This window comes from Pelecanus crispus, chromosome 3, assembly GCF_030463565.1.
Source record: "Pelecanus crispus isolate bPelCri1 chromosome 3, bPelCri1.pri, whole genome shotgun sequence".
In the NCBI taxonomy this organism is placed as follows: Eukaryota; Metazoa; Chordata; class Aves; order Pelecaniformes; family Pelecanidae; genus Pelecanus; species Pelecanus crispus.
Window position 1 is genome coordinate 45,790,651 of NC_134645.1, and position 288,358 is coordinate 46,079,008.

A 288,358-nucleotide genomic window follows, 5' to 3' on the forward strand; every position below is an offset into this window, starting at 1 on the left:
AAATTCAAAGTCTGTGTGCATAAACTTTTCCCAGAATCTTGGTAAAATATGATGCTTTTACACTGTATTGTAAAAGATCTGGCTCTTTACAATGACAGAATTTGTTATCCATCTATGTCTGTCTGGATTACATTGCCTGCTGCTTTGCTTATTTGAAGTGTTTCCACACTGATGATGATGCAGTCTCTTACTCTCCAGGTCTACGTGACTTTTAGGAAGAGCTCCATGTTGGTCTTTCAGTATGGGATAAAATGATTTTGTATTAAGACAAATGCTGATGTAATTGGCAAAATTGATTAGGCGGGTTGTTACTCCTCATAAAGTATATTATATTGGAAATGTCAGCTATCCAGTTTTATGAACTTGGAATTCCTGTGGTGACAAATAGCCTTGTCAGAAAAAAACAAAGCTAGCGTAGGATAAATACGGTTTTCCTTTGCATAACCATAGTGATAAAATGAGTTATATCAACATAGCAAATAGTATGTTAATTTATCACACTACTTAATTTGAAAGAATTTCCCTGTTGGATACTGGTTGTGCTAAAAACAGGAAGAAATATAACAAGTGGTAGCAATGAATCAGTAGAAACTTCGAAGAAGAAAAGCTTCCTTTTTCTTGTTTCAAATAAAATTGATTAGGCTTTATCAATAATGTATTTTGCATTGCCAAATTGCAGTTGAGTTCTGACATTTGCATCTGGCCCCCTCCCTTCCCACTGCTGTCTTCTGACTTGTCAATGAATGTCTGTCGGTGAAGGTGCATGCCCATTGCGTAATAGAGAGCTTATAATATGTGCCACAGCTGCCTCGGACAGTCTGGAGTTCTGAGGCAGGATACTGCTTGTGCCAGCCAGCACCTCGTCTGGGATGCTGATTACCTTACGGCTTAACAGCCTTTGGAGCATGAAAGAACTGAGACCAGCTACTGGGGACACAACTCCCTTGTTTAAGTATAGGTCCAAAAAGTTGGAAATTTTTTTTTTTTTTTTTTTTTTTTTTTTTGAGAAGCAAAACCAGAAAACTTTTCTATTCTGGCTATAATCCATGCTGGAACTAGTGAGATGCATGGAGCATGTTTTGTCTTTGGTAGATAAGAAGTCCTGTGTCAGTGGTGGTGTTTCTTTGCAGTTTGATCAAACAAGTTTGCTTTTCTCAAGCTGTGGATAAGAAAAGGGCATAACTTCCTAGCTGTTAGTCTTTAGTAGTCACCATTGTAGAAAATGTTTTAAAAAAAAAAAAAAAAATTAAAAAGTTTGTGCCAGCTGTTCTGAGTCTAGGCTCTCAGAGAAAGAACAGGATTTTCAGTTTGTAGTCTTTGTGCACAATTAATTTTTGTGACACAAATAAGTCTTGTAGACTACAACCTACTGCAAATCTTTTTGATCTTGTCCTATGACTCACTGTTGAGCAGAAATATCTGTTTATTTCCCATGACATTGGCTCTCTGCCAAGAATCTGGATGAGCAGATCTGAGATTCCCAAAGCAAAAACTGTCAGGTCCTACAGACTGTCCAGTTCCCCACCCCCAAAGAACAGTCAAGCCAAAAACCAACTTTGCATTGTCCCTTCATACAGCTGAATAGAAGTTTTTATTATTAGACTGATTCTTAGTCACACATGGCCTTTCTCACAATCTGTATTTTCTTCTGTTAGAGTTACTCTTAGAACCTGTCACTGAGGTAAGTCCAATGTGGTCACAGAGCTTCCCAGGCTTTTAAGACAAGCCTTGCCACAACTTCACATTTTCTAGTGGGAATCCTTTACCTTTTTTTTTTTTTAGAAATAATGTTGAAATTTTCAGGGACCTGAACTCTGCTGGGTCTTCTAACACTACCCGCCAACAAACACCACTAATACCTGTATTGCCTAATATAGGGGTATCTCTTAAATATTGTGTCAGCAGCGTATTACTAGTGACAAAGAAAGATACTGCACAGAACTGATTTGTGGTTTGGTGTGAATGTTCTCATTCTTTCTAATAATTGTCTGTATTTATTAGCTCCCAATTTCAGATGTAGGTCTTGTATATTCTTCTGAAATCTTTTTTTTTCTTTTTTCTTCTTTTTTTTTTTTCCTTTCAGTAGAAGTAAGTTGTGCTGTTATGGCTTAATATCAGGGTTTATCAGAGTGATGAAATACTATAGTTATTCAGAACTGTGTTATCACTTACTCATATTTTATTTGCAACAGGGGAAGAGCAGAACTGACCAGGTATTCATTGCTTTCTTGTCAGGAGCTATAAAATAGACCTGTGTTAGATTTTTACATAATGGAACTAACTATATTGTCACTGTTGAGCCATTATTTCTATTTAGTAGTTTAGTATAGTTAATTTCCCAGGCCTCATTTTCTCATTTTTACTTCCATAGGTTGAATTCAGACTTAGGCTCAACTCATATGGAGCTCTAACAAAGCTCTTTCTAAAGTCTCTTTATTTAATTAACTTATTCCAAGTGCATTTAAAAGATTTTTATTCACAGAAATGTACGGCTGAATATCAACTCCTTAAAACCAATTTATCCAGGAAAATTAATTTCTGAAGTAAGCAAAAATTGTGCAGCTCTGTTTTTGAGGCATTGCCAATCAGCTCTAAAAGAAGTTCAAATGGCATGTTAACTTCTCTCATTGTAATTCCATTTAATCCAAGTCTAATGTAAAAGACAATACAGAGGGAGGAATCACCAATTTTGTTAGAGAAGGAAGTGTTCTTCATTGCTTCCTTCATTTAGAGCTTCATTTCTTTTTTTTTCCCCCATGAAAATCAGTTTTTCTTGTTTATTATGACAACGCATGAAAGAGCTCAGTGCTTCTCAGCATTGCTCAAAAATTCAAATGAATTTAATGCATCTTCATCTTAACTAACGATAACATTAAATTAGAGACTTTTCAGTTTAGTATCTGACTTGATGAGAGTTGGTTTCCATGAAGGAAAGAAAAAGATGTCTATAATTGTTCCACTCTAAATTAAGTTTTCCAACCAAATGCATGCAAGCATCTACTCATTATTCAGCGATGTTTTGTACATCTAGTGTTAGTGTGAAATTTAGAAGACAAAGTTAATGCCATTCTTGTCTGATTGTTGTGTGTTAGTAGTTCTGGTTATACAGCGATGGCTGCTCAGAGACATTCAATAAGGAATTAGAGCTTAGATGTGATTTCACAGAAAGTAGACATGCTATATGTTGCATTTCTCTGTGAAAGTATTAATTGGCTTATTTTTTGACAGGTATTAATATACTGTCAAATGGACAAGTGAAGACATTGGTAATTTTGTTGTTGTGGCTGGAGTAGTCAGCAAATAATCAGAGCCAGTAATAATTAATGTATTTAAGAGTAAATGTTTAGGCTTGTATGTCATGGTATCAGTTGCCAGAGGACTAAACCGTGCTTCAGAAATAATAATTTGTAGATCCCAGCGGATGCTTGAGGCTGGTTCCCGTCCCCTTCTCTCAGTTACTGGTGTATTTAGGTTAGAATCCTTAGTTCTCTCTGACTGATTGTTGTTGTTGTCAGTTGTACTAGTTAACTCAGATATATATAGAAGCTTCACAAAGCTTTGTTCAGGATACAGAAATAAAAGTCCTGGGTCAAGTTTTTGGAATACATAAATATTCATATATATATATATATGTATGTTAAATTGAGCTAGTAGCTAATTATTTAGCTTGAATTTAGAACAGGTTTTAAAGCTCCAAAACTTTTAAAAAAAAAAAAAAAAAAAAAAAAATTGTGTAGGCAGGTGTGAAATGCTACCATTGTCGTATGGCAGGATGCTGACTCTATTTTATGGTTGCTTAAAAAGTGCAGATGTCTAAAACAAGGTATGGGTGAGCAGGTCCAAAGCTGGCTTTTGCCCCATTGTTAAGTATTGGCAATTTGACTGTAGTGAGGTGTGTAAAATAGAGCAAGTTAAATGCTCGTCTCAAAGACAGGGGTGCAGTCTAAAGAACACACCTATATTCATCGTAGCTACCTTGTATGCTATGGCTTGCAGTGTTTACAGAGTGAGCCTTCATATGACTTTTGTTAACTGCTCAGAAAAACCCTGCAGACTTTTCTTTGGCCCTTCACAAGCTTTCTTTGCAAAGCTTTGGCTGAGGTAATGTTGAAGTCCCACCCATATTCCATGATAGAATCTGAGTCTGTGTTTGATTTTGAAAATGCTTACTAGAAAAACAGTTTTGAAGTCACCCTGCAACTTTTGTTAGGTAAAGAAAGGCCAGATGAAAAACTGTAGTATAATACAAGGAAACTGCAGGTATCTGTTATTTACCAATAGACTGACAGCCAGTACAGCTACATACCAGTTTTATAATACTGCATCTGTTTAATTACTACGATATATACAAATGGTGGAAGGCAGTGAAGAATCAGCTCCTGCACACCCTTGGCATTAGACATTATCACCCAAACAGACATCAGAGAATTATTTCTTTCCCTGTTCCTTCCAGCCTAACAGAATAATACAACTCAGTGTTCTGAAAAAAAATTATAATTGATTCGTTACATAAACTTCGTGGGAACTGAAGTTCAGATTACTTTGGCTAAAAATCTGAGTGAGTGGTGACTTCAGCCTGCACAGGCATAAACACACCTCTCCAGTGCGTCCTGCTACTTTAGGCCCTGGGCTGTCATAGGAGAGGAGAGCTGCACTGTTGGTGCACTGTAAGTACTTTTCCTCGTTAGTCCTTTTACTCATCTATTTTGTATTTATCATCTTGGCACATCTATCCTCTTTGTGCAGACACTCATCCCTCGGTTAAAAGAAGGTAACCTAGTTTCTCATGATTTTCAGAATTATCCAGTGACTCCTGAAAACTGGCAGATACACATCAACAACCTCAGTCTACATTAAGGAGTCTGAGGAATTTACAAAAATGACCTGTATGGTCTTTTACAGCAAATGCTGTGTCCAAAAAGTACCAGGTGACTCCTGAAATATCAAGTAAGTTGGGCAGTATTACTATTCAGATGAGCGTTTGTGCATCTAAAACGATGTGCCATGCAATCCTAGTGAATAGTAGTTATCGCAGCTTTTTTCTGTAGAGGAAGCAGGGAACTTGCAGACCTACCAGAATTCACTCATTTCCTTCCTATCGTTTTTGGTCTACGTCACCTATCTGTTGTCTCTGTACTCTTGAGCTATAGTTGCTAGGTGGTTTATGGTTAATACCTAGAATCCAATAAATGTGTTTTAACAATAGATGCTAAGAAGTTTTTGTCTTTACATAAAAATTTTAGATTGTGCCTTTGAAGCATGGTCAGGCCACAGAATTGGTTTTTTGGCATCTTCTGTAGCTGTCTGTTGGGGCGTTTTTTTAGTTCTTTTCAGCTGCTAAAAGATAGTAGAATTCTTCACAGGAATTTCTCAGAGATGTGTCACACTGAGAAACAGCTTTTGAAACAATTGCGGTGGGTTCATTGCTGGAGAACAGAGGCAGGTTTCTTCTGCTTTCTACAGGCCAGGATCCCATTTGGGTCATTCTGTAAGTTTGTTTATGCCATTTTTAATAACAAGGGCATTGGTGTTGCATGATTTGAATCTATTTCAGGAATTATGTCACTTATTCATTTTGAGAGGTAAATACTTTGAGTAAATGTTTTTATGCAATAATGCAAAGTTCACGGGACTGAGATGATTAGATTAGAAACATATCATAGCAAGAGCTGGAGTTGCAAGGAGCAGCTTGGGAAATGACTGGTATGGACTTACGTGTGTGCATCTGTGTATATATAGCTAAGAAAATGTATGTGTGACCTAAGCTTGAAGTGACTGTTTGCAAAGATGTGTTTCTACATGGTCTTTTTTTTTTTTTTTTTTTTTTTTAATTTAGGGAATTTTGTTAAGGAATCTATCACTCATCTGAATGTGAGCAACTAAAAAGAGAACACAGGGAGCAAGGCTTTAGTAGTTTTTATGGGAAGAGCAACACAAAAATACGATTCTTGTAGTCTGAGCGAGTTCTGTTTGTCTCCAGTCCTCACAGCTCTTACTTTTTCCTACATGCTTCCCCCAATCTGCTTGTTACTCCTTTTCTTTTCCTCCCTCCCTAGCATCATATCACTGTTGCTGTGGTGTTCCCTGGAACTTTCCTCCAAATTGTGATATATTAAAGATTTTTTTTTTTAATGTATTTATTTTTATCTCTTTGTCACATGCTGAATAAAATATCCTTGTCCCCATTCATTCACATCAGACTTTAAAGGCAGCTACCACTAGGCTGTCAAGTGCTCATGAGCAAAATTTAAATTTGGCTGTCTATGGATATGGGAAATACTAGCCCTTTTGGAGCTTGTACTTCCATAATCTGTTTGCAGTCTGTTTGTTTCCCTTAAAACTCAGTTTTTCTGTTGACTTCAGTAGTAGGTCAGGCTTTGTGTAGGCTTATCTAAGTTAAGTTTAAATACAAATTTAAGTATCTCTCTCACCATGATGCACCAGATACACGCTTAATTTGTTAGTTGTGCATTGCACAATGTGTTAGTTATACATAAGTGTTGTTTTCTAAATAAACTGCATCATCAAAAGTGAACCTCAGAAGAATCTGTAACTTTTCAGCGTTCCTGTGTGAAGGTGTTTCAGCTGTCTGGAGACTCAAACATCACACTGAGCACATGGACTCATTTTGAGAAGTATAGCATTACTTCACAATTCAGTGCCCTTGTCTATTAACCTTGCCAATATCTTGTAAAACTTTGTTTCCTTTCTGCTTTGCTCAATTTCATTATTATCACTGGTTTTCTTTCTGAAGTGAATGTTGACGTCATTCCTTCAAAGATCATAAATTAAATATAAGGAGCCAGGCTAAATAGACGTTCAGCTTTTAATGAACTTTTTCACTCATTTCTGTCAGTGCTCCTCTTTCTTGATAGACAGGAGTTTGGAAGTATATGGTTACACTCCACTTCTCTGTTGCAATTACTGTATCTTGAGAGTTTTGTGCATTAAATCCCTTTCCTTTTTTCTCATATTTCCTAAATGTAGAGTGGTTCTAAACTACCTCAGACCTTGTTGAAAACAGGTACGAGTTTCAGCTAAAGTTTTCAGACTTTATCATAGTCTTTGAATGTTCTTTAAGTGCATGTATATGTAGCGAAATCAGCCTGCCGGACCCTGATTACATTTTCAGGAATACTCTCTCCAGTGAAATTTGTAACTGGGATGAATTCACAGCCACACCCATTCAAGCTCATACTGATACCTCTTTCAAGAAAAACTTCCCAGGAGCGCAACTTTCTTATATGGAAAGTGCTTCAACTTTCTGGTCTCAGCTCTTTGAAGTGATATTGCCTGCACTGGACTACTTTCACCTCTCTTTTACTGTGACAACTGTCAAAAAAATGCCATCGTCAGACCTCCATTTCTGGCTGTTAGCAGGAGCTGTGCTATCGCATTGGACTGTGCTCATCATATGAGACTAAACCCCACGTGGCATGTTCTGATGACCTTGATAACAGTTTATACCGCAACGGATATGCATTGCCAACCATTTGGGCTAATTAGGTTTCAGGTAAAATGATGGTTGTAGATTGTGCTGCAGTGATCCAATCAATAACTTTGGGAATTGTCTGGTTTTGTAAGTTATCCATTGAACAACCCGGCAAACCTTGTTAGTACTGATTTCCTTTTCACCAGCAGACGCGCACATCATCAAACAAGCATTTTGTAACATGGAATTTTCTATGAGCATCTAGAAAAAGAAGCATCGCAATTACATCCTTAGTAACAATATGTGTATTTGTAATGAAAGTTACAGAATTATTAAACTGCTATAAGCTCTCATGTGCATGCTCGAGCATTGTATTAACAGTTTGTATTAACAGCTGATAAGCAGAGGGTTCTGGAGAGCAAGGAAGGCTGGCTCTGGATTTCTTTTATTTTAATGGTTTCAAAGAGCAGCAAAACTCTCCCGAGTGGATGCAGGACCAGACAACGCTCAAAGCAAATCATAAAGTGAAACTGTTGTGCTTTGTATTTATTTCTTCGGGGATTTTTCTTTAAAGTATTTAACTTCACGGGAAGATATAGAATATATTTAAAATAGTGACAATTAGAAATGCACCTTTTCAAGAATGAGAGGGGTGTGATTTAGAAATAAAGTGATCTTTTGTGTTTAACTGCTTGTCTGTAGTTTTGTTAAAATAATGGTAGAACCTGTCCAGTGCTGCTCACATATTGCATGTGCAAATAGAGGAGTTTTGGCAGAACTGGATTGATTTCCCAGCATGGCAAGGAAATTAATATCATCATCACTGACGTATTAACTCATGATGACATGGTTTTAATATCAACATAGAAAACTGGTGATTTTTGCACTGACTTTCAGGCCAGTGGGCATTCATGAAGCTACTGTGAATGTTGAGAACAGCTGCTGGAGGGCTGCTACCAGGATGTGCCACTGTACTCTGTTCTATGGAAGAAGTGTATGAATGAGTATTTCACTTTATTTCACAAAAAAGGGGCAAATATTCTGAGACTTGGGAATCTGCTTTCAAACGAACCAAAAAAGGCTTGATTTTTCAGGGGTATTTAGCACTTGATTTCCTTTGGACTAAGATGGGAGCAGTGAGTGTTTGATTCATGTATATTAGGCCTTTATCAGCCGGGCTTGTCAGCCTCGCATATTGAATAGAATTTTTGTAAGCCTTGCCTGGATTTCAGAACTTCATGCCCTAAAGCAGTGACCGTTCTCAAAGTAACAACACCACATTCCTCTGTCGTGTAATCTTTTAAGCAGTTGTAGGTGTTTCATGCTATTCCTTTCATAAGTGTACGTAACCTTTGTTACCTAGACAGTGGAGAGGTCAAATTCTAAAGATGGAAGTACGATACCAGGTTGTGAGATCAAGCTGAGGTACCGCACCAAACCATACAATACCATAATATAATTAGACCTAATTTCTTGTGTGTGTTGATTGGCCAGACAATAGTTAATAAGTTTGAACAGTTATTATTAGATTTTGAGAGTAAAAATGGGATTTTTAAGTGTCAGATCCTGCTGTTTGTTTTAAAAAATGGATGTGTGGATTTTGGAGCATAAGCTGCCGCTCACCTCAGTTACTAAATTGTGACACTTACAACATGTGGGAATACTGATGCAAGGAAGCCTTACTTTTGAAATGGTGTTTGTCTAATAAGAGTACAGGCCAAATATAAGCCAGAAAGTTGTATAATCGAGTCAGTGAGAAGTAGCACATGCTGAAGCCATCTGCATTCCCAGGCCATGTGTCCAAGTTAAAAAGAAGGTAAATGCTTTTTGCTCTATCTTGACAAATCAGAGGCCTCTTGGGGGCTTTGGGCAATTTTCATTGCAGCCCGCAGGCAAAATTTGGATTGTGTTCAAGATAATGCAATCTGTAGCAAGTGTTGGATATATTATACTAGAAGAAAAAATACACTTACAAAGCATAGAGAGGAGAAAAAAAAGTTGGATGAGAGCAAAGCTAAGAAGAAATGTTCTTTCTCCTTGCTCTGGTAAGGGTCCAGTTTATCTTTGTGCTTAGGCTTGTAAAATCATCATCAACAGGTAGGGATGATGAAGAGAGTGCAGACTGAGGTGGAAATAGAGCTATACAGCTACCTTTCCAAACAATAGCAGAGTGTAGAGTCAGTTTGGATGCTACAGCCTGGTGATTTATTTCAAAGTTGTTTCTAAGTCTAAATAGTGAACTCACTATTTAATGAGCAGTGGCAATTGGAGCTTAAAACACCATGACACGTCATTTGAGTATGAGTTAGAAAGGCCAGATACATGTCAAATCACAATCATTTTATCTTCACGACACGGAGTGAAATGCACATAAACAGGACGTTTTTGTTACTTACTCATTTTGTAATTTACCCTCTATTAACTGCTGCTTAAATATCCTCATAGGCTGTGCTAAGCAAATTAAATCTCCTGGAAAGTAGGCAATTGTTGCCTTTATAGCTCAAGGCAAAAGAGAAATAATCATATGTTATTTGGGTCTCTCTGTTGTGTGCTTTGCCATTTTCTTTCTGTTTTTCTCCCCCAATAATGTGTCAACCTTCTATAGCTGGAAACGTGTGTGGTTTTTGTCTCAAAAGCATCAGAAGAACCAAGGTGTACAGAGAAAATCATATCCCATTTAATAGGAGTGGATGCATCACAACAATATCCCTTAATGCAGCTGAGTCATTGGGAAGTTGCATGTGTCTAATCTATGCAGAGCCAACTTTAGTCCCATTTATGACCTGTTCTTTTTCATCTGGTTTTTAAGATTGAAGGTTGACATTTAAATTGTTAAGCTTTTTTCTTGAAGACGGCATGACTCAGGAGGAAACTGAAATATTCACAAATATTCACTCCCCTCAGCAACAAACTGTCCAACTGCTGCTCAGGTTCCCTTCTGGCTTGCAGAGGGGATGCGGGCCAGCTGTATCAATGTGTTTGTGGAAATGCTCATTTCTGTAGCTCTGTTTGAGCGAACACCTCCCTGTGTTTTTTGAATGTGAAGATTCACAGCCTGTGTATACAGGAGGCAGTGGTATTGCTTAGCACTGAAATATCACCATGTCCGGGATAAAACCAAATTGACAAGTGGAGGTATTATTAGAACATGAAAGGTATATTTGGGTTCCTATCGTTTGAGCAATTATTTTTTTTATGAAAGGACATTCTATACCCTTTAACAGCTCATTTTCTTGGAGCCTTTGGTGGGCAATACAGTCGCCCTGCTCTGGTATCCTGTCTCTGATGGTAGCCCATAGCAGAGTGAGATTCTGTGGAGAACCTTATCAAAAGGTTTTTGGAAACCTAAATGTAATATACCAACTAGATCACAGGTGTCCTTGTGCTCATTGACTGCTTCAAGGCACCGAATGTATTTGTGAGGTAATTATTTCCTCTACAAAAGCCATCCTGAGTTTTCCCATTGTGTGTTTATCGAGGAGGAAACAGAGATGACCCATGCTTCTCTGCACTGTGGAATAGCTTTTACACTTTGGGATCTGTCGGGTCATGCATATGCTGAAGTTTGCTTGCCTGTCCCCAGTTTCATTCATAGTCCTTTACTACTGCTTGTGGTGTGGTTTTTAGAAGACAGGAGCCGCTGCTCGGGGCCTACATGTGCTGTATGCAGGTAATGAACCTGCCCCCCCAGCCAAGGAAGCACAGCTATGGAATAGCCAAGGGGTTTGGTCATCCTCATGGAGCGCTGACTGCTCTCCAGAGCGTCCGATCCCCTGCCTGCCCTTAGCTACTGCCTTGTGCCTTGGTTATTCTCAAATTGTGTGACCTACTGCCTGCAGCTCACCCGCAGGGCAACAGCATAGGTTGAGACACAGCTGTGCTTATTTAGTATAAAGACTTCTTTGCCTGTAGGTCATGCATACTTGCACGTATTTCTGCATACCTGATGTACACAAATGGCTACAAGCAAATCAGCTGTGTGCATACACATGCTTGGCTAATGAGAGATCCCTAATTTGATTCAGAGAATTTGAGAGCTCTGAAAATGCGGACTGTTGTATTCTTGGGTAGTAAGCTTTGTTGCAGATTCCAGGATTGCTGCTTGAAAACCGTATAAAAGTAAAAGTGATTCTAGCAACAACTGCTCCTAATTACCCTTGCCTTGGAGACTGCATGAGACCAAGTCTGAGCTCTGTTCAGTGGTATTTATTTTTGAAAATAGTCATTTTGCAGCCTGATTCATGGTTTCATTAGGCACAACATGTATGAAGAGATCATGCACAAACAAATGTACTTGAATATATCAATGAGGGGCATGGTAAGAGTATCAGAAACTTGCTTAGGGCACGCCTGAGGCTCCCCAGTGTAGTTCTACAAGTCCATTCTGTTTAACAAGGCAATTTATTACTAATCCGTCATTGCAACACATTAAACTGATGCCACTGTAAGGATCTCAAAAGATCTTGCTCTCTAACAGTCTAATGAAATGAACACAAGATGTGTATTTTTAAGAAATGAGAATGTGGTACAAATAGATGCATTTCTGACAGGTGTATTCTTCATGCTGTGTGCTCTGTGCTAGACCACTACATAAATATCCTTGTTGTTTTAATTCAGACATGACATTATCACATTCTGTTATCAACTGCTGGTTGAAAAGGTATTTTTGCTAAGGTGCTGACATAGTGTAGTTTTATTGCTACTTGCACTGTTCAGACTTCAGCATCACATAATGGAGGTGACTCTTTTATAGAAGCATTTTTAAGCTAATAGTTTCGCTATTAATAAGTAAATGAGGTTTTATTAATATAAATGGAAAGTATGTCATGATGCTCTTTTAGTCATGTTCTAAGCTGTATAGCATCAACAGAAGTTTGCTGCCAATATGTAAGCTTACATTATTATTTCTTTGGTTATTAATGATAATATCGGACAGAGACAACTACTCTTGGAGGTGACCAGAATGAGGAAAGGAATTACCTATGCTTTTGATGCTGTCATAGTATTGTCTAGGTTAAAACCTACTAGGAGGATAAAAAGCACTGCCTTTGCACTTGAGGCTGTTAGGAGAAATGTGTTTTTCAGAAAAAACACAGGAGATAACAGTAGGGGTATACAAATATTCCCAGTCAACAGCTTTCCAGTTGATATGTACACTTAACTCTTTCCTGTATGTTTAATGGTACTGCTTTCTTGTCCTGCTCCCAGCAGCTTTCCTCCTCTTTGTGCTGTTTTACCTCCAGGGTGGAGGGCTTCCTACTGGTGACAGTTCTGTTCTCTGACTCTCAAGTTCAATATACTGAAAGGGAAATAAAGCATATCATTACTGCACAAACATTTTCTTTGTCCATGTTCTCATATAGGATTGGTGAAAACGTTTGGGGTTTTTTTAAATGGAAGGAAATATAGATAGTTCCCTTGGCAAAAGCATCGTTCCCAACTGCAGACCTGCAGAAGTATTTGGGCAGAGAAAAACAAATACAGAGTTGGTAATTTCAAAGTCTTAAAAATGAACTGGGGAAAGTTCTGGCACAATTGTGGTTTAGTATTAGCCCCTGATTAAAACAGCCAGCAAGCTCCAGTATTCTTTCCACTTTTCTGGAAGTGGGAGCAATAGTATAAGCATACCTACATTATCCTACATATTTTATGAAATCTGAGTTCCCCATTACACTGACCTTTCTTTTTGTTTCAAACTAGACTAGGACCCATGACTTACAGCAAGAAATCATGTAACCTTCTGGCATTTGCCAGATTCAGGTTTGACTGATGGTGTTTAAGAACTTCCACTGTCTCTCACACTTGCCCTGTTTGGGCAATGAGCCAACATTTGGGGGTTTCAGTACATGACTAGGGTGATTAAAACATCTGCTCAAAGAGGATGCTGTTATTCCCTTTATGTCCTTGTTAATACTGGCAACCTCAGAAACACAAGCTGCAAGTTTACTAATACTCCAGGGCATTTTCTTTCTTGTTTTCTAAGCATTAACTCTGAACAGCTCCCAGTGGTAGCTGTTTAGGGAAATGACTGTCCCAATAACTTAAACACAATGATTTCTAAGCTTAACTGTTACACGTTTCAGATACTCTCTCAGCGGGATAAAGAAAGAGGAAGAAGGCTTCTTATTCATCTTCAGAAAATGATCCTTTGGCCAGACTTACGTATATGAAGGAGCTCATGAAAGGGCCTGGCACTTCACTTTAGGCTATCATGATCCATAGTCAAGGAGATGCTCTTGTAATGGTTGCAAGGTTTTTCACCTGTGTGAAGGAGATGAGACAGAAAGGAGTTGATGAAACATGAATATTCAGGGCCATGTCAACCAACTGACCTACAAGTAAGGTTGGTGTCTATAACAGTTTCTAAGATCAGGAGAATACAAAATAGTTCAGATCATCTGCTTTCCAAGGCTGCCAAATCATGGCTCACTATGTAGCTAGTGGGAAGTAGGCTGAACACTGAAGTTGGTAGATATCTATATTATGTGTATTGACTATCATAGCCAATAATTCTCTAACTGGCTCTGCTGATTGCAGCAGCGGGCAGGCCAAATCAACCATGCTGTCATGGGCTGAGACATAGCAGTAGGCACATAAATCTAAGATGCCTTAGAGAATGCCCCACTGTTGCCTGTAGCAGTCCTACATCAAATTTAATGGTTGACTTTTGTTCAGTTGAGATGCTTGTGTAATATCTAAATCCAAAATAACAAAAGTTTTCAACTTGATTATGTGTTTGTATCAAGATAACTACAGTACAGCCTCCCTCCACAAATGTCACTTGCAACACCTCCCTGCTTTTAATAAATATTAAGGGTGACATAAGATCACAATTTCACTACTGGTCTAACTGAAGACAATATTCTCTGCTAGGTGCTATGCAAAGGAGTATTTCAGGTGTAGTTTGGAAGTGTTGGCTGGTCCATTTTATGGCAAGGAAGATACTAATGTATTCTGTTCCCCTGAAAATGCTGTAGAAACTAATAGGTAACAGCTGTTGTGTAGATTTACTTCTGAGAATGTGAAGTAGCAAGTTGCTTTATCATTTTATTCTTAAGTGAAAATAAAATTGCCCATTTTTTTTGAGTGATTTTAATCTTAAGGGTCATGGGCAGATCACAGTCTTATTTTTCTCAAGATTAATGGTTTTCCTTACCTGTCTTTCTCCTCACCGTGTTTTTGCTTTTCCCTTCTCCTTTAGAGCCAAATTAGTAAAACATAACAGATGCTGACAAACAAAAAGAACCCTTTATACATTTTATTTATCATGGAAGTGCTAAAATTTTAGCTTTTTAGCTCACTTAATCATTTTGACAAGATGACAATATGATGTATCATCACCAGACAGATGACACTAGACAGATGACAATACTAATCCTGCAGCAGGTTCTCAAGGGAGATTTTTATCATGGAAATCAACATAGATTGTATCAAGGCAAACATAATACATTTAGGAAAACATCAAGTTGCTACTTTGTGCGGTTCAGTATATCTCTGTGTTCTTTATCACGGTTGAGTCAGAGTTTCTGCTAATCTCAGCTGTCTCAGAATTTGGGCTCTGGTAAAGCTGGCAGGTCCTTCATGTCAGCTCCCACTTCTGAAGCTGTTGAGATGCTGACAGATAGCAAGTACACAGATGTTTGCTTAATGGTTATTTCCCCAGGGGCTCCTGTCAGAGCTGTTGGCAGGGAAATAGGGGAATTACCTTGGAAATTGCTAACTCGCTTTTACTGAATGATAGACTGGTGCATTGCAAGACAAATTTGACCAGTTTGTGAACATATGAACTGCCTCCAGAAAGAGAGGAAACTATTCCTAGCATAGATGTTGTCACCCATCCGTTGCTCTGTCAAATCTGTTACATTGCTGTTGGCAGGGACTAGTGTCCGATGCTTCAGTTGAAGGGAAGCGTTCTCTGAAACATACATGACCTGTTGAGCAGTTCTGGACAGAAGAAGAAGAAGAGTCAGGAAGCAATTCCTAGGAGATGGGGTGGGGGGAGAAAAAACGAACAGTTTCATTTTTGTTTAAAGTGCATTTTCAGAAAACATGGTGATCAGCATGGTATAAGAATTGGGCAAAGAGCAATTCTAATTATCCCTTCATGTGATGATTGACTGTCCTGCAGTATGAGCTTTGATTACTCTTTTCTTCATGATGCAAATACTGGTGGTCCGAAGACTGTCCTGCTGGCTGGGGGAACTAAGGTGGCTGTAACCCTGTGGCTGCAATCAGGTGTTAGAAGCGTCAGCTTGCAATATATGACACTGCTCATTTTGCTCCATGGATTACTTGCTGTGCCCACATGCTGAGATGCTTTTAGTTCATGTGCAGACTTTGATCTTTCATATTTTTTTTCCTGGCATTAGCATTTTTTCTGCAACCTGTGTAAGAAACACACAGTCCAAGCTGAGAATGTCTAAGCCTTGCTGATGCCTGCCATATGTTGACTTATCCTGAGATACATTTTTCTTGATTTCTTTGATATATTCAACATCACAATCCCCATATGGTTACTGCTTCTTTGTGTATTCCAGCAGGAGTTTACCTTTTGCTTTTCAAAGGTTTGCCATAGCGACAATCCTTAGTGGAACATCATTGTGAGCCTGGTTCACATAATTATCCTCCCTAGTTAGAGATGCATTGGGGGCTCTGTGCTAAATTGGGGAAGGCTTTTAAAGTTGAGTATCTGAATACTGAAAGCTGTAGAAACACCGAAGAGTGAACAGAAGGCATCATATATTGAACAGGAGTGTTCAAAGATGGGAGCTATCATAAGCAGGCAGCTTTGACTTCCTACTCGCTGCAGATGATTATGCCTTGATTTCCACGGCAAAACTTGGGGAATCACAGTAAAGAGACCTCCCCTCCCCCTGAAGTGACCAGAAATATTTTCTTCCATTACAGCAAATTTACAACATGCTACATGCTCAAGGATCTTTGCTGAGCTATTACAGTAATGTAGTACTGCATTATAGTTCCACCCATGCAACATCAAAGTATGAGAGTTTCTTAACGATACTGGCAAGTCAAATCTGGGTGCTCGGAAGATTTTTAATAGAAGGGAAAAGAAAAACAATTTGAAACATATTGTTCATAATAAAGTGCTTGTCCCGCTGTCTTACTTATCTTTTTCTGAAGACCATGCACTTTCACAGCATCATACTGGGGGAATGTCCATGTTAGTGATGTAGTGATTCTAGTGGGGGAGAACAAGTGCGTTGGCCTGCTTAGGGCTCATCTTGCAGAGGGCAACAGTGAAGCCAGCAAGTCATGCTGGCAACAAATCCTAAAACAGAGCCTAAAGGCGTGCAAACTAGGTGGGACTCTTCAGGATAGGAGCAACACACTGCTCCTATGCAATGGTTTCCAGTCCTGAAGAAGAACCAATTCAGACCACAGCTGAAAAAAAACCCCAAACCAAAGTAGATGCTGTTTTTCTAGTTCCTAGTAGACATGTTACAGCGCAGCATAGTATGGTTTATTGCATTAAATGTTTATCATTCACATACCTATTCTATTTTTCTGTTGTTAGCCATGGTAATAAAGGAGTTTCATATAATGTCTCATTACAATGGCATCAGATGTTGGAAAGCAGCACTGTGAAAGATGACACCATGATTTTGAGAGGTACAGTGTATGCATATCATCAACAAAGATGAATTAATGGTAACAAACATTAGTGTGAGAAATTTATTACCTTAACTGCCTTTGGAGTATCTTTCATGTGGTTTCAAAACAGAAAATACATAAACTGTCATGTTCTGCCCCTCTACCCCCAAATCCACTCTTCTTCCTTCTTCCTCCTGTTAGTCAAAATCAGGCAGATGGTGGGTACCCAAAGGCTGTAAATCAGGAAAAGGTATATTCTAAGGTCTGTGGCATATGTGGTATTTACAGTTATTGCCTATACTCTATTAGTACTTCACACCTCTAAAGCATCAGATATACAGTAGCATTAAGATAACAAAAATAGGAATAGTAGACTAATAAAAACAATTAAAAAAAAAACCTTCAGAGTTTCTAATGAGAATAATCAACTGGTTATCAATGCTGATTGTACAGTTACTACCATATAAGCCTGTCTAACTCTTCACCCACTTTTCAAGATAAATAACGCTATAGATGTATGAATATATGCACATATATGTATGAAAAAAATGCAGATAGACACACACGCACATGATAGACCTTTCTTTGATCCAGTTCCCCAAGTCTCTCAGCTAACTGGCACATACATATCAAAGCTGTAACAAAGTAGCTAAAACAAGCAAAGACCATGTGTTATATTTACCCACGGTTTCTACTCTTCCAATTCTGCCTCACACAAATCACAGTATTTGGCAATGTTCTTGCACAATGTGAAATGCTGTAAATCCTGGAGTTCTGTATTAAAGTTACACAGTAAACGCCAGTGTATTACACACTAAATCACAGAGTTTTACCAAAGAAGTTGCAATATCAGCTGCTTTCCTGCATTGTTTGTATTCATGGGGAGTGTTCATCAGTGATAGATAAGGTCAGTTTGTGCTGCTGTTGTTACTGCCCAGAGACTGAGAACGCAGTGATATCTCAGAAATTCCTTCTGCTTCTTGCTGTCCCATGTCACACAGAAAATGAACTCTGGCCAAAGCAATCAAAAGAGTCGCAGAGCCAGTGTGGATTCTAGGCACATTTGAGAGAGACTTTTGATCTCATAACTGCACAATTGTCTGGTTACTACTCTATTTACTCTTAATGAAAACTGTTGTGGAATTTTCTGCCTGGGCACTCAGGTACCATAGGAATGAGCACTGCCTGTGCCTAGCTAGATTACATAGGCATAGTGAGTTAAGAGTATAACTTTAAACTCTATGGCTGAATCAATATTGGTTTCTATAACGTAGAATTACAGAAAATGCTTGGAATAAAACCCTGTATAAAATCAGGAAGAAATACCAGTGTCCCAGCAATGGCAAAATTAGGTGTCCGAGAAAGACAGAAACAGTGGAACATGTATGGCTTGATGGCAACCTCTTTTGCAAAGAGACGGTATTTTCATAAGATAAAGGGATTTTTAAATACTCAAGAAACACTATAAAAAGCCTCCTGAGCAAATGACTTTAGTTCTTAAGTCACATCTGTGGTGAAAATACTCTTCTGATCAATTAGCTGGATGGAGAATTTGTCTTTACTTATATGGGTGACAGCCTACTAGCAGACATGTATAACTAAAATATTGTAAAAACATTATGCTTAGAGTCTTTGCTCACAGTTATCCCACCTGCAATCTTTAATTCCAAGTCTAACCCAGAATCCTTTGTACGAGAAGTAAAAAGTGGTAGAGATGTGCTTTAATGAAGGCCCGTGAAATTCAGAATCATTACCATGTTATGTTTTCTTCTTTTTTATGTGTTTTCTAAGTCACCTCAACATATTCTAAACACCTCTACAGTGCAAAATATGTTATGGGATTCCTGTCTCAAGGAACTTGAAATCTAATTTCAAACACAAAATAATAGGTCAGGTAGCAAAACAATAGACAAGTCTGTGCCAAAGCACTTAAGTCTGTACAAGCAAATGAAAAAGAAGTTAATTTTTGTATACCAGAGACTGGATTATGGATTTAAAGGGACTTGCCCAAATGTCTGTTACATGAAAATGGAAACCATAGGACAGTGGTCTCTCTCAGCAGAAAACATAGTATCCTGGTTTCATTGCAGTTTCAAATCTAGAGAAAGCAGCCGGTATATTCCGTCCTGGGTTGGCCTTTACTAAAGATTTGCTGCAACTGTCTGACAACATAAGAAACTTAACTTGGGGTGCTGGGGATTTTTTCATTCACACCTAGAGGCAAAAGAGATTGTAACAGCTGTCTTTCATATTTCCCTATTGTATATCTGTGTTTCAGTTACTGTTTTGTTTAAATTTCCGTTTAGCAGGATTTAAATTACCAACAAGACTTACGGCTTCACTACAGAAAAAACCCCAAGACATTTACAGAAGTCTGTGTATTTACACTGATGCTCAGCCTGGTGTGCTTCACTAAACTAAGTTCAGTCCAGGACGTAAGATTTACGATTTATGCAGGTGGGAAGGAACATCTATGTTAAGGAAAAAAAAGGCTGAGAGAGGGAGGAGAAACCAGCAAGTGAAACAGGGCATTTAGATTAATAAATTCTAAGCTTGGCACATTTTTTGTCTCCTCCTTCCTGGTTCTTGCCACTACTCTTTTGGGCAATCATTTTATGGCATGCATTTGGTGCAAGTCTCCCTTTGGCACTAGTAGGTGTCAGGGAAGTGGCTATCCCACAGATAACCAGGAGGGATCAATATGGTATCTCAGCTTGGTGACAAACTGTTTTGCCATGAACGGAGTTGCTAAAACATACCCAATAAATTTAGCTGAAAGGCTGTCAGGGCTGACAATCACTAAATTCAGAAGAGCCTTGGAATTTGTGAGAATCTTTTTGCTTGACAAGTGCTCTAATTCATGATTAAAGGAAATGAGGAGGCTCAGCACATGAAGCAGCGTGGGAGGAAACTGCTGGCATGATTAACAAACAGCTGGTAAAAATATGAACTTGAAATAATTGCACTGTTCTCCATGTTCATGGCCTCTTTCTATTCATGCTAGACTCTTCTTTTGATGACAGAAGGAGAATAGGCTAACTAACCCACCAGCTAGCCTGAGATCTGTAGGAATTAATTTTGTGGACCCTGATCAAGAGAAAGCACTCTCCAATGGTTGTAGCGGGGAAATAGCAAACAAGTATCCTTCACTGCAATGTCAGGTCAAGGATCTATAAGCCATAGCTGTAGGACAGTTGAAGTTCTCTGTAGGAGACAATCTCAATAAATGGTAACGCTATGCCTCATCTGATAGATTCAAGAGTGAAACTCAAAATAAACTCTCATTTCCGACTGCCAGACTGGTCCCTGCAGTCACTTAGAGGATCTTGTATGACTGTAATCTGACTGCAGATGGAAAGTTACAAGCTTACATTTTATTGATGTAAATTTTATTTGCCAAAACATAGTTTTAATTTTAAACATCCACCCCTGAAATGTATGAATCTGGATACATACCTCTGCATTCAAATGGATTTCTCAGCCTGTCAGATGCTACTGGCAGGACAGTGATTTGGCTAGGGAGATTATTCATGGTCCTATAATTATTAATCAGCTAATAATCACCTCAAAACTTCCTGTAAGCCTCAGTAAACCATGAAGTTGACTTCAACTCTCAAGTGGGACTTCTGAATAAACATGACTGTGTCCTTGTCATGGCTTGCCCAGCAAGTTAGAACAGTACTGGAGAATGGCAAAGGGAAAGAAGAGGCAGCGCAGAGGATAGTCAAATTGAAGTATAACACTCAAAATCCCATGCTATATTCAAATATTATGGCTGACACCAAGGTATACTTTTCTACTCTAAAGGTAGAAGGCATTTTAAAGGTGCAAGGCTTTTCATGCAAAGCATGACTAAGTGGAAAACCCTGCAGGATTGAGAGGAGACCAGGAGTTTTTTACTCCACAGTGGAGGGCAGCTGGAAAGAAAGTTGAAGGGGGGGAGGGGGAGGGGGGAAGAATAGGAGGAAAAAAAGAGATGTGGAGAACTAGAATAAATAAAAAGGGCAGTACAGATCCTTAAGACAGAGATGGAAGAGGCATTAAAAAGGAAAACAACCAATAGAATTTCCCTGAAGAAAACTGAAGTTATTTTCCAGTTCTTTCAAAAAGTTGAACCTCAATAAGCAAGGTTGCTCAGAATCTCAGATTTTGTATCTTAGCCAAAACAAAGAGAAAACTGAGAAGCTGCAGCAAAAAGTAGATACAGGAAGCCAAAAATCCCAAAGAAGATTAGTTTTGGAGGAACTGAAGTGAAACAAAATGTGCATGCAAATACGCTTTCTATTAAATCAGTTTGAAGGAAATCATGCACACAAATGGGGCAAAAAGGACAGCCAGCGACTTGGGAGTAGAGCTAGAAGTGGAGAAACAGTAGTCATAATCAGCTAGTTCAAAAAATTATTTACCGTTATTTCCCTCCAAAGTGTTGTTTTTCCTGAACTCGAAAGGCCCAAAGCATATCAAATGTATTACAAATGACAGTCAATTAATTCAGCACCCCTGCTAGAGAAACCAGTCCATTTTTCTCTGTGTCAGGTGGCCTCTCCAGTAGCATCCTCAGTCTTGGCACTCTTCCTGGTCATTCCCTAGCCTCTTGGAAATGTAAGGCAGGTGCTACTCCACATTGAATCTGTCTATCTTATCTCTCTGTAAACAAGTAAAGCATCAGAGGCAACAAACGAGCCAAGAACGAAGCTGTGTTTGATAAAGTCACATCTGGACAGTTTTTCATCTTTAGAATCTCTTGCAAAATGCATTCAACTAAGAATGGAAATGTGTGTGCTGAGCTGCTGCAGTTGCACTGTTTAGCAAATCTGCAGATCTCAGCTGCCATATTTATTCTTCTTCCCATATACACAAATCCTATCGGATAAGAGATGGGAAAGAGACCCTATAGTAAAGTCTCCATTTTCAAAGGTAATGGGGAAACTCATGAGATGAAAAACCTGTACAAGTACTGCTGGGTGCACCTGAGAGCACAAAGTATTATACCCAATGTCTGTGTCCAGTGCAGATCTGGGTTCAGTTGAGCTTATTATCTGGCTATATCAGAGCTAGGCTGGCTCTTGTAGAGTTACACTGGCATTCCCCAGTCTTCCAGAGAGAGGATTCATTAATCCAGGGCATTTCTAGCCCAGATCTAGGTCTGCAGCTACATCATGGCTTGAATGAACAAGCCCTGGAACCAGGAGCATGGAGCAGCAGGTGCGGAGGCAGTGGTTCTGCATGGCGTTAGCTCAGATCCAACTTGCACAGAGCTGCTGTGCACAGCTGTACTCTGTCTTCTTGTGGCTCTAGAAGTTGTCCCTGCACACTATTCCTGACAGCCCACCTGGTCCTGCACTGAGATGTTTTGAATCTACGAAGGTTTATAGTTGGGGCTCCATACAACACAGCACAGCTCTGTAATTTCCAAGCCTGTAAGTGGTATATCCATATTCTCCACCACTGCACCTAAGCTGTAATGTAAGTGTATCAGGGCCAACTACCCCTGCAGCAATATTAGAGATAAACTGCAATCTGAATAATCCAATCCCAGAAAACAGAGAGGTGATTGTACACTAAAGTCCATGGCATAAATTTCCGCAAATACAGCTCTGCAAGGCTAGGATGACTATGAAATGGAGGTGCAGGAGAAGAAGATGGATTGCAAAGGTGTCCTGAGCTGAGCATGGAAAAATGCTTGTCTTCTACACTGTCATGGTAAACTAGATACATGACTATCAGGATTTTCAGCAGAAAAACAGGATGAGCTGCTTAGATCAACTGAAATGTATATGCAGAAGGAGAGGCAGCTAAATGAAAAATCCTTGAAGGGAATCCCGGGTACTCAAATATTTACAGACAACCAAAACAGGTTTCATTTGCCTCCTGGAGACATCCACCTCCCTTGGAGAACACGGAAAACTGTGGATGAGAGTGGTAATCTGAAACATTCCTCTTCTTGGCTAATGAAGGAAGAAAGAAAATTCCATTAAAATGAATATGTAGCCAACCACTAAAATCAGCTCCTTTGTCATTCTAAAGACTGCAAAAGAAGCTGTATTTTCACTGCAACAGCACTAATAGACTGCGCTGATTCTCTAATGGGTAAAGGAAAACTGAACACCAGCATCCCTCCCCTGAGAATTACTTAACTTTTTTCATCCCTTTGATATATCCTAGAGAAAGGACCCAAAGATTTTAGCAGGTGATAAGTTAAAACAAGTAGCTCTCAGATAAAGCAAACAATCCAAAATATTACAGATTTCAAGTTCCAGATGTTTTTGGAAAAACACAGAAGCTGAAGTGTGGGGTTTTTTTTCCCCTAATAAAGGACTAATTACTATGTTTTCACAGAGCTTGAATGTGGAGTATAATTTTCTTTCTTCCTCCTTTGGACTCAGGATGAGCTAGTGAAAAAGACTTGTAGGTGTCCAACTTCAGGCACTTCAGTCCAACATTACAGTTGCAGAAAACAAAAGCAAAACCAGCCTCCTTTTCCAATGCTTGTCCAATCCTGGGAACACAAAAATCCAATGGAAGACTTCATTTTACCCTTTAAAGAACATCCAGAATTATCATGCCCCAAGCGATGAAACAGGCTCCAGACACAACAGGGATAGGGTCTCATCTAGAAGGCACCACAGATAGATACCTAACTCATAGAAACAGCTCTGAGTTCAGCACAGAGCACTGCAGTCATAAATTCATTAAAATGTTGTGGTTGTGATGGTGTCTCTAATTTTTAAAAAATAAACAGTTACAGAACTTGCCTAGAAACCTGGATAGCCGAGCTCTAGCTTCTCCATCTAAAGGACCCTCCCACTTATCTTCCAGGAGGGTGCCATAAAATGACATAAAGCAAGCTGTAGGAAGAAGGCACCTTTCTCTGGCCTATTAACATTTGGCTGCTGTACAACTAATAACATAAGGTACATGCAGTAAGTAAGCAAGACAAAGACAGAGCTCTTTACAAAAGTGATTAGTGTATGGCCTGGGAATGATGGGATCTTATGCCCTGGGATTTTATACCTTCCTCTGATTTATCTGGTGGTGGCAACTACCAATGTGTGACCAACACCATTAAGTTAAGCAGGCACACTGTTCTGGCATTCAGTGAGAATGGGGACCCAGCCTTCTTGAACCAGTCTGCTCTGATATAGCAATTCCATGTTTCTAAGATGTCTTCCTGAAGCAGTACTCCATGGAGTCATAGCCTTTCACTCTGTCTCAGTTTCTTCATATTTAAAAATGAAAATAATGTCTCCAGCTTATCTCACTGGGGTTTCTGAGGCTGAATTAGCAATTATGAACTGTTATAAGATCTCTGGAGAGCTGGCAAAGCATAGGATTATAATCAGTTTTCTGCCGTCTTAAATACTGGATTTGGGTAACTCGGTGTGTGTATGATCTGTTGCCCTGCTTCAGAGAGACAAAATGGAGAAGAGCAAGTCAGATACAGAATCAGAAATTCTTTTTTATTGCTATATAATGAAGGGTAAAGGCATATTGATTCTTTTGACATATTCTTCTGGTACCCACATGCTAACACAGTTGTGGGTTAGAGACTAGGATTTTGATTGATACCTCTGTGCCAGTACTTTTCTTCCATGAAGAATCAATTGTTTTACTTAACGTGAGGCAATAAACAATATGAGCCAAACATTTCACCTTTGTGGATAAGGATTCAGAAAGAATGTTAGGAAAAAAGTCCTGGTTAAAAGTCCCCGGACTCAGTGAATACCCATTTACTCTGTTATGTTTGTGATGACAAAAAGATGATTCAGGAGCTGGTAGAAAAGTATGGGTCTTCCTCGGTGGGTGCAAAAGCCAAGTGGGCTCTGAGGGCTGGCAGGAGTGGACCAGAGATACCAGTGGCAAGATGCCTACTGACCAGTATCTATTTCGTCTTGCTGCCAAGGCTGCTGGAGGCTTCAGGTTTTCTGCAGAGGTCAGATAAAGAAGTTATTTTCCTTTTGTGGGTGAGGGTGATAGTGGGGAGTCACTAATCATCCCTCCTGGGTAGCCAACTGCTTTCACAGCAAGGTCAGGTGCACTGGGATCATAGCCAAGCATGGTCAGCATGAAACAGGTTTCAAATCACCGATGTTAGGAAGCACAGTAAGCAACAGGCTAATCACTTTTCTTTAATAAGAAAAGCGCCATGTCGTACCCAGTCCCATAGCAGTTCTCTTTCCAGCCTGCCTGGGAGCTTTAGCTCCTTGTAAAAGCTCTAGAAGAGTAAATCTCACCTTGGCCACCATCTAATGTGACAGTGACACTGATATAGATGTGGACTGCAGCTTCTTGGATTTATAGATATTCCTCTTTTTCCTGTATCCTCCTCAAGCCTCTTCCTCAGAGTGAAACCAAGTCATATTCCACCTCCCTGGAGCACGCAGCCCTCATTGTTGGCCAGCTTATGGCCAGCTTACAGCCAACAACAAGGGCGTTCTTACATGTCAGTCCCTGATACTGATATTACTGTGTCTTATAGCAAATACTTGACAATCCCAAGTCACCCTGGGTTTTAATGAGCCATATTTAAGCAACTTGCCAGCATCAAAATCCCTGTTATTTTTTCAGCTGTGCCTCTGAAATAAGGCAGGTGGTAAACAGATCCAGCTGGACAGCAGATTTGCCTGGAAAACGTGTGCTTGTTCTTTTCGAAATTTTAGAGAGCGTTTGCTTGACTTGCCCTTTAGAAAAGCTTTGTTCTATTAGAGCTTCCTATTTCCTGCCCACAGCTTCATGTCGTCTACTGGAAGCAGCTGACAAAAGCATCGCGTTCACTTTTTCCATAAAGAAAATGCTTGATGTTCTGCTTGTCCTTTATGTTGATCTGCAGCATGTACCCTTACAAGTGGTTTTTGTGGGTACAGAGGAGAACAATGACAGTATGCCCAGCCTGCCACTGTCGATCCACCCGAGCTATCTGCAACAAATTATTTACCCACTGAGTTTGAATTTTGATTCTGAGCAAATAACAGTTTCTGTAAGTGGATCTCGCACCCAGAGCTACTCACTGAGTATTTTGTGTGAAGAAATTTTAGCAGAGGGACTGTACTCATAGCCATCACTGTTTGGCACCGTAATGTTTACAATCTAAAATCAGATTGATGTGGGCTTGTTCCATGAGGTCATATAGTTGTTGGAAAATAGCTAGTATCTAATATAATTAGCTCTTACAAACTAATCATTAGCAAATAGTATAAGCATGATTGAACTATCCATCCCAAGCGCAGAATGCTCTTTGCTCCTCAGATGTGTAAGCTAGGTTAAAACAGCCACATTCCCTGTCAGCTGCCATCTGTCAGATGGTTTTGCAACGTGGAATCTTGAAAACAATTATTTTTCTACACTTTTCTTTTAAAAAGGCTGTTCTGTAGTGAGAGATGAGAGACACTGATCTAATTCCTTATTAGTAGACCTTGCATGGTAGAAAAACATTTGTAAGTGGTTACACCCCAATACGACTCAGCAGAGATTAAGCTGCTCTTCTGCCAGCTTCTACGCTAATGCCGCTCCCAACATGGTGGGAGGCTCAAAGTGGTGGTGTTTCCAAAGCTGCTTTTCCTAGCGTGAGAGCAATGCCTTAGAAAATACACTTTATTGTTATGCTTGTAATGTTCTTTCTTGTTGGGAAAGGTGTTGAAAGCAGCAGGAGAATTTTTTTCTGATTCAGTCTCTAACTAGAGTGAATTCTTGGCAAAGAAAGGCTTCCAACATTGATATGTGGATGGAGATTTCTGAAACACGGGACTGCTTGTAAATAGACAGACTCCCATTTTTCTGCTATTGTGAAGTATTTTGAATGTTTTTGGTGCGTTTCAAACATTTTCTGTTCATGTTCTCTATTTAGCACTCTTGCATTCATAACACTCTGCATAGTATTAATCATAATTATAAGATTCAACAATACTGCACTATATAGCCAGAAAAGGTTTGGGAGGTGTTCCTCTTCTTTATACAGAGCTTAACCCCAGAAAGCAGGATGACTAAAAGCACAGCAAAGCTTGCCGTTTGCCTAATAACTACAGTGTGAAAGAGTATCCCAGAAATCCTTATAGATGTGACTCCAGGAATAATATCAATTCTGGACAGTTCAAGCATAAATTCATAAGGGTATCACCATAAGGATCTAGGCTGCTTTAAGGGATAGTTTATTGGGTTTCACCTGTGCGTTTTACTACAGAAGTCTTGACCGATAGGGCCTTTCTTCGTCTTCACCCTGCTGTTCACCCGATCCTGCTGTGGTGGGATGAGTTGGCATTAGTGGCTGGCTTATTACCTGGCATTTCCACTGAGCCGGTAAAACCACACCCACTAGAAACTGTTCAGGAGCCAGCAGGAGTCTGTTCCTCAGAAACATCTGTATTTGAAAAATGAATGTGTTTTAGATAAAAGAGAGGATGTTACCTCTTCTAAGTGAATTATTTAAACTTGCAACCTGTTTCTATCTTTTCCATATGAAAAATTAATGTACCACAGGCCATTTTGCATTTTCATGGTAAAACAAATCTTTTTATAGGCTTTCCCCTCTTAAGGAACAGATAAAAGGGCTTTCCACAGCCAGTGTCAGAAATTTTTGCTATCAATCCGCCTGCCCCCCTGCCCCAAAAGGGACAACTCTATTAATGAGCATCTAAGTATTAACATAACAGAGCAGGCCCATTAATCTGCAGAGCACCATGTGCTACTGAGAAAGAAAAGCTGAGTCAAAATTGCCGCTCTTAACATTTGTGAAGAGCAAAATGAGGATTTTTTTCCATGTGCCACACAGATTCTGCACTTGGCTTAGACTGAAGCTTGATAAAAATCATGGTCAAAATCTTCAACCTGCGTAAACTAGGCTTTTCTTTTCATATTGACACACTACCTGAGCAAACCCACCCTAATTTTCAGCTGTGCTGAGCAAATGCCCCTCCAATTCATTTCACCGGCAGTTAAGAAACCTCAGCACCTCTGAAAAATCAAATAGTGCTTAAATTTACAGCTCCTCTATTTGCAAATATCTCCCCCAGTCTCCATCTATTTAAATGGAGAAACGCAAAGCCAAGGGCACACAGTGATCTGGGCAGTTAATAATGTTTTTGGCAATGTGACACATCAATGAAACACTTGGGAGTAATGGCATCAGCTCGGATTTAACAGTTTCATGACAGTGTCACTTTCCAACAGATGGATGTAGGGATTTTTCCCTGTGTACTTCTGTATGTATCAGTTGGGGCAGGTCACAGTCGTGTCCCTCTCCTCATCCTCATCTTCACTTTGATTCTTCTTACAAGCAAGCAGCCTGGGCATGTTACTTACTGCCCATTCTGTAAAGGTTTGGAAGTGTCGTGCAGCATCTCTGACCTGCTGGACACATGGCATTAGGGAAAGGTGAGTGTTGCCCTTCTCATCTTGGGGAAGGGAAAGGAAGAAAAGGGGACAATTCCTAATTTGCCTGAATTGGCTTAAGTCATTACCAAGCAATGCCATAAGATGTTTAGTGAACTGAAGTAGTAGACTATCTAATCCCTCTAGGACAGTCACACGGAGCTCATCATTGCAAGTAGGAACTGATTCTCCTTTCTCTTGCGACCTGCAATTAGCATCTGTCTGACTACTTCCATGTAAAGCATTACTATTTCTAGCCCTGGAAGTGTCTGCGCTTGCGTTTGGAGTCTTACTGCATCTGCCCCGAGCAGCGGCAGCTTTTTCTTCCATATCCTCTGTGCTGGGTGGCTGGGAGCAAAGCTGTAGTGTTTGCTGTTCTATGAGACTGCTCTCTTGGGCATTCCCACATCTTTATGGGCCCATCTTTCAGGGCCTTCTGCTTCCTCTTGTTACTTATTTATTGCATTTAGCTGCTTATTTGGCTGACAGTGCACTTTCTGTCCTTGTACACCTTGTCCCCTCCGATGCGCCTCATACATTTTAAAGACAATTTTATTAAAAAATAAAAGCAGGTGAGTTAAATAACAGTTTGTCTGGCCAAGACCTCAAAGGAAGATTTAGCTGAGCTACAGTATGAGCTTCACGCTGTTACGGAAGCTGAGGCAATATTTGGTTTTGCTTCTTTCACATAATTTGTTGCGGAGCATCCGAAACAAAAGCTGCCAAACTGCTGGGCAAGCAAAGAGCGAAGGGAAAGCAACCTACAAACTATTTAATGCTTTCTGATCTCCACAAACCCAGCCAGATGGGTAACAGTGATGTATTAAGGCTGACATTGTGAGCTTAATGCCAATCACTTATTTAAGGGTTTACTATTTTCTTCTATGATACTCAGTGAAACACAGCTGAAAGAACCGATTGGGACTTTTTGGGCACCAGATGAAATTTTAAATAAAAACCTGCCATGGAAAGTCCTTTTCCCTCTGGAGATGGATGATCTACAATGGCCATCTATTTCTTTCCTTGGTATTAATAATGTGAAGCGTACATTGAGCATCGCTTTGTGAGAAACCCTTTGATATCTTTGTTAAACATTGTCCTTTGCTATAGCTTTATCTCTAGCAACAAATCTGGTGTGTTTTGTACAGACAGAATAAACGATAAAAACAACTTACTCTATTGAAGGAGACCATTCAAATTTAACACGAGATTACTTTTTACAAGAAAGGTGGTTTATCCGTCCCAGGGAGAGGTATCTGACTCTGATCAGATATCACCGTGAAAGACATAGCGCAGCGGCACCTCTTCGAAGACCTTCTCAAGGCGACGGCCGGGCAGACGGAAGGGAATTCCCTGGCGAGGCGATCTCCCGGGCCTCAGCACTTGCTGCAGTTCCACAACAGAGCTGGGGCCCTGACCAGAACCGCCCGGAGGGCCGCTGTCACCGGAGGGGTGCTACCCGGAGCAACCCCGCTCCCGACAGCGCTGACCCTCGCTCAGGCCGTGCCCTCCCCGGCTCCGCCCGCAGCAGCAGTCCGCCTTCTGGGCTCCAAAGGAGGGGTCCGACCCCTCTACCGCAGCATTTCCAAAATCGCCACCGGCCTTCCTCTTCGCCCAGGCCTCCCGGGCCCGCACCTCTTCCAGCGGCCGCACCCCGGTCGCTTCCACCCCCCTCGGCAGACGCCCTGAGGCCGCCGTCCCCTCAGAGGGGCCCCCCCGGGCCTCGCCCGCCGCCGCCGCTCTCCGCCAGCCACAGGCTCCCGGCGGCGGCTCGAGGCAGCTCCAGCGGCCGTTGAACGGTCGCCCCGGGGCCGGGGCAGGGCGGAGGGCGGCCCGCTAAGGGGGGTGCCCGCCAAGGGGGGGGTGCCCGCCAAGGGGGGGTGCCCGCCAAGGGGGGGTGCCCGCCAAGGGGGGGTGCAGCCGCGGTTTCCACGGCGCTGCCGCCGGCGCGGCCCCGGCAGAGGGAGCCGGAGACCGCCCGCCCTGCGGCTGAGGTAAGGCGGGGCCGCCGGGCTGAGGAGGTGGTGGTACCGGGGCTCCTTTTTGCCTTAAGTCTCATAGATAAATGGGCGACTTTTTTTTTTTTTTTTTTTCTTCTTTTTTAGCCGAAGCAGCTCCACCACGGCAGCAGTCGGCGGGCGTACCGCAGTCGGTGGCTTTCCCTGCCGTGGCCTCTGCCCGCTGCTTGACGCGCCGTCCCTGTCAGTTCTTTCCCAACCAGGTAATCGCACCCATAGCCAAAGGCTGCACCGGCACCAGGGAGAAACAAGACCTAGAAGTAACGTGTAGTCTGTTCATGTCACGCTGTAAATGAAATTGCCTCCAGGGTGGTTCATCCCCAGCTCTCTGCTGGGCCCGTCCATGCTGCTGGAGCCACAGCTGTCGGGTGAGGAGCTGCTTAATATGCTGGAGGTGTCCTCCGCCTGCTTCTCGTTTCATTTTGAGTAATCAATCAGGCTGCTTTGGAGCTACAGCTTACGATCTGTAATTTGTATAATTTGATTTGACAGTAATTCCATCGTCGTTATGTTTATTTACAAGAGATGCCCCGTGATTTGTTCAGTTTTTATCTGTTGTTTTCCTTGCTTTTCCAATCGTGGTTTCATAATTTCCCATCTAATTCTTGGGGACTGCCATGCATCATGGCTCCCAAGGTGGTATTCACTTGTTTGTGCCATGCTCTAGGGAAGAGTATGGGTCTGCGCAGGACCTGCTCACCCTTGCATAGGTAAAGCTGCTATAGTCTTACCTGAAATCTCTTCTTTTATTCTAATATCACAGACGTTTCCTGCTTTCCATCAATTTAGTCTTGTACCCTTTTTCCCCCACTTCCTTTTTTTTTTTTTTAAACAACTTGCTGTGTATATCTTCAGATGCTTGTTAATTTTGAGGAAGGCAAGTAAGTACAGTTTCATTACATTAGTTTCTAAGAGCTAGATACCAAAAATAATTCAGCACAACAAAGTACAGCACTTTAAATGCCACAATGCTTTATTTTTTAATCACCTGTCCCTGGAGTTGCATCTGAAACCTGTATCAAATCCCACTTGCACTCCTTGAATGAGGTATAGGAAAAGCTAGGTATATCAAAATGACTTCCAGAACAGTGTTTTGAACACAGGACAGAGCTAACCAGCAGGAAATTCTGAGTGGAAGGGTTTATCATCCATCCTGTCTCTCTCCAGAGTTCAAGTGTTTCATTTGGAAACACTTGGGATATCATCTGGAGTTCCTCACCGAGCAGAGATGCCTACAAAGAGAAGAGAGCTTTTATTTTTTCCTTAACATATCCTCATTGTAGGAGAAGAGATGGAGGTGTCACCTTAGTATATAACACCTTGTCAGAGAAACCGTGCAGAAAGTGAGAGATTGTTTTCTTTGCAACCTCACGACTTTCAAAGTCACATCTCTCTCTACTGCCAGAAATGCTCTAAGCCTGTAGCTTACTGGGAGAGAGGCAGAGTACTTGCTACCTGTGTTCTTGAAGCTGTGTCATCAATGCACAAAGTAATACATGGGAAAAAGGAAATTTGGCTCCCACATGAAGTATTTTAATCACCTGGAAGTCCAGAGTTCTGATCCCTACCTCAGAGAACATATAGTTATTTTACCAATTAATTATGGTCCTTGGAATAATGCTGAAAACTGAATGCTGCCTTCTCTCAGATGTATGTTTTAAGACCTGAGGTGTTCTATAAAAGCAGACCATTACCATCAATAGGCAACAGCTGAGTGAAAGCTGTTGATTAGTAATTTGGGGTCTTGATACTTTAATTATGCCTAAGACCCAACTAGGTGGCTGTCTTTGTTTTCCTCTTTAAAAAACCAAAATCAAAGAAATAATGATGTGATCCTCTTTTTCAAGATTTCTTGTAAATATAAATATTTCTGCATACATCTAAATGGTAAGTTTGGGGTTTTTTTTCAGTGACATAAATGGCTGCTTTGGAAGTAAGCGGTATCACAAAAGAAGAAGCCATGTTGTAATGTCTAAATCACACCAGTATGTGTAAGCACAGTGAAAATTTCAGGATGGAGATTATAAAGCTAATGAAAAAAATTATTTAAGCACACACATGTGCTAAGCATGCAGATAAAAAGTACAGAAAAAACTTCTAAAGTGGGATTTACATATATTAACTTTGTAATTGTATGCACAACAGGCAATTACACAAGAGTTAATAAAATAATAGTAATAATGATTTGTACTAGGTAATTGAAATTTATGAAGCGGTTTTGCTGTCTCTAATAAAGCTGTGATGTCTTCAAGTAGAGCTAATGAGTATGATAGAAGTGACTAGCATGAATAAACTTAATTATGTTGCATTTGTCAAACAAAGATAGTAAAATATTTTACAAAGTGTCTGAATATTAGTATCATTATATAAATGAGAAACTGAGGTAGGAATGTGAGTCACATTTTGGGTTGCTTTGCAACTTATGTCAGAAATGGGGTACTGCAGTCTTTCATCTAAACACTCTTTTCTTTCACTCAGTAAAACCTTGACATTTATAAATACTATGTAAAGCACTGGTGTGCTTCAGCATTACTTCCATGCCTGTGGTATGTTCCCCAAACCACTGTTGTGTTTAGCAATTTGAATTCATTTCTCTTGTTTGCACCACTTTAACTGTTTGTTACTATTGAGTTCAGGTGTGTATCTGTTACTCTGAAGAAGCAAGCTGATTGCCCCTGGATCAGGGTGTCCCTGTCTGTGCCTTTGAGGTCTGTGAAGAAAGACAGAAATGAGATCTCTGAATGTGAGAATGCTATTGTTTGAGCATGGCTTACTTTTTAAAGTACTGTTTCTGTGCTTAGGGTTTACAGTAAGGTTACTTTCTTTATCTGAGAGTTTTAATTCTGTATTCTCTCTTTTCTTCCGTACCATAGGATATACTTCCAAGGTGATAGCAAGTGCTTTTTCTCACAAGAAAATACTGTGTAATTACCATCCTTAGTAATGGTCCTTGTTTTATGTGTTTTGTGGGGGTTTCACCTGGACAGAGAATTAAGACCTTTGTGCTGGGAAGGGTTCACTTTTCTTGATGTTCTTGCTTTATTGCAATGTCAGTCTCCTAAAGAAAGTATGTTTACTGCAGGATAGGATGAAACAACATGGAATGGATTCTTTTGGCTCTCTCACTGATCCCATTACTTTCTCTTGCTTCAGAAAAGTACTGGATCATAATGGTATGGATTGTTGGTGAGGAGTGATTTGGGGGGATGCAATTAGGAGGGATCCAGGAATAAGGTAGTAGAAGAAGTGTTAAGTAAGCCAACTTGTTCTTGAGATGTGGTGTTAGTAGTTTGGAGTTCTACTGTCAGCAATGAGTAAGGACTGCAGGGGGCACAGGGGTTATAAGTCAAAGTTGACACATATTGGCAGAATTACATATCAGTATTTTGAGAACTAGGAATTGGCTTACGGAATTAGGTTCTGTGTTTCCCTCCTCTCCCACTCCTTCCTTGCCTCCAGCTGAGCTCCTAATGGAAAGGCTGGGGGGAGGGGAATAGGAAGCAGCAGAAGGATGTTTATTGCTGCTTGGTAGGAATGTAAATTAAGTAACTAATGATGTGCATTGAATAAATGGGTTTGGTTTTCTTGTCTTACTTTCTACTGCAGATTGCTACAAACAGCCTGTTTCTGCCTTTCAGTCACACATAAGCATGTGTAAATTTGACCTGTTCCTAGGAAAGTCTCACCAAACTGAGTCTTTGGTTTTGAGCATCTTCCCATTCTACAGGAACCAGAAGTTTCTGGAATCAGGTGTGACATGGCCAATCTCCACCAACACTTGTCACATTTAGGACTACAGTGCAATGTGGGAAGGATGGGTCTGGTGCCAATGCTCTGGGAACCATTCCTTTTTTTTCAAGTAAGAAAGTGGGATTTGAAAGCCTATGAGAGCAGATGGAATGGTGGTGCTGTTCCACCACCTTTTTATTTCTTGGTAAATTCTGAAATTTTTATGGGTGCAGGGCTGGCTGATGTTCATGTGCTCCAAATGGGCTTCTTGCACAGGGAGTGACCTACAGTAAAGGTGCCAGAAAACTTTACACATGCACCTTTTCCTTAAGCTGCATTTCTGGAGGGAGTTTGAGCTGTTATAAAGGCATTGAAGCGGGAATGTCCCACATCCTCCTTTAGCAGGAGGAAGTAAAAGGTTCAGTGGTATTCATTACTAGGCATGCTGTATTTGGCAAATGACAGGAAGAGGAAGCAAAAGGGTGATGGCCTTAGGTGAGGTCAGCTCTGATCTAGCCGCTGGTGCTGAGGAGCCAAGAGAATAATTGGACTGGCACAAGCAGTAAAAATGAGTGAAGCTACACGTCATGCCAATTGACCTTGGAATTTAACCTAGGACTTTTCCAATTTAACCTAGGAATGAGGAAGGAGTGGTTCAGTTCTTTCTGAAAACTGGAGGAGCCATGAAAGAGCCTTTCCATACAGTAAGAAATATAGGTCACTAGTCTGTGTTTTAAGTGGATATAATGCTTGCTTCAGCTGCTTTAGGCTTAATATAAGAAGGTGTTGTGACCCAATCCCAGAGTGTAGTCTCATGACCGAGTTACCACACACAGCCCTTTTGAAGGGTCAGGCTCAGACATCTTTCTGATTGGTATCTGTTGCAGGTTTGCTCTTATCATATAGGATTCTATTTTTTCTTGCTGAATAATCCAGCCTGTTTCCACCCTAAATTTACCAGCCAAGCTCAAGTCTTCCTTGCTCATGTACATAGGAAACTGGGGTAGTATCTTAAGATTGGGAACTGTCTGCTGAAAACTGCTTGGCTTCATTCAGTACGAAGACTTGCAAAATACAGTACAAAGCCTTGTCTGTGGCCTGCAGTTTTTCTCTTCAGCAGGTAACAAAGAAGATGGGTGACTGCTTAACAGAGTGCTGCAAAAACATTTTGTTTGATTTTTGTTGTTGTTAAATCCTTTCCCTCCACTTCCTTGTTTTATCTTCTTTCCATGTTTGTTTTGCTCCTATGCACAGGCTGACCCTGAGAATTAGGGATTTTCTGCTAGGGTGGCAGATTCAGCACCTTCCCAAGCCGCTGTCATAATCCTCACTGTCTCTGTGAGGATCACTCAAGCAGGAAGGTGTGAAGAAAGTACTGCTGAGAAAGCATGAAGAAGAGAGGAAGGACTTGCAGTAACAAAGATGCTTTTCCTTTGGCACAAACAGTTATGACATCTTCCTGCTTGTTTCATTTCTTCATAAACATCCTGATCCCTGAACTGTATATTCTCTGGACAGCATGTCACTTAATTATTTTTCACTGGATGGAAAAACTATAATTCCACTAAATTAAAAATAGAGCTGCAAATGGGCTTGGTTTGATCTCTGTGGCATCTGAGGCAGAGGAACAAGATTAATTCCTGCAATTAGATGTTAATTGATGTCTGAGCGTGTCTATTCCTAGAAACAGCAAGACCACATATAGTATAACTAGCACCATTAAAACAGCATCGTCTACCCTCTGTGCTCAGCAAGCACAGAACTGGAGGGGGGTGCGGAACTTACTAGGGACCCACGTCTAAATAGAGCAGTGGGGGATGCTGTGAAATGAGCAGAAGCTTGTGATGGGGAAGAGGGGGTGCAGCCTCTTTGAATGGTTACAATCTGGTGGTTAAATGCACAGCGTATTACAGAAGAACTGTGGTTTTGTTTGTTAAACATACATCCACTTTATTTTCATTTCATTGCTGGTCAAGTCTGCTTGAGATTCACATCATAAGCAACTACAAAGGTTTATTACAAACTGATGAAATACCTAATAAAGAAAAAAATTTTAAAAAATCCAGAGATTTTCTTTGATTCTTTGGCCTTTGGAAAACCATATACTAACAGTTTTGATTAAATGAAATAAGAGGTCACTGAATCTGGTCTTTTACCTACTGTGTGTAACAGCTTCAGCTACATTCATTTCAATAATGAAATTCTGTTTCTGTGCTGCCTGTGCCTTATATATAAAGCATCATACACTGTATATATTTCATTTTGTTTCCATTTTACAATGCAGTAAAAATCTTTTTCAACTAGAATAGATGCTAGCCTTGGATACTGAAGTGCTGAATAGAATAATAAATCCTGTGCATCACTAGCTTGACTTTCATCTGAGATTCTCAAAGAGCTTTATAAACATCAAGTAATCTTTCCAGCATGCCCATCACAACTGGAGAGCATTACCACTGTTCTGCAGCTATTATTATTAATTTGTATTGTTGTATCTAAGAGCTCCAATCAGACTCAGGACTCTACTGTGTATATAATGAAAAGTTAAGCCCTGTCCCAAAGACCTTTGAACAATTATAGAAAAATAGGAGAGGGATAGAGGAGGCTAGAGGAACACTGGATAATAGTAGAAGAGGGGAAAAAGAAATTGCAACTTGGGAAGAGACCAGTGTTGGAACAGCATGGTCTGTCCAGCTATTGTCATGTATCTTGTGGGCAGTGCAGTGAGGATGAGACCTGAAGAATTTTTTCAATAGCTCTTTGGATTTTACATGTGACTGCTTCCATGTTTAAAGGGCAGAACAGGAAGGATATTATCTGAGGCACACTCAGCTTGGTGAGCAATTAAGTTTGCCTCAATATTAGGAGAAAAATTTGTAGAGTGGAGGTAACTGAACTATGAAGGAGTAAAGACTGTTGCTTTATGTGTGGTAGTAATGCAAATAGAACCAGTGGGCTGCGGAAGAGAGGAAAACAGAGTGGCCAGCCCCTTGCCCTAACAGAGCTGTCAACAAACTGAATGTGGATGGTGGGTGTTATGATAGAGCTCACTGCACCTGCACCCTGTGGCGATCTCAATTTTGTATTCCTGTTTCCAGACATGGTTAGTGAGGAATTTTCAGCAGAAAAAGGAAGGTACTAAGGCTGTACCACCATATGTAGAATATTGCCTGGTCACCTGTGATCAAGCCAATTAAACTGCAGCAGGTGTGAAGAGAGCTCTTCTGATCATTCAGTAACTGCAGAAGCAATTTTAGGAAGCAATGTCTGGCACGTTTAGGCCGTGCAGTGATTCTTGAAGTCTTGTGGTGCATCACTCAGGGTTACGCTTCCATTCTTTGCATAGTCTAGTGATTGGGGTGCTGCTTTTGAGGAAAGCAAGAACTTGCTTCTGGGATTTCCTCCTAACCCGGTGGCGGTTAGCACCTGGGATAGTAGGGAGAGTGCTTAGCTCAGAGCCCCCCCCCTACACTGATAGTTAAGGAATTGCCATAGATCTCTGACCGCTACAGACCAGGGGGGGTGATGAGGTGCATCTGAGCCATCCATGCTCTGCATGAGTTTTTTACCTGCTAAGCAGATCAATAAGTGGAATGTTTCTCATTTTACAGCTCCTCTACTGCAGAGTTTGACTGCAGAGCTAACTGGGGTATACTTTCCAGCTTGGGTCTCTCAAGATGCAAAGTCTGAGGAGTATCTACAGCAGAGCTATTCAGTTTACCCTGAGATCCCCCTTACTTCTGAGATGCTCATGCCTAGCTCTTACAAAGGGCAGAGATGGCAGAGATTGCACCTCCAATTGCTCCCAGCTGTTGCGTACAGAAAACACCTGGAAGAGGAGAGTGTTTCTGATTCCTGTGTGCAGCTTCTGTTGGACTAGGCCTCTCCTTCTCCAGTTTCATCCTGTGACCCCACCTCTGTTTTTCTCATTTGTTTTCCAGTCACCTGGCTGTTCTTGGTAAAGTTGAAGCAGAATTTGGTTCATTGTCCAAGTCTAGACAGCAGTCTGCTTTTTTGAGTGGATTGTCTCTACTGTCTAGCTCCTTTCAGCAGTGTAGACAGGCCCAGGTCATCCCTGATGTAAGAGTACAGATGCACAGAAACCTGTAACATTGAAAGTACAACTGTCTGTGGGCTATAAGCACCTGTGTCAAAAGAAAAGAAAAGCCTCAGAGCCCTCACACTGCTTCTGCCAACCAGACTGTTGGATCCCAGGTGTTTCTCAGGTATGCATTACGCTGCTTCTCCCATCCTCCACACCACCCAGGACTCCCACAGTACGTTAGGCTTCATTTATGCCACAACTGTAGCTGTGGCTGCTGCCACTGCACTCCCACAGTGCCGGTTACAGATTGTTAGCTCAAGTTTGTTAGTGTGGGCCCCTTTGCCATTCCACACCATTACTGCCAGCAAACCTTGCTGCTGAGGCCTGCCTCAGCAGAACATATACCTGCTGAAATCTTTGTGCAGGTCTAGCTCTTTGCGCTTTTCCTTAGCAATATCAGTGGGCTTAGGTGGCTGCTGTGTCAGAGAGCTGGGGTTTGTGAATCCTGGTCTCTGATTCTCTGCATGCATCATATAAAATGGCTGTGCTTAAGAAACTCCTCTTGTGAAGTCTGTGCTCCTTGTGTTCTGCCATGTTATCCCTGGCTTTATCTAGAATCCCAGAAACTTTGTGATGTAGGGATATGTCTTCCAACCCAAGGATAATGGACATAATATAAACATGGGGCTGTGCCTTGAATGTAACAACTCAGGCTGACTTAGAAACACCGGCTGTTGGTTTGTTCTCATCCTCACCGTTGACCTTAGAGAAAGCTATTGGATCTGGCTGGGACTTGCACGGGTGAAAGAAAAGAGGAGTGACACCATGGGTGACTGCCCTTTAACATCAGCGAATGCTGTATTCCTTTTGCATGTCTTTTTGTCCATTCCAGTTCACCTCTCCCTGTTGGATTTTAACATCTGTGGCTCATTCAGGTGTCTTTGAAGATGACACTGGAGCTGAGGATCCAGCTCAAAGGTAACCGGCCAAGGCTAGAAGAAAGACGCTCTGACTGCACAGATCAGAGTAGTATTTTACTTGGCATGCTGGCAGACTGCCACAGGCTGTGATTCTGCTAACGTATGTGAGGTAATTCAGGTTCAAGCTTGGTCGGTTCTTAGGTGGGAGAATGCTAAGGGAAAATCTTGTGCTGTAAGGAGTGTTGTTTTTTGATGGAGGAGCTGGCATTCCTCTCTCTTCAAGGGCAGACAACACTTCGGTGTGATAACAGGGGATGTTGTCCTTCTGGAAGAGCCATCATTCATGCATGACATGAAAATTTCATCTGGTTTATGCTGCAGTTGAAAACTTCCTAAGGCACTGAGAGTCTGATACTGCATAGCCTGCTCAAATTTCCATGTAAACAACTTCAGTGCTGCCTCCCTAAATCTACGTTCCTATGATAACAAATGTTTGAGGTACTGTGTGTGAAGGACTATGTTTGCAAGGGGAGGAGAATGCGTGTGAAGTGTCACTGAAGTGCTGGTGATAAATGATAACTTAGTACAACATTTTAGCTTAGACCGGGTGGAAGTGGTTTCACTTTGCATTTGCAATGGGATAGGGGCATACATGGCCTTGGCTACTGTTGCTCAAAGGGCAAGCTGTAATTTGCTGTACACCATGGTAACTCAATCACTTGTAGTTCTGTTCTGGATGGAGACAGCAATCTCCTTTGAACATGATTGGGTCTTCTCATGCCAAAGAAATGTGTAGTGTTGCCAGTGTGCTCAGAGGGATACTGATTAATCTGTGTTTAATCCACGCATTTGATGATTTTTCTGTGTGAAAAGGGTTGGGCTTTGTTTATTTCAGTGTAGGAAACTCAGCAGAAGGAAAGTTTTCTTCATATTTGAGGCTTTCTTTCTGTAAGAACAAATTCTTTGTGGTTGGGCCCTTTGCAAGTGAGGCTAGGTCTAGCAGTAAAATTTCAGTAGTGGAGTGAGCATTTGGATTTTTCTAGTGTAAAGGATAATGAGATGTACTGATGCCTCATATCATCTCCAAAGGGCGTATCTCTGATGCTTGTGGCATTTAGAATGCCACGTGAAGCATTTCAGTTCTCTGATCGGGCATTGTTGGGCACTTAGGCTTTGTGTGGGATTTCTAATACTTCTTTGTTGCATTTAGACTTTTATATGACTGTAGAGACACATAGCAAATACTCCTGATGATATTTTACCATTTTTGCTGCCTTTTAAAATCTAAGATGAAAAAGAATGTAATGAGCCACCTAATGTGTGCAGTACTTGCTGTCCCCTTATATACAAGAGGAACTGCTTTTTTTCCTCTCACCACTAATTGACTTGATCTTCCTTTTATACTGCTGAAGGTAAGATGCTGCTATGCACTTGGAACAAGGAGGAAAAATGACAGATACAAGGTAGGACAGTTCAGCTACCACTGAGAAATATGTACTAATTACACTGATTTCTCACCTGCATCTAGAATGACAGAATTGCCTGAGAGATAGAGGGTGGGGGCCCGAGATGAACCATTGTACTATCTTGCCTTTTAATGGGAAACCTTCTGGGTAATTGTTTTAACTGCTGGGTGCCTGTTTTACAAAGTCAGTGAAATGATTCCAAATGAGAGAAAAGAGCCTAGCTAAAATACACCATCTCAGATGTCCTGTTTGGATGGTGGGGAGATAAGACAGGCAGAGGGGTGCTGCATAACTGTAATTAACAAAAAAATCTATTTTTGCTATTCAAAAGGCACTTCTCACAGTTTCAACTGCTGGATTCAGCATCTGACATTGATTGGCTTGTGCAGTTTGACTCTGTTTCTGGTATTCTGATCTGACTGGAAATGTATTGGAGAAAACAGAAATGGAACAAATTAGGCACCAAAGCCATCCCCATGTTAACTAATTGGATATATCTATAAACATTGAACAATCCCACAATTGCTGTTCAAGCTATTACATCAAACAATCATGAAAATTCTCAAAGCTTGATGATATAAAACATGGTGGCAGCTGGGAAAGGAAGCTGTAAAGAGGGAGAGCTTTCTAAAAAACATTTTGATTACAGGTTCACGCATCTCATTTAAAACCAAAACAAAAAAATAGAGCTGTTACACAAGCCATCTCCCTCTGATTCCTGCACAGCTTAGTAAACACATACCATTTACATTCTACCGTAAAGAGAAGCCATTCAGAATGAGCTGAGCCACTACACAGGTTTTAAGGCCATCTGGCACACAGTGCTCAACTGTCCATCACTTGAGACCCAATGCTACCTCTGAGCTCATGGAGACCTGCTGTTATCTCAGTTTCTCTATTACTGTCATTTGTTGACATCAAGAAATGGAGGTTATGGAAGATGTTATTTATGTGACTAAAACAAATGCTACCTTATTGGCAGCTGCCTTCTGTTTAGTTTCTTCTTTGTAAATGGAAGAGGAATACTGTCTTTGCAGCTCTTCATGGCTTATTTTTAAGTTGTGCATCAAAACTGACAACAAAAATCTAGGGTTAACACTCTGAATTAAATTTAGCTAGCTCATTGTTTCCAGGTCTTCTGTTCATGCTTGGCTGCAGGGAATTCATTATCTTGGGTGTACTGTAGTAATGAAAATTTTAGGTATGTCAGTTGAGCTGTGCTAGGACAGTTCTTGGGTTTTGTTTTTTAGTATATGCAAATGGCACCAGATGGATGGCTTATGCAGCAAAGAGTATAGCTGCTTGGTTTGTTCCGTTTGTTTCAAGTGCTGTGTGGTGTAGCAGAATAGCAGTGAGGAAGAGCTACCCATTTATCTTGTAGCTGCTGCACTCAGGTGAAATACTGTGGAAGTATTTGCACCTTCTCTCAGAAAAAAAAATAGCCATTCTTCTCAGTTAGGAAAAACTTTTAGAGGGAAAAAGAGCAGCAACATAAGTAGGGAATCTCCAGCAGAAGAGACAAAGTCCCTCGTTCCACAAGAACAGAGTGATGAGGAAGGGAGGGTTTGCCCAAGCACATCTCATTTTTTTATCTATTTGAAGAGTGGGCTTATTTTAGAGCCTAATAAACTAGAACATATTCTAGTTTAGAGACTGGGAGCTTCTTGGTGTACTTTGATGTGCTCATTTGAAAGAAAAGGTGGGGAGTAGTTCCACATGAATAATCTAGCTGATTCAGGGTCCTGTCACAGCCTATTTTTCTTCTCTCCTTTTACGTTAATTGGACAAATGGAAAATAATGAAGAGGGGACATAGAACAGGCTACCTGGATCAATAAAAATGTCAGTTTGGCTGCATCAATGTAATAGGCAGAGCTAATGTCATTTGGTTAAATAAATGTGTGTGTTTTGTGCAGCATCGTGGTTGTCCAGAGTGCTTTAAAAGCAAAGATGATGACAGAGCTCAGCAGCTGCAGGCTAGTGTGGTCTGGTGATCTGAGAGCAGAAGAGACCTTGCCTAGTTTCCAACATGAAATGGTCTTTGTGCCAAAGCATCGGCTATACTGAGGTCAGAGGGTGGACCGTGAGGCTCAGCAGGGCAAGGTTGGGCGCAGTTTAACTGCCAAAATGGTAATTCTGCCAAATATAAGAAAAATTTCAAGTTTTTACTGAAGTCTGGTCAGTGTTGCTGCTGCTGTCCTTGTTGCATGGTGGTAGTGTGTTGGTACTGAGGCATTGAGCACTGTATGGCTAGCAGATTTCCAGTCAGCAGATCTTGGCATTGGACTTGTCCAAGACTCACAGGTTTAGACTGGTGGCAAGGATTCAACCAGACTTACTGTAGACAAGTACAGCCCTAACACTGTTGGCCATGTTTGCAAGCTAGCTTGGTCAATGCCTTTGCAAGCCAAGCAAGACACACTGAGCCCAGTGATGTGCAGAATCGCTTTTGCATCTGTGTGGAGTGGAAGGATGGTCAGTGCAACCGTACCTACGCAGTTGTTTGTTGTGCCCTTAGGATGGCTGCTTCTCTCCTGGCATCAGATCGTCTTGTTGCTATAAAGAAGTGTTTCTATGCATTTAATTTCTGTCTACATAATTGTTACTAGAAATATCAAACTAAAACTTTTTTTGAAGAGTGACATTGTCTGGAGTCTTTGCTGCCTAAAGAGATGGCAGCAAACTCATTTTCACGGCACTTAGTATTTGTTGCAAGTTTTTTTTTAAGTTTTCACTATTAGCCCAGAAATTTACAGAAGTGTTGCGCAATTTCTCTGATGCTGCAGCATTCCCAGAGAGGTTTTCTTTAAATACCAGTGGAAGGGGAAGGAATCTTAATGGTCAAACTGAAGGAGATGCTAGTTTATCTAGGAACAAGTTTCATTTCAGCCAGATACCAGAAGTCTTCGTAGTTATTTGATACATCTGTTACTTCTCAGCTTTATTTCTCAGCTGCTAAATGCTGCAGTTCAATAATTTTTGTCCATTGATCATTAGATAAATATAGATGTGAAACTGGAGTGCTACCAAAGACTTGATCTATGGAAGAGGTAGCCATGTTAGATGGGGGTGAATTTCTACTTTCAAGGCTGCTAAAACTTAGTCCTTTAAACCCTGACCTTCAGCTTCTGGGTTTACTTTGTTCTCCTTCAGGAGCCACATACTGGCTTTATTTATACTCAGTAAAATAAATAAGTGTGTGACCCTTTCTGCTATACACAGGCAGATTTTTTTCTGGTAGAAAAGGTTCTTTATGCTAGTCTGAAATTAATACTGACAGACAGCCTCTTAATAGTCTGTATGTAACACTTTTTTACAAGTATTTCAGTGCTTTATAATTATGATTGCATGCTTTGAACCCTTTCCCAAAGGGCAAATACCTCTGGGAGGAAACAGCCACATTTGCAACATCGCAAGCAAAACGGAACACCCTCTTAGCACAAGAAAGAAAAGACTAGTACTCCAGTTAACCTTAGGAAACTTAAATGGCTTGTAAGAAGAAGCAGTCTAGCGTAGAGCCCAGTCACCCTGGCTAGTGACCTGTCCTTTCAGTAATCTCTCATGTCTATTTGTTTTTCATTTCTTGTGAAAATCACATACTGAGCCAAAGCATTAGTTCAGCGTGGAGTCAGATATGTTATGTCATATCTTGGCATTGTGCAGTCACTGATGGAGGGCTCATCTTAGGAAATGGAGAATGAAACTGTGGCAGAGAGATCTACTGTTCCCATTCCTGAGGAACAGTTTGGTCTTGTTGCACCCACAGGTTGGGTCAGTAACTAAAACTAGCTTCTGCAGGAAGCTCTGTATCCAAGATGATAAAATGGGCACTGTCAGTTCATTAAATGAACTGCTAGATTCTGCTCACAGCCTGGCTACCAAGAGAGGCTGATGAGTGCTAATCCTAAAAAATAGTCAAGCAATTGTTGCATGCCAGGTGGACTTCCCACCCAAGTCTTGCATCCCCTTCCACCCCCACCAACCCTCCCAGTACCATCGAATATCAAGCCACCACTGCAACTTTGGACAAGAGTTGGTGGGATGTAGGAAGGGAGCTTGTGTGGAGCATGTGTGTTCCTTCACTGATCTTTGCTTGCCAGCTGTTCAGGACCTGGAACAAGATTTGGGGGATGGAGAGGGAAGGTTTCATCATGGACTTCAGCAGTCCAAGGTGGCATGGGGAGTTCTACTCTTTTCCCTTCTCTTCTAGAGTTTTTGATCTGTTGTTTGCCAGTGTTGATCTGCCCCTTGTCTGAGGAGAGAAAATGGGTGGATGTTATTGCAGAGGAGGTCTTAAGCCCTTTCCTACTGCTGGAGGAGAGGACCTGCAGAGTACAGGCAGAATGTGGCCAAGTGGTGTAGGGGCAGAGCATGAAATTAATACAGGAGATGCCTCACTAGCTCCAGCGCTGCACAAACACGGTACTGTCAGTACCTTACACATCACCATCCTTTTCTCCGGCCTGTCTACCAAGGACGGTGCAGGAAATGTCACAGTAACTTCTCTCCACAGTAGCAGGGGTTTGTACTCTTTTTCTCTGCAGAGAAGTCGGCACCCAGGGCTCAGCCTGGCCTGGTGACTCTGAACTTCATACTGCCTATGACTCTGACGTGATGAGGAACTTGTGTGCCAGTCACACTGGCGATGACATTTCTTTTACTCGTTTGGCAGAGTCAGTATGGACAAATACACAAGGAGAGCTTGATTCTTGTACGTGAGTGGGTTTGGACTGTAACTCTGTATTGGGGTGGCTACCACATTCAAATAAATTCAGGATAAGCGGATACTTTAGACCCCAGCATTACTTCTCTATCCTTGCCAAATTACATGAACAAATTGCTGAACTGCCTGCAGGTGAAGGTTGCATAGTCTGCCGTCTCTGATCAAATAATGCCTGTGTGATCACTATCTTGTGAGTGTGCTAGGCCTGTTGCAACTTGAGGAATGCAACCCGGTTCCATATCCTCGAGAAGGAAAGGGTTTTTTTGGTGTTTGACTAAGTCTTAGTTTGCTCAGTGCCTCGCCAATACAAAAGAAGCTGTTAAGCTTTCTCTATAAGGCCTATATACCACCAGAGAGGTAATACAAAAGACCAGTTAGAACAGCATCATGTAAACCCTTTATCTGTTGCGAACCTTTGAAGTTCAGCTGCCTTCACTGACTGTAAGTGTTGGCGTGCAATGCTTGTACTTTTATTTGTCTGGTTATGCTGGCACAGATAGGGCCCCAATAGTCTTGGGTAGCAGATTGAGTAATTTGTATGCAATGGAAGCATGGCATGAAGAATGTGCTTCTGGCTGAAATGAGCAAGTCATTTTATCATTGGGGTTTTTTTTTTTCAAACTGAAGACTATTTACCTGGCAGCTCTGAATTAACATGCTGATGAATTCTGTGCAGGAAGAATTCCAGGTTACACAGGTTCCTTGGAAGAATTTACTACTTTAGATTTGTCTGGTTTTCTTTATTTAGGGGATCAACCCCTTAGCCATATCATCTAAAATAAAGGATAAAAATTAGCCATTCTAAGACTTAGTGCTTTCATTCTTCCTATAGCAGTAGCAGTTATCTAGTAATGGAATTACACAGTATCCACAAACTGTAGTTCACAGTTAAGCTCTCTCAAACAGAAAATTACACCCAGAAATCCATGGACAGCAAGAAAGCAAGGGTCAGACACTGTGAAGAATGATATAGTGTGGGAAGCCTACTGCCTTTTGGTCTTTCTGCTGTTAATGCCCCAATCTCAGCTCCCATGGTGCTTTCTGAGAAAACAGAACTGTAATGTTGTATTTGAAACACATTTCAGTATTAGAATTCTGGTTTGGCACCTTTTACACAAAACTATGTAATCCTTCCAGTAGATACTTAGCTCTGTCTGAGATGTTTTATCTTCAGACTGCTCTCAAAATAATTGATCCTCCTTGCCTTCACTCTAGAAAGGTTCTGAATGTTGCGTAAGGATCCGTGTTGATGTTAAGTGACTGAATCAGGGCTGGTGTGAAAGAAATGGTTAAAGACTGGATTAATGTTTCTGGCTTGCTGGAGGTATGCAAAGTGCATAGGGCCTAACATTTGTTTCAGTTCCTGTGAAGTGATTTAAGTTCCATAGGCTGTTGAATTTCCTTCCCTACCTTTCTGCTACCAGCCAAAGGCTGATAAAAGAAAGCCACCCCAGAAAGCACAGTTCAATCACAGATCAGCACTGTCTTGTTTAATGCATGGTATCTCTTTATAAACAATTTTATTGTTTCACACAACAAACGGGGTTAGAAAGAGCAGGTACAATATACAACTCTGTTGCCTTCATGGACTCGTGGATGATAGGTTCTGTGAATCCTGAGATCTTTCCGGGCTTGGGGTAACAGTGCAGAGCAGCACTGCAGCTACTGAGCCAGCGGACAAGTTGCACGTGCGTGCAGCTGGGGCAGCATAATTGGCTTTACCTTTATTATCCAGACTGAGAACAGCAAAGGCAAGGAACTGGTTCTGATTTACATGAGAAGTTTGACTTGGGTCTACTTGACCCGTGGTTTCTATGTCAATCAAATCTGCCTGTTTCAGTAGTTGTGACGGTTGAGAATTGTCTTCATGAAGCTTGATGTAAAGAAACCAAACCAACCCATAGTATCGACCACATGCTAATAACTTTAAATCAGTCAGTGTGATTGATAAACATTTAGCATTACTTGGCAAATGAGTGCTAGCTTTATATTTTTTCCATAGAGTAACAACTTTGGGTTAACAATAGAAAGAAAGAATTAAAGGCAGAACAAAGACAATTTTTTTTTATTCTTGGTGTGGATGGGTATTAGGTACTTGTACTATTAAACACTGCTTGCATATCTCTAGTGGCTGTAGTACCGAGCTAGCCTTAGGGTTCCTTGTATTGAGAAAGTCCACAAAGAAAGTCATGAGCAATGAAGAAGGGGTTTAAATTGGAAGTACAACTCAGCCTTCATGTTATTTGCTACAGTGTATTAAGACAGCTCTAGGAACTTCATATACTAAACAGCAGCAGTCATTTAACAAAAATAACATTTTCATTACAGATGGAAACAACTACTGGCAATACAAGCCTCAATACCTTTAGATGTGATCGTCTGTACTGTTATGTTGTCTTCACATAGACTCTGTCTTTGAACATGACAATTTGCGGGGGGCGGGGGCACTGTAGTTGATGCGGGAGAATTTGCAAAAGGGATGATGGATAAAGCCTATGGAAATTACAGCAAACAGAGAAGCTGGGGAATAGAGAAATCAAGGCCTGCAGGGGGGCTAGAAGAGAGGCTGACAGAGGGATGAGATAGATAATAAGTTTCAAATAGCACATATTTCCCCGCTCCCACTAATTTAGCAGGAGTTGCTGCCTCCAAGAGAGGCAAAGTATTGCTATTAAGGTAGCAGCTGGAATATGGGCAGCAGCACCTAGCTGATCCTACACCTACACACACCCAGGCATCCTTCACCCACCCCTTCACAGAGTTCTGTGCCCCTAGGAATAGCATGAGACACGCTATTGAAAAATACCTGTAACCCAACTGTTAGCATTCACTCAAAACTTCTCAGCTGGGATGGGAGGGGGAGTATTTTTAATGGAATTGCAAATGAGCATCATGATGCTTCCGGGACTAAGTCTATAGTAGTTGATAATGATTAAGCTACTATTAAACAGGCAAATTGAGATACTGCCCCAGAAGACAAGCCAGACAAGGCCTGATTATATGCATGTGGGTATGCAGAAAGTGAGAGCTTTTTTTTAGCCCAGAAGTGTAATTCTGCTTCAGCCATTTGATGGCCCAGGAGATTTGTGCATGTGTATATGTGTCTGTGTATGGAAAGATCTGTTTGGAACTATTATTTTTGACAAGACCTGAGACCAAACAGTCAAAAACAGAAAGAGAAAACGAGGGGTGTGCAGGGTGACTTGAAGATAGCTATAGAATTTGTAATTAACTGCTGCTTACCTGATTAGTATTTTAATCTATATAAACAAGGAGGTAATGAAGGGGAAGGCCTGCATCCAGACAGAATAAATGTAACACCTCTGTCTGCTGTGCACATGACAGCCCATCCAAAGGAGCAGGATTCATGCAAAGCTGATACAGGTGGATCAGTTAAAATGATGGCTAGCTAAAAATGTTTTAAAACTCTAGTGTAGACAAAAACAGTGTGCTAGCCCACAGTGGTTAACTTAAAATTTAACTTATTCTTCGAGTTCATCATCTTCCTCATGCTGCTGCCAAATGTAGCATGTTAAAAGACGTCTCCAGAAACCGGTCTAGCTAAAGCTTTCAGGACTCTAAAGCGAATGTGGTATACTTTAAACAGTGCAGAAGAAGAAGAAAAATAAAGACAAATTATTGCTAGAATGAAGAATGACCTCTGAATTTAGGTTATCTAGCAGAGGGCTCAGATTCTCTTCTCCCTCCGCTAAGAGCCTTGCATTTATTTGCTCCTTTGAAAAGTAGAGAGACGAGACTAAGCATTTCAGGAGTTAACAATGAACCTTTCATTTAGTTTTCTTAATGCAGAAGTGCTGATCATTCAAAAGATGATACAATGCCATGCCTTTTTTTTTTTTTAAAAGGTTTGCTACTTTGCTTCAGAGAGAGACCCTGAACAATTTAAGAGGAGAAAAAAAACGAGCATCATTTTCAAGTGTTCTGAGAATCCTAAAGAGAGCTCCTTCTGGTGTTCCATCTCTGATACAGCAGATGACTTCAACACTGTGCTTTCAGACATGTCAATTTTTTTTTTTTTTTTTTTTTTTTTTTAAAACCCTGAAGTGTTTAGAACTCTAGAATGTGGTTTCCCATCCTGCCTGAGCATGCTTGGTAGAGGGAAGGAAAGCATCTTGTGCAACTTAAAAAAGAATAAAAGGGACTAAGCAAAGAGGAAATAGTGGAAGCCATCTTCTGTCCTTTGGTGTGAAGGGAGAGCCAACAGACAAGAGTAGGTCTCTGTAATTTTATTCTCAGTACTTACACAGTCACTGCACCGTGCTACAAGTTATTAACTCACAGCATCCTATCGCATGTTATTAGCTTTGCACAAACCTAGCAGAAAGGAATATTCTGCTTAGGGTTAAACCATTGCCATCAACACTTGCTACTATCTGAAGAACAAAACCCTTTTGTTAGAGGATGCAGTCATCATCTTTAAAAACTATATATAATTTCAGTAATCTTTTCCTAATGCTTCAGATGCATGTATTGAATTTGAAATCATCTACAGTTAGTCTTATAAAGTTCTGCTTGTTTTTCTTCCAAAGAAAATAGCAGCATATTGCAAAATAGGAAGGTCCTGTAGCAAAATATGTAGTTAATACTAAATAATCCATCAAAAATGTTTTCTAATTATGACAGTCCTGTTTCATTTCTTTGCATGTAACATATGTTGCAGAATTGACTCAGACAAACTCTACACATGTATATTCACAAAGATAAAGTAAAACAGTCTTCTGTAGTACCAAGTCAAGAAAGTCGGTGCTGTTTGACAAGTAATTATTTGCTTCTTTACCATTTTATGATCTGAGCTGACTTGAAGAGGAAGGCAGATATGATCCCTAAGCACTTGTCAATTTGCATCCTCTGCCTGCTGCTTTCATGCCTTCTTTCCTCCTGACTCAACTTCAGATTGGAAGATGAGGCATGCAGAGTTTCTGGGAAGGTGTATGTGAACAATATCACAGAACTGAAGTTCAAAAAACCCACAGCCTAACATCCAGAACAAGTAAATCATGTCTGCGTTAAGTTTCAGTCAATTGAAGAAATAGCCTATCACTGTAATAAAATACACAAGGAGGTTATCACTTCTATAGACCAATGTCCATGTTTTAAACTGCTTGAACTAATGTGCAGGGGCTTGCAAGAAGAACAAAGTTAATGCGCTTTTTTTTTTTCCTGTGGTGAGTACTGAAAAGCCAAAAAGAGCAACATTCAAGCAGAACTGCTTTCAAATGCCCAGCTGCACATGCTGACTGCCTCAACAAAGAGGAAAAAATGAATGAAGACTAGGAAGAGAAAGAAAAACATGTCCTTCTCGCTGATGTCTTTGAGAACTGTATTTCAGAGTGGCTTTTTCCAGCAGCATTGAAGTTTGTTCTCCTAGAAAAGCTGCTGATAGCAAGAGATAAAGCCCACTATTGCACAAGTTCACCACATAAAACGTGCACTGTGAATACTTTTGAACAGCTTAATCTTATGCACTGTTTTTTCCAGTGTGGTCCTTTGTGTAGCAAAGTATGTACAGACACAGTCTCAGCTAAGTGTAAGAGTATGAACTGGTTACACTAGAGCCGTATCCTTATACAGCAGCTCCTGCCACATCAGCTTTTGTGTTGAACCACAGCTTACTACTACTTACATTACTTTTGTTCTGTGTGCAGAATTCTAATCAGGTATTTGAATGATGAAATAAACATCTGGTGCCAATAAATACAGTTCCTTTTAAAGAGTGTTGTCTTAAATGTTGCCATTTGTTTTCTAGGTACAGAAGTTCCCAGGAGCATACAAAATTATTTCCAGCGTGAGTTGGCTACAGTCTCATTGTGACATTAAGGGATTACTTCGATTAGACCTTCTCTTTGCTGCTCCACAGATGACTGACAATTTCAGTAACTATACTACAACAATGTTAATTCATTTGTCTGGGCACTTAACTGTACGCCTATCAACTCTGAGCATAGGTGCTGTCAATTATTCCACCAATGCATTTCTTGAAATTTATTATAAACCCTATATTTTTATGACACCATTAGCGCATCAGTTTTCTTCCCTGGTAAGTCTTTGTACTGAAATAGTCATTGTAAGATTAAAGAAAAGGTGCTTTTATCCCTTAGAGATTTTTATCTAAGTTGTAGCATAGTCACAGAAGGAACTGCTATGATTGTAGGATGAACTGAACACCATGAGTACAAAGTTAAATATAAACAGGACGTTGCGTTCAAGAGTTCAGGGGATTGCAATTTGTTCAAAAGAAGAAAGTAATGCAAAATTCAGTTTTTGAACACATTTATCACCTTCCATGGTGTAGATAAAAGCAGTTAATATTACTTTTGGACTGCTATAATTGCACGGGACTCTTTTCAGGGTGTTACCTGTGCACTACTGAAGAATAGTTCATATTCTGAAGTACCTCATTTTACAGTTACATTGCTTCTCATTCAAGACACTGAAGGGCTTCAAAACAGAAACCAACGCAATTAAGGACAGGCTCTGGCATAGCAACCTTCATGGGCAATTCCTGGTTTTTCTTGAAGCCTTGGCTTGCATCCAGCTATAGGTTTGAAACTTGATGAAAAGGCAGAGCTGTTTTACATAACTTACCTTTACTACAACACAGCCATCTTGTTCAAGAATCACACGTGGTTTTATAATTGAAAGTAGCATACTAATTTGAGGGAAAAAAATGGGTGTACATGTCCCATGAATCAGGCACAATTTCAATTCCAAACAATTTTCAAAACTGTTTTTAAACAATCACCTTGACATTCTCTCTCCCTCTAATACAGACAATTGGTTTTTAATTAGCCTTGTGTTTCTAGCATCTAAATGATTAAGAAACAATAGTTATTCCTCTACTTATCCATTATGAATACAGCCCATTATGATTTGGAATACAGCTACTCTAGGTGCAGAAGTTGTCAAAATGCATGAAAGAACATTTAAGACATTTTAAAACTGTGATGCCAGTGATATAGTGCACAGTATGTATTTGACTTAAGAGTATGAACAACTTGTTCATTTGATTACTGTATCTAACCTCAAAATTAAATTGACCAATACTCAGGCTACAGTAGATTTAGCCAGATTTGCTTACAAAATAAATCACTAAACTTGAACCCAGCAGAAATATTATTCTCCCCTTCCAAACTGGCAGAAGATACTGTCCACCTTCCACCAACTGTAAATTCAACTTGAAGTTACTGGCCTAACTGTTGGTATTTTCCCCGTTCATATTTCTTACATGAACTCTTAGTAGAAATGGTGCAAAATAGCAAGACCTGTTGGAATAGGCAGAAAGGAATTCAAACTTTAATCTGATTGGTTTAATTTTTTTTAGCAGGAGGAAAAAGAATAAAGTTACAAGATTCTTTTAATATTTTCACAATGTTAAACTAAAACTGAGCTCTAGGCTACATGTGTAAGTAAATCTAGAACACAAAAGGGTTAAATAAGATCTTCTTTTAAGATACAAGAACTTAAGCTTTCTTTACGTTTAACAAACTTCACAGAACAGATACTGCAAAGGAACAACCCCCTCCCCAACTTTTTTGTTTAAAGTGAACATTGTCTGTAATTCACATGAACTTTAAGTAGTGTTCTCTCAAGAGCCACCTTGAAACCATCTGTGAACTTGTAATGAGATTAAAGAGGATATGAAGGAGGAAGAAAATAGCATCTTCAGTATTAATGCAGAAAAGTCTTGTGTATCAATCAGAATGCCCATCAAATGCTATAATAGGATTTTGTAGGAAAAGAAAGTGCGTATCACAGCAGCCACCAAAATCCATGGTTTTTTAAACTCCTCATGGCAAATGTAAATAAGATCCTTGGACAGTCCCTCTCACCAGGACCATTTCCTGAAAATGCAGCACATTACAGAAGACTTTGCTGCTGGTTTCATATTCTTGAATAACAACAATACTTAAAAAAAAAAAACCAAACCAAAACCAAAAACAAAACCCAGCTTGCATTTTGGATAGCTTGCATTTTATAATGATGGGGCACTTCTGATTTGCCTCATGGTTAATTAATGCTAATACAGTCAGATGCTGAGTGTGTGCGTGTGGAGACACATATATATATTCTTCTTTTTTTTTTTTTTTTTTTTTAAATTAGTTGTCTCCTTGTTAAATGCTCCTAGCTGGCTACCAAAGTAACAATATAATTTGGCCTATAAAGAGTTAGTTACCTGTAACAAGTAGAATGGAGGATGACTCACACAAGCTTACTCCCAAAACGCTGCGTTTTTTCAAGCGACACATTACTTCACCCCTCTGATGTTTTGTATCTGCCCAGTATTTGAAGATGAGACAAAATCTTTCCCTCCCTCAGGTTTTCTTACAAATTTGCCTGATTGTTAATACCTTACTAATAGACTGAGAAGCTAAATTCACTCAGGATTAAGCTGGGCCACATCGGTACAAATCCTTTTTACCTGCATAAACCCTGTGTGCAGCAGGAGACATGCCCATTATTATGTTTGCTTTTTTGTTTCCAAACTGACAAGACTGGTGCAATTCAGTTCAGCTCAGCTCACCATGACATACCATAATAAAGAACCATAGGTCTAAACAGATCCAAAACATTCTACTCCACATAATGCTTTTCACATTCACTTGATATACTTGCTTTGCAATAGATGCGGGCAGAGATTTTCATGAGCGCGTTCGGCTGCATAGAAAGAGGGCTGATATAGCCCATTTGATTATCTCATTGACGCTCTGGAAGTGAGGAACACAAACTCAAACTGATAAAGGGTGTTTTTACCGGTTGTTCCCCAATACTGTTACTGATTTCCGTTTGCTACAAAATGTCCTTTTTTTTTTTCCCCAATATATAAGTCTAACTACAGAAAGTCAGTCTGTAGAATCCAGCCATGGCTACTGTGCTGTGAATTAGCCTTATTTGATCAATTATCAGATACCTGCACTTAGCAAAAGGCAAACAAGAGCCAATCAGGTTTCGGCCGGTGGGAATGGCTGCACTGCTCAAGGTATGTGGAATCTGCTCACACAACTCACAGAATCTCTGTGGATGCCATGTAAAAAGTATGCACCGTTTACTGCTCTGGGATGGAGTTGGCTCTAAAGTGAGATCATAATTTAACTGAGAAGAAAAAAACAAAAACCAAACCCTGATAGGTTCTTTATAGTAAGATAGATATAAAAATTTTTCATAAGAATCTCTGTCCCCCCTTTCTTTTTGGCTTCCTGGGAAGAACCAGAAAGATGTTCCTACCCCAACAGAATCCCTGATGCTGGTGACACTGCCTAACTCAAAAGCCACACGCGATGAAGGCACGAGTGACCAGTCAGGTCTTCTGGGCTTAAGCAGCTGCAGTTGCTGCTCTTAGTAGTATTTCACCTCCTCAGGATTCACTAGCAGTGAAGAGGTGAAAGGCTGCACATTAAACAGTTTGTCCGAAAGCCATGTGCATAGCAAACTTTTACACCAGGTTCTATACAACTATTTGTTTTAACTCTGCAGCTGGAATGTTTCCAGCGTAAGGCTTTTAGAGTGACTCCAGCAATAACAGAAGCCTTTGGATTTTTCTTGTTTTGTTTAAATCCACTAGCCATGCTCAAAAATAATATTTCTTCATGTTTTATTTTTATACGGTGGCTAGCAGGCACCTTAGTAACCAGCCAGAAATCAATTTCAACCACCATCAACCCCTAAACTACAGTACCAGGACGGTTGGCTAAGGAAAGGAAACTGATTGGCTGTAGTCTGAAACTTGCCTAGTACAAGGTGTCTGGCTGACTTTGTCCTAAATAAGGCTAACATTAGTGAACTAAGAGAACAGCATTTGGTTGCAGTCTTGCACTCAGGAACATCCTTCGCCAATGCGTTGGCAAGATCTCCCTACTTTCCGATCCAGTTTCACCATTTTCATAATGGCTTCCTCACGCCCACGTCCCATGTGGTCAAATGTGCAGTCATGTTGTTCAGGCAGGCGATGTAACATACAGAACACATAACCTACCATGGAAAGGGAGAAAAAAAATAATACAGTTAGGGACTCGGTTAAAGTGGCCGTCTTACCTGAATCAGAAGTGAAAGATCACCTACTGGGGGATAACTCAGTTCTGAAAAATTAATGCCACCTCTAAGTTTTTACTTATCTTCCTTGCAGGGAATGAATAAATATCTGATTATTTACTGCATTTTCTTGAGTATTTCTCAACACAGTATCAAAGCTCAAGTCACAATAGGTTTGGAGGTTTTTTTGCCATCCTCTCATAGAGGAAGCCCCCAGAATTGTCTAAACTAGGTATGCCCAGATAGTAACAAAGCTAATGTTTTAAAAAAAAAAAAAAAACACCAAAAAAAAACCCCACAAAAAAATCCACTGATCACCTTCACTGAAATCTTTTCTACTTTATGTGGAGTTCATTGTCATTTCTGAAATTCATGCCTATGGTACTTCAGATTTAGCTCCCAAGCAGACACTCAAGTCAGAACTGTTAAATCTAAGCACCTTTCTTCCTCCTTACTGCCAGCACCCCAAGTTGGCAGTGACTGTGGGAGAGTTCACTGCTCCACTACTATTCCAGTTTTCAGAAGCTTCTCTTCATGAACTGTTCTGACACTAAGCATGGGGGGTGAACAGGCATTTGACATAGGGACACATCATGCCACATCATCTTGCTCTGTAGCTGAAAAGATGTAGGTTATTGCACTGAAGGCAGAGGATTTCATAGAATAGCTTGGGTTGGAAGGGACCTTTAGAGGTCCTCTAGTCCAACCCCCCTGCCGTGAGCAGGGACAGCTTCAACTAGATCAGGTTGCTCAGAGCCCCATCCAACCTCACCTTGAATGCTTCCAGGGATGGGGCCTCCACTACCTCTCTGGGCAACCTGTTCCAGTGCTTCGCCACACTCATTGTAAAAAAGTTCTTCCTTATATCCAGTCTAAATCTATTCTTCTTTAGTTTAAATCCATTACTCCTTGTCCTGTCACAACAGGCCTTGCTAAAAAGATTCTCCCCATCCTTCCTATAGGCCCCGTTAAAGTACTGAAAGGCCGCAATCAGGTCTCCCCGCAGCCTTCTCTTCTCCAGGCTGAACAACCCCAACTCTCTCAGCCTGGCCTCGTAGGAGAGGTGCTCCAGCCCTCGGATCATTTTGGTGGCCCTCCTCTGGACCTGCTCCAGCAGGTCCATGTCCTTCTTGTGCTGAGGGCCCCAGAGCTGGATGCAGTGCTCCAGGTGAGGTCTCACCAGAGCAGAGTAGAGGGGCAGAATCACCTCCCTCGACCTGCTGGCCACGCTGCTTTTGATGCAGCCCAGGATGCGGTTGGCTTTCTGGGCTGCAAGCGCACATTGTTGGCTCATGTCCAGCTCATCCACCAGTACCCCCAAGTTGTTCTCTGCAGGGCTGCTCTCAATCCATTCATCCCCCAGCCTGTATTGAGTCAGTTGCCCTGTCCCAGGTGCAGGACCTTGCACTTGGCCTTGTCAAACCTCATGAGGTTCACGTGGGCCCACTTCCCGAGCTCATCCAGGTCCCTCTGGATGGCATCCCGTCCCTCAGGCGGGACCAAGCTGACACCACTCAGCTTGGTGTCATTTGTCTCTTTGTCTAAAGCTAGTCAATGTTACTCAGTTTTCCAGGGAGTGTGTGATTCAGAAACGGATGGCAATACTTCTTCCTACAGGTGAGAAGGGCATTTTCAGTAGCCACCTCTTTCTAGTATACAAAGAAAAGCAGCTTTTTTTCCTTATTTGGCCCTAACACTTTACAACAGTAAAGAAATTGCTGCAAATTTCCTTCCTCTAAAATGAATGTTACATAGTGGTAAGTAGTATTAAGATGATATAGTAGGAAAGAGTCACACAGTTACAGGGTTCATGTAGTCCACTGTATATGAAATGGTATCACCTATGGTGCAATATTTTTCCTGCCTGATGGTGCAAAGACCATCACTCTGCCTCTCGCTGAATGCTTTACATTACTGCTGCTCCTTGAATGCTCAAAAGATATTAAAGCCACAAAATGATGATATTTGAGAGATAGAAAAGGATAAAAATGAGCGAATGAGAGAGTGTGTGTTTGTACATGTGTGTATATATATACGCACACACACATATATATAAAAATGTGTGTAAAGTATTTCAAGCTCCTGCACTATAAAACATCAATTGTAAGAGAGAACAACAGGCTACCTTTATGTTAGTGTGATTGTTAAGAAAACAGAAAGGGAAAAAGTATCACACATGGAATTATTAAAAAAAAAAAAAAATTGAATAAAAATTGATTTATCTTTGCTCTTTGTTTCAACAGCACCAGCTATGAAAAGACATGCCTATTATCTGTGGCTGGCTTTGAAACCCAGTTCTAGGAACAAAGCAACGATGACAAGTTTTCTGTATAGGTATATGTGATTCAGAAATACGGATGGAAAGATGCAGATTGAATTGATATATATCTCACCCCTTGTGATCATTGCCTCCACTCCAATCCCAGTGTGGGTCATACCACACTCAAGTCTGACAAATATCTTTCTTGAGGTGACAAAACTTCAAGGTCTGATTGTTAAAATGAAAACATCCTTGGACTATAGTTTCAATACTGAACAGGCATTTCAAGTCAATTCTCTCTTACAGAAAGCATGGACTGGCGGCTTCCCTTATTTCTTGAAATAAGACTTCAAATTATTGAACCAACATCCACTGCAAGGCACAAGAATACATAAATACCTGACCAGACGAGCTCAAAAATCAAGTTCGTCATCTTATCTGCAATGGATGTGTAAGAAGCAGATGCAAGAAACCCTGCAGATACGGATTGGGCTGAAGTCATTTTAGTCCCTTGTAGCTAAAAAATGGTTTTGGTTTTACAGATCCTCTCCACATGGTTAACAAGCATATGTAGAAATGCTATTTAATGTTCTCTAAAAGAGATCTTGAACATGTATACAGTTTTCTACACAGCTTCAGCAAAACCCTTTTGACAATTCTATAAATCTAATAAGAAAATACATATACAACATGATTCATCACTTTTGAATGTGACATTTAACAATTGCCCCATTTCCTCACCTTCTAGAAAGCCTCCTGCCTTTTGTAGGCCTGTGTAACTTCATGATGTTCCTTTCTACTTTGCCAGCCCCCCCAATACAATCTATTCTGTGCTTTGCCATATCTTTATTTCTTTTTTGAACACCTTTTAGTTCTTTTCAGAGCACCTGTTTTCATATAGAAAAAGCTGTAGCGTATGCTATTTTTATTCCAGACAAAACATATTACTTATTTTTTCTGTTAGTCAAGTATTTCCTTACGCATTCTTGAACAGAAGTTCAATAACTGTCCACAAAGAATGGCAGATGATTTTCATTTTCCCAGACTATGGGAAAAGTATTTCTAATTTCAGCAACTAAATCATCTAAACCTGTTATTCATATATCTATTTAAATATGTACTGCTAATTAGAAGCAATAATACCTAATGAAAGAATACCCAAGCACATTTTGAACATTCCTAAAGATAGTTTTGCATATATTGGCTGTTCTTATGGAGGTGGTTTATCCTTGTTGAATTAACAATGGAGATCTTCAGGAAGTCTCATTTCCAAAAGAGACTTCAGATCTTTAGTCCCATCGCTCCAAATGCCTAAGTCACTTTAAAGATTGGAACTTGTATTTTCATAGGTTTTAGTTAAAATTTAAAGGACTTGAATATTGTTACATAGTAGCTAGTTGAGTAACAGTAGTTCTGAGCATTTTTTCATTAGTTCAGAGTGGGTACATTCAATTACATTATTACTAGTATATTCACTCCTTGCTTCTTCACTGGCCTGGAAATCAGAGTGGACGTTCTGTGGTCTGCATGTGCACAAATGCCTGATGTTGTATCAAGACCATCAGTTTTTACAACAGTTCCGTTCTTAGCTCATGTGCACTGGGGCAGAAGGCCAACACATGTACTCCTGTTTTGATCCTTAAAACAAATCCACATTTAGAGGTGAAACCTTTTCTTCCTGAGAACTCTGCTTTTATGGTTATAAAGCAAGTTAGAATAATGAACTCTTGCAGTGTATTTACTGTTAAATTCATTATGGGAAGATATCAAATACAGGTTATCTCCCCTAAAGGATTTTACTGCAGAAATGCTTCTTTTAGCACACTATAACTAAAAGACAAAATAAATAACTTTGTTAGGGGAAAGCTCATTGGAAAAGGGAATCCATCTGCCAACTAAAGTTAGTTTACCCTAGTCATCAACCAAAAATATGCCAGACTTCCACTCCAAGCATAGAAGATTTCAGTCTAGTAAATATAATACATCTCACAGCATTGCAGTTGTTGTTTTCTGATGTTAGAAGTAAACTACGCATCACCTACTCCTCAGGCCTCTAATGCAAACATCTTGGAAAAACATTATGTAGTGCCTCAAAACCTTTGAGCTCCTCTAAGCACCCCAGCAACTAATTCACAATATATTGTCAAAAAGTCACTCCCATTTCATCACCAGAGCATAAATGGCTAAAGCCATGAAGCAGTGTACCATCGCTGCCTTACTTGTACCCATACAGATGAGTCTTTTGCATAGGACGTGCAAAAAGACATCATTCAAAGAAAGTCTAAGATCACGCACCAGCAACTGTGAAGTTGCTTTCATCATTCCTGAGGAATCTGCTGGGAAAAGGCAATTGGACAGGACAGAAAACAAAATAATCTTCCATATTCAAGACCAGAGAATACCACAGACCTACAGTTCACTCTGTGCAGGTGATGATGAAAAATGACTACATTTTCCTCACTGTTACATTCAAGAGCACTGGCTTGATGGGAGTGTGGAATGACAATAAGCAAATATTTCAACTAAAACCTACATTTAATTCTTAAGTTTCTGTCTTCAAATTCTGAAAACAATAAGCTGCTAAATACCGACAAAATTATACGTGAAGCATCAGAAACAATTCAACTAAATGACATAATAATCCACAACACAAAAGCCAAATTATAATTTTGGAGGGTCCCTCAGTCTGTTAAATTTCTTTTTTCCTCTTTGTTACCTCAACAGAAAGTGGTCAGACTTCTGGAACATGGTACAAATGCCCAAGAATTGGATTACTGCAAACTACCAACAGAGAAGCACAGCACACTGGTGGGATTACGCTAGTGGATGTCCTTGGCCAGACAGAGTAGTCCCAGCCTCTTGTAATGTACTGCTGGAGAACATCACACTCTTACATAAGATATATAATAATGATCCCTGTTATATGACATAGCATCATGAAGAAAGGAAGCTCCTTCTTCTCCTGCCCCAAGATTCTGGTCCTAATCTCATTGGTAAGACATTCAGAAAGCTGCTAAAGGAAGACAGATTTGTTTGTGAGCATATTTTGAGAAGTGGTGAAAGTGCCAAACAAGCTTATTAAATATTTATACAGCTTACACATTTACAAAGTGGCTTAAAAACATTTAAAAGTGTCCTTATTTGAAACTTTTGATGTGTAAAAAAATCCTAAAAAGTAGTTGCATGCTGCCACAATTACCATACAAAATCAGAGCTTCTGACACTTTAAAATAATCTTACCTGCCCACTAGTACTGCTATTTATCATTTTCATTCCCAAGTCAAAAGGCAGAATTTCAAGACTGCCAGAATTTGCAGCCATTTCCAAATTTTATTTAATAAACAACTTGTGTTTGTATAGATCCCCTATACAAAGCCTATTCAAAAGTAGTCTTAATAATGGCATAGACTTAATCCTATGCAGATTTCTGTGCTGTATGCTTTGGCTTCTTCACCTGCTTCACAAGAAATTTTACCTTTCTTGCCAATTTGAAATTCTAATCAACAAGAGGTTCAAACAGAACTTAAAACTACCTTGTAATCTTAAGAGATGAAGGTGCTGCAAAAAATTCCCTGCCAAAGGTGTAATATCTAGCAAGGTACCTGTGAGTCTATATGCAGATTTCTGTGCAAGAATGGATTTTAACATATCTTTAAAAGGTGAACGTATCTACAGGATATCATACAGCACAGCAAAACCAGGCAGATTAACCACCAGAGCAGCTCATGCAGCGATACATACTGCTGCAGCACTGTTCAGAATAATTGGACGTCATTCCCCAAAAGAGTCTAGTAATCCCCAAAACAATGTTTATGCATCTCCCCCATCCCTTACAACTGGAAAGATGACTTACTGTGTCATAAGTGATACTAATGATAAAGCTATTTTAGAAAGTGTGGGAGGGAAATCTTTTTTTTTCTTTTTCCAAGACATGGAATAGGTAAGAAATTAATGTAGGAGTAGAAAAACTAGCTACCAAGATACAAAGCCAAGATCCTAAAGACTTGTGCATTGAGTACCTTAGAAAACACTTGCTCTCTGGATTTCAATATAATCTAGCTTGTTCCCCTAATATTTTAGAGATTGTTCGAAAAGAACATCCAGCAATGGAAGGAAGTAAAAGTGTCCTACAGTCCAGCCTAGCAAAACTTCCAGTGCAGCTTCTATGCACTGCTTTCACAGTATAAAAAAATATTCTAGTCTGCTGATACCTTGTATTATTCTCCTTCTAGACAGCTCCATTCTTGCATATAACTCTAATTATCTCTTCTCTCTCTTCTGTGGGGAATGTTCTGCATTGGCACTGTCAGATTTCATTACACAACTGAAGGAACATTCAGTTTTACTGACATTTTCTATAAAACTGAACCAAACCAAATCCCAACAACCTAAACAACAAGCTTTTGGAAATAAGTAAGCTAAATTATTCTCCTGTTTCCCTTTCCCAGCTTTGCAAGATGTCATGGACTTTCATTAAGTGCTAAGTAGTTCAGAATAACTTGGCTAGGAATCTTGTCTTCCTTCCCAAGGGGAAAGGGAGTAAGCCACATTATGGTGAAGCTTTTTAACAAAATAGATGTATTTATTAAAACTCCACAGAACATAGCTTGAGGCAGTCCTTTCTATCATTTCCACTCCAAGAAGACTGGATGGGGAATGTTAACCTCTAAGTGCTCAAAGTTAGCAGTCTCTAAATATTAATGCACAGTATCTTAAAAATCGCCCTCTCAAGACATTTCAGTTCCACATTCCCTCACAAACAGCGCAGCTGCAAAAGATTCAGGAAACACACAGTAGGAAGAAGCATATGTAACTTACCTTATTAACTTACTTTTCTAACCATTTGCTATGGTCACTGCAACCTGCCTTTCAGTATTTTCTTCTTTACATAGATCGTCTATACTTACTCATGACTACCAAAACGATCAATAACCGGATCAAAAAGAGGAAAAGAAAAGAGGTGGTATAAGACACCTTAGAATGTTTCTTTTAATCTGCCAATCTGTCCCCGGGACTGGATGTGCACTCCATCCTGCTCTTAAGTCAGTCATAATCTCAGGTTTCATCCTAGAAGCACACAGCTCCGTGACATCTGTGAAGCTACATAAAATTTTATGTCTGAGACTCAGGATGCCTATAAGACGCTGCAGATTCATTTTGTATTTCTACTACCGGGTTTGTGCTTGGGAGAAAAGAAGGGAACAAAGATTTTTTTGTTTTTGTTTTTCCTTTCTTGCTCTATTTGGCTGTCTACCACAAAGAAGGTAAACAATACATATGAGCATGCATTAGAGACAAAAAAGCTATTAGTGAAAAAAACCTGCCCAGGAAATGAATGGAAGAAATTATATACAAAAGAAAGATGATGTCTTCTTAATCTTGTAACAACCACTGAACAGGTATGGTTAAAAATTCTACAAGAATTCTTTAGACTGAAAGGCAAAGACTTCACATTTCCAAGTTTAGTCACGTAAAACCTGTTTCAAAGTGTCTTCTGTCTATTTTCTTGAAGATCATAAGTCTGGGAAGCTGCTTTAGGGAGCACGCAAGAGATGCAGTTTTGCACTGTGGAGACTCTGCAAACAAACTACCTTTTATCCCAATTTGTGCTAATTTCAAATTCACTTTCCTACTTATCTTATTACTTGCACAGAAAGCTGTCAAATATTTTTTCCTGCATTAAATGTGACACAAATTTTGAACAGAGAATTTCTATCACTTGAAGACAGAGCACATGCTGATTGCTTTAGGGTTTTTTAAATCGGCAATTCTTAAAGAGGTTCTAGGTAAGACACTATTCTCCTTCTTGACTTTGGAACTAAGAAGAACTCAAAAGGAACAGTTTCATAGAATCATCAAATGGTTTGGCTTGGAAAGGACCTTAAAGATCATCTAGTTCCAACTCCCCTGCCATGGTCAGGGAACCCTTCCACTAGACCAGGCTGCTCAAAGTCCCATCCAACTTGAACTGGAAGCCTTGAACACTTCCAGGGATGGGGCATCCACAACTTCTCTAGGCAACCTGTTCCAGCACCTCACCACCCCCATAGTGAAGAAAGTTTCCTCCTGTTTCTTTGAAGACAGTGTATCTGGAGTGGGAAAAATTAAGATACAGCACTCTCCTAGATTCAAGTCCTGCTTTTGCTCCAGTGGATACCAACTCCATAGAAGAAGGAAGCATCTTCAGAACAGAACTGAGGTTTTCAGGAAACTATTTCTGAATTTCAAAGAATCATCAATGAATCAAAATGATAAATACAGCATAGCTGCTTTGTAATAGTAAACTGCAATTAAAAAAGTTTGCTGTGGGTCAGGTCTTACTAAATACTGCAGGTCTCTGTCAGGATCATACCTCAGTTCTGCCATGTACCACAAAATAACACAGGCTAAATCTTTTGGTTTGGGCCAAATATTTTCCTTGCTCTACAGAACACAGGCACATTCGAGTAACTACTTTTACATCCCAACTTCTTTACCCCACTATGGATTCATGAGCTAAGGCCAACATCTATTGGAGACAGTCCAACGGAGCAACTTTGGTACCGGATTACTCCCACACATACAGCAGGCAATACTGATTTCTAAACTGCTTTACACCTCAGAAGTCACTGACCTACACATTTGCCCTGCAGGCTCCCAACCTTATACACCATCTTCAATTCTTTGTCTAAGTTGGAATCCACGGCAGTCAGGCACAAGCAGTAGCTGTGACCCCACAAGTTAACTTACCAGCTAGCACAAATGGTGGGTTACCACTGTTGAGAAACGTCTGTAGAACTGGGGTATGATCCCAGTTCATCTATGGTGATAGATGCAACTTCACAGAAATTAGCATTTTAATTTGTCACCTACTTTCTCAATATAACTGAAAGAAACATTTTTCTCCAAAAGATTTGTGCAATTGTTGAAGCACAAAGGCAAAACAGTTAAACTTTAATTTAACAAGAGAATTTTCAAAGGAATCATTTTGCTCCCAACAACTTGCAGCATCAACAGTGGTGCCAGACAGTGAACAGCAATGTACAACTAACTTGAGGGAGAGGAAAAGCTAGGTTCAAGATTAAAAGTTTAAACTTTAGGTAAGTGAAGAGAGTTTGCTTTTTTGAATAATCATGTGATCTTGCAACGACATATTCAGGAGGAATTAATATCACCGCTATGCTTGTAAAAGGAACATTCACTGCCATGTTTGCAGGGCCAAGAACCCACTGAAACAACACTGCGTCTCCCATATCATTCCTAGTTTCACAAGATTGTATCCCGGAGGATGTGGGAGAATGAATCCAAAGAACAGAATATGCAGTAAAAAAAGCAGAATTATGCCAAAAAGGAATCCTAGTGTCCAAGAGTAGACACCTAATAAAGTAGAGGTAAACCGTAGTAATAGGTAACACTATTGCAAATGGTAGTACTCTTATAAGATTTTCCATAGGCTATACCAGCATATAAAGAAGTATTTATTTCCTACCCAGAACATTTAGGTCTGAGTAGTGTGAAATCTTTAAAAGAAAAAAAAAAAAAAAAAAAAAAAAGAAGTCTCCTGAGAAAGGGCAGGCGGACGACAGAGCTATCTTAGCATCAAGACAGGGCCTTGGTGCAGGGTGTTTGATGTTTTCAAAAGAGCTAGATGATTATTAATACTTCTAGAACCAAGCCCACCTGAGCTAATACACTTCTCCCAGAACCTGAGGATTTAATTAAAAGCCAAAGTGTACCCAGTAATTTAATTAAAATAGCAAGCAATACCAAGTGATTCAATACTGTATATGTATAATTTTGTTTAGCCCAATGAAAAAGCAGGAAAGAGAAGGCTACTAATAAAGAACCGGAATGAATAACGAAAGGTTCTATACTAGCATACTGTACGTGTTGTATTAATTCTAACTGTTCTCCTGGATCCTGCATGTATTTTGATTTCAAATCATCACATGCTGAACGTGATTCCAGGTTTGACTTTCAGTATATTTCCTGAATTATATTATTTATGCCTTGGGTTTAAATAGCTTTCTAGAGGTTGCACCGTATTGATCCACAATCTGACAACAGCTAGACTTGCTGGCCAAATCCCTGGAGAGGTGCAGATCTATTTCTTTTAAACCTAAATGAAATTTATTTTGTGTCTTTATCCCCTATTTACACCTTATGTCCAGGGTCTCTTAGATTACACATTCTGCTCCATGCAAGTCTTCTATTCCTGCAGCCTCTTGCTATCTATGTCAGGAGTAATTATTCTTCTAACCAAAGGGAAATAGAGCTCCATTCAGAAGTTCTATTTATACCATAAAGGAAAACAAATGCTTAGAGTGATGTATACTTCCACCCTTCCCCTTGTTTTTGGCTGCAAAGACTTACAGAACATTCCCTGCTCCTGCTTGTTCAGAATATGGCAGGACCCCCTGTACACAACTTATGCACAGATTTGAGCAACTGTCAGCAAATTGGGAACATTTAATGGCTGTGAGCATGTCTGCAGGTAAACATTTTCATTTCAATACACAGAAAGATACAGTTGAATAAATGTATTTACTTTTAAAAACCTACTGAAGAAAATACTATACCTTAGTGATTAGAATATCCATAAATACAGTTTTTCAGCTCTTGAAACTTTTCTCCAAGGCCAGAAATAATTAATATTAAAAGCCCCTGACATAGATTAATATTACTCTTTTAACTTCTGTGAAAAATGATGCATGCTCATCTTTATGCTGTTTCCTTAGAAGGCCCACAGCAACTTAGTAGAGAACTCTAGCAGAGAAGCAGGTAGTCTCAAGTCCCAGTACCTAGCTTTAACACTTCCTTACACCTTAGATAGGGAGTTTAAGACCACAGGTGGCATTTTCCTTTAGGTAATACTTCATTTATTTCATTTGTAGGGGAAAAAACCCCTCTGGTTTCTGGAAAGAATCCTGACTTTTCAAGGCAAATTTTGACAATTCCTTTCAAACACTCTTTTTCTCCTCCCAGTTGTGATCCAGCAATTGGTGTGATGTTTTTTTCCCCACTTCTTCCTATAAAGAATTAGACTTTCTCCAACAAAATTCACTGGGTATCATTCCTCCCTACCTAAGCCTTACTTCATAGTCAGTTCAACTAGCTGGTAACGTTGCTTCAGGATTTGTCATATGATTATAGCTTATTTTTGGGCCTTCTGTGTTTACTTCAAATATCGAGTGCATTAGTAAAATCAGTACTTATGTGCATAGTTATTTATTAACATATGGACAAATGTTTGATTCACTTTGAGGGGGACGCTTTCTAGGCAGTATCTTTCCTTTTGAGAACAGACTGCAGCAGCCTCCTGCCGACCAGCAGAAGCTTTCTAAGTGCACAGTCCTGCTGAAGCTGTAACGTGTGCCTGTGAGACTCTGGATAAATTAAGAACACTGTAAAGAAAGAATTTTGATTAGAAAAGGTAGAACACTTTAACCTTCAGAAATGTTTCCTTTAACATCTGGCAGGTAGGTGACTATTATCTTCATTTTTCTGATAAGAAAAAAAGATTACCCAAAGACTGAGCAAATCAATTCCCTAAAGGGAATAAAAGAGACGAAAATTAGAAACAAGATAGTCTCAGCTCCATACAAGTTCACTAGGCCATGTGTCTCTTGTGCATACAGGACAATTAAAAATTGCATCTTTTACTTTATGCGTATGCTTCTTTCTTCTGTAACCACAGTACAGGTATGTATGAAAGAACAGACATAATGTGGCACACCAACAAAATGCTTATTTTTTTTCCTCATACTGTAGTATCCCTGCGAAAACCACCTGAAGGTTATATACTGAAGGACTTACCACATCAGTAGTGTCAAAATAAAACCTCCTTTTTTGTTTTGTTTTGTTTTTAAAAGGAACATGCTAACTTCTTTTCAACTCAAGGACTTAAGAGACGGACTGACCCATTTCAATTACATGTATCGATTGGGACTATAGGAAGGTAACTAAAAGGCTCAGTATAAGTTAGTAAATCAAGAGAGCTGTCTGTTGCAGAACTTTAGGTAGCATGGTGGAAGAAATCAAAATCAGTACACGCTGTAAGAAACCCACATTAGTTGAACAAGCTGAGGGAATATACTAGAGCATTTTCAAACTATTTCATGATTCCTAATTATAAGCAGACCATGAACTCCATTTACACTTTTAAAGCTGTGGACAGCTCTTCTAAAGCCTAGACACAGAAGTGTTTTTCTGTGTCCTATCCTTGGAACCCATGATACACCAATTAGTCAACTGCTTTTAACTGTTTAATTTCTAGTATTTTCAGAATACATATTACTCAGAGACACCAACATTAGTTAACAGCTCCTATCCCCTATCAATTAGATTACGGTCGGTCTTGGGATAATCTTTGTAAAATAAAACAAAACAAAAAAAAAACCCTTTGAGTTTGAATTCAAATAAATTCAACTGTCAATTTTTTTTTTTTTTAAATACTTGCAGAATGTAAGCTAAGAAGCTAGGCATTACTGGAATGGCTGAGGCAAAAGTACTATTCTGGGAGCAACTATCTTAGGAGAACAGTCAGTAGAAGACAGCTGAAAATGGTACATCTTCAGGCCTGGCCGGAAGACTTGCCAGAATTATAGTATGAAACCAGTTACTAATAAGATTTATTTTTCCTTTAATACTTCTTATTGAACTGGTTGACTCATAATCTCCAGAAGCAGTGTGCATATTTAATTTTAATTAATGGAAGTACATCTGTTACACCAATATGTAATCATGTCCCGAAGCCATTTTGGTTTGTACCAGATAAACCTTATCCATCTAGAAAGTGAATTTACCAGTACCATTACAAATTCTCCACAGAAAAAAGTTCCATGGAAATGGAACCATGATTTAATATTTTACTGAGTTAAGAGAAACATTAGTTTCAATACATGTTGGACTAGGTGGTACAAAGATGAAAAAGTTGTCAGAGCTTTTTTTTTTTTTTTTGCTCATCTATTCAACTTTGTTTCTTTCTTCCTGTCCTTTTGAAGATAATTTCTAAATTAACAGAGTAAATCAAATCATTCCAAATATATTCTGGCACAATCCAAACAAGTGCCTCATCTCCTGTGTTTATGAATGAGCAGCTCTGTTATACAAGTTAAGAATCTGCAGCTGTTTTTCTTCCACCTGTTTTATCACAGTGAGCCTTACTGCCACAGTCTCTGTAAAAAAAGGTACAGTCTCTTCTGTGTGGACATATTTTATTTCTGATGGCTAACAGAAATGCTTAGTGCTTGATATGAGTCTGTTCTTTTCTTCCTTTCACCCCACTGCTTAGTGGAAGACCCAAACAGAAGGCAACCAACACTTCTAAATAATCCCAAGAAAAGAAGCCCGCCAGGTTATTACAGATTTATACAGACCTAAATTAAAAGCAGGGATGTGGAAAAATAAGCAATGTTACATACCAGAGCTCTCTTTTTTTATACATATTAACTATGCTTATGTGTTCATGTGTATATATACACACATGAATATATATACATAATATGAGATGAATGAAATAATTTAGAAGGTATGTTTGCCAAATATTTTTAAAAAGTTTTGATCCTGTCCCTCCCAAGATTACAGATTTTTATTACTCCTTTATAATGTTTTCTCATGGTGGTTGGATCTCCTTTAATCTGCATTTACTCATTAATCTTTTAAAGTCCTTTCCATTGTTAATATTTTATATATATATATTTATAATTTGGCAAGCACCGAATTATCTTTAGAATGCACCAGACTTAAGTCAGGAGATGATTTAGGAGGTAGCATATTTTGTAAGAGATATAATGCCAGTTTACTTTTAATGTCATTCTAGTGCAAGATGAATGTGTCCCCATGGGTTTATTCCCTCATCACCTTAAGGTCAGCTTTCCTTTGAGCTACTTTTTTCAAATGACTTCTCAAATTTGTAATTTAGTTCCCATGCGTAACTTCCCTCATGATCACTGTTCACATTCAAAGGAATGTGGTGCACTGATACCTGTACAGAAATTAATCTGAAGACGGCAGATGCATTTTTTGGACATATGTTTTTTGATGAGCTATCTTAAACAGGTTTTTTTCTCTTATTTTAATAATCAACCAGAGTACCTCTGTTTCTGTCAATGATTCCGTTCACCTACTTAATAGGCATTTATAATTGCCTGTCCCATTGCCCCTGTTTATTCTGTTTGCTTTCAATGTAGTTAGAACATTAATTTACATGGTTTTTTTCCCCTCTAGGCAAGTAACCCTAAGATTTCCCAAATACTTAGTTTGTTGCTTTACCTCCCTATTTTATACTCATTCAGAGTTCAGCTTCTCCTTCTTTGTTCCTTCATTCTCCTATATGAATGAATTTGACTTCCGAGCTGACTGTACTATGCAACATGTACGTCTTGTACTACTATGGCCTCTTTATTTTCCATTCTTCCTGTCCCCTCTGATCTAAGCAAAGAATGCAGGATTTTAAATGTTTTTATGCATTAACCTTACAAGAAACAAGCCACAAAGTAGTCGGTTACAAATTGAGTTATCAACTATTCAGGCATGTTGATTTTCTGTGTTGCTAAGCTGTAGCAAACAGCTTGTTGTTAAACTTGTTAGAACTAGAAACCATTTTATCAAGATAATCTTACCCGCTTTGATCACACCTTGATGAGGCATTTCACCAACTTCTAATAAAAATTTCACATGGCATTTATCCAGTTTGCAATAAAGTCACATTCAGCACCATCTCCAACAAGCCCAGCACATTGTATATTGTGAAGACTAAAATCTGGGTCCTCTTTCTAGAGACATGCTTTAGTAGTTAGATCTCAGTCACAACGAGCAGCAGACAGTGATCTATGTGGGTAAAGTTGTATCCACATAAAGTTCCTAACTAATTAGGAAGGCAAGTTATGCCCTTATAAAGGCGTGGTGTGCTCCAACAACGTGCTATGCCCTCACTCCACGCGCTCAGCACAGCGAGGAGGCACTCTGGCTAACCGGCAAAGTTAGACTCTCGTTTCCTGACTCAAAGTCTTCCTGCTGTAGAGGCCACTTGTGAATGTGCATCTCTTCAAATCAAGAAACAGACAAACATCAATACTTGCCAACATCTCACAAATAAAAATTGCAAAACAACAGGTTTTGCCTTCACTCATGCCCGAGGTTAGTAGTTACCGCAGTCTCTATCAAGAGCAGCGATGAATGCCTAACTGTTCAAGTCTGTCTGCACTCTGGGAAATTATAACTTGCCACAACACAACATAGACCAGTAAAACTCCAAGAAAATACTTTCTGTCCACACGGGCAAGAAATACTGCTAACAACTGTTTGATTAGATTGCACCACAACTGAACAGTTATTTTTTAATACAGTCTGATCAAACCGGAAGGTTTCAACATCTTCCCATCCTATTAAGCATCTACTCTGGCCAAAGAACACAAAAAATTTGAGATTCCTACCTGAGAAGCACACAAACAAATCAGCAACATCCCTCTGAGGCACTGCTACTGGAAGCTAAAGCTAGGCTTAATTTCCAGGGCCTGTAATCTTGGCCAGCCCACTGATTGCCAAGAGTTCTGGATAGGTGGAGCCTGAGCTACAGACCTGTCCATTAGGATGTGGCCTACAAATAGCGAACTGTTCTACACAAAAGCTGCTGAACAGCTGGCACACTGCACTAATTTTTCTTTAATTGCTGACCAGGACTAGATCTAACATGACAGATGTGAAATTCCTTCACTGATCATCTAGAATATCCTTGTCCGACTTATGCACTTCCAACAATATTAAAGACCACTACAGACTTCTGTGTGTTGGCTTTACACAACAAGCGATACCAGAACTACTTTTTGCTGTAAAATACTAAACCTCTGCCATAAAATTAAGCTATGCTTTCTGCGCAAGTAATTTCTATGGCTTAGAAGTTTACAGTTCAGGATGTTTTAAAAATGTACAAAACTTTATTTAGTAGTGATATACACCTAGTCAAGTAATTAAGACAAGGTCCATAAATACATAGTGTAATTTGCAAATAATCAACCTGCCTTTTTCTAAAACACATTTCCAGAACTCTGTGTTATATAGCTACTTTAAGTCACAAATTTGCTGCCCCTAATTTTAAAGCAAGTCTGTGGGAACCCCCTGCTTATCACATCACTGAACTGACAACTTAATTTTCAGATCAAGGATCACAGGCGATTGATTTTGGACTGCTTACACTTCCAGCAGAAAAGCTGTAATAGAATGTAACTTAAAGAATACAATTCCTGTAATTCCTTAATGATATAACTGCCTACTAAATCTGATATTAAATAAATACATTATTTCAATACAATCATTATCCACCATAAGACACTGAACTACTGAAAGGCCCACCTAAAACAGAACATCGCTGTCTGGAAAACATGCCTAGTGTAACTGTCATCTAGAAGTGTTTCATAGGAAGCTGGCTTTGTTCTAGTAGTGTTGACTTAAAGGTTATCCAGTCAGAGAGTCACAAAATGAGAATTCATTTTAAAATTTCTTTCTCATTGAAGCTTGCAAAGCACATCAGCAATTAACAATTCCTATCACTTCTCCCAGTTCGCCGTCTGAAAAGGCTCAGAACTCGTCTTACAAATTGCTCTTTTGAAGATCAAAGGGAAGCTGAATTTGTCTGTATGTGCTCTGGATGAGTTTGTAATTTACTGGAACTTTCAGAGGAGGCTTGGCAGCATGCTCATTTGACAGCCCCAGGGTACAAGATTCAGGGGAGCTCTGTGACTCTTCCCTTCCGAGTTCCTTCCTTGCCTTTAATTGGCACCTCATTAGAAATTAATGAAAATGACATCCTCTGTTCTTCCTGCTCTAGGCACAGAACGCTACAAAAAGACCCATCACAATTCATAACACATTCAATTTATATAGGAATGGCTCTTAAGCATTATTTATGAGATGTGAATTTCTTGTCAGCAGTTAGTAACTTGTATGGAGCAGAAGCAGAACGTAAAAAAGATTTTGAGAGTATGCATGTAAGTGTGTATGAAAATAAACAAATCTTTCTACAGCTGAAAAATGTTGTGTTTGAATTTGAAGAACCCTTACTGGAACTCTCTTCTCAGCAGTGAATTGTTTTTCTTCATGGCAAAGCCCTGCAGCACTGTCAAATTTGTCTTAAAATTCCATGTAGTGTTAAGGGAAGGAGCTCAGCAGCATCACCTCTCTCCTGACAGGCCTTACCAGAGGCAGCAGAGCCAATACAGCAGTTTCCCAAAGATCTCTGAATTGGGTATAAAGAAGCAGCCCGCTCCCTCTGTCCCTTTTAAAAAGGTTGTGCCCCGTTGGACAAGTCCCAGTTACGCTGGATTAATATCTGCAGGTATATTAAAACATTGTCCAGTATGTATTTTTTTCCACTACGTCTCACTAAAAATCTCACTGGAAGAGTCACCAGGACACATCAGCAAAAAAGGAGACGATTTCCAGTATTTTTAACATTAGGACAAGAAGATGTGTAACAGCAAGCAATAAAATTACTGTTCTGTGGATTCTTAAAGAGTTAATTTGGATTTTAACAACAGTGTTTCAGACACAGCTTTGGAACAACATGATATTTATATGGTTAATCTTTTTTCCTTACATCTAAGCAAACGCACACATTTGTCCTTCTAAAGATCGTGCCTGCCTTTTTATTGATTCTGATTATCAGAATTTCTTTTAATGTTTAAAGTCAAGGGGTTTTTCCACCTTTTTTTCCCTGTTGCTTCAGTTAAGGATTAAGATGGCAAGAATTTAATAGCAGTGGTCCAAAGTCCAGATCAAACAATGTTCTACCTTCACCATTACTTTTGAAGAACATACGTGCTTATTTTGCAGCAGTTGATTATATTTCCAGCACTTCCAGTTAAACGCATCATTACCTGTGCTTCACATCATGACTAAAAGGATAACCTGATCACATATGGATTCAGAAAACATTTTAAGTGAATGAGCTTTTTAACATATTTATTCTGTCCCATTTCCCATCACCCCTTCCCCAGGGTTTTTGATCTGGCTTGTCACTCATGACCTAAAGCAACCTAATTTTACAGATAGTAGGGCAAAGTTAGTGAGAATGGTTTCTAAGGCAGCTTCTTTATGAATTGCAAAAGCCGCATGCTGATTGGTAAAGCAGTTCAGGTGATGTGAAGCTGAGATGACCTGTGTTGCTCAGTGGTAGGGTTTTCTTTGCTTCTTATTAATTTTACTAATAAAAGTAAGCAGTGAAGGGTATGCCTACTTTCACATCACATGAGAGCATTTCATTATAGGTAACACATGTACTGAATACAGTATTAATGAAACATTATAGCTGCACAAATAAATCAAAGATCTCCAGTCTTTTCAGCTGTGTTGTAAACATGGAAATAGACTCCTGCCTCCCACTTCTCTCATTAAATGTGTAGACTATAAATGTTTATTATACCTCCTTTAAACTATATAGGATTGAATATGTAATGTAGGAATGCAAATTTTCATTTCCTCACTTATTGCTGAGGAACTCAGAATTTTTTGTTTCATATTCATGTTTTATTAACACATTTTATGGACTTTAACAGATGTATTTCCATAAAGCTGTATATATCCAGAAGAAACAATTTAAAGAATAATTCCTACAACATTTATATTGCAATGATGTTGAATTATGGAACAACTTCAAGAAAACTTCAGAGGAACCAACTAGATATGTGTGTCATCCAGTTGACAAAAAAAAAAAAAAAAAAGGCAGGTCTTATTTTATAATTTTAAAAACATTACTAATCAATTGAAAGATTTTTAAAAAGTTACTTTCAACTTCATTGCTCTTACATAGCTCCAATTTTGCAGAATGCAGGATAGATTAATGATATAACATAATCGCGAAGTCATCTTTTCTCCAATTCTCCCCAAACTTGTAAAACTCTCTTCCTCCCAATATTAGGGAAGATTCTTCTATTTCAGTCAGGTACCTGTCAGCAGCCTCAGGCATTTGATATGTGACAGCACCAGACCAAGAGCAGAAACTCCTGCTTCTACCATGCTAAGCAGAAAGAGCCATACCAAACTCTGTCATAGTGCTGAATTTCTTCAGTCTGACAAAAATCTTACTGGATACGTCACAGTGTCCATACACGTGATTCCCGTAACAAGAATTTCAACATTACAGCTTTTGATTTCACGTTTGGTAGCTTCACAGATAACGTGCTAGTTCTATGGCAGTGCTCCAATATCTGAAACAAAGCCCCTCTCATATCCAAAAGAGCACAACACAACAGTAATCTCTAAAGGTTGAGGACAGACAGACACTGAAGAAAAGAACAAAGGATAACATGGAATCTTTGCAGCTTGCTTTCTTCACTTGATATTAGGTATGCAACATAAAATTCATTAACTGTGTCTTTGTAACTAGCTTAGCCAAGCCTTTCTCCCCCCACTGCTGCTCAGAAGGACATGCCTTCTATCCAGAAAACATTTTAATACAATGTTCTACATTTCACAGGCACAATGTGAATTGTGCCTATCGTCTATGCAAATCCTTTGGAAATTATCCCCCTGCTGAGACACGATCAAGTAACTAACAAGCTTCTCCAAATCTATCAATACAAGCACGATCAGAGAGCGCAAGTGTCATCTTTCAATACATGATAGATGAAAAAACAATTAGCAGGTAAAACTACCATGTGCGTTATCACTGGGTCTGATGAGCACATTTAAACCAGTTATGAACGCAATTGTTCCATGAAGGAGAGAGCATCTCCTCTGGAATCTAGTCACATTAATTATTATTTCAGAAAGATTATTTGCATGTAATAGGAAATGCCAAATTAGCTGTCTGCATGAGATTATCATCCTCAATTCAATTAGCTGAACAGTGCCATCAACTTCAGAAGCGCCAGGTTGGATGATTTTAAGTGTATGGTGAACAAGTCTTCCCCCCCAACAGCTAACTGTGAGAATGCAAACGTTTTCAGTTAGAAGTTTTTTGGTTTTAACTTTTTAATAATAAATGCAATTATAAAATGCAGAATGTAGATGCTGACCTATGTTCCTTCAAGCTCTGTAAAAACCTTGTCATCTTTGCATATTTACTGATGTGCTTTGTGTTTCTTCTCCTGTCAAGTGGGTATGATGCTCTCCCGCCTTACAGGGACTTCTGAAGCTAAATTCATTAACATCCGAGATCTCTTGAGACAAGGCAGTACATCAAGGCCAAAGTTTTAAATGGGAAATTAGACAGGAACTAATTATAACTTTTTGCTACCAGTGGAAGCTACAGCTTCTGTTTAAAGTATCTGTACAAGATACAAAATGCAAGTGTTCTCTGTGTTTCCACCTCTGATACGGATCCGAGCACGGCTGCGTTAGAAAGCCGGACGCTACTGACAAACAGTACTCACCACAGCGACATGATCCCAGTTCCTGCTGTACTAGCTCCAGTTTTGTTTGGCACTGGAAGCATCGGCGTCTACTCTTCTGTTTGGATCGACTGGTTTCTTCAGGCCTGTCATGACTGTCATCCAGTAGCCGTGGCTGTTTCACAGGAGAAGCGTCACTCTCCGACTGTGAATCTGTTGTATTCACAATAAATATTTTAGGAAAAATATTAGAACTTCCTTGCTGAGGCATCCCTTTGGGGAGATTGAAGGAATATTGCTTTCAGCTGGGGTCACCACCAAGCAGCGTGATACTTCCCATTCTATTGCATATACACATTTTCTTAACAATCAAGTAAAGGACAAATTATCTTTGTTCCCTGTAAGAACCCCTCCTGCTGGCAATGCTGAATAGAAAACGAACTGATTAGCTTCCTTCCAGCCATGGCTGGGTCATGGACAGATACATGTAGAGTACACACCCGCCTAAACAATTGCAGGCTTCATTTGTCTTCTCATTTAGTTTCTCCTGAGCACCTCCTTCGTTCTCCCTGCACAAACTAACTGAAGTAGGCAGCTGATGAAAAACAACTGAACATGGGTTCGACCTATTTCCTCCCAGGACAGGAGGGAGATTTTTTAAGGCACAGCATGTAAACCGTATCTCTTATAACTGAAGGCGGTACATGAAAGCACCATACCGTGTTTCCCTCTCTTTCCACATGGATAACAATTTAAATGTAAATTAGCATACACCAACAATACAAACCCAAACAAAATAAGCCCAACCTGTATGTGCATGCTATAAATTCAAACTGCTCAGCCATTTTTAAAGAATTAGTCAGCACAGTGTTTGCATTAATAACTTTATCAATTTCAGCTTATAAGAAAATAGTGTGTGGAAAACCTTAAGAAGTTAAAGTTCAGGGAAGCGTTCCTTCAGGTGGTGCCGTGCCTTCCCTCCCTTTTACAATGGAGAGTATGTTGACCAGGGCTCTAGAGTAGCATGTGAAATGCACATTACTGACTGGAAGGTGGGATGCCCAAGCCTTATTTTTGTGGCATGTCAGAGGCAGTGGATTTCAGTAGATCTGCTGCTCCGCAATCTGAGTCAGGTCAGGCTAGAAAAGATATCTTCCATTCCCAAACCTGTGCATAGCAGAATCAGTTCTGTATTTCTTTTTAATAGAAGCTGCAAATAAATTTAATCCAAACTGTACTAAAAATTAAATTGTTTGTAGTAGTGTTGCAGGAGACTAACTGCTGAAAGCCATTACTGCAATCAGTCAGTGTTCTAGTGCAAGATGGTGATCAAGGAAGAAGAAAAGCATCAGTTCAGTTAAATCCATTTTGAAAGGACATTAATCCAACAAATAACAAGATAACTATACCTTTTTGGCAGGACGGTAGCCTATTGAACATGTTTTTACCTTTAAGTTTCCTTTGCATGGTGTCCTGTGCTTATGGAAAACATGTCTACTTTGTGTTAGCTGGCCTGGATTAGCCAGGAAAAGGTAACTGCCATGGCTAAAACCTTGTCCATACCCTTGTTATTTCAGTGATCTTATCTGATCCACTGCTTATCAACATCACGCCTTTCCTTAACCAAATATCTAATGAGGTCAGACTAAGAATACCTGCTAGCCTCTCCCTCCAGGGTATGCTCTATTAACTTTTCCCAGTTCCTCACATGCAGTATATACTAACCCACTTTTCTTACCTGTGTTTCAGACCTTGTCTCACAGTGTTTTTCCAGTGGTGGGACTCCAATACTACAGCCGTTACGAATATACAACTTAGCTCACTTGGGTCTCTTTATTTCAGTCATACTGCTCTTAAGATATGCTGAAAATGCACCTGGCTTTTCAATAAGTACAAGGTCCCCGCATCTCACATTTAATAGAAAAGTGAGCTGCTTTCTGCACAGTATACAGGTGATAAGTTTTTATTAAGCCGCAATAATTTTATCTGATGTGTGCCTCAATACAGCTTTCTTTTTGATCAATGTCATAGATTACAACTTACACCTTACAAAATACATCTATTAGGCCTAAACGAATGTTCAGTACGTAATGTACTCCACCTCTGCATGCCTGGCTCTGCAGGAGCCTTGACAAGGAAAAGAAAGTAGTGCATGATGAATTAATACAGTTATAGAATCACAGAATCATAGAATCGTTCAGGTTGGAAAAGACCTTTAAAATCATCCAGTCCAACCATTAACCTAACATTACCAAGTCCACCACTAAACCAATTAAGGGGAGAGTAGCAATTTCATGTTTCCTGGCTTGGTGGCTGGATTACTTATAATGAAAGTAAAAACTAGGAATCATTAAGGTTGGAAAGGACCCTAAGATCATCAGTCCAACCATCAACCCAACACCACCATGTCTACTAAACCATGTCCCAAAGTGCGACGTCTACCTGTTTTTTGAACACTTCCAGGGATGGTGACTCCACCACCTCTCTGGGCAGCCTGTTCCAATGCTTGACTACCCTTTCCGTGAAGAAATTTTTCCTAATATCCAATCTAAACCTCCCCTGACGCAGCTTGAGCCCATATGGACTCATATGTTCCATTATGGAACAACTAGTCCTGTCTTACATTAAATCTCTGCAGAAGATGATCCAAGAGCAAGATCCTCTGAACAGACTGCAGAGATCCCAACTCGTACTGCAGGGCAAGGGTCCTATCACACAGACCCTTGTTGTCAGAGTGCCTAGAAGAGCAGCCTAGCCTTGAACGCAGTAGGGTGCACCCTTCAACAGGCAGCCTATGTACTGTAGCCTGGCTGATTCAGGGTTCAGCAGAAATCTGCTCCAGCCCACCTTGTTGCCAAAGATGGGGAAATACATGATTTGCAGTTTATTCATTACTCAGAGAAACAGATGCACTGCTATTTTGAAATAGCTACCTCCCACAGTTCTTTGCTTCTGGAAAGACAAGCCATTCTGGTACTTCTCAGAAGTGCATTTGGCATGCTGAATTAAGCCACTGGAAACCATAGTGGTCTGCTTACAATAAAGTCCAAATGAGGGATTCATGTGCATGAGTCAACCAGTGTCTAATCAGTTAATGAAGCCATGTGCCTTAATGAGAAAAATAGCTACTCCAAGTCAGGCTAGTAGTCCTATAATTAAAATATTTAATTATACATTTCCTGTTAATTGGTAATGACTAATTGAATATTAACATAAGTTGGTTAATATGATAGAAATGAAAATTTAGGTATCTCATTTTTTAAAATGCATATCTTTTTGCCATGAATTAAACAGTGTTAACACTGAGGCAAACTTAGCCTGACTCTCAGGGACAGTGCCAGCTGTCTGATCATTGACTGCACAGTGCCTTGAACACACAAGCACAAGCTAATACTCATTACAAAACAGACCAACAGTACACATGGTTACATCTTCTCATGGGCAAGTACAAAGAGCGAGGAGAAAGCACAGATTATAAATCAGAACTTTGAGATTCAGTCCTGCATGCGTTTCTTCCAGATGATGTTGCCTTCCACAATACTGACACAAGCAATACGGGATGCAAAAAGATTTCTTCCAGCACCTGGAATCTTGCAACACTAAACTTCAGAGATCTGATAGCGAAAGGGAATTGTCATGCATAGCTTTACTACCTGGATTAAGAACCACCCACCCCCTCCCCCTAGAAACAGGTTTCTAGTGTAGAAACTAGACTTGAGTAAATCCCCAGTGTGAACTATTAAACATTCAAAAATGGCTACAGAGAAGAGGATTCTTTCAGCCAGTGACTCACAGTGGCTTTCCTTAGAAGGATGGTTCATGCAACAAGAATTACTTCTTGCTTTGCTTTTAAGAAACATATTCCACACTCAACTTACATTTTAGCATTACACCTATACCAACAAATACCCAGTCTGTTAAAAAAAAAAAAAAAAAGAATGCTTCCCTTTTACCTGCAGATGTCAAAAATCATAAAACTTTTCTGTAAAAATGAAGAAAAACAATAGAGATGAGACATCCCCAAAATTTCACAAAGAAATTGTTCAGCAGAGTAACTGCCACTGACACTCTCCCATCGCAATTTGAATTCAGAGTTAAGAAATAAGGATTCTTCTAATCTATATCTGATGATGGAGATTCTTCTAATAGTGGTGACTCTATCAAACTCCCATTTGAAAAGAGAGAACAAAGTAATTGAGCAAGACTGAAACTGGAGGCTTGTCTGGAAACAACAAGCAGAGTAATGCTTAAAAATTCTGTTACGTCTTGGGCAGAAACTCACATTTGTTCCTTACTGTCACTGTTCTCGTCTTCATTACTCATGTTGTCCCCTCAAAGTTTTCCAAATGCATGGTGTTACGACTGTCAGAGCTGAATCCCACTCTCTTACTCTCCTGACATGGAGGAGTTTGCAGGCTGCACGCACATGGCTTCACTTACAATCATGATGGCTCTTTCATGGCATTTTGGGGAGAGGGTGCGAAGCTCTAAGCCCAGCAGAGACGTGGGCTGAGAAAATGTAACAGGGAAGGAGGAAGGAAGGAAGAGATGGGAGAGTAGTAAGAGAAAGAGCCCTCCTCTGATGCTGCTTGCTTCAAGAATGAGATGATCTGTTTAATCTCTGGTTTGATGACAGCTTTTGAGACACTCAGGTTTTCTTCCTTTTCATAAAGAACCCATCACACTGACAGACTGACATTTCTGATCTCAGCTGCCTGTGGAAACACCAGTTAGAGCAACAATTAATGAACCCTCAAACATCACTGCCATCTCCTCTGAAACTATTTTAAAAGGAGCCTGAGCTGTTAAAACCTCTGTCCATGAAGAAACATGCACAATCACAGACAATAACTACATAACAGGGATTAACTAAAGTTTGAGCAATATCTTCTTGCCAGTTTCTAGGGGCTTTTTTTTTTCCTCCTTCCTTATTCCATTTTTAGATGAGGGATTACTTAATTCCCTGGCATGTTGACTATGCATTAGAAATTTCATCTAGAGAAAACTGCCTCTTTACAAATCTTTCCTACCACAGTTACCAGAATCATAATTTAAAATCATCTCCTCTACTTCAAATGAACCCGAAATTAACACAGTTCCAACACCCATTTGCTTGTTGACTATTAATGAAGAGACAGAAATTGAAGATTAACATCTTATGAGCCAAGTTTGACAACTGTGACCACCTCAGTTCCTCCCTGTTGCTGTATAACGCCATGGAAACAGTTATTTTGAAACTCTGATATTTACATTGAGATGAACATCTCATCCCCTCATGCAATCAAGACTACATCTCAAAGCTTTGTCAGAAGCTTAAGTGCATACCTCTTTGGAAGCACTCATGCTCCTAAGAAATTCATTTCTTTCATGAATTCACCTCAATTTTTCTTAAAACACTACAGACAGATGTTTCAAAAATTCTTTCGTAAACCCTTTGGTAACATTTAACCACATAATCTGTTTTCTAGTATCACCATTTTACTGATTTATCCCCCCGCCCCTGCTGAGTTTAAAAGCAATTGCACTAAAACTCACTGTCCCTAAACAATGTGGAGTGGAGAGACTGTATACGAATAGTCCCTATGGAACTCAAGTCCTGTCAGCCCCTTCTTTGCCTCAGGAGGCTCCCTGTGAAATCACTCTGGAGACTACAAATAATCCCCAGAAGCTGCGTTACGGAAGTTGTTATTTCTACATCAATTACCTAAAACCATTCAACAGTACTTGTTTCTAGCCCTAATGAGTAAAACCAACCAGCCAAATAACAACAAAAAAAACCCCAACAACTTTTAGCCTAGCTGTTTGAGATACGTAATAGAAAGAGTCGCTGCAAGACATTTCAAGTGTGAAACATTACTAATGTGCTTCAAACTCTGCCAGCAAAACTCTCCATCCCCCTTTGCAATAGATATTAAGAAAAAGGCTTCTGTTTCAGACGTGACTTAAAGTGTTTGCATTTTTTTTTAAATGAACACTAAAAAACAGCAAAAAAATTAAATGCAGCATGTATATTGCTTTGAGTGTAAGCATTATTTTTGAGCTCAACAATGGCATGGCTTAATTTCCCCAAAATGAGAGCTGGCACATGATGCACATGTTGCAAGGAAAGGAGACTCAAACTTGTGCAGTACCAAGCACTTTGCTAGCACAGTGAGACCAGGCATTTGTAAAACACAAAGATGAACACTCCAGAGCATCACAAAACTTGTGTACGTGGCTGACAGCATGTCTTACAGTGCACAAGTACAGTCCTACGCTTAAGCAAATATGCTGCATAACAGCATAGGGCTGTGGCTGAGCTAACACAACTAACACAGCCTAGCAGCTCCAGGTGACTTGAATCCGAAACACAGGCAAGGCAAGGTGGGGCCCCCAGCCACCAGTCACCCCCCAGAAAGCAACCTGGCCTGATGCAGAGGGGAGGTCACCCACGAGAGGGACACTGATTTGCATCGTGTCGCATGTGTACCCCCTCCAAGTACTAAGCTGCCAGTTTTCACAAAACCTGCATGTGGGATTAGTGTGTTCAAGACCTTGACACCTTTGTGAAATTTGATTAAAATAAACCCAGAGATTCAGAAGTTACTGCAGGACTACGGGGGCCTTATTTCCTTAGGAAACCAGGCAACTGCCCTCCCCCTGCCCCCCAGTGGTTTACACGCATCAACCTAATTTGTGTTTCTTATCACCAAACTTCAAAACTTAACACTCTCTAGTTAAAATTTTACATGTGTATGTGAATGAGTGTTAGTGCATGTATTACTGCTGGCACACAACTTTGGGAAAACAGAAAAATGTGGGACCATAACCATATAGTTTTAGTAACATTTCATTTACGTATGTCCTGGTTTCGGCTGGGATAGAGTTAATTTTTTTCCTAGTAGCAGGCATAGTGCTGTGTTTTGGATTTAGGATGAGAAGAATGTTGATAACACTGATGTTTTAGTTGTTGCTAAGTACTGCTTAGGCTAGCCAAGGACTTTTCAGCTTCCCATGCTCTGCCAGGTGCACAAGAAGCTGGGAGGGGGCACAGCCAGAATAGTTGATCCAAACTGACCAAAGGGCTATTCCATACCATATGACGTCATGCTCAGTATAGAAACTGGGGGGGGTGGCCAGGGAGCAGCGATTGCTGCTCGGGAACTGTCTGGGTATCAGTCGGCGGGTGGTGAGCAATTGCATTGTGCATCACTTGCTTTGTATATTATTATTATTATCATTATTATGTTGTTGTTATTATCGTTACTCTTTTACTTTATTTCAATTATTAAACTGTTCTTATCTCAACCCAGGAATGTTTCTCACTCTTACTCCTCCAATTCTCTCCCCCATCCCATTGGGGTAGGGGGAGTGAGCGAGCGGCTGCGTGGTGCTTAGTTGCTGGCTGGGGCTAAACCACGACAACGTATTAGAAAATGCTTTTTTACTGTAGGGGAGACCCGACACTGGCACAGGTTGCCCCAGGGGGTTGTGGAGGCTCCATCCTCAGAGGTGCTCAAAACCAGCCCCCAGCCTGCTCTAGGTGGCCCTGCTCCTGAGCAAGGAGGTTGGACTAGGTGGTCTCCAGGGGCCCCTTCGACCCTCAGCCATTCTGTAATTCTGAGATTCATGGACAGGAAAATAAAATAAAATAATATACTAATTCCTTCCTACCTCTCACATTTTTTGTTTTCCTCTGAACCGGTATTGTTGGTACTATCATCCATGAAAAAGGAAGTACACTGTACTGCAGTGTAACTTAATGAGGCTATTAACTACAATCTCTAATGAAATGGAAGAGACTAACATAGTGCCAGTAACCCAGATGAATGAAATCATTTTTAGCATTAGAATTTTTTTAGCAGGGCCTGTTTAGCAGGGCAGGACAAGGTGTAATGGTTTTAAACTAAAAGAGGGTAGATTCAGACTACATATAAGGAAGAAATTTTTTACAACGAGGGTGGTGAAACACTAGCACAGATTGCCCACGGAGGTGGTAGATGCCCCATCCCTGGAAACATTCAAGGTCAGGTTGGACAGGGCTCTGAGCAACCTGATCTGGTAGAAGATGTCCCTGCTTGTTGCAGGGGTGTTGGACAAGATGACCTTTAATGGTCCCTTCCAGCCATAGAATAGTTATTCTGTGATTTATGATAAAAGCACACTGAAAATTGTATGACAAATAGTGAGCTAAACAGGCTACCGCATGTGTTTTAGCTAAGTTCTAATTAGAAAGAGTGTGAAAATGCCTATTATCCTTTCTTGTCAATAAATTTTGTAATTGCTAAATTAAGCGAAAAGCTAATTAGTTTTCATCTCATGTTTAGGCTCCTGTACTACATCTGTTTTATACTTAAATTCTTGCATTATTCTCCCCTACACTTTCTGATGTCAGCATGTCTTTAGTGAATGGAAATGTTCATTTATTTCTCAAACTCAATTGATTCAAACAAGTACATATTTAAATGTATTCAGGCACCTGTACTCTACAGTTCCTTTGATGGATTAACTTAGGGCATTTCAATTAGTTGAAACATTTCCTAAGGCAATGGCCACCCCTATTGCTGCTGACTGAGAGAAGGACCTTGTTTATTTAGAAGACTAGGTAAATGGGGTTCCCTTCCTGAATTACACCAAGGGGCCAAGCCTGTAAACCTCCGGAGCCCACAACAACGGCTGAGTTTGTGGAGAGCGAGCAGGCTGGACAGTCCTGCTGAGCGCTCGGCCTGCTGCTCGCTGCCCGTCTCTTGCTACAAGGGTAAACAGCTGAAGAACGTCTTTAAAAACAGCTGCTGACAGCAAAACCATACGCAGAGCACGACTGCCAGTGTGTGCAGGCATGAGACTGAATTCCCGTTGCCTTGATTACTGGGGGCAATTTATGCGGTGTAGAAGCTTGATACTATTCTACGGATGTTAAAGGAAGCTGGTTTGGGTTGTTGGGTTTTTTTTAATAGCTGACAAACAGCATCTCAAGCCCTTCATAAATTCAGACTATTAAAAAGAACGAACCTTGAAGAGGCCAGAAGAGAAAAAAGGCCACAACACTAAGCTCACTAGTTTTCAAAAAAAAAAAAAAAAAAAAAAAAAAAAAAAAAAAAAAAAAAAATTTTTACAGGTGTCAATTTGAACTTGTTTTCTCATTATTAAATTACGTATTTTAGCAGTATAGGGTTAGGGTTGGGAGAGGGACAATGGCAGATTCTAGTGACAGTTAAAGTTGGAGAACAAATGATATCATAAGTGGCCTGAATAATCAGAATAGGATTATTAAGTGAAGAAATAACGCACAAATACAGATAGCTAAATGGAAAAACAGAAACACAGGAAAGGAGAAAAAAAGCTGTAACACAGGAATATACATGATGAAAAAGTTATTAAGACAAATCATGAACATCTTGGCCATTCCACAGCACCTGAAGACTACTGACTGGTATTCAAATATGTATATTTACATATATGAATATGTATGTACAAACACATACAAATAAGCTTACACTGGTTCTGATAAAATGGGAAATTCAAAAGCATTCAGTAATATCATAGTTTTGTTTTTGCTGACCTTAATGAGAGCACTCTTACTGCTTTGTGAAATTCTCTAACAGTGGATTAACAAGAATAGATAATGCTAGAAGTATTGCATATTCACTTGTCAGCTCAGGAGTGCATAAATAAGCGGTGCTGCTCTGCTTCAAAACCCTAGTAGTATACTCCAGCTATTTCCTCATCAATCAGATGGTATACAGTATTCAGGGAAGGTAATTCTTCAAACTAACAGCCTAAAACCAGTTTATATAGAAACTACTTGCTCTGTTATTTTTCACTCATACACTGAGTTTTTCTTAGTACACCCTTCCCCCCATTGGTGTAATAAGGGTTTTCCAAGGCTAAGACACAGATTGAGAAGAGGAATTGTAAAGAACTCTCACCTGCTAGCATTGAAAAATATATATATTTTCAATTTATCTTTCAAAAAAACTTATTTGTCATTAACTGCAGAACCTCAGTGATGCCATTAGCAACAGAAATCCTGCAGTGAGAGACTATAATTCCAAGGACTGTAACTGATTAACGTTAGGGAAAAAACCTAAGAGCTCTTGTATTTCGATAAAAATTTTACGGAATGTGTTAAGAGTAGGTTCTGAAACGTACAGCTAATCTACCTTCAAAAAACACTTGATTTTGATCCAGTTATTTTAAATAAAGCTTAAAAATCAGTGTATATTTCGATTGTGGTACTTTGTCTAGCAATTTTTGTGGGGAAAAAACAATAAGCTCCGGCATAGAAGACAATTTCTGTACACCTGATTGCTGTCTACAATACATCAAAAGTCTGGCTGGTTTACTGGGCAGTTCTTACTGTTTTGAAAGGAAATATTTGGGAGGCATCTTCATGAACCTGAACCAAAGACCAGATCTACACAAAGGGAGAGGTAGAACAGATCAGTGAAACTCAGAGGATGCAACAGTACATGCACTGTCTTGTATCTTACATCCAGATCTTTTTCAACCCTCTTCTGCCCCAAGATGTTGGTCTCATTAGTTATTTCCTGAAGTTTATGTTGTGGAAAATAATTTGGAACAGGAATAGGAAAAAGAGGTAACTTGTTTGAATGACAATTCAGTGAACATGCAAATATTTATAAAACCCTCACTTTGTGGGAAGATACACTTTCCCCTGTGTATGCACAACAGACTTAAGCACACTTCTAAGAGACTCTAAAATTACTTCCATATATTTTTAAGGTCCTTATGAAAATTAATACCTAAATGGAAAATAGTGAAAACTTATACTTAAAAGCTGTCTGATGCTCACTGAAATCTTTAGTCAGAATAGAGGCCTTCACCAAGAGTCAGATGAAACCTTTGGGGCACTGCCCTCACATCAAAAAATATAGCAATAATAGGTTCATGGATTAGCTCCCTGCATGTTACATGTGTTTTACTTTAAGATAGTAAAAAAAAAAAAAAAGCAAATATAAATGGCTATGTGTTTTTAAATACATTTCGGGCCAGTTATTTAATGCTGAACTTGTTAAAAAAACCTGCAGTGCAATAAAATAACAAATTTAGAACAATAAAAAGCTGTGTCTCATTTGCTAAAGCATACCAGTAAGAAAGTTGTCTGATCTGTACAGATCTGACCAAGGTGCTGACTGCAACACACTGAGGTAAAATCAGTTCAGTTCTTCGGACTGCCAGGAGCAGAGTTCCTCACAGATTTTGAAGTGAACAACCTCAACTATTCTTTGCAACATTTCCGTGTTGTCTTGCTATTGGGCAAGCCCAATCAAAATTAAAGCAAACCCTAAGCTCCCTGAATCCTGTTCCAATATATATTTTTACTAAGTTTTAGGAAGAGGTTGTAGGTAGGAAATGCAAGACAAGTAACCCTGATTTCTTTGCCCTTGAAATTAACAGAGATGAAGTTCATTTAAAGTTATGAGCTGCAATTTTGTTATTTGGGAATGGTTTTCCAGCAGTCTGTGGGTGGATGCTGGTAATGAAACAAGGAATTCAGAGCTGTTGGGAGCATAATGCCAAGTAAGCTTAATAGATGTATATTCTCTAATAATAACTATGTACCTACTGTCAAAGGTCAGTTAACTGATCAAAGAGATCCTGACAGTTCTGAAAACTAAACATGGCATGAAACCACTAAAAAAAATATTCTAGGTAATGTTGTTTCATTTTAATCAAAATACACATAAAGAATAAAATATTTACTCTTCTGTTTCAACGAATTAGAGGACAAATCCTTTGTCATAATTCCCTAAGACTTTAATACAAAGATGTGGTAATATTTGAATTTTAAAAGATAATGACCTTAAAAACATACAATTTCGTATTTGGCAAGAATTTCACCAACCAGACTGAAAAGCACCTATCAGATCATAGAGAAAAAGTGGTGAGAAAGCGATACGGGCAGCAGCACAAATTTTTTCAGGACAGGAGAGTATCTGATTTAGTGAATTGCACTTTGCTTATCCTGCTTATGGCCACCGAGAAGCCTGCTGCAAGGACTGTTCTCCCAGCTCTTTGCTTTGCATTGACCATTCCAACTCTCCCACCTTTCCACGAGTCTGTCTCCTGGCTCTTCTCTGCAATGTGTGAGGCACTAAACAGTCACCTGTACTTCTAGAGCCTACCTGCCTGAGCTCTCATTAAGTGCTATGAATGCTACTGAGGTTAGACTAAATACCTTTAATCACTCAGATCATATTCATTTTCTGTTAGTGTCATTGAAAAAATTAGATTGGAAGGGATTTCTGGGGGTCACTTAGTCCAGCCTCCTGCTTGATGCAAGGTAAACATCAAAGCTGGATCAGGTTGCTCAGGGCCTGGTCCAGTCCGTGTTCAAAAATTTTCAAGGACTAAGATTTTGCAGCCTCTGTGGGTACCTGTTCCAGTGCCAACTAGAGGGGGAAAATCTCTTCCCTTGATCTGCCTGCTATATTCTTCCTAACACAGCTAATCCAGAGACAGAGTTTACTATTCTCCTATCATCTGGTATTACCTTTAATTTGACATTCAAAATAATTTCCTACTGGCTTCCAATTCAATGTGAAGTCCTTTCAAGAGATCATCCTGTCCTCTGGACTTAAGCACATTTTCCTCAAAGTTGTTCTACTTCAAATGTGGTGTTTTTCATAATGGGATTCAGGACATGAAAATGAAAACACGTGAAAAATTTGAATCAAGAGCAGCAAAAAGGGATAAAGACAAGTGAAAGCTGAGGAATTACAAGTAATAAAAAAAAGTCTTAAACAGGTTATTTGGTGAAGTAAGAGTGAAAAAGGAAGGTTCAAGGGCATATCTGAACAGCACAAAGGATAAAAGAAGATGAATTTGGGTGATTTAAGAGGATAAGTAAAGGTAGTAGGAGGAACAGTTTTAAGTACATGGAGAACATTCTCTATTAGGATGCTGGACTTGAAAACTCCGACTCTGAATGAACTGACAACATGGTCCTGATCTCAGATAGTTGGGAGTATTATGAGGTACAGAGGTGTGTGTCTCAGCACCTGCTGGGAGGTTATACGGGCCAGGAGACCCTTATTCCCCATCCACATATATATTTTGATGAGAATTTTTTAATTCTATTGCAATGGGGATTTTTTTTCCTCCTCACAAAGGAGGAAAAATTTGTTTCTCATAACATATGCGCCCCTGTATAACCAAAATCTACTTAAATTGGTACACATTTCTGCCACTCACACTAGCATGCACCGAATCCCGCTTTTTGCGTGAGGTAGCTAACTACAAAGATAGACTGACATATCACTCAATGGGAAAGCGGCAATCCTGTTCCTGAGGTCTTCTTGTTGTCTTTAGAAAGGATGCATTAGTAACATGGAGATCATACATGATTGCCTTACATGCTCTTAAGAGAATTAATCTGAGTTAGTACAATTTTGGGGAATACAATGTTATAAAATGAGAAGCATTAATAAGCATATAAATTATCATATTCATCTACTTATGCTATTCCACAACAGTAATTTTATTTCTTAAGGCCAGAAATCCTTTCATGAATGGCTTCAACAGACTGATTAGAAAAAAGAGTTATTCCTGAGTAGGAATTACTAGCACATTTTATAAACATCTTCAAAACACTGTCCGTAGGTACTTCTAATTATCTATACAGTATGTGAAACAGGGCTTCCACAGTCACATTACATTTTTTTTTTGTCCCTTTGGCCACTTCCAACTATCTAGCTTCCTCACTTTATGAATGATGCAAAGGAAAGGAACACCTGGGAACCAGCAAGTATGAAAGCTAATTTCAAAGAAACACTAACTATGAAAAGGATGAGTTTCCATTCATCTCAGCTTAGCGTACTATAATACAGGCAGATGTAAGTATTCCTGTCCTAATATCATAAGATGACAGAAAAATAATCTATTTATTTTATCCTGGCTGTACTGAATAGACAAGGATAGGAGTCGCTGTTTTCACATGCTGTCATGCTGCTGCACACCATTTCTGAATGTTTTCTTTTTTCCACTACTCAGAAGAAAATTCTCTTCAGAAGTAAACAGCATGAGTGATTAATGTACGAACTATGAAGATGCTTGCAAAACTTCTCTTTAGATTAAAGAAAGTACAGGCTAAATTTCAAGGCTTTTTTTCACTATGGTTTAGTAAAGAGATGATTTAGATGTCTAGCACAGAAATGCGCTAGACTCTCTGTGATAGATAAAAGATCAAGAAAGACTTTTTTGTGAATATTACCAATTACTGTGTGCTAACAAGCTCTTAAAAACCTTCCCAGGAACAGCTGAAGATTTTATAACTCAGAGGCAAGGATCGTCACAGCTATAGCTGACTTTTAACAAACTTTTTGATATATTGACCCCAAGCCCATCTCTTTGGATTCTCTCTCTTTGGATGCATCTACTGTAAAAGATAGTTCAGGTGACCACATCCACTATTTCTAATGAATGAGGGTGATTTTGTAAAGTTGAACAAGGTGAGAATGAAAATAAATCCTACAATTGCAGCACGTCCTTAAATTTGTTTACAGATATGATTATTATGATCCTTCCCATTAGGAGGATTTTAATCTACAATAATCATAACACTTTGCAAAGGCTCTTATATAACCAGTACTGGCAACTAATGCAAAGTATACATGCAAAAAAGCAAGCTTAAGTATATGTGCTCAAGCTCCTCTGAGCGGCAGAGGAAACCAATCTGTCCATCCAGATAGATATGGAAGCACAGAACAGATAATACAACGCATCACAGGAATAGGCAGTAAGATGAGACAGTAAAAACCCATCAACATACATCATCTGATCATGGTAGGGTGTCATCTCCCAGCCTCTATTAGCTCTTGCAGCATCAGTGCAAGTCCCAGACACTTTATTCTGTTTATAATTGCTGATGAGCAGTAATAAGGCCTCCATGCCTCAGCTCCTGTCCGTTCCACTTCAGCGCCCACCTATTAGGTTATAACTTTTATTTACAGCCTTGCTTGATGCGCTGTTCTATTAGTACAGCTGGAAAGCAAGCAGGGGCGGGGGGGAAAGAGCGTCCCTAATGGGCACTATTATTGCCAGGGCTGCGTGATTTATTATGCTGCTCGAAGGCTGTTCTATCATCACTTTCCTGCCGGTGAGAGAGCTCCAAGAAGGTTGGATTTCTAACACAATGCCCTCCAGAAGTCAAACGCTAAAGAACACCTTAAAAGTCCCTTGGAACACCAATGAAAAACATACGTCAAAGGTGCTTTAATGATATAAACCCCCTTCAATAATCTTTTGTATATTTTTTGCTCTGGAGCTTAACACTTCAGAGCAATTTAAAAAAAAAAAAAATTCTAATTAGTGGTGTACCAGGTCTGTTTGTCCTTAACACATAAAGATTGATAAAAAAATGCTCACACAAGAGTAATGGTTTCTTGGTTTTGGCTCTGGCTGAAAATTTGTGTGCTTCTATTTCCACAACGTGCCCTTTCTATAACTCCTAAAAGGCTGTCCTCTCAATTGTATAGGTTCACCCTCAAAGTGTTTAGATTTCTGGCACTGCTACAATCAAGCACACAACTTACTATAAGAACATCAATAAACCCGAAACTTCAAAAAGGACCATACACCTGCTTAACTGCTTTGCTCAAGCAGTGAAGAATTATTTGCACCTTCTAGACTCAAATTTTAAACTAGAAAAACCATAGAGCAATGAGACAGATACCATAATCTCACGCAATATAAATACCACCACACCCATCTAGGACAGATATCCTCATAAAATGTGAGCTATCTGCACATATAACTCTACAGAATATTAAAGATGCACGTTTCTCATGAACTGCTACTGAGAAATAAAGTACTTAAAAATTCACCGACTTTATGGATATAATGTATGAATTGATTGTATCGTTACTGCATTTTATCTGCCTGTTTCTACTACACTCTCTACCACACAATTAAAAATTAACTGAGCGCACTCACACAGTTCCACTGATTTTTTCCAGGTTTCTTTAAGCTGCATGAAAATGCTTTAAAATTTGGCTGTTTAGAATTGCATATTAAATCATCTTTAAGTTGTACAGCAGAAAAGAAGAGTAATATGCCACGTGGTACTGCACTCTCACAACATGGTCACTCAATATAAATGGGATCTGGATGCCCTACTGACTAGAGTAAGCCTCAAAGTATCTGCCACCAATCATAACATTATCTAACCATTAAGAAACAAATCAAAATACAGAAGAAGCTATACACCAGGCCACACAGCCCCATCTTTTTTCCTACAAAATCTTCAGACCGCTGGCTCTCAAAAACCTTTGAGGCATCATCTAAACTAATGATTGCAAGGTTTTATTCTTTCTTCCCATTATAATCCTTGTCCTATGGGCACACTTTGGAATAGAAATACTTTTTACCACAGCAATGATTCTGGCGAACAGGAAGAGGAAAAACCCCATTATTTGGTGTCAGAATACAATTTTTTATCTGAACATCTCCTCCAGCATGCGAGCTGACAAGTGAATGAGGCCAAAACCTCTTTTTTTTTGTATGAGAACTTTTCCTGTGTCTTGGCAGATATATTGTTTTGATCTTTCTTCAATGCTTACATTAATGCTAATAAAATATGAAAGGTTTATGTCTTCCTTAATATCCTCCTGCACACAAGATAACTAGGTCAAATTTCTAATTTTCCATCTCAAATGCTGATATATGGCAGACTTTAAGGAAAAACTATGCTTGAAGGGGGGGAAAAAAAAATTACACAGATGAATTCCACCAGAACATTCTTCCTTCAAAGCTCTTCCAAGCAGAAGAAATGTAGAATACTTCTAGAAAAGAGACTTATAAACAGCGTGTAGTATTGACAAATATTGCTTGTATCACTTAAATAGCTTTCTAGGAAGGGATACTAAGCTGAAGTGAATGTAGTGTGAAATATTCACCTACATAGTCTGCTGCTTATGCCTGAAGATGTCACACCATTTCTGGGTAATATTTTGTAGCCAATGTTTTCTTGTCAATTCCCATATTTATCTGGATTCCCAAATGGAGACTTTGAAAACATAGAAATTTATTTTAAAAACGAAAGTTTACTAAAATTCAAGCTCTGGAGAAGAAAACTGTAACTCCCGGTAACAGGTTTCTTAGTGTGAGAGACTACAAACAAGATATGCAGATCACTGAGCAAATAATGTAAAAAAACATTGAGGGAAAATGAGGTAATATAAAATCATTAGGTTTAGTTGACTGAAGATGAAACTTGTGGCATCAAATTAAGAAGATCTCCTTATTTTCTTGCTAAACACACCAAATGATTAACATACAAGCACGTAGGAACCAAACATTACCATGAACCGAAAATAAGAGAACTACTGAGCAAAGTTAGCCAACCATTTAATGGATATTTTTCAACATGTCTAGTAGCTTCATCTGCTTTTTTCTAAGGAGCTTTTACTGTTGCCATTTGACAGTCCAAATAGCAGACTTTTTGCCTTTTTGCTAATCACAAGCACATTTTTTTTAAATATTCATAGAGTACTGTCAGTTTTCAGTGTCTATAGCATCATAGAAAGCTTTTAAATCGCCCTGCAATGAAAACCAGAGTTAAACATTACAACAGCTCACGTATAAAGAAAATACAATTTAGTAACACCATAAGCAAAGCAGAGTAGTTTGCAAGGGATACAGCAGCAAACATTCCGTCTTGTTTAGGCACACCTCCATGGCTACATAGAAAAGAAAATCCACAGTCTTCCTATTCCAGAGAAGTTGGATCTAGTATCTTCCGGTGCCAAACTTAGAGAGTTCTTTGGCAACAATACTTCCAGCATTGTCACAGATTATCATGCATTACTTGAAACGTCTGCAGCTGCACCAAGTGCAAGGTAATGTAGCTTCTCTTTAACCTTCCTTCACTGCAGTTCAACTTGCATCATCACACATTCGCTGCAAGCTAACAACATGCATATACGGAATAACTACAGTTGAGCTAAAGATACAGTAACTTGAAACACTTTTTGAAAGAATGACCTCAGAGGAAATGTACCTTGAAGTCCTGAAAGAACAAGACCCCTTAATCAAACAGAAATACCCTTGCTTTCTGCACTCTCAATACAGCTCAATTGGTACATAAATGCAAATATAGGCAAAAATTATTTTTGAAACACAGACTGCTAGAACATTACCACTACCTAGATGCCCGCCACTGCCACTCCACAGGAGGTTATGGATTCCCACAGTGGTGCTGGTGGAAAGGATCATATGAGCTATCCTTAATCCACGCAAAACCAAAGTCTAAAAAAGATCTGAGCCAAGGTAACTTGGCTGCCAGCCTGCCTGAGTACTCACAAGATTCTTTGTGACAGATCTGCTGCAGAGGCAGCAACTTCAGCCTGGCAATAACCTAACATGTCACTACTAACACTAGCTCCGTTAGAGATTATCCATCTATATCCTCCATGTAGAAATAAAGTTATGGAAAGGACCCAAACCAGGTAAAATTCAGTCTCAATGCAAACATCAGCTGTCTATACCGCATCTTTGATCAGGGAAAGTAAAGTAAATACACTCCAAACAGTTTTCTACTCTATACTTTGCATTTAAAGGAGGGATTTCCAGAATGCTATCACAATCATTAGACTTAAATCAAACCGATTACTCCTGTATGTCTTATGTTTACAAAGATTAACTGAAAACATAGTATATTTATGGAATTATGTTTAACAGGACTCTGAGATGAACTATCTGCCATACAAATCCTTTTATATAAACATTTCTGACAGCAAAGCAACAATATTTATTTTCATTTTGCATTCACCAGATATAGTTACTACCCTTGACTATTAAACTATAACCATAGAGCTATATATCATGCCAAATCTAATTCCTCGTCCCCCACAAAACACATACCTGAGTCGCAAGATCTTTTGGTTGGTGTGGTTAACGAGGCATGAGCTGTACCTGTGCATGGCCCACCTAGAAACAGAGAAGATCATATGTCTCAAAATACCACCTATACTTAACATTCAACCACACCAAGATTATACTTAGGAATATAAAACGCTGAGGAGCACTTGTCTTTGGAAAGCACATATGGAAGTAGTCTACTATTCTCAGTATTTCTTTCCCAGTCAAATTCGAGTATGTCTTGCGCTGAAAAAAAGGATGAGAAGTTGGGACAAAACGACAAGTTATATTATACTTTATACATATTTCAAGAGGCAGTTTTAGGAAAATACACACTGTAATTGTAATTTTTCCAGCCTTGACAAAGGTACTGTTTATGTCAGAACAAAGCTAGAAATGTATCTAACCAACCCACAAGTAATGCCAGTGATCACTTCCCAGATTGTCAAAAGAAACCTTGTCACTGACTCCAGTGAGATGACGACTTTGCCTCTTATCTTGTTCGCATTATGTTTTCAAAGTGTGGCACAAACATATGCTAACTAACTCTTTCCGTGTTTAAGTTTTTTTGTTGAACTCTGGACTCTTGCCCATTCATCTGGTATCTGCCTGGTAGCAAATTGCTTTCTGGCTTTTTTCTTTACATGCATCACCGTTGAAGAGTTCTCCAGAGATCTTGTTAAAATAGCAACCAATTGAGTGTACTCAGCGACTTGCATTAAAAATAAATAAATAAAAATAAACCCCATATAGCGAAGCCACAACAAATTGACAGTGGTAATAACACATCATAACTTTTATAATTGGATATTATAAATTGGATGATGCTAAAGAGCCTGAAATTAAGTTATATCTAGTAGAGTTTGGCTATCAAAATACCAATAATCAAGTTTGCACTGGACTGCTGGTGATATAGTAGTACTATGCTGGCAATACAACAGAGCTTAGTATGACAGGATAACCTTTAACATAAGTCTTCACGCCCTGAAAAATACTTTTCCCCCTAAATTTTTTTTCAGTCTTTGCATATCTGGAAAGCAGCACTGTGGCTTTGGCAATGTTCTTCTCTTTTCAAATATTTTCAAGTCTGGCCTGGTAGTAAACGGTTTCTTTTTGCTTCTCTCCAAGATGCTCCCCCTTCAAGTTTTTCTTTCATTTCTATTTTTCAGTAAGTATCAGGTCTTTGTCTACCCTGTAAAACTCACAGCATTGTAACACTACAAAAAAAGAAAAGCAACTTCTGCAACTGGAGGGAAAGATGTAAAGAAATTATTTCAGCGCATTTGATTTCAACGAAATGCACTTGGGAGCAAAGATCTCAAGTTTTAGTCTTTCAGTTTTCCAGAGAAGGACTGATAAACTTCTTGAGTTTTCTGTTCTCTCAGAAAGTCCCTCTGACAGCATACATCATTTCATAACCATGCAACAGGCAATCTTTAAAGCGGTGGTTACAAAGGCCAATGTTTGGCCTGCAGGCAAACACTGAGGCCACTCATTAGGGCCTGGTGTGAGGTTAAGCTAAGTGAACAGGACACGGGGAACTACTGAACACGACCTAGGAAATGGCTGTGTGTGATGGGCAACAGCGTAAGCCGCTGGCAGAGGTTAGACAGTGCTGTGAGGGACAGCTGGATTTTGCAGGCTGGTTAAGCAGGGAGTTGGTGAGAAATGGCTGAACTCCAGAAGGGAGTGGTGGGGACCTCTCTGCAGAGTCAAGCCTGCATGTGAGAAAAGCCAAGGTTGCTTCTGCAGCGAGGAGGACCGGGAGGCCTGTGCTGCGAGCCTTCCCTGGCCAACAGGAAAACATCCTGGATGGATGGATCAAGCATCCTGGTATCACCATGTTGGTGTCCGCTCCAGGCCTGACAGTATTGGCAAGCAACAACTGCTTTGCAACAACCAAAAATGGTCAAGTAAGCTCAAATGATTTTTTACAACCTATCTCTTTCTAGGCTAGAATATTAAGAAAAAAAAAAAAAAAAAGAAGAAAAGAAAAAGAAAATAACAGCTTGATCTATGTTAGTAATACTATCACAAAAGGCTCAAAAAAATGCCTAGTCTAGGGTTTGGCGTATTTGGTAAGAAAATCAATACTGCAACACAATCCTCACCAAGTTTTCCATTGAAACCTTTTCGATATTCAGAAAAATTACACAGCAGGTCAGTCTCAACTTTCAAAGACTAAGTATATAGTATTTGGTTTCAATATAGAATATATTCAATATATACAACAGGATATTGAATATATCAAAGCTTATACAACAGGGTATGGAATTTCAATGAACTGACTTTAGACCACAGCTGCCTCTTAAGATCCAGCAGCTCTTCTTTAAATAATTTTAGTTACATCCTCCCAGTTTTCACTGAATAGACATAGACAGGCATTATCATTGTGGACTATCAAATAAGCAATTATTGTACAGTAAATATTTACACTAGTTGATACTTTCAGCATCCAACCAAATATAAGATCTTTATTTCTCTCTCTCTAAAGTACAGTAAGTTGGTATGTATTCTGCACTTCCCTGTGTCAGAGTTTTTCTTTTATTTAATCTTCCCTCATTAGGTATTACTTTCATATCGCTTTGATTTGTATAGCAGAGCACCAGAGTTTCAACAAAGAATATCTTGGGATTTGCATGCACGTACACCAGTGCCTAATAACCAGCAAAGGCTGCATGTCCTTTGCAGCACTTCCTTCTGCTACTGTTTTTGTTCCACCATTAAAAATTTCATGCATAATTCAATACGATGTAGTATGCGCTTGACTGTGCAATTCTATGTGGAAGTCATTATGTTGAATCTTTTGGTATACATAACAGCTAATACAGGCATCTTTGTATTATTTGAAATAGGGCAGTATATTTCCCACAGCTTTGATAAAAATTCTCCATGAAAGAAAAGGGAAGTCAGATAACAGTAAACCACCAGTCCTTCTTGGCTATACACAAAGGTAGGCTTATTACTTCGCATGATTCGGGATATATCTCCACCTTCATTCCCCCAAAAAATAAGTGTTTCAAGGGAATGTAACTGTGGTACGTAAAACACTTCAGTGCACAGTGAAAGGCCACACGTGTCTAGCTTCTAACATAACACACAGGGCTGTAGACTGCTATTTTTTCTCAGCACAAACAAGAGATTAAAATGAAAGAATAAAGATATCTTTCTACACTATATCCAATTAACAGATTAAACAATAGCTTCTGCTCCTATTTTTTTCCAGTGTATGGTTTCTGGCATTTGCAACTCCTCTTCCAAACATAAGCAGCCGCTGCCCAGCAATAATGTAATCCCAAGAGAAGATGATTAAAAATGCAAAAATACTGAAAGCCAATGAAGAAATTAGGAGAATTGTGAGAATCACCGAGCTTGCAAATTGAAACACAGAATTAATAAAGGACAAAATAAGATCCTTTAACTCAAACATCATCATATATTAAAGCAAACGGTCTTGTTAATGTAGCTGCTATGTTTTTGGCTTCTGATAACCCTAGCTTTCTGTAACTTACTGTTAATTGTACTCTAAACATATCAATTTGGAAAAACAGGTTCAAAGCCAGTTTCTCTGCTAACTCAACTAGTAAAATTTTATGTATTACTTCTATTTCTATATATGTTATTATTGTTATTGTTTACTATTACAGACTATTATCATTTGTCTATGTTTAAATTGACCTTTAGAACGTCTTTCTGCATTGTCCACCTCCCTTCCTGAAAGACAGTAACAATTGCCAAGTAGCACCTGTCCTGCAGGTCATACCCTGAGTCAGGGTAACTTTTTGTTTCCCCTTCCTGAAGTCTTTGTAAAGCGAAGTGACTCTGCTCGGTCAGAACTTCCTGTGCAGGAAAAAGTGAAATACCAGGGTAACTCCCCCTCTTTCTGCTGGTCGAGGGAGTGCTAAGTTTGAACCAAGAGTACATGTGTCAGGTATGTTTGGACAGCACTTGTAAGTACTTATTGAGCAGAGAAAGAGATGCAGAATGGACTGAAACCAAGCTTATGCAAGAGTACAAAGCCCAAGATTACAATAATACACTGAAACTATTAGAGGTAACACAAAAACTGCCAGCCAGCTAATGAACAAACATGAAAAATAAGTGAAGGAGCCTGAAGCTCAGTAACACTTGATCAGAGTGACATAAGCATGTCTGAACATTGCTATGAGCTTTTGGTACTGTGATGGCTCCTTCCCAGAAAAAGCAGAGCAACTCCCTCCACGCAACGAGCTGAAGAGGGTAGTAAGCAGAGCTGAATTGCCTTGGACAGCAGTGTTTTAGCCAGGACAGGGAGAATTTCATGGCTATTTGCAATACAGGAAAGAACCCACCTTTGGAAACCTCTCCCAACCAGTAATCTAGTTGTGCATTTCCTGAATTGGTATAGACATAATCTAATTAATCTACACAATTGAGTTTGAAAACAGTCATTGATTACAAACACCAATACATAAAGAAATGGGAACATAAATGTCTAAATTCAGTCTCCACAGACAGAATACACTCTCTAAGGAAAAAAAGCAAAATAATTTTACAGCACTTAAGAACTGCTTGTTTGCTGCAGAATGGGTAAACTGCATGATAATTTAAGTTGTCATTACTAAACAGATAAGAGGATTATATCAAATAAAAACACATACTTTTTAAATTCTAGTTTGACAAATCTGCCATTATTTATTTTTGTGGATTTTTATCTACATGCAACTTCTAGAGAAGGAAGTGAAACCTGGACTACTTTGCTGCTGCTGAATGGCTGGTAAGTTTAACAGCTACAACAAAGGAAATGGAGACTGGATTCAGATTCCACTTTTTTCCCCCTGCTATTGTCTCACTCTGTACCTGCTTTTCCTCAGTTTCCTCATTTGTAAAATAGACATGATACTTTCCTACTTTATAGGTGTAAGCTGAAGTGTAAAATGGGCTTTTGAAATGGGTAGTTAAATTCTATTTTTATAAATAATTTTTATGTAACCTTGATAGCTATGCAGCTCCAACCCACATTTTTCTTTTGTGACTGTGTTTCCGTTTCATGTTCCATGGGGTCCTTTCACTTTAATAAATGGGACCCTAGGATACACTGTCTACTCTGCAGTGTGAAGCGACTATAAATCAGAGGGAACAATTAACAGTGGTACTATTCTGCTGGTCTTCATTATGTTTCAAAACTACCATGCCATAGATATGGAAAGAAGCGTTCATTCCATAAATTTGTGTGCCAGATCTTTGCTTAATATGTTAGAAGAGGCAGAAATGTTCTTTCAATGAAACTGGGACTGTAGGGATTACATTGAAACTTACAGAAAGATCCTCACACCATGAAATGATGACGAAGGCGACACTTCTACTAGACACTGTTTTGTTCAAATTTCTAACCGCCTGTATGTTCTGCCCTGGCACCTAATACGAGTGGCACTTCTCAAAACACAACTCAAATAGTGGTGAAAACATTCTTGCAAATTTCCAGAGAAAAAGTGTATGCACTGATACTGAAAAAAGTATGTATTTTGTGATGAATATTCAAGAAAATCCAGGTTTGATGATAATCCAAATGAAAAACTGAATTACTGTTAATTTTAACATTAAAAACAGTACCAAAAGGCTATTTATACATAGCACTTAATGAAAACAAGGCTAAAAAAAAAATCCCTTAAGATGTAAAACACCTTTTACTATTGTCTAATTCAATAAAAGAAAAAGCCTGAGAAAATATCTAGTTCTTATTCTGTGGCACAGAAATCCGAAGATGACTGTAATATAGAATATGCACCTGGCTGTTTTTTTGATATTAGAGGTGTGTCCCCTCTTGCTCTGATACAAGATACACAAAACTGAGTACAAGAAGAAAGAACACATGACAATCTTGTGAGTTGATAAGGAAAATTAGAATTGTTCATCATCACCATCACCCAGCTGCAGCCTTCTCAGTTATGTCTGGGTACAAGTTTAGTTGCAATATTAAATCATGTGGGTCAGGTAGGCTAGTTTTGTAGCTCAGCATAATTTTAACAGTTACTGCATTCTTTTGGATCAGAGAAAAAGGTACAAATCGGTATCAGAATAAATCAGGTTAGCAACAAAGCAAATTATTTTCTACAACCATTTGTGACAAGCAAGACAAAAACAGGCAGCTAGCTTGGTCTGTTTATACATTTAATACTTTATAGAAGTGGGTATGCATGTAACTTTCAGTCAGAGATGACCCAGAAAACAAAGTTCCCCATAGCCAGAGTTAGAAAAAAAAGAGACAGGATGTACAAAAGTGACTCCTGCTGCAATGAGCAACTGAATTCTCAAAGCCAGGGCATTTATAAAAGTATACAATGGATAGCATCAAAGAACAATTGTAATTTTAAAAATCACTGTCCTTACCTAAAAGGCACAAAACACAATTAAGGCTAGCACAGTAATAATTCAAAATATGAAGTGTTTTCAGAGCATACGTAGGAAAGCTGTCATCTCTGACTCTGCTTACAAACCCAGGCAAAATGCAAAAACTGTGAAGTCATTATAAATTGGTAGAAACCTCTTGCATAGTGTCAGAAAGAAGGCCATTCAACAAAAAAGAAAGAAAAGAAAGTATGCACTTGTTTATCCATTTTTCATAAGGTTATGTTGAAAAAACTGACATAAGATTTTCTCCTTTTTTATTCCAAAGACAGAAAAAATATCATTACTTTTGCAGCACTATAGTCTATGTGGCTTTTTACACAGTCATGCTTCAACAAGCCATGAAATTCAGAGTATAAACATCCAATAGGTGCAGCAGAAAAAACAATCTCTCACCTTTATGCCAGAGATGTTTTACAGAAGCCTGGTGCATCTCTGTCTCAGATGTAGCACACTTTCTGTACATAAGGTAACTTCACCAAAATAACTTCATAATCAGGAGTATTTCAGTGCTTGCAGCACATGCAAATGCTTAATAAAATAAACAGTTTTAAAGCATTGTTCAAACTTGTCTTGCAAATTTAAGCATTTGAGATAAACTAATGGTGTTTTAAACACTTAGCTTGACATGCAACAGTTCAAATTCTGGAGGGTATAAAATAACTAGCCAAAATTTACAGACATTTGGTCCTGAAAATTCATATTTAGTGATCTAAAATTCAGCACACACAGAGGTAAGGTGTGGTCAGTGATCATCACCTTCTTTCTGCGCTGAAATCTCCAGTGTATTTTTTGACATTTACAGCAATATCTCAGATCTTTGTGTATCTTCTTATAAAGTCTTCAACGTAGAAATGTAGAGCATCTAACTGTTCTAGAAACATCAGATATTCCTTTTGTCCTTTTTCAGTTGTGGTTCTTGCTAATTCGAGGAGGCCAGGAAGAGTTAAGCACATAATTAAAATAAAATCATGCCAACTGAAGCTAAGAACTACTGAAATATCAAACCTGATCCAGCTGCCAGAGTCTGAGTTGTTCACATTGACATTTCTCCTGTCACATAACCACACAGTTAGTTTTAAACCTGCACAGTGTCAGCTTTAGGTCTACTCATATAGTGACAGAAAAATAAAGTGACAGCCCCAAAGAAAGCAATGAAGGCCTGAAACTAAGCAAAATTACTCGATGTGCAGCGTGACCTTTTCTTTACCAAAATACATAGAACCGTGCTTAATAAGCTAAATTTTTAAAGACTGCTCGTGGCTGCAGGTAGGGAGAGAGAGAAGCGAGGGCCATTGTCAAATGCCTTTTTTCCTTTCTGTTAAAAATAAGCACCCAATAAGAAAAAGAAATCTTAACAGAGCAACCAGCTCCTATGGTGACTGACACTGACATAACTACCATTAGGACCTCCTAAATGAAGGGAGGAGATGGAAGGGAAAAATGAGAATAGATAAAAACTACCCAACAACTTGAACAGAGAAACTTATCTGCACATAAAGCAGCAGGAGAACAAAAGTTAGACTGATTCAACCATCTGTTAAGAAACAGATCATTAAAATCCATACAAATCTAGACTTAGTAAAGCTAGTACCTAGTATCTATATCTAAAGCTAATACTAATATCAATATACCCCTTGTCTGCAAAAGTTTATTTAAGAAAACTTATTGCAGCTGATGAGACCTGAAGGTTCTGGATAGAAAAGGCAACTCAAGAAGCATGGGGGGTGGAGGGGGGAAGATAAGAAAATTCTTAGAATATTTCTTCCCCCCCCCCGCCCCCCAAGTTGCAACAGCATTTTCTTGAAATTGGTGATAAGTAATACTTCATAAAAACAAAACACATGTGAAGGAGGAAAAAAAGTCCTGAAGCTTGTGTTACTGTCTCTGGGCATAAATCTTTAACATATTTTTGTTGACTGTAACTGTAAGACTGAGAACTACCTTTCATTTACTAAAGGGAGAGATATTAATCAGCAAAGCAGCCACGGAGGTAGGTGATTGTTCCAAACTGAGGGTGGCAGGATATGCAAAGTCACTACAGCCTGGTTGTGTATATAAGACACTCAGGAATGCAAATGCAATGCTCACAGAAAATCAAAACAGTAACAAAAAAAGGCAGAAATACTTGCATTTTGTCAAACTGAATTCCTGCAAAATCCAGTCCAAGGAACTTTTCTCCTATATCGTTCATTCTGTGTTAAAAAAAGAAATGGCTACAAAAAACCCTGTCACTTTCTCTGACACAGAACATGAATCTTACCACATGAGATTTCTACAGTTCTCTTCAGTTGTCGTAACATGAATGGAATTTGTTAATTGCCTAAATGACTTGCTGCAATTCTGTCCAATCTGTTTACTCTATGGACTCAAGTACCACGGTAAATGCCTTGATGTGAGACTCTTGTCAAAAGCTTGAAAGAGAAGAGAAGGGAGTGGAATGTACCATGAGAATCCTTCCCAAGTACTCCAATCTTTCCACACTTTGATAGGGATTACCATAATGATCCCATACATTGATTTCTGGTGAATAACCACAATTCTATTCAGAACAGCACATAGCTGTACATCATCACAAGGCACTGCAAAATATCAGTCTCTAAAGAACACAGCTGTAATGAGAGGAGTATATGCTTTATAGAACTTGCTGCAAAATAAATAAATATTGCACAGAAAAAGACACCCTCAAATTAAAATCAAAAAAGACATTTAAAGTTTGGGCGTTCTTCATTACAGGAAAGAATCTTCCACACTCAGGCCATTACCCATCAGAAAAGCTCCATCTGTGCATAATTATTTCTGATAAATGATATTAAGCTTCATTAAAGAGATAGTGGGGATGTGAGAGAAGACAGAGAGAGCTCAAGCTGTAAATAAATCTCTCCACTGTATTTCACTTAAAATCACCCCAGCAGGAAGTCATAAAGAATTTTTTTTTTATGGGCAATATTTTCAAATGCTTTGCAGGCTGTGCTGCTTAATATCCATCACCTTCAGTGTATGTTCACAAGCTTACAGCATTTCAGGATGAAGGACACTATTTAATTTCCTTCCCTCCTTCCCATCCCTGTAATCACCTTCCCACTTAACCCCAAGTCCTTCTCAGCCACAAGAGAAACACTTTGTTGTAACACAATTTAACTCCTAACTGAGCAAATTTTCAGAAAACCTGACCCAGTAAGCACTGGAGAAGGCCCTTGTAACACCAAATAGTAGATCCTGGCTAATAAGCCAGGAGAGGTGCTGAAGCCCCCTGCCCTGTGAAGGCCCAAATGTGTTGCTGAAGTATAATGTTTTGCTGAATTCTCTAGGAAGGTTGTTTTAAGGCCTTGTTTTCACAGCAGACTACAGGTTTCCCCGAAGAAGCACTGGACAGAAGGAAGAGGTGATGGGTGGTCAGCAGCAACTGTGTATGTGAAGGAGAGACAAGAGTTATACGGCAAGTTTACTCTTATTAAAAGAGCTGATATCAGAACATTCACTTTTGAACCCTGCTGTACTTCTGACAATGTTCACACATACAGATAGAAAACAGTAATTCAATTTAAAAATTTTGTTTTAGTCTAATAAACTACCACAATCCCAAAATGACACTTTGTGCTTTGTCCACAGCCAATCTGCATAAGTAAAAAGAATATATATGCAAACTCTACATACCTGTAAACAGAATACTTTGGCAACAAAGCAAAACCATCCTATGCAAATAGTTAACACAACTGAAAACAAGCATAGCATATCAAAGGTTTTTAGTCCTAGTGCTTTGTCAGTATTATTTCCAGCAGTTGCTTCAATGTTCAAGAACCAGAGCAGCTCTAGCAGATTCCCTACTAAAAATGAGCATGTTTTTCTTGCAACATGTACATCTATCTACCAGCCAAGAGGCACAAGCAAACTCAGCTCAAGAAGGATTCTCTCCATAAAGCATCTTCCAGAATAAAGCTACAGTTGGAGGAAAATGAAACTACAAATTACACAGTTGAGCCTAAGTTGTAGAATGCAGATTTTAAAGCTCCATATATTAGACACAGAATATATAGAGAGGTTTAGAATAACTTAAAAGATGACTTTATCTCACGGTATTTGCTAATCTTTAACATCTTAGCTTACCTTCAGGGAGAATTTTTGCCTTACTGAGGTCAATAAAGAAGAAAGATGGGTCATGAAAGAAGAGATGATTTACCACATGAAACTTAAGTTTTATGCAAGTAATCTAGCAGCAGTCTAGACAAACATGCATTACAGTCAGTGCTATGTGCAATTGTAGTTATTAAAAGACCAAAAGGTTTTAAAAGTAAAAATTTACAAGACATTGGTGTTCATCCTAGAACACATATACTAATCTACCAGCAATGCGAGAAAAAGTTTCTCAAAATGAGAATGCCTCAAAATTGTAATTAAATTTTATTCTGCGCCTCAAACAGCGTAAGGTTAGTTAGAAACGCCTGCGACCCCTTTTAACTTGTTCTTTGGTTAAAGTCATCAGCGTCTTTTTTGTGAATAACTTCTAACCATTCCCTCTGCTCCAAGAGACAGGCCATTTACTTCCAAAGGGAGTCAGTAAAACATAAGCCTGAGAACAAAACAAAATGTTTATGCTTCCTTTGCTGTCACTTAGGACTTGTGCACTTACATTCCTCTTTGCTCGGTGAAGTTACATTCAGTTCTGTCAAAAGTTGCTGGTTGGAGCTAGCGGCCTGCGTAGTTAGAGAGGTATTGCTGTTGTCACTGTTCGTTTCTCCAGAGAACAAATCTGACTGGCTGTTGCTTGTGCTGGGAGTAGAGTCATCGTCTGGCTGCTTCTTCTGGAAATCTAGCAAAACCAAGATTCCATATGTCATCCCACTTGCTCAATCTAGTCATCTGATGTTATGCAAAAAACCTGAGCTTAACAAAAATAACCCCCAAACACTGCCAGAGGTGTCGTCATTCCGACCATTTGTTTATCTCATGAACACGAAGTCAGAGTAGCCTTCAAGTTTTTATTTCAGATTTAAAGCATCTTATAAGTTATTTGTTGTTGAAGAACAACAAACAATTTCAGAAGTACACAAAATTCTTGTTTCCACAGCTGTTCAAGAGCATCCAAAGCTTACCACTGTGTATATCGGTATACAGCACATAGCATCATTTTAAAATTAGTTCACACAAAGCGCATACAAAAGCATAAAGGAGAAAACATCCGATGAGGGGAGAACTAAGGCATGTAATACAAGTATAAGGAAATGTTACACTTCTCTAAAAACAATACTTCTCACTGCTGTTTCATAAAACCCCACCTGTAACAGTTTTGGTGAAGCTAGAGTAGACAGCTATAGTTCCAGGTTAGCGTGGAGGAGCTGGTGAGGGATTTGCATCACTTGTTTGATGGGGATTTGAGGTGTGTGGAGGGTGGGTGCATGCTTTTTTTCTTCCTTCCTCTTTCCTTCACTTACTCCAACACTGGCATTAAAAGTTGTTCACTGATCTATGACCACAGAGTTAGATATGGGAAGTAAATCACTATAGTACCTCAAAGCTATTTGGCTTTGAAGTTTTCCTTTTGTTTTCTTTTTGGTCAGCAAGCGCCACATCACACTAAGTCTCCAAACTGCCCCCATAGTCCAAACTCCACATCTTTGATAGATGCCAACCTCAGGCTTACCTTGCTTCCAAACCAGATTCAGGTTTGAGGGGAAATACTCTCTTCCTTTTTAAGTGCAAATCCTCCCTCGAGGGCTTTCCCAAACCCACAGTCCGGATACCTGATTAACTACAGCATTAGTCTCAGTTCCTACCAGCTACGCTACTGGATTTCAGGCCGGCACAGCTCTGCTACTGGATCCCCCCCCGGGAAGCATCCCTCCCAGACAAGTGGATTTTGGTTTGCTTAACATCCAGTTGCTCTCACAATGCAAAGGCACCTCTGCCTTGTAAAGAGATAGTTGAAGTGCACCACCTCTTGGTATTCCTAAACACATCTTTTTTAAAAAAAATGACAAAGGCAGATTTTATTCATTACGCAAACACATACATAAATCAGTAACGGTTGCTCATTATTATGACATGACAGAGAGGAAAACAGAGCAGTCCATAAATATTTGCAGATGATGACGTGTTAGAAACGTGGGTTGCCAACATGACTCACTGGGATTGGGAAGCACTACAGTTAAACAGTCCCTAAATGCTGATTTAGGATTTAAGCGATTTGCCAGAGAAATTAAGCTGTAACTTCTGCTGTGGAAGAGCCAGCCAGAAGTCCAACTTGGAGAGGAACAAGCTCAAAGCCAGGGAGGAGGAGGAAGGAGGTGGCAGACAGGAAATCATCCACCTCCACAACACAGCTCTGAAAAACTGGTGGGATGCTCTTTGTCAGGGATGAGTTACTGGACCCAAGATGATGTGCTACTCAGGCCTCGCTATTTAACAACAGAGTTTCACCCAAGTTGGGCTCCTGGATATTATTAGTACCTGTGTGCAATCAAGAAACCTTCAAGCACTTGGTATTCTGCACCAGCCACAATCACAGCTGCAGCAATTACAACTGGAGCCACCACAAGATACCCAACTCTTCACACCTCTACTGAGGCCACAGTCCTATCAGAAGGGGAGCTCACAACTGGAGACGTTTTGGGAACCACCAGTCTATAAATGACCAGTACAGAAAATATATTAAAATCTCACACATTGCCTGCAACTATAAGGTGTCTGCAAAGATTGTAAGTGTTTTACTTGAGATTGCATCCAAGGCAGCGCACAGAAGTAAAGCTGTGTTGTGTGCACGTTATCAGAAGTGGGAGCAACTGCATCTTCAAGCAGCAGAGCAAAAATAATGGTTACGCTCAATATTATACCGTGAGCAAGCTATAAAATGCATTAAAAAAGAAAGAGTAGAGTTACAGAACAGCAATAGATACTATGAAATATATTAAAATTCAGCAAGTTAAAAATTCTCACCCAGTGGGGTTTTTTTGTTTGTTTTGGCTTTTTTTCTAGATAGCTGCAAATACTTTACTCAGGCTGCACTAGCTCAGTGGTATCCACAAAAGGCATTTACAGAGAAACATAAAACATTTTTACAAAATGGTCTATATAATAGATGTCCTGACAGTCCTTTAATGATAGTACATTAAGTACTAGTGCTACATTGTGTCTCCCAAAGCTGCAAGTTTAAGAGCACACTGACCACGGTAATTTTTTTTTTTCTTGAAAAACTATTTACTTTGCAACCTATTGATAAATACTCCAACTTCAAAGAGAGCATAAAAGGCTATCAAAAATGGTCATTCAGTGACACAATTTCCTAACAAGCTTACTAATGAAACAGTTCAGAGCTGTCACAGAGCAGCAAAATCCACCATGGCAGTTAAAAGCTCTTTGCCTTCATGAATCCAGGACCTCGTGTTCAGAACTAACTTTTAGTCAGACTGCAAACCAATTAACTTTCAAAAAAAGTCTTAGCCTGCTCGGTTTTGTGGAACGCGAGAACGTCTCCCGTGCCCCCTTTTTAACCACTTTTTCACTGCAGACAAGAATACTTGAGGAAAGTGTTGAGACTGCTGATCTCAAGTGCTTGAGACATACTAAAGTTGTATGTACAGTAGTACAACTGTAACTTAAGTTGTACTACTTACAGTACAGCAAATTATTAACAGTTGCCTTCATAATGTGGTGTCAACAGCAATACAGGACCTATTCAGTAACATAGTTTCTAAAACAAATTTGACCTAAATTATCAACAGATTTCTGGAACACTGCTTTATGATTTGTGGTCCAGTATTTACCTGGTACAAATATGTATCTAATGACATACTGGATGAGCTGTGTTATATTTCCTCTGTGTATCAGTGGACAGCATTTGGCTTCTGTTAACCAGGACTCTCATTAACACAAATAACTTGCAGATCACCTTGATCTCCCCCCAAGCACACTAAAAGCTGGCAACAATTACAGGAGAGCTGTATCTGAATAAACCCAGTTAAGCCTTAACTGCTTAACAAATAAAACAAAACAAAAATACACACAGACAATACAGGCAAGACCCTGGCAAGTTTTGAAGAGGAGGCTTTATTCTGATTAAAATCAGAATGTAATTCTGTTGACAGAACAATGACCTCTCCTAGTAGTCTCACCGAGGAAAAAACAGAACAAGAGTTGGCAAGACATTAATCATCATTTCCAGAAGTTTCTATATAACTAGAAATGCATGCAAAACACTTTGATTTGAATCATTTTTTTCCTTCATTTTTACTGAGGCTTCCACTATGCTAGCAAAATCTGTGCCAAAATCCGTGACGCCTGACCAAAAATCCATCAAATCCACGTTTCCTTTTCCTAGTTAATGAAATGCAGCTTTGTAACTTTTTTGGAACCTTCAACTAGTACACAGGTTAAGTGGAAACAACCTTTCTCCATTTGTCAGAAAATATGTTTTCTTCTTTCAACATTGTCTCCTCTTCTCCACTGCCTTCAGGTTTGGGGCTTTTTTGGTGTTTGTGGTGGTTGGGTTTTTTTAAAGTGCAAGATATCCTTGTGTTAGTTACAAGGTGGAGCCAGCACCAAAATAAGATGTGAAAATTAGCTATTTTCTGCATGGGGAAATAACAGAAGGAAAGCTCTATCAATAAAATGCATGAATTACATCCAATAACCTATTGCTGCATGGTAGAGAAGCTGCATAGTAAGCAGCAACGCTGCTAGTTCTAGTTCCAAAACCCTTTTTCTTTGTGGAGTCTAAGGGTTGCACCTGATATCTCAATTAGCTGAGCAGGAGCAGAAAATCTCAGACAGGGCTCTCATGCACTGGATGTTAATAGTAAGAGTGTTATTTTTGTTTTGTTATTTAGACTTTCTTTGTAAACAAACAATGACTATGTGCATAAATAGACATGATACAAACATTTCATATTCTATATATACAATGAATTCAAATAGTTTAGACTAAAAGAAAGGCAAGAAGCCAGATTTGTTTCCAGACTTCAGAAGATAAGTTCTTTTGCAAGACAATCTTTTGTCCATTTGTATTCATAAAATAACATTGATAATGAAAGCCATTACCTTTACAGCTTCCAATTCTAACCCATAAAACCAGAGATGGTCACACGAAATCACACCTTCTGCACAAGACAAACTCCCTCGTACATTTGCCCAGTTACTGCTACCGAGTTAGGGTGAGCAACCAGAAAGGGCCCATCTTATGAACATGTTCATTTCACCCATTACCTCAAGATCAAACTAACAAATGTTTAGAACATCCAACCTCTTCCATCACCTAAAATACTCTCAATTTTGTGACACAAAAAAAAATCAGACAGTCCCAATCCCAGTATTTAGTTTACTTTAGCCATCAATATCCCACAAAATACCTAAGGAAATACTGAGTCCTCAACTTTTGCTTAACTGTAAGGGGTCTGTAACTAAGCAGGGAACAACCCTTCAGCTTCTGTGATTACAATCAGTTGAAACTTGAGGTAAAGGCAAATACGAGCAATATCAGCGTGTCATAAAGCATTTTATTCTGAAAAAGACAGGAATGTCAAAATATTATATGAAATTACTTAATACTAAGCCAGAGCTTTTTCTCATTTGCACTCATGCTATGGTATAAGAAATCATAAAATTTATGAAACTCCTAAAAGGTCTTAAATTTAAGCTCTCCTTTTGGCTTATTTTAAGGATTAGGGTTACAAACACTTCCTATTCTCTGGCCTATAACAGATGTTTTCATTAAAAAGAAATGGGTTCATTCAAATAAATTATGGATGTTGCAAGCAGCGTCAGAGTAAACAGCATGCTAAGAGGAGAAAATTAGAGTCTTTAAAGTAATTATTTTGGTTGATAGGCAATATTGCACCATTTCTTTATTCTTCAGTCCTACAGCTCCCATAACTTAGCAGTGTGAACTATCAAAAAAGTTATTTGGAGAGTGTTTGCTTCTTACACTGCATTAAATGTGCAATCTGCATGTTTTTTTATTACCAGAGCATGTTGTTCTTTTACAGAGCATAAATTAATGTGTTACTGTCACATCAGATGTCTACTAGTCCATTAGTATCCCAATGTACACAATAGACTTTTACCCTACTCTAGTCTAATGAGAAAACAGTTCCATGCTTAAAAGAAATTGCATTTTGAAAGTACTCTATGGGAAGTAACACAAATATTATGACATTGAAACTGCTACAGTGAAATGTTTAAGTTATTGCATCATTTTATTTTTTTTCTTCACGTGCCTGGAAAAACTGTTCATATACGACCATGGAATATTAGTACAAGTCCTAAAGATTTTACTTACTTATTTACTGAGAACTCTTCACTGGACTTTTCTGGTTCACAACTTACTGAAAGCATTTCAAGTGTCATTCATATACAACTACCTTTTGCATAATAAATTAGAGTGAAATGGATAAAACCTTTCCTTTAAGTAGATATCTAAATGCAATCTAAAGCTCCAATAATGGACTGGCAATAAAACTCCACTTGGGAAGATTTTTTTTTTTCTTTTTAAATAACACAGAGACAGAAAGACGCACTAGCCCACTTGCAGAATAAACATAGATATCCTGCCCTCAGGGGAATGCACTGTAGAATTTGCACAAGCATTTGTATTAGAAGACGACAACCAAAGTCATAAAATGGAATCAGAGGTAAGTACTGTACAAAATTAGATTTATAAATATATAAACAATATGTAACATATACATAAAAAGATATTTCTTAATACATCCACAACAATAATAGCAACAATAGGTGGATGACTTGAAAATCAGACTGGGGAGTACGAAATAACTATCGCAGTATATTCTTGTGTGAGCTAATAGCAGAGCTCATCACTTTCACAGTTAAGCACAAAGTACAGGGAGAATTAACAAACCAGCAAAAATATTAGAAAGATGATTTTCTATACAACTGAACTTCATCTAGAATTGTGAGCACACGTGGTACAGGAAAACCATTCAGCTCTTAGGGTTTTTATTCATAAATACAACTTTTTCATTTTTTTTTTCAGTTTTTCTTCATGAAGAAAAACTGAAATGAGTTCTTTATGCTTAGTTATCCTTCATGATTGCTATACTTGTTTAAATGCCAACACCTTATTAATAGGAGTTTCAAATAATATTGTGATTTGCATGTTGCATATACTGAGCTTTTCATATACATTTAATTTTCTTTTCAAATAAGCAGAAAAAATACTAGCAAAAGGGCAAAATAAACAAAATAAAAAAGATCTGCAAGGCTGGTAAACAAGGAGTGAGAACATGGCTGCAATTACATGTATTTCTCATTCAGGAATTAGGATCAAGTTATGTAAGACCACTGTCGTATTTGTAAATTTACTGGGATGTTTAACATGATCAAGTTTTTTGGTTTGGGGGTTTTTTTGGTGGTAGTTTTTTGTTCCCCCCCCCCCCCCCCCCCCCCCCGGAAGTCTGATGACATTGTGTTTTGAGGTGTTTTTCTCTCAAAAAAAAGACACCCCTTGCTTAAAGGTGGCATTTCATAACAGGCCTTCTTCCTCCTGGCTCTGTAAAATGATTCTCCCCCAAAGCTACACAGGCAGCTGCAGATTTGACTACCAGATTTTGCCTATTATTTAGCAAGGAAATTCATGAATAGCTAATAAACAAAGGCTAGCAAGACAACAAGCATAACATTACTACAGATGACCTTCAACTTAAGATCCAGGTCATTAATAAATATATATACAGACATCTTTTTAAGGAAGAGAAATGCAGTTTTGTATAAAAGTGAGTAGAAGCATCTACAGTATCTGTATTAACCAGGGTTATAACACCTTACACGACTGCCATAAAAAGAACTGCCATTTTTACAGCACGTGATCCCACCATCTCCAAAGTAGTTGCAAAATCCTGAATTGATGAAAAGGAATTTCATTATCATCTACAAAAATATCCTCTGAGAACAGCTTGCCCACAGAACAAACACTCCTTGCTCTGCCTGATAATAACAATTTGCTTACTGTAGCTATTTCAGTACTGACCAGGAACAAGGTCACTGAAAATCCCTGCAAATAACATTTTAAAAACCTTTGTGTCACATTTTCTATTGTTACTTTAAGTAGCATGCTTACGTTATTTTAACTAAAATTTCATTATTCCATAAAACTCACCAACATAAAGAAGAATAAATATTATTGCCTGTCATCATGGGATCCAAAGTACTAAATCTATGAAGAGTAAACTATTTTAACAATCCACTTTAAATTTCCTGTTACAGAATCCCTCAGGTCCACGGTTAGCATTCATACTTTAATCCATTACAGAGCATGTACAGTGAGAAAGTACTATATAAAGGTACTATTACATTGCAAAACCTAAAACCAGTGAGGGGCTAGCTATACAGCACCTGCATCTGACAGTGGAACTAGGTAATTAAGACAATTTATTATCCAACTAATTGACACTGTATGGATTCTTGAATCTATATCAAAGGATATTGGTATTAATCCAACCCAAGGGGAAAGCATGAACTTTAAACAAACTGTGGAAAACAAAACGACCACTCCTTGATCATGACTGCAAGAAATATTTTATTTTTCAATGACATGTAGAGTGGGAATTCATTAGGAAGAACATCTACCAAAACTGATTACTAGTAAAATAACAACCGAGTGGGCAGCTTGCCATGGACTCTTAAATGCTGCTACTGCAAAAGATGGCAATGACAATAATTTGACCAACCAGCGAGAAACCAGAAAAGAAACTCTGGTACCCAACAGCCAGGAAAAGTAAACTGACACAAGGTTATAGAATTAGTCAAATGGCTGCAGCCATCTGAGAGATCCTTTTGGCACTTAAGGTGAGCAATCATTTAACACGATCTGAGGGTAACACAACAGTGGAGATATAACAGAATTAAATATAGGAGAGTTCAAAAAAAAAAAAAAAAAGTACCTGGGGAAAACATCTAAGCAGCTGTGATCTACAGAATTTATTCTCAAAGACTACTTGGAAAATGTGTAACATGAGCATTTAAAAACAGACGAGACAAAATTCTAGAAAATACTCAAAAGTGTAAGTTTAGAATTGACTAAGAGCAGCACACACCCCACAAAAAAAACACAGCTCTATCACTCCCCTAACTTCTGTATCTTTATCTCTAGTATTCTTTTAGTACTAGTATCCCTTTATGAAATGATACCAATTAGTAAGAAATTTCCCATTTCAAATTAAATTCAGAGTGATGATACATCAAAATCTATGCTCCTAAAGGGGGAGAAACATTCATTTTTGATTAGAAGAATCTGATCCATAAACCCATAAACCAAGCACTTTGCAACAGCAGCGAGCCATATGAAATAAACTAATGAAGCGAACTTCTCAAGGTGCTTCTGTAATAAATGAAAGATCTTGAAAATGGCACTGTTAACTGATAGAAATAGAATCTAATTACATTTCATATTTATTCTGGACACTTCATTCACCAGGCACGTAGCAACTAATATTGTTTTAATAAAAGAAATGTTTCAATTAGCTTTTCTTGTACTGGAGCTATCTTTTAAGTCACCTTATCATGCCCTTTCCAATACCTAGAGAGAACCCTCCAGTTTCAAAATGCATGTCTATTATTTTTTAATTAATTCCTCCAGTCTAATTTATGTAGTTCCAATTAAAGTGAATGTTTGCCTCATTTTCTGTCAATAATAGTCACATTTATAATTCAAGCATTCCCAAATATTTGACTATACTAAAATCATCAGGATTTTTGCAAGGCGTAAGAGGCCTCTGCAGTAAATTAAACCTTCCTAGGACTAACCCACAAACCCTTTACCAGTCCCCTCTCCCTCATCTCCAGTTAAGGCATCTTAATATCTACCATTACCGAAACTCTCAAAACATCCATGACAGAATTAGTCATTTATCAGACTCTTTTCCCCAATCTCCTTTGAACAGCCCAGAGGCAGTGCTAAAGTCCATTCTGGAATGAAAGGGAGAGCAGGCACTCATTTCCTGGCCTCACTTCCCCACAGCCAACCTGAGCCTTTGAAATGTGTGTCTATGAGGAAGATTTAGTATTTTATCACTATTTAGGTTTTACCACCAAAGCAATGAATGGTGAGGTGAAGTATAAGGGGTGAGCTTCTTCCTACTCTTCTCAACCTTACTGGAATCTGATGCTTCTTCTTGTAATAAATATCTGCCTTTCATATGCAGTAACGAGAGAAAAGTATGGAAGGGAAACTCGAAGTCTGACAGTCCTCAGTTGTGGGGGCAAAAACTTTGCAATGGTGCGAGTTTATATGAGCAATTTGTGACTGCAATCATCCACAATAATATGAAAAAGCCCAGGTCGTGTTTTAATCACACAAGTGAGCTCGCTCACTGGAAACTCATCTGACACCTTTGTGCCTTAGCTTCAAGCTCCGCATTTTGCTGCCTTCCCAAAGGAGTCCAGGAGTTTAAGGGTGTAGCTGTAGTCTCCCACTTACCATCCCCTCCATCCTGTTACGCAATCAGACAGAAATGCAGAGAGCAGTGTTCGACCTGCCGACAAAAAACTGCAGAAGTTCAAGGACCAAGGAAAGGAAAGTCGATTGAGGTTTACGAATCCAAAAGGACAAACACATCAAACTCTCTCTAGATACGGGTGCTGCAAACCACTGTGTTACATTAAATTCTGACTATGGAACACTATGGCTCAGAAACCCAACCCCAACTTAAGCACCCGTTGCTTATTTTCAGCAAACTTGAAATATATGTATTTCTTTTCAGTCTTTTAGGAACAAATATATGAATATGCACAGATATCAAAGAACCGCCTACATAAAATAAACATTGCTTAGGCCTCTCCGTAAGCAACAAAACTTGAAGTTTTGAGTTAATGAAAACAATTTCTTTTTATTCCTACTTATAAAAATTATCTTCTAGAAGACGACGACAGTAGAAATGTTGAATTCAAGTCAATGACAACATGCATTTTCATTATTAGCCAATTAATCCCAAAGGAAATAGCTGGAGCGCATCTCAAAATTTGAAATCAGTATAAAATGCTGCAAAAGTAAGTCATCTAAGTGAGTTCATATCTAAAGCTTATGGATTTCTTTTATGGTTTTTCTTACAAATGCTATTTCAATATTTAGATGCTTCTCTGGTTTCTTTACATTAAAAGAAGTGCAGAAAAGGAAAAGGAATGGAAAAACTACTCTCCTCAGAATGATGCATTCCTGTCACACCAGTGGAAATACAGATAAATACACTTCTCAATTCACTTATTTTTATATAGCAAATACATGTGAACTTAAAGCATCTCTTGTGATGATGAAGTGATCCTTCTGCCTGTCAGTGCTGGAGGATCACTGCCGAAACTGGCTAAAACACATACTCTTGTCTATGTCTTCATACAGAAATAAAGAAAAAGTGCAATAAACAAAAAAAGCATGAGAAAAAAATTATCCTTTTGCTTCTCATATCCATGATTTGTGATTTGATATGATCTGACTTCTTGTGCTACCACTTGCAAGTTACTGGAGATGAGAAAATTAGCCTTTCAACAGTGCTGTTTCCAGAGCTCTCAGTTGCAAATGGTTGTTATTGAGCGTAATAGATCTGGAATCCCTTAAATGGGAGTCTTCACTAGTAAAGCATAAATCTCTAAATCAAAGCAGCGATGTGCCAACCATTAACAATACTTTAATTAAATGCTGGTAACGTTGGGATCCTGCACATGAAAACAGATTCTGTGGCCAGTCCTCTACGTTCAAAGTTTTGTTTCTACATGTTTAACAGTGTCACGGCCATGGAATTAGGACTACTACTCATGGAAAGGCCCCAGCTGTTTCACTTTTCACCTAGAGCCTTAGAGAAGATTCACAAGGTTTCACAGGTTCTTTCTTATTAATGACATACAAAAAAAGCAAAAACGATTTTGAGTGTTCAATCCGAAGGGGAGAAGAGCAGTTTTCATTATGCTCTGAAAGAACAACAGGAAAAATCATCCTAAAGTGCTTACTAAACAGAAAGGAAAAGGATGAAAAAATGTTATTCTCACATATTCAGCTAGTTTGTTACACTTTCTGAAGTGCAATGGCCATGAAAAGCAAGGAACTAAAATATGCTTTCAAGAAGCATTCGAAAGCATTCTTTCAAGCTTTTTTTGTTATAACTAAACAGAGCTAGAAATTATATTATATAATTATATTACATAGCCTTTTCAGGGGCTTGCATTCTATAGATTGAACCCATCCCTGAAAAGCTTATAGAGAAAAATTTAGAAGTTATCTGCTTCTTGGCATTAATAAACTACAAGATAAACAGCAACAACCTTTCTCCTCCAGTTAGGGTGGCTAATTGTGTTTCAAGTACAAGTAATTACAGGCATTACTTTGGAAACTAACTGAGGACTGGCACATAAAATTCAGATTGAACAACTAAATATGAATAAACTAAAGAATGACTAAATTTTAAGAAAGAGCCAAATGATTGCTAGAAGCTGTAATAGCTGCTTTGTGCATGCTGTTCTGATTACCTGCTTAAAGCACAAACATCCACAGAGCCTATCCTACAGCCCAGCAAAAGTGGCAAAATGTAACCGATTCCAGCAGCAAGAAGGGAGGGTAGCAGAAAAATTTTAACTGACAAACTCAAAACAAACTGGGTCAAGCAGCCCAACCCTCCCCCATCATACTCAAAGAACTAGAGTGGCAGAGAAACTCCATATGCAATTCAATTCTCTATAAAAAAGTTCTAATTTTTCTTCAGGAGCAGCCTAGGAGGCATCTGCCACCATGAAGTTTCCAGTTCAGTGTGTGCTTCAGCAGATTAAACTATGTAATGTCTACCACCAGAGGGAGGTGTTCTATTATATTGCATTTTCCAAAACCTTCATCCCTGCACATTGATTTCTATTCTATTTAATGATCACCAGTAGGGAACAAGCTTCCTTCGTTCTGTAAAGACACTTTGAAGAGTATCTTGTTATGTATATCCATTTCAGACTAATTACTGCTATGGCAAATGTGATTTCCTATTTAACAGAAGCAACTTGGTACATCATTTCCATCCCAAATATCAATAAAACCCCTCCCCTTTATCCTCTCTTTCCAACCCGTGACACAAATACAACAGAAATGCTCATCTTCCATATGACTGGGGACAATTACAGAATTTTTTCCAAAACTGAAACTACTCCTACCTTCTTCAGTGGGGAGGGGAAAAACAAAAGTGAACTGGCATCACCTTGTTATCTTGCATGAATCAGTTCAGCAAATCAAACTTGAAAGATATATAAATTAAATAGGAGAAAAACAGAGTTGCAGAAGCACGACTGATGTCATTTCATCTTTGGTAAATTCTGCTGTATAAATTTGTGGGAATAACCAGTAGTACAGTTTTCTAAAAGCCAAAGAAGTGGTGCCAACAATGCCTAACTTCCGGCATTCAATTTGTGCACAAGCGTGAGTGGACAGAGGCAGATACCTCTGGAAAAAGATTCAGAGTGCCAACACGAGGAGAAAAACTACTGCAATATCAAATGCCAAAATCACTCACTCTCACTTGCCTCTGTTGACTACAGTGAACAATGCAGTTATGCATGGGAAAAAAAAACCAAACCCAACCCACAACCCAGCCATCTTGCTTTACAATTCCACCTATTCTGCACATGTAAGGAAAAAAACCCAACCCCTTTGTGTTTGAAAAAGGAGAGTTATATGTTTCCTACACTATAGAGCTGAACAGCTAATACCTGCAAGACTCAAAACAACAGCAAATAGAAACACAGATGAAAAAGAGAGCATTAGGTTTTCCTGTGTGTATCACTTCAACTACAGAGTACACCAATTCCAGTCTTCAGAAGAAGAAACCGTCATCCATTGCATTGGTTATTCCTAACTAAAGTCTGCCAGTTCTTCAGTATATGAACTTTAGAGCGTAGCTTTTATCAGGAGACTCTCCAATATTAAATCTGATACTGCTGGAGAAGCAGAAATATATCTAATTAAAAAAAGGGGGAGTCAAGTTTCCCTATTAAATGGGTTTTGCTTGGAAACCGCAACAGTAAATCTAACAGGTAATATCTGTGGCTGACTTTCCACTGTTCTTCCTTATCTAGAATGCTGTAAGGTAACATGTTAATGCTGCCTAATTGTCTGTATATTAAAATATCTCTGAGGCAAACAACTTCAGAAGTTGTTCTTCTGAAGGATGGATTTTATTCTCATAATCATATAGTAGGACCATAGTGACAGATAGGACACCAAGTACATTTTTATGCCTACATATAAAATAAGCTTCAACAAAAGAAACATGTTTAGTCCAGGCCAAAACGGAAGGAAAAGGCTTCTTCCCCCCCCCCCCCCCCCCCCCCCCCCGTATGGGAAAGGAACACTAGAACCGTTACTTCTATTCATACTATGGACTTGGAATATCTCTAGAAACTCTACCTACACACACACAGAGAAATGTTTTGTGTGTTTATTTAAATAAAAAATGGGCTGCACTAGATATTCTGAAAGTCAGCTTCAAGGAACATTTTCTCTTACTTGTCCAGGGTTTCTTTAAACAGTAACACACTAAGATTCCTGGCAAATCATAGTGGCAGCTCAACTGAAAACAGGAGTAAAATGAAGGTATTTCAGATGATTACATCAATCCACAGCCTAGTGTTTGAGGTTTTTTCCCTAAGACTAAATTCCAAGTTGATGGATGTTTTCTCCAAGATTTTAACACAGAAATAAATTTGTAGACTTGCATGCTAACCGCACTGATATTCCACAGGAACTCAAAATTTGAATATTAAATCTTGTTTCATAAAGGCAAGCCTTCTGCGAATCTCCTGCACTTGATTTCACAAAGACCCAAGAGTGCTCCTGGTTATGCCCTCTCTTCTCCCTGCCAAATTCAGCAATGACTACGAACACATTAGCACTACAAACACCCTGATATGAAACCCATGTACTCAATTCCATCAACATACTCCCTTGCTAATTAATTTGTGACCTCTGCAACACACTGTAGGACTTCAATCTACAATCTCCTCCAGTTCAGAACATAATTCAATCTTGACTGCAACACTAATCTGGCTTCCTGCTTATTCCTTCACTTCCAAGTTCCCCAGGCTATATTAGAACATGTCAGCTGCATCTGGGATAAACAGTGTGATTACAGAAGCTCAGCTTTCAATTATAAGATTTCACTACTTCATGTTTAATTTTAGGAACACTCATTTTTATGTTTTGCAGACACTTACACTAACAGCTGTGCTACTTCAGCTTTGCCTAGTCTGTCCCGAGTTGAAACCTGCTTTATTAAATTACCAGCCAACTGAGTTCTGATTGTGATGCTGCTTGATATAGTAGATTTAAATTTACAGATTTAAAAGAATTTTTGAAAACAAAGACAAATAAATCAGTGCCCCAAAAGGAACCATGGTGGCAGAGGTGACAGATGAAATCCAAGCTTCTGTAGTATGTTCAACTGGATTATTTCAAGCTGCTTTATATTGAACTGTACACCATTTAGAGTGAAAAATATCCCATGTTATATGTCTGAAAGTAAAGTTTGTGTTTATTGTTGAGTGATCTTTTTGGTATTTGGAAATACACTTTCAGTGCTGTTAGCTACATTTTCACAACCATTTTATAAGGGTATCCAACTGCCTTTAGAGATAGGGAAAAGCTGTATATGAAGAAAATTAAGCTACTTGCCCAATTTCATGCTGGAGATGCATGACAAAGTCAGGAAGCCTACATTCACTTCAAATTTAGGAAGGGGTTTTTCTTGGTAAGTATTTTTAGAAGTTTTGAGAACAGTTTGCCCTGTTTTCTTAAGTCTGGCACTCTTGGCCACTACTGATGACAGGGTGCTGGCTAGTCATAGCTTTGGCTGGCCCTGGACAGACATTCTTTTATTCAATTTCATGAGTTATTTAGGAATTGTTCACTTGTGCACAGGAATCAGTTTGAGGAGAGCAAGCAACACTGTAAAGAGAATGTTGCTGAGGAAAGAACAACAGCAATTAGCAAAGAAAGAATATAGTTAGGAGTATACTGTGTGAAGAACTCAATGCCACAAATCAATTAATATGAATATTCTGATATTAGCCATTTGGCTTGCAAACTGTAAGGGTTGTCATTTATATCTTGCTTAATCATGCAGACCCTTCTAGACAAACAAAACCTGGTTTTTAATGTTTTTTTCTGAAAAAGAGCTCACCCAGTCCTGAAAAGAAGCAATTATAACATCTTTATAAACATTACACAATACTGAAATAGCCTGTTATCTTGCAAACAGCAAAGTGACTAGTGTAAATTCAAATAAAGTAATGCCACAGCTGACATCAAGTGCTTTTCAGTCCCTGACTTTTGCTCTCATTTTCCAGAGGACCCCAAGGTAGCTCATCATGACGTATGGAAAAATTACCACTTTCTGGTTATAGAGCTTCTTTCTCTTATTCTTGCTCATCAAACCTGAAATCTCTTCCCTTTTCCACACTCCCTCAAAAAAGTAGTTTTAGAAACATGAAACTTATGTTCTCTCGCCAATTTAAAGACGATTTACACAGTCTGTATTTCCCATGAAACTTGCTTTACAAGAAAACTGCACAATGATATTGATTTGCAATGCCATGAGAATAACTGCATCAGTCTGAAAAACTGCAGCATTCCTTCATGTTGAGGACATGGCACTACTCTTAAAGAATTTTCAGACTAGTTTTCATATCAAAATTAAGTAGCAGAAAAGTAGTGATTTTTTTAAAAAGCATTACAGTCACAAAGACTGCTAGGAACATGCTTGTCTGTCAAATTCATTGCAATGCTTGATTCTCGAGCTTTCTGTTTAATCATGCTAAAGATTGAGGCAGGCATTGGTCAGGGGAGAGTGGTACTTGTACACGCCCGTGAATGGGTGTGTCACCAGCTTCTAGATTCACGACTCAGCTTTATGATTTTCTGCATTACCTGCATGCCAGACTCCTTTCAGTGCTCTAAAAGGTATTTTATCTTAGCAATAGATGTCATCTTCTTACCACTTATTTTTAGGGAGCCTGTATCACATCTTACGTTGACGGACACTTCCTGCAACTTTTTTTTTTTCCTCCTTCTTGATAATATCCCCAAACAAATGATATCTTAAAGCTATTCTACAAAAAGGAAGTTAAGACTGTTGTTGGTCATATTTGTATTGTCTTCTCACTTGAGCATAATTCTACTTTCTTTTTCTTTAGTCATTCTCTTCTGCTATTGAGCACAGGGAAAAAAAGCAAGGTTAAAAGCAAGTAAGAGCTACATCATTCTTAACATGCTGTGTTAGCAAAATATGCTAACACTAGGCAAATGCAAAGTAGTCCCAATGCACCTGAATCCTGTCAAAAGCAGAGCATGCTGACAGTATCACGTTTAGGAAGATCTGGAAGTTCAGTAAAGGTACAGAGCCATCCTTCTGCTATTCTGAACTCATTTTTCATAGTTTCTTTAAGGAAACAAATCTTAGCCTGCTATTCTGCTGCTGAGAAAGTAGAGTTTCTATTATCTTCATTACCTGTTCAATGACAGCAGACTGAAAGCTTTCATCAGATCTCATGTGGTGAAGAACAGAAAGCTGTAGCTTTCCACCTGGATGCCTAATTAGTACTAAAATATCTTCAAAAACATCTGCTTTTAAAAATAGAAGTTGGAAGCATGGCTCTCTACGTTAACACAAAATGGCTGTCTAATTGAAGTTCAAATGAAACTGGTCCAAAACTGCCAAGCTACAAGTACTTTGCAGATTTTTGTCTTACTGACAAAGTTACAAGTTATTTGTACATCACAATTTTTCAGAAGAGAAGAATTGTCTATAGCGGGTTATGTCACAGACCTATCACTGATGCCTAGAAGTTCCTGTTCCAAGCTCCTGTGCTCAGGACCTAAACTTGCTCAGTTTTCCAGAAGGAGTCAAAGTAGGAAGTCCACAACTGGGAACTTCTGAAATTTTTAAACAGAGGTTGTTATATGCCTTACATTTAGGCAAAAAACAACATCTATTCTGTATATAGCTGCAAACAACAGCTTTCTGGAAATACTATTTAAGCTAAAGAACTAGAACTCACATCAGAAAAAATAAAAAACACTAGAATGTATAGAACTTAAGAACACTTAAGAACAGACACTATTTCTTGAAATTGTCCAGAGTATACGTACCAATACCTTATACAGTTTCTTTATAAGTATATAAAGTTCATAGCTCAATTATTCATCTATTAGAAATCTGTAGATGCAAATGAAAAGCAGCCATGTGATAGCAACTTCAAGTATTTTTTCCAACTAAAACTATAAGTGCAACCTAAATATAATATTTAAAATACCATTCAACAACTAAATATAATGATAGCAGAGAGAATAAATAGAGAGTAGTTAGCTACACCAAGAGAGAAAAGATGCTCCTGCGGTATTATGCACCTGAAAGTAATTTTATCAGCAAGTAAAAATCAGAACAGGCCTCACAATGAGACACTGCAATAACAGCATGCAATTTATAAACCGCTTTTATTTTAAAAAATAATCATTTGTTATCTTTAGGAAAGCACTAAATAGTCCTAAGTTAATTAAGATTCAAAATTATTAGAGAAGCGTGTATACATGTATATACACACACATACCCCAAGCATATATATATATATTTACCAAGCACTCACTAAACTACCCAAAAAAGCCATTTAGTTTGGTTAGTTTGCTTTAAACCAAAATGCATCAATAAATCTCTCCTAAATTTAATGAAGTTTATGCATATCTGCTGCTCTCCTAAAAATGATTTGGCAAGCAAAATTTCTGTGAGGAAATCCAATAGATCCATTTCTCTTCTCTCTTTCCCTGCAGAGATTTTGAGCAGGCTGGGACACGTCTCCTCATCCAAACTCTACCACAATCCTCCTTTGCAAATGTAAATGGCGTATGACAGCAGAACTATTTAATTTGCCCATTTAATCCTCCTAATATTTTAAATATGACAGAATTTGGTCACAATGAAGAAAGCCTTTCTCTTATGGCACAGCATTACCTTTATCTACTGTATTTCAGTAACTATTTTCCATGCTCATTCACCCTAATTAGGGCTTTGCTGAGCAAGAAGGTAACAATTACTGGGCTCTCTAGCCATTTTAACATTGCTTCTTCTAATCTACACGTTGTAAAAAGACAAAAAAAACCAACCCAAAAAAAACAAACAAAACCAAAAAAGCCCTACAACAAAAAACCCCCGAAACCCAAAAAACATCAAGTTATTTTAATACAGTAAACTGCCTGCCATAGCAGGCAGTTATTATCAGAGACTGTGATACACATGATACTGTCAAACCATATTCTCAGTAAATGTGAGCTAGAATTACCAGAGATGCTACTCTGCCCTTTTTAAAATCCAAGTCCATACCCAAATGCAAAACTTTAATTTTTCCACAGAAGTGAGAAGAAGCCAGAGCAATGAAGAAGTGCAACTTACATTTGCCTTCATAAGCTTCTACTACTTGAACTGTTTTTGCTGACTTCATGACATCTTACTTTTACTGATTAAGAACCTTTCCCCTCAGGTGTCCATACTGGTTGTATAGTCTCCACTGAGAAAAGCAGTCTTTTGTATAAATATTAATGTTTCACACCTACAAAGGCAGTCAGCTGTGAAAAACAGTTTTTCTTCAAAACTTTATTTTGATATTCTGTGGCTTGATCCAATATTGTATAAATTGAGTCAGCTACAGGATTCCACTGGTATTTTAATCTTTTATATGTTCATTGATGTTTTATATACTTAATTGTAAGGATAAAAAGACCCATGCATTCAGAGTGTTTCTGTATACAAAAACCATGCTTTAGGAGATATTGTGTGGCAAAGAACTCTGCAATGACATTTTAGGACATTGAGGAAAAAACATGCCTCCAAAGTGAATTTTACTTTTTTCCTCTTTATTGCACCAGACTCAGAAGAACTTCTTGGATGCCACTCATTGTTTCATGACTTACGCTGTTCACTTGCAGATTTTTGGAATTTGAGAGCAACTTAACTACTCAGAACATCTTCTGACATTTACATTTAACATAGCCATAACATGTTCACAGCACTTGATGAGTTATGGTCTGATGAAAAAGGAGGAAAGGGGAAGAAAAGCAATTTGGAAAACATGCAAGTATCGTGATTATACTGATAAAATCCTCAGAACTGACAAGTTACTGAATGTGTCTGACATTTGAAGTCAATACTTTAAGATCCGACCATCAATTTCTAAGTTGCAATCAGTAAATACATGGATCTGTGTCAGACACCAGTTAAACATTCATCAGATTTCAGTTACAAGCACCTAAACAAAGACAGGTTTAATTCGAATTAGTACCTTTCAACTATGAAATAAGTCCTTGTACTTGTGAAGTATCTTGCTTCCTACTGCCAAAGTCTTAAAGCTCTTTGATTAACATATTTGTAATTTGATGGTTTGCTATTTATATGTAAGTGTTAGAAAGTCTTAACCACTCTTGCTTAAAGCTTCCAGAATTCAAATTTTCCTCAAGCCCCAATGACATTCTGAGCATACAATGTAATCTCCACATAGCTGAATATACATCAACCTTCAGTGTACAGGGCCAGGAGTACAGGTTTGGAATACAGGAAAATATTAGAACTATTTTTTCCTGCTTGCTGAGATAGTATACTGTTTAGTGCAAGGACCACTTTATTTTTGTTTACATGGTACTCAGACCTGAATTTCTCTCTCAGATATTTAAATGGCACTGATTCCTCATAATACACATTTTACAAATGAGACATAAGTAGAAAAATGAAATAATTTTGTTCAGGGTGGTAAAGTCATTTGTAGGAAATTCCGAAATAATCCCACATCTTTGTATCCTTTTCCTACTTGCATTTCTTTCTTCTACTGTACTGAATTTAACGTCACTTTATTGACTTTGGTGCCTAGATAATACCCTAATTAGTGAGTGCACATATCTATGTATCTATATATCTCTAAAGTATTAAAAAAAAAAAAAATTAGAGACCCTAAATGACTACAAACCTGTGCATCCTACCATCTCTAACATAAAAAAAATCTAAGTCACTTTTGAAAACGTCCTAATGGACAATTTGATTGCATTTTAAAGAGCTCTGCTTTCACCTCCAAGGGACTTCATCAATGGGAAACAACAGCTATTATGGCTGTCATTTTCTACTGGCTAGAAGACTTTTTCCCACCTCAGTGGAAAACAGTCCTGGTTTTGATCATGTTTACATTTTCTATGCATACACTGAATTACAGTTGTGGATACGCATAGGCACATCTGCTCAAAAGCCAAAGGGTGTTGTGGGATTAAATCAATCTTTATTTTTCATACAGCTTCCAAACCATTGGAATCATACTCAAAATGCCCTGCTTTAAAGGCGTTTCAGAGAGATGGCACTGACATTAATGGCTGACAGATCTCTGAAGTAACTTTTTTATAATAAAAATCAGATAGGTGAAATAGAGGTGGCAAATTGTTCACCAAAATCTGCAATGAACTCCCTCAGGAACAATGAACCAGCTCAATTCATTCCGCCACGTATGCAAAGTAACATATGCAATATACCCTTTCACCTGCCCAGTCCCATCCCCTGCCCAAAACCTTTCACACAAAAACCACTTACACTGCCTGCACATGGTTTTACCCTGGGCAAAAGGACAAGGGAATTGCCAGCATGAAAATATCGTACTTTTTCAGCACTGTTGCAAAATGCTCAAAATATACCGACACATGGTAAAGAAGCCTGTATAAAATAAAACGTCATACAAATGTGCCTTAGAGCTGACTTAATTCTAACTAATGCTGGACAAGATGGAGTAGTAGGCACCCCAAAGATTCTGAAAGGTAATATAAACCATGAAAAAGTTTATGCAATATCAGTTTACAGGAAGATTTGAAGCAGAGAATGAGAAAGTTGAACGCTAGCATTTTTTAAAGTTTTTTGGGGGTTTTTTTGTTGGTTTTTTGTTTGTTTGTTTTTATAAATTACATGGGAGTAGAGCACAACAGAATTTTTAAGCATGTCCAAGAAAATTTAGAAGCTTGAGTGGACCTTTTTTGATATTACCAAAATCTGAGTACATAACATTCATAAGATTAATTTCTCAAAATTGGTGCGTGCAGCAAAACATTTTTCTTCACTATCATGTTTCACCCGTTAAACTGTGAGCTTCCTCAGTGGCTAGAAACAAATCACCAGCCATGTTTAATGGGTAAAAGTACCAGGAATAATTACGAAAAACTACAGAAAACACAAGTGACAGTATTTATTTTCTGTTAAGAGAGCAAGTCCCACTAGAATCAGGAGAGTAGATGGGAGAGAGAGCAGAAGGAAAAAGGAGACACCAGATTTTAAGAGCAATTGCATGTTTAAAAGGTAGGGGTATTTCTTCTTTTTCTCTGTGAAAGTGATGACGACTCTAGGAATTAAATGCATCTAACAACACAGTAAGGTAAGCGATTGTGTGAATTTTCATCAAAACTTTGTATGAGCAACAATGCAGTGGTTACTAAGGAGCAGAAAGGAACTCAAAATATTTAAGTCAGATGATGAGCATGGTTTTATACTGGTATCTCCAAGAGGCCTAGGAACTGTTAAAACTAGAACATGCCTGGCGACTGGGTAAAAAGCTGATTTTACTTCTACACCAGGATTAGGATTGAGAGCAGCCCTGCGGAGAAGGACTTGAGGGTACTGGTGGATGAAAAGCTGGACATGAGCTGGCAATGTGCGCTTGCAGCCCAGAAAGCCAACCGCATCCTGGGCTGCATCAAAAGCAGCATGGCCAGCAGGTCAAGGGAGGTGATTCTGCCCCTCTACTCTGCTCTGGTGAGACCTCACCTGGAGCACTGCGTCCAGCTCTGGGGCCCTCAGCACAAGAAGGACATGGACCTGTTGGAGCAGGTCCAGAGGAGGGCCACAAAAATGATCCGAGGGCTGGAGCACCTCTCCTACGAGGACAGGCTGAGAGAGTTGGGGTTGTTCAGCCTGGAGAAGAGAAGGCTGCGGGGAGACCTGATTGCGGCCTTTCAGTACTTTAACGGGGCCTATAGGAAGGATGAGGAAAATCTTTTTAGCAAGGCCTGTTGTGACAGGACAAGGAGTAATGGATTTAAACTAAAGAAGAATAGATTTAGACTAGACATAAGAAAGAAATTTTTTACAATGAAGGTGGTCAAGCACTGGAACAGGTTGGCCAGAGAGGTAGTGGAGGCCCCATCCCTGGAAGCATTCAAGGTCAGGTTGGACGGGGCTCTGAGCAACCTGGTCTGGTTAAAGTTGTCCCTGCTCACTGCAGGGGGGTTGGGCTAGATGATCTCTAAAGGTCCCTTCCAACCCAAAGCATTCTATGATTCTATGATTATTTTTATATATCTGTATTTGCATGCCGGATAGAGATGTTGGGCAGAGAGAAATACTGCATAAGGACAAAACACAGAACACACAAATGACTACGAGAGAAGCTACTGAAGATCTTAATCATCTTTAAAAATTGCTTATTTCACCCATATGCTGTGACCAATTGAAGCAGAAAGCTCACCCCCAACAGGTTTGGCAGGAGAGGTAAATATCTGATCATTCAATAGTACCATTACCTGGTTGCTTGAAAAGCAACACTGAACAGCCCTCAAAAGACCAATTCAGTGATACTCAGCAAGGAGTATGAAGAACACTGATTCTGAAGAGAACACTACTGGGTGAAAAATTCATGGTCCTGCAGAGTGTGAGAAGACAGACAAAGCTGAATGAATAGAAGAATTTTTCTTGCAGTCATTTTTAGAAGACTGCACCATCCAGTGTATAGGATACATATTTGTATCAAAGCACTCAGGAGCTATTCTGCTCTCCAACACTGACTTTCTGGTTGATATTGCAAAAATCACTTCAGCTGAGTCTCTTTCCACTTTTTCTGTATGCTGGCCTTGTCAAATTATTGTCAACTCATAAGCACAATGATTTGCTCTCAGAATTCAACTATGAAGGACACTCAGGAAAGCTAACTCAAATGAAAATGAAGTCTGAAGTCATAGAGCATTAAGTCTAAGCATAGTAAAGTCTCACATAGATTTCTCAGAGATACAAATCTTTAGTTTAACTTCACACCTCACCAGTAAATACACTTAAGTTTTCCCATGTATTGCGTTGGTCTTCTATGCATGTTCACCAGTAGATTTCCAAACTGAATGCTTTAGTAAGAGCCTAGATATACAAAATTACTGCTTTACTACTACTTACTTATTTATTATTACTTTTACTGCTTCAAGTAGTACAAAGAAACTTGCATCCAAAAAAAGCTTCTTTGTCTTAAGAACTAGAATCAGAATTTCCTGTTCTGCGAAAACACACCATATTAATATGCAGCAAACTAGCTGAAGCCTATCAAATTGACCTAGCGGTCCTCCTCCATTTTAGTACATCTCTTGGAAAGCTTTACACCAATAATCCTACTACCTACTGACTTTCATGGACAAATCATTAATCTTCCCCACACCGCTTATCTCAGCTAGGATAATGTTTGATCTAATTCTAACAGATTTTCATTTCAGAACCAATTGTAAATCTCAGCATGGGATTATATACAACTTCAATGAAACAGTCTCAACCAAGAATCTGCTGACACGCACTTGTTCAGATTTGCAGTATTTTCCTTATAGGGCTGGGAGCTCAAGGAGAAAGGTTAGTTGGAAAAAGCAAATTTAAAAAGAAGTGACACTTCTTTCCTGCTAATCATATTGATATGACTATATATGAAATCTAACTTAACTGCTCATGGCATTTCTATTTACCATTAGAAATTTCAAGGCAAACCCTGCATTCTCTCTTTATAGATGCTTTTCACTGCAACTAGTGAGTTGCAGCAATTAATGCAAAGCAAGAAAGCAGCTCTGTATACCTCCTGACAGCCATTTAATGGGAGAGGTGGCAAGTGGTGGACATGTCCTGGCAGTGTGCTTAATGGATACACAAACACCCACAGCCGTCAGCCTAAAGTGATACTGGCAGAAAATTAACTGGGAGATACAAAGCTCATTTAACGAGACCCACAGCAATCTGGACAATATAAGACTGTGTAACGGCTGGGAGAGGGAAAACGAAAAAGATGCATTTGTTCAAGGAGATGGCAGTCTTTAATTTCACAAGTCATTTTATTTAGCCTTGTTGCTTCAGTGCACAAATCGTTGCCTCTGCTTTGCAAAGGAAATGCTTTTGTACAGATCTGTAAGCTCCCTGGATAGAGCATGTCACAGACTTGCTGGAGTTAAAAGGAGATTTTCATGTTAATAACACTGCCACCATATCATGTTTTCTTCAGACACTTCAGAACGTGGCTGTAATAGAAATGATAGTCTCTTTCTCACATTATGACCATTTCAAAACTCAAGCCTCAACCACTGTCAGATCTATTGTAATTACTGACAGAAAAGCAAACCAGTATATCGACTTATGCCAACTATTGGCATTGGGAAATAGAGAAAGACCTACCAACAATTGTTTAAAAAAAAACCAAACAAAAAAAACCAAAAAACCACCAAACAACCAAACAAAAACCACACAACCCAAAACACAGCACTACATGCTTAAGTAAGAAAAAAACCACCCCAATTCTTTATCTATTCATGCTGCAGTAATAACCAGCACCCCAAACAGGGCAGGGCTGCTGTTCAACCATAAAAGGTATGATGTAAACAAGAGAACATGCAGAGGCAAGACTGCAGAAAGTATATCTGGGATATTACATTGTACTTCAAATGTTGTAATGAAATCCCAAGTTCAAAGTCTTCTGTAAAATTTCTGTGGGATTCCATTTTTGTGGTGACTAAGATAAAAGATCAAACTACACTGGTTTATGATCTAGTATAAAGGGTAATCATCTCGTTAATTACTGTTTTTAAGCAACTTTCTGTGGCACCAAGAACATGCTTCTTATTGCAGACTAATGAAATTTCAAGCCCATGAATCCTCTGCAATAATTAAAATGAGGAAAATGTCAGGCTGTCTGTTTTCTGGGATCTGACACTTCCCAACACAGAACGCACTAATCCTGAAGTGACCTGTAAATCCATTACTCGCTCTCTTCCTCCAGACCTTCTCTTTGAATTATCTGTACACCAAGAGCTAGGAAACAAGTCTGTAAACCCTAAAATATTATCCTGGCATAAATAGCCAGCATTTCCTGAAGTTTTAGAATTATGCAGCTAATGTTAAGCCTTGCCATCCTCTTTTCTTACATAATACTAAGAAAAAAAATGTTTTACATGCTGCAATAATAAAAAAAAGTTTTTACCCTTAGCAAAAATAAACCTCCCTTCACTTTTCAAAAGTCACTTTTCAAATACAGTTCGTCTAATCTCTAGTTGAGGATGATTTTATTCCTCAAACTGGGAAAAAAACCCACCCTAAACCTATCCCACCCAATTATCTATATGAGCCAAAAGTCTGAAATTTTGTCCAATGCAAAAATATACTGAGCAATTTCCAACCAAAATGTGTCCAAAACAAGATGACTGCATCATTTAAAAATCTAATCTTGAAAAGAGAAACACGCCACGGTTCAGAAAACATTTCTTCTAACAGCTGTGGCATTTTAAGCTGCTTTCCCTTCATGTTCCTCAGCTGACCATCCTACACTGCACCTTCAGCTGTGCCAGTATTACAGTGTGATGAACCACACCAGAAAAATTGATCTGAATTTGGAAAAAATACAACATCTCTTCTCATCCCAAAGAACCTCATGCACCAGAACAAGCACTTTTTTTTTTTTTTTTTGGTCAAATTTTTTTGACTCTGGTCAGCATCACACAGTTCCCAGCCTAGTTACACAACAGAACGGGGCGGGGGGGGGGGGGGGGGGGGGGGGGGGGGAACACTGAGGAGGGAACAAACGACAGGGAGTCCTTGAAAGTATATCAATCACAGAAGAAACATACTTGAAACCCTGGCTTTAGTTTCATGTATCCGTAGAGTAAGCACTGCCACAATTTTCAAAGCAGTCATGTTCTGAGTGTTTGAAGCTGTTTGCAAAATCCAGTAACTTAGTTATCTTTGCTTCAGTAGGTTTATGGGAAAGTTTTTTTAAATTAAACCCTATTCCTATAGGGGCATACATATTTCAATATCCATGAACAGTGCTATAACTTGGAGATAGTATGTCAACGCCCTTCACCTTTCCCCCCTCTCTCCATGTAGCTCAATCAACTTTCTAATAGCAAAATTTTAGAATACCTTTCTTTATGCTTTGGTATGACAGTCTCAAATAAGACTTCCAATGTACTTTTCATTTCAAAGTAACTCTACAAACCATAAGCAAGTATTACTGTCTCTCTGACACAGTTAAGTATTTGTAACAAACATTCTAAAATCAGCCACACGTCTTCCACAAATATCCCTTCTTCCATTTTTTAGCTAAAGGACAAAATTCCTTTCTTTGTAACCATGAATGCCAGAGGTATCATGGGAACCAGCATTTTAGAAAGATTTAAGAGAGGAAACATTGTCAATGCTTTTATCTAAAAGAATAAATAAATTATAAACGAAACCCTCCTGCTCTAGAGGGAAATCAGTTGCCGACAAGAGTCAAAAGTAAGTCTCCCTCTCCTATCAGTTATTAGACGGTTGTGCATTTTGTGCTCTAATGATTTTGCTCCTTTTCTTAGTAAAAGTCTTGGATGCCTCCCACTCCAGACAAGGTTCCAAATGCAATTTGACTCAGTGCAGTAATTTCCATTATATTCCTGAATTTCTCTCAGCAATAATGAAGGGAATTAATATGTTTATTTTTATTTTCTGGCTTTCACTACTGTATTACTTTGGTGGGAAAGCACATCTAAGCATTGCCCTGTCCAAAACACGTTAGAATGTGTCACTAGCATTGATTCCTTTTTTCTAGGATGCAGAGATGACAAAATCAAGACATCTCTAGTTATTCCTAAATTGACTTTCAGACAGTTGGACAATATATCCTTAGTTTGTAATTAGCTTATTAACTTCCAATACCCATCCATTCTGACCCATGTGTAATTGCCCTCTCCCTTGTGGTCTCAAAGTTATTTGTGAGGTGGTAAAATATACTGAAATACAGAACTCATCCAGGTGTTTGCATTTTGATGGGTTATTTTTCCTGCAGCTCAGCCTGCTGCGTGGCCAAAACAGCCATACCAGCAGAGGGAAGCAGCAAGCCAGGCTTTCTCATTCGGTTTACGTATACCAGTTCGTATCACTGGTGGAACTCTATAAAGCATAACTTAAATTTTGAGTTAAATTTGAGCTATCTTGACTTCAATCATCTAAACATAGAAAGCTTAATCATTTAGCACTTCAGATGAAACTTCCCAACAGCGAGCCTGGAACAAGCTACTGAGAGGGGGGAGCAAGATTGGTCCAAATATAGACAAACTTGACAAAATAAAAACAAGGCTGACAAATCTAAAGAGCAAACTGGACAACTTGATAGTTTAAGCACTTTTTTGAGGCACAGTTACTGTTTGGCAGGTAAGAATGGGAAAGAGCAATAAAATACATAAAGTCTAACAAAGCATTCTATACCACCATTTGTCTAATTCTACATGACATATAAGATGATGCCTAAAATTAAAACAAAATCTGAAAAACTGAGTTTAGAGTGGAAAGATACTAGATGAAAGCAGCTATTAAATCAGTAGACAGTACAGGCCTTCTAAAAGTGACTTACAGAAAAAGCAGTAACCTGAAACATAACATTATGTCTCTAGGGGATGGTTTCATCTTTGAGATAAAAAAATTGAACTCATCATACTGTCACTTCACTGTCTGCTGAGAAATCTGTATCCCATCATCTGTCCCACTCAAAGGACAACACTACGAGAAATCTGAGCGGTGAGCTCCACAGCTTCTGAGAAGTTATGTGATTTTCTGTTCTTCCCTTCAGGTTAGGCGATAGCTACAAAGATGTGGAATTTTGTTTTCCTCCTATTGCAAGAGACAATAGAAAAAGCTTTAAGAACAAATATACATTTCAGAATTTATCATGAATCCCTGTATGCACAAAGTGAAGAGAGGCAGTTCAGTGTTTTCAAAAACAGGAACATTGATATAGTAGAACTAAGCAGATCAAGCTTTCAGACTGTGTTTTAAAAGCACTGAATACATGGCTGGCTAGGCACACTAATAGCCAACATCAAATACCAGCTGAAGTAGCTCTATAATGGAAAGACAGCCAAATTAAATGAATGCCAAGCAGGAAAACCAGATTATTTTTCCATTACTCCTATTTGCTTGTCCACAAAACCCACAATAGAAGTCTCCACTATTTGCCCTCTATCTAATTTATCATATTGAAAACTAATATACACAAACTTGTGTAAGTGGAACTTCAGAACTATTTCATGTACAAGGCTAATGACTTGGGTTATATTTCTCAGAAAGTACCCTATTGTTTTGGTTACTTTAGAAAGCGCCTCCCACTGTTCTAAAAATAAAGTCACAATTATTGAACTATTCTGAATCTGGATAAAACATACTTCTTTAGATTTAGGAGCACTGTAGTAAACATTTGCTTTTTATTTTCCTTATATCCAGAACAGTAAGAATGGCCTCGGTCTGGTTTTTCCATGTCCACATGGGTTATAAACCACAGATGCAGTGCTCATCTGGTTGTCTGAAGAACAACCTGGGATACGCAAGCATGTTCTCACTGGGTATGGTGCAGTACTTCTGTTATTACAACTATTTTTTTATCTGAGCTCAACACACAATCCTGACTATGTTATATGATGCAAGTCAGAATGGAAAGAATCAAACCAGATGTCCCAGGTTATCAATGCAAAGTCTAACATTTTTAAACCATTACGGCAAAGTAGCGAGAATTAAGAGATATAACACTGTGTAGATTACAGCAGAACCCAAGATACACATCTCAGCTCCTCAACTGAAGTCATTCCTGCTCTCAAAAAACTCTCACACTGTCCAAGAGCAAGGAAAAGGCATGAGAAGACATATGAGAAACAAGAGAATTATAGGGGCTAGTAGTGAAAACAATAGGATAATCTCTTGACCATATTCATATTAATTAGCATACTAGAACAAAGTCCAGTGCTGGCTGGCACTCAAGTTATAAACTATGTTTTCTGGGAGAAAACTTTGGGATAGAAAGTATACAGGACACATGTTCTTTAGCAGTGATAGGAATTTTAGGATTTGTTATTATTCATAGTTGGTGAAATGTACTTGCAACCAGCATAATGCAAAATTAAAAATTCAAGTAAGGAAAGCAGTGTGGCTTACAAGCTTTTGTTAACCATCCAAATATTTATCATATTAGTAGTAGGAAGCATGGTGACAGATGAGAAAGTTGGGGTTTCCTAAATGGTATTGCGAGTTTGCAGGACCACAACAGAGGTCCCAAAGCACAGAAACCTGTTTTGGCAGGTTGCTGCAAAACCAACAGATGTATTAAAATAGAGATTTTAAAATGTTATATTGTTTCACCTGTTATTAGAAATTGCAGTGTATTTGAGTTGCATGTGGTGAGCTGGGAGATAAATACTGTTCTCAACAGATACATGGCTGTGTTTTGGAAAGGATACCGCTCCACAGAGATGGACTGTGAAATACCACCTATAACTAATAAATACTAGTGTGTGCAAGAGAGATTATATAGGACACTGTTTCTGTCATTTGCACACTGGACATGAGCAAATATTTTCCCCGTGGCATTGTATAAAAGACATTCAAATAAACAGTAAGAATTATCATACCAATGATGGTTGTTCATTGTTTTGGAAAGCACAGATGCAGCTACTTTCCCCACTCATTTCTGTTAGTAAGACATTAATGTACAGTAAAGGAAACTTCCGATAACAAGTGTGAAACAATCAATAGCAATTTACCTTAAAGGACTGATAATCTTTGCCGTATAAGCAATGCTTCATTCTTACAGAAACCCTTAAAAGGCAGCCCTTGGAGCACTTAGATGTGTTCTATAAGGGCAAAAAAATGCAGACACACTTGAGAATTTGTTCCTATCACTTTCCACAAAAAGAGAATTCAAAATAAAGGACTGACAGATGTTATCTGAGCTTCTTGATAAAATATTTAAAGAACTGAGATACTTAAGTCCAATAAATGCAAGATGCTTTTGTACTGTAATTCTGCTCAGTCAGAAGACAAACCAGGTAACTGAACAAATACACCAGCAGGGTCCAGCTTACGAAATGTAGTACGGACTTCCCCACTCGCAGAACTTCGCACACGCTTTGAACCAGCAGAAACACTTCCTATTCCTCTTTCAGGAAGAAGGTGATTTTATTATGACTAATACCATCATCAGGTTCTCTGGAAAATGGCCAACGCCATGTCAGCTTTCCATTAGAAGCAGACAAGGCTAACACTTCACACCACCCGTGATCAGTGGTTATTTAGTGGCACAGCTACCCTACGCTGCTTGAAGTACCTGCCAGTACGTAATGCACTGTAGCCAGAATTTAATGTTTTTAAAGCTATGCATCAAGGTAGCAAAAGATTACGACTTGTGCCACTCATCAAGTGGATAGGCTGTTGTGGTGGGGGTCAGGGAAGGGGTGATGGCAATAAAATCATGTTTATATAAACACATGTAGTAATTGACATCCTTAAATGAAGGGTACCTTTATTTTGCTCACCCAAAACCCGGAACATGCTTTAAAAAAAAATTTCCTTCTTGCAATTTCAGTGTTTCTGTACCAAATACTGCCAACATTTAATTGATTTGGGAACAGTTTTCTATATCATACTGCCAGTTTACTCCTTATCTGACCAACTAGGTTAAAACAGTTCATAAGAATTATTTATTACTTCAACCAAGAACATGGGCTTTGGGTTTTTTTGTTGTTTATCTCCCTCCTAATTCCTTGATCTAGAAAAACAGAAAACGCACACATTATTTTCTCAGTTACAAAGCACTTAAAACCATGTAGATAGTTAAAAAAAGAAACATTACTGAAAAGTCAATTCACATTTATGCCAAGGCTAGCTTCTGTACATACCAATCCCTTATATAGTTCACTTGCATGCGTTTGCACCATTAATAGCTCAGGTTCAACACTGGATAAGATAACCTATGCTCACAGCATATATATATACAGACAGGTTTCCATTTAATTCTAGGTACACTGAAGAAATGAACACTATTTTGATTGTAACACTTCCGATGAGACTTTAACTAAAACATTGATTTCTCCTCCAATCATGTCAGCTTGAGGGCACTTTTCAACTAACACGTTGGTCCCTGAAGTAACTTCGATTTTTAAAAAGTGTTCTTGTGTTACAGTTAGCAATCACCTTCTCAAGAGGGCTCTCATTTATGGTGCATGACTTCATTCTGGACATTTTTCAAATTAGAGGACATTGAGATGCTACAGTTTCTTACAATGAGGAAGTGCTATTTATTCTGTTAGCATATGGTGCGATCTTTCCGCTGTCTATCAAGGAATACAAGACTTACCAAGGGATAGTATCACATCCTAATTATTTGGAGCCTCCGAAATTAACACCATCACCATATTTTGTATATGGACAAAATTCTTCTGAATTCGATTTCCTGTTGCTTTCTTCCTGAGAACCTCTAGCTAGCCCTGTGAGTCAAACACAGGACCAAAAAAATCACATTTAAAGGCAAATTACCAGGATTTTGAAAAACTATGCAAGTTATTATGCAACTATCCAAAGTAAAACAATCCAGGACAAACTGTAATCTGCTAACTAATGCAAATTAGTGAAGAAATGAGAGAGACACAACTCAATAGGCACCTCAGAGGCACCGCTTGCAACAAAGTCCTGAGTTAAGAAGTTACATACCGTCCCTTCAAGGCATATCACTGAAGAGGAGTGAATGTACTTTGGAAATTGGTTTGATTAAATCTCTGGGTTTACATTTAATTTAGAGGGCGCATTCTCTTAATTGCAAGAGTCTTTTCATGCTTTCCATGAAAAAGAAACAATTAGAACAATCTGAAACAAAAGGAGTGTGAAATTTCTCCACCATCTCGCATGCCGTTGCAGCAAGTGCAGAGACATGTAACAGATGGTCAATTTAACTTACATTCTCAGTTATTAAACATTACCTGCAGGTCCATTAAACTGCTTTTCTACTAGAAACACTATATAAATTACTTACTACCCACAATGCAGAGGATTAACTTGACCTTTCTCTAGGGCATGATACATTCCTGCTCAAAGCCATTCAAATACAAAGCTAAAATGATATTAGCTGTTCTAGTGTCAAATTTTACAGTTACATCTTTAGTAGGTGAGCTGGAGAGTGTCAGTCATCCACCTTATTGTTTCTTTATGACAAACACCATGGAGTTAATGGGTACTAGCAAAAAGCACAGTGACAGATTAAGGTACTATAAAACAGTAGTGTGAACCCAGGAATTGAGAATCCTGATCGGCACATGGAGGAGAAAGAGGCTGAAGTACTGTTTTACACTGTTGCTATCTGTGCCTGTTGTATGCAATTTACACAACAACTTTTGCCTCTTCTTATAAATATGCTTCAATAGCTCCTGGAAATGACAATACACAATACTGGCCTACTGTTTTTAATCCTCTGCCTGGAAAAATTAAAATACTGAAAACTTGATCAAAGACTGATTTTACCCGATGTAATTGCTTGCCTTATGGCAAGCTACAACTTAGTAACTATGTATTATCGCAATAACGGTATGTAAATTAAGATGACTTCTGAAATCTATCATTACAGCTAGCCTAATTATTTGATTTAATGTATTCAGATCCCTGTAAACAGTATAGAGGATGAAAAGCTGTTCGCTATTAAGACCTCAAGTAAAACTACTCCTGCTTCAAATGACTGCATTTTGGGAGGTATGAAGACAAATTTTCCTGTGCTTCCTATCATGTGGCCTTTAACACCTGAGCTCTCAAGAAACAACAAACTTTTCGTCAACCAGGAACTACACTTCTGCTTGACTGAGCTCTAAGACACAGAAAGTTAGGTGAAAAGGAATACTGCTATGCAGCATAGAAAGAAGATTCAGGGATATAACTGTTTGGTATACCATCATGCATTTAGACATATGACCGTGTCAAAGCAAACAGAACTTGGAAAACACTGTTCTTGCCAAGTAATGCCTTCAACTCACAACAGCCCAAGGAAGCAATAAATATTACTTGAAACAACCTGAATGATTAAAGTTCTAACTATACTTTTCCTCCTTCTTCACAAATACTCATTTTGGAATAGCAAGCACGCTTACTTAGACCACTTGCTCATCCTGCTCCTTCCCTGACAACCACATTACTTCAAATATGGGCAATGGGCACAAACTAAAACCCAGGAGGCTCCACCTGAATACCAGGAAACACTTTTACACTGTGACGGTGACTGAGCATTGGCACAAGTTGCCCAGGCAGGTTGCAAAGTCTCCATCCTTGGAGATAATTCAAAAGCCATCTGGACGTGGTCCTGGGCAACCCACTCTAGGTGGCCCCACTTGAGCAGGAGGGGTTGGATCAGATGACCTCCAAAGGTCCCTTCCAAGCCCAACCCTTCTGTGATTCTGCAAAATATGTAGCAGTCTGACCAATGATGAAGTCTGACCTCTCTGTGTTCTCATTAATTGCTGAAAGAGCTATCTGGCAGTACAAAGACTGTATTCCTGATGCTACTGTGTGAGAATAGAAACAAACAAAAGATTTGGACAGCATGTAGAACATCAAATCAAAAGTGTCCATGAAAATCATGGATGAACTCTTACTGTCAACTTACATAAGACAATGATCTATATACCAAGCCCTACAAGTAAATACAATCTCTAAGAAATGGCTGCATTAGGGGAAGCTGCATCCCATCTGATGGTGATGATCTGGCCTCAACTACATTCAGCTTTGTCATACCCTGGATGCTCTACAGCAACGCTGATAGCCCAAACCCTCAGGGAACTACAACTAGTGCTGAATATAGCAGTTGTCATCATACTGCAAGTAGCACATGAAACCTCTCCGTACCTCTATACTGGCTTCTCAGAGAGGAAATTCAGGTGGGATCTCAGATCTTATCTTTGTGAAACCCAGTTATCTGCCAAGATGGTACTAGATGGCATCTGAAGAGAACCACGCAGTGAACCGACACACCACGAACTGCCTGAAGCAAGGGTGAAAGCTCACCTTCATAGCGCAAACTCTTCCCCACAGTCAGTTCAAGTCTGCATAATGAATTCCTACAGAAACTGAAACTACTGCAAACATTATCAGTATCTTCTCTAAACACAAGGTATACTTTGGTGATCCGGTTTTCACTAACATAAATATAGAGCAGAGAGTAAAATAACGTATTTAATAACAGCCCTACAGGAACCTTGGGAAAAGAAAGAAGCACCTACCTATAACATGTTAATCACATTGCTTAATTAATTTCAGGCCTTTCAATAAGGAGAACTACATATGAAACAAAAATCCATATCAAGGAGGTAAATGCATTAGAAAATGACACATTTCAGCCAACACAATGAGCAGTCCAGGACACTATGAAAACACTATATTTGAGGCAGACAAGTAGCTATGCTGGAACACAGTATCCTCTGGAAGATCATGCAATGCCACAGAGAATTAAGAGAGCACCTGTGCTCTTGCTGTGTAGAACATTAACACGAAGGGCTGCCAATGGGTGGAAGCATTATTCTGTAGCTGTTTAAATACAGATAGACACACTAAGCACTTCAGGCAAGAATATTTGTAATTCTTACAATATTCCATAGTAAGAGATAACTACCAAAAAACCCAAATCCAAATCCTTTAGTATTGACAGAGAGTTCATTTTAAAGAATGTCTCTGGATTTTTCTCAAAGACACCATGTAATATTGTTGAATTTCTCTCATTATTTTTAACTCATTCCCCTTTTGTTTACAAACACTCTCCTGTTAAAACAGAATTTTATGTATCTTTTTGTTTCACATCCATTACACTGGAAACTAACTCTCATTTTTGTCTGGTAATACTGACAAGCACTAAAAGTATATGGAGTATAAGATTTGAAGGCTTTCACCAAAGCAAATTATTTGCATGTTTACACTTCACAAAAGGTATTCTACCCCATATTCTACATTCAATACTAGGGTATGGCAACTGATTAAAGCAAATATATGTATAAGAATCTCTGGTCTTCAAAATGGGCAAACACATTTGTTTTCTTCTCTTCACATAGGAAAATATTTTATAGACATACTTAATATTAACCACACATTCTTTTTGTTTAGCACAGTTAACAGCAAGACTCAACTCCATTATTACTCTTTGGAGCTACCGTCTTGCTTTAGGATTTATTGCACCTGTGGTGACAATGACTGATGCCATCTTCACCACCACTATTCTCATCTTTCAGCTAATGAAAATTTCACTTTTGGAACAACACTTCATAACCGTACAGATTTAGTAATTCTTAGCTTCTTTTAGCAATTTTTATCTGTTAAAATTTTTGTATTGGACAATCAGTATAGCAAAGACAAGTGCAATATATTAACTGAAGAAAAAAATGATAGATTATTTAAATGAGAAATTCACAGCAGAGTGAAAGGAGGATGCAAAAAACAAATGGATACTGTGTATATGAGAATATTTAAGTACTATGAAATATATTTTAATGCTATAGAAGTAATGTAAGTTTATCTTTTCATCTTTGCTCAAAAAGAAAAAGTGAAGTGTACAGTTATAATTATATTATCATCATCAGTGGCAAAACTGCTTTGAATTATGCCTATTTATGTCTGCATATAGGAGGTTTTCATAAAGGAGAATGAAAATCCAACTTCATATTGTATGTTGAGGTTCTTATGCAAAGAATTGTTTTTTTCTTCTCTTTACTCTTTCACTAAACAGTTCTGTAAGGCACACTGTCTACATTCCACAACTGAATCATAACTTCCAGAAGAGAAAACCTGTTAGCAGCTAGGGCATACATTCACACACAGCAGAATAAACCTGTGCTAGAGACAGCACCAAACAGAACTCACTGCAGAAATTTTTAGTTTGATTTGCCTAGGGCAACTGAAATAGAGATTTATTTCCAAGAACTTGAAATAAAACTCTGAAAAAGCATCTGATACAAATTAATTTCCTTACACCAATTCAACAGAGGCCAAGAGGAAGGTCTGTGCCAGGTTAACAAATTAGGTTTCTACTAAGAAGCTTTCTAAATTGTAAAAAATCTGGTTAATGGAACCTGTGCAAGAGTCAATAGTTTCCACTATGGCCCTGACACAGGACAGTGCATCAGCAGACCTAATATTCTTTTACAAAAGTCTCCAGCATTATGATGCTGCCAACTTCCCTTTCCTGTTTTCACCTCTCATTCTCCCATTCATTCACTGTCACATCCAATGTAGCTGATCAATTATTATTTCACTCGCAGCAAGAGATATTTTCTACTTAGAACTGTTGAAGAAGTAGAGAACACATTTCAGGCCATGCTCAACTCATTTTCCCCTCCCTTTTTGAACAGCTGCATAACATACAAACATGTTTGATGAGCCTTTTTTGTTGGGGGGGAGGAATATATATTTACGTATGGCAGAGAATATGCATAAAGTAGGGAACATCCACTTGCAAAAGACCATCCAGAATTCCAGTAAGAGTTGAACTATAAACGCATTCCATTATGTTGTCAAGTGTTTCATGTATGTTGTTGAAATAAGTTAGAAGGCAGATGAAAAGGTATTTTATTGATAAACATTCTCATTATTGCAAAGCACAATGATAGGTAACGAAGAAAATGTTCCAGTACTTACTCACAGAAGGGAGAGTATATTCAATCAAGGAATGAAACTTGAAATGAGGAATATTTCCTCTTTCTACTGAAATTGGGGTAATTGTCACTTAGTTCAATGGAAACATAGCCAAAACAGAGGGGGGAAAAAAAGGATCTGAGAAACATCACTATATAATTGTGAGGGAAACAAATATAAATAAATATGTGTACACACACATGCTCACATTCTTGCTTATCTCTCCTAAGTCTGCCTCAACAGTCTAGTATCATTTGAAAACAATAAAGAAATCTGTTTTATCAAATCATGCCAAATGCAGAGTCTTCAGAAAGAAGTTGCTCTCAGAATTAAAAACCAATGCGTTATGCCCTAAGAAGAAAAAAAGGGCAACAGTTACTATGGTTTGCCACCTTCAGTGTTTTCAGAAGTTATTACAACCTACATGGTTTCACAGGACAAGCATGGCTTTTACAGCCCCAGGCAGAGAGCACCTTTCCCCAATGCCACCTATACTGAATCCTGCACTTCCGTTTCTCTGAATTTTCCTTGCTTTGGTGAACACAAGAAAATTTGAACACTTAACTAAAGGACCTACTCTTCAGAAAGCAAGTAAAGCAACATTTCTTTTTAAAGCAGCTTACTTTAACAAATCCAAAATATGCTATATATAGGGCCATCTGATCAAGAAAAAGAAAAAGTCCAATGCGTACATGCCTATATACTTCAGGAGCATTAGCTGACTTCTTTTGCTCACAACATTCCAGGTTTTACCTCGAGTCAAAATCCTACCTCCATTACAGTCTCTTTAATGAGTTCTGTGCCTGGCTTTAATCTGCACTCACATTGTTCATAAATTGTTCCTGTGTATGACAGCAAAAGTTAAAGAGAAGAGACAAAATGCTACCTCCATTCATACAGAGGCAGTTCTTTGTAAGGTGGTATTCCAAACCAAGCATACATTTGTGATCAAAACTCATCAACTCATCTTGCTCTCCCGGACCATGCAGGAAACTTCCCTTAAAAGCCCACATGAGCTCTCCACCTTGAGAAGAGGAAACCGAACTCATCCTTTCAACCCCCCCCCCCCCCCCCAACCAAGAAAAACCCACACAACCGACCAAAAAACCAAACAAAACAACCCCCAAACCAACACCAACACCACCCCTCCCAAAAAAAAAAAAAAAAAAAAAAAACAACCCACAACCCAAACCTTTTCCTTTTTCCACGCAGTCTATTCAGTTATGTATTTCCCTTCTCTATGCTACTTGCTCGGGATCACAATCCAAGAGAAGATCAATGGTCATTGAACTATGCCAATGAAAACAACAGTCTGTAAGCAAGGTAACTCCAGAGACTGAGCTCTGCTGAAGCACCTGTCCCCTCTCCCCCTTTCAATGTTATGGAAATCTCTGTGCCTCTGAACCCCAAAAGTAAACATAATTCAGTTGGTTATGTTCCACAGCAGACAAGAGCTAGGCAAAAATTTCTTATATGAATGTTTTCCACTAAAAATGCAAACGTTGCTTTGATAAATTAGTTATTTAAATAGACTAATTTTAAAAAAAATCAAATATAAAAAGCTTTAAAAATTCAACTCCAAATGCAACATTCAGAATCTTATTATGTGTGGAAGTTTGTGCCATTGACATGGAATGAAGAATGTCAAGAAGTACAGGCCCTTTCCCGCTCGAAGAACCCTGTCTGCGTGTTCCTCCTACTAGTGGCCTCTGCTTCCCCAGTGCACTGCCAATCCCCTAGCTGTCACGCCTGAGCTCAGATTGTGAATCATCACTTGTATTTGTACAGTACGCAGCTCTATTTTTGACTGAAGCACATGGAAATTACAAAGCAAATTGCCTAAATAGTAGAAAACCCACACAACAAATTCCATAAACACTATTGCCATTGTAAAATGAAATTAAAATTAGCATCCAGTTTTTATCATTTTTACTGAAGATCATCTAGAAGATTTATTACGGTGACTAGAGTAAAGAATTTTTTCAGGCTTGCTATTAACTTTTCATCACCAGTGGTATCACATGGTACCACCAACTCACGCAGGCTCAATTATTTTTAAATTTCCTAATTACTGAATAGCTTTGATGGGTTCCAAAAGAGTAGTGTGATTTTCCAACCCAGCTGCCAACCCCATGAAAGTGAGTGCAGCACTATTGTTTAGTGCTTTCAAGAAATTTGACAGGAGTGGCACAACACTGGCATACTGTAAAGAAACAGCAACTCAGATTTTTGTTAAGAAGTTTAGACTGAATCCTAAGATTCAGTATGAATTCTCAAGCTTTTCTCTTTCTTTTACACACTTCTCTCATCTCTTCTGCCCTATGGATGGAGCTCTGCCTATCTACTTCACTGGCTACTGGCAGAAGAGAAGCTACAGCTGCGATTCCCCCAACTATACCAGGGAGCCAGATGCAAGCTACTGAACAAAAAGAAAAATAAAATATTAAAAGTTTTCAAAAGTGAGCATAGTTTCTCTACAGATTCTCTTCCAGTTAGCTACTATACCTTTCACAATTCTTCTGTCAGTACCTAGTAACTTAACCTTCCCTTAAATTTTTAATCATGGAAGAGTCTGATATCACACACATACAGTATTGCCAGGTTAGAGATAAGATTAATTTTCAGTTCCTTCGGAAAAGTAATAAACATACATATAGAAAAAAATATTTACTCTACTCATAGCCCAGTACATTTCAAGCATGAACATATCTGAAAGCCTTGATCAGAAACTAAAATAGTTTTGAAACCTCATTATAACAGTTAAAAGAAAAGGCCCAATCGATTTAAACACCAGGCAGCACAGATGCAGAAAATGCCTTAAAAAATGCAGCTCACATTTACTATTTATACCTACATGGAAGAAGATGACAGGGGGAAGGGAGAAGCATTATCACAAATGACTTAGCACGTCAACAAAGAAGAAAAACTGTTAATGTTTCACTTACTTTCTCTCAGTGAAAAAGCACTAGGAGCATGCCACTTAACATTTTAACGCACATCTGCTTCTTAGAGAAGCTTCATATTATTGGTTTTACAATTCTTGAACACTGTGGGTTTGATTTCAAGAATTTAAAGAGGTTGCCACAGAATGCCTGATTTGTAAGAACACCCCGATCACACAAGACAGACAATGTATCACACCCTAGGGATTAAAACTGCTTACAAAGCTATCAGAGATACAGATGCTTTCCTTTAACCTTCTTGTACTGCATTCTGTAAGGTATTACCACACCGATGGATGCGTATCTGTCACTCATCTTCTAAATCAAACCAGAAAACAAACAAACAAACAAACAAAAACCCAAAAAAGTGGGGGGACAGGGACACAACAAAGAACTGTCTACCATAAGGGAGCTATTTCCAGCAGACACGTGTAGACCTGGTGGGTGGCGGCACAAACCATTGCAAGCTGGAACACATTGATCCCAAACTCGGTCCCTCATTTAATGAAGTTTTTTCTGTTCAAACAGATCCCCCATTTTCTTCTCTGCATTTCTGTAGATCAAACTGAATAATTTGAACTTGCATACAAATCATGAAAAAGAAAAATACTGAAAATTTTTCAAATCATGAAAAAGAAAAATAATGAAAATAATAATGATCCATTCTGAGTTGGGACCAATCATGAGTACTCTGCCTAAGGCAGAATCTGTAGCCTATGAGGCCAAGTTAGAAAAAGCTAAGTTAGACTGACAGCACTATACGAATACTTCAAAAAAGGAAGCTCCAAAGTAAGGTACACCTCAGATTCTTTAGTTGCTTCTCAGAAGGAAGAATGAAGATTTTAAAAAAAAACAAAAAACAAACAAAAAAAAAAAACCAGTGCTGCCCTCACTTATTTTAACCCTAGAAAGCTCACACTAATGTCTTGCACTTTTTTTGGTTAGCTAACATACGCATAAACCTACTGCTTTTATTTTGCAAACTCTCTAAAAGCTCTAGGACCAAATCTAGCTCAAGTGCAAAAAATATCATGGTGTTTGACATGAAAATAGAGGAAAAAATGCTATCTACTTGCAGAGCAATACTCAGATTTTAAGTATATGATTTCAATTCCTCTTGGTATCTCATTTGGTAGACGCTGGGGGAAACGAGCATTTTTCCTTTGTTCTTTGTAAGCATGAAGCAATTCCATTAACTTATTTGCCTTTTATCCTCAAACCAATTTCTGTAGCCCACATCACATGTCAAAAGTAGATCATAAATCCTGTATCATCTGCACATAGACTAGGTGATCAAACTGGTTTTACTTCACTAGTTTATGGCTTCCAACAAACCAAAGCTTTCTTCTTCATAATGCCATTACAGCAAGAGTCAGTCCCACCAGACAAGACATGCAATTCAGACTTCTGGCAGAAAAGTTTCCAACTAACCCTTGTGATCTAAATTTCAGCAACATGGGTCAGAAGAAAGAAGCTAACTAACCCTAACTTTTGTATCTCAACCTACCTCTCCAGCCAGCGCATGACTCCAGTTTAACCAGCAGTTCACAGCAATCTGAAATGTCTTAGGCACAAAACTACTGAAATTTACTTTACATTGGTTTTATTTTTATATCTGAGCCAGATGAACATAACTTGAAGACATCAACTATAACCGAATGCGTTAAAAATATATGCCTTATGTCATTCTGCTGGTACTCTACAAGAGAGCAAGAATACCAGACATTAGAAAAACTCCTGGAAAGACACAACTGTCCCACAGAAAAAACTGAAGATAATTTTCTTCCTCCTCAGATATCACATGCTGCTGGCCATCCCACCAGAAGAAAAGCAAAAAAACCACAAAAAAGTAAAAGCAAATCATCACTTGCCTAATGATGATTTCATCTGAAATGACCAATTTAAACATTTTCTCTCAGAAAATTGCTTATGTCTAGGGCAGAAGTTTTTTGTGAACGTGTTGAGTGTTTTCCTTGCATACATCATCCCTCTTGGCAAAAGTCTGTGCTCCACCACTTCTGTCAAATACCAGGTCACCTACATTTATGCCTAAGCTTTATTTGAAAGATTGTAAGTCTCCAAGTAGGGTGGTGAAATTAGCTTAAAAGCAAAACAAAGAATTTAATTCCACCTCCCCAACCTCTTACAGGTTATGCTGAGCACTGTAGCTCTATCTCTATGGATCTACCTCTTTCCTAAAGTTAAAAGCAAATGCTTCATCTGGAGTATTCTGAAATTTTGATAAAGGTATTAAATAGAAACTGGATTATAAAGCTAATTTGTCTTCCACAGGCAAACAGAAATTCCTTATCAATAACTTCTAGTTAGGGTTGACCCAAGTTGAATCAGAGTGAAAATCTATAGTGAAAGCATTTGTAAAATGCCAGCTCCAAACCTGCCTGCTCCAAACCTGCACCCAGTTTTACAAAAAGGCTCTTTTCAAAGCAAACAAAAAAACCCAACCACCAGGACTGACATTTAATTTCAAACAGCTTTCCCACCTCTCTGTACATCACATGAAGTTCACATCAGCAAACAGTGTCACAAGGCAGTTACTGAAAAGGCATAATGCTCACTAAAGGCAGAGCTCTCTGAAGAGTTGCTATCCCTTACATTACTGGCATGGACAGACACAGGTATCTCTTCTTCTGCCGTTTGCCCTTTCTCATTGTGATTTCAACTCATCCTCACCTCCTGCATTCTCCTGATGCCCTGAATGCTCCAAAACCATTTCTTCATACATGAACGCAAATCTAAAGCAGAGGTTGATCTTACATTATAATCTTTCTAGAATTCTACTTCAAGCAAGGTACTGCTTATCAAACAATTAATTTTCATATTCCAGCAATAAGCAATAAGATTTTTTCCTTTATGTTCCAATCTGAAGACAAGAACAAATCCAGTAATAGAACGTCAACGTTAATTTAAGAGGAGATGAAAAATGACTTAATAACACTGCAGCAGGATAACTTTCTACAATAGGTCATGGAGGCATAAAATTTTCAACAAATTCATTCTTGTACCACTGTATATTCCTCCTAATAGACCAGGGCACAACTGAAATATTGTTAATACCTTGCTGCACAAACTTACATAGCAGAAAAAAAGCCAACTTTTATAGTCTCAGTTTCCCTAATCAGATATAAAACTGGGAAGAGGCAGGAAGCCTCTTCCTTGCTTCCCGTTGAGCAAAGGGCAGAAAATGAGTTTTACTTAACCACAAAATTCAACTCCATATTAAACCTCTATTTAATAAATGATACTAAATAGTACCATAGCAAGTTTTTATTAAAGAAAGTTGTAACTAGAGAGGCAGAGCAGCACTAGGCCAAAAAACCCATGACAGTAATTTGCCTCTAGTTTCACTCAGCCACCCTCCAACTAGAAGCTGCGGTACAGTCAGAACTCAGGAAACTTTCCCTTCATTAACCTGGTTATGCATGAATTAGTGTTCTGTAAAGGTGCTCACACTAGAGTGCAGCCTTTTGCTGTAGGCAATATAAGGCACAATATAAAAGGGAAGAAGAGTTTTCTAATACAAGGCAGAGTAAAAAAGGTCAAGGTCTTGGGCACAGTAAATGCCATGTCACTGTAACTTCTCCTGCCACCCAACTCTTACCCTTTCAGAGAATGGGAAACCAAAGAAGGCAGAAGGTGACCTAGACATATGCCAAGCTGAGTGCTAAAGAGCTTCCACTGAGAGTCTCAAAGCCAAACCACACTGAATTCTTTTTGGCTGAGCAAAAAAGAAGGTTGGGTAGAAACCAGCAAGCATCTCAAACCTTGCGGTTAGATGCTTACACAGGTTCTACAGCTACTCAGCCTCAGACTTGGTGGAGAATGCAGAACAAAACCGGGGATTTCTTCACCTTCTCAGTAATACAATCTCACACTAGTTTATACGTTTCTTCAATTTTCAGGTCCTGAATTCCTCAGAATCCTTAGGAAAGGAAATGGAAGAAATTGGTTCAACCTGGCAGGTCTTGAAAGAACTGTCAGATTTTAAACCTAGTAAATGTTATTCTAATCCTGTTTCACAAAAGACTGATTTAAACCAAAATGTTTTATAAATTGGTGATCAGAGTTTAAAGACCAATTCTCAGTCACAGTTCACATTTAAACATATCAACTTGCAATAAAAGATAGTTTTACATGAAATTTAGCACTTCTTTTTGTTAACTAAAAAAACTAAAGGATATCCACATGCACTTAGAACAAAGCTTAGCACTTGTCCTCTTTTGTTGGATACTTCTTGTTTACTATCTTATTTGTCTATTCACAGTTTAGGAATACATCTGAATGCAAATTGGAATTTAATAGAAAGTTCACAAACACAGGAATTTAAAATTGATTACTTGGTTAAATAAGAAGTTACCCCACATGCTTTGGTGGTTTGGGGTTTTTTGGTTTTGCTGTTGGGTTTTTTTAGTTGTTTTTTTTTGTTTGTTTTTTTTTAAGTCTAAGACATGCTTTGTATTTAGAGGTACTACTTCTGTTAGTAAAAATGACTGCTTCACACTGTCACATCCTGCATGATACTCCTTTCCAACACCCCTGTTGACAGATTAAAGCAAAGAGGCCAGGAAGCTAATTTTCATTCCTACTGTTTCACAATTTCATGTTAATCATTAAAATAATTAAAAGAAACCACAATTAATAACGTATTTTCTCTGCACTTCCAGAAGAGGTTACGATAACAAGAGGTAGCTTAGTATTTCCATACAAGTGCTTAGCTAGTGACTTCTATAAATCTTCATGCCTCATCTGCTCCTTTGTAGCATCTAGCAGGTAAAAGCTAGTTGATTCAAAAGAACATACATGGGGTCTGGCAGATCACTGAGGTCTTTCAATTTCTGAAGGATTATTTTGAGGGATTATTTTGATGAGAAATGTGCCAAGTTAACATAAAATTCGAAAAAGTGAAGTAACTTCATAATGGGAAATATTTAACATACAGTTCAGAGTAAAAAGTCACTCCAGAGCATTTACATAAAATATAGAGTACATATCTAGAGAGAACGTATATACTTATAAAAATACAGAATGTGTGTGTATATATTTATATAACCACAGACCAACATTTTAGCTTATTTCCCCACCACATGTAGACACACAAAAAGTATGGTCCAGATTAAGAAATCTTCATTTTATTCCTGACTGTCATGGAACAACACCATAGGAATGAGAAATTGGTAAAGAACTTCAGTATTTTTCTACACATTGAAGAAGAATATTTAAAAATTTATGTAGGCAAGAGCATTTATTTTGGCATTACTCAAGTATAGTCTAAAGAATATGCAACACTTCTGCTTGATAACACAAGCTTTGAAATGCCACCCTCACACACATTTATATGGCTAAATATGTTAAAAATCTATTTCAAATCTTGAAACCTCTAGAGTGGTTTCAAAGTTTTCTTCTTAACTAACCCCTTAGAAAATCCATGAAATGGATTCTGATCAATTTTACTAAAACGCAGAAAGAGTTACAAACTGTTCCTGTTCTTCACAGGAATCATCTTCAACTTGAATTTATATAAATTATGTCATCACACCAGTAAGATTATCTGCTTAATTTTTTTTTTTTTTTTAAAGCAGCTCGACTCTCAATACCTTGGTAAGCCTAACTATAGAACAAGCTGCCATAATAGTATACAAGGTTTAGTACTTTGATTATTTTCTGAAGTCTCCTAAAAGTAGATACACTTTCAAGTACCACTGACAACAACTTCAGAAGTCAAAAGTGAACGAGCTATAAGTTTTCCTTCCCTGTAGGCGAAGGCACGATTTAATTTATCGGGCTCAAGTGTGTGTATGGAAAAAGTCACAACTCTTCATTCTCTCTCTACAGGGAGTTACTTGCTGTGTGGAAGAGAAAACTGTTTTGAGTTAAAAACAAAACAATTACTTCTCCTGTAAACAGACATTCTGTACTTTGCTACAGTACCTACAGAAAAGGCCCCAATAAATACCTTAAAATTCCTTTCACCATTAACGAGGCCATGGTCAGCAAAACATATTGCTGCTCACAACGTCAGATGTTTATGCAGTGCTAACTCACAGTAAATATCTTATAAATCAAGAGCAAAATAGCTTTCATTCTGTCAAAAATAGTTCAAGTGGGAACAAATACACAAAATCTGACCTTTACATCAAAAAAAGCTCTTTTGGTTACCACTAAGAAAACCAGGTTCTGTTACAAAAGCTTCCAGCACTCCGCATTTCTAAACCTGTTTCATGATATTCCTAGATATTTTTCCCCAACCGAGGCACACCAAGACCCTTTCAAAGAAAGAAAGAAAAAAAAAAAAAAGGGCCTGAAATGCACTGGAGACCTACTGCTATCCACAGCTACCAGTTATATTGATATATTGATTTGGAGACTATTGCCAGCCATCTTGATTTTGGACTCAGAGACACACTTTGTTTCAGTTCAGTTGTACACAGATTCAAGATCCCAATTAAAAAAAAAAAAAAAAAAAGTTATTCATATTGAACCCATCCAGTTATTTCTGACTAGCAGCAGTTATGCATCAGCTATCATTTTCATGCACTGATTACCAAAACAAGTGACTGCTATGTCTATCTTAAATTAAACCCTCACACTTAGAAGTTTCCAGTTATACAATAATTTTAACTCTCTTAAAATAATAATTACAGACAATAACAGAAATGGTGCACAAAAAAAGACTAATATTCAAGAAACATTAACTTATCTTTGTCAGCTGGGTAGATGTCAACACCCATTACAGGCTTCTGCATTTCTAGGATTATTTATATCTATCACAGTTTTCTCTAAATACTAGTGAGTCTCATTAAAAAAAAAAAAAAACCAAAACTTAGCCAGCGTTGTCAAAATCTAGCTTTTGAATTGCTGCTCAAAGCTCTTCAGCAGTCATCAGTTCCACTGAGGGCTTGAAGTGATGCACAGACTTTGCTGAGGCACAGAAAATGTCAGAGTGAAAGAGTGCATTCACCTACATTAGGATCAGCTTTCTATTTCTTCACATATTGCAGGGCAGGACATGTCAACAGAGGTGAACAAAAGCTTGTCTATTAAAAGCAGTAACACTATATTAAAGATCACTAAAGCACAATGGTAGATAGCACAATATATTTCATTTTCAGCTTAGAAAAGAGCCAGACTCTGGTATTTACCTCCATGGACACCATCTAAAGTGCTGGAGGGTTTTTGGTTTTTTTTCCTCCTCTGGAGCAAAAAAACCAGACGGAAGGCAAAACCCCACCATCTTTGGTTAAGAGAGCAAAGGCTGTAACTTACATGATTACCAATGAAGAAATGTGTCTTTTATTGCTGATTTAGCTCATCGCAAACAACTTTCACCTCAGATAAAGAGAATTTAACTGCAAGCAAGTGAATACCAAGTCCACTTTGAGCAATCCTAAAGTATTTGAGGTGCTCAAGTTTGCTTTTAGTCATTTCTAATGCTTACAACACCCCAAGATGTCTATTGGCTGTTCAGAACTTGCTCTCCATTTATATGGGACCTTTGCCGCAGAGCTGGGCAGAAATGCCCCAATCCCAAAATATAAAAGCTGCTGTTATTTAGGAACTGAGATCAAATAAAAACACTACCAATTTGGCTGAACTGCTAATGTATATAAATGTACATAAATACAAAACAAAGTTTAGAAAGCTCCAAGGTTTCCCCCTTATATACTACGTTCATTAACCTTGTTCAGCATGAAATTTATGCATTCACCTATTCAAGTAAGAAACAGCTATGCTGTGGGTAACATTAGTAGTTAAAAATATACAAACCAGAGCCTCCCTCCAAATTTGTCCCATGACAAGTCTTAATGCAAAGGAGAGAGAAAAATCTTGCATTATGCTCTGAAGACCATTACTAGAGCTTCTTTGCTCTTTTCTTGCTGCAAAAAGAAAAGAGCAATCTCAGAAAGTGGTCTCTAAAGAAGACTACCACTAGACTGCTCATTCAGCTTCAGCACTTCTGATCACAAGTGAGACAGAACATTTGGGTTCAACTTGTGACCTGATTGCAGCCCAACAGCTCAGAATCAACACTCCAGACTCATGGTTTCCAAGTGCTTTGTCCCAGTAACAGTCACAGTTCCACATAACTGAATTTATTTATACCAGAAGGATGGGGGTGGCATTACAGGATGGCAAAATCCTACACTAAGCTTGAAAAGTCAAGCAGTCTGAAATCAGGAAGTGTGTGAACTAATCATTTCTGTACACTTGTGATCTGACTTCTTTATTTAATTTTAAATTATTTTTATACCACATGCAAAGAATCACAGACCTTCTCTTTTAGAGGACCCTTAACGTGCCTACTGGATAGAATGAAGACGTTCAAAACATGCAATCAGAATTTTATAGAAAGCAAAACTCCTTTCTCCTAGACTCTTGACTGCATTTTAACCCCCAGGAAAATTCTGAAGAGAAATCAGAGAGAACTAAATTCAACCCGCTGTCTCTGCCACAGAATTCCTAAGTGACTTTTGTAAGTTCCTCCTACTCATATTTATTTTCAGGATGTTCAGATAGGTATTCTTGGGTTCCCACTAGCAGAAGCATTCAATACTCTTGCAGTTCCATACAGGTAGGGAGATCTGTACTTTCAATGTTTAAAGCATCATCAAATTATATGCTTTGGGGGAAGGAGATTAAGAAAGGACTACAGTCCCAAGGCTTCTCAAAGTTGGCATCCAATATCTGTAGATGTTTGACATGTGTGCTTTAGATTTTTATCTATGTGTAGTGAACAAGAATATCACCACCTTGACTCACAGAAATGTCAAGATGGTAAATTACTTATTTTCTTGAAGCACTAGGGGGCTAATTAGTTCTATAAAGAAAATAATTATTCTCCATTCAGGTCAATGTGCAAATGCTGTAGAGTAAGAAGATATAGGGCATGACAGAATGTCTTATATTGCCTCCTATTCAGTACAATGAATGAGAATACAATTCTGTGGAAACATCCCTATAGTGTTGCAATTAAAAATGTATACCTTATTTCTTACTTAATCGTGAGGGAGGTTATTCATTAGAAATACCAGCACCTGTGGTGCATGCAGAACCCCCAGCGTCTTCACATCAGGACAGTGTATCTGTTTAAAGGAGACATTTTCAGCAAACAGTTTACCTAGATGATATTTAATGGCCTGTGATTTAAACCAGGAGATTAGGCCAACACTCTTATGCTTTCTTGTACTCTTTGATCCTTTTAGCATAATTAAAAGACAGTTATAATGTATACACACAGACTGGATTAATTATTACGGCACCGTAACCTGTCTTGTCATTTCCTAAATCTTCAGTGCCAGATTCAGTCAACAGTCTATGCTTTCTACAAGGGAAAGGAACAAAATCTTACACATTCAGTTACTAGAGATGCAGTTATTTCAGATATCTTTTCAAGAAAGGCCTTATCTACAGTCCTGCAGGCTTAGAGATCTCCAGCATAAGACTCCGCCCCCGCAACCTGTTACGGAGATTCATCTACTCATAATTAAGGTTAAAGCCAGATTCCTGCTGGAAACTATTTTAACCTACTATTATTCTCCCTGTCTAATGATTAGGTGATATTCTGATGTGATCACAAGAAAAAAATTTTATCTAAAGGGTTTTTTCCCCCCCCTCAAGTTTGCAAATTAGTCCAAGAGTTTGAATGTTAACTTTTTAAAATTCCCTCTCATTCAATATAAAATACTAAATTCTATCTCTCCAAAGAAGATAGTCATTATACTTTTCCCTTTCCATCTAATTAATACATGTAAACTCTTTCATAGACATTTTGTTGGGTTTGGTTTTGGTTGTTTTTTTTTTAAAAAGGGAAAAGTTATAGTTGTATTGACTAAATCTGCATGAGCAGTTTGCCCTCTGGTGACTAATTTTGTGAGAACATACAAGATTTGTAATAGACATATGTAGACTGGTATGAGCAAAGAATGACTGGAATGTTTGCAGGCTCCACAAGAAACAGCATTAAAAGGGTTAAAAGAAAATTGTATGCATTAATTGCAACAACACAATGTGATTTCATTCAAATTAAGAAGAGAAACAAACTGAACTAAAGTGCCAATAAGATGAAGAAAAGAACTGCAACGGCAGAGTAACCAACCTCATACTGGAAAGAAGAGAACTGAAATTCCAGAATTTTGCCTAAGACTTATGAGGGCTAAGACAAAATAAAGAAGCAAATTGTCCCTCACAGCATCCATTCCTCAAGGGTATAAAAGGCAAGTCCAAAATCAGCTTGTTGTCATAGTGAGGGCTCAATAGCCAGAACTCCTTGTTCTCCATGTCGCACACAGGTGATGTTGGCCGGACTACTTGAAAACACACCTTGGGGCTTGTGAATATATGGGTGTGAAAGCACAAACAGACAAAACCAACTTAATTACAGATTTTGTGAAAGAAAATTGCCTTCCTCCTCCAGGAGATCTGACAGTAATTTGTTACACTAACTTCCTACGCTATCACTAACACTATGCTCGAGTTGTGGGGGTGGGGTGGGAGTAGTGGGGGTTGGGGTTGAATCTGCATTACATACAACCAAAGGATCAAGCTTCTGTCCCAGAGCTTCTGCAATTTACTCAGCCTGAGGGCCGTGACTGACTTTGAAGACAGCCAATTTGCATTTTAATCTAATATGTGCTAATGGCATGCTTACTTCAACCTGATTGGGAGGAAGAAAAAATATTGTTCCTCAAAATGACCAAATGACCTTTTGTTTCCCAAGATAGGGCTCTAGATTTATCTCACCTCCTTAGATGACCACTGTTACTGTATGGAACATCATATATATTTTATCTTCACAAACATTCCAGTGAAGCAGGAAAATATTATCATCTCTCAATAACTAATGAGAAACAGAAGTGGAAGCCAAAAAAAGTGACTTGTCTAGTATCACAAAGAAATGCTCATTGACTGTGAAAAGGAAATCGGGTCTCAAGTTCCTAGCTAGCTGTCTAGCTGCTAGATCACATTTCTTTCATATAAAATGGACAGACAATTGAAAAGTCATCAGTTACACTTTGTTCTATTATCCAGATCATGTTTGTCCTGCACACCTGCTTACCTAACAGCTTAAATCACTTTAGCAAACAGCTATAGTTCCCTTACACCTGGCTGCTGAGCTAAAGGTTTTCACAAGGGAGGTTTGTCTTGGTCTTGCCTTGCTTGTGCATGCAAGGACTGTTGAAATGTTGTCTGAGTCAATCACCATGACGGTTCACCTAAATTCTTTCTCAGTGTCCTTAGCTGAAGGTTTTTGGTGGACAGTAACTTTTTCCCTTTGAAGATGCACAAGCATGTAGAATGTGCAAGTTAGAGTGAAGAGAGAGGAAAGGAAATGTTGGGGCTGGAATGCAAGAAAGAATTGCAAAGGAGAGCTAACTTCTAAAGTCATCATTGTGTCTTGCTTGAATTCACCAGGAAGTTTAGTTAGTGTAAAGACCAGTAGAATGCTGGATAATTTCTGCACAATCACAAATATTGATGATACCCTTCCCCAGTTACCTCAAAATGGTAGAATAACAATGGGCCCTTCCTCATGTCACCTAGCACATACCCTTAGTACTCTTATTTAATAAGTGTTGCCTCTTTTACCACTTGGCACTCTTCCTGTCCCACCCCAGCCTCTTGGGTAGCAGTACAAGGGGAAAGAGAAAGGTTAGCTGCTAGTCCTGTACAATTCTCATGTGGCATTAGCGGTTAGAATCCTAGAAAACATGCAGTTGGCTCGACAGCTATCCTTGTGCATTCCTAACTACTCTGCATGCAGTACTACATAACACATCTCCAGTGACAAACTAAATTTTATTTGCAAGATGAAACATGAATCTGCATCATTCAAAGGAATGAGTTCAATGTTTCTAAAATGCACTCACTGATACTGACCTCTCTTTTCAGATTTAAAGAGTTAAATATCCTTTTAATCCCCGAAGGCTGCTGGTCCCATGCAGAGGTGCCATGTTTTATTTAAAACATGCTCTCTCTCAGTAACCACTTGTTCTAATTGGCAAGGCAAGACTGGGTCCCCAAAGCACATAGCTCATTACATTCAGTTTGGATTACAAAAACACGATGAAACAAACTGCATCGAAATGTACAAATTAACAGCTCAGGAGTGCACAACACGGACATGGAATTAGATTGTAATATGGAACAAACTCCACAGGGAGGCTATGGAACAAATCACTAGTGTCTCTATAAACTATAGATGGTTTCCAAACAAGCAAATACACAAAACAGAGCACAGACTTTTCTATAACTCAAGCAAATTGCTAAATGGGAAAAAAAGAAAAAACATTCCTTCTCCTATCTTATGCACAAATTTATTGGAGAATGGAGTTACAAGAAAGTTTAATAAATTAAACCTATGGGTTGCACATTCTAAATAGGTAACTCGGCTTTCATACTGGCAATGTGCAAACATCATGGCAATTAAGTCATATTTCTAAACATTTTTTTTTACATCAGAGAACCTATACACAAGAGACTAAATTACAGCTGGTGTTTCAACGAGTCATTTGGAAAGGCTATGAGTAAGAAGGTGAACAAGCTATTAACAAAACAGAAAGAAACTGGCTTTACCATAAAAAAGAAAACACACTAGAAAACAGAGGTATGAAAAACTAAAAATAATGCAACTCTGAGACAAAAAAAGGGCTGAGCTGTTTTCTTTGCTTGTAGATCAATCTGTACAATGGGACTGGCAATCCCCTGAGATAAAAAGAAAACAGAGGGAAAATACCAGTGATGTCTTGTTAAGACAGAGGAAAAAAAATTAAATTAAGACTATTTGGCAGTCTTTTCAGGTAGCCAGTACTGAGAAGAGGTCATAGTTTTGTTTGAGGGCAATTTATATTTTTAACAAATGAGCCCCAGACTACTAGACTGTGAATTTAGCAAGATGCAATCCAATGAAACAGCCACTTATGTCCTACAGGTTAGCTTGCTGATAGGGTTGATTGATTGTAAAATGTTGACGTTTTTAATTAAAAGGCATTCAGTTTTCCTAGACTGTCTTGGTGAAAAGATACTTTCAGGAGTGACTGGAAAAAGCCCTACTAACTTGAAGCTAGTAGTAGCCAGAGAGAAGAACAGAGAAAAAGCCTGTCCTACCTCAATAAACAACATTGAGTGCCAGATGTGAAAGAAATTCTCTTTCTTCCACTACAATTGCACAGAAATAGAAATACTTCATGGGTCTGTCCTCCATCAGTGCTTGCCCCTTCCTGTTCCTTTATATGGGGGAAGATGAAGGAGGAGGAAAAAGGGGAAAATAATTGAGCAAATCAAACCAGCAGCTGAGCCATCGGTCCTATTGACAACCTACGTTGCACTGCTGCATGCAACACCTTCACGCAGTCAGGTCCCAGGCAGATGAGGGTTGTGTCTTCCATACAGCATCTTTAATGCCTTTCTATATAACACATAGCAAAATCATATCAGTATTGCCACAAAGCAACATAGGAGCCCTGTACTCCACAACTTCCATGCCATGATAGCATGGACAGAGAAAAAAAGTGGACCTCTCAAGTAACATTATACTACCTTCACTCAAAATGTGATCTCTACTTAACTCTTAAAACTCCAGCAAGCCTAGAAAGCTGCAGGTACCCTTCTCTCCCATATTTCCAGTTCTCCTGTATATACTGAGTACTAGGAACCTGTAGCATAAATATGTTGGAAAATCTGGTTGATGGTATTATTTTTGACAGAGTAAAACAATTAATCCTAAGCATAGATAATACAACTATACTTGAATAAACTAATTTTCTATTAATTTGTATTTATTTCCCCTCCAAAACTTTAAGACAGGTCAGAGGACAAGGAGTAAACTTAAAAACATATAAATCCTTTCCCAATTCTTCCACAAAATATTGCCCTGTTCTAACAACCCAAACAGAGCTATTACTCAGATCCTTACATTTTTTAAAGCTGCAGAATAATGCATACTAACAGAGTAAAAAAATCTTTGGGGTCAGCAGTGTAAATCAAGCTTACAAGTAAGTGAAGCCCAACTAAAGGTATTTATCCGATTTTTTTTTTTTTCTTAATTCCATTTCATGGGGATTGTCTTTCTCAAGCTTAGCATACAACTCACCTTTTCAAGTCTACTAATTGTGCTAAGACATCTTTTCCCTACCAGCCTTCCCCTTTTAAAAATTCTTTGGGCATAGAGTAAAAGAAATTAAATGTATGCCAAATAATATCTATGTTTATATACGGAATGTTATCATTCTTTATTAGTAAGTGCTCTAGAAATTAGAAATATCTTTGTTGCCACTGTAACCAGCTATACAATTTTCCAAAGAATTATTTAGCTTCCAGCCTGACCATGTAATAAAAGTTGAAGATGAAACTTGACTACTCTCAAGCGCCAGCCAGTGAGCACTAGTTTTTGTAGCAAGCGGTCCATGTACTTTAAAACACACAGACAGACATGAATACAGCAACAAATTCTAACCTAATGAAGCAACAAATTGAGGTACCAGTTTCCATTAGGAGCCAACAAAAGGAATACCATACTGAAAAAGAAACATTTTGTGTACAAAGAAAGCTAGTACTTAGTGCTGTTTTCAAACTTCTGAAAATGCTTGCTGCTTTTCCAGCAAAGTACTAAAACGTGGATTCACATCAGAAATTACAAGGATATGGAAAATGCAATCAGATTTTTAATCATTCATCTAAGAATGAAAACTTTATGGAGAAGGGCTGAATAAAGCATAATTTATCATTTATCATACAACAGGATAAAAGATAAAGATAAAATCTGAACTAGCAACATGCAAGATGCACCTGTTGAAAAAGTTTCCAGTAAGCAAGCTGAAAGCTTGACTGAGGATCAAGTTAGCAGTTGATTAACAGCAAAATCTATTTAGGCAGGAACGCTGACTTTTGCCAGCTCATGCTTACAGTAGGTGTTATTACTGCCAGACAAGGCAGCATTCTAAATAGCTCCCACGATTTACAAAGACTGAGAGAAGAGGAAATTGTGTTATTCAAGTGACTCTGAGTCACATAAAACCCCCAATTTTATAAGCTCTGAAAACTGTGTGACTTAGGCATGACAAAGTGAAGGTCTGCTCAACAAAGCAGAAGGGTTAAGATGCACAAAACCATGAAATAACTCTACAGTCAGACATCTGAGTGAGTTTAGGAAATAGAAGAGCGAATAATCTGATACTTTTAGAATCAGATGAGGTATAGAAGATATTAGTGTCTAATTTTATTTTTCCCCCCTTATCAGATCTTTCAAATTCAGGAGAATAAAAGCTACTATTGAAGTTACAAAATTTCATAATCTGGCACAGAGCCAAGCGTATTTATTGACAATACCTATGTAGTTCCACCAATACTGATTTCCTACTTGATAGATTGAGATTAAATTTTTACTCATGAAGACACAGTATGTAAAAAAATGTGTTTGATTTCAAACTCAAAATAAAACTGAACTAAGAGTAGAGGCCCTTAAAACTCAGAGAATCTTGGGTTATACGTTTGCAAGTATTTTCTCAAATTCAGTGATGTTGATCTAGTGCTTCACAGAACATGAACATAAACATTGCATAGGTGGATTAAGAAAAGAGATGGGCACCCACCTCTAAAAGTTTCAATTACACCTTCAGACAGAAGGGCTACAAAATTGATTCACAAATCCATGAATACTCTCATCATCATTTCATCTTCTTCCATTTTTCCAAGTGCACCTCTCCACCAAACCATCCAGTGCTACACTTACCTTCAGCTTCACATACTATTGAACAAGCTGAAATCCACTTCCTGCACCCTTCTTTCCAATGCTGACCGCACCATAACACAAACTTTCTAGACTCACAATCAAATGGATTAAAGGCAGACTGGATTCTTTGGGTGATTTAAGTAGAAAGTCTAGTTCTACAGTTTTCTGTATTTAAATATTTGTTCTTACTCTGTAATAGTTTGTTCTGTGACTGTTCCCAGAGGTTCCAATTAAAATTGAATTCTTGAGGTACCAGGTGTTGTTTTCATGAATGTTTGTAGAATTCCTGCCTGAAAGAGCCTACTTTGTAAAAGTGGCTTTTCATAAGCACTCAAATAATGTCCCTACCTGAAGTTGATATTAAAACTTCCATAAACCTAATGGGAGCAAAGACAGATTAGTAAAGAGTACTTCTGAAAAATTTCAGTCATCACTGTCCTGTATTTTAATCATTCAGATTTCAGCATTTACCATATTGAAAGAAGAGAGGTTGCAGTATGAGCAAAAGATGTGGTGTCACTAAGGGAGATAATCTGACCATAATTTGCATTTTTTTCACTTACCAGACTGATTTAAAAAAAAAAAAAAACCATACTTTATTGCATTTGTATCCTGGATGTGCAAGAAGTCTGAAGCAACTATGCCTTAAGCATCTGAAGAGCAAATTTGTTTGAAGCAATTTGATATGTAGGATTACACTTGTACTGTATCTGGAGACTTGGAGACATTGACCGCACGCGGCCAGCACTGAATTGGAGACAGAATGTTGTAAAGTACTTTGCAGAAGTACAATTAACTTGAAATGATTTCAGAGAGGCTCTTGAACATTTCAGAGTCTGCTGCTTCTACGGGGCTTAAATAAAACAAGTCAGGTATTCCTTCTTGGAACAGGCAGATGGGGTGAAGAGGAGGCAAAGAGGGCTGAAGAGGATAGCTAACTTCAAGCTCCTCTCCAGTATTTATCAACCTTTATGTGCAAGCCAAGAACTAGTCTCTGGCAAATGAACGGCAGATTTGTGGTTGCACAGAAAAGCTTAGTGAACCTCCTAGATCTAGGTCAACACATTGGGCTCTTCTAGGCAAAGGGTTGCATATCTGTGCAGTATCCAGCTCACTCTTGCCATAGCCAGCTGAAAAACCTAATCTCTGTAATAACCTGTGAAAAGTATTCCCCATGTTTAATACAAAAAAATGTACAAGGATAGTCAAAACAAGGAATTCCACGCTCCTTGCTGCATAATCTTGTTACTTTTGCTGTTTGTTTAATCTGGGGACAAATGGGAGTGAAAATTCATTGAATTTATCTTGATAATAAATTTAGAAATCACAAGTATTTGGTCAAACAAGGTGGCAAACTAACAGCCCCTGACCATGGCCCTTTGCTCCATTTCTGTGCTAATTAACCATCACAGACATCAAACTATGACCAGGGACGGGGAGGAGAGGAAGGACAGAAGCAAAGAAGAGCTCATGATCATGTATTTACAAACTTGTACATAGTTTAGAAGGTCTGAAAAACCAGTAAAGATAGGAAGGTTCCACATAATAATTCATATTGCAATGTAAACCCAACAATGTTTTCATCTTTTGCTGACTTGTTGCCCTTCTCCCCTGGTTTATATAAAAAGATAATGCTTACACAAATGCAAGGGGCTTTGCTGCTCTGTGTTGTCTGAAACTTTAAAAAACCAGGAAGACTGGATTCCCTCTGACAAAAAAAAAAAAACATTTAACAAAGTTACTAACCTTTTTCGTTGTGTGGATTTCTTTTTTCTAAAATAAAAGAGAAAGGAAACGACAGTCAAGAGAAATAATAATTCCCAATTTTCCCTCGCATATAAATCTTCTTCAATACATGAATGAATACCTCGTCATATTAAAAGAGAAACAAGAGGAACTTTTTTCACATCGTACCTTTGGAGTGCCTGGGATAGTGAAAAATATCTTTCAACAGCTTACTTGCCTAAAATCTTGCTATCTGTGGTGGTTAAGTTTATAGAAACAAAGGTATGCATCTTTCTACTTCAATACTGTGGCTGGAAACCCAGTATAAAAAATATGCTAAAAATATTTCAGCAACATAAGAAAGAGAAAAAAAGAAAAAATACTTATGTGGGATTGATGATACTGAGTAGTAACTCAAAAGCTCTCAAACAGGACTGCTTATTTCAACACTGCTTCTTGAAGGAATCGTAGTTACACATCTAAAACGATAGAGTAAATTTGCCTTTTGCCACAACACTTGGTTTTGTTCCAACTAGCAGTAGCTTTTTAAGTTACTGAAACTCTTCAAGTCTTATTTCATTAAAATAAACAGGCTGTAAAGAAAGTCTTGAAAATTTTAAAAGGTAAGCTTCCCCTCCAACCCCCTAAATCACACAAATGTTTAGATATCGTCTTGTATTTTTACAACAGAAAAATGAACTTGGTCAGAGGTAATGCCTTTTCAGGAGAATTACAGAATAGAAGCCAAGAATTTTCCTTCTTGTTAAAAATAAACAAACAAACCAAAAAAACCCAGTAAAACCAAAATGAAAGATGCTTTGCTTAATGCCTGGCCTGCTGGCTGTGAAGTTTTGGGTACTCTGTTAAACACAGAATATAAGGAATGGGTCATTTTGGTATCTCAGAATCAGAAAATACACATTTCTGAGGTACACAAACAGAAGTTGTTTACAGCACTAATATGAACGTAACAGTTGCACTGAGTCAAATGAAAGACCTAGTAGCTTGTTTCTGACAGCGGTCAGTAGGGAAAGTGTAGAACAAAGGACTTGCACTTCCTTTAATATACCCTTTCCAGTGATCCATAGCTTTGGAAAACAGCCAGAGAAACATATGCATCATTTTGCTGAACAGCCTTTGACAATCTTTTTTTCCTATGTGTTTGTTTAACAAAGTGATGCTGAACCCGAGATCTGAAATCTACAAGTCAAAATTTATTTTTTGTTAAAAAAAAAACCACACACAAAAAAAAAAACCCTCAGAAAAAGCTTTAATTTTTTTTTTTTTTTTTTTTGGGGGGGTGTAGATTTTGCCTTAATTTTCGAAGATTCTGTAATTTTGCCTTGGAAACAAATGACCTTAAAAAATTTTTGCAAGCTCAATATTAAAGTAATGTTTCATAGAAAAAACAATGACTGAAAGTTTAAAAAAATTCTGAACTTTTTAATATTGCATCTGTTCCTCCAAGAGAAATTAAAAATCATGAACCATGACAGCACTTTTATTACAATTAAAAATAAGTTTCCAATACTAAATACCACCAAAAAAAAAAAAATTCAGAAAGGCAAAGCTAGAAAATGCTAACAGGAAAAGGTCAGTAGCAATTCCTAACATTTTACCCAGTAGAAATGCCCTTGCAATAAGAAAATAGTATGTAGCAATTAGAATTATCCTACTGATAAGCTACTGATTATTTAATGTCCAAGGACTGGAAGTTAAAAAGAAATGGAGCAAGAGGTTTTCTACACCAACTTTTCATTTTTTTTATCCATACCATATTTCAGAGGTAATTACAAAATAAATCCTACAAAATTCCAAATTACAATTCAAACTTATGCATTTTGAAAGCCACATCATCCATATAGGAGCTGTGCTGACAGCAGAGCTCTGTAGTTCAAGGCTGTTCCAGAATTCCATAAACTTGAAGAACAAGGTTTCATTGGTACATTTACACAAGAGGTTCTTGATTAGCAAACAAATGAAGCACCAAAGTGAGGAAAATCTGATACATATACACACCGAAGGAAGAAAAACCCATGCACAAATCCTGAAGGAGATGCCAACAATGTGGTTTTGATAATCTAACAAAAACACAAAACCTTTTACTGCACTTACCAGCAAAGCATTTGGAACAGAGATTCATAGTCTTGCTGGACCTGGGGCAAAAATAAAAAAAAAAAAATAGAGCTAAAAAATTCATTATAATTCTAATCAATACAGGGAATTTTTTGGGGGAATGAAGCAAGGGTACAGAGAGAACTTAAATGGCTAGGAATCAAAGATATGTGGCTAGAAGCGGCTGAACTAAGGACAAGGGGAAGAGACTTCATACGGCAATCTCTTTCCAATTTAAAGAGCTTCCAAAACATGACTTCTACACATATACCTCATATTGGAAAATAAGCTTACTTTACCACTCAACATATACGTTACACGCTCGTCATTCGGATCTTTCTATTGCAATATGATAATAATGATAGGAAGAGCCAATACATTCCACTTGAATATTAAGACTCCCCTTGGCAACAGCTTTGCAGGCCTGACAAATCCTGAGTACAGTACAGCAATAGAGAGATTAAAGTATTGCACTTATAAGGACACAGACAGATGTGCTCTTGGAAGTCTAGCTGGAATGGCTTAAGAAGTTATTACCTCAAACTGTTCATTACTACCCTCAGCTGCATCCAGCAGTAATTTAAAATAACCTGGCTGACTTTGCACTGACATGGACTGGGATAGTTCATATGATCTATTAGCGTGGCCCAACTTTGAGGGCAGTAACCTTCAGCTGAGAGAAAAACAGCTGGAGAATGACAGCAATATCTTAAGCCTCCCAGATGTCTCCAAAGTATTTGTGCAATTATGCCACAAGTGTTCACCCTCATAAAGGAAGTCAGTAGGCTCACAAAAAAAAAAAAAAAAAAAAAAAAAGTGTAAGGCAATAGACCTCTCCAGGGCTACCATGAAACTACCCAAAGCAATATACTATGGGAGAACAAGTTTCTCCCAGTTTATAAAAAGTTCTCTTCTAACATCACAACATCTCTTTTACAAAGTGAGCTGGAGAATATTCTCAAAAGCTCTCCACATGCCGAAATGCCTTTAGGTAAAAGCAACCCAGTTTCTGTGCACACTGCACAGTATTTGATTTGTTCAGCGTTCCTGAATCAGCTCCGCCATTACGAATAAGCATTAATACCATCCTGAGCAGGTCTGAAAATACATCTTGACAGGCAAGGTTGTACCAAAACTGTCCACGCCCACAAGATTTTTTTGCCTCCTCAGGGCTGCCTCTAGCTGGAACATTTCATTTAGCCAAATTAATTGCATCTTTATCTTTAGCAATATGCATACACAAGAACAACTGAGACAACCAAAACAGTTGTTTTCTATTTCCAGCCAAACATGGATGGAATTTTGAGATGAGATCTGGATCTTACAATATAGAAATTATAAAATCAAAACTGCTTATTATCTCAAGACAAAAATTTTGACAATTTTTTTCAAAGCAATTATATCACAAATGAACACACCTGTCAGAATTATAGAATTCCACCCCACCCCAAGTTTGCAAATGGAATTTTTTAATGACTTTCCAATAACAAAGTAAATCCAGACTTGGTCAATCATATCTTAGTGTTAGTCACAACAAAACATTACAGATGCTTTTCAATTCATGCACATTTGAAAGCTGGTTTACATCAGGCTCAGGAATTCTAGAAGAACACAGTTCACTGCAGATATGAGACATAAGCATTTGCCAGCTATAGCAAGAGCCACAGACACATGAAAGCTAGTTTTAAATGCAAACAGTATGTGCACAGGAGAAAAGTTAATTCCCAGGAAAAGAAAAGCAGAACAGCATTTGTAGCCATACAAATACATTGTCAAATTGGTATATACCCAAAGATTCAATATCTATGTTGACAGTCTGCACAGATTATCTACCTTCAAAGAACTGCAATTAAAAACAGCATGGTGAGTCAACACCTACAGCATTAGTGTGCTGCAGTTCAGTACTCACTGCTTATGGGTTAGACCTTCTGGAGCAGCTCAATATGCCAGGCAGGAGCTTCTCTGCAAAGCCATTAAACCCCAGGGGCAGCAAAGAAAAAGAAAGGCAGAGTTCAGATGGTTCATATTGATGACATTGGAACGGGCAACGACAAATGTTTTCAGTGGTATAATCAACCATGTCAGCTGTTAAATATCAATCCAAAGCCTCATATAATATTTACTTGTCAGCACACCAACAATGAAAAACACACACACGCACACACACACAACATACAGCTATGTGAAAAAAGGAAAAAGGTTGCTATTTAACACAAAACAACAGATTTTCTGAAAGGACACTGCTATTGGACAAGTGACCTTGTGAGCTAAATAACTTCAGTTCACTGTTACAGTTTCAAGGATCACTTTCTCTGATCCTTTTATATGCTGTTTTAAGGCATCCAAGTCAGTCTGAGGCTGCTACATAAGATGAGAATCTAAACTTTGAGTGGGTTTTTTGCTATCTTTTAGTTTCTTTTACACAGTCACTTATGTCACTGCAGATCCATCAACATTAAAGCAGAACTAAGAAAATGGCATTTCTTTATTAGAGACAGAGTAACAGTGTTGATCAACAATCAACCCCTTTTTGAAAGTGTAATATTTAATTAGAGCAAAAGCTTTAAAAAGAAAATGCATTAAGCTGTTTATGTACATCAAACTTACTAGGTAGTATCTGAGAGTCATGTCAATGTCTGTCAAGTAAAATATATGTTTGACAGCTCTTTGTTACACTGCAAATCCCACCCCTCGTTGCTAGGATCTCCTCTTTACAGCAGGCAAGGGCTCTTTCACCAGAGTCTTAAAATTGAGCAAACCTGTATATTGCTGTTTTCTCTATGAAGTAAATCTTGTTAACCACATCACTGTTCTACATTAAATACTTCCCAGTGACTCCAGCATTCACCAGAAACTCATACTGCCAGCCAGGAACACCAAAATATAAGATTTCTTTGCTCCTGATAGCCTTTTCAAATATATCATACATCTGTAATATCTGCTATTTCTTGAGGTAATTTTATTTGAAACACTCAAAGTTCTAAAGCATCTAACAGTCCTGGTTGCAACACAACCTCCTTTCTTTCCACTTCATAAGTAAGATATGGTCACAGCAGCCAAGACTACTTAGAGCAGTGACTTTTAGGGAAAGCAGTACATTTGAAATTTCTAGGAACATACAGTAAAATCATGAGTGTAAAGGTGAATAAGGCACAGTGAAGCTAAAATTCAAAGTCAGTCCTGGCAACGAGAATTGCATGTTTTGGACTACAAGTCTTTAGGCTGACACCCAACATTGGGGATTGGGCTCGATGATCTCTCAAAGTCCCTTCCAACCCAAAGCATTCTATGATTCTATGATTTCTTCTCCCTTTTGTTCCAGTTAGGTCAGGGATATTCGACATGACTGTGAATCAGTTATCAAATCACCACAGTTTTTTAACAGACATGTTAAGGTAATTCCCAGATTTCCCTCATAGAAGTCAGCTTCATGCCTAACAGCACCTAATCCAGAATTACTACAGTATACATTTTATATGTATAATATCCCTAGAAAGCCAGTTTTATACTGGTAATTTACAATCTCCACTTGTACATAATTTAAGCTGGTATTCAGAAAGACATCCATATTTATGGATAAATCAAGTCAAACAGAATGGTATTATCTCCGAGGCAGAATATAAAGTTAAACCCTACTTGAAGGTACTTCCATCTGTCAAAAAGAAACCATTTAACTAAAGAGTGACACAAAATTATTATGTAGATTGGAAACCACAAGGTGAAGCAAGCTCGGAGGGTCAAATGGCAGATCAAGTTAAAGGCAGAGGATACTTCAAGCCAGCTGGAAAACCCCAGAGGCTACAGAATGATTGCATGCAACAACTCCCCGGGACTTGGTCTGGAACAAGTGTTAAGTATTAAAAGTGCTCCCACTGCCAAAGAAAAAAAAAACAAAAAAAACAAACAAACAACCACACTCCCTTAACAACACAGCCGTGGAAGTAGCAACAACCACATAGGGACTTTGAAAGAGGAAGAAATTTACAGACATGGGGAATCCTGGAACTTAGAACATATTTATACTTTAAGCAATCAAGAAATCACATGTAAGGATAAAATTAAAAAACACATTTGAGGCTATTCAAACCATCACCCCTTACTTGCACTGTTGCGCCTACAAATCTCCACAGCGAAAGAAAGTATCTGAGCCTTCAGCTAGATGCACATGCAGATCACTGTAAGTTCTTAGCCTCAGTGAGATCAACATCTGCATCTCCAGTTAAAGGTGAACAATGCAAAAGTAAGAGCCAGTGAGAGGCACCAAGTATCAAAAATAACATATGTCAAATCCTGTGTGTCGATATGTAACTGATTAATAAAACTAAAGAACTAAGATTCCTGTTCAGCCCCTCTGCTTGCTTCCCTGATTCCATTTTCATGTTACTTCCAGTACGTTCTTCTGAAGGTGTGGCCTTATCTACTCCACTAAAAGCACTGAAAATTACTCAAATTTATGCCCTATTCTACTAATTATTCCTTTTTCTTTCTTGCCATTTGGCAGTATACCATTGCAAGGTACCATTCAAATCAATGCACATTCTACTCTGTCTTCACTGGAAGTTTGTTTTTCCTTCCCCCTCTCCCAGTAAATGACTTTATCAATACAAAACCACATCTAGAGAATGAAGTTGATATTCTAGCCATAAATCTCAAAGACAAGACTGTTAGATGTACAGTAGTTGATCAGAATAGCCAGAATCTAAACCAGACAAATCTCAATCTGAAGGTTCAAGAACAAATTACATGTGGAAATTTTACGCGTTCAAAGAGAGTTAAAAAGAAGCATACAGAAATTTGTCTGATCTCAGCCTCCCTAATGAAAACAATTTTCTGCCAAGAAATTTATATAGGCATACCTAATAAATACTGAAGGTTTTGTAACAAAAGCCTACATTTTCTAGCAGATTGCCAGGCACTTCTTAGCTTCCCTGTTCCCATCTTTAGGAGGAAAGGGGAAAAAAAAGAAAGAAAAAAATAAACAAACCAGAAATGCTAAAAACTAATACTAGCTTAAATCCACACAAGTCCCAAACGGCAATACAAAATACTCAGTTTCATCTATATTTGATCTCCTACACTTTTTAAGGTAATAGTGAACTAGCATTATTAATGCAAATTCCCACCAATAGCAAGAATCATGCAGCTGCACCAGAGTAAAAATAAGTAATGATTCTAGCATAGGTATATATTCCCAATGCTTGAAAAACAACACCAGAATAATAGTCATTCTTGAAAATAATTTTTGTTCAGTTGTCTTCTGAGGATGGAAGAATAAGGAATTTAAAGAAAAAAAAATGCTTTCATATAGCATGCATAAAAAAGATATTTCATTTTAAAGATATTTAAGCCACAGATGCTAATTAAATATGATTGCAAAATCCCAGATTCTGCATTTTTATTGGGAACAAGGTTTTCCAGCATATCTAGTAATGATTCTTTATGATTCAGAAGTTCCCATGACTTGGTAGTAGGAAAACGTATCTGCTTCAGTGGCACTATAATTGTATTGGTGATTAAACACATCATGTTAAATGCTTCTTGGTCCCCTTCCAGTATAGCAATTAGACTGGGATCGCAGTTGTCACTACAGTACAAATATATCATAGCTCCTGAATGATACCTGTCCAATATCATCAGGGGCCGTATGTTTGAGAAACATTAACATAGTATGAATCATGTCATTAATTAGTTAAAACTACAACAAAGCCTCTTTCCTATACGTTCAGCACATACTGTTTCATGCATTTGGCAACTTAGGACAACTATACATATGTTAAATCAATGCATTTCTACTACTGTAGTTAATGGCCTGTCACCATTTCCATTATAAAGCAATTTTCACAGGTTTATAACTCTGCTGAAGAATTCGCACTGAGCTGAGTCCTGGCACACGGCAAAAGCAAAACCATAGCCCACATATGTTTACTTTCATCCAACCAGACTAGAAGGATTATTTATCATTAAAAGAAAATTGATCCAGTTCTGTATTTCCCTTACACTTTTCAACATTCACTTACAGCATTAACACTTCACCTTGTACAAGGAGGAGGTTAATTAGATTGCGTTAATAAGACCCTCAATCGTCCTTTTAAAGTTCTATATATCCTGTACACTAGCTTCTGAAGAAAGCCATTTTACTTTTCTAAATCAGAAGTCACCTCATTGATTTCATAGAATCATAGAACCGTTTAGGTTGGAAAAGACCTTTAAGATCATCCAGTCCAACCATTAACCTACACTACCAAGTCCACACTATGCTGCTTATTTGATATTTATAGCCCCTCCTTAATTTATGATCTTGCTAATGGGATACAGGCAAGGTTTTTTGAACAGTTTAAACAATTATTCATATTTTTAGACTGAGGCAGCTCAGTTATTCTTCAAGAATGATGTATGCCAAATTATTTTCAAGTAAAAGAGCAGAAGTGGAGCATGTCAAATGCAGGTGGACCTACAGAGAACTTGGCAACCAGAAACATTCACATTCACTCAGAAACAAATTTTTAAGTGAAATAAAATCTGAAATTAAATATCCCACAAATGCAGTCAATGTCCTCTACTTCATCAGCTGCTCTATACCCATACACTCAGTGATAAGAATTCTAGTTCAATTAGAAAAGTGTAATCAGTAAGATTTTATTATTACTACTACAGGGTTTTTTTCTTGGAAAATATATGAGTATTCTGGTTTTGGACTCCTCATTTTCACCACGAACAATTTAAGTGTTGCTTATCATTTCAAGATTCTTGGTAAGCTGCTGAAAATGATGCTTCAGTAACTGAGTCACATGTTCGTAAGGACCTCATCATTCTGACCTCAATTTGAAATGAAATGGAGGGTAAACTTTATGCACAGTACAGTGTACTAGTGCAATGCCCTTCTGGCAGCTTTCCACACTCAAAAGATATGCTGATGTATCCCAATAAAGTAGCCATACCCTGGGTTTTTTTTTTCCCCCCCAATAGCTACACTCAAGCCTTCTTTTAAAACTCTGTGGCTGAAGCACTTTTTATGTTTTAAATATACAAAAACCCTGAAGTGCTTTGTTGACAATAAGACCAGAGAAGAGCACAAATACACAAGAGTAAAAGGGCAAAATGGGAAAAATACACAGCAACAAAGTAGCTCCTTACTCTTACAAAACATATCATGGGCTCTGACACAAAAGCACTGATAAGAGTTTCAACTTAAAGCCTTCTCCAACAATTCAAACAATAAACTGCAAAGAATCCAATGCATCTAAACTAGGTAAGACAGGTTGTAAGAACTTAGATCAGACTCAACTGGGTTTCTAGCTGAGCTTACAAAGTTGTTGCCCTCCAGTCAAAGCTAAAAGCTTTGTATTCCCATAAATACATGTCTCTACACTTTCTTAAAAAAAAAAAAAAATCTCAGCAGCAAAATCCTATACCAAACATTCCTCAGCAAGTCTTCAAAACCTTTTTCACTAAGATGTGTAGCCTACCATTTAAAGGACAGTAAAAAGGTTGAAAGACTAAGTATTAATAGAGTCTAAGAGGCCTTTAAGAGAAAAGTAGGAATAAAATTTGAAAGTTCTGATCTACCCACCTTCCACCAATTTCTCAAGGACATTATTATTTACATGCATTGCAGGTAATAATGAACATTGCCCTACGACAACACAATCGTCTTCAGATTTACAATATGAAATCATATCAACTTTATCTTTTTCTTCAGATTAGACAGTCCAATGCTCTGCTGATAAGAAGCTTTCAAAAGCTTCTTTTGTGTTATTCCTTTTACCACAGGGTCAGTAATAGATACTAAATAGTAAAACATTCTTAGAAAAAAGAAGCTGGAAGTGAAAGGGCTAAACCTCTGACAATACCTGACTCAGATAGTTTTAGTTATTTGCTGAAGCAGAGTAGATAAATAGGACAGGTATTTCAAAGAATGTGACTCCTTGTCTGGCACAAATAAAACAGATCTTAAGCTTGTTAGGCTTACTAAAGCACTGATAACAGACTCAGAACACCTGTGCCACGATGAGCACTCAAGGAACTGGTTTCGTAATGTTCCAAGGCGGAAGGACTGATGAGCTAATTCAATGACCACACATGGACAAAGGAGGCCCAAGTTCAACCAGTGGACAAGTGAGGAGAACTATCGGAGACCGCCGCAGGACCCCCGGAGACCACCAAAGAGGACGACTATGCCTGCAGATTGGACATTTGCATATGTTAATGAGTTCCACATCTCATGTTTATGTATATGAATTCTCTGAAATCCTATGAATATGTATGACTTTATAGTATATAATCTTTGGAAGTTTGCCAAATCATGGGAGCACTCATGGTGGAACAATCCCCAGTGCTGCTCAGCGCTGTGATGAAGGATGCCTGCTTAATAGTAACTTTGTTGCTATTGAGTTGTATTTCGGGAACTTTCTGAATACTCCATTTCCTCCTATGGAGAGGTTCGAACTTTGAAGAATCGTATCCTCGAATTTTTGTTTCAGAAGAAACCTCAAGAAAGTATCCATTTCATCCCCGACTTAAAGGCATGGCTAATTATATAATCAAACCTCACCACAAAACCTATTCCAAAACTAGATTTAGCTTAGAAAATAGGAAAACTTTTAATTCTTGCTCAACTTAAGCCCAGTTTGTCTCTTCTCTACACAAAAGCAGAGAGAAACATTCTTCTTTTTTTAATCAAAGTTATTTTTCTCTGGAAAAAAAATGCCTGGCATTATAATGGCCTGGAATGGTTAGAACTTTTGAATGACACCAAAGTATTTCAAAGACCTTGCCTGTTGTATGCATGTTAAATAACATTTACAAGGACTACTTATGTAAACCAGTTACAAAAATGCTGTTGCACAGTATTAACAAAACACGCTAACAAAGTCTGGTTTAAGTACTGTGCCATAAGTGTTCTCTCAAAAGCTAGCAAAATATCAAAATTATAAGATAGACTGCTTTGTTGTAGAGCTCTAACAGGTCAAACATAACACAAGCAAAAAGGAGTTTAAAGTGTTGACCATGAAGAGAGAAAGCACTTGAAGGTGCACTATATGCAAAAGATGCGACAGGAGGAGTCAGAACCCCAAGAATTATTTTGAATATTCATTTCTATAGGTTAAAGCACAGAAAGTTAGGTTCAGAAATAAAGCAGCCAGAAAGAAGAGGAAAGAGTATTCCTTGGACAAAGCAAGAAAACATCACTGTTTCAGGACTGGTAAGGAGCTACGTCCTATTCAGTAATGAGCAGGTTGTCCAGCAGGATACCTCCCTTGTCTAGACCTCCCTAAGCCACCCCAAAAAGCAGTAATACAACAGTGTACTTCCATGACTGAGTGTCAATCTCAGTTTTACAGTTCTTTGCACTCCTTGCTTATCAAACCCATCTGGAATTGCATGCTACGGTAGAATTGTAGTACTTCTTGAAAAGCAGTTGAAGAATTTTGAGCAGGTGCCTGCAATCCTATCTTATTACACTGTTCATAAACACACGTCTAAAAGAAGCTACCAGCATATAAGTTAGCAGGCATTTTTCCTCCTCCCTATTTAAAACAGGTTTCAATAGTCTTCCAAAAGGCTAGCTAGAGGTTCACTGTGGGAAATTCACTCTTCCATCCCAGCTAGCCTTGTACCCAACTGGACAGCCCGAAAGCAACACGGCTCTTACTTCAGTCAGTGCTGCCTCTCCACCTGACTACACACAGTCATTTTTGCTTCTCAGGTAGGAAATTGTAGCCACATCTCTTAATACTGTTCTAGAGAGTAACAGTACTTCAGCTCTTCCTTCAGGAATTTGAAATGAACTGTATCAAGGATATGTCTACACTAGGAGCAATCTGCCAGTTAACTATTTAAACAAAACATCCCTAAAAGCAGATCTTCCTATACCGACAGAAAGCATTTCAGTCCTGCTGGTACAATGAAAAAAATAAGAGAAAGAAAAATTGAAAAGAAAAAAAATACAGAAAAGGTCACTTTTAGAAGTGAAATCAACCATGATTAACTCATCATAATGAGTGCAAAAAACCACTAAGGTCCTTTCTGGCAGAATTCTGTCAGTTGTATTTCAACGATCCAGAACTATCCTGCTGGTAGCACAAGCAGGTTTGAATGCTTACCTTAGTCACGCAGAAATTTTGGTCAACTTCCTAATAGCTCTCAGGTAGAAGTCTGTACCAGATTTTGCATCTCTCCAGGAATGAGCAGAGACTCCCAGCCTCAAAAAACACCCCAGAATAAAGAAGCAGAGTGCCACTTGCTTGCTATACTGCAACAATGTTACAAAATAATATTTGCACTAACATCTTGCACAAAATTTTGGCCCAGAACACCACTTCGGATATTTAAACTTCAGATCTCCTCTCATATGTATCTTCTGTTTTTTCTACCACAAAGCCAGAGTTCAGCATAACTCCAAGGAACACAGCATTTCTAACCAACATAAAACTGCTTATAAATGATTCCCTCAAGATGTTTGTGTTAAACATTCAACTTCTGAAGTGTCTGAAAAAAACCCTAAATACATCGGGTAAAATTTACAACAACAAAGTTCAAGGAACAAACCAATACAAACATAAATGTTTGGCAACACCGCTTGAAAAAAGCAAACAAACCCTCAGAAAACCACCCCACTATAAGCAAGAGTTAGGCTGATAGTGACAGACAGAAAGACTTAGACAAAGCAAGATACTAATCTGAACCTAGAAAAAGGTGGGATTTTTTTTTTTCCCCCATAAATGTGCACCTAGCTCCAACCACAAGTAAAGAAATACATAAAATCTATAAACCATCTATAAACCATCCCAAATCATCCCATTAAAAGGCAAATGCCAAAGTGGGGGGAAACAAAACTCTGCACAGTTAAGTCAAGAAATCCAGAATGAAATGGATGTGCTTGAAAGACTGAGTAGCACAGGGAACATTGCAAACCATTTAAGTTTTGAACCCTTTACAGAAGATAGCACGCAGCACATCATTATGCTTGTTTCTCTTCCTGCTACCCCCGAGAAGAATCTCTGCCTCCCCTATCACTTGTGATCCATACACTCAACATATTCTTTGTGATACCTAAAAGATATTTTTCTTTAGGTTTTTCTTGTTGTTGCTGGTGGTGGTGTTTTTTTTTTTTTTTAAGCCATGATTAAAGCATTAGGCATACAAGGGATATTTTAATGTCTGAAAACCTCAACTGTTCCCTACATTTTCAATGTGATTTTCCAAGTAAAGGATGCTGGAAAGTTAATCACTCAGTGATGTGGTAGAGTTCAGCAAGTGGACTGCAAGTAAACGTGCTGCTTCCCTCAAATCCTATCACTCGTGCCCAAGAGGAACAGCTGCCTCAACTCTGCACTTTATCCAGACACATTATTTCAAAACTCTTCTCAATTTCACTTTGAACAGGAAAATGCTTCAAATACATTCCACTGGGCTAAAAAACTACACATTAAAGTATAGCATCACTGTAATAAACATCCTGAGCCCAAATCACTTCAGCCAGTGTCCAGAATTTATGGGGTGTAAAATAAGAAACACCTTTAAAATAATGTAATGCTCCATGGTGTCAATGTCTTGCTTTTTTAAGCATTCTGAATGCAAATGCCTGATCTCCAAGAGCAAATACAAGAGAAGTAGTACTACTCAAGTTTTTTCAGGAAGAAAAAACACCTTAAATGCTCCACCACAATTCTGGGGGGAGGAAAAGTTACTTGCAAAATGCAGATTTAAAACCTACGCATCTCTGATCTAACAGCAAATACTTAGTTATTATTTTCAATTTTCTCATTAACTACGGTTAGTCCATAGGTCTAGCTACTTGTCTTTCTGTAATTGTAACAATACAATTTAGTTCAAATACAGAACAGCTAAGTATTAGTAAAGCTGCTTCAAAATCCAAGATAACATGAACCTGACTCACTGAATAAAAATGGCATATTACAAGTCTATGTTTATTAATTTCCTCCACAGAGAAAACTGAAAGTCTTGAAAATAAACACCTAGATAAAAGAGTAACTTTCTGTAATGGGAAAGCTGACTATATGTATGTCTGCATATTTAACTTTCTGTGTAAATAATGAAACAATCAAAACAGAAGGATACAATTAAACAGAAGTATTTTGAGTCATAATATGTATACACAGATGCTTTTCCTTTTTTCTTTTACATAGGCAAATAAAGTCTTTCCCTTCTCTTTTGCAGCTATATGGTCACCACCACAGTCCTGGCACTGAACGAGAAGTCAACAGCATGAGGTATCTTCCATAGACAGTGAAAGAGAATGAGCATGATACACAAAAACCAACCCAGATGAACAGCACCAGATCCAATTTGGCACTAACAGACAGGAGTTTGATCCTTACAGAGCTGCACTGGCATTTTTATGCTAGATTATTCTGAGTTTATCTTATTTTTTCCAATATTGCATCTCTCTATATTTCTTCAAAATATATATAAAAAACTATATAATTTCTCAAAATTCCAAAAGGAAACAACAGCAATTCACTCCCAAATATTCAAGATTGCATAGTTAATGTATCTAGCTATCCCAATAAAACATTCTTAGTTAAAATATCCAAAGTGCTGAGGACCTTGTCAGAGGCCTCAACTGTTTTGTTTCTGACTGTGATCAAGAACTATTCTCTCTTCTGCATGTTCAACTGCAGCATACCTGAAAATTAATCCTTTACATTCCAGAATGAGCATCTGCACCCAGGGAAGAGCAGAAAGGATCAGGGGAAAAGAACAGATCCACAGATACCTTTCAGATATCTTTCCCCTTACAGCCTGTCTTTTGCATAGTAATTAAAAAAAAATTAAAAAAAGAAAAAAAAAAAATCAGGAAAGTTCTTCTCCAGTGTTCTTCACTCATTACTCCCACCCTCCCAAATCTTCTCATTATCAGAGAGCAAGATAAACAAGACAAAATACTGAACTGGAGACAGAAGAAAAACATTAGCCAATATAATCTAACCCAGTCCACCAGTTTTGGACAATTACTAAAATAAATGACGCTGAGGAGGATGGGGGGAGAATAAATTAAAAAAAAAAAAAAAATCTTAAAAGTCAAAATGAAACACAGACCATTATAGGTAAAAACTCTGATTTTGCTTTTAACACCCCCATCCCAACTATTGGAAGGATTTTGTCCTCAGTCTAAACTCGACTCTATTAAACTTAAAATGTAACTACTCTGACACATGAAACTGTTCAAAAAAGCACCCTCACCTATATAACCTGCCTGCACAGGTGGAAGATGTAAATTGAGGCAAGGCAAACTCCATTCTACCAGCTGAAGTGTAAGGGACTAAAAAATAAGCGATCACAAGAATACTCAGTCTGCTACCATGACCGATTGCATAGCTCTCAAATTGTTTACTAACATAGGAGATCATACAAACTGAAGCATGTTATTAGGTCATGACTAACACCACAATACGCACTTTTGCATTCAAGTTTTAGGTGTTATCTTCCAAACAGAGCATAGGAAACGGAAGTTATAAAGTGTGGACATTAAAAACTACAAGACTGAAGATCTGACATTTTAGCATGCACTTATCTCATAGGCTTAAAGGACTCACTATTTGAAAATAATTTTAACTCACACTCATCACTGTAAAAGTTTCTATACTGCTACTACTATCCCTGACAAGGAACAAAACACTTACATAATTCCTTATACCATCAATCAGTACTGCTCCCAATCTGCTGCAAACATATCAAAATCACTTACCCACAGGTGTACTTCCAGCTACCACCCATCAAACCTGGAGACCCCCAGAATTTAAATTAGAACCAGAGGCATGAGCAAACCCTATTGCTTATTTACTTGATTATCAGCTGAAAAGGTGCTCAGATCTACAACAACAATATTCTCTAATCAGAACGCAAATCTTTATTTTCTCAAAGGGTGATTGAGAGCGAAACTAATAATGCAGGTGTTGTGATATGTATGCAACTATAGCCAACTTTAAAAATATTTTTTAAAAATAATTCCTAGGCATTCTTAAAACCACTTATTTTCCTGAGAGAAGTTTCTGGTATGAGCTAGGTATGGATTAAACTGAAAGAGTTTCTAAGACAGACCAGCTGTGTCCCTCCATGTTCTGCACTAATACAGGAGGTTATTTAATAGTAAATATTCCACCTGTCTTTTCTTGAGCACATCCTAAGAACAACTGGCAAATTGTTCCAGTGTCTAATTGACCTTCTCAGAGAAAGTGGCCTGGACTCCAAATCTCAGTTTAGCTCTTGGCTTAAAAAGTCTGCAGAACTCTTAAAAAAAAAAATCAGACATGGCAATACAAAAATGGCAAAGAAAGTCATGGAAAGACTGCTCATCTTATATTAGGTGGTGCTCGCCTTCCCTTGGCTTTCACACAGCCAAGTCAGAAGGTTAAACTGACTGTTTATTCAATAAAAAACTGTGATGACCCTATATATTTTCAAATATACCATAGATATAACTACCTAACGAGTTGTACCCACAACCCCTAAGATGACGAGGCATCACAGAAAAGTACCCACACAGGACAGAAGTTAGCATACTGCCTTTCTGCTGTGTTACAAAACCTGCACTGTGTGGGTCTCTGCCAGTTTACAGTGAACATTTATAATTCTCTAGGTACTCTAACATCTGTGAAACATTTTATACCTCAAACCATCAGCACACAAGGGTTCCTGCTGTTGTAAACACTGAATCAGCTGAACTACCAGAAACGCTAATGAGAATTTACTGCATAAAGGAAACGTATTACAGAAACAGGTTACAACACTTCAGTACCAATGGATGAGTCACAGTAGGACTTACACCAAGTTCAGAAGATCACCCCTCAGGTCTACAAAACCCAAGTGAAATCACAGCCTACTTACATTTGTATTGCAAGGCTGCAGTGAATGCCGTCTGCAGTGGGCACTACTGTATGATAATCCAGCCTGCAATGTCTGCAAATAAATCTATAGGAAACAAATAGCACCCACAAGAATTGGCCTGTACTATTAAGAGCCTATCAGTAGTACATAGCAACCAAATACATTTATTAATGTGGTGGTCTTGTACGTTATTCATAGAAGGAGAAATGCTGAATACTGTATTAAGAGAAACAGGATAAATCTTATAACTTACCTTACTACAGGATTCAGTATCATGTATGCAAAATAACCCAGAAAATTTCTCCAGTAAATAAAATGAGTAATGTACACAAAAATGTATTTGTTCGCCTCCTTTTTATACTACATTACAAGAGTTCTGGGCTATTTTTCCTGCTTCTCTTTTCAGCATAAGAACTAGCAAATCAGAAGGTGGGAAAATGAACACCAATTATCACCAAAAAAAAAAAAAAAATCCAGGAAACCAAACATGAATATTTAATCTATTTAAATAGAATAAGAGAGGCATTCACAAAATGCTTGAGCAATGCTAAAGTGAACAATACTGTATATTTCAACTCACATCCTGCTCCCTCCGTAAATGTTTGCAAGAGCTCCCACTTCTGCTCTTGCTACTTTATTAAATTCAACAGAAGCTAAGAAGTGGTTTGATGGTCCCAACAGCTCTATTGATAAAACAAATTTCAAAGTCTTTAAGCATCTCTACAAAGGTTAAAACAACAGCAGCAAAAAAAGCAAAAGAGACACTTTCTTTTAGCAGTCCCTTTTTAAAAACACAAGTGAACTTTTCAACCGGCTGAAGCTTCAGACTTCAGGATTAAATTTTCTTCAAAATTTCATTTGTGGGTCATCTGAGAATTAGAATTATCAGAATTGCTAAATGCTGATAAAGCTTTTAATTTTCTATGCATCACACAAGAAATGACCAAATTTTGTTTCTCTATATCCTAAAGTTTTAAAAAAGATAACACAGCTTCTTTGCTAAAGTCAACTATACAGATTAAATGTTTGAGTTAATAAGAAAGTACTAAGGCCCATGGCTTCAATATGAGTGATATATATAATATATATGAATATTTACAGAATATAAGGATACTGCTAGTATCATCAATTTATGGCTTGTGAAACACACTCTCTAGAAACCTTAAATTGACTAGAAATGGTACAAGAGACAACACACTGCAACCCTCAAGCTCATGCAGTCAGCTCTTAGTAACACAAAAGTACAAAATAACATAAAGACGTATTGCTTAATAGTCATTTTCTCTGGAAAACTTTCTAAACATACGTAAGAACCATATGGTTCTTTAAACCCTCACATTTGAAATTAAATGCCTTAACATCATAAAACAAGTTCTTCCCTGTTACAACATCTTTCTGGAGAAAAACAAAGGAAAAAAACCAAATCCTCCCACCTCCCCAACAATTTTGCACTACTTTTGCTATTAAAACCGTATTTTCTTACTAGGTGCAAATCAGTGACCAACAGTTCCCTAAAGCTTCAAGACACAGATACAGTTCTAGCTTGCATTTAACTAATTCACCTATCATAGTTTACCCACCAGCTACAGCAATACAACCATCATTGTTAGCAGTTTCAGAGGAACAAAGGTTATATTCAGTTTTGTATTTTTGCTACTGTGCAAGAGAACCATAGCTACACTGCAGTAGCTTTCATTTTTCCTTTATAACACCTACTAAAACTGGTCACACTACACAGGCAGGGTTTGTTTCTGTAATACACTGTGAACATTTCATCCCAGAGCACACAAGAATGTCCAGAAGCCTCCTCAAAAACAGTGACAGAATGGTCCAAAGGAAAAAAAAAAAGAAGAGTTTTTGAACGAACTGCCTCTTTCTTCTCAGCTGCCAATGGGACAGACTGCCATATCTGTCTTCCCTTGTACTGCTTTTTGTTCCTTAAAGGTGAGCATCTTCTTTTGAGTCATCACTTCTGGTTGGAACAAAAAAGTATTACATGGTTTAATTAAAAAAAAAAAAAAAAGAAAAAAAAAAGAAAAAAGCCTATGAATTGGACTAACCAGATGAATACTCTGGTCTTCACTCTTAATTGAAGTTTTGCTGATGTACAAAGCAATGTCCTTCATATATCAGACCCAAAGGTTTTGAAAATTTTTATCTTACCATTATACAGCTGAAGGTCAGTGATTGTAGCTGTATTTCTGGCACTTACAGTATATCAGACATAAAATAAACTGTATGATTTTATAGAAGTATCTGAAATAATTCAAAGGTTGGTTAGGGGAAAGCAGAACACCTCTAAAACATTAGCCTTCTCTATAAAAGCTATGTTTTATGAAAGCTTTACTTGATCGACATTGCATATAATTACACAAGCAGAATCTGTGTGGATGGAATAATGCATTTTCTTCATTACTGACTCATCTTCCAAGTAACTGAGGCTTTTGAAAACATACTGTATCAAGCATCACACCCTGAAATGTTAGAGCTTACACTTTGTCTGGACTAAGGGACTATTTCTTACGCGGCGCAGGCATCCACATCTCAATGAAACTAAAGGGGCTTTCCTGGGTGCATGTATCAACTGTTTATTATGGCAAAGACTTGTGGCAAATCTACAAATATTCCAAACTACTTTTAAGTTCATAGCATTGAATGTTAACCATCCATACTAGTGACAGCTATTGCCCTTCCCTCTTTCCCCTGCCACTCCTCCTCTGAATTGAACAGGAAAGTATGTGAATTTGAGAACCTGCTGATTCAGGATACCTGAACTTGTATTTTAAACACCTTTTTTTCCCATTACCATCCTCTAAATTGTTCCCCCTACACTAGTCAATGTGTTCAGTAATCCTGTCTTGTTCCCTGCTTCAAGCAATTTACTTGATTGCCCTATTCAGGAAAAACCCTATTGCTACCAGGGCTCCCCAGGTGCTGTTGCAGTACACAGTCTAAGGCACAAGAAAAGGGGTTAAGGATAGGAGAAAGTTTCCATAAGATACTTAAACATATTGCATAATGAGGCAGAGAAGCTTGTACAGGAGTTAAAATGCAACAGGAGAACTGACCTACTAAATTTAGGATTTCCAAATTTTTTCCTGAAACTTGCAGACCATTTTGCAGGCTTAGAGCATACTCATGCAACAAATCTGCAACTTTTACAGAGAAAAATAACTACATCTTTCTGAAGCTCATCAACTACCTGAAGTTATTTCCAACTCAAAACTGTTTGGAAATAGGTCAAATGGCACAAAAATTAGGTATACTGCTACAGAGTCTGTCAAAGAAATAGTCATAAATAGAATGTGAACACAATGCTGAGAACATATTTCTCCCAAAACAGTTTGTGAGCAGAAACAATAATAAATTATTATGGAGTAATGCATCTTACTAATGGGAATTTTTTTTTTTAAATACACAAGATGATTTCTGCCAGTAATTAAACACACAAAAGAGTAACCAGTAAGAAGTCCAAAAAAAAAAAAAATACTGCCTTATGAAATTAAGTAATTATGGTACATCTACGATGAAAATAATTACATTTCTGTCCACAGCTGTAGAAAAACATTTCATATTGATATTTAAAATACTAATGAGTCATAAATACATGGTGACTTATTTCCACATGTGCAAACTATGGACAGAGCTATGGTTAGTTATCCTGTTTTATGGCATTCCTTCATTTGAGTGTTCTCAAATTTTACTACAAGACTGAATGCAAACTATGGATTAAATATAGAACAGTTTTTGCTCTGTCATCCTGCCAATTGGGGAAAACAGAATGTAAAACTATATTATTTATTCCAACATGTAACTCATTTCAAAGTTGTTAAAAACTGCTGCAATATTAAGCGTATTTATTCTTTATAAAAGAAAAGGACTACACAACTACATTTTAAATGCACTTAAGTGAAGTCATGCACAAGCCTATCAAATGCTGACTCTGCTACTGAACTAAATCACCGCACTATGATATTCACCACATTTTTGCCTTTGGATTCAGTCCTACAAGCCTACAATCACTGTTTGATCACATTACATAAGTACGGATGGTAACATGGTCAACATTTTCAAAAGCTCCTTAGTATGAATGGGATTTGACTCACAAGTCATTTAGATGCTTTGAAATCATTTATTGTATTTGGACTTTCATTGAAGGACACTTGGTTACAAGAACTATGTTTGCCTTGTTACCCATGAAAGATAAAGAGTTCTTTTTGGTTTTAACCCGATCATGTTACTTGCAGGGCTTCTCTAACTAGGCCCTCCCAGTAAATAAATCAAAACTCAACTTTCACAGGGAAAAAAAAGATACATTAGACCCTACGTTACATGATCAGAATTCAGCTGGATTTATTTCAGTCTTAAGCTTTTCAATATTTGAAAGTGTACAAAAAGGCTAAACAATCTCAGCAAGAGAAACCCAGCAAGCTGCGACTGTAATACTCTCTAGGCTGAAAATATCCATTCATGATCTCTATCAATGTAACTTAATTTTTTTTCATTTTCATCCTCCAAGGTGTAGAAACAAGTTTTAGCTATTTTTCCTCACAAATCTCTTTCAGCCTTATGCATTCCACTATCATCCTCACTCCTCTTAACGACACATGAGAGGTAAAATAAAGTTTGAATCCTTTCTTACCGTTTGTCCCCCAAAGCTGGAGTTTGACAGTACCCATCCACTGCAACAAAAAGCTGTTCTGTGCTTCCTCTGGAATTTAGTTCAAATGGCAACCCATGGGTTGTAGACAGTACGAGCAACCCTGCCCTTTGCTCTCACCCAGTCACCATTCAAATTTTGCTCCTGTAAGTAGCAAGTGACATACCCAGTGGAGAACATTCAGCGTTTCCTACACACACCTTCTATTCATAAATCTCTCTTTATGTTTGCAGTAAGATAACAAATAACTTGGTTTTCAATCTCCTGTGCATTTTCCCCAACTTTACAACTACACTTTTGTAGCTGAACTCATTTGTACCTCTACTAACCTCAGATATTTCGTGGTCTATGTTGCATCACACTTCTTCTCTTTTACCCAATTACTTTGCAAAGCAATTCCATTTTAGGATTTTGAACTATTCTAGTGCAGAACACTCTGATTTATTAACAGTTGACAATTTCACATAATGTCAACTTGATAAATTATTTTTCCAGTTTAAGGGGCTCTTTGTCTCTCTAAGGTACAAATAAATATTTTCATATGATTGCTGTTCCAAATTTAGGTTTAGTAAAACTGAAGTTTTAATGAAAAATGTATTTATCTTATGCTTCAGTCTCTCTCTGGCAGCTCTGCAAAGCAGGGTGTACATGGCTAGCACTTACAAATAATAACAAATCGTGTAAAGCTCAAAGAAACAAGTATAAGGCTTTTTTTAAAAAAAAACACTATTAGTTTTATAATCCTAGCAGTGCATCAGCACAAGTAAGTGTTATATAATAATCTGCCAAAACATAAATAAAACCTGCTAATCTCATCTCCTCTCAGCACCTAAGTAATGAGAAATGCAACTAAGTAAACACTATGCATGCTAAATCACGGGGGGTTTAGTTAAGTGTTTAGGTTAATAATCAAACATGCCATCAACAGCAATAAGTCTTGTTTGGAAACAACTTTGACATAACCAATCTGTTGAGTTAACCAGTGACCCACAAAGCTAAGCTCCCAAATTTAACTAGCTTGAGCACATCACTCCACTTTTGCATTTTAAACATGCAAGTTCTGTTAATTCATACAATTAATTCAAGACAAGCACTAGCTTACTCTTCTGAACTATGCAAAGACAATTAGCAGCCTCTTGCAGGTAAATAAATTATCAGGATCTCTCAAACATCTTAGACATTACCCTCCAGTATGCTACTTACTCCATCAACATCTAAAGTAAAATTGTAGAAAGTATTGGTATTTACCATTCTATAATGTGTACCTTGCTTTGTCATAATACAATTGCAACCTAAGCAGTGAGGTTTCTTTCTAAAGAGTAAGAGTTTTAAGCAGTACGTGGACAAGTTTGCAGCGGCTACATCATTAACAAGATAGATCAAATTTTGTGTCTAGCCACTTGACATTTTCCTTTATAAATTTATAACTAAAGCCTTTATGCAAGTACAGCAGATCTAAAATTTAATGGCTGGAGGACAGAGAGAACAAGGTCACCCAAACCTGTTAAGTTTTATTCTCTGACAAAAATAAAAATACCTAGTTTTTCCTTTCTACTTGGGAGGACTTCAGAAAAAAGGTAACAAGGAAACTAAAGGAATAATCAAAATGTGAACATGCTTTACCCTCCCCCCTTCCCACCTCCTTCAAAGTTCTGCCAGTCTAAATTAATTCCCGAGAAGCAGACATTTGTGATAGCCTTTCTCATGTTGTGCCTTGAAAGCTCTCTGTCAGGAGCTCCTTTTCCACCGCTGTGCAGGCGAGACACACCCAAGTAAGACTGCAACTACTGCAGAGGGCAGCGTGGACCTGGCTGTACAGGTAGCTCACTTTTCTCCGCTAAGTTAGTACTGGTCATAGCCATGAGCAATGAGCTGCTGCACGTGCTGGTCAGTGGATGACAGAGCAGGGAATAGCACTTTCCAGAAAGGGTGCCACGTGTAAGGTTGGGATGAGACCCCCTACTTAATGCATTGTGCCTTTCTCCTCTATTTCACACAGCACACTTCCTAGGTCTCGGGCAATTGCATTTCAATTACCAGGGTAGAAAGAATTCAGCATGTGCATCTCGCTTTGAAGTTCAAGGGGTTTAAACATCTAGTGAAAAAACAATCCTTCATCCCACATCCTTCATCCTGTGACAGGAGAAGGAAACCTTTACACAGACTAGTATTTTGGCTTTTCCATCTTTGGTGATCCAGATTAATGCAAACACAAACTGTAATCTTCACAGTTGTCATTTTCACAAAATAGCTTTTACCATTTTGTGTGTGTTTAAAGTAGACAGCCTAGATTTATTTACATGAACAAAAACAAGGGTATCACAGCACTCACAGAAACCATTATGTTATCCTCATCATTTTCCTATTTTGAAATAACATGGACAAAATGTGGGAACAAGCCTCAACTTCTTATTTTCCTCTACTAATTGAGTCTGAAGGGATCAATCACTATCAGTACACTTATTTCATCTAATTCGGACAGTGGGAAATCAGGGCCAAGTTAAATATTTCATTCACACGCATGCAGAGCAAACAGCAAAGGCTCTTACGTTAGATCGTTAGCTTTTTATGCATTTCTGAAGGTAATCTTAGGCAAAGGCACAGTAACCAAGCACAGAGTGATCATTAACAGTAGGTAATAAAAATGAGCACCATAACATTACCTCATCCTGAACTCTCATCTGAGCTATGTGTAGCCTTCTCAGTACACAAGGAGAACAAGCAAGTTTTAACCACCTAACCACTGTGACAGGCTGTAGCTGCAAAATGCAACTCTACTGCTTCATTAACTATCTCAAATTAATATTGAATCCCAAATAGAAGCAGGAGTTAAACGGAGTTTTAAAAACTAAGCAAGCAAGCAGCAGTATCAGTCCATTAACTCTTCAGTCATCTCTAGTCTCCAAGAAAAATAAAACAGAAACAAGAAAAATTAGTGTTTCCATGATTCTGCTTGACCTCAGGCTTTTAATCATACATCTCTGCACTCTCTTCAGCTGCATCCTTTACTCATGGAAGGCCCCTTCTGAAAGGAGACCACACAATCTTCTCTCACTCTCCACTTTCACCAAAGCACCACAGCAGTCTGGGAAATTAAGTGGCAAGTAAAAGAATTAAAAAACAAAAAAAGAAAAGGTTTCTCCAACTACAAAAGTAATGAATAGCAAATATGTAAACTATGAACTTCATGTACATTTTTTCTTGCCCCCTTACTTCCCAATACTTTTACTTAGCACCCTACCCCCTGCAAACAGTAGACTGGCAGATGAAAGTTGTGGATTTTTAGTGCTCACAGCATCATTTTTTCTCAAGTCAATTTATATTTATGTTTTTATTCTATTATGGGAAGGTAAAATGTTTTCTATACCCTTTCAAATGTTTACACTTGACTAATTCAACTAGAAGCAAAGTGAATTAAATACATCTGTAGCTATCTTTAGATGGTACAAACTAAACTAGCAGCTTGTATCTTTTGTGGTAAGGATAATACCACATTCAATGTTTGCTGTATATCATGCTACATGATTTTAGCAGAAACAGTGGTTTCTGAACAATATCCACAAGTAAACAGCTGAAAACAAACATACAGAAACATTAACTGAGGCCGTCTGTCCAGCTAGCTGGTAGAAGACACTTGTCTTTCATGTCCTAGTAGTGGTTTTGTTGTAGCCATGATGACCTAAGGGTACAGGCAAGACTGATTTTGGGGACAGAGGTAATATCTAACTAGAAAAAGTAGACCAGCTTCCCCATATGTTGAAGAAAAGCCTGTGTCTCCAAAAGCTGGTCTACTTTTCCCAAACTAGGTACTCAGTTGTGCTACTAAAAATGTAACATCTAACTTCAGAATTTGTCCTGCATAGATGATGAGGGACAAGAAAGCTGAGCAGAAGAAAGGAAAGCACTGTTGATTAACTAGCTAATAATAAATCCCAAGACGAGAATCATCTACACCATTTCCCTTACCCCCTTCTCTAACTGCCTTCACAGACATCCAAAGAATACAAGTCTTTGGCGCTCCCATTTGTTTCACAATCTTACTACATAACCTTAAAAACAGTACAAATCCATTTGGGCCATAAATTGACTAAAGTATTTATTGGTTGAGTGGCCTCAAAAATAATTTAAAAAAAAAAAAAAATCAAGATAATCTCTAATTTTATTTTTATGACATTTATACCAGGAAAAATACTATTCAAATAGTCAAAGTCGTGTTCAAACAGAAAATGTTTCTTTTACAGCTGTTTTCATCCTGAAAATTGATAAACACATATAAGCATTCTTCTGTGCTACAATAAGTCATTAGCTACACAGTCCATCTACGTGAGTGCTTCAGAAGAAGCCATTTTGTTTTTTATAATTCCGTATCAAAAGCTGCAAAGAAATTAAAATTATGTGTCTGTGTGTATATAGATATAAAAAAATAAAAATCCACACACAATTTCAACATTTCCAACCACAACATAAAGACTACTTAAAAGCACTTCTGTATTAAAGTTTGCAACAAACGTGTTGCTAACGGAAGTCAGAAATGCACTACTAAATCAGCAAACTGAAATAATAAGGACAGAAAGAATGCTAATAAGAAAGCAGCTAAATCACTTTCCGTCTGAATGGCATCTAGCAATGTGCTGGGAACCTGATCTGAAGGGCAAAAAAGAAGAAACAACAAAAAAGGAAACTGAAAATTATAGCAACCTCTGAAAGCTCTAGGCTTAAGTTTCTCAAAGGCCTGGTCTAGTTCTGTTTAGTTTGGGTTTCCAATTACAGCAGTTTCAAAAGCAACCAGTAATTTCAGTTATCTGAATTTCAGATGCACTTCAGAAGACATTTCAGCTCAGGCAACTGAATTCTAACATGTAATGCTAGAGTTCTTGTTATGCTAGTAGGTGATGATATTTCCAGTATTTTAGTTTATTTTGAAAGAGTGATGTAACACATCAATTCAGTTTACCATGTAATGATATACCTGACTGTGTTTTTCTTTCACCTGTTGAATCTGTCTTTACAAGCCACTTTCAGCAGGACAGGAAGTGTTAATTATTCACCAGAAAGAATTCTGGTCTTTCCTGAATTAGTCACACGAGAACATTAATAGTCAAAGGAGAGACTGCATCACAGAATAATGGATAATAATGGGGTCCTATCTTCATCAAGAGAGTGCTGCAAAACCACCTCAGACTTGCAGATGTGTAATGCAGGCGGTTCTTGCTCTTCTAATTGCATAGCAACTCTTGTGATTGAAAGAGACTTCCTCCACCCACCACAAACACTTCCTTCTACATGAACATCCTTGGAAACAACATGTCAATGGGTCAATACTGTCCTAGAGCAAGTTCTGATTTAAAAAAAACCACCTCTCTCTAAAGGACAGAGCTGGAGAAGCAGTACATACTTCTTACCACCAAGTCTTTCATTCAAGGCTCCTAAAGCACTGTGGAATTAAATGAAGAGTGATATATGATTCACTAACGAAGGAAAACATGCAAAGGGAAAAGCATGGATAAACTGTCACACAGTGCAGCAGTGGCAGAAGCAATAATAAATCCCTTCCACACTTAAATGCCAAGAAGGGGACTTATAATTAAAAAAAAGGAACATTCTACTATCCTTATCTTTATGGATTTATAGTCTCTAAACTCTTGTAATAAATGCAAGATGTATTTTAAAAAAAAAAAAATCACCATTAGAGGAACAATGTCTATATATTTGGAATCGCAGTACCCAAGTGGAAAATTAAAACAGGAATGTGCCCAGTGTCCAAAATAAAGCCAGTTGCTAACAAACTACAGACAAAAGAAGAGAAGAATATATAGCGACATTCAACACTTCCATTTCTAACACCTAACTAATTCTGGAAAAGAAATATACTCTAAAATAAGCATGTTAGAAGTATCACAAACACTCCATGTATTTGACAACACCAGGAGTTACAAGCAGCAGAGTTAGTCCACTTCCTCAAATCAAATGAGGATTCAATTTGCTCCATCTTAAGTTAATTATTATTTCCAAGGCAAGTTTAATTCAAATTACTTTGCAATGAAGTATTAATCACAAAGCCCCAATGACAAGAAAAGATATTTGAAATGTTCAAATACTACTGTTAACTGCTTTCTTTTGGAAGCTCAAAAGTGAATTAACACCTGGAGAAGTTACTGAGTATATATGGATTAATCCTAAAAGCCCTTTATCAGTTATAGCACAGCTGACTGTTCATCTACACATCTGTGTAAAAACAAAATAAAAAAACCCTAAAATTTCAGCTGCTTTAAAGAACTACTGTATTTTAAATCTTCTAAAATTTTGAGCATTTTTAAAAATCAAATCAAGATGCTTTCCATATCAATTTTTTTTCCTATGGAAAACTGAATAATTACACTAACATGCTTGCAGCATAAAACTGAAAGGAAACTTTACTATGGAAACATACGACGTTAAAAATGCTTACAGAAGTACACAGTCAAAAGTTGATTCTAAAACCAGAAATTATTAATTTTAAATTAACATGTTAACAATTCAGGGGAACACTTGAAACCTATCTGCATGAATAAGCAAACATTTGTTAACACACAGACAAGTTCAGAAGCCATTATTGTCTATTGGTTCACTGAAGGAGATTACTAAAAAAAAAAAAAAGTAACAGTAGGACATTAAACAATGAACAAGCATTACTGCATCCAACATGAATGCCTCTTCTTGCAAACTGGTGTCAGCAATACCTGACCTAAGATTCACCTTTCTCCAGCTAAAAATGCATTTCATTGAGCAATATTGCATATTTATTGAAGAAAAGTTTCAAAGACAAATAATTGATTTATCAAAAAGCTAGAGTCCTTATATTGACAGTCTCTTGGACCAAAATAGCATCTAATCAACAGTTAGAACAACAATACAATTTCCAATACTGAGGGACCCTTGCTAAATGACAGCATTTTCCCTACTTTATATATGCAACTTCCTCTGAGACACCTCTAACAACATATAATTAGAGATCAAAATGTTGCTGTTATGGTGACATGGCTGATCTCAGTAATAGTCATATTGTGAAGGCTGGCTGTGTTTTAGCAGTTAAGTCAATGAGGACATGACTTTGGATTCTGCTTTTCTAGGTGCACAATTAGGAGGTTATCACAGAACCAGCCTGCTTTTTTTTTTTTTTTTTTTTTTTAAAAACACTGCTTCCAATCTAGTATTGTGCTCCCTTCTCCCCCTTCCTTAGGTGCTTAGGAATTAAATAGGAGTTCTATATTCAAACAAGCAGAAGTTAACAGACCCTCGAACTAAACACCTCATCCAGCATCAGATACTACATAGACTAAAGAATAGAAACTAAAGAGAGTAATCATCAAACAATCTCTTCTTCTCTCAGTTTGTCTGACTGCTTATTAAAATTATTTTAGGAAAACCAATTTTTATCTTCAAAGTTTTTCATTGCTTCCAGTTACTCTCTTTAATTTACACCAAATAAACATTGGAAATCCCACACTAGTCCAAGTATATTTATTAAAGGACATAATGTCAATGAAAGTCATTTTAAAAATAAATTCCTTTAAACCACTAATAAAAATGCTACAACATTTAGAAACTGAAATTTATCTTCCTCCCATTGACCTACATTGTTCAAGTTCAGAGCATGCATATGGTGGCCAGATTAAACAGCAGGAAGTGAACTGGATACCTACAATTCTTTCATAAATAACGTAGGGCAGCAGTCCCTGCTGCAGGGAAGACCCCAGAGAACAGATTAAATGTAAAAATCCATCAACAATTTCCTAATACAACTTCTCTGTACAGGCAAGTACTGCACTTACCACAATGCTACTACTCAGATGCCATTAACAGAGAAATTGAACACATAACTGCAAATGTCTTCCTTCTCCAACTCATGGAATACTATAACTCGTCAATTAATACATTTTCATGAGTTCAGGTAAGAATAATTTAGAGTGAATGGAGCTATGTTATTACGAGACACTGCCTGACTTGCAAGTTACAAGATTTCAAAAAATGTGTTTAAAAAAAAAAAAAAAAAATTAAGTTTAAACCTCATACTCCTTAAGCATATAAAATTCTCACCAATTCAAATAAATCCTTCCGTATTAGTGTAAAGAAAAAAAAAAGGCAAAAAACCCCAGTGTTACATCAAAATCTTAAATTAGAAAATAATAGATGGGCATTTTAGCAGAACCTAAAAATACCAACCCACTTCTACGCTATGTTAACGTCATCTCTACGGTCTGAAACCATTGATCGTGGTCATCCACAAAAAGGTTTCATTTTCAGAAAGTGTTTTTCAGGATCATTTTGCATTCGCTGCATATAGCGTCCACAACAGTACCTTCTTATGTGGCCTTCTCAGTGTCCTGACAAGATGCCTTTCTAGTATCTGCAACTACCCTGACTGATTTATGAAGTTCCTTCACAATTCTGACATCTAGAGAAGTCAATTCATGCTGCAGCTATTGCCTGATTTTTAATTCTTCCAAAACCAGAGAAGGGACTCCATGCTAGTGAGCCCTCCCTATACTGAATAGACAAGAAGGATTCTTGCCATTTGAGCAAAAGAGGAGAGGAAAAAAAAAGGGGGGGGGGCGGGGAACAGATCAACGTAATTTACCTGCCTAAACTGAATATGAAGTTTCTCTCCAAGATCCAAATAAGGTTTTCAACATAATCAAGATCAAATACTGTCCAAAAGCTTTCACAAGACATCTGTGATAACACTTTAAGATACAAACACACACAGACAAGGTTGCATATTTGAGCAGATACAGGAGCACAGTGACATTTTAAACTTCAAAGAATATAAGCAATATTTTGCTGAGAAAATATATCACCTTCATCATTCCTACCAACTGCCTCTAAAGAAGCCTGTGTCTATTTATATGCACAAACTTAAACTTCTAATTTAAAATAATTTTAAATTCCAGTAATAATTGGCATAGCACATTAGGGAAAATATTCAAGTCAAAACCAAACATCTCCAATGAATATATCCATCAAGGATCATTCTCTCAAGTTAATGCCTTGCATCACTGATTTAAACACCATAAAGGAAATACTGGGTCATGATGCTTCCATCAATTTGAGACTTCAATCCCAACATGCAGCAACAACATTACCACTTTTGTGGAAGTCTGATATTGAAGCAGTTAAAATTTATGCAGTGAAAAACAGCAGCAGTATTTCCTTAAAACTGATACCTATATTATAACCCTCTAACAGACTGCACTTACCATTAGAAACTTCTGAGAACCCAAAGCATGTTCAATAAAATGAAGCAATATACAAAACACAGCATATCTATGCTACCATACAACAGTTGAACATTCTACTGATTTGCATTGACAGATACTTCATAGGGCTAACTGTGCTATAATCATTAGCACTGCCCAAATAGCAATACCTCCGACTAATCACAGTTTACAAAAGACAGGAAGAAGGTACTGACTGACACGAAGACAGAAAGAAACCTGGGAGGTGACCTAGACACGGTAACTTTTAACTCTTCCAAGCTTCAAAAAGCAGCACAAAAATCTACTTCTTGTTCGTTCCACTTGTAGGAGTAGCAGCTATTACACTGAATTTCATTCTGACTGATGAGGAAGTTACAGATAGATTAAAAGATGCTGGATACATCTGTCTATAATTAGCACTGCACCCATCTACAACTAGAAAATATTTTTAAAACATTTTATATAAAGATTTTGAATAAATTCATGGTTTAAGCAAGTGTTTGTTTTCTCAAATTCTGGCTTCACTGAAGTCATGAACAGACATTTTTAATCAAGCAGGCCTATTTTTGGATCTTCTTAAATGAAACACCCTCATACACCAGCTGTTTGAATTTATTCACTCCTTAGAATTATCACACAGCAAGATTAAAAGAAACAAAATCAACTGCTTTTCATAAATGGTTAAATTACGGAACTACTTGCTGCAGGATGTTGTGAGGGTCAAGAGTACATATGGATTCACTGAGTCATTACACAAATTCATAAAAAAAAAAAAAGTGAGACCTACTAAGCCATAAATCTATAAAACAGAGGAAAAATCTTATGTCAGACTGCCAGAAGCAAAGGAGGTATACCAAGATAAGCATCACTGCATGCTTGCTCTGTCCTTATGCTTATTCCCTCGGCATCACTTATCACCCAAATCAGAAACAGGGCTGGATGCATCTTTGGTCTGATCCAGAACAGCTGTTTTTCATTAAATAACAAAAATCTCCTTTCTGTTTTGTCTATTCTATTAAGTACTGCAAAAGAAAGCATTGTTTTCACATTCCTAGAAAAGAGCTTATTACAATTAAAGTATTAAATCCAGTTCATCTGCTTTTACTTTGAGTACCAATAACCCCTATTCCTGAAGGTAAGCTTCTGCAGCAAATAGAAAACTTAGTCCTGATCCAGAACATGGTACCTTGCAACTGTGACTACATGAGACAATTGCTCACTGTACAAAAACATGAAAAAAATTTCTATCTGTTGACTTTAGTTGAGATGCTCTTCTAGTGGTATTACAACTGAGGGAAATCACAAGAACCTCACAATTTATCATTCTTTATTCTGCATATTCTTATTCAAGCAGGGTACATGACAAAGTTCAATTTCCCCGCCTCACCACCACCACTCTCTCCTCAGACAGAAGCTTCTCTGTCTCTCATAATTCTCAATATCTTCTAAAATTAAGATCCAAGCAAAGGATTTCAGTGTCTGTCCAATGCCTGTTATCTTCCTCTGTAGCACTTCCTAGGAAAATTTGTAAATAAATCAATTCCTCATCACACTCTTTGTTTCTGTCAGTTAAATAATTTGTCACTTCTATTTGTGTAACACACCAGTAGATGTGTTACAGCAGTTAATGGTGGCTTTAACTACAAACTGCTTCAAGTTCTTTTACCCAAGGATTTGACAGAGTATTAAATACATTCATGCCTAACAAAAAAATACAATATTCAAGTATTTTTAGTCTTAACCTAAGACCAAAACAGAGTACAAGGACCACAGCAGGAAAATTAATTACTTGATTCCAACCAACTACAGTGTTCTGTGATGGATGGCCTAGGAACGTTTGTAATAAATAAAAGCAAACAAGCTTTTGTCTTACCAAAAAAATGGTTTAGGTCTTGTACAAAGTAGCAAGAATTAGCTTTCCTAATACATAAGTGTCATTAATTAATTGATTTAAATCAATTTATCACTTCAAAGGGAAGAACTGACATTTCTGATCATCAGTAACTACAGAGAAACCCTGCCCCTCACACAGCACTACCCACATACAGCCATCCCAAAGCACCTTATTTGATCCTCACCGCTCACTATTCACTCAAAGACCTCTGTTAATACTGAGGTCTAATAAACAATAACCTATTTGGTAGCGCATACGTTGTCTTGCATAAACTGACAAAATCACTGCTTATTCCAGCATCTGATCCAAAGCTCCAGTAAGTAAAAGCCTGGCGTGATACAAGCCCAGTGAAAACTAATTCTCAGAGGGAAAAGTACGTATTTCAACAGTTTACTCAAGTCTCATTTAGGAACATCTCTGTGAGGTTTCAACAGTGGTTAAAGCAAAATTAGGTTTATGAAGGCATTATGCCTTCCCAATGACCTACACAACCTATGAGATTAGAAAGTTTTTATTAAAAGGACAGTCACTGAGAGTTCACATGGAATAAGCAGCTGTAATCACCAAAAAAAAAGGAAGGAAAAGACTAGCCAGAGAAGAATCTTCTTAATGGCATATTTATATATAGCCATTATTTGTTTAGAAGCTAAAAGCAAGCTTTGGTGATATACAGTCACAAACTAATCATGCTTACGTTAAATGATTCACCATTTGATCAAATGTTTAATTTTAGTAAACAAAATTGAGAAAAGAGCCAGATTGGCATGGCAGGGACCTGATGATACATAAGTGACTGGAAAATCCAGACTCAGAAATAAACTCTGGATTGGGCCTGCACAGAATGCTTGGGGCACAATGTCTCATCACACATATGATGCATGCACTGTCAGAGAAAGGCAGAACAAATGGCAACATCCTGCAAAACCCCTGCTGGCATGTTCTCAAACAATATTGCCATCAGTTTTAGCTGACTACAATACCTTACAGTTGCCAGAAATAAGATGAGATGAAACTAATCATACTGTGTTTTCAATCAACTTCCTGCTGGCTGCCACCATTTCAAGAATGGAATTCATTTGTTTTACGTCCATTAACATATTTCCTTCTTTCTGGTTCTAAGGCACTGAATGCAACGGTATGGCATCAGGCTGTGGACCAGAAGAAAAAATAAGCAGCAGTCACTACAGTACAAATAGAATTGTATTACCCTCTCTGACATACTCCTTCACAGTATACGCTTCTATCAGCCAAGCAGTATTTTAGCTTACAAGTCTCATCTATGCATATAGCCATGAAATAGTAAAAGCCCTCCAGGCCTTTGATGAGCTATACACAAGTGAAACCTTCATGGAGTCCTTTAAAAGCCAATGGGGAACTGGCAACATGCAGTTCATTAAATGATCGTGCCTCATCTCTAATAAGCAAAATGGTTTAACTGGCATATATACATATAGTAATATTTTCATGTATTTATTAACTTGCAGTTGAAGATTTTATATATGCCATAAAGTGAAACAGATTTCTGAAATCCACTAATCTAAGAAAAAAAAGCCAACGTTACATGATCTGCTAATCAGGAAGAGAAGACTTTTTCCAGATCATAACAATGTTAAGCAGTAACCTAAAATAACAACTTGCATGCTGCACCCTTTCCAACCTTTGTACACTAAGACTATTCCAATAAAAAGCAGGATAGTTGCAACTGACTGAAGTTTAAGATATAAAAATAGGACAAAAGGGGAGCAAAATATTTCCAAAAAGTTGTGTGAATTTTTCATAAATAGCATGAATACAGATGAGGTTTCACAATTGAGATTATCTGGGTAACTGAAATTATCTTGTAAAATACAAAGATCATCTCAGTGCTCCATCTGAACTTTACTTGAGCAGAAATGACAGACTGGACATTCTAAAAAGAAGGGCAAGTCTGCAGAAGATTTAAGGATGGATTCCATGATCTTTAAGAAAAGGTAAGCAAACATTAGCCACTGACCTTAAGCAAATGTTTCAGAAGTTCCGAACAGTCTCAGTGAAGTCCCTATCTTTCAGCTGTTCATTTTTCAGTCTCTTAGATCTTGAAACATCAAGAGTTTAGTAGTTTTCTAGTCATTAGAGATCCTTGAAATCTACAGGATCTGAATTTCTAATATAAACCCAAGCATTTTAAAAGAAGAACTCCTCCAACTTTAATGCAGTAGTACACACTAGTGTTCTCCTGTAATCTCTTTGCATGCCACCACTATCAACATGCACCTCAGGAGCTACTTCTATTACTGTTCACCAATAGGCAAGTTTTAGACCAGGGACCCACAGCTTACTTCAATTTTAATGCTTCTTTCAGCATTTTCCTTAATGTTTCCTATCTTTGTGGATTACTGCAGAAAGTGCACTTCTTACTACAAACAGTCCTGCCCAAGCATTACATAAAATCAATCCAAAAAAAAGAAAAAAAAAAAAATCATCATCTTTTATACTTGGCAAAACCTGGGCCACATTGTTTGACCCACTGACACTGAATTGTTCTGCTACCTATGTGGTTCAGGCTCACTCAGGAACAACCACAAAACGATTCTCAACCATTGGACTGATGGGGACTGGGAAACATAAAGCAACACTATTCCTCTACATTACTTTATTCACAAATTTCATGGAAACTACTACATGAAATTACAAGTTTCAGAACTTTTCACAGCCTTGAATGTCCTGCAGTTAAAGAGCAAATATGGTCCTGTTACTCCAAAACGTGACTTGACAGACATAAAAGTGACATGGAAGTCACAGATAAGACTCCGTCTTAAGACATGTTGCTGGTAATAACCCTAGCTGACATCTAGAGCAGCAGAATTCCTACTTCAGATGCGTATAAGTCTTTTTGCTATCATGATTTACTTTCTTCAGAAAGCTGGTATAAAACTGTGAGCACTTAAGTACTCGTGCCAGTGCAACTTCAGTAGAAGGGAATGTCTACACAGGTTTATCAACCAACCTTTTCAAGCACTAGCAAGGCCTAGGTAAATAAGAAGACAGTTAAGTTTCTTTAGGACTAAGTAGTACAACAAACCATCGAACTCTGGAAGCTGACAGCACAGTTTTTTGCTGGGTTTTGTTTGGGTTTTTTAAGTGAAAAAATAGGTATGTTAGTTTGCCACTGTGTATTGAAATGTAGCTGGCAGACAAAGAAAAACAGATAAATTTCTTCACTGTATTGGTGGAAAAAGTCAGCTTTTTTTTCCACAATGCTGTCTTTCAAAAATGTCTTACAAGGAACACTACTGCATGGATGACATCCTGAGGGAAAAAAAAAAGGCAAAAAATACTTGTTTGGATAGCTGCTTGTGCAAGGGAAATGTATGTTAAAAAAACAAGTAGCAGCTTTAAAAGCAATGGGTTTTCTTGAGAGCCTTCTGTCACCATTAAGCAGATCCTTGAACACAAAGCACCAGATTTTCTTCTCATTATTGCAACACGCTAAACTAGCCAAGAAGTTCAGCCCGATGAAAAAGTTCACTTCCAACTTTCTGCAACTCTCCTTTCACATCAGTATCATGTTACAGAAGCCAGTACACTACATTAGAGATAGCAGCAACTTGCTTTCCACTACATTACAGAAAAGCATCAGGCCCAAGTACGGGAGCCTAAAGAAACAAAATAAACAAAATAATTTACTGTATATTTATAATCTGTCTTGCAAGATCACTCCCAGCAGGGCCAGGGCATTTGTTGCAGTTCAGGTTTCTGTCATAACTCAAAAAATGGGATTTCATTTAAAATCCTGCCACTCCAATAAACGAACCAAATGTACAGTGACATCACTAAATCACTCTTATTGCATCTCTTTCCTCTCAGCTTCTACTCCCCCAGAGTACCTTAAATTGTATGACATAAATCCCAAGAAGGTACAATCACAGACAAGTGCAAATCTCCGGTGGGCCCTCAAAAGTCTATGTAGTCACATAGTCTTTGAACTTTCCATAAATAAGAACACGAGGGACTAAAGTTTCTGTGATATACATTAAAGGCGCTTTATGATCACGTGCATACCATCTGCCATGATGCATCTGATTTAAAAAAAAAAAAAAAAAATCGATAATGGAAACATCTTCAGTAGACATGACCCTAGAGGTGAGAGGGGTTTAGCAAGGAAGAGGCTTAATTTCCCCCCCCACCACCACCTTTGGCAAACAGGAATGACCCTACTTCCTTCCTTCTAAAAGGGGATCAGCCAACAGCTAACAAGGACCTTATCTATTACGAACCTCCCCGCCTTCGTAAGGTGGAGGAAGAAGTATATTGTTGTCCTTATCCTTTTTCCTTCATTAGTTATCCTGCCCTGCGCTGACCTGCGCGAACAAGCAGCCAGAGCTCCCCGTTCCCGGGCGCGGGGCGGGGATGTGCCAGCCACCGCGCTCCAGGACACCAAGCCGGGCAGCCGGGGGCCCGCACTACCCGTCTGCGCCTACGAGGAGCTAAAGGCAGGCCCCGGAGCGCAGCCGGCAGCCCCAAAGGAGAGGCGGCCGCTCCAGCAAAGCCGAGCGTCTGGGGAAGCGAGCCGGCCTCCCCCCGCCGAGCTGCCGGGAAGGCCGCCGCCGAGGTGCCCGAGCGGCGGGGGAGGCCGCGGGGCCACCGCCCGCGGGCCAGGCCGCCCCCCCCCGCCCGCGCCCGGGGGCGAGGCAGCCACCTTCCCGCCCCCCACCGCGGGTGACCCGCCGCCTGTAAGCCAGGGGCCGCCCTCGCCCGGGCCCCCCGGGGCTGCGGCACACCCCGCCACACGCCGGGAGGCAGGGGGACACCCCTCTCCCCCAGCCGGCACCCCCCGCGGCCCGCCCGGCAGGGGCCGGCGGCCACCCCCGCCCCGGGGTGAGCTGCGGGCTCGGCCCCCGTGACAGGCCCGAGCCCGGGGCTACGACCTGGCCCGACGCCCCGGCCGGCCTGCCCGCCAGGCCCGGCCCGGGCCCTGCCCCCGCCCGGCCGCGGCCCCCCGCCGCCTCGCCCTTCGCCTCGCCGCCCGTCCCCCCTCCCCGCGCCGGGCGGGCTCCAGCCCAGCCCCCTCCTCGCCCTCGGGCCCTGCTTACCCCCAGAAGCCGCAGGGGCAGCGCGGCGGCAGGCTGGGCGCCTTGCTGCGCTCGCTGCCGGCGTCTCCCATGGCGGGGCCGGGGCGCGGGGCGGCGGCAGCGGCGGGGGGGGCGCGGGGCTCCCAGCCGGGATTCCAGGCCGGTCAGCTGGAGCCGGGCGCGACCACTGGGGAGGCGGTGGAGGGGAAGGCGCGGGAGGGGGGGCGGCCGCGCCCTACCGGACGGGGCCGCAGGGGAGCGGGTTCGTGGCGCGGAGCTGCCTGCGGCGGCCTCTCCCGCCCGCCGGTTCCTGTGACGACCCCGCTGTCGCAGCCGGGCGCACCCACTCTCCCCCGCCGCTCGGCCCCTGACTCAACAATGCGTGTCCCCCCGCTCCGGCGCCTTGCCTCCCCCTGTCCTGAGCGGGATGGTTTCGCCAAGCCACTGGATCAGCTGGGAGTGGCATATACCACAGCCCATCCCCGGGGGGAATTGGGTTAGATCGGGGGCGGGAACTAGGAGAGAGGCAAGTTTAGAAGGCACCCATACACTCGAGAAGGGAGGGAACTTCTCTGCGAGGAAACCTGGGGGGGGGGGGGCGCTGAGGCCTGCAGAGCTACCTGGGGCCGCCGCCCTCTTTTGCCTCTACCCACACGTTAGGCACAGAGTGGTACAGCCAGGGAAGACCGGGGAGGTGGGGGGGGTGCCGGCGTTGGCCGCGCATGCGCGGAGGGGCTTCGACGCGGAAGTTGGTCTGTGGCGAGGGGGTCCCCGGGGGCCTCCCCCGCGCTGCCCAGGGCCGGGGGGGCCGGGCGGGCCCGCACCCCCCCACCCTCCCGGGCCGGGACCTGTCCGAGCGGCCGGGGCCCAGGCGCAGGCTCTCGGCCGGGAGCTGTCTCGCCGAGGCGGGGCTGGTCGCTGCCAGTCTGGGGTGTCGGGAGGTGGGCGGCCTGTGCGCACTCGGGGTCTCTCCCTGGCGGGTGGCCGCCTCTGAGGGACCCCGGTGTGGGGGTGGACCGGGCCTTGTTCCCCCTGGGCTCCGTTTGCTTCCGTGCCCGGCCTCTCTGCTGCGAGCTGGGAGGAAGGCCTGGAGGCTGGGGAGGGCCCAGAGGGCGACGCTCCGTCTTCTCTTCCCTGCTTATTCTGTAGGTGTTCGTCCTCGGTTTCCCTCAGTACGAAATAAAATCGGTTAGGTGCTAAAGTACGTGGGGATTTCTTTGCCTGTGGTAAACAACCCTCACTGCCCGAGGACAGTAAGCTGAGGGCTGGCTGAAGCCGGGAGAAGGGGGGCACCTTGGCCCGCGTGTTTTGGCCCCAGAGAAAGGGACCTGCAAGAGGTAAGGTATGGCAAGCAGGGAAGCGTCCAGCGGGCACGGTGCATAGGCGATTACCGGCTGCCGCCCTTTGACGGACAGGAAGGGGGAGGGGAATTTCCAGCACATGGACTCGAGGGCTGAGTAGTGCGGATTGCACTTCTGGTGCACGGGTTTAGCAAATGGTCTTGAGCAAGGTACAGTCTTGCACTTGCTGTACCTTGGTTTTGCCTGGGAAGTGGAAATATGGCTGACCCTCTGCTAGAAACTGCTTTTTGATCTGAGTGAAAAATGTTCTGTGGAAAAATACTGGTGTGGCAATAATGAAGGTGGAATTTTGACATGTTCCTGAGGTGCCGTTACCCATCCTATACTTTGATTTCTGCTTTGAACTTAAACCCAAGGTTATTTAACATTGTAAATAATAAACATCCTTAACAAAGTCTAGAGTATGTAGGTCTTTGTGAACAACTAATTAATTTTGCTAATGACCTTTTGACTTGAATATTAACCTTCTTAAAGAATTTTATATGAAATTAATTCATGACAGAAAAAAGTAGTAACGAAATACACATACAAAGATGCTTAAAACTTTTTAATAAAAAGTTGGAATCTAATTGAAGTCATGTAAACAGGCTTCTTTGAAGAGACTGGTTTGTGACAGAGTTTACTACTAATGCTTTGTTTTATCTAACCGTTGAGTCTGGGGTTGCCTGACTCCCTGCTGATGCATCAAGCGGGCCGTTAATGCTTCAGTAGCTCAACCAGTTGCTGCTCTTTCTCGGCAGCGACTTTGAATGCAATGATGTTATTGCATGTAAGACCGACGTGGTATGATGGAGACGGGACATGTGTTGAGAGTTTTCAGTGACACGTTAACTGGTCCAACTGCCAGCCCTCTTTGAAGTGTCTGTGGCTGCATACCACCCTGTGCACCGAAGCATGAGAGCTTCCCCTTGGCACATCTTTCTGAGGAGCCTAGCTGCTGAGGCAGCACTGTTGAGTGCACCAAGAGAAGTGAGTACTTGAACAAAATAGCCCTGGCTTCATTAACTCAGTCCTTTAAGCCAGTAAGTCAACTGAAAATTAAAATTGTCTCTTATGTGCTGGCTACCTGTACTACTACCAGAGGCTGTAAATTCTCAGATAAGGAGTACATACTGGGTTTTTTAAGATTATTTGATAGTTTGTATGTCCTTATTTCCTATTAAAGTGAGCTTATGTTGAGTTAGCTTTCAAATACTACAAATGTCATGGAGAAGCATTCTCTCTGCTCAGTACTCTTGTGTTATTTCAAATCAACCTTTCTTGATTTTGTGAAGTTATGTTGGGATAATGTCAAAATTCTAGTTTTCCGAGCAATTCAGATTGTTAAAAACCCTACAGTGTTGTGGTAATTCACTCCAAAGTTAAATACAAGAAAAACATGAGTTTAGGGATAATGTTATTACATGAAGTAAACACATATTAAGCATGATGACTATGAAGATGCCTGAACAACTCTTAACTCTGCCTACTACTAATGCCCTAAGGAGGAATAATCTGTGGGGGGAAAAGACTTTAGGATTATAGTACAGTTGAATACTATGGGATGGAGCAGAGGGAGCATGTGCGCTTTAATGCTGTCATGCCATATGTTTATAATAATATATTTGGTCTTTTTTTGTGTAACTGTGGTATTTCCTACTTTGTTTAAACAACACAAAATTTAAATTACTGATGTATCCAGCGTTGTTTCCTGAAGATTTAGTGTATTAATCTATACCTGCTTTTCTGAACCCTTTCATGTTTTGATTTCTGTCCTGTTTCTTCTTACCACATCCATCCATTTGCAACCACCAGAAAGTGTGTGTTTGTGACAGCAAGGGGAAGTACTGATGTGCGATGCTTCTTTGGAGGCTGGCAGGGAGAAAAGTGGTTCAGCTGATCTAAAATGAACGCAGTCATGAACAGCGCATCGCAACCTCCATACAGTGTACAGGCTCTTCCTCCAACAGATCTCCTGTTGAGCCAGGCCTCTGGCTCCCTGAGGAGTTTCAGTGCTAACTGACATTTTTTCTAGCTTTTTTTCATTCAAAGAGTCCAAGCTCTGGATGCTTTCTCAACTAACGTATAAGCATCCAGAGACAAATGGATAAACAGCACTTATGAAGTGTATGCAAGGATATGCAGCGTATTAGTTGTATAGGGCTGGGAATATTCATACGCAGAAAGTCATCATGTGGTCCAGATACAGCAAAGCATGTTTCAACTTTGGGAAGCAAATATACAGTGTAAACGTGCATTAGGTGGGTGGGAAACCCACTTAGTGATAGGAAAGTAACTTGAAAAACAGTAATGCCAGAAGAGGACTAGCGAGCAACAGTTTAACTATATGACAACAGAAACAGCTGATGTAATTTTAGTTCTGCATATCCAAATGCATGAAATAGATGGGGAAGGTGGTAATCCTTCTAATGGGACTCTAGTGGCCCTGCAGCTCTTCTCCAGGCATCTTTTTGCAGGCAAATCAGAGAGAATGCAGAGAAGAGCAACCAAAATACAGCCTGCAGACACTGAAATACTTAAAAAAATCTAATGTTTACAGTTCAGCCAGGGAACGATTGCATTTGGGGAGAGATCATAACCATACATTCATGTTTAAAATTATAAACAAAAATGGAAGGTATTTGCCAGCAGGACACAAGGAGTTTAGTAAAAGATGTGAGAGAGATGTCTCTAAGGGGCAAAACGCTTAGGACGTATACGGAAAATGTTCCCATGGTGAAGCCTGATTTTTACCTCTCACTGAGGTGCTTCTGGCTTGTTCTCAGCAGGGGCCCATTGCAGGATTAGGTGAGGTAACAGACCTCACAGGATCAGGAGGCGAAACTCCACCAGATTTAGAAGCCACAATTATATACCATTGTTTCTCAAGTGCTCCCTTTTTTCAGATATCCTAGAAAAGGTTTTACCTGTACATAATCAGAACATTTGGGGGTTGTTTATTTTAGTATAAACATGATTGCCCGATTGAGATACACGTGCACAACCATAAAGTGGAGCAGGTGGAGAATGTCACAAGTATTGTACACCTTCCTTCTCATCTTGAGATCTAAATTACCATAAAATGATAAAAGTGACTCATGTGGTGCCGATCTGTTAGAGAGACTCTTGAACTGATTGAAATAATCACCACTTTTTATTCCTCTCCAGGAGGCAGATATTCTTAGTGAAGTCTTTTCTTTTGGAAGATCGTTCTTGTTAAACCCTGTATTGAGGCTGAAAAATAAAATGGGCATGTGGGAAAGGGCAGTGGAGAGGACATGTCTGAGCTATAGTCACAGCTAATGATAAGGGGGACAATTATGATGATTCGCTAGAGCCCGGGGCGTAGGCTACAGACCATGAAGACATTAACCTGCAGCAGGTCAGCAACACAGATGTGACCCCGGAAAAGGTGACTGAACCCTGCCCAAGCCTGGCTGAATCGGGACCAAGGCTGCCAGGCTTTCAAATGCGTGCTCTTTGATGCATAGCTCATCTCATTTTCTACATGTGAAAAGCGTATCTTGCTTTTTGTATGCACCTGGCATAGCAGGGTGTGATCCAGCTGAATGCCTCAAGATTTGCTTATTCATTTAGTTTAAGATAGGTGTCAGTGCAAGCAGTCTGAAGAGAGAAATGTCCGCACCTTAGCCTCTGGCTTGAGCCTCAGTGAATCCAACTCCAGTCGTCTTTGCTGCTTGAAGGAAGTCTCCAGATTAAAGAGGGCAAGCTGGGCTCATCTCAGCTCTCAACATTGGTTGTGTTGACAAAGAAAAAAAAAATTAACCAGCCATGAATTATCAACTTATGAGTCATGTAGATTAGAAGGTTTTTGAAGCTATGTCTTCTTAAAACATAAAACATATGTTTGAACACTAAAGGACAAGTTTAAATAGTTGCAGGACAGAATTCTTCTCCTGGTTATTTTAAGTCTCTCCGTGCCTCAGTTTCGTTTTCTGAAATGGAAACAATAATAATCTCATGGGCAGCCTGGTAAATGAACCTTTATTGGATGGGATTTTTAGAACTGAGGAATTGCTGCTGTTATTATTACTGTGCCTAAGAGAGTGCCATTTCTTTGCAATTAATGGCTGGATGGAGGGTCCAAGGTGAAAGAGGAAACTCAACATAGCCAGTTGCAATTTGCGTGGGTATGACTAACCCAGAGGCAATTATTATTAATAATACTTTTATTTATTTCACACATGTGTTACTTCCCCTTCCTGCCCCTTATGTAATCCAGGGCACTTTGAGAAAAGCACAAATGCAAAAAATGGAGTGCAATTAAAGAAACATTCTAGGCTAGTCTAAAATTGCCAGATAAAATATTTAAAATTTTTAAAAAATCAAAACTTGCATAGTTGCCTAGAAAACAAAAGTGGGTAGTGACCCCACGCAGATGTGACAGTGACTAATATTGAAATCACTCACAGAAAAATAAACCTGCAGATGTTCTACATAAGCTAAGACTTTTATTATTATTATAAACCATGAGAATTATTAATGTGTAATGGTGATCACATTGTGCTAGGCATTTCCTGATGATGGATAGCAGACTCAGCAAAGACCATTCTTAGCCTTTGAAAGCTCTTTTTAGCAAATGGTCTCCAAGCACTTTTTAAAATAAAGGTAAGCAGTTACAGCAATTTTACCAGGAGGAAAGCAGCCTTGGAAAGTGAAACAAGCTGCCTAGGGTCACACAAGAAGGCACCTGCAGATCTAGTAATAGCATTCACATCACTCAACTCCCAATATAGCAACCAACGCAGAGTCTGTGCCCTCTTCCAGAGCTCATGCCTTGGGTGCTCCTTTAGCAACCCCCAAGATCTGCCTCCTCTTGGCCCAGGGTCCAGATTCACTTAACAGGGTCGTCCCAAATCATCTTTGGTGCGACTACTTGATTTATAAATTAAAGAGTTAAAAATAAATAAAGCACTATACGTGTCCTTCCATTTTAAAAAGGAGCCCAGGCCAAAAGAATATGGTTAAATGGGAAGGTAAAAGGTCAATGATATTTATATATTTCCTCTGTTTTGTTTAACCTAGCTTCTCTTCAGCATTTTCGTGATGCCTAGTGCAAAGGGACCTTGTCTGCACCTTGGTCTTCCAGGTCCTACTGCAGCACAGATAAACAAGCGTAACAAAACCCTCATCTTGTGTAAATATAAAAGAGTCCAGCCTTCATTAGACTGCAAGGTACCTGCCCCTGGCAATCTCTTTGAATGTAAGCTCTTTCTGCTCTTTCCTTGGCTGCTCTGAAGATGTCAGACCGGGGACTTGGCAGCTGAATGTATTTCCAGGCACCTCAATAGGTTTATCAATTCTCTGACTTCTGACCTGGTGTTTCTGAGCATGGCTGAGATGAGCGGTAATTCCCTCATAAACGCTCCAGTGTCAGGGAGGCTTAATTGCTCAGCGGCATGAGAAAGTGTGCAGTAGTTCAATGACAAAAGGTCTTAAGAGAATGTGAAATGAGAGCCTTCAGTTCTCCCTTGCTGCCCCTGCCTTCTCCCCTCCATAAAGTATCCAACATTTCTCTTTTTCAGGGCTGTGGCACCAACCTTAGCTGAGAAAACACTGATTTTATGGTATCCATGTGATCACAGCAAGATCAGAAGTTAGAAGTCATAAGTGCAGCTTGGGTAATTTTGTAAACAGCAGCAGCACCAATTTCTTTTACAGCGAGTAAAAAAAAAAAAACAGACATTGCCGCTGGAAATGAAGAGCATACAGAGCAGCTGTTTCAAATTTGTCTGACGCTGTTATAAAACAAGTTTAAAGTGTTAACAGTTGTACCCATGGCACAGTTTCCCCTGCTGTGTGCACACCGACGGCTTTCCTTTATGCCATACGACTGAGCTGCCACATTTGTGCTCAGTCCCATTGCCTTTCAGATCAACTCCTCTGAGAAACATTTCCCCAGCTGCTGGCTACAAATGACTGGGCAGGCTTCGGGTGGACTTGCAGGCTGGTGGGCAGGGATGCTGGCCGTCAACCACAACGGTCACGCTACACAGGAGCATCCGCGGGGCTGACCAGTGCTTGGGGTGGTGCTCAACCCTGCTGTCCCACCCCCTTCAATCTGTGCCCGGGCTGGGAGCCACTCCTCTGTCTTGCCAGAGAGCCCCAATGTTTCCCACTCGGCCTGTTGCATCAAGGTGATGGCAGAATACACGCAGGAAAGGTTGGAGGAGGTAGTGGCCCTGGGCAGCTTGGTCGTCCCCAAGCCAGGCCAGGCCAGCAGCCACCAGCCTTGGACAGAGGCTGAAGAGGGAAGAAGAGGAGGCAAGTTGGTGAGGGGCTGCTGGAGGGTCCCGTCCTGCCTCCTGCAGTAACATACGTGCTGTGGCATGCTCTGCTCTCCTCTCCCCAGGCTGGAAGTGCTGAGATCTGAAGGCACCTTTTGCCCCAAGGGGAGACCTGCAACTCCAGTTTGGAGGAGCTGGGTGTCGTGGTTTAGCCCCAGCCAGCAACTAAGCACCACGCAGCCGCTCGCTCACTCCCCCTACCCAGATGGGATGGGGGAAAGAATCGGAGGAGTAAGAGTGAGAAACACTCCTGGGTTGAGATAAGAACAGTTTAATAATTGAAATAAAATAAAGTAAAATAATAATAATAACAATGTAATAATAATAGTAATAATAATATACAAAGCAAGTGATGCACAATGCAATTGCTCACCACCCGCCGACCGACACCCAGATAGTTCCCGAGCAGCGATCACTCCTCCCCGGCCAACCCCCCCCAGTTTATATACTGAGCATGACATCATATGGTATGGAATAGCCCTTTGGTCAGTCTGGGTCAGCTGTCCTGGCTGTGCCCCCTCCCAGTTTCTTGTGAGCCTGGCAGAGCATGGGAAGCTGAAAAGTCCTTGACTAGCCTAAGCAGTACTTAGCAACAACTAAAACATCAGTGTGTTATCAACATTCTTCTCCTACTAAATCCAAAACACAGCACTATGCCAGCTACTAGGAAGAAAATTAACTCTATCCCAGCCGAAACCAGGACACTGGGGTACATGCCAGAGGGTGAGGAGATGGTGCTCTTTGAAGGTGAGTAAGGAGAATGCTGAGGTTTTGAATTTTCCTTAGAAACACAGCAGGGGATCTCTGTATCTCCCTCTGTCAAGCTGCAAAGCATTTCACTTCAACAGGCCACCGCTGAAGCCAGGACACTCCATTTGGTTTCTAAGTCAGGCAAGAAACTTGAGGAGAACCTAGAGAGCAAAGCAGCAGGTAAGAAACCAGAGCAGCAAGCTGTGAAAGAACGGTTTCCAGGGAACTGGGAGAGTTAGGACTGGGAATCTGGAAGTGAAGCAGTGGTTAGGGAGAAGCTTCTGACAAGATACCAGCCATGGGGAGAAACCTTGGCTCAGTTGCAAGAGAAAAATTGAGTTGTGCAACAACATTGTAGTTGTAGCTGAGAGAGAAAGTGCAAAGCAGACTGGATGAGAGAGAATTTTCAGCGCCTGAGCTGCATGACCACAGTGTGAGCAGGCATGAGACTCAACCTGCCGGTCCTTATTTTGTTCCTGCACAGCTCTGTTGATGCTACCACTGGTGCAGAAAGAGGGATGGACTGTAAGGTGCGGGGCTGTTGCTGGGGGCGGCTGATGTCTCCCGTAGCACAAGCAGCAGCCCTCCTTTTCCTTCCCACAGCAGCGGGCATGCAAGCCTTGTCTCAAAGTCTTTGGGACTCTCCATCCCAGATTGCATAGCATATAACACACCCCCCGAGTATATAGACAGTCCCGGCGTTGCAGGCAGCTCCTGCAAGAGGGAGGGCTTCTTATGAGCAGGTGGGAGGGAAAGTGGCTGCAAGTGTTTGTGTATGGGTAGGGGATGTAAAGGTCCTGGAGCGGGAAGGGGAGATGCAAACATACTCATTGCAGCTTCTTAACTTCACTTTCTGAAGGTGCACTCACCCCGCCAGCTTCCCAAACCCATCTTTGACTGCAGCAGTAAGTCTGGCCTGTATGAGCTACAAATGCATGGGTTCATAGGACAAATGAGAATGTGAGTGGAGTAAGAGTCTGGCCAGAAGCCCAGTGTGAATACCCACACTCAGGTTTGGAGCTGAGGGCTGGCACAGGAATGAAACACTGGATGGTCATGTATGTCTAACCACCCGTATCCCATGTAGGAGAGAGAGGATGAATCACTATTTGGGTTTACAAATGGGTTTCGGGAGGATTATTACATTCTACAGACAACTTTTCAACAGAGGGACAGGTTACAGGGTACATCCTGAGGGATGCTGACAGGAGGAGACAGGAGGAGGTGGAACATGGAGACAGGTCAATGGTTAACAAGCTGAAAATAGTTCAGTGAAATGCCATAGGTGGAAACCATAGCAGTGGAGAAAAGAGTAACAGGAGGATAGGGAAAGGGAAGATATCAGCGAGCTCTTGGGAAGCGATAGAAAAACTGAGAGACTTCTGAGCAGGGATCCTCAAGCCCTTACTGTTGCAATTAGCCTCCTGAAGCTGGTCAGTGTTGCTGGGACTGTCACTTGTGTTGCCTGCTGAGTTTACTCATTCCTTTACTCTTTACCCATTCCCAGCAGTGGTTAACAGGGACATGAGAGGTTTAACGAGGCCAAGGGAAAAGCTGGCACAGTGGCTTTTTCTGTAACAGCATCTTTTTCTGAAGTGATATGACAGTTACTCTTTAACACCTCGAAATGGGATCTGGGACAAACGGCTTTGTTTTTCTATTCTGTTATTCCTAGTCAAGGCTGGATTAAGACCATGTCAGTGTAGGCCTATTTCTAATCAGTTCTCTAGGGAAGAAAGCTTTCTTCTTTCCTGGTTTCAAAGAAAAGCTTGAAAAACCCTATTCAGGAATTTCTGCCAGCTCTGAGGTGTGAACTGGCTGTGCTTATTGGGGAAGTACTGTTGTTACCTGCAATTAGTAGGAGGGTCTCCTTAAGCTCATTCACACATGCGATCAGGAGGTGACACAAGTCCCCCAGACAGCATGACTGGGAGTAGGTGTTGATAGCCATTACTGATTCTCAGTGGTGGCTCCCTGCATTTCTGGGATGGGCACATCACCTCCCTACTTTGGGCCCCGAGAGAAGGCCACACACTGTGACCCTCTCACTTCTACCCCAGCACTTTCTGGCCATGCTGATTTATTGCAGAGAGGGAGATAGCTGCTCTCACACCCAGGGTCTTTCACCTGGCCTTCGGCTGCGCAGCAAAAAAGGGCAACAGCAACCAGGCAGGCGACTCTGCGCTGTGTATACTGCAAGCTGAGTACCCCTTTTTAAAGAAAAGCAGACTGCACTGCTCTGGTTCAAGAAGTTAAATGCTGAAATCAAGGCACCTGGGAGCAGGCGATTTATAGGTGCTGAGCCGCCGCTAGCACACACATCTGGTGCACTGAAGGCACAGCCATGCTGCCTGCAAAGCCCGCTGGATGCAGCTCATATTTACTGCAGCACAGTGCATCTGCACAACATCTGTGAGAAGATCAGGACAGTTCTCCAGCAAGGGGCTCAAAGCCTTGCTAGTTTGCACACATGCATGGGCAGCCAGCAAAGGCAGTATCCATGCTGTGGATGGACCAGAGTGACAAAGGGGTGACCTGTGTTCTCACAATCAACATCACAGGGTGGCCTCTGCGGTACGGTGATGAGGGGATGTGATGCCGGGTACAGCTGTCAAGGGCAGAGGAAGACATTACCCTTATTTATCTACTTATAAAAGAGTGGTGTTTTCATTACAAGCTTTGGATACAACTTCCTTATTTTTGCTTTTCTCCCACGTATATGTACAGATCTACTGTCCAATCTAACCAATTTATGTAGGCATAACAAAGTTTTAAAATAACAAATGTGATACTGAAAATCTTCACAGCTGCCAGTAAGCAGTATGCATTGCCAAGAATGAAGCAGAAGAGTGCATCTGGTGTGAAAGGACCTGTGACACCAAATGGTGTTTCACTGGGCTTGCACGATGCGTCATCTCCTGTGGTGACAGAGGGTGACAGGGCAGTGAATAGGGTCTTTTGCCCATGTGAGGGGAATTCATCACCAGCTTCACCCACTCTTACGTGCTTCACAGGGATGTGGAGATTGCTTGGTTGCTACGGTGGGAGGTGGTACTGTCACAAGCGCTATAGCTGGCATTTTTACTGGATGGAGGTTTAAACGATGAGCCATTTAAGCTTCTGCTGCTGCTGTTTGTCCTGTTCCCTCTCTTCACACCCTGCGTACTGTGTACCTCCCTGTCCCCACTGCCCCCATGCCTGCCTCCTGTCTCCCTCCTGGTACTCAGGCACACGTACAAAGCCACTGGACTTTCCTTGCACCTTGCTCCCTCCGAGTTCTTTTGCATCTCTCTTCCATCATCACAAATTTCTTGCTGAAAGTTCAGAACAGCTGCCTTAGCCATGCTGAGGTGGCAAGTCCTATCAAAACAATGAAAGCGCATATTAATTTTTGTCCAGAAAAAGCAAGAAAATCCTATATTAAGCCCTACAGCATGACATGGCCACAAGTTAGTATTTCTGCTTACTCGGCATGCCTTTATTTAATTGCTTAGCCTGTTCAAAAGATATTAGTAGCCTCTTTACCAGCAGCAGCCACACCTGTGCTATTGTCATGGTTTCAAATGGTTTCATTAAACAAATTTAGGAAAAAAAGGCAACGTCAGTAGCTTCAAATGTTAAGGCAATCAGATGTAGGGCCCATTTCCACTGCTGTTCTACTGCTTCTCCAGCTCAGGGAAACCCTGTGAGGATGACATTTTTCTGTAGACCCCTAAACAAGAGAGTGGATAACTTTTCTTGAGCTTTTGATAGAAAACCATCTACTTATTCAGAGGGGAGATTTCAGCACCTGTTAACTAATCATCATATGAGTGAATGGGGAGAGCTAGCTGGCAGCTGTTGGACATTTATGCTGCTTATGGATATCACAGCTTGCAGCAAGTCTCTCCTCTGTAAAAAAATGAGACGCATCCAGTCAGGAATAAGGAGTAACTGGGGCAAACATCCAGGTGGTGCTAAACTGAGATACCAGAAGATGGTTAAAAAATTATCTCTTCTCCAGCTTCCTTCATTATTCCCAGACAGCAGGCTGTGAACAAATAACCTCTGGAGACTAGTATTCCTGCCAACAGTTTCACTTACTATAGCCCTGGGACTTGTAACAGCTTGTGCAGGACAGTGTTACACCGCCAGTATTGGCACAGCTGTCTAACGCTGCACTGACCTGCTAAAAAGAAATTTACCCATGTAGACCACGGTTCTCCATTTCCTTCTCCATGCTAACAAATGCGGCGATAGCTAGGTACATAGCTACAGATCCATCCCTGCTGCTGCTTCTATTCTGAGCCCATTCCCCAGGAGATCTTTAAAATACAATTATCTCCAGCTCTGCTTAATCACACAATCTGTCCCAAGGTCTGTTCCTGCTTTTTTGGTCCTCCTGTTGTCAAGGTCTCTCCCAAGGTACTCTGTTCTCTATTCTCTTTGACCTCATATGAACACTTACCATGTGCCTTGTCAGCCACCTTGCTTGTGGGACAACCTCGTGGCCACTCTTGCTGTCACAGTACTTTGCCTGGTAAAGCAGGTAGTGAGATGGTCTAATTGTATTTAATCTACCCCAATGCAGGACATCCATCTGCCCGAGCCTTTCATCTGCCAGCCTCCCATGGCTGTTTTCATGCAGGTGTCAGTGTGTCTACCCAAACCATGTTCTTTCCTCTTCTCTCACCAGTGAACACCCGGGGCTGAGCACTCAGCCCAGCGAGCAGCCCATTCAGGTAGTGTCTTTTCAGGCTGTTGAAGAGAGCTGAGCAGTGAAGAAATGGAGCATGTTGTGATATTTTGGGTTTCAGCTTTGCAAGAAACAAGCAGGTGGCTTCTAGGAAGCTGGAGGAAAAGGAGGGGCAATAGAAAGGCAGGAAAGTACAGGCTTAGGAGACTGCAGTGGCATTGAAGGACTACTAAAATTAAACTCTGCTCTCTAGGTTTCAGCTGTGTCCAGTATGGGTTCAGCTTACACTGAAACCTAGCCTCTAATTTATACCCCTGCAAGATGTCTATGGCTAGTTTTTTTTCAGGAGGATGAAAATAAATTGTGAAGTGAAACACATGATGACTGCAGCCATAGGTGAGGCGGTACAAAAATGGATGAGAGGCAAACTATCAGTAGTTAGCTGTAGCTTAATCCATAATTATTTACTGCAGAGTCTCTTACACCCGTGTTTGTCTCATGTAGTCTATTTCTGGAGACAGGCTGCTAGACATTGGTTAAGCAGGTGGTTTGCCGATGACTCCCACATTATATATTGATCTGTTCTGTGCTCCCTGTTCCTGGCTGGTAACTTTATCAAGGTAGAACTGCCTTGGTGGTTTACATTTTGGCAGTGCCCAGCAGTACTGGGGTCCTGAATGAAATACATAAAATCCTCTACATGTATAAATCCACTAAAAAATCCACGATAAAGTACCCACTTATTAAACTCCCTCCCCTCTCTCTTGCCCTCCCATGCCGTGCCAACCCTGCAAAAAAACTGACATAAAGCTCAGCTCTTCCCCAGAGAATCTGTGAGCATCTTTCTCCTCCCTCAAGGTGCAAAAGCTGCCTCTCAGTCTCCCACCAAACCCCCTGCCTGGGTGGCAGCGTCAATCAGGAAGGACCACCCGATTCGACACATCAGTCCTACAAAATACCTGTGAGTTTTCTTTGTGCCTTCTGCTGTCTGATCCTTTTGGGTGTCCGTGACCCATCCTAGACTGATTTCCTTCTTTAACAAGTATCAGCATCAGCTGTTCTTGATGACTGTTTGCCCCAGCTTTGGATGTGATAACAGAAAAGATAGCATGCAGCTTTTTTTACTGCCTGTTTATGGCTCATGCAGGCTGATGCATGAGCCAAGGGGAGCTCTGCCATGCAGCATGCCTCATGTTTTATGCTGTGCCTCTCTGGTGCTTAGGCATTTAGAATAACATCTCTTCATCATTTCCCCATCTGAATGCTGGAAGGAACTAGCATGGGTACTTCATATTTTGGGTCCGCTTAATCCAAATAAGTATCTTTGTCATTGGATAGCACTGGCAGTGGTCTGTATTTTCTTACAGTGGCAGAATTGGGCCTTTGATATCTGTTATCTGATTTACCCAGCTGGATTCTCCTGACACCAAACAACTGTAGGAGAGCCCAAGGGCACCAGGTCAGCATTTTGGTTTCCAGCGTCAGATGCTCTGTCCATAGGTGAAAAGAAGTCAGCTGCAAATTTGTGGATTAGGTGCAGGGCACTACTTGGTTCCTAGGCAGACAGAACTCAAGTCAGAGCTATGTCCCTCCTCACAACTTCAAAAGTCACTCAAAAAAAAGATTGTAAATGAGCTTCTTACGAGGCAGAAGGAGAGAATGACCTTGGGGAAGGGTGGAGTTCATATACTGGATGATAAGAATAGTTTGAATCCCCAGACCAGTTTTTTTTCCATTGCTTGAGTTTGGTTATAAACTTTCTCTTTCAGAGAAAAACTCTTTTTGCCTTTTTTGTGCATACTTTTTGCTCAGTCATACCCTTTCCTTCCAACAACTTATTTTACATGTCACCTTCTGCCTGGCATCAAAGTGTCTGAGAATGGTTTGAAAATCAAGGAGGGCAATCTTACAGCAGAGAAATAAAAATGCCTTATTTCCAAGCTCAGTTCTGCATAATATCTATAAGCTACAGTTACTTATGCTGTCTGAATCAAAATCATTTATTGCCATTATAAAAATATATTTTAGGAGTTTCAAATGGGAACTTGTATCTTGATGCACTGATTGGTGCTCACAGATTTATTAGACATGTGATAAGTAACTTGAGAATAAGAAGATAGCTGTAATCATTTGAAGATGCATTTAACTTTTAAGATATGGAACCAAAAAGTATATATTGGTTATAATGTTCAGAAAGCATGTGCCCTATTTCCTATTGGAAAGAAAGACCTGTCTTGAACTTTGCTGCAATAGTTCAGAAGCAGCTTTCATCAGCTTGTGTGGATAGCTAAGAAATAGGTTTCCTATTCCATTGAAAAGAGCTAAACTCTCTTACCAGGATCTGTTAAACTGTGTTCATAAATGTTCTAACCATTTCAGCATCTCCTTGTATTCTTGTTTCAGGTGGTCTGCAAGATGTTTCCAGCTTGTTTTGTTTATTGCTGAAAGACTGGACAGCTCAGGAAACACAAGGTTTGGTTCTTCTCCTACTTCTTTGGCTTTAAAAGCATGAAATCCTATTGATGAAAGGAAATGACACCTGCTTTACATCAGTTAAAGGCTGCAATTATTAACGTTATAGTAGCCTTAATAGCACATATATAACCGTTCCTAGGGTTAGGACCAAGGTGAAAGAGAAGGCATGCATGTGACACATTGGCCTCTTGGAGTTTCAGAAAGCTTCATTGTCTAAGGGGTAGATGAGGAATCTGAGAACCAGAGCTCCTGGGTTTCTGCTATTAGTACTACTATGAACTCATTTGCACAGATCATTTGGTCTTTATGTGTCTTGGTTTGCAATAGTTATAATGCTTTTGCTACCAGGGAGGCATAACCTGTTAACAGTTGTAGAATGCTTTGAGACCATTGTATAGAAGGTACTGCATGAAAGCTCAAGATTACATACGAGACTGACTTCAGACTTCCTGTCACTTTTCTGGATGACTTATTTTAATTACAGTGGGTTAAGCAGCTGTAAACATGCAGTTGTTGCATGTTGAACAAAGGTTTTCATTCCTGGGGTTTGAAAGGTTCCCATCCAGGTGTGTGGTTGTAAGTTGATCAATGCTGTCTCTGCTGATTCTCCCCTGGTTTCTGCTCTGCAATCCGTTCCAGCAGTGATGAATTCCTCTCTTGAAATTAATAATGTCAAGCTTGTCAATATTTTAAAACCCAAACTTAATTTTTCTCTCTTGAGCCTTGCCTTTGGCTTGTGAAAGCAGAAGCTTTAAACTCTATTATTTGGGAAGTCTACTGGGATGCCTTGGTGTGGCAGGTGCTATATAAGTTTAGTGCTGCATTGCTATTAAAGTCCATTAAGAAGGATCTTTCTGGGGCTGTCAGCACACTGCAGATTAAAACCAGAAAAATAAAGGCACACTCAACAAATGCTGCCATAATGTTTCAGATAGCTGCAGAGAGAAGACTCATCTTTGGCTTGTGATCAGTTTACTTCTGGGTTCAATGGAAAGGTTGTTTGGCTTCCTGTATAAGCTCTGAAAAAAAAAAAAAATCAATGTGGAGAAGCTTGGATGAGAGCCAGAAGAAATGCTGTACTGAATCCAGAATATAGAAATCCTTTGCAATTTCTATATTCTGCTCCATACGGGCTCTTTATATTCTAGCAAGATCTAAGCTTTACTATCATGACTCCAGCACCACTGCAGGGTTATATAGGATGTGAACAAATTGTCAAATTTTATTTGGTCATTTAAAAACACATATCAAAACCCCCTACCAAGACACTGTTAAGAAGGCAAGGTGGGTAAAAGGTGAAAGGAGGAGCCATAAGACACCTGCAGAAGAGCTGGAAACAAAATATAGGAATAAGTGATCAGTTTTTAAGTTGATAAAGATTGGCAGCAAGATGCCTCCTTAATCCCTGCTATGGCCACTGCTTAACTGTTTGGGAAAGGGAGGGGAAAGTGGGGTGTAAGAGGTGGATCTGACACTGCCACGGCGTCTCCTCACATCTAGAAGAGATGGAGCAATGGCAGAGGCAACCTGCAGGAGCAGGCAGCAGCGCTGAGCCCGTTCCCACACTTGGCAGGCACAGGACAGTGCCTCCAGAAGGGGTGATGGAGGGCACCCAGGCACCTCACCGGGTTTTGCTTGAGCTGTAAGGGAGAGCGCAGCAGATTCTCTTGCTCAAGGCATAACGGGGTGATCAAATATGCAAATAAAGTCAATCTACCTAGAGTATGGGGCAAACCAGTCTGCAGTCATGGAAATGGCCTTGTTTAAGTCAATGGCGCAATCTTCCTGCCCTGCTCTGGTTTCCTGTTTTGGTAAGGAGGCCGAGGAAGGCTCTCGATACAAGTGGCAGAAATTGCAAAACGATGTGAATATAGTATTCTAATGAGGAAGGTCTGGAAACACTGGAAGTTGTATGTCAGAGAGAAGGTCCCTGACTGGGATGTGGAAAATGTGGGTGGTAGAAAGAAGGAAAAATAGATGCTGCTGCTATTCACCCTCCCAGAATACAAGGACAAGGCGATGTTCAATGGAAATAAAAGGCAGCAAATATAAAACTGTTAAAAGGAAATACATTTTATACGATGCCTAATTAGCTCATTCCCATAAGATAACATTAAGCCTAAGAGATTAGTAGGATTTAAAAACAGGATTAGACATTTATATGGATAAGGTAATTGGGGTTGTTCTCATTAAATAGAATACATATTTTCTTTTGTTATGAAAGGATATAAACCCTCTTGCTTCAGGGCCTAGGCTAGCTGTTAACTGATAAGAATTAAAAAGAAACTTCCCCTGATGGCAAGTCATTCCCTACTTGTCTTCTGCTAGGTTCCCTGTACTTAATCTGAAGCATTTCACCAGGCACTATCACAGCAGGATTATTAAACTATATGGTCCATTTGTTTGGTATAGCACGGCAATTCCATTTCTTCATAATCAGACGTCTCACTGTGACAGATCACACAAATCCCAGCGGTCTGAAACAGAATCCCTTTTTTCTTCTGCTAGCTCTGTAAGGGAGTTGACCTGGAGTGCCCAACTATTAGGCACCACCAAATAAGTACTAACAAATCTCACTTACCTGTCCTAACAGTGACACTGTCAAACTCTCCTGCAGGGCTTACATGAGATCAGTTTGAGAGGTGGCAGGACACCAAAGAGCCCACAGCCTACAGCTTTTGAGAGCATGTCCTTCTCCCACACATGTGAATGGGATTCTCTCATGGATGATGCAGGCTGTCAGTAGTTGGAACAAAACACATTCAGGTAAAAATGAAACAATCATAATCAGAAGGAAAAAATGCTTCAAAACTCTTCTTTTCGCTTCCAGGCAAGATAGGAAAGATGCTGGTAGTAGCCTAGCCTTCCCATTTAAAAGTATCAGAAGGCCTTATCTAACCTGGCTAAAATTCAATTGTCTTGCATTTTGATTACCAAAACACCCTTCTCTCTGGTCTTGCCAAGTGTAGTTTCAGTCTGTGCACATCCCTGCAAAATACTGCTGTAAAGATCATCCTCCTAATCCATCAGCTTGAGGATTTTACACGTTCTTTGCTCCTCTCTACTACATTCTTCTTCTTTACCCCATCAAACACAAGCTATTTATCTTTCCCGTCAAGGCCCTTCCCTCCCTGCCAAAGAGCTCTCCTTTGCTATGACAGTGTCGTTTCCCTTCGCATCATTCTGTCAGTCTCTATTTCTCACTTGTTAACATTTTTATAGAAATACTTCTGTGCTTTTTTTCCTTGCTGTTATTGGGAGGAATCTGGGTAAAGAGCAGTGAAAGACCCTCATTATCTTTCCAAATCTCTGTTGAAAGCCCTCCTTCACTGTGCTGCCTATGAAGAGCTTGACTGTGGTTTGGCCACTCCCCATCATACTCACAAATGGGAGCCCATTCATCCTATCTACTGCACTGTCTGCCCAGATAGATCCACTGTCCTTTTCATACTCACATCTGGAAGGTAGCAACGGTGTTTTGGTTCTCGCAACATGTCTTTACAACAGCTTCTCCACGATTGAGTAGGATTTCTAAGGGCCGCTGCAAAACAAACACTGATATTCCTCATTGCTCTTCTATCAAGGTTCACGTGAACAGTTTACCTGAGCCACTGCTTTCTGTAGGTCACAGGCAGAGCTGTACGTGGAAGGTCATCATGCTCTGCAGCAGAGGTTTCTTCTGAAGATACATACAGTGAAAAGCGGGCTCCAGAGCAGAAGTGTTCAGCTTAGCTCTGTTCTTGGCAATGTTGCTTTTCCCTCATCTGCTAATGACTCCTGCAAATCCTCTAGTCCAAGAGGGTGTCTTTTGTGTACTAAATGCTGCCATTATTTATAAAGCACTCTTGTTGAATGTGCTTCAAGTCAGTCCTGCAGGACAGTTTCAATCAAATTGTGTTCAATTTGTTCCAGCTGAATAACTCTGAAATGTAAATAAAATTAAATGAATGGTGTTGTATTTGTATCCTGTTACAAATGTAATAAGCTTGAAGTAATGCTGACTCTAAAATCAGATGAAGACTGTAGAGTAAAAATCAACCCCTAGAAAACAGCACAAAATTTTATATCTGGCTTGCAAGAGCAATCAGGGGTACATTTAATCCAGAGGGTCTTTTTAATCATATCTGTTCATATTGCTTCTCTGCTTCATTCTAATAAAAGGCATGAACAACTCAGTCTCCTGTAGTGGTTATGTTTGTTTTAACAAACAGGCAGAATACCCCGTATCTGTTCCTAGCTCACTGTTTTGGGACTTGCAATGATACTGTTATTAATAATAATCTTACACTTATAGGACACCTTTAATCCCAAAGCACATTATAAATTAGAGTCAAGGCCCAAAGTGCTTACTTAGCACTGTCAAAATATGTGTGGGTTCTTCCAATTATTCAGTAAGAGATTTCAGATTTGGTCCTAGAAATTGTAAATATTGATATATATGTGGCAGAATATCTTATCTGTTGAATACCTCCCTAGGCAATTTACTCCCCAGAAGGTCTAGGATTCCTGCCAGCTAGATATTTGGATCATTGCTGGTGCAAACATTACCCAAAACCACTGGGGAAAAAACAGCTTTCACTAAGAGTGCTACAAAACATATTGCAGGCATACTAACCAGGCAAAGCCTCAGGATGTGAAGGTCTCATCTAGAGGGTTAGAGACAGGAAGATATGTGGAGTGCCGTTAAGCAACTGGGAATAGCTACCTGAATTGGCCCTGCTGGGAATCAAGCCCCTGGCTCTGGGGAGCCCAGGTATTTTGAACGCTGCCATCTGTTCAGTTACCAGCTGCTCTGCTTCCAGCTGCTGGCCCAGGGAGTAGTTAGGAGCCCATCCAGTCTCTCACTCACTTGTTCTGCATATTTTACAGGAGCATTGAGGGCTTCATGGTATACAGGCAGAGGATTCAACCTACTCAGGGAAAGGGTGCGAAAGTATCTCGGGCAGGACAAGGGGAAGGAAGGGGAAAGTGGGACTGAACCAATACACACTTGCTCCCGTCCCATTGCAAGGCATGCAAGCTGCACCCGGAGAGTGGGGGGCTGATTGACCCCCTCAGAGCCTTTCTTTTTCTCCACCCCTGTTGATTTCTTTCTAAAGGCTCTAAAGCACAGTGCAGTAGAGTTGTTCTCACAGTAAACAATGCTCCAAACGTTGGCGGATCTCGGGTCTTCACCAGTTATGGCAATAGCCACCTCTATGAAGCAAATTCTCTGTGGTAAGGTAATCGATAACAGGTTACCACAGTCAAAGTGAGGTTGCCAGCAGACAAGAAACTCTTCTGAACTGTTAACAACGTTCAGATATTAAGGACATCTGGTTTCCAAGGCCTTTGTGACCTCAAAGTGCTTGGACAGCTTCCTCTGAAAGTCCTGTCAGATCGACTATGAATCCTGGTGTTTGAAGTGATAGGGAAAATATTAAATCAGGGTCAGTGTTGATAGATTTAAAATATTGGTGGCTTAATATTCCATCACTTCAAAACCCTGCCTAGAAAGCTTTTCAAGTTCATTCAGACTGCAGTAAAATTAATGAAGCTTTAGTCATACCTTTCTTTCTATTTGATTTCTATTTCATACATTTCTTTCATAACTGCTGAGCGCAGTTGTGTGGCCTCAACAAGAGAGGGCACAGTCAGCACTGTGGTGATGGGGTACATCTTGGTGGAAGGCACTGGGATTATGCCAAGGCCACAGTCAGTCCAAAGGGTACCAGCCCAAAGCGCTGAGTTAGGGTATCCTCAGTATAACATCCAAGAACCATGGAGGCCTTTCAGTAATCTTTTATTTTGAATTAAACAAACAAGAGGTCAGTGGATTAAATAAATTCTTAAAAGGAGGAACCTCTAACATTCCTTCTGATCCTTTCTTTTGTGGTGCTCTCGTATGTGCTGCTCACATGCTTTCCTCAGTTATTCGCAGCCACATGACAGTCGCTACCTAATGGCCGGCTTATTCCATTTGTGCTTTTGTACTACCCTCTTCTTACAAACCTGAAACACTTTGAATTCACACAGTGAACTACAGCAAGCCAATGTTCACTTTTCATAGACTGGATTCATTTAAAATATGGCTTACGTGAAAATCTTTGGATGAGCTGCAGTGTATTAAGTTTTGTGTGGACCCATCTATACTTTGAACTTTTCTGCCTGGCCTCTTGCTGACGTCCCATATGATACTGCTTCATGCCAGGGTTGATTCATCTGCTTACCTGTAGGCTCTCCCTGGATCAAGAGTCAAGCTAATGGGATTCAGTTAATGGTTTGTGTACCCAAAAGTAGCCTGTGAATATATACTCTTAAAATCTCATATACCATGTCATGCCTCACAACCTCCTTGCCCAGCATACATGAGGGGACATCCAGAAGTCATAGGTCATCACGTGTCCAGGGAAAGCAGGCTGTTCAGACTTGGCTGGAGTGACCTGGAGATATAGGAGTATATACTAAAATGAATGAGTGGAGAAAAATCACTTAGAATATAGCTTATTGCAACAATGAAGGAATGAAACTGGCAAAAATGAGGGGGGAAAAAAACCCCAAGGCTGTAAACAAAGTCTCTGGCAATGTTCCATGTACCTATTTCTTCTCCAAGGCTTTGGGTCTGCTATTGGGTGCATAAGGTTCTGTGCAACCTGTGGCCTGTGCTGGTGGCAAAGGGGAGACTTGTCCTAACTTAACCAGGGCTACAAGGGTGGAAAATTCCTTTAAATCCAGAACCTTTTCCCTGTGCAAAAAGCCAGGGCAGACCCAGACGAAGATGCTCCCTAGATGCAGCATAAACTTGCCGTACCACTGCAGTAAGAGAGTTTTCAAGATGGTGGTTGCAGACTTTATGTTAAGGTGTATCTTGGGGTTATAGAGAGAGGAGTGAGGGAAGGCACACAAATGAGTTCTGCAAGCCCTGCAGTTGGTGTTATTTTAGGCCGACAAGAGTTAGGAAGTTTCTCTGACCTTTTTGGCTTGTAACTCACATTCTGATGCTATGTTTGCTGAAAGCAGCATCCATACCAGAGAAGGTTTGTTTGGTGGTGATTATTCCCCTAGAATTTGCATAGTAATTGCACACCATCACTTACTCACCATCCCCCTTCTCCCAGCCTTTTGCATTTTCATACTATCCAGGCCAATCACTGCAGTACATGCCTCCACTCCGAGCAAACTAATGACAGTGCAGCACTTTCAGGTAGGTAAATACTTAAGAGGCATCCGAGGGGCATCTGAGCTAGGGAAAGTTTGGACAATAAACAAGGCACTTTGCTATTTGATGGACACTCTCAGCTTTCAGCTCCCGTGGCACTTTATGAGGTACATTCCCCAAAACAAAATGTGTGGAAATGGAAGGAGATTAAATATCCCATGGCATCGTCAGAGCTTAGGCCTAATAAGGTTATTGCAGGACCCTGCTTGGCATTGTGCTTTCAATGTGTCCCCTAGTGAAATAAGGGAGAACAGCAAGCAAAGGCAGTGCTGCCGCTTCTTACCAAGAGTGCAATACAAAGCAGGTCCAGGAAGGTTGTTGTTGAAGTGATGCTACACCTGTGAGAGGATTGTTCTGCTGCATGAAATGACCACATCTCCCTTGTCTGTCCTCTGCTTTTCAAATAGCTCCCTTCTCTGCCTTCAGGGCCTTATTCCTGCCAGGGTGAACTCCTCCAGCATAAAGGACAGCCTGCCTCAACACACAAGCAGGGCTGACTGCATTCCCTCCCGCACCCTACTCTTCTTCCAGCTCTTTACTCCATGGGTTTCTCCTACCTAACCTCTCAATGCCTCTCATACCTGCCACCTTTCCCACTTTTTGGGGCTCCTTTGCAAAGGGGAAGCAGTGTGGGAAGCATTTTATTGTCGCTAGCCTTCCCCTGCCTGGGGAAGAGACTTGGGAATGGCATTCCAAAATCATCATTTTGGAAATGTTGTCATGCCTGCTACAGAGATCCCAGCTGACATAGTAATGACTTAATCAGTTCCTCAGCCTGTCTTGCTGCCACATCATAGTCTCCAAGAAGGGGAGACAGTCGCAGAGTGCCAGACTAACCTCTTAAGTAAGAAAGAAAAAGGAAGAGATCAAGTGTTTCACATTGTCTTGATGGTATTGTGGAGTATGAACAAAGGAAAAAAATGAGGAGCAGAAGGGAGCTCTCTGAGCAGAAATATAAGGCAGTTTTTTACTTGAAACAGGGGGTGGGAGGGAGAGAAATGAACAGCAGAAAATGAAAAGCAACAACAAAGAAAAAGACCTGCAGAAGGGGCTTCTGGAGTGGAGACAGAAGCGGAGAGCTGTGGCTCATTCCTGCGCAGTATGTCAACCCCAGCCAGTCGTGCTCTGGAGCCCAGAGGGACAAGTGCTTATTATAGACAGCAGTACACTTGCCAAAACACAAGCCAGAAGCTCTTTCCTTCCTACTGCAAAAGCTAGGGCAACAAAACCAGCAGATGCCCTCCAACTCCCACAGTTGTAGTCAGGCAAGGACATCAGACAGAACTGCCACATCCAAACCCACCTGGGAACATTGCACCATTACTGCATGCACCCAGCAGCTATTCCACTGCTTTACCACACAGGTTTCATTGACAGTATTTCACAGATTGTTTCATGGATGAGTCTGTGCCTTGCTTGATGGAAAATTTTGCCTGGATTTGTCTGATGGGAGGTTTTACTGCTTGCATTATTTGATTTTCAGTAAAGGCTATTTTTGACAAAAATGTTAAAGTTTCATAAATTTATGTGCTATCTCATAAACATCATAAAATGCCTTTTTGACAAATCTAATAAACATAACAAAATGCCTTTTCAATAAAATCACTGAAATCTTGCCAGGCTGCATAATAAAGTTGCATTTCAGCATGGTTAACACCTAGCTTTAAAGAAGGAATGCAAAACCACCCTCACCTTTGAGCCATGGTTTGTTGCTGTTTGCTGACCTTAACATGTTCAAAGACCCTGCACTTTAGCTTTCTACCAGTCAATGAGGCTCAGGGCTAGGTTTAGCTATGGGGCAAAAAATACAGTAGGTTCACATTTCGCAGGAGCAGATACTGCTCAGTAGCCTCCAGTTTTGTCATACCTTCATCAGCCTTCCAAATATATATTTCATATGCATTCCACATTAATTCTTGGTAGAATGGAGCAAGTCTTATAGAAATGCTGAGGAAGAAGTTTCATGAGATGGGGAGCTGATGGGCAGATTGTTTTCTTAGAACAGAAGAAAGTCACAACACCCTTGCTGTCAAAGTGTTGTTGGAGCGAGAAGAGCTACATTTCTCATTAGATGAAACAGGCCTAGCTTTTTATAGGTGCTGACATCCTAGATCCCTGCTGGTCACACCATATAAATATGGGCAGACCTTTGCCAGAGATGAACCAGGCCCTTAATTTCTTTTTTGGGTGAGGTCTTGCTGCTGCTCCGTGTATGTGTGTATGCGTGTGTGTGTGTGTGAGAGGGTAAGGGATGAATCAGCAGCTGCAATCGGAAAGCTTAACTGTGCAAATCTGTCAGAAACCTGTGCATCACCCAGCTGCCTGCCCTGGACTGTTGGCACCATTGCCATAGCTTCCCTGACGGCAGCACCAGCAGCAGCCCCTAACCAGGTAGTTACCAGCTGAGAGAGGTGAACTTTCACGTGGGCACAAACAGAGAAGGAATAAACCCTCTGGGATACGTATCCAGAATTGCAGAGCTCCTATTTCGCAAGAACTGCTACAGCCTTGCAATGCTGCGGGGGCACTGAGGAGAAGGCTGGGCGAACGGACGCGGTTGCTTGGAGCAGTTACACTGGCAAGGGTTGTGAGCAAAGAATAAGGTGTGAAAAAAAGTCCCAGCAACCTTACTTCCCAAACCAAAACTATGTGGCTGCAGGGCATCAAAGTGGACTCCTTTCTCCCATTCTCAACATCAAGTCCTTCATAAATAAAGACAAATTCTTGTCACAGAGGACCCACTTACTCAATTTAGCTAAAACCAGGGCAAAACCATTAAGATACACTGACACTCCACTCCGGACTGCTGGGCTCCATGTGCAAACAAACCCAAATGCAAGGAACACATGCAAGGAATAAACCCACTCCAGGAGAGGACCCAAGCTGGGCCAGTGCTCTGCTCCTCTCTCTGCTCTCACCTCTACTACCCAGCACCAGAACCAAAGTTCAGAGCAGCTGCCTCGGGCTGCAGTACGCGATCCCAAGTGAAGGCAGCTGCCTTGCCGCTGCCGTGCCTGACCCAGAGCAGGTTGCATTGCCACGCTGCAGGGAAAGCTGCTGAAGGAGTGCTATGCCACAGGGAAAGCTGCCAGGAGCTTCTGCCAGATGGCTTCAGGAGAAAGAGCCTCTCAGTCATGCCTTTCCTTAGATACATGGCTTATATGCACACCTTTCCTGAGACTCTGTGTATGCATGTCTTTCCTTGTTCCTTTACCTCTCTCCTGGGAAGGGACTGCAAGACACCCATACTTACCTCAGCTTCTGCTGCCTGCTTGTGAGGCAGGCATCCTGTTTTCCCAATTCACTATCATCTCACTCTCCCTTTTATCCAAGAAGTGGAGGAAGGTGATGGAGAGATGGGACAATGGGGAGAGAGGAACATTGCCAGATAAACCATGCAGTGAGAGCACAGTCCAAAGGGGCATATTTCCCCGCTTGGTTCATGTATGCCACATGGCCTTATTCTTAAGATGGAGCATCTTCAACAACTTCCAGAGCTTCTTAGAGAAACAGAAGATGACTATCACCCTGACAGTGCTACAGATGCAGCATCCTACAGAGGCTGAGGGATGCCCTCTTAACTTCTCTGTGTAATACAAGCACTTGTCTGGGTCCTCTCTCCCCCTGCAGATGCTCTGCCCTCCATGACATGGTTAAGAGAAGTTTGGCAGTGGCACCCCAGAGCCATGGGATGGTGTTAGTAGCACTGTGCTGTTCATTGCAAGGAAGTGCTGTTATTTGCATTTTCTTCAACTGGCCTGATGAACTTGGGGTAGCAAATCAACAGTAAGATGGGTGTCACCCCTGAGCTCAGTGAACTGTGCTCTCCCCTAATGGAGCCAGTGAGTCGTCCCTAACTTGTGTCTTCCCTAAGTATTATCTTCTTGGTGTTAGCCTCCTTCCACAAATACTTGCAGAATGGTCATGGAAATAATTTGAAGTTATCTCTTGCTCTGACAGATGAACTGCCAAGTGTGAAATGTCTCTCCACTGGTGGTGTTTATTAAGATCCTTCTGGAAATGACATGCATCTTCCAGTGGGCTCTAGGTTGGCAGCTGATAGCTGAACATAAGTGGGAACTCCTGCTTGCAGATCAAAAGATAAACAGCAGGAAACAACAAAGTACATCTCTGTCCCACAAATGAAGTGACATTTTTCAGCATTCTCTTCTGCCTTCTCCAATTTCATGGAATGTATTTAATTACTTTCTATTATAAATGAGACTTAAATTAGACAAATGTGCTCAGAAAATCTTCCCTTCGTTGCACAGCTATATTAACTTTATGATGTCACAAATGTCAGAATAAAACATTTATATTCTTCTCTTTATTGGCTAAAATTTGTCTGTGGTTGTAAATCCATGGAATTCAATTAGATTACACCAGATAGCAATTTGATCCTGTTTGTCTAGGTTCTGAGGTGAAAAGACTTACTAATGGTTCTAATTCCCTTATTTCCAGAATTAGTTATCAAATTCACTTAAATGATATTCTGCCTTCATTGCCATGAGAGCTATTACCAAAAGTGGAGGCAGAGGAGAGTCAGATCCTACATGGAAGATTTTCCCCTCCATGTTAGATATTCAAAGCATAATCTGAGAATGCACCATGATGAAAATGCACACTTTTTGTCTGGCCTCCATCTGACCTAGATTCTCGCTTAGACTGGGTCTCTGATTATGCTTCTTCCAATTTCATATTCGATAGGTCAGGCCATTTATCCATTGTTTTGGGATTCACGACGCACCTTATGCCTCACAGTATAGCGCAAGCAGTGAGATTTGTCTGATTTTCACCTGTAAAGCACGGCCCTTCTCTGACAGCTTTTCACATTCATTCACAGCTTCAGTTGGAGGTGTTTGCTGGGTGGTCGGTGGGTGATGTTGTTGTCCAGAGCTTCAGACTGAGCTGCGTAAGCTCCAGGAAAGGACTCTGCAGCAGCGGAAAGCAGAACAAGGCTGCAAGCACTGATTTTGAAAATGTCTTTAATTAATAAGATCCCATGCAGCAAAGGAGAGTCAAAGCATTCCACCCGAACCTCTAAACTGGATCCCTCACTGGCTCCTTTGGGATGAATGGTACTACAGAAATGGAAGATGTTATTGTAATTGCCTGCATCAATATGGCTCAGTACCATGCAGGGAAGCATTGTTTAGAATGACAGTGCAAGTTTGCTTAACCTTCACGGGTAAAGTCATGCCTGTTCTGGAGCTTTTACGGGGAGTCTGGGGAGGTGATGAGTAACGCTGACTCTAGTTGTCTGTAGTTTTCTCTCTACAAATGAAATGGACGCAAGATATATGATTATAGCAATGTAAGTCTGCAGTACGACAACTGAATATGTGAAAATAGTCTATGCTACTGTAAATCTACAGAAGTTTCAACAAATTCGGTGGATTTATTCCAGATTTACTGCCACTAGGACCAGAATCTGTCCTAATTGTTATTCACTGACTACTAGGGTCAAAAGTCCCCTTTGTTTGTGGGAGTCTGCATTTATAGGTATAGCTATGCTACTAAGCTAGCTATAGAGGTGTTAACACTGCATCATTGGTGTAACTATGAGAGATGAGCATCATTAAGCCAGAGTGCTCCAAAACACTGATTCTGGAAGATGTCATTATGATACACTGCATCCCTTGGCCAACTTTGTCTCTTTTGACCTAGGTCTCACAGGCCCAGAAAACCACCTTCTGAGTTCAGCTTGGATCTGCTTTCCCCCACAGCCAGGCTTTAATTGAGCAAAGTTCCCTGAGCTCATTTCAATGAATATTGAGTGGCTATGTCAGCGAGTTTCTTTCCGAGCCCTCAGAGATCTCATTTGCTCTGGCATCTGTAATCTCCATCAACTTTGTCTAGCCTGGAACATATTTGTACCCATCCTTTCACCTCTTTGTACATAAATGGAGGGTAATGGCTGAAGAATTAACAAAATTCCAGGAGAAACATTTCATACTCTGTTTATCCATTTCCAATTTACATGCTCCTTATTTAATCATGATTCAGCTCTTTCTCCAGAAGGAGCTTCAGGAAAGACTGAGTCAAAACTGAACTACAGCCTCAGAAAAGTGGGCAGCCTTAAATACTTTGTTTGTTCCTTTACATATAACACTGCCGCATAGGTATAGTGCTGACACCAAGGAAAAATAAAGCGAGAAACTGACATGGAGAGATTGGAGCAATGTGGCAGTCAGGTTCTGCAGTGACTTCCAACACTGTTATAGACTCCAGACCAGCCGCAGAACAGCATCTCCTTAATTAATTTCTAGGATCTGTCATTTTCTGCTATTTGTGTTACTGCTGATTATTATCCTTGAGTTCTTCTCAGGAACAATGGAAGGGAAAAAGGAGAAAAAACTAATACCAAGGCAGAAGTGTCCACGGTGAGACATCAGTGGTCTCTTTCAGCATCTTCAGACCTCTTCCTAGAGTAGCCAGCCTTTCCAGGCTTCTCTCCCAGGCTGCAAATTTTCTACGCTTCCTCATGTCCAAATGCCCAAAGGGAGGTGTTTCGCATAAGAAAGGAGTGTCTCAAAATGAGCAAGGAAGCCCCAGGAGGTTATTTAATTCAAACACCCAAAAGTATAAGTGTGCCCTAAAAGAATGAAACAAACATTGGAAGTTTCTGAACACTTTCAGTCGCTTTCTCACCAGGTGCCCTGGACCGCGAGAGACTCTGTCCTCCATGTATCCTTTTTCCTTCTATCAGAAGAAGAAACCTACAGGAGACATCACCTGCCTGCTAAACTCTCAGATCACTAACTAGGTAGATCTGTGTGTTTTTATCCTGGAATAGCTTGCTGCTTCGCTGCTTCTTTACTTCTTGCTCATAGGGTGATGTCAAAAATGTCATTCCTTATGAAAGCTAAGAGAAAAGGACAATGTCAGTGTGTGAAGTGTAGGGACTGTGACAGGGAGAGAGGCCATAGATATAGGTCTAATGTCACTCATAATACATGAGGCAGCAAAATGGGAAGTCTTTGGAGAGAAAGGCAGCACTTAAAGGATTATGGACAGGTGGAATTCAGTCCTTCTTTGGGGGTTAATTACACCAGTTGGCCCAATATATCCTGATGTTTCACCTTCTTTGATATATTAGATCATTTCAAACATTTAACCTTGAAATGACAGAGCTGCTGTAGCTGTTCTTGCATGGTCCTGCGTAATAAATTGAGACTAGAGTGGGTCAGCTTGGAGTCTCAGGCTCTGGCTGAGTCTTGCGGTGATGCTGTTTTTATTGCCACAGGAACATTTCCAGTTAAAGCACAGACTGGAGAAGATCAGTAATGACTCCGATACTATACATTTTAAGCTTTTCTGGTCCGTGACTCAATACTACCTGAGGTTCTCATCCTGTCAGCCACCAATGACTTCATTGGGACTACCGATTGGGAGCACTGTCCCTGAGATACACAGCACCCTGCACTTTCATGTAACAATTAGACATTTGGGGGTAGGGTGGTTGCAGAAGAGAAGAAATTCTGGTATGACCCCTGCCAGCCAGCCACACTTCCTACCCATCCCACAGGACCAGCTGCTGGAGGGAACACAAAGATGGTAGAACAGTGTTTTTTGTCTCCTTTTCTCAAGAAGATGCTCCAAGAGCCCAAGCACTCAGTCATTGTCTAAGTGCTGTACAAATATGGGTAACTAATTTGTATTCTGTGCTATTCCAATAAAGCAAACAAGTAATTTTGTTTATACACTGAAGGCTCTTTCCCTACCTGGTTATATTAAATTAAAGTTTGGACCAAGATCATCTGATGTTCTTTAAATTAGAGGGAAAATATGGATGTCACATTCATGATTGAATTGGCATGTGAAATTTGTGATTGTGTTTATGTCAGTGGGATTATATTAAAGTATTTGGTTTATTTTTACGCTACATCAGGTCACACACACTGCTGGACTCTGACGCACAGTTGTCAAGACAGCCAGACAGGTTGCTATGGGGTCTTTTGCTGTGATGGCACTGGGACTCCTGCAGGACAGCCAGCATGATCCACGGCCTCCTGGTACCTCCCTGAGCAAGCCGATGCTGAACAACTCTGTCCCATTGCAGTGTTGGTGCTTTCCTGGTTACCGCTCTTTCCCCCTCCAGTACTCTTCCCTCCCACCAGTATTTCAAGTTCACTGTGCACACCACTGGCAGGGCTCAGCCCTGGCCCCCAACTCCTTGAGAGCTTCCTGGCATTTTTCCTGGAATACTATGGGAGTCTGTTTGGGAGTGAAAAATGCCTATTGCGTAGAGCTGAAAAGGCAGAGGGCAGTGTTCAGCCTTCCTCTTGCTACACCAAACTCAGTTCCACCAGGCAGAACTTTGCTTAAGGTCTTTCATTTTGTTCAGTAAGAACCAAGCTCCAGCAATTGCATCCCATTGAAATCAATGTCAGGCACTCAAAGGCAGCTCTAGCATTTGGCATCTAAGCAGGAACTCCCCGATTTACATGGGGAAGGCACTGGGTAGGATCCAGCTTAGAGCTCTGCTTGCCACACAACAAATAAACATTGGTTTATTTAGCTTTCAGTAGCCTTGGAGCTAGACGCTTATCACCAGATGCAGCTCCCTTTACGTAGTGCTAGCCTTGGAGAAGGCTCTCAACAAATCACGAGGCTCTTGTCTGTGAGGCTCCTGCCAGCTTTATATCTCTGTGCTGTTCTCAGAGATACTGCACGGGAGGAATAACAACGACTCCGACAGCATTTGCTGGGGCATTCCCAGTGGGCGGACCTGTGTTTCTCTGGGTAAATCTATGGGACGGTAAGGGCCAAGTGTAATAAAAGAGGTGGGGGTGTCTATTTTATACCTGGGATGGGCCACAGGTACAAACCACGGGTTTTGCTATTTGGTGGAGCAACATTCACCTTTGGGGTCGCAGGTGTCATTCCTCGTCCTTCACATGGCTCCCACATCGGTTAGCAGCTCACTCCCTCAATCCCCACTAGTAGGTGGCAGCAGCACTGTCTAGATTTCACACGCCCTGCGTTCAGCATCACAGCTGCCTCCTCTGGGGCAGAATGGCTGTCACATGCCGATATCGCTGGTTGAAAGCCCTTTACGGTGCCCATCCTTGCAATACTGGTGTATTGCAAGTCTGGGGACTTGCTTCCTTCTGGCTTAATTTGACTGTGTGTCAGTGCCAGACAGAGCTCCGCTTTTAGAATGACTTTGTCAGAGAGGGCTCCGGCGCTAGGAACTCACCCCACTGCCGCTTCCCTGCTAAATCCATCTAAACCACAATTTTGTCACAGTGTGCTCTGAAACAAAACCATTGTAACCACATATTCATTCCTTTCTGACATCTCCATTGCTCTGCCTCTCAGGAGCTCAGCATGTTTTGTTTGAATTATAAGATGATTTTAATACTGTGTTTGTATTGTGTTCTGAAATGCTTCTATTGTTGTTCTGCAGTGCCCCAAGTGTCCTGGCTGCAAAGTGCTGTAAGTACAACTGGATTATTACTTTCCTTAGGTAAACACTGGAAAATAGGTTTACTGGTATTGCCAAATGCGTTGGAGCAAGCCCTGAATACATGTAAACATACATGCCAGAGTTCACATAAATAATCATCAGGTATGTGAACACCCAAACGTACACCACAAAATTGTATTCATGCACCTGAACCTCCAGCAGATGTCAAGGAAACATGCTGAAATATCACCTCAAATTTCTCTGCCTTTGAGGATTTGAAGTTAAGTTTGAATGCAAATCTGAGCTCGTTCATTGCATCTCCTGATTTCTATAACAGCTTCTCTTGCTTTTGTGCGGCTGCCTCAAACGCAGAAAATATTTCTCATTTCTGGCTTGCATAGCCTGTACCCACAAAAACAGGCATGCGGAAAATCTTGTTAAACCAAGTGAGTTTTCTGTCCTTGTGAGAGAAAGTCTGGGAAGAAATGCTCATTAGCTTCTGGCAGCAATAATTCAGAAGGCAAACCAAATCGTGTTTGAGGCACCTTGGGCACTCTCTCATTTACTTTATTCCTCTTGAATATCTATCCCCATGAGGCAGGAAAAGCAAATAACAGCCAAGTCGCAGTAGGCTGTGCATGTGGATGCACAAGGAAAGACACCGCAAGTACATTCCTTCCAGGTTGGACATACAGGCAGACTTGCTGAAGGAAATACAAGACTCCTTCACTACGCTGGTGGTTGCTCATGTAGTTACAATGATGCTGGCACAGCAAAAGGAGGGTGCCTGAAACCTTTGCCTTTCCACAAACAGACGATGGTAGAAGCTTGTTAGCTCGTTGGGGAGTGGAAGAGAAGTAAGGAGGCGGGGGGAAGCCAGATTTTGATTCAACTTCATTCCTTTGCTCCTGGCCCATGGCTTTTCAGATAGATTTTTTTTTTCCAGGTATACAGCATTTGGCCTGTTTTCTCAGAAATCCTTGAGTTGTTTCTCTCTCCAATGTGTTGATCAGATTTGACTAGGAATGAAAGCACGGAGTCGAGGTGATCAATAGCAAAAGGAGCACGTTTATCTTAGGTTGCTAGGTCTTGCTCTTTGCTTTTATTTGTCTCGTCTTGATTATTGTTATATATGGCTGTGCCTGCATAAATTCAATAGGAATTAAAGGTACGTTCCAAGGAGCCCAGCATTGTCCTTTACTGAATTTTCTTGGACGCTGGGCAGCAGGAAAGGAAAAAATCCTGTGCTATCCCCTTGTTCCTTATCTCTAGTGTAAAATGCCAGCCTGACTGAGCAGACACCATGACTGTTTCCCAACAGTACAGCCCTGGCTCCTGACATTTACACTGCAATATCACCTAAAATTGATTTGTGAGGGCCCAAATGATGTGATAACATGACAGAAGCAGCACTGCTGCTCTGTCTGTCCTAGCCCTGCCACTGTTGCTGCCATTGGTAGAGTTGCAGAAGTGGCAGCAGTGAAGGATGGTTTTAACAAAATAAAGATCAGGGAAGCTCTATGAATATAGCAGTCTATACGGACCCCTGCTTGTGAAAGACAGAGTTTTTGTTTAGATTTGCAGACTGGGTTAGTTGGAAGCAATAATGTGCCTTGAGCTTCCTCTACTTAGGAGATGCTTACAAGCTTGTTGTTGTTGTTAAGAGATAAATTTGTCATTAGCTGCCTTGGCAAGGCAAATTTGAATGAAATTTCAAACCGTTACCCCTTAAAACATAAATTTACTCCTTGACCACTTCTATAAAGAGGAACTGAGGAAACAGCTACAGTGCATTGGATCAAAAGTCCATTCAGCCCAGCAGTCTGTCTGAGAGTGGCAGTGGTGGATGCTTCAGTATAAATGTAAGAACAGAACACTTATGCCTTGCCTGATTCACCTCCCCAACCTCCAGCAATCAGCATTTGAAAAGCTTCCCATTTTGCTAATCTAGGATTTATTTCTGAGACTGAACTTTCCAGCAAAAGTTCCAGGATAAGAAAGTTTTTCAGGGATGTGTAAAGGTGTGAGAGCAAGAGAAAACAGGAACATTTGAGCAATGTCTTGTTCATGTCAGGCAGTGCAGGAGGGCTGCCTGCTATTGCACTATAAACTGACTGTCCTTGGCCCCTTCTTTTCCTCTGCCTCAGTAAATCAGCTCTTCCAAGCCTCTAGATCCAGGAGATTTCCAGTCCCGTCTGTACAGGTGGTTCATCTCCTTAGCTGGTGGTGACAGGATAGTCATTTACCTTCATGACAATTAGAAAAAACATGTGGGTGGAGAAAGACCTAAGGGTTTATTTCTAAGGTGGAGGAGCAGAAAAAGTTTGAAGGTGATCTGCCAGTACTGAAATATTCCTGCAGCTCCAAACAGAAAGCTGCAAACCTCCCTGATTGTACTGGTGTTCTTGGCACATGCTCCTGAACCTTTTTCCATTGCGGTCAGTGAGCCAGCTGTTTTCACCAACACCTTGTGATAAATAAGCCAGAAAAGCAGAGCAAAGACTGGATGATGGGCAATAAATATGAAGATTTCATTCTTGGCCTTTGTGTCTTAACTGAGGGTCTCTTTTTAGCAAGGCCTGTTGTGACAGGACAAGGAATAATGGATTTAAACTAAAGAAGAATAGATTTAGACTAGACATAAGAAAGAAATTTTTTACAATGAGGGTGATGAAGCACTGGAACAGGTTGCCCAGAGAGGTAGTGGAGGCCCCATCCCTGGAAACATTCAAGGTCAGGTTGGACGGGACTCTGAGCAACCTGATCTGGTTAAAGCTGTCCCTGCTCACTGCAGGGGGGTTGGGCTAGATGACCTCTACAGGTCCCTTCCAACCCAAAGCATTCTATGATTCTATGATTCTATGATTCTATGATTCTTGCTTACCAAATTATTAAAATTGAACTGAGAGAACTGTTAAGTACCTTAATTGTTAAATGTAGAAATTAAAGTTGTATTATTACCATCTCCTCACAAGAACCAGCTCACTTCCATCTTTTTGGGCTCTTTGCTAAGCACCTTTAGCATCCTATTCATTCCCTCACATCTGCATTACTCTGTGTCCTGCCTTAGTTGGCACAATTGTCCTCCATTTGCAGGACCAACTCTGCTCAGAAGCACTTGGACGTGCAAGTCCAGCACCTCCCTTTGTTTTTGTAAACCTGGCCCCACAGCTGGATTTCCCTAGCTAGCATCTGGCAGACCTCTGCTCTCATCTGGGACACTTCATCCCACAGCAAAGAATTTTCTTCAGTCCCTCATTAAACACAGTGTGTCCAACTTACCTAATTGGTTAATCATGGAGCTTGTGCCTTAATGCTCTTTTTGTGGCCTTGTTTTAGTCACACTTGGCCACATGGGGAGATCTCCTAGGGCTGGGCAATGTGCTATATTGCTCAGCAGCACTCCACTTGGGGAGATAAAAGGGGATGAAGGCTGGCTCTCAGGGAGAGCTCTTGCCCAGATTTTGGCTGCTGAAATGGCTTCAACTTTGGATGTCAGCAGTGGTAGAGATTAAGTGAATCAGCATCCCAAATTTTTCACCATAAGAGCCCTAGAGGCAGCAGCCCAAATCCAATCCAGATGATAATTTTCTTTCATAATTTATTTCTTTTGCACATTTTTAGCTCTCATTACCTCACTAGAAGTCTCTCTGGAGCCACATCTCTCTTTGTCTTTTAACAACATCTATGTCTATGACATACAAGCACCCCTCTCCAAACATGCTTTTGTAGCTCACCAGCTGTAGGCTGGAGCTGAGGATTCATCAGAAAATAGGTAGGAGAGCTAAAAATGACCCCAAGGAAGATCTGAACTAAATCTTTCAAACCTTTCAGATCACAGTGCTTTAATTAGCTAACAGACAGCTAAGCACTCTGGGCCCTTACAACGTCACCCTGCAACTAGCTGCTTTCCTGGGCCAAGAGTCTTACGATAGCAGAAACTTGGGAGACTGTCATCTCTTATCTCTCTTGCAAACTTTGCCATCCATTTTGAATGTGACATATGGTAATGTAGCAACAGTACAGCATAAAATAAAGAAAAAAAGAAAGAAAAAGAGAAAAAAAAAAATCTCAGACTCCAGAGAAGAATAGCTCCTGCCATTTCCCTTTTGTATCCACTGCCGAGGTATTTGAAAAGAGCAGGAGATAAGTAGCCTTATGACTACTACAGATTAACAAGCTCTAAGCTACTGAACGCGGATTGCTGCTGCTGGGAGTATAATGGCTATTGAAATTCACATTTATACAGACATTTCCATGGTGGCACTGCAAAGAGCAGGGTATACAGAAGGCTACAGAACGTAAATGCTGAGGCCATGCAAAATAAGGCAAGGAGCAAAACCCCTGTCACTGGGGAGCAGCAGGGCACTGACCAGTTCCTGCTGTGTAGGAGACCCTCTCCCACTTCAGATTATGGATCTTCCTCAGAGACAAAGGATACACTAAAGGTTGGAAAATTCCTTCCAGAGGCTTTGTACAGGGGAGGGAACATGAATCCCTGACCTGCAACGCTGAGTGACAAACTGCCATGAGGTGTCTGCTGTTCTGCCAGGCTTTCCAGGGCAGATCGTAGGCACTAAGGGACTTCTCCCAGGTGAGCCAGGGAAGCTCTGGAGGACAAAGGTGCAATGGAGTTTTTGGGTTTTCTTGCAGCCTTTATTTTTGCTTATGGTTTGTTTTGCAGAGCTCATTGAGCAGGGATGGAACTTCATGCAAGAGGGTGCTATGGCTTGTCACTCTTGCAGAGGCATGTTGTGTCGTCGTCCTTGACACATGGGCTACAACATGCCACGTCATCGTTTTCCAAGGTATGTATCAGAAAGTGCAGGCAGGGTTTGCTCAAGGCTGGTTAAAGCAGGAATGACTTTTGCTTTCCTTGCTTTAGCACTGGAATATGAGAGGCTCAGAATCAGCTGTGATGGGGTTGCACCAGGACAATGACACTGTTAATTCTCATCCACGATCTGCGATGCAAACCATGAAGCATTCTGCATGTGAGTGAATTCAGCGTTCCTGATCTCCTGAGTTGTAAGGTCAGTAGTACTGTTCCCATACTATGGGTGAGGAAATGGATGTACTGAGAAGAAAAGTGCTTTTTCTAGCATCACATAGAAGACCAAGGGTAGGCGTGGGAACATAACACTCCAAGTCTCCTGGTTTAAGCCCTACACATGCAATTTCTCAATAAAGACGAGTCAGTTCTTTTTGCATGTCCTCATAGTGTACAACATCTACACCTGCAGCCTCTGAACACCTTCTAAGCATTTGCAGTGTTATCCTTCCAGCATCCCTGTGAAGGAAATACTAGAGTGCCTCTTTTACACCTAAGGAATAGCAATGCAGGGGTTCTAAGGTGTGTCTCATGCCTTTGGTTTGAAGAAATTGAGATTATATAGAAAGCTGAACTGGTAATAAGTAATGGTTGTGTAAGTTCCGGAAGAAAGCACTGTAATAACCTGTTTTTTGATATTTAGTTGCAGAAACCTTAATACGTCCTCTGCCAGAGGAAGGGGGGGCAAACTCTTAACCAAACTTTTGTGTTTGCACCTCTCTGGAGAGCAGAATTTGCACATAGTTGTTAGATCTCAGTTATATCCACACATTTCTCTCCAGATGCTGCTGTTACTCAGCAGAAAAGTGGGATGTTGATTTTCATCTCTTACGTGCTTTTGATTAACTGATCCCCAAGGAAAAGAGGAATTAAAAACCACATCTGCAGGCTCCCAAGGATATGTCCTGGACAGATCTGTTCCTCCCCCTCCCTCTTGTCCTGCAGCTTTCTGTCCTCAAAGTGCAGAGAAGTTTCAGAGCAAAAGCAAATGATTCCAACTTGTGTGATGGTTTTGTGCTATATGTATCCCATCAGAAAAATGTCTTGTCTACATTGTGTGGGGTGCTCAGTGCTATAATAGCAGGGGGTGTAGGTCATGACTGAGCCACACTGACAGAGATATGGGGGAGTGGCACTGGAATACCAATGTGGCCTGGAGGTCAGAAGTGAAGAAGCTGGCAGATTTTGGTGTGTGACAGATTTTGATACCAAATACCTTTGTCAAAGAGGTATGTCCTTGCTGCATTGGAGCCATCAACACTCAGGCCAAATTCATTATGTCAGAGGAGCCACAGTTTCTTCTAGAATTGCTAAAATTCAATATCAAACAATTAAAGGTTAAAAATAACTCCATGGCTGTGTCTATTCCCCTCTCTAAGTAAATGTTTACTTTCTTTGTTTCTGTGTTAGTGGCACTAGCCAAGTCAGCACTCAGATGCAGTGGAACTGAATGAATTATTGCTTTAGCTCCCAGGGTCACACAGAGCACATGGATATGATGCAAGCAGCACATAACTTATTTTTACTGGATGGAGAATGTGGAAATGATCCCCAGGTCTACAAATGGAAGGAGCCAGTCCCATAACAGTTAAGGCCACCAGGCTGTCTTATTAAGGTCAGATCTAGTGTGTCATGTTGAACGTAATTATTCCACTGCTTATAATTTCAGCACATTTGATTCTGAATATAAAATGAGGCAATTTTCTTCCTGGGGATAAGAGAAATGTGTGCCTTTGCAGAGCATGAGACACAATCACTCTCAGACTGGCCAGCTTTATTTCTTCCTGATGAGGCACTGACTCCCCAGGGAATAAGCTGAAAACAGTATTTTCAACAGAGAGGGCAAAATACAAAGAAGAAAGTTTTTCTTCTGCTCTCAGGGGTGTTGTGCTTGGATGGTGGCCTGTTGCTAAGTGGCCCCATGGGAACGATTCCCAAAAGGATCATAGTTCTGTGTCCGGGGATTTCATTCCCTTTAGACCTCTTTCATCTCTTCATTCAGATCCTAATGCTGAGATTGACCCTGTAAGCTATGAGTTGCCCTCAGCTACCATTCTTCCTGTTTTAAAAGCAAGGCTGATAGGAACATTTAAAAAAGGACTCTTCAGACCTGGCAAATTTTGTCATTAGGTAAGTGCAAAATACTTTTGGGTTTTTTTCTCTTTTCTTTGTGAAGTGAATGGGATTGGATTCTTTGTTGCCTTGCACTTTACACTGAAATGTATGCTTGTGCCAAATGCTTATAACATGCTGCCAAATCCAGAGAGTAGTATTTTGTATGTTCTTTGTTCAGGCATGAATGCCTGTGCAAGGTGCAAAGCAAGACTAGCTCAGATGCTACAATAGTCCCAATCACAGAATGTTACTAGCCAATGCTAAAACACGATAGCACATTTCCTTAGTTCTTCTGCCTCTTGTCTGAAAACAGGATCTCTGTGACTGAGCACAATCTTCACCCTACAAAACTGGCATAAATTTACAAAGCAACTAGGTATATATTCCCATGGCATTGTTCACTTGCAACCTGCAAATAAAATTAATTTTTCAAAATATGAGCCCATATAGGAGTTATAACATTCCCAGTTTATACCCTCAATAATCTTCAGGTGTCCTATGATCACTATAACTGCAGCACAGAATGGGTGGCAAAGGATTCTGTATGCACTCACAATTAAAACACCTGCTACATCTGGTCCATTTCATACCTCAAACAGGATGAAAGGGGTTTTTTTATACAGTGGTCCTGCACATCTGTGGGTTTCTTTTCCAAATGGTTTATAGCCCTGCAAAATGTTCTGGGTGATGGCAATGCTGACAGCAGTATGCCCTCCCTTAAGGATTACTTTCAAAGCTAGTGCTCTTTGTTATAGCCGTGTAGGGGCTGGGGCTCAGGTTATTAAGAAGAGAGATATTCCTGGGGAATGAGGGGAGGTAGTAGTTGTGGAAGAACCCCTGAAATTAGTGTATTTCCTACTTCTGCAAGTGAGGTTAACTCCCTCTGGTGCTCTCAGAAGGACATCTGCCAGTCCAAATCTGAAGGTCTTGAAGGCACTGGTTCTTGAACCATTTGGTGTTGTGGGTTATTTTTTGTAGGAAAATGAGTGTGATCTATGTGATCACAGCATTTAGGAAGAGGGATCTTACCTGTAAAAAGACATGGCTGGTGCTAACAGTTCCTAGCACTTTTTTTGGATGTACCTTGGCCAGCTGTGGTTACCCCAACCGGTGCTGGCCATGACTGTTAGGGAGGTTGCACACTGGTTTTGCTAGTTCTTTCAGCTCCTCACAGAAGGGACAGACAGAGACTTGTTCTGTGGGAGGAGAAACAAAGGGAGCTATATTCTGCTCCTTCTTGAAAAACAGAAGCTTTCTGATTGAGTATGTCCACACAGCAGCAAAGCCTGAATTTGACATCTGCTTCCTAGGTTCCTGAAAGAGCCCCCATCTTTAGCTCTAAGCTCCTGTGTTAACTTCAGGGCCACTTCTTCACCCGAACCAGTGTGGAGACAGGGTCTAACTTGGCACTGAGAAATGGAGAAGCTGGAGTGAGGCGGCTTGAAGACCAATCTCAGGTTATACAGAAACTCCCTCAGCAAAAATTGCTGGGCTGGGATCCTGTGATTTGTGCAAAAACGTGGTGTTGAATTACTGCTAAACGCATGAATAAGTAGTGATGGGATTCACCGAGAGCATCAGTGTCTAGCACAGGAGCTTGCTGCGCTTGGCTCAGTCTGTAGCCTCCCTGGAGATCAGCTGGCATTTAATTTTGATCACTGCAGAAAAGGGAGGCTGAGCTTGCACAGTGACTGACTTAGCTGATGTGTGTGAAAATGTTATTAAAATGGGAAAATGTCTCTCCAAATGGATTTTGCTTTGCCATTTAAAAATCCCATGTAAATGATGCACAAAGGATTTGGAGTGGGGGAAACTATCAGAGATAATAATAAACTATTAATACGAACTAGGCAAGTTTCACTCAGCGGGATTAATACTCAGTCATATCTCATTTAGGCGTGTAGTATTAAGCCGTCCTTCAGATATGACAAGGTGTATGTTTTCCCTGAGTTGTTTCCAAATGAGGAGGGAATTCTCAATTAATTTAAATTTTTACTTGTTGCCAGTCCTGCCTCCATGGGTTTGGGAGTCCAACCTGATGCCATAACCTATAGCAGCGGTGATGGATGTAAGTTTATCATTGACAAAGGAGCAATAAGCACCAAAAAGAGGTGCCGAGCATGGGAAGGGTTGTCTGAGGAAGGGGCACTGACAGGAGTGGCGAACATGCCCCTCCCCATTCACTGGGAGTCATTAATGTTGCCAACAGAAAGGGAATTTGAAATAGTATATTGTTTTACCCTCAGGAAAACAGACGTTTCTTCTTTTTCTAGCACAGGCTGCTAGAAAATCATAGCTATATGTAGAAAAGACCAACTCAGCATCCCTCTAGCTGCTTCTGTGCAGAGCAGCTATCAAAAGGAATGTCTGTGTCAGAAATGTGTTTCCTACCCCTTCTCTTGCGATTCTGTCCCTTGGCTTGGCAGATCTCATTATTACAACTTTTTTTTTTTATGATAATTGTGCTGGTTTTGGCTGGGATAGAGTTAATTTTCTTCATAGTAGCTAGTATGGAGCTATGTTTTGGATCTGTGCTGAAAACAGTGCTGATAATTACAGGGATGTTTTCGTTACTGCTGAGCAGTGCTTACACAGAGTCAAGGACTTTTCTGCTTCTCACCCCACCCCACCAGTGAGTAGGCTGGGGGTGCACAAGAGGCTGGGAGGGGACACAGCTGGGACAGCTGACCCCAACTGACCAAAGGGATATTCCATACCATATGACGTCATGCTCAGCATATAAAGCTGGGGGAAGAAGAAGGAAGGGGGGGACATTCAGAGTGATGGTGTTTGTCTTCCCCAGTAACAGTTACATGTGATGGAGCCCTGCATTCCTGGGGATGGCTGAACACCTGCCTGCCGATAGGAAGCAGTGAATAAATTCCTTGTTTTGCTTTGCTTGTGTGCGTGACTTTTGCTTTACTTATTAAACTGTCTTTATCTCAACGCATGAGTTTTCTCACTTTTACCCTTCCAATTCTCTCCCCCATCCCACTGGGATGTGATGCTTAGTTGCTGGCTGAGGTTAAACCACGACAATACCTCCCATTAGATATCCTCTTTAGGATTTCAGTACTTTATTTTTACAGCCCATCTAAGCAGCTGAATCAGGGAACTTACCTGTAATAATGTTAAAATGTATGGCATGTGTAAGTCCTCACTGTGTCACAGCTGTATTCACCAACTTACTTGGCTTGCTGCAATACAGACGTGTTGTTATATTTAGGTAGCATTTACACTATCCCTTTTCAACTCTGCTATATATGATCTACAAATATGTGCAGGAAGTTATTTTGTCCTCCTTAGGTGTCACTTAACGAAATTTAACATCAGCAGAGCTGCAGCCACTTGCTGCAGTATCTGCATTGTTGTCATTATCCCAATATTGTGGCATTTAGAGATTTACTGCATCAGTGGGATGGGATCTGACCATCCTTCTCTTGTACAAAGAAATGTACTACTTAAACTGAAGATACCTCCAGTCATTAACACCAGAGCAAAATCAACCATTTAAAGGATTCCTTTAATCAACTTGCCATCAACATTTGTGGTTTCAAATAAATTCGCTGTGATTGCCTTTGCTTAGGATGTCTCTTCAGCTTGTCCAAACGTCTATCTGAAATGTCTCCCATGTTGAGAGATGTAAGCTCAAACTGCTGCTCTCCCCACAAGTGTATCCTTCATTTTGATTTCTCTAGTCCTTTGCTGTGATGTTTGCAAGCCCTCCCTCGCTACAGGGCTTGGTTGTCATTGTCCCTACTATGTTCTCCCAAGAGGAGCTGGAAGCCAGAGATCCCAGGAGCACACATGCACACAGAAATTTTGTAAAAAGGGAGCATTTCCTTGCTTACAGTTTACCAGGAATTTTAGCTGGTGTGTGAATTTTTTTCAGAGAGTGAATTTTGAATTTGTAATAGAATTTGCCTTTGAAAACCAGTATTAGCAATTAATGAGGGACAGCAATTAGGGATAGAGAAGTATATTAACTCATCTAGAAATCTAGACAAAACCAACACAATTTTAGTACCAAATTTTTGCAACAAACAGCTTGTGAACAAACTGTAGATAATTTGAATTAACAGGTTTCCAGATACAATTTCAAATGATGAATTAATTTCAGAAAAAAATCTCAAATCACTGAACAGACACTTTGTAAAGAGTAAATAGACTAAACAGTAAACTTCATTCAAGAGGTTATTTATATTAAATAATCTGCTTGACTCCACTGAGGTTTAGCAGTTCATCCTTTTGATTCTAGCCCCATGCACTCACACATACACACACACACTCTGGCCAATTTAGCTCTTGCAACATCTTGTCATTAGCCACAATCATTAGCGCCACAGTTGTTTTGCTGTTCCGGTTCCTCCTCTCTCACCTTTTCTGGCTCTGCTTGTGTACTACAGTGATTCCTCTCTGTCCTGTAGAATTAATTTCAAACATGGAGATTTACGTGCTTCAGTCTTTAGATGGCACCAAAACTGAATGCACTAATTAAGGAAGCTTTATGATTTCTATTATTTTCCAGTCACAGATAGGACTGATTTTTAGAGCTTATCAAGGTTCATGAGCTCTGATTCAGCAAGGCTTTCTATGAGTTCTACATATAGGCTGTCTGTAATGCTAGATCTTACGTTGATTAAAGGGCACCATCTAAATAGAAACAATTGCACTAGCAGCTTTGAAGTGCTCTGTACGTTGGTAAAAACTGCACTCAATTGAACTGCAAGAGTTTGACAACAAAATATAATCAGACTCTTAAAATATAAAATTAAATGGTGAGCTTGTCTGATGTTGGTAGTGGTCCTTTCAATTCCTTCCTATTCAAGTATATGAAGCAGTCAAATATTTTCATCTCAGGGCATTATTATCTTTAAGGAGTTTGTGTACCGACTTCAAGCTGTCTGGGTGGTATTGACTGAAACAAAGCTATGCATGCAATTGCATTTCTAAAGAACCAGTGCAAAATGATATGAAATTAAAATAGATGGAGACATTAAGTGCTCCCCAAGGGCAATAACACTGGTACTTAATAGCCAGAGATGTACAAGAGACAAACCCCGGAGTTATTTACTACGTAAAACCTTATAGACAGGCTTCTGGTAACTGAAGCTGTGGTGGAGGAGGGTCTGAAATTGTTTCTTTCTTTCAGTGCTAATGCTGGGGTGGTCATAGTCCACCCAGACTGATCCTTTCCTGGTCCTCAACTTTTCTCATATCCTGGTGCCTCTTGCTAAACTGCTTGTTTCTTTAACAGCAGTTGTTAAAGCACAGACAGAAGACCAGGGTCCTGGAAAGGTGAATGACTTTCAGAAAAACTCTCCAGGTTCATTTTGAATTGAAATTGAATTACATACATTATCCTTTATTTATTTATATTGCACTTCCAAGCAGAGCACTTTTGTGGCTAATGAGCAAGTGACCTATAAGATTTGAATTTTAACAAGTGTGAACTTTACTGCTAAATACTGAAATCTTAGGCTTGGTTGGTGCTAGAATTACTTGAACAAAGGAAAACTCCAGTGTGTGCAAGCATGTTGTACTGTCTCTTCACTCTGTCTGGATCAACTCATTGTTTCAATTAGCTTAAAAGAATGAATCACATTCATTTTTTAAAATATTCTAAATACACATTTAGTAACAACCATCATGTAGAACAGAGGCAATCCAACCAGTCTGCTATAGTATTGGCCTGAGCCAACAGCTAAAATTTGACTTTATTAGAGAAGCCGCAAGCTTTTTGTTATCTCAGGCATTACTAATTTGATAAATAAACTACACATGTATTGCAACATCTTAGAAAAATCTCAGCTTTCCCTGTGCTTTCAAAGGTCTGCTGCACCCTGTGCCTCTCTCCTTTCCTTCCATGGGAAGGGTCCAATGGACCACCACAGTCAGAAGAAACAGCAAAATGGCAGCAAGGTTTATGAAGTGAGGGAGTCGTCTTGAGAGTTATGGGGAACCTCTGACCCCTGTGAACTACACTGAAGACTAGGAGGTGTTAACCTGCTTTCCAGAAAGAGCTGTTTCTTGAAGGCCTCAGTCCCTCTCCTGTGCCTGACTCCTCATATAAGCATCAGCACTCATTCCAGTGAGATCTCTTCCAGCAGTGGCTCAGCACTCAGGCCACAGTTTTAACACACAGACTTTGGCACTGAAGCTGGCATAACCTGGTCTGCTGCCCTCTGACCTGGATTGCTCTTTGCTGCTCATTTCTGCCTCTGCATCCAAACTGACCGCCCCCTTGGGTGTATTGTGGACTTGGATCATTAGGTAAGGTCCTGAAAAGATAATAATGGTGGTGATGGTAGGAAATCTGCTGCAGCTGTGTTTTCGAGCAAAGTATGTGTGTGATGCTATAAGACTAATAAAAACACTGGTAGCACTGTAGGTGATAAAGGTGATAAAGTGCAATGTGGCCAGTCGCCTGATGAGGGATGCTCTGGGAAGTGCTGGACTCACAACAGTGGCTCTTCAAGCAGAATTGTGTTACAGATCTTTTTCTCTCAATGCTGCTCACCAAAAGGCTGTATAGGCTGACTTATGCTTCCCTAGGAGCATACACATCCTTGATGTGTTTTGTAGCTGAACAGAGGCTTGAAACACCGAATCACCAGCTCCTCTGGTGGGCCATAGAGTTTTCTTGGGTAGATGGTGAGCCCCAAGCAAATACTGGCCACACCCAGCCCTGCTTTCCATGTTTTGCCTTAAAAGGATAGCTCAAGACAGATATCAGTCATAAATCCCTTTACTAGGTTGCTGTATTAGCCTGCAAATTGAGTGGCCCAGCACTGGAACAAGTCTCCAGAGAGGCTGTGGCATCACCATCCATGGAGATCTTAAAAACTTCTGGACAAGGCCCTCAGCAACCTGATCTACTTTTGAATCTGACTTCAAGCTTGTGCTTCGATTAGATGGACTCCTAAAATCCCTTCCAACCTGAATTATTCTAGATCTTAGAACTCCTTCGTGTAGATTGTTTTGACTCATCAGCTCCTTTCATTTCTTCTCTGTCTGGTCTCCCTTAAAAATATACCCCCTTAAATGTTATCTTCGCTGTCCTAAAAAAAAAGATAGGATCCACAGCAAAACACAGATGACCAAAGTGGAAATTTTAGTGGTACCATTACATCAGAGGAGGGCTTTAATTAGTAGGCCTGAAGTAAAGATAATCAATTCTGCCTGTATCTGTTACAGACACACGAGAGGGATGCTAAACAGATGGAGACTGTCATTTGTTAAAGGTGTCTTCTTTAACCTTGCAAACATCTCTATTCCAACACTTCACTCCGTTTCTTGAGCAGCTCAGCAGGGCAATAACTGTGAGGGGACAAAGGAAAAGAAGGATTCAGATAAGCAGAACTTGAGGAAGTCAGAAACTATCACACCTAAAATGTGTTTTTTAACTTTTACCTTGCTGTGGGTTCTTTCTCAGGAGCTGCACAGATTTACCTTGGCCCATAAGGAAGAACTTCATCCTCATGGACTCAGCCAGGAGGAAAGGCACCGTGCCTTGCTCACGCATGGAAAGTTTGGGCACGGGAGCAAGGGAGCAGGGCTGCATATATACTTGTCATTGGAAAGATGATTCCTTTCCAGCAAGGCAATATGGTCACAGGGGCTGCGCAATGTGACTTTGGATCTGCATTGCCTCAGAGAAAGCTCCCACCACAGAGATGAGAGTGTTGTGGAGCACAGCTTCACCTGTCCTCAGTGTCATCAGCCTCCCTGGGAATGGCCTATCCCCTTTGCAACAGACTTGAAAAGGAGACTTTGGTCAGGCCAAGCACACCCATGTTCACAGATGCTCATTGCAGGGGAGAGCAGCCTGAAGCATGACCAGGAATTCCCATACCTGGTTTGGTAAAACAAAACTGGGACGAATAGGGAAAAAGTAATTAGGAGCAACATGGTAGGATTCCCACCTTACACTATCTTGGATTATCAGATATCTATGATCCTTTGCTTTCTAAATAGTCCTTGCTCTTTGATCTCTTGGAGAATGAGAGAAACCTCAAAAATACAGAAGAAAATGGGGATGTGGTAAGGAGAAAATGAAAGAGAAAGGCAACGACTGTGCGAGAGAAGGCATCCAATTTTCATAAGTGTCTAAGGGACTTAGGAGATCAAATCTCTGGTAAATTGAAGTCACTTGAGGCACTTCTGATAATTTACCCAATTTAACAGGAAAAACAAGATATAAAAAGCTTGGCTCTGATTACGCTGGAGGCAAAACAACCCTTACACACAAGGTCTCTCGCTAGACTCTGTATATCCTAACCAGGGTGGTGGATCCCCAGGGAATTTTCCCTTGAACACATCCTTTCTTAGCAGTCAGAGAGCAACTAATGTGTGACAGTGCCTGGAAGGAGTAGCTAGTGACTGTTTTTGAGTGACAGCATGTAAACCGTACTGTCTCCAGTAGAAAGGCTGCCTGCTAGTATTTCAGTTCTCTGACTGGGATTCTGTTTCCCCTGTAGTCTAGCCTCTCCTTGTCTGTTTGTTTTGTTATCATTTGTATGGAGATCATCAGATCCAAGTACATTTGACATATGGAGATAACAGTCAGGAAAGGAAACAACATATGGCAGACAATTCATATCCATCAAGATCTGTCATAAAACCATTTTTAGCAATAGAAAAAGAAGAGTAGAAAAAGACAGCAGGTTTGAATTTAAAATAACCATGCTACTCTAACAAACAGGAGGGCCTAGGGCTTGCTTTGCTAAATGAGACCACTGGTTCACCGAAGCCAGCACCTGTTGGTACCCAGTACATAAACCGTGGGTTAAAATCCTCTGCAGTGCATCGGCCAATTACTTTGTGACCATCATGACTGATTAATGACTAGTCTCAAAGCCTTGACTGAAGCCAGCTGCACTGACTGGCTAGCCTGTTGAATCTGCCTTGGGGTACTTCTGGGCTAACCCAGCTGTTCAGCCCAGGGTTATAGGGAGGAGGGAGAAAGGGAACAAAGTACTGTACAGATGCTAAAGAGTGAGTGCACCTGGAAACCCCTGTGTGCAATGCATGGCCCTGCTGTCTTCATGTATCTTGTTTGCCCTGTAGCAACATCACATAATTGATTGGACAGATGAGATGGTCCAAGTCCTTCCTAGCATGGCACTAACATTGCCTGTTGGAAAGGTGGCAATATTTGTGTGTAGCATGAGTTCAGGCTGAATTCAAATAATCTACAAGGGTGCTGTGGCTATGTAGCCATGGGTTTCAGGAGCGGCCTAGGCTTCAGGCTGCTCCTGGGACAGACCACCTAAGGTAAGGTGTAGATGTACCCCAGAAACATGGCATTTGATTTCTTTAATAAAAAAAATCTGGCCCTTCAGTTTGGATGAACTGAACTGAAAGCCTTTCTGGCTGGAGGTTCAATTTTGAGGTGCTGTATCTAGTCCAGACATGGCTGTATTTGGATTATTTGCATATATTGGGAAGTTTTAAAGGAATGAGGATGCTTTCCAGGATAGAAAAATACTATGCATATCACTAATCTATGTAACTTATGTCTTAGTAATAAAAGGGATGTCTTCTGTAATCTACGACCATTTTTCCCTAGGGGAACCTGACCTTTCATGAAAGCAAGTGGCCTTTTGCTTTTGGTTGTTTTGTTTTTTATGACCCTGTGGAAGAGTCCTGCAGGAATAAGAGCCTGTTTTAAGGATGAGGAAACTTCTGCGAGGGAGTCTTTATATCGCCCAGCCTAACAGAGGTCTCACAGGCTCAGACATGGTATCCCTGATGTGCCAGGAGGAAGGAGCAGCGCCAAGTTCCTTCTCATGAAACCAAAAGCTGAAATTGGAGGATAAATAAACACAGGGCAGAGAGATACTTTCAGGGAGGATCTTCTCCCAGTCTTTTTTCCTGGTGTTCTTTCACATAACTTCCAGTACAACCTTCCCCCTTCCTCCTCTGCCAATTGTCTTCTCATCTGTTATGTCCTCTGCTCCAGGAGCAGAGTAGTTGCGCTGTAATTATGGGGTTTGCTGGTACTACATCTCTGGAAGTAAAAAGATAGAAAGTCTTATTGGAGGAAGAAATGAACGCTTTCTGAGATGGATAAGGCCTATTTGATGATCCAGTGCATCTTGCTAGGAATGGAATCAGTCAACGTCATCTAATGGTTAAACGTGCTGAGCTGAGCAGGGTTACATGAGAGAGAAGCTTGGCCAAGTGTACCTCCCACTCCTGTCTGGGTGAGCAGGAAGGATGAAACCTTTGTCTGGTCTAATAGGGCATCAAAGCCCGTCCCTGCCCAGAGCCTTGCCACAGTGTCAGAATAAGGAGGTGTTGTTGCTGAGCATAGCAATCCTTTACAGGTGCCAACTCAGAGGGTTTAAAATGGCATTTCAATGTTTAAGAATAGCAAGTAATTTGATGGCTGTAATAGAAAAGCTTCCAATCCTTTAGCAATGTGTTCCAGAGCTGCATAACACTGCTGATAAAATTGCCTTTGGATTCCTTGTCTAATATTCCAGCCTTTCTCTCTCTCAGCAAAACACAATAGCTTGCACTAAGCCTCCCTGGGAGGGCGGCTAACAGCACATTTACTAGACACTTCAAACATTTGATCATATTTCTCCTGAGTGTATTTAATATCTGTTAATGTCAGCAGCCTCAGCCTGATCGAAATACCTGCATTGCTGGGAAAAATGTTTAATATAAAAGATGACATGGGTAAGCAATCACTTACTGATGTCTTTTGGAAATGGATAGGTGACTACCTAGGCTCCTCCTAACCCCCTCCTACTGCCTCCCCCCTCCCCAGCCCTGCTCTGTTACCACCCTGCTGCTGTGTGTTTCTCTGAATGCATTAGAGCAGTTATTCTGAGTATACAGGAGATGCCAGGAATAGTTTCAGGTTTCCTGCCTCATCAAACCAAATTCAATCTGTAAAAAATTAATACACCCAGAAGGAACAGTTAAAAGCATCTCCAATCAATTAATGTTAAAATGGGGGCTAGGAGGCTGATTTGTTAAAGGAAACCCAATCCAGCTCAGAGCTCAAGAGGCTACTGAGACAAGAGTACAGTCAATGAGTCAAGCTGTAGTGTTTCAAAGGAGGGTAGCAGATAACACAAAGGTTGAAGCTATGAATGCATCACTCCCATTTTCTCATTGCTTCAGGCTCGGGGACCCCAAAGACACACTCTGTTTTGGGCAGGCCAAGAAGTCTCAGCAGAGCAAGTCTTCTTCGCAGACTTCCCACAAGGCAGCAGATGGCACAAGCCTAGCTGTTTGCACTGGCCATTTACATCTTCTGTCTTTTCTCCCAGTAGCAGCTGGAGTGAGAAATAAAGGATGCAGCCAATAGCCATGAGGGATCTGCATACTTACAACAGCCCCATGTTTACTGCACAGCTCACTCCGGCAATTCAGAAGACAAGTTGGTACACCATCCTTATGAGTTTGCCTTAAAAATCATAAGTCAAAAAAGATAGAAGAGGGTGCTTTTTCCCCCCTGATATCTGAATCTTGTTGACATTCAATATTATCTTCACGATCAGGCCTCAATTTTGTTTGTGATAGAAGCTGAGACTGTTATATCATCTCTTGACTCCAGGGCCTAGAGCTTCAAGCTGCAGTTTGAAAGGCATGTGGATAAGTTTCAAGAACTGGCAACAAAGACCCTCATGGTGAAACTAAACAGAAATCTCAGTAATTTACACACAGGAGGGTTCAATCTGCAACTCCTGTCTCTTGTCTGGAGTGCTAGTTCTCATAAAGGTGAATTCTATTTTTTTCCCTTAAATGCTGTCTGATTGTTTCCCAAGTGTAGAAAACTTCCAAATCATGTCTGAATCCACATTTGAATGAACCTCTTCAAGCATGTTTTCTTGCTACCTGGTGTCTTAAAAATAAATAAATAAAACACTAGGTACACAAACAGCTGAAGCCTATTGTCACTATTTTGCCTCTGATTAATGTAGGTCACACTTTTCTTCCTTCCAGCTATTAAGTATATAGATCCATTTGTACTTTAATCCCTTGTCTTTTTCCTGGTCCTTTGTTGCTGTGTTACATCCTCACAGTCAGAGAGCATTGAGATAAGTGGTAGAAAAATGGGGAGACGGAGTTAAGGCAGTAATCCAGCTTTGAAATAAAAAATTGGCCTGAGCTTAGTGCTTGAATCTAAAGAACTTACTGAAGGCAGAAGGAAAAAAAAAAAAAAAAAGTGGAAGGAGAAACTGAGGCAATAGGACCTGAGCCAACAACATTAGTACTTATCTGGTGGTGTGCTTGAATGCAGTCCTTGTGAGAAAGGGTTAATGAAACTGCATTTCCCTGAGTGTTGACTGGGCCAGGGCTAAGAGTGAAGATTTGCTGAAGGCTGTGATAGGGTTGCTAGGGTGTAGGTAAGAAAGTAGTTCAGCTGGTGCTACAGCTACCATGCTTGGTGGGGTGTTGAGTTCAGGGAGGGTTTCACATGGTCACAAAGAGGAATCAGAGAGGCCCATAGCTGCTGAGATGGGAAGGGTTTATATTGTGCTTCCCACCTCCCCCTATATCCCTCTGTCCAGGTAGAGGAGCACTGCACCCAAGAAATACGTTCACTTTGTTCACAAATCTTTGCCTGGCCTTGATCTTTTCTGAAAACTATATTTCCTTTGAAGGTGGGAAGGAAATTTTGTAGACACCAGCAACAACTCTGTTCACAGTGAGTGAGCTCACTCTGTTAATTGTCTATCACTTTTTCTATTTTCTTCTTTATCTTAGACGGTAGCAGTAACCTTCCCTCTGGTTAAATGAGAGGAAACTAGCTGGAGAGAGCTCAGGCACAGCCGGTTGAGATATTCTTATGTTCACTAAAAGAAGTTTACACAGAAATACAATTATTGGTCTCCTCTGTCAATAACTGGGCATACTGACTCTATAATGCCCTAGGTTACACTTCTAGTTCTTTGCTGTTTAAAAGCCAAAATCAATTTCCCTATGAAATTTTGAAAATAACATACATATTTAAGGAGAATTTTTGGACCCCATGTGTTCTGTGTCACAACAGATATAAACTGGGTTTTACTGAAAAGAGAGCATTGTTGTTTCATTTATCCAGGTCTGGGCAAAAGGAATGATGTTTCTGCAGTCAGGTATAGGAGACTGCATGGCTCAGCTTTGCCCTGCACGAAGATACAATAACACACAGCGTGGTGCAGCTTTAATTTTAATTCAAAATAAATATTTCCATAACCTACAAAATTCCTCTAATGCACTTATCTGGGAGAAACAAAGATTAAAGAAATCCTGCTAATTCCTTTATCTTTCAGATACAGGGCTGAAAACAAAGACATCCAAACCTTGAGCCATTTAGAAGAGGAAGAAGCCAAAATCTATGCCAGAGGTTTGACTGCTGGGTTTACTCATGGCTTCAGGTAAGCTTCTTTCCTTGGATTGTTTAGCATTTCAGAGGCCCTCTGTGTTCCTCAAGGAGAGCTGTGGATTACAGACATAAAACCTTGCATAGCTTGCAGCCAAGGCAGAGCAGAGGGAGTACAAACAAGCTAATCCAGGGTGCCTTCCCGTCCAGCACCCTGCCTCTGACCCTGGCCAGCACTACATGCTTCAGAGGAAGAAGTAAGAACCTCACAGCAGGCAGATGCAGGATAATCAATCCTTTCAACCTTGTTCTCAAGCCCCATTACATCTCATCCTGATCCCTAAATAGTTAGAGGTTGGATTAAGCCTTGAAGTATGGCATTTAATAGACTCTAAAAATTGTTGTTATCATTAACTCCCATGACTCGGGAAACTAATGTTACCTACAGACAAATACATTTTCATTTTGAATCATCCTGTGTCCTTGGTCTACTATAGCAATGAGTACATAGGCTTAAATACCTGTTTGCAAAAAGTATTTAATATTTCTTTTTATCTATGGTGATTTTCCTGTGATTGTTTTTCACTGCATGTCTCTTTTCCTGACATTATGAAGTAAGGAATAGGGATAAAGTGAGTATACTCTAAGGATTACACATTCCTTCATCTCATTATTGTACAAAAGGTCTCAGGGGATGAATTCTTTCAGCGTCTTAAGCGTTGGTTTTGCAGCCTGTTTCCAGCCCCACTCAAAAATAGAAAGATAGGCTTTGCACCTCTCCCAACACAAACCCTAATCCACACCTTAGTCCAAATTGCTGACCTTGGCTGACTTTTCTCCCAGCTTTCCCAGTCGTAGCTAGGATAAGCAAGATCTCATAGGAGAGCTATTTTTGCAGACAAGCTATCCCTTGGCAGCCCCTTTCCTGCCCTACTCCAACTGGAGCAGTAGTTTTTGTCTCTCCCAACACTAACCCTAACCCTCCCACTTGCCATATTTGTCAGCACAGCCTTATCCAAGACCCTCAGGCATCCTGGAGGTGGAAAAGCTGTCAGTGCAGAATGCATTTGCAGGCTCCCTGTTCCTTTGGCCATCCCTTTTTCTGCCCTGCTCCATCTGTAGCTCTTTTATTGTTGCCATTTTTAACCCTAACCCTAGCCATTAGCCTTGTCTGCTGCTCTTTCCCTAGGATGTCTTTGTAATATCTTGCTTTAACAAGAATTTTTGAATTCTTTTTTCCTCCCTGTTGCATCTCATAACCCCATTTAACTTGTACAGTATCTCTGAGGAATTTTGTAGAATCTATGAAGAGTTCTTATGCATAGCACTTCAGCTGGGTCTGTAGTGCTTACATAAAAATGCTCAAACATTTTTCAGCATTTAATTTCTAATTACTTTTGTCTCTCTGTTTTCATTTCTACACATATTGAATCTACACTGATATATCTACTGTGATTTCCTGGACTACTTCATTGTGTCACCTGCATTATATCTTTGTATCACCTGCAGTGCAGCATCCTCTCCCATGCCCCATCTCTTGACCATTCGTCCTCCCTGCTCTGTCTCTGTCCTTTCTTCTCCTCCTGCTTATAACATCGCAGACGCTTTCTCTTTCCTGTTGCATCCTCTGTCCTTCTCTGCTCTCCTGCTTGGTGCTCCTTGCTGGGACAGAGGCCAAGGGGCACCTGGGGGACCCATGTGTGTGTTTGTGTGTGGTGGGCAGGAGAAGGCAGAGTGCCCTGCCTGCATGAACTGGCAGAGTCCCATGCTGTGAGCCAGGGGAGGTGCTGGTCTGCTGTGGGACACAGCCTCTCCCATGGTGGGACAGGGGCAATTGCCACTCAGCGCCACGGTGGCATTCTGTGCCAGAGGCGCTGGGCATGTGCCTGCTATGGGGATGCACTGTGCAACAATGAGGGGCTGCAGCAGTTTGGGGACACAGAACATGGGATGGATGTAAAGAAAAATTTTTTTTCTTGGTAAAGAAAAAACTGCCCACCTCCAGTTAGATTCCTGCGCAAGCATTGTTTTCCCCTTTCCAATGTTACATGTCTTTGGTGTTTCAGCACTGGAATTTGATTACGTGGGCCAGTCAGCTGGTTGTCTAAGGTCTTCCTGAATGTCATCATAATTGTTCCTACTACTGACCCACCTAAAAATTTGTGGCTGGTGCCTTTTTTGCTATTTCAGTTGCATCCCTTTCTGGATCATTCATAAATACAAGCAAATTAAACAGTGTGGGATCCAGGGTGGAGCCTTGAGGCATATGACGTTTGCCAGGGTGAAAATAGGCCATTTGATTCTTCACTTTGCTTCTTTCCTCTTTGTTAAAGTTTCACCCAGAAAATATTTTAACCCCCTCCCTTATACTCTCTTAATTCCTAGAGTTTCTCTTTTTTGTGACGTTTGCTCAAAAGTGTTTTGGCAGTCTGAGTAAGTCATGGCTTTCCTTTGACATGGCCAGACAATTGTGAGAGATTAGTGAAACAGTTTTTCTTTCCGTGGGTATCATTTCAAACACGCTGTTACTATTTTCTTCCCATTCTTAATGCTACTTTCAAGGAAGAATGGCTAAAACATTCCAACCAGAGGTAGCTCTGCAGCCTACAAAACCCCGTTTCTATTACCGTGCTGATCACACCACCCCTCAGCACTACTAGGCTTTTCAATAAGATCAGCAGTAATTGGAAGAGCATGAGAAAGGGCAGATTTCAAGAGCTTAGGGCTTGATTTTCCAAACAGATCAGTACTCATACCTGGGTCTAGAGTGGCACAGACCTAACAGAGTGGGAACTGAACTGTTTTGGAAACCTGACCCAGGGCTGTGCAGTGGTATCTCTTAACAAGCTGGTGAGTCTTCATGGCACAGTGCGGCTCTGTGCAGATAACAGCTCATCTTCCAGACATCCAGTAGACCTTTCAGTGCCCAGCAAATTAGCCCTGCTGTACAGCAAAGCAGCTTCACAGCTATTCTCCTTCCAGTTTGGGAGATAATTAGAGTAGAATTAACTTGACGGTCTTCGCCCTGTGCACGGTTGCATGAAGCAGACAAGTTTATGCTTTGTCCCCATCACTGCCGTTTGGAAGCTCATAGAAGGTGCTTTGGGGAGTGTATAGGCTCACCCCCAATCACACACAATGACAAGACTTCTTCCTGCAACCAATTCTGCATGGGGTGAACCCCAAAATTTATGGAGGCTGCTTTCCTTTGTCAGCCAAGGGAGATATTGAGGAGGCGCTGCATGCCATTGCCCCAAGCACTCATCAAAATCCCCCCGAACCCTCAAGGCTTCTTCAGGACTGTGAGACCTCTAAGATCAGTCTGTTCATCCTACTTCTCCCTGTGAAGTGTGTCTTGTCTAGTGGGACATGTGTTTCATTGCAGCTGGTTCTTCTGGTCGTTGTGACTAATAAAGCAGCCCTTGGCCGGCTGCACATGCAGATCCCTGGTATTCTGCTACTGCCTAGCTCTATTGAGAAGAAATGGATGCTACCTTTGATGACCTAGCCTACTCAATGGACATTGTTCCTGGAAGAAAAAAAAGAACAAAACCCAGAACACCAGGGAAATGCTGCTCCATATAATCCCAACTGTCTTGTTCTGCTGCTAAGAGGAGCCATGCGGCTGTTACAGAGACATGCAGGAAAATAGTGTTATTAGAGGCATCAGGTATTTGTTCAGGAGGCTGTGGGATGCAGCCATTCCTTGGGCACTGCAGATGTATTTACAGCATTAAAAGGTCAAACAATCTTTCTATTTCCCTGTTTGCTTCAGAGAGTTTTTGTTGAACATTCTCATTACTCGTTGTGGTATTTCTTTAATTTAAGAGGATTTCTCTACACGACCATAGTTATTAGAATGCAGTCTGTGTGCAGTGAATGTGTTATTACTATAACAAGCTTCTCCTTGTAGTAGATATTTATTCTGAGTGCAAAGCTTTTAGTTCAGTTGTGCATGTGGCAGTGAAGACAAGATGGGGCAGGTAATTTGGAAAAAATATGGAGTGGAATGGGAAAAAGACACAAAATTAATAGTTTAGAGCAGTGACTTCTGTCCCTGTCTTCGTTATTGGCTCTATGCCTTACTTTCCTGACCTTTTTTGGATGGAGAGAAGCCCTGTATAACAGCCTGGAGACCCTGAGGATGTGAGCAAATATTCCTTCTCCTACAATTTTCCCCTAATTGCAGGCAGGGCTTTTGGCCCTATTAACCTTTAGGTGGACCGCAGAAAGCCTCTGAATCCCTAGGCAGTTGTTGGGAGTCCTTTCTGAGCCTCCTCCAGGACTTGCTTGCTGTTCCTTGTCCACGACACCCCTTCGGTGTCGGAAAGGGGGAAGGGGCAGCAGAAAAGGGGTCGCTGGAGCGGGGGACAGCTAAACACATCACGTAAACCCTCCAGTTTAGCGAGAGGAGGAATTTCTATAGGTTTGAGATCAGTAGGAATGCTGGCATTATCAGGCAGAGATAATTAAAGATATTATAATGAGGCCAGGGAGTCAAAGGCATTATGTCATCATTTCCAATCTGTATTTTAAAAGCCGCAGCATACGGGCTTAGATAAGGATGATTACTTCCAAGAAGAAGTAACCGAAGAGTCTGCTAAACATCATCTATTAGGGTAACATATACCTAAGAGTCTTAAGAGAATTGGCTCAGGAAACATCTGGTTTTAATGAACCTGGGAGCATCAGCAATATTACAGATGAATGCAAAGGTTTTAGGTTTTGCCAGTACTTCAGAGGAGTGTGAGAAGCGGTATAGATAATTATAATCTGACCGACCTGAAGTCAATATCTGGCAAAATAATGCACAAGGAAATACGAGATTCATTTCCTAAGTAGAAATATAATTAATATTGGGCAACATAGCTTTCAAGCAGGTAAAGCCTGCTAAACAGAACAACTTTCTTTTGGTATGTGATTACAAATTTAGAATCATAGAATCACAGAATCATAGAATCGTTTAGGTTGGAAAAGACCTTTAAGATCATCCAGTCCAACCATTAACCTAACATGACCAAGTCCACACTGAACCAGTTCAGGGTGGAGTAGCAATTTCATGTTTCCTGGTTTGGTGGCTGGATTATTTATAATGAAAGTAAAAACTAGGAATCATTAAGATTGGAAAAGACCTCTAAGATCATCAGTCCAATCATCATGGGACATGGTTTAGTCTAGTCTACCCTTGATTGGTTTAGAGTGGACTTGGTACTGTAGGTTAATGGTTGGACTGGATGATCTTAGAGGTCTTTTCCAACCTAAACGATTCTATGATTCTATGATTCTATGATTCTATGATCAACCCAACACCACCATGCCCGCTAAACCATGTCCCAAAGTGCCACATCTACCTGGTTTTTGAACACTTCCAGGGATGGTGACTCCACCACCTCTCTGGGCAGCCTGTTCCAATGTTTGACTACTCTTTCCATGAAGAAATTCTTCCTAATATCCAATCTAAACCTCCCCTGGTGCAGCTTGAGCCCATTTCCCCTCATCCTATCACTAACCACATGGGAGAAGAGACCAACACCCACCTCACTACAACCTCCTTTCAGGTAGCTGTAGAGAGTGATAAGGTCTCCCCTCAGCCTCCTCTTCTCCAGACAACAACCCCAGTTCCCTTAGCTGCTCCTCATAAGGCCTGTGCTCCAGACCCTTCACCAGCTTCCCTGCCCTTCTCTGGACACGCTCCAGCACCTCAATGTCCTTCTTGTATTGAGGGGCCCAAAACTGGACACAGTATTCCAGGTGCGGCCTCACCAGCGCTGAGTACAGGGGGACAATCACCTCCCTGCTCCTGCTGGCCACACTATTCCTAATACAAGCCAGGATGCTGTTGGCCTTCTTGGCCACCTGGGCACAATGCTGGCTCATGTTCAGCCAGCTGTCAACCAGCACCCCCAAGTCCTTTTCCGCCGGGCAGCTTTCCAGCCACTCTTCCCCAAGCCTGTAGCGTTGCATGGGGTGGTTGTGACTGAAGTGCAGGACCCGGCACTTGGCCTTGTTAAACCTCATACAGTTGGCCTCATCCCATGGGTCCAGCCTGTCCAGGTCCCTCTGCAGGGCCATCCTACCCTCGAGCAGATCGACACTCCCACCCAGCTTGGTGTCATCTGCAAACTTACTGAGGGTGCACTCAATCCCCTCATCCAGATCGTTGATAAAGATATTAAACAATAAATTAAATTATTAAATTTAGTTGTCAACAGTGACTGCAGAGAGATAATATGCTTTTGCAATGTGTTTGACATGGCCCAATGCAGTATTTTGACTTGAGTCAAAAGAGGCAGGGAATGCTGACTGATGGGAGTGAGGTTTTTGTAAAATAGAATCATAGAATTATAGAATGCTTTGGGTTGGAAGGGACCTGTAGAGGTCATCTAGCCCAACCCCCCTGCAATGAGCAGGGACAGCTTCAACTAGATCAGGTTGCTCAGAGCCCCATCCAACCTGACCTTGAATGTTGCCAGGGATGGGGCCTCTACCACCTCTCTGGGCAACCTGTTCCAGTGCTTGACCACCCTCATTGTAAAAAATTTCTTCCTTATATCCAGTCTAAATCTATTCTTCTTTAGTTTAAATCCATTATTCCTTGTCCTGTCACAACAGGCCTTGCTAAAAAGATTCTCCCCATCCTTCCTGTAGGCTGGATAGCCTGTGTCTGGTGTTATTTCAATTTCTCTACCAATGATCTCAAAATAAATATAAAATTGCTGCTGGTAAAATATGAGGATGACACACAAACTGACAGAGTAGCCATAAATGATGGGAACAGAGTGGTTACACAGAGAGATAGGATGGTGCACTCTGCAGTGCCCGTTTCAATAAAATGCTTTTTAATGTTGCCAAATGCCAAGTCATTCACCTGTATTGCAGGAACAAGGAATTCTTCTGATCTGGTTGACTCTTATTCACTGGAGCCCTAACACAGATTTTTTTCTTTTTTATCTTTTTTTTTTTTTTCTCTTGAAATGTCTGTTACATGAGGGTAATACGTTGGATCTTATCACTGACTGTTTTGCCAATGGTTTTTGCCAGCACAGGCTGTTTTTAGCTGTTTGCGTATGTTAGTGTTAGTCTCTTACAGGTGAGGGTGACAGTGCTGTACCAGCAACGAGTGAATTGGAATCGGTGGGAGTGTATGTGACTGTTGAGATCTATTCTATACTCAGCACGTGTCACTCTGCTACTGATGATACCCGTCTCCTTGTGTGCTTTTTCTGCCCAGTGGCAAGCTGATTAAAGCAGCTTATGTCTTCCCTGAGCTTGGTGCTGTGCTTGTGACTAAAGATTCATGCTTTGGCTGATAAATTACACATAGTCAAATGTGCATTTAAAGTTACTTGAAGTACTTTCTTGGACAACTGCCCTTCCCAGTTCATTATTTGGGCGTTCTTGTACCATCTGTCCAAACTACAAGCCCAGCTTACTGCAGCTGGGTCTTCATTAATAGACTCTCAAGAGTCAGTCTTCACGCTGCAAGATTTGAAAGGTGATTAGCATCTCATACTGCCTTGGTCAGAGTAGGGAGAGAAAGTTGTAGTAGCAGAATTTCTCCAGCTGGTGCTTGCTCTACAGCATCAGACTCGTATTTCTAGAGAATGATATAAAGACAATAGAAGGGAGTAAATAAGTGAATAAGCAATATTTAATAAACAAACAAACAAATAAATAAACAAAATTTAATTCCATTTAAATATTAGGAATATATTGATTTCATCCAGGATCTCAAGTGAAAGTCAAAAAACTTAAGGGAGAAGTTGCACATATGAAGATGTATCCATTGATAGATGCTCTATTTTAGTAGCTTTTCGCCCCTCAAAACCAAACAAACATCACTTACCCTAATGTAAACCCACAATTTTGTGGAATCTTTTATGGTCACAGATTTCGAGGACATTGTCTCCACATCTCTTTTCACAGATGCCTACCCCAGGCAAATGTCAACCAGGGTGCTGGGCTCAAGACCTGACTTGCAGAACCAGGCAGCTTTCCTCCATCACTTCAAGGTGCTTCTCTATACACTCATGGGCTCCCACTGAACACGTTGACAAAGCTCCTGCCACTAAGCTTGTAAGAGTTGATGAGATCACAACCTAGGAAAACAGTTAGCTTTATTAAAATAGCAGCTTGAGAACTGAACCAATTTTTCAAATTTTTTCTCTTGTCGTTAACCCTGACAGATCAATGGGTTTAAATTTCTTTTTCTAATGTATAAATGCTGAGCAGGCTTTGATAAAAACCAAACATATCTGTGAACTATTACCTCTTTCTTTCCAGGAGACCGCTTCATGATACAGACAGAGTGATAAATATCATAGTGGTTGTTAGAAATTTTTTTTTCCCTGTGATGGTCTCATATTGAAAGGAACGAGAGACTGTTAATTGTACTAATTATGCATCTTTCAGAACTTATTTGGTGGATTATGTACTGCCTCCTATTTCTGAGTAACCAATGATATGGGTATACCTGCATTTGGATATTTTTAACCATCTGAACCAGCAGCCTGAGAAGGACTAAGAGGATTCTCCCTTTGCAGGGTAGTCTTTGCTAAGAGTGAAAGAGAGACTTTGTATTCATCTCTGTGTTTCTACAGAGAGCAGTCACTCAGGACTGTATGGCAGAGATTGTGCCTAAGTCTGGCTGTCCCCTTGCTGCAGTTAGAAGTGAAAGCAGTGGTGTAAAACTAATTTATGTGGTGCTAGTGGCAAAGGAGTTAAGGTTCCTCTCTCTAAAAGTCCTCAGCCTTTGGCTGTTGTGTCAGATCTATTTACAGGAGAACTGATGAGTACAACAAGAACCAGGAGGGAAACATGAACCTGCTTCACGTGGTCACGTGGTGAAAAAAACCAGATCCCTCCAGAGACCTGGACCTGAACTGCCATCCCAAGGTTAGGGGGGGCTCCGCTCTGCCACTGCCTTCACTAGTCTGTGGGAAAGCAACAGGTACAAGTCTCCTTTAGCAAGAAGGACCTCACAGGGCAGAAGTCTTTCCAAGCTCTCGCTTCTCCTTCTGGTTATTTGTAGCAGATGTCAAACAAATCGCGTACGACCATCAGCAAAGTGCCTGGGGGACTTCCCACACTCTGCCGGTTCCCTCTGTAGCTGCTGCTTGCAGGGAAGCTGAATGTCTTGTGGACGACTCCCTCTGTCTTCTCCTGGCCTTGGGGTAAAATTGCCTGAGCTGCTGCTTGGGGCTCTTTGAGGGGCCTCCTGGGCCAGCCTGGCCTTGGCCTGTCCAAACACACAACCCCCAGCGAACAGCAATGGAGCAGGAGTCACTGGGTTATTTCATCTTGCTGGGGGTCTTGTGCAGGCTGGGTCGGTGCCAGCATCTGTGCCTCCAGCAAGGCTATGGAGTACGAAAGTGCGTGGTGGGAGCATGTGAGGTTCGGGTGACAGGCACATGAGGAGTAATTTTCAAACTTGCTGTGGCCCCTTCTCTGAATCTGTTCTGGGGCTCACATTGCCTGTGACCTTTCTGCACTGCTGCAGCACCTGAAACCCAGGCTGGGGCTTGGGGTGGGGGTGAGAAGTAAAGGACAGATTTGGCTTACCCCACAGCATTTGCTTTTAGGTTGCCTCTCCATGTCAGTGAAATCTCAACATCTGTAAATATTTTCATCCTCCAGAGAAGGTATTGCCCATGTTGAATTATCTATGAAAAATCTTTGCCCCAAAACCTTATTTGTGGCTCCATTAACCTAAAGAACTTCTCTGAACGCTCCATTTGCCTTTTAAATAAAGAACAAGTGATTGTTGAGGACTCGAATCCCTATCATTTTGTGTTGCTTTCCTCATTATGAGAGGAACATAAGGGTCCACGATCATTATTTCTGACTCTGTCATTAGCAAAGGTCTGGAAAGCGTGTTTTCACTCCATTAGCCTTCAGAAATAAAAAGAATGATTGCGTAAGTCGAGAATAATTATTTCAACCAGCTTTCCTCGATGTTTTGCTGTGGAACAGGCTGGGGCCTAAACACGGGCTGACAAATTAATTTCTATTATTTGTATTTTCTAGAAAAAACACCATGTTCAGGACTCATTTAGCAATACAAATGGCTTCATTTGTGGTTTTACGTGCTTCTCTGGTCACTCATGACAAATATCAGGAAGCTGATAGCTTCCCTCATTAAGTCTGCCAACAGTTCTGCGATTTACCCCTGAAGCAGTGTGTAAAACAGAGATTCCTAGATCTCTCATAGTCCTTTTGTTTCTCAGAGGTGTGTGGATACCTGTGTTAACCAAGACCTCTTTCTCTAATGACACCCTTCTGTAATGATGTTGAAGTTCACGGTGGTATGACTGCATGATAGCATGTGAATCAGGGGGTGGTTCAGATGATCTGAACAGGGCCCCTCCCATGTTCAGAGCAATTTCTTCTTTGCTGTAAAGAAAGGATGGAATGACCCTACCTTTCTTCCTGTTAGGAGACCAAAATGCAGCCATTTTTCTTCTGGATACAGCATTAATACTTGCTAGACCTCTGATGAGATCTGGAATTACTTAGTGAGACACGCTTGCCACAAAATACAGCTCATGCAGCATGGCCTCTTTCATAGCATCTTCAAACGAGACAGCGTGAGTGTGTAGGAATGGGAAGTGAGTCAGGGCCAGCAAGATGGAGTCTGTCTGTCACACCACTGTTCATTGTCAGCAGAGACAAGCTGCTTCACAGTGCCTTGAGTCAGCTCTTCCAACAGCAAAAGGAAAGCAATAGGCAGTAGGATTATATGATAAATAATTCAAGGATATTAGCAGTCTTGGACAGAAAGTACTATAGAAGTATTACTTCTTATTCTGACTGAAGATGCAATTTGATTGCTGGAGATAGTAAAGGTAATGGCAAGGCAGCTGAGACCTTGGAGTGAAACTGGGTTGAAGGAGACTATTTAGTCCCCTTTTCCAACTGAAATAGACTTTTAAACCCTTCCTTTAAAATGACTAATGAGCCAATTGGTATGAAGGAGAGCATCTCCTATAGATCAGTGCAGCTCCTTTCACAGCAAGTTGTTCAACTGGAGGTTTCGGTGGAGGTAGGAAAGATCACATTCTCCTTGTCAGTGAAAAGTTATGAATTGTTGTTTTTGTGAGGTTTGTTTTTTTTTTTAACAGGTGTACAGTTGCTGAAGGAGATGTGGATTACTGCTTGACAACATAGGTATTCTGTGCACAGAGGGCATTCAATAAGAGACAGAGGTGATGAGCACAGAAAAGAAAACCCAGGTGATATTGTGAATCATGATATTGTGCCAGAATTTTATGTTAATTGCACACCTTGTTTTCCTCACTTCTGGGTGTGCTAGTTCCTAGGAGAGAAAGGAGTTCAAAAGCTTGACTCCAGCAAACCCACAGAAAGCCTGCAGTTGTTCATACTTAACTATTAACCCAAACCGTAAGCTGAAAGACAAAGAAAGATGTCCTCTATCTGTCAGTGCTGTAAAACAATGAACATGGTCCCTATCTCTTCTGGAAAATCTTCATGGAAACCCGGTCACAGCATCTAAGATAGAAGAGGCCTCTGACCAGCAGGGTCAAAAGAACAGCATCAATTCTGAGACAAAGGGATTCATCTTAGCCTTGAGATTGACCTGAACTTTAAAGGATCTGAGCCCAGGCGTGCGAAGAATAAGAATACCAATGTACATGTCACAGTAGCTTGTAAAAGCAGCCACTGGAGAAGCTGACATGACTGTCACTTTTGCTGGAAGATTCATGGTAGAAGCAAAAGGCTCATCAAAATAGCCCAGAGAAGCTATGGGGTAAGCCTAGGGAGCTGTGAGTTACGGCCCTAACCTACAAACCTACATAAGACAGGGCCTCATCCTGCTCCAGAACTGTATGAGTGACAGATCAGCTGAGGAGGTGTTTGGAAGCATTTGGATGATAAGCACCCTGAGCTCCTGATAGACATCAAGGCTAGCATTATCGCAAAATAAGGCAGAGTGGAAATAAAGGTGCAAGATGAGATAAGAAACATCATGTTAAAGATTTCTACAAGGTCACACTGCACTATTTAGTGGTCTTTTCTGGCCTGGATTCCACGAGTCTGTGCAGGATCGAGCAGGCTTTTCCACATTCTGGTTTGCTCTGCTCCAGCAAAATGTTTCGAGCAAAATTTGGAGATGATATTTTGCTATAGCAGTCCACCCACAAGGCCCAGAACAATGAGGACCTCCTTTGTGCTACAACATGGCCCTGCATGTTCTCATCTTCAGGTTGCAGGACATGCCCATGTGAGCTTCCTCTGCTGGGACATTCACATCCTGGGTTGCTGAAACAGACTTGCTGAAACGTGGCTGCTTTGTAATTAATAAATACACTAATGGAGTCTTCATTGCATTATTAAGACATTTTGAAATTTACTCTGGGAAACCTTTCAACTCCATTAAATCCACCTTTGTCACAAGATAAACTGCTGTTCATAATAGGCTCATTAGCATTCAGACTGCAGTTCAGCCCCATCCATTAACAGCTGGCAGGCAGGAGTTTCCAAAAAGACCCCAAGAAGCATTTTTCCTGACCAGGGGCTGGCTTCCTTAACATGTCTGTTAGTCCTGTGTTGGATGTTTCGTGACAGGGAGCCTTTCTGCTAACATCCCCATGCCATTCAAATGTACTGCCAAGACCAGCTGTAATCAGTTAGGGATCGGGAAAAATCTGCCAGGAGTTCCCACCCTGCTGCTGGGGTTTTTATTTGACTCAAAAGCTGCCATGAGCAGAAGATGCCAGCCCCATGTGACAGCCATGGGCATTCTCCTCCTCTCTCCCGCTTGGCTGACTTTCATTTAGAGCCCAAGTGTCAGCTGCTCTGATTAAGTGCCTTAGAGCCAGCCGTGATGATTAACAGTGAATGATAACAATGGCATTTCAGTGGTGGCTAATAGGCTTCCAAACTTAATCTCTCTCGCTCTTACTGAGGTAAAGAATAGATAATTCTTCCAGCGACAATGATTACACAATAAAGTTTGTGTTTGCTCCGTGCTGATGAGCTATGAAGCCTGGTTTCACCCAGGAGCTCCTTAGAGGCCCCAGGGCTGAGGTGTTGCCAGCTCAGGGGTTCACAGGATCTCTGATGTCTTGCAGGTCTGTCTCCTGGAGCTGGGTGATTACAAGGAATTAATGCCTTTGTTCTTTCCTTCTTTCTAAAAAAACCCAAATTTCCAGCCAACTACCCGTAGGGAAATACAGGCTAAGGCAAATTGAAATTGTCCCTAAGTAATCTATTTCAGTTTACAACTTTTAGACAAAACTCACGACTTTGGGGCACCATTTATTGATTCGAGTACTGAGGGTTGTCAGTTCTGGGTCTGGCACATCCACAGCAGGGGGGAGAGCAATAAAATTGTCAATGGGCTATGAGGCTCAGCAGAGAGGCTAGACTGGGCTGTAAGGACAACTTTCTAAGCACTGAGAGCAGCTTTTCTGAATAGGATGAAAGCCTGTGAGTGACTGGGAAAAATGAGAAGCTTGACCGGAAGATTTGAAGCTTCAAGGTGTCGCATTTTAGCAGCCCAAATGCCAGGATGCCAGGACTTACCTGGCCACCCAAGCACAGAGTCAGTGAGTAGCTGAGCATCGGTGAAATGTGCGTTGGTTTTCACTGGAAAGGGTCCATGGATCAAAGCGGACGGGGTTCAAGAGAGCAAAGCTCCTGCTGAAATTGTAAATGAAACATGGGCAGCCTGCTTTGTTTCAGGACAGTGCCTGCCATGAGAGAAACCCTCATTCCCTCAGACCTGTCCATCATCCCATGGTGCAGAGAGCAGTAACCTGTGGGGAAGGTGCTGTGTCACTGGAATCAGTGGGTGTCCCACAGCTGTGTTTTTCAGGAGTTACCCTTTGCTTCTTGAATTCTTACAAAAGAAAAACTGTTCCTTTTTTACCTCAGCTCAAGTCCTGCCTTTTTGCTCCTGAGCTGCCTGGCAGGAGGTCAGCTCTTTCAAAGATGTTTCTCACAACCCTCTTGACCAGCCCTAAATACAAGGTGTAGAACAAGAACCGTACAATGCTAGTGGTGCATTCAGAGAGAAAACCTTAATTTTGGGGACAGGCAGGACAGCAAAGCAGAGTTTACATCCCACTGCTAGAGCGTAATGTGATTTAGTGGACAAACAGCAACACATTATAGTTAGGTTTTACAGCTGCTAAATGTGTTAGTCCTTAAACAAACATCTAATGGGATTTTAAGCCTTGATTCTTTTGAAACATTAGGCTTCAGAGGAGAGCTACTTTCTTAGAGCATCTAGCATCGTGGCTTCAGGCTGCGGGATATTATTAAAAAAAAAGTCAAAGCAGAGTTCATCCCTGATGTATTATGCTCATTCAGCTTGGATTTTTGCATTTTCTCCTGCACAAAATTCCTGCTCCTCTCCGCTCTGCCTCTGGTATCCCAGCTGTTCACATTTCCTTGGCTCAAGCTTTATGAAATGAAGCCAGGAAGCAGATTTCAGTGAAACCAAGAGAATTTGCAATCAGCTCCACCTTTTTCAGAGAAAATATTGTATTTGTGTCTCGAGGTATGCTTTGTTGTAACAGCATGGCACAGTTCCTGTAATCATGTCTTATCAGTTTGTTGAGCCCATATCTTTATAGGAACTGTATCCCTACAGATCTCCTATGGAGGAAACAAAAGATGCTCATTATGTTCACAGTTGGGCTGTCCTGAACCTCTCTTTGAAAATCAAAGCAGCTCAATTATTCTTTTTATTCTTCATTTTTATCCATTTCTGCATTGTTGATTGTATCTGGGGTACAAGATGGTCACCCAAATACAGGTCAAGGTTGGGATTTACTCAAGGTCTATTTCTTACAAAGTATTCAACCATTTCACTGGCTTTGACATCCTGCTGTTTCCTTTTGAAGAAAGATTTATTATTTCTTCCAGCCACATCTGTCCTTTTCTTACTTTGCATGTATCATACCCTGAGTGGCTTTAACTCACTAAGATAGCTGAAAACCACCCCAGAAAATAGGATCATATCCTGCCAGGATAACGATTCATGTCGTTCACTGGAGGGTTTGGTGAGAAACAAGAATTGGCTCAAGGGAAAAGATGGGCCCACAGGGCCAGGAGAAGGGGAGGAGTAAAGAAAGACAAGGGGGCGAGGAAGAAGATCCCTTCCTTTCAGCAGAAACAGCTGTGTTGCCTCAGCTAACCATGTACCAAGACTTGGTTTCACCCATGGTGGACAAGTTCAGTAGCCCCTTCTAGATACATGGTTCATTTTTTAAGCGGAAAAGCTATTTTCTTCATTTCTGACATGCTATTAGAGACAAACAGCAGTCCTCCCTGCAAACCCCTCTTCTCTCATTCACCCTCCTTCCCTTTGCACCATCACAGGCTGTTCCTTTTCACAGGTGGCATCTGGGAGAGGCTCTGAGGTCTGCATTTAGAGTCCGCTTAGCACACACAACGGGACAGACTTTTCTTCATTCTAATCGACGTGTAATTCTTTTCTGTATCACTGGGGAGGCAAAATCGCTCTACCTCAATAAAACTCCACTTCCCGCACTTTGTCCTCGAAGGTTTAAATTTAGCATGTGTACTTTGTTTCTGCTCAGGCTTCTCCTCAACAATCCATGTTGTCTATTGCTGTGTATAAAAATGATCTGTGTTGACACAGGACTGACTGGGCACTTTGTATTATCAGCTCCAGCATTTGCCTGTGTCCTTTATTTCAAGCAACAAAAGCGTATTTCACAGTAAGGTGGTTTCTTGAAAGGTTTTCTACTGACGATTTGTCTAGAAAGAGATGCTGCTAGAGAAGGCAGAAAGCTGGGTTTCTTCAACCCATTCAGCAAAGTTATTGAGGAAATTGCTCAAGGCTTCGTGGCTGCTGCCACGGACCTGGCTGCACATTGTACTTGCGGGGCTCCTGGTCCTGTTGGTTAATGGGATGGGGAAGGACCCCTCTTTCAGGGCTTACTGGGTGCTTGTTGCAGCGTGAGGGCCCCTGGGAGCTGCAGCAGCAAGCTGCAGTGCTTCATCCTAGCTCTCTGAGATCACCAGCAGCCTCTAGCCTGCCCTGCCCTGCCCGCAGCCCACCTGGGCACAAATGCCTTGCTGGTCCTCACCAGCTCCTGCCAGTCCGCTGTAAGCAGGGATGTGCTTGCTGAGCACTGTTGTCTCTTCTGCAGCAGCAGGCTCTTTTCACTGCTGCTGGCTGAACAGTTTTTAATTATCCTCTTTGGACTTTTGTGCACAATAATCAACAGTTAATTGCAAACAATCAGACAAATTGGTGTGCTAGGGAAGAGTGACAGAGAGGAGCAGGGACTAAAGCAGGAGCCAGCTCCGCTGATAGGAACGGCTGATGGCAAGCAGCTCTCTGGAGTAGAGGGGGCTCAGTGGAAGAGGGGCGGCAGCAAAAGCCAAAGCATCTCTTCTTTCCTGTGTCCCCGAAGCAACTTCACTTTGCAACTCACTTCTGCAACACCACCTCCGTTGTAAGACAATACAGCTTGGTTTTGCAGGCAATATTGTTAGATCCCACTAGTCTGTGGGGAAAGCAGCTCACTGCAGAACGGCAAATTAAAAAGCTTAAAAAGTAGTGGCAATGCTGCTGCTTTTTCCTGGAGTTGCCCAGGCGTTCCCAAGTGTCTTGGAGGAGACCTGTCAGGCTGGAGGTGAGCTCCAGGGAGGTGAAGGCCTCAAGAGAAGTGGCCCAGGCATGTGGCATGATCCCAGCTGCAGCAAGGTCTTTCCAGGAGGATCAGACAAGTGCGGGAAAGAAGTCATGAGCCTAAGGCTGATGTCTTACTTCCAATGCACATGGGCTGGCACGTTCTGACTTTTGCCCCACTTATTTGCAGTTACGTTAGCAATGAAAGGGAATTAAGGTGTTGTGTCTGTTCATTTTTTATTATTTTCTGGTTGCCATATTCTTGGGTGTGGTTGGTTTTGGGTTTTTTTAAATGGTGAGAGGGTGCTACCTTTTTCTAAAAACCATTATTATTTTTTAACGAGGCTCGCTCAGTACCCCGAAGGCACGTGGGGGAGATGGAGCTGTTGTTCCATCTCCCCACCACCGTCCAGCCCCAGCCTCATGTGTATTCCCCGCGGGTCCTGGGCGTTTCGGCGGCCAATTCCCGGCCGCGGGGATGCCGGGGGCTGCGCCGGGAGGGGCGCGGCGGGGACGGGGCCCGCGGCCGCTGCTGCGGGAGCCGCGCCGCGCCGGGCCGGCAGGGGGCAGCGCTGCCCCGGGCAGCCCCGCCGGCCGCCCCGCCGAGCCGAGCCCAGCCGAGCCGAGCCGAGCCGAGCCGAGCTCACCCCAGCCCAGCCGAGCCGAGCTCACCCCAGCCCAGCTCAGCCCAGCCGAGCCCAGCCGAGCCCAGCCGAGCCGAGCCCAGCCGAGCCGAGCCGAGCCGAGCCGAGCTCACCCCAGCCCAGCCGAGCCGAGCTCACCCCAGCCCAGCTCAGCCCAGCCGAGCCCAGCCGAGCCGAGCTCACCCCAGCCCAGCTCAGCCGAGCCGAGTCCAGCCGAGCCGAGCTCAGCCGAGCCCAGCCGAGCCGAGCTGAGCCGAGCCGAGTCCAGCCGAGCCGAGTCCAGCCGAGCCCAGCCGAGCCGAGCCGAGCCGAGCTCACCCCAGCCCAGCCCAGCCCAGCCGAGCCGAGCTCAGCCGAGCCGAGCTCAGCCGAGCCCAGCCGAGCCGAGTCCAGCCGAGCCGAGCTCAGCCGAGCCGAGCCAAGTCCAGCCGAGCCCAGCCGAGCCGAGCCGAGCCGAGCTCACCCCAGCCCAGCCCAGCCCAGCCGAGCCAAGCCGAGTCCAGCCAAGCCGAGCCGAGCCCAGCCGAGCCAAGCCGAGCCCAGCCCAGCCCAGCCCAGCCCAGCCGAGCCCAGCCGAGCCGAGTCCAGCCGAGTCCAGCCGAGCCCAGCCCGGCCAAGCTGAGTCCAGCCGAGCCCAGCCCAGCTCAGCCCAGCCGAGCCCAGCCGAGCTGAGCCCAGCCAAGCCCAGCCGAGCTGAGCCCGGCTGAGCCCAGCCCAGCCGAGCCCAGCCCAGCCCAGCCGAGCCCAGCCCAGCCCAGCCGAGCTCAGCCGAGCCCAGCCCAGCCCAGCTGAACCCAGCCCAGCCCAGCCGAGCTGAGCCGAGCCCAGCTGAGTCCAGCCGAGCCGAGCCCAGCCCAGCCCAGCTGAACCCAGCCCAGCCCAGCCGAGCCCAGCCCAGCCAAGCCCAGCCCAGCTGAGCCCATCCGGGCGCTAGGGCTCATCCCGGCCCATCACTGGGAACCGGTTTTCCATGCTGTGCTGCAGACGCTCTGTGAATTACACCCCTGCTCCTGCCATGTGCCCTTGTGGTATTTTCCTGGGGTCTAAAATATTAATTAAGGAAAAAAAAGCGCGCCCTTTTACAATGCACCACTATATTAAACTTACAACGCTATAAATCGGCACCGTAAAACTGTAACTCAAGGGCTGGGTGTTAGACAAACCTGACGCGCTGCTGGGGAATGGCAGAGATCTTAACAGACTGCATCATATACAAGTTTCTGCAATGTACATAAAGCTTACTATTTTGTACCCCTATTAGTTGTTTTTTACAATATTTTCAGGGACAAAAAAATAAAAATCACAAGCAGCACAAACAAGCAAATCACTTCAGAAAAATAAAAGTTGATGTGAGTTTGCATCCAAGAAGTGAGTGGTATCCAAGAAGTGAGTGATGGTTCAGGCTTTTTTATTTGTTTGTTTGCTTATTTGAAGTGGTTTGAGAAAGCTGGGTTAATTTAAAAATATTTTCCTTCCAGTTTCTTTTGTTTCTTTGCTTCCCACATGCAGGTCAGGATGGGCACTGCTATATAATGAAGGCATGGTAAAATTGGTTATTCTTTAATATATTTTCAGTCTGATCTCCAGATTTCTATCCCTCAAATAAAAATCATCTGGTTTGATCCCCACTGCTTTTTCATGTTCACAGGTGATCTCAAGAGGCTTATTCTCCCTGTCTCCCCCCACCCAGCGGAAAAAATACTGTCTTGGTTTGTCCATTTTGTTTTGACCTTCAAAGCCTAAAGTCCCGCCTTTCTCTTCCTCACTAGAGGAACCCTGGCAAGAACTTTTGCAACAATAAATAGTCATGTCATTACAAAGCAATAACATGGGCTGTAGCTCTCCCTCCCTGGGAGAGGTGGGCAAGGGTATGCAGCTTGTTAGTCTCCTTTTCTGTGTGAAGAAACGGAGAGCTGCAGTTCATTTTGAAGTTTCATGTGACATCACAAATCAGGTCTTCTGGCAAAGAGGGGAAGCAAACGCCGAATATGCTGAAGTGAATAAGTACCCACAGTGAAGAAAATCCTTTAATGTGAGCACGGTGTAGGTAATGCAGTATTTATTTACCGCAAAGAAACTGTAAAGAGCACAGCATTGATTTCTTGGGGTTTATTTTTCAGGTCGGTTTCATGGGGCTTGGTCTGTTGGGAGGATTTTCTGAGAAGCATCTGAGTAGCTGATAGCTGGATAGCTTCAGCACTGAACCCCCAACCCGAGCAAGGTTTGCCGCTCACAGTATTCCTGGAATGACACAGGGGCTCTGGCTGGAGTCAGGCCAGGACATTAGATGAAACTGCTTTTGCTGCACTTCTGCTAGAGGACAGATTTCCCGCTGTATCTCTCTGCAGCATTTGACTCTGTTGACCACGAAGCCCTGCTGGCCCCTGCTGAGGAGGGGAGTTGCAGTCTGGTGGAAATAGTTCGGTGGGTCATACCCAGTTAGTAGAGATGTGAGCATACACCCCTACTGCTAATGCCTGGCTGTAGTGCTGTCCCACAAGGACCTATGTTTTTCCCTTTTTTGTGGACTCAGCTGAGTGCAAAGTCATCAGGGTCTGGGAGACATTGCTGCAGCCCAGAACACTTTAAGAGCTCAAGCTGGTTGTGCCATCCCCTCCTCTCAAGTTTTAAGAGAATAAGTAGTCAAGTTCAAAGTCTCAGTCCTTGAAAGCCTTAGTAGCCTGGATCAAAGTATCTCAAAAAGTCACCTTATCAGCACCATCTGAATTATACGAGAGTCTTGCCATTTCCTGCTGCAGCAAAAAGTAAGATGGGGATGAGGTGGCTCTCTGATGTCCTCCTCCAGTTGCTGTAAGCATTGGTCAGTGTCTCTCTGAACCGTGGAAAACAATCTCCTCATCTGGAATGGTTGACACTTTCCTTACAGAGATGCCCAGCATCTGCAGATTGCCTTCTACTTCGTGCAAGCAGGGAATGTTCACTGCCTCTGGAACATATGTCCCACCTGACTAGAGCAAGGTAGGACAGTATTTCACCAACAGTACTGGGACTGGCCTTCAGGGGTTTCTGCCTTCCCGTCCCACACCTTGGCCTCAAAGTGATGGCAGGACAGCATGGTTATCGGTGCAGCATATAATCTCTCTCCCCCAGTTTTTTTATGCACACACACACCCCTCCCACATACATAACTCTTATCTTTAATTTTGTGTACATTTAAGCCATACACTTTCTAAAGAGAGTTAAAAATGTCAAGTGAATTCAGAATAAAGAGGTGAAAACAAGCATTCTGAGATACTCATAGGGCTGGTAGTACTAACAAGAGAGACAGTTCCTGGCTTGCTTTGGTACTGGAGTTAATTGCAGGCATCTAGGGTTTAAAGACCTTGTGTTATTGATGGGGGTGTGTTAGCAACAGGAGGGATTGACTCCAACATTAAACTGGAATTTAGCATGTACAATAGGTTGTCAAGAGAAAGAAATAAGAACAAAGGAGACTGTTATTATCTTTTATTATTATCTTTTAATTCCCCCCATTTTCCTTCTGCATGCTCTCTCTCTCTCAGCCCTCTCTCTTTCAATAATTACAATAATCAACTTACAATGATAACAGAAATAATCTCCTGCAAGATAGCTAAACAAACCACGTTATCTGTACTGAACTGTGCTCACTTACAGTAGGTATATCACTTATGGAAAAGCCAATAAAATTTTAATTAAAAAAGCATGTAGGTTGTCAGTTAAGATGCAAAAAGGGTGTGCAAACACATGCAAAGTGGTCCATAAATTGCTTGGTATTTGATAGAACAGGTAGGAGGGCAAACCCACCCCAACCAAAACAAAACCAAACTAAACCCTCCAGGTTTGAGGAGCTCTATGTATGTTGCTCTACACAGACCACTAATTGCCTGGGAATTCAAAAGCAGAGGGAGGGGAGAATCCTCCCTTGAGCAACAATCACATCCACCCACTTCCACCAGTGCTGGGAGCAAGCGTGCAAAAGTTAATTAAAGATTTTGCATCTCCCCACCGCAGCGCTGGATTGATAGTTCTGGATCCTGAGATAAACTAAAGCTCTCCCACACTGTATCGCTAATACACCTTCAACCTTGCCCTGGAGGCACCATCTCTAGGGATTAGATGTTTGGTTTCCCTGGTGTATTCAGGGCTTGGCCTCTCTGTTAGGACTGAAAGTAAGAGGAGTGATGAATGCCAACCCATAGGTAGGTGCTTGTCTCACAGGAGCAGGGCTGTAGGTAATTACCTAGTCATGAGTCACGGTGGCTTGAGAGGACTCCAGGATCTCTGTGCTAGTTGTTTGTTCTGAACATATAGAGAGTGTATCATATAAAAGCTATTTGGCATAGAAATGGCAAAAAGAAAGACTTTCTGCACAGGTACAGTGAATGTGAAACAGTTCTTCAGCTGACTAAAGTGGAGAGTTTGCTGGCACCAATTGCGATATGAAGAAAGTCCTTGACATCACTCAGTGCCCTGAGTTTGCCTCACTCCCCATAGTCTTTCCCTTTTGTGGTTCTGGTGTGAATCCTGGCATGGTCACAAGTAACAAGTGATAGGAGGACAGGAAATGGCCTCAAGCTGTGTCAGGGGAGGTTTAGGTTGGATATTAGGAAATATTTCTTCATGGAAAGAGTAGTCAAGCATTGGAACAGGCTGCCCAGAGAGGTGGTGGAGTCACCATCCCTGGAAGTGTTCAAAAAACAGGTAGGCGTGGCACTTTGGGACACGGCTTAGTGGGCGTGGTGGTGTTGGCTTGATGGTTGGCCTGATGATCGTAGAGATCGTTTCCAACCTTAATGATTCCTAGTTTTTACTTTCATTAAAAAATAATCCAGCCACCAAGCCAGGAAACGTGAAATTACTTCTCTCCCCTTAATTGATTTAGTGGTGGACTTGGTAGTGTTAGGTTAATGGTTGGACTGAATGATCTTAAAGGTCTTTTCCAACCTAAATGTTTCTATGATTCTATGGTCTGCTCATGGTCCACCTTTGCTCTCCTGTCACAGGCCAGGAATGGTGGTTTCAGCTGTCCCTTTGAAGACAGACGTGCATACCCTTCACCCAAACTTTTCTTCAAGATGCGTTGCCGCAGGGCATCACTGGGAGGAAATTTCAGCAGTGATGGTCAGCATGGATCAGTGGTTGTGCTTTGCACCATTCTCCCTCCATGAGTGAGCAACTGCCTCCTGGGATTGTATTCCAGTGCAGAGAAGACCTTGTGGATAACAGCATGATAAATGCCTTTGCAGTGTGAGGACATCCTGAGACAGCATCTGAAATTCCTTCCTTTTGGTTCAACCTTCAGCTTCAGCTGTAGTAGGTGGATATCCCCAGCACAGGCTGCCCAAGAGAGCACTTTCATGTGGAGAGAAGCAAGGCTGTCAAATGGAAGGACAGATTTCCTCAGTGAGCACATTGCTGTGGTACACCCGCTATTAAAGGACACTGAGTTTTGAGGTTATTATAAAAAGATAATGCTTACATATTGCTCTTTACATTTACAGTGATCTACAGGCTGTGCCTAATTACAGAACCACAGCAGCCTTGCAAGGCAGGGCAGTTAGGATCAGCCTCCTTGTAGACAAGAAATTGAGGCAAGGGTATTAAAATGCATGACCAGGGTTAGAGATGCGGGGTCAGGGAGAAAGCCAAGGTTAAAATGTCAGACTTACATATTCCCGGTCCTGTGCTTAACATGTGTCTCGGCCAAAGAAATTGATGTTAATGACATACTAACCCCTTTCATCTGAAGATCTCAAAATGTTTTATGTCCTGATTTGCTTTCTCTATGCAGCTCTGTCACAGGATGATGGTCTTTCAAAGAGGAAAAGTGCACGTGTGTCTGTGATTGCCTCCAGCTCCCCACAGGGACAAGATGGCTGAGGTTAGTAACCACTCTCGCCAGGGAAGGAGATGGGTGGTTGTGCTACAGGAACAGCAGATGCCATTGAGAGAAGGTGCAGGAAGAAGGCTGGGTATGGGTTGAGAAGATTTAGTGTAACAGCGGTTCCTGTGACAGGGTAGAGTTGCACCTGGGTTAAGGGATATCAGGATGCAAATGTCTCCAGAGGAGACACTGCAATGGGATCCATGCAGGGAAGGGACAGCAGAAAGCGAGGCAGATAGATAGGGCCTCTTTGGAGAGGGCTGGACAGAGAAGTTGGCCAAGGAGAAAACCAAAGCTCTTCCTTGTTGATTTCCTTCAGAAAGAACATTTTTGTCATTACAGCTCTGCACCTGGCACTGAGAGCTGGCTGCTGGCCCTGGCCAGGAGGGCTGAGGCCAGCCAGAGGTCCCTTGGGGCAGCCCAGAAGAGGTCTGTGGGCCAGTGGGCAGCATGGCGTGGCAGCCAGGTGCTGAGCGGGCTGGACTGAGCACCCCGGCACCAGGGTGGGTAAGGGTCCTGGGAGACCTGCCAAAACCAAAGTGGTTTTAACTTTCTTAAATCTCTTGTTTTGGGACTTGAATACCCCAGAGAAGCTAGACCCTTGCAGAGACTGAGAGAGCGAATTAAAAATGACACATGAACTCTAACTGCTACGCATCCCCAGAATCTGAAGGGGAAACTGAGGCATTGTGACGAGTACCCTAATGAACCACAACCATGGGCCAGAGGGACTTTGTTTCAATAGTGCTTTCTCTGATGATAAAACATAGCACCCTCTGGCATCCAGAAAGTCACGGCCGTTAGCCACAAGTAGGCAACTGTAAACTGCTCAGAACAATATCCTGAAATGAAAACATGGAGGCATTTAGCAGGCTGAAACAATTCCTGCCTGGGAAACCTGGGAGGAGCATGGTGCTGCCAGCTGCTGCTGTGGACTGCCATGGGCTCACTCCTGAGTCCCATGCATGGGGTCTCACTTTGGGAAACCTCTGTATCCCACCACAACCTTTGTGCAAAGCTCTTTCACAGGCTCCCTGTGTGAAGTGGGGGCAAGTTCCCCCTTGCAGCTGCTGGTGAGTGGCAGAGCTGGCTTTTTTTTTTTTTTCTCCTGTTTTGATTACAGAACTGCTCTGTTATTCTAGCAAGTCTGAAATTAGATACAGGTGCAAATTAACTAAGTCACAAGTGCATTACATTTGGTAATTTTTCTGTCAAGAGTCATGCTGAAGGGTTGCAGAGAATAACAAGAGCAGCCGAAAGCCAACCGGCTGGTCCAGGTGTGCCTGGCTGCTGAGCATGCCTCTCTGGCAGTGCTGTAAGGCAGCAGGGTCTATTTTCACATCGCACTCTGCAAAGTCACCCCTTCCTGTTAATTTTCTACCTCTGATTTTTGTCTGCCATTCCTCATGGCTGGCCGTGACTGTCTTTTAGTACTCACTCCCCTGATTGCAGAGTGGTAGTTGTCATGGTTATGTCGTGGTCCTGGGATTTCGGAAAGGCAGCGGAGCAAGAGCCTGGATCCTCCTCCTCCTCCCCCTCCTCTTGCGGTGTAGGCCCTGTGTGTTTTTCCCAGTGGAAGGGAGAAGGGCTGTTAGCTGTCAGTCTGCCCAGCTATGACAGGTAGATGAGGGAATCCAGCTCCGTCTGCCACCAAGCAGGTACGTATGGATCTTCTGCCCCTCCTCAACCCAACCGCCGTCTCTCTCTGCAACTTGCAGGAGAGCAGTGGTTGTGGGGGCAGCTTCCAAGCAGTCAAGATAATCCAGTCAGTTGAGCTGTCATAACGCAACCATCAGACGCCTTGTCTGTCTTCCCGGTCTCTAAGGAGGTGTGAGCGTCTTGTGTAGAGCACAGTATAAATAGCTTAAGTGAGGTGGGTGGCATAGGACAATAAGACAGCGGGAAAACGTGTGAAAGTGTTATTCTGCTGCGGCTGCTCACAGCTGCGTAGTGTTCATTTTGTAGTGGGGCCATTTCTGGCTCCCTGTGACAACTTGCTAGTCACTTCAATTCCAAGGATGCTGAGATTCAAGCGCAGGAACTGTGGTGGGTCTCAGTGCCAGCTGCCCTCCTTGCAAACTTTCTGCCCTGGTGTGCACTAATGGGCCCAAGAGAGATTACAAGGTGCCTGAGCCAGGGTGCTGAGGTCCTTCCTCAAACTCCTCAGATGAAGCTGTGCATGTATCTGTCAAATCAAGTTTGCAGTGTGCCGGCAGGGCAGTGTGTGGATAAAGCCTGTCCTGCTGCTGCCTCACAGATAAGCGGGGGGGCTTCATTCACCAAGCAGTTAATCTGGAGTGCTTTCACCAGTGCTAAATCCATACTATTTATTTAAAGATGAAATGAATGGTTCTGTGCAAATTTGCAAATTAGTTAATGACATAATTGCATCAAATGATAAGTATGGTGCTGCACAAAGCTGGGCAGGGAGACCATTTCAGGCCTGGGTCTCCTCTTGCTGTGGTGTTCAGACAGCTCCTCACCCAAGTGGGGCTGGGCTCTTTGCCTTTGCTGGAATGTGTGTGTGGCTGAGACAGGGCTTCGGCCCCTCTCCCTGACCTGAATGCTGCCACATTTCAAGTAATATTGCTCATAGCCATGCAGGGCATGCTGGAGATGCCTTCCCTGTTTGGCTCCTTATTTTAAGATAAGGGAAAATTGGCACCAATTGGTCACTTTTTCCTCAAAAATCACATGCTCTATAACTGCAAAAATAGGTCAGCAGTTGCAGACCTGATTGCAGCAACATTTTCTTGGAAGTGTCAAAGGTAAGCACACACTTTTAGAGCAGAGCCACTGTGAAGTGCTCATTGTATTTCATCCTGGACTGACATCTTTTCTTTCCAGCTCATGTAGCCAGAGCTGCCTTCCAGGAATGGAGGATGTGACCATCCAAACAGCTGCTCTGGGTGAGACCCAAGAGCCACTTCGCTCAGGATCCAGTATCTGGCAGCAGCTGTTGCCTGGAGAAGAGCACCAGAAATAAGCCATTAGGCAATGATGCTTCCTTGGTGTGCTTTCCTTGTCTGCCTGTGGTCTGCTGCTATGGGACCTGCTGAGCCAGAGACGGCACTGAGGGACAGTGACAAACTGTCTCTCATGCACATGCTATGTTATGCCCCATTTGTCTTCTGAAATAGCTTTATTTTCTCCCTTTGCCCTTTCTGAAAACTTCCTTATCTCAGTAGATTTTAGTGGGTTTATGGGGTATTCCTGCTTCTTTTTGCTTGGAGTCAAATCTCTCTATAAAACATTTTAATTGCAGCATATGTGGGATATGGAAACCTTTTGAGGATTAGATGAGAACAGTATAGGAAGTAGCCAGGCACTGTTAACGCTGGGATCAACCCGTGAGTCCCTGATGCAAAAAGCAATTATAATTCGCTTGTATGCTTTAGAAATGTGAACTGTAGCAATCATCTTTCAAGGGGTGAAGGGGTGTGGTTGATAGTCACAGGAAAACAAAAGAAGTCTGGCGAAGTCACTGAAGTTCTTTGGTCCTTTATGGTTTCATGTGAACAGCCTGGCTAGCGCTCAGCTCTCCTGAGTGGTACGACTGTGAAGGTTTCTCGCCTCTCCCCCACCTTTGCTTTGAACAGTGGTTGCGTATCTCAAATTGAAAGGAAGAAGGGGCAAGTGATAGAGAGAAACTGGTAAAAGCTACAACCTTCTTTTGCATGGGGACACCCTAGACCTGCTAATGCCTCCAAGGCCAGTCCTTCTCCCACCTGCAGTTCTGCTTTCGGGATCAGCTTTACAACCCTCTCCAATCCCCGGTCCCTGTTTATTAACACAAGAACACCTCTGAGCAAACTAACCTTATTCTCTAGCCAATGTCCCGGTTCCTGTCTTCAAAGCTGCAGAATTTCTAATTTGTTTTCACTTCAGTCACTGATTCTGCTGTGGCTCCTGGCTAATCACACAAACTGTTTTGTAACCTTGTCAGCTCTGTCCATGCTGATAGTGTTGCAGCCCTCACTTACTCATAGCCACTTCTCTAATGCCAAAGTCTGTGTTTGAGCCCTGTTCTCCAAAACTGAAAGGTTAATCCTCCAAACCCTCCAGCACTCACATCTCCTCTTGAGAAACACCTTTTCTGGCCATTCTCCACTGTACTATCACAGTGCTGGGAAGAATGTAGAGAGATGCCCTTTTAAGATAATGACATTAAACCTTGGGTCTAAATTCACTTTACGTGACGCAGATTTTGTTACCGCTCCAGCAGAATTTTCCTATTGATTTCTCTGGAGCCTCTCAAGGCATTCTTACTTCTTTGGCTTACAAAAAGATTTCAGAATGGGGAAGAGTGGAAAGCTTTCTTGACCTTTCTGACCATTGCTCTCCTCTGAACGTGCTTTCTCTAGGTAACCAGTCACTAGGACAAACTCATCTGGATAAAAGGTCACTGAAATTGTGTACAACACTTATACCATTCTAAACAATTGTGTTTTACTTGGGGACATCTTCTTCTGGAGCAGGAGGTTGAAGGTTGGTTCACTGGCCTTTGTTGCAAATTGACAGTCTCAACAGCCTTGTTTCCAAGAAAGGGTGTCTTGGTGCTGAAGTGAATGGATTGTAATCCTGTGACACAACAATTACACAAATTTTTAAACTACCTCTTATTCTAGAAATACAAACATTAACTACTTATCCGGCCCCTTTTTATCAGAATGGTTTCACAGTTTTAATAAAACACTGATTAAATAAAACTGTTCCTTGGATGGAGGCCAATAACAAATGAGGCATGCGTATGGAAGAATATTAAAATACCCAAACTGTGCCTGTCAAAGATCCGTATCACACAGCATCTTATCTCTGTCAGGAGCCCAAAACTGGAGCTTTCAGGAAGAATATAAGATCAGTGTAAGCGGCTAGTTATACTTCCTTGCATCTTCTCCAGCCTCCAACCTCTTGTGGCTCACCCTTTCTAGTGCCAGACGTGGTTTCTATGTATTTGGTAGTGTTGGCAAACTGCAATAAATAGTGCCGTCATTTCGAAAAGATCCCTAAGATATTTCATAAGTAACTTCAGTACTCTTTTGTGGACTCTTATAATCCCTTCTCAACTATTCAGAGTGTCTTGTGGACTTCAGTGGTAGAGAACACCATCTATCTTCCATAAGCAGATGCAGGGCACAGAAGACAGTGCTGGGATTTGAACCTGCTGCTGTGGGTAGTGTTGATGCTCAGCTGAGTAGGTCACCTCCTTGACAGAGAATTTAAAAAGCTGTCCTGGAAATTAGCTATTCATCTTCACTGTTAAGAGAGTCATGTTCATCTATGCAATGCAAGGAGATCTGGCAGAATCTTTAGAGGTCACGTACAAAGTAAACCTAGGATTGACTTTTTACATTTCCGAAGGTGTTACAGGACAGAAACCAGAGGTCTGGAGGGGATAAAAGCACTGAGTGTATTAAACTTGTCCTCTGGAAAGAAAAACCCAGCAAGTGCTCTTCTTAGACATACTCTGTCTTTCTGTTCTCTTGCTTTTGAGAATATAGTGTGAGCATCAAATGGATTAAGGGAATGACCCATTATCCTGCAAAGCGGAATATCTGTGCATATGTGACCAAAAGCATTTTGAGGATATGCATTTTCCTTTGAAACATCGATATGCCCCAGAGTACTGGGCCAAGAGGTCTGTTCTGGTACAGCAATTTCCATGTTTCCCTTCCTGCTGTTTGCCCATGGTCATGTTCTTTTGGATCTTCACACAGACCAAAGCAAGCTGCCTTCAAAGTCTCCGTAGTTAGTAGTTCTCCCCAGCATCATAAATTTGACTCTATATATAAGGAATGCATGTTGCCTCTTCAAGCAGGATAAAGCTGCTGCATCTTTAATCTCATGTTACACAGATGCCCGTATCAAAATAAAGATGTATTTCCCTCTGTTCCTCCTCTTTCAACTTGTAGCTCAAGAGGCCAGCAACGAGGTTAGATCTTGGGGAACTTTAAAAGCCATTGTTTCCCTGGAGAGGGTCCTTGGATTTACGAACTCCAGGATTCACACAGTGACTGTTTAATTTCTAAAGTGTTAACTGAAATTTACTACAAATGCAATTTTATGCCAACACATTTTTTTTGTTGTTGTTGTTACTAAGGCAGCTATTCCATAGTTACTATTTTGGTTCCCATGACGACTGCATCACTATCTGAGTTGGAGATGATAAAATTGCTATGTTGACAGATTCTGATTGACTGTTGATACCGGTTGGCAGAAGAAAGGAAGTCTTTCTGATAGGTTAATATGTATATTTTCAGGAAGAAAACAAAAAGGCACAAATTAGTTTTGGGTACAGTTAAATTTTACAAGCAGCAGAAATTAAAGTTTCTATTAAAAGAACTGGCAGCCCAGAGGCTGCTGGGGAGGGAGGGAGGGAAGGAGGAAGAAAAAGAAGAAGGGAGGGGAAGATACCTCTATACCTTGTTGCTTGTTGCCCACTTCAGAGAAAAGGTAGCTGTCCACAATCAGGGCATTACATTTCTAAAGCAGCTGCCCGGTGCAGCTTCCTTCGGTACATGGTGGAGGAATGAATTGAGCTGAATCGTGCAGTAAACCCCAGCACTTTGGAGGATGATCTACCACCAGCTTACTGGGCCTCTGTTGAATACCAGGCTTTTGTATGCTAGGGAGCCACAGCCAGAATATCAGAGGGATTTGGGATATTGGCTGGTAGCCGGAGCAGCAGCTGGAGCAAGAGACCTTGGCAATATCAAGAGATGGGAAATGGGTCTTGGGTGGGAGGCTGGAGAGAAGCTGCAGCAGGATGGTGCCACGTGCCATGTATCCTTTTTTGTTTTGCCCACACTGCCGCTATGGACCAGGTTGGTCCTCACTGCACTGGTCTCTTGAAGCGATGCAGACACTGTACAAGTATGTTGAGGGAGTCTTTTGTGTCTGGCAGCTGTGGAGAAAAAATTCTGTCAGTTTTTTGATGCATACAATTGTTCTGGGAGCCCTGGGAAGGTTTGCAGTGGGGCAGCTGCAGTCCCCAGTTAGCTAGGGACTCCTACAGTGGAGCCTGCTCTCTGGTGTTCTCCAAAAAGCTCTCCAGGCACAATCTTGTCACAGAGCTTAGACGTTGCATGTGACTGAAATTGCTGTTCAGTAATACGGGGACTGCCTGGATCGTGGCATTTTCCCCTTTTTCCCCTCTCAAGTGTGATTATGGAGATGTACTTATTCTCAGCATCAAGATAGCCAAACGGATGGGAGGGGTTTAGTGTCCAAACAGATCCAGAAGGAGGCAAAGTGTGGTCTGTGAGATGTGACTTGCCCAGGGAACTTGTTCCCCATTTAATGCTTAAAATTACCTGGTCATCAGCAGGGTGAGGATCATGCACCTAGAGTGCCTGCCTCTGAGCTGTGGTGCACCCAGCACACTAGCAAACATTTGGCCTATTAAAGAGCCCGGGTACTCACAGCAACACCAGTGGTGGGACTGGTGACAAGGTCAATGCCATCCTATTAACAGCGAAATGGGAGAGGATGGAAGGATGGTGAGGAGAAAGGGAAGGGAAGGTGGAAAAGGTGGTTGTTTGCCTGAAGAACATCTTTCCATGAGTACAGTGCCTGGTGCAGCCAAGTTTTTGGTTCTTGCCTGGTACTCCTGGATGCTACCAGATTAAAAAAGAGTTGAGAAAAGCGTGGTCTTGGTGGCTATTCCTCATGCTTCCTGGGCATGGTAACACTGGCTACTGCTGGCCTGTCACTCAGAAAACTTGCCCAGTGTTGATCCCAGTACTTACCAGCATCTGTCAGAGTTTGGAAATGACCATATTCCAACATGTATTCAATGCCTGACCTCCTTGTTCCTTACAAGGGAGAGTTTTGATTATTGTTCTATTTTCTTTTTTTGGTAAATGCTACAGTGTTTTACTGCCTGCCACTTCCAATCTCCTCCTAACCTCCCTGCAATCTCCCTGGCAGTGACTGTAATTTACTGTGAATTAACCTAGTCACCAGGGAGCTCCTAATGGCTGTTCTACAGGTTCGCAGATTATCTTAAGCAACTGATATTTAGTGGAGAAAGGAGGAAAACTTCTAAAAGATTTAGTAAATGTCATGAAAAGTCTATTACAGAGCTTGGGGCTGCTTTTTTTTTTTTTTTTCCTCCCCCCCCCGCCTCCCCCCCCCAGTGCTGCTTGGCTTTGCCTGCTCCAGGTAGAGGCCAGCCTAGGCACATACCGAATCCTTGTGGGGAAAGGAGCATGGAGAGAAAATGGAGGGAAGCGAACGTGCCAGAGAGGAGGAGAGATGCCAGTTCCTCTCTCACAGACTGTGGCAGCACAAAGAGGAGGTATCTGTTGCCTGCTGAGGCTCCCCCTGCACAAAGATGCCTTGTTGTTCTTTATCTCGCTCATGTTACTTAACAGCAGGGCCGGTTTGTACAAACCCAGATTAGAGCAGATAAGAAAATGAAGCTCTGAATTATTCAGCGGGGGAGGGAGGAAGTGACTGGGGTTACTGGATAAAGCTACGGCCTCCAATGGAGCTGTCTGTCCCTTGGGTTTTATATCTAAATCTATTTGCTCTACTTAAGCCTGTTTTCTGGTTGTGGAAGAATTAAGATGATGATTTATTTTATTTACAAAGAGGCCCCTTTCATAGCAGCTGAAAAATGGGAGTAAAAAGGACCTCACGAGATCTGCTGGTCCAGCCTCCTACCCCAGCAGGGTTAGTTAGAGCTGGGTCTCTCTGAAGACATGTACCCACACCAGAAACTCCCTAGGAGAGGTGAGCTGTGCTGATGTGTCCCTCTGGTGTTTCCCCTTCTGAGGCTCGTGGCCCTGAGCCCCCTGTTAAAGCCTCCTTAAATCCTTTTCTGTTGGACCTCCCAGGCCTCCCAAACCCTGCTTTGGGAGCCGCTTTAGTTCATGGAAAACACTTGCTGCTCATCCCTTGTTTTAGTTAGGTTGGAGACTACTTGTTTGGTACATCTCGGAGCTGGGTTTGGCAAGGCAGCAGGAAAGAGAGAGGGTTTGGACACCGCTTTCCCAAGAAGGGGCTCTTGCATCTCTTCTTGTATGTCTCTGCTGGTGCTTCAGAAAGAGAGGTGGCGATGTGGAATAGACTGGGGGTTTCTCCTCTTTGTTTTGCTGCATTTTTGTTCCCCTCCCAGTCAGTGTGGGATAATTACTGTTGTGGTGCAGAACCAGAGCACTCTCTGCAACAGCTAATTACCAGCACTGCTGCTTTCTCTGAGGGCTGCTGCCCTACTAGTCTTCCCAAAGAGTAAGCACAACTTCTTCCATCTCCACACTAGTTAGGCAACATTGGTGATTGTAGGTGTCCTGATCTCCTGCAGAAGCCTTTGCTGTTTCTGAGACTGAGAACATCATCTACAAGCACCGTACAACCACGGCAGACAAAGCTTTGAACTGTTGTTTTCACTGCTGTTATTTTATGTGGGGTAGCTTGGACTGCCTGGATTACTTTTACTATAGCTGCACTCATCTAGGGAGGAACAGAAATCCAGAGACAACAGAGACCTGCTGCTGCTGTGCTTGCTGGCAGGGTGTAATTACATCATAAGTTTCCCTTGCTTACAAAGCTGACTTAAGAACTTTGTGCCCTCATACCTCATTTTGTCCTGATACCACTGATTGTAGGGCTGTGGTGTGCATTGATAAGAAGATCAAGGTTAGCTTCTCCAGCCCTTTTCTGGAAGGACTATTTTTAACCTGTGTCTTTTTGTTTGTTGCTGAGCACACCATATTGTGCAACTACCCCTTCAATGGCAAGGGAGTCGATTTTGCTCCTGTTCAGATGAAAGGGTTTTCAGTGCTTTGATGCGTCTTCAGATGCTAAATGCTGGCTGGCACCCCTGTACAGAAATGCTGTGGCAGGGGCAGAAAGGGAGAATCCTGATCACCCATCCCTCAGTTGTGCTTTCCCCTGCTTGTGCACAAAGCTCATTGCCCATCTCAGGCTATGACCCTTATCCAATCTCCCCAGCTGCAGAATGACTGCCCTAGCAGAGACCTGACCAAGAAACCTGCCTATGGAATTTTGAGGCTTTTTGGCAAGCAACCATAGTGCTCATGCAACTTAGGATGTACCCTTAGGGGCATGGTTAAACATGACCTGAGTTCATTGCTTTTGGACTCTCAATGCTTCCTTTAAATGGAAGGATCAGTCCCACCTTACTGGCATGCAGTGATGTCTTACACCACTGTGACTGCTTCCCTCCAGGAGCAGCCACCCTTACTTTTTCAGCACAGCAACTGATTCCTGTACCCAGGTTTGTTGAAGTCCCTTTAGCATCGGAGACAGTTACAATGTGTGAAACTCATGTTATTACAGAGGCAGCCCCCAGCAAAGCCCGATATTCCTCACACTCCCTCCAGTTCAAAGTTTACTCTATGGCCTCCAAACTGCTGTGCAAGGAAACTGTGCTCTCAGCACCATCATCCATCTCCTTTTTGACATTGGAAGTCAGGCCAGAGCTTAATGGGTTGAAACACAAATCCTGCTCTCCAGCATCAGCTCTTCAGGGCCTGTTAGAGCCCTCAGTCCACACATTGGAAAAGCATTGGCTTTCACTGCTTTTTTTTCTTCCTCATCAGACACAAATTAATGACCTTCAAGCAGTGCAGTGATACCGCCTTGAGCCCTCTACTCAGCCAAGCAGCTTTGCTCTCAGGTGCAGAGCGTATTGGATGCAAACATTGTCAAGGTTCTTGGGGGGTATCATGTTTGCCAGGACCCAGGCTCCAAGCTCTCCCTCTGCACCCCAGCTGAATTACCCCATTGATTAATAGTCCAACTCGCAGTCCTCTCGCTCCTTGCAAATAGGAGCTCAAGCCCCCGCCATTTAACAGGGGTGTGGGATATGCGAAAAGCTGAAATGTCAGCACATCACAGTGGCCATTAATCATAAAACTACTTTAAAAAAAAAATAAGGAAACAAGAAAAAGGAATTATCAGAAATATCAAGGAGCCAATTTAATTGAGGCAAATACATGCGTGGCGGCTGCTTTTTAACTTTACCCACGTCTCAATTAGACAGGGTTGGAATTCTCTTTGTTTCTGCTTTTGAAAAGTCTAAAACTCCGCAGGTTTAATCAATGGCGAGGGACAAAGAGGAAATGAGTAGGAGACGAAAGGGCCGAGTTTCCCTAGAAGCTGTCATGGTAATTTATGGCCCTGGCTGATAAAACTTTTAACTAGTCAAATATGAGCTAGGAAATAGCAAAAGCAAAGTGAGCCTTGGAGGAACGATCCCAACCAGAGAAGTCTTCTGGGAAGTACCACCTGGCATGAGCAGCTCCTTGCCTGGGAGCTCGGGAATAGTCCTTCTTGACTCCTGTTCATCCCTTGGCTTGCTGTGGACAGGCTCTGGAAGAGCCAAGTGCTGTGATTTTTTTTTTTTTGTCAGGTCTGCTTCAGCTGGCGACATCAATCTTTCTGCTCGGCATATGTCGGCCAAGATGGCTGGAGGGAGATGTGACCGGTCTCAGCAAAAGGAAGTTATAGGAAGAAGACAAGCACATGGCATCATCTGGGGCTCTGCTTCTGGTCTGTCCTGCAAAGTAAGCAGCAGCAATCTGCGTCGGTGCCCCGCTATGGGAAATTTAGCTGCTGCGGGAAATGGCACTGGTATTTTGGTGTGTCTGTGTTTGCAGGGAACAGCTGCTCTCTGTCCTTCGAATCCATGCTAAACAAAAGAGTCAGCAAGACCTGGACAAACT

General features: G+C 40.4%; 1 protein-coding gene across 2 annotated transcripts; it reads right to left on the reverse strand.

The window, feature by feature from the left end:
* Positions 1-53,240: 53,240 nt before the first annotated feature.
* Positions 53,241-201,186, reverse strand: ZFAND3 (zinc finger AN1-type containing 3). 2 transcript variants are annotated; one of them, XM_075707233.1, is made up of 6 exons: positions 201,116-201,186; positions 165,404-165,444; positions 105,799-105,978; positions 94,785-94,850; positions 75,963-76,133; positions 53,241-55,292 (listed from the first exon to the last, which is right to left on the reverse strand). In XM_075707233.1, exons 1-6 carry the CDS (start codon positions 201,184-201,186, stop codon positions 55,138-55,140), a joined length of 684 nt encoding a protein of 227 aa, XP_075563348.1. In that variant the 3' UTR covers positions 53,241-55,137. The 2 variants fall into 2 exon arrangements, with proteins under 2 accessions (XP_075563348.1, XP_075563349.1); XM_075707234.1 differs by lacking the exon at positions 94,785-94,850.
* Between the last annotated feature and the right edge of the window lie 87,172 nt (positions 201,187-288,358).

What these genes read in the sequence shown, in the direction of transcription:
- ZFAND3 (XM_075707233.1), bottom strand. Translation starts at nt 201,186, where the DNA reads ATGGGAGACGCCGGCAGCGAGCGCAGCAAGGCGCCCAGCCTGCCGCCG. An exon ending in CTGTTCCAAATGCTTTGCTG is followed by an intron (nt 105,979 to 165,403) that starts GTAAGTGCAGTA and finishes TGGTTTTGCTAG; the next exon opens with ATTTCCAGAAGAAGCAGCCA. An exon ending in ACTGGGATCATGTCGCTGTG is followed by an intron (nt 55,293 to 75,962) that starts GTGAGTACTGTT and finishes TTTCCATGGTAG; the next exon opens with GTTATGTGTTCTGTATGTTA.